Source organism: Callospermophilus lateralis, chromosome 7, assembly GCF_048772815.1.
Source record: "Callospermophilus lateralis isolate mCalLat2 chromosome 7, mCalLat2.hap1, whole genome shotgun sequence".
Classification (NCBI taxonomy): Eukaryota; Metazoa; Chordata; class Mammalia; order Rodentia; family Sciuridae; genus Callospermophilus; species Callospermophilus lateralis.
This window is the reverse complement of record NC_135311.1, coordinates 115614873-115903230: the sequence shown is the minus strand read 5'-3', so window position 1 is coordinate 115903230 and position 288358 is coordinate 115614873. Positions and strand designations below refer to the sequence as shown.

At 42.7% G+C, this 288358-nt stretch overlaps 5 protein-coding genes across 22 annotated transcripts; 1 reads left to right on the top strand and 4 right to left on the bottom strand.

Moving 5' to 3' along the window:
• Window positions 1–55997: 55997 nt before the first annotated feature.
• Window positions 55998–190827, bottom strand: Rragc (Ras related GTP binding C). Of its 5 annotated transcripts, XM_076860699.1 has the most exons (9): window positions 190522–190827; window positions 188606–188809; window positions 187448–187647; window positions 184561–184675; window positions 183035–183177; window positions 179101–179249; window positions 82526–82653; window positions 66009–66036; window positions 55998–56415 (listed from the first exon to the last, which is right to left on the bottom strand). In XM_076860699.1, the coding sequence occupies exons 1-9, from the start codon at window positions 190756–190758 to the stop codon at window positions 56255–56257; spliced, it is 1365 nt and encodes a 454-aa protein (XP_076716814.1). In that variant the 5' UTR covers window positions 190759–190827; the 3' UTR covers window positions 55998–56254. The 5 variants fall into 5 exon arrangements, with proteins under 5 accessions (XP_076716814.1, XP_076716815.1, XP_076716816.1 ...); XM_076860700.1 differs by lacking the exon at window positions 66009–66036 and having other exon boundaries at window positions 55998–56401; XM_076860701.1 differs by lacking the exon at window positions 66009–66036 and having other exon boundaries at window positions 56296–56415.
• A 188-nt stretch (window positions 190828–191015) lies between these two features.
• On the top strand, window positions 191016–257162 carry LOC143403080 (uncharacterized). 13 transcript variants are annotated; one of them, XM_076860696.2, is made up of 6 exons: window positions 201132–201634; window positions 203793–203870; window positions 209361–209422; window positions 234624–234742; window positions 250483–250758; window positions 255714–257162. In XM_076860696.2, exons 3-5 carry the CDS (start codon window positions 209387–209389, stop codon window positions 250646–250648), a joined length of 321 nt encoding a protein of 106 aa, XP_076716811.1. In that variant the 5' UTR covers window positions 201132–201634; window positions 203793–203870; window positions 209361–209386; the 3' UTR covers window positions 250649–250758; window positions 255714–257162. The 13 variants fall into 13 exon arrangements, 2 of the variants coding, with proteins under 2 accessions (XP_076716812.1, XP_076716811.1); XM_076860697.2 differs by lacking the exons at window positions 201132–201634; window positions 203793–203870 and adding an exon at window positions 191016–191347; XR_013091819.2 differs by lacking the exon at window positions 234624–234742.
• Window positions 193733–200966, bottom strand: Mycbp (MYC binding protein). Its single transcript, XM_076860695.2, has 5 exons — window positions 200861–200966; window positions 200595–200667; window positions 196795–196843; window positions 196289–196418; window positions 193733–194907 (listed from the first exon to the last, which is right to left on the bottom strand). The coding sequence occupies exons 1-5, from the start codon at window positions 200942–200944 to the stop codon at window positions 194863–194865; spliced, it is 381 nt and encodes a 126-aa protein (XP_076716810.1). The 5' UTR covers window positions 200945–200966; the 3' UTR covers window positions 193733–194862.
• Window positions 202013–206754, bottom strand: Gja9 (gap junction protein alpha 9). The gene is made up of 2 exons (XM_076860691.1): window positions 206565–206754; window positions 202013–204045 (listed from the first exon to the last, which is right to left on the bottom strand). Exon 2 carries the CDS (start codon window positions 203948–203950, stop codon window positions 202409–202411), a length of 1542 nt encoding a protein of 513 aa, XP_076716806.1. The 5' UTR covers window positions 203951–204045; window positions 206565–206754; the 3' UTR covers window positions 202013–202408.
• On the bottom strand, window positions 208380–258634 carry Rhbdl2 (rhomboid like 2). Of its 2 annotated transcripts, XM_076860692.1 has the most exons (9): window positions 258528–258634; window positions 242203–242279; window positions 240315–240575; window positions 237196–237344; window positions 233464–233576; window positions 216059–216159; window positions 213747–213807; window positions 209579–209640; window positions 208380–208838 (listed from the first exon to the last, which is right to left on the bottom strand). In XM_076860692.1, the coding sequence occupies exons 3-9, from the start codon at window positions 240552–240554 to the stop codon at window positions 208659–208661; spliced, it is 906 nt and encodes a 301-aa protein (XP_076716807.1). In that variant the 5' UTR covers window positions 240555–240575; window positions 242203–242279; window positions 258528–258634; the 3' UTR covers window positions 208380–208658. The 2 variants fall into 2 exon arrangements, with proteins under 2 accessions (XP_076716807.1, XP_076716809.1); XM_076860694.1 differs by lacking the exons at window positions 242203–242279; window positions 258528–258634 and adding an exon at window positions 242112–242140.
• Between the last annotated feature and the right edge of the window lie 29724 nt (window positions 258635–288358).

The following is a 288358-nucleotide window of genomic DNA, read 5'->3' as shown; positions in this document are numbered from 1 at the left end:
CAGATTCTGAAGAAAACTTAAGAAGGCTTCTGTGATGTTCCCATTACCTTCTCCACCCTTCAGAGTCATGGGGTCATGGTCACTGCCATTGCTCAAACCTCCAGTCCCCAGTGTGGTAGCAAAGAAATCCGTTATTGCTCCATAAATGCGGTATTCATGGCAGATGCCATCATCCAGGTCCTGGGATATAGAGAAATAATAAAAGCAGACCTTACTGGTAAGGGGGTTGGGAAGGGTTGAAAGCCTTCCCACTAAGCCTCAGCACCAGTCTGCGAACCCTCAGCAGAGCTTATCCAATGGAGCAATATGCTCCCAAATACCTATTTTTGCCAGGACAGCCCTGGTATTTTCCCACTTGAGAACAAGTTTCAAATTTTGAAGAGGAAAAAAAAAAAAAACTCAGATACTTTCAGTCACTTGTTCTTACCACCCATAATGTGTCACTCCATCTTAAAATCCTGCTCTATATGGCTCTTCTTTAATGGGTTCAGCATTTAGTGAGCTAGGCATGGATTATGTGCGAAATGCATTAACCTCTCACATGATTGTAAAAACTGCCTTAATAAAATAGAGCTAAATCCTACTTAATAGCAATAAAACAGAAGCCACTATGTTCCAGGGATGCTAATGACCTGTGAGTCATTCCTTTTGATTTGAGAAGGTTGTGCATTTGGAATTTGCCCCTTTTTGTGAAACTTTTAAGCTCAGATAACTGCTGGGGGTGGGGGGAAAGCATATAAGTTAAAATAAGTTTCCTGCTCACATGTAACTGGAGAGCCAAGAAACTTCCATCATCTTCTTAAAGGTCCATCAACCTGACACGTGCTTTTGAGGTCACAGATGCAAATGACAAAAAGAAAGGTATTGATTATAATTAATATTGCCTCACACTTTACTATCAGCTCTTTTTTTTTTTAACTTGTCTCAATCGATTTATAACAGACTCACCTAATAGACTCGTGAGGTACCATTACCTCCGTTTTATAGATTAAAAGAAATCGAGACAGAGGAGGTAAAAGAATTTATCCCAATTCTCATAGCTAATGAGATGAAGGATTAGTGCTTGGATCCAGGTTCTCTGAACTGAAGTCCAAGGCTGTCCCTAAATATTGTTCTCGTATCTATCTTAAGCAATAAGCATCTGCTTAGAGTAGTGAGTGCCCATAACTTGAAATGGTTCAGCTTCTTCCTACAGTGGCAGCATGGGCTGTCCCTCGTCAGAACCAGTTGCAATGAGTAGGAGATGGGTTGAATGCATCCCCTCCACACCTTGCTTTTGTGCTAGAAGTTTGGCCCTCAGTGTGGCCAAGGAAGGAGGCGGGGCTTAGCACCAGGGATCCAGTCTCTGGGGGCAATGCCCTGGTAAGGGATTGATACTAGTCTTGCAGAGTAGGGGAGCTGTTCTCAAGAGAGCGAATTGTGATTTTAAAAAAAGCAAACCTGACTCCTGGAGCCTCCTGTCAGCCTTCAGAACTGTGAGCTAAATCTCTTTCTCCCTCTACCACTTTTTTTCCCCAATGTTGGGGATCAAACCCAAGGCCATGTGCCCACTAGGCAAGCATTCTAACCCTGAGCTACATCCCTCTTCCTGAATCTAAATAAATCTTTACTCGGTTTTAAGACTCGGGAATTCTGCCACAGCAATGGAAAACCAACTAATGCAATGGTTTTCTGCCAGCCCTTGTTTATAATAAGCAAGATAACAAAGATTATTATTGCAATAGCAACAACAGTGACTGCTGTCCTCAGTGAGCACCATGACTGCTAGATGTCGAGCACCGCGGCAGGCATTATTAAGTGTTTTGCATGTTTTAACTCATCTAATCCTCACACAACGAGGAGGTGTCATTATTGATCCCCTTCATTTTCCAGATGAAGAAACTGAGGTGTAGAGGAATTCAGAAACCTGACCAGTCACAGGCTGTGGTAGCTTAACTCTAAAGTTGCCCCCAATTTCCACTCTTTCTGTATCTGGACCTTTTGCAGAGTGACTTTATAGACCTTTCTCTAAAGAAGTGGAGATACTTCTCTGCCCTTTAAATCCATTCTCTGAGTTGCTGCGACCAGTGGGTTGTGGCAAAAGTGACTATGTGCTGGTTTTGAGTTTGTGCCCCTCTACTGTCTCCTGGAACATTGCTACTGCCATGAATAAGCCCAAGCTGGGCTGCTGGACAATGGGAGACTGAATCCAGTTCTACCACCAAGTCTGAAAGCCCAGCCAAGAGCAGCCCAGTCTGTCCCAGATCAACAGAACCCTCTAGCCAACTCACAGGCTAATGAAATTAAGAATTGCTCTGCCAATATTTTGATATTAGATAAATATGACCTACTTTGGACTTCTGACCTGCAGAACAGGAAGAGAATAAATATACCATCATATTTGGCTGATTTGTTTTAGCAGCCATAGTATACTAATACACTACACCTGGTTCAGCACTTAAGATGTCCTTCAGTACATAAAAGGTGACACCAAATAATTCCCTCATGATGTTGCTAGTCTCAGGCCCTGAGTTGCTTCTCTAGAAGTTCTCCTGAGTGCTCAGTCTTTAGGTCAATGCTTCTACAGACAGACCTTAAGGAAGAATGAGAAGTGATGTCTGTGGGGGCCACCAATTTCCACCACCTCTTGCCTTCTGCTGCTTCTATCCAGTCACATGGATGTGACTAGAGAATCTGAACAAAATCCATAGCTTCTGACCCTGGGTGGAATGACCTCATCTTCTACATTTTAAGTCAGAGGCTTTCAAACATTTGACCAAGACCCACCCTTCACAGGTATAAAAGACCCTGTGTACCTTCCCTCAGCACACACTTCTGTGTATATGTGCATGTGTGCATAGTTAGACAAAAGTTCCACCCAACAGAACTTAATTCACTTGATACATCTGGTTATCAACTATTCTAATCGGTCCATTAGTTGTAAAACTTCTGGCTCTAACTTGTCCAAGTGACTTCACAACCTGTTGAGGGGTCACAGCCTGCAGTTTAAAATCACTCTTTTAAACGATCCCATTAGCTCCCTCCCTGGGCTCCTGACTCAACAGAGTATCACAGTTGCAGTGGCTCAGGGAACTTTTAACCAGCTCCAGTATTCCACAATTAGACAGTCTGATGTCACTGGACCAGGGAGGGGTCTGGGCATCAGTATTTCTACTGAGCTCCCTAAGGGTTCATTGTGAGTCACATATGTCACCAGGATTGAGAACCACAGCTCTGGAACCACATGAAACAAACTAAAGCAGAACGAGGACCAAGACACCTGCTCAGGATATTGCACTGCAACACACAACCGTGCATACACTACACACATACACACACAGTCACACACAGTCTCTCTTTCTCCCTGTCACTTGCATGTGCATACACACACCCACCCACCCACACACACACACACACGTAAACTTTCCTACAAAATCAATTGCAGATTCCTTGTCAGAACATCCAAGGCTTTTCATCCAACCTCTGCAGACTTGTCCCCAGTGCCTTGCCACGCCCTACCTCTTCCCCCCACCCCCACCCAGCCGACCCTGGTCATACGTGATTATTGTCCATCGAGCCCAATCTGCTCGCAGTTCTGGGCTTTGCATCTGGTGGGAAGCCCTTCCCGGTGTCACCCTTCAGACCCAGCTCAGGTCACGGCCCCTCTCGGGAGCCTTCCCCACATCTCCGTATCTCCGTGTCCACCACTGGAATGAGCCTGTGCCCCGGTGCCCGGGAATCACCCACCCACCTCCCTGCCGTCTCCGTTTGTGTATTGACTGAATCTTTCTGTTTTCTGTTTTCTGTTTTCTGAATGCTCTGGCATCTGAGGCCTCACTGACTGGGGAGGGGCCACACTCCAGGGCTAGCCATTCCTAGGGACAGCGGATGACCAGCCCCCTCTCCTCCCCCCGCCCCCGCAACGAACCTTTCATACAGAACCACCAGCCCAAAGCCCGCGTTCTCTGATCACCTCCTTGATCAGACTCTCAGACTCGAGGCCAATTTCCCTGCCTTAACCACCAAGCCAGGGACTAGATGATTCCAGAGCCCTGAAATGACACCAGTTAGCCTGTCCTGAGACCGCTTCCCTCCCTGCCTGTTCCTTCCCATGAATCTCAGCAAAGCTCTTGCCCCTCCTCCTGCCTTTTACCCCCTGACCCCCACTGAGCTTCCCCAAGTGGCCCTGTGGGTATGGCAGGCACATTCCCTGTCTTCCCCGGGAACTCTAACAAGCTGTCTTTTCAATGTCGCCTCCTGATCTGGTGGCCTCATTGTACCTGAACAGCAACAACATTTTAAAACCACTTGTCTCTGAGCTCCTCCAAGGTGGTGGTGGTGGGGGGACATCCTCCTAACACTACCCCTGCTGACCATCTCCTGGGTGGCAAGCAGTGTCCCAAGCCCCCCTGATTCTCACAGCTACCTGGTGAGGTCAGTACTGACCACTGCCATCTACACATGAGGGAATAAAACCAGCCACAGACAGAGCCAAGACTCAAGTGTGGTCTGTCTGGGTTCCAGGCCACCTCCCAGGTGATCCTCCCAGAGGACCTGAGCTCAGTCATAGGACCCCAGCAAACCAGCTGCTGGGCCCAGATGCGCAGGTTTCACAGAGGCACCTGGAGCAGAGCAGAGGGACAGGAGAAATCAGCCTCCCCCTGCTAGCCCAGCCAGAGAGGTCAGGTGGCTTTCTTCCAGGGGGGCTCCTGTTCCTCAGTCTCACTCAGGTGCCACGTAGACCAGCCCCACATCCGGCGGGCTCAGGCCTCCTGGGAGGCCCGCCAGTCTCATTTCCCTAGTGTGGAGAAGACGCACTCTAAAGTGCATCCCAGCGCAAACACCAGAGGCTGTCAGGGATGTGTCAAGCCAGCTCCGGGGCTCCAGGCGCGAGATCAGTCCTGCCCCGCCTCTTTAATTAATTCTCTCATCCTCTTTGTGTTAACACAGACGGGGTCTGTTCCTCAAATTAGTTCATTTGTCTCTACAAGTGAGGATTTCCAGAGACGCTTATTTTAAACAAGTCTTAACTTCTGTCATTGCAAGTGTGTGATGAGAGCTTTCCATTCGAGCTCTGTCATAATACCAGGTGGCCCTTGTCCCCTGAAACTAGCCTTGGGAACTATACATGGCCTCCTGCTGAGCTCTAGGACACAGCTTGGCCCTGAACACCGAGGCCATTCTATTCCGACTGTCTTCACGAGCAGGTTACTTTTTGTCCTAACTGGAAAGCTGGGTCCCAAAGCCCAGAGCTCTTGCTTCTTCAAAGTAATCCCTGAAAAAGTGAGGCACAGTACGCACACCTCTAGTCCCACTACACGGGAGTCTGAGGCAGGAGGATGGCTTAAGCTCAAAACTTCAAGGCCAGCCTAGGCTGCCTAGCAAGACCCTGTCTCAAAAGATAACCAATAAATAAATAATCTCTTAGCTTTTAGGTAAAATATCATTTTTACAAAACACATGCAGAGTATTACAACCACTGATAACCTTAATGGAACTGAGGACCCTCAGTTATTAGCTAGGGACCCAATGTTGGCCCCAAGATATATGTCTATGTTGCTTCAAATTAATGACACTCTTCAACCTTCAGCTATGGGAATTCATGAAATTAACCAGTGCCCTCTGCACTCCAGGCAGTTGGTGTAATGTACCCCCTCAGAGCCAGAGTGCTCCCCAGCCCGGCCTGGGAGTCCCAAGGCTGGTGGCCCTGTGCAGAAGTTCCACCTACCCCTGCCCCTGGGCCTCTGGCCTTCCTTACCCTCCAGAGTACCTTCCTTACCCTGGCTTCAGAGGGCTGAAGGGAGGGTCAGAATTTGTTGGGCCCAAAAAGAACAATATGTTTTGTTTCAGAAAATGTGTTTTTGTTCCAGAATCAGAAAACACCATGTAAGTAGTCTATGAAAAGACCTTGTAATGATTGTTACCCTTGTCACACAATCCCCACCCCAGCCCAGCCCATATGACTAGTTCTTGCTCTGGGATCATCTATAATTTTAATTCCTCCACTGATTGTGTGGGACCTTAGCTATGCTATCCAATCTCCCCATGCTTTAATTTCCTAATTTGTAAATTTCAGATAAAAATAGTTCCTGCCTTTAAAAATGTTCTATAATTCATAGTTTCCAGTTCAGCTTGGTATTCACCAACCTTATGAGGATCCCAGGGCACAGGTGTTGAGCAGACCAGGGGGATGGGAGATGAGTGGTCCCTACGGTGTGCACAATGGGTGCAGGCCTGGGGAGAGGCAGGCAGGGGCTAATGGAGAGAACTGTCAGTAGGTTATGAACAGTTCCTGAAGGCCAAGCACCCGGTGCCTGACACAGAGTGGTAAGGTCACAGCCCACCTTCACACTTCCAGCCTTTCCCCCTGCTATTCCCTCTGCCTCCACTATCCTTCCTCTTCTCCTGGCCTGGAGACGTCCTCCTTTCCACTTTCTTTAGGAAACATCCCCCATCCTGTCCTTTGAACCCCTCCACAGTCCTTCTGTGCTCCCCCTCTAGGAAAACACTGCACACTCCAGAGGCACCATTAGCTTCAGATGGGTTCTCTTGCCCCAGCTGGGAAGTCTTGGAGAGGAGGAAATATGTCACCCGTCGCTGGACCATCAAATCATGGCTCCATGCTTGGTTTAGACACTCAATAAAATTCTACATGAACTGAAATAATGAATTAACTGCACTCACCAATAAGGAAGAAGCAACAAAACATACAGAAGAGTCCGACAGCCAGATAAAGCAGCGTGGGATTATGGGTCTCTTGGAGCACTGTGAATAATGCTTACAAAACCCTACTGCCAAGGTTCTCTACCCTATTGATTTAATTGGTCTGGGGAGAGAATCAGTCAGGGGTTTTGGTTTATTTGTTTGTTTTATTTTTTTAACCTCCCAGGTGATGCTAATATGCAGCCAGGTTTGAGAGCTACTGCTTTACTGGTCATGCCCCAGCAGCGTGTCCTAAGAATTCAAAGGAAGGACAATTGCTGTCCATCCCATAGCTTCAGGGCCAGCCACAGCACCTGCCTGCCTGCAGGAGTTGACTTTAGGCTCTGGTTTGACAGCTGAGCATCATGTGATAGGCAGGACAGGGTTTTTGTTTTGTTTTGTTTTGTTTTTGTTTTTTTAAAAAAAAGGCTGGGTAGACATGGGGTAGGATAGGAGAGAGGTGTGAGCTAAGGAGCAGGTCCCATATCAAGCAAGTCCATCATCCAAAGGCAACCCTCACTTTCTCCTGAGAAGCCTTACCCCAGGTACTTCCTGGCCCAGAGGCTCCCCATTAGCTCCTGCCTGCCTCTCCTTAGGCCTGCACCCACTGTGCACACCCTAGGGACCACTATCTCCCATCCCCCTGGTCTGCTCAGCACCTGTGCCCAGGATCATCATAGGGTTGGTGAATACCAAGCTGAAATGGAAAGTCTGAATTATAGAACATTTTTAAAGAAAAGCACTCTGCCTTCAAATGTAAAAGTTTCTCCAAATAAAAGCCAACGGACAGGAGCCAGGGAGTCCACTTTGAGGGAGAGAGGAGTATTTTGTGATTGGACACTGTGGACATGTAAACAGCAGCTTCCAAATAGTTGGCAACCATTTGCTGGTGTGAATGAACGTTCCCTTGCAATGTTATGATAACGATGGTCGGCCTTAGTGCTCCTCTGCACTTCTCCACCTAACATTGTTCACACTTACATTGATAGTGAAAAGGAGGCCTGGTTTTACTTACTTCAAATCATGCCAGACTCTAGACCACTGAGGTCTGAACTCATGAGCTTGAACTGGGTACATGCACCTCTGGACGCTAGCCCAGCGCCCCCTACACGCAGTTTCCTTCAAGGACTGTGTCTTTCTCGGAGAACAGCCTCCTTCTTCTTGGCATATTCTATTACTGTCTCCCTTTTTACAGATGGGAAATCAGGGGTTCAGAAAGTGGATGAAAATTGCCCAAGTAGCCTAGGATTCAAGTCCAGGGACTCTGCATTCATAATCATTAATGTCCCATTTCTAGAGAGTAGATTGGTGGTTACCAAGGGCTGGGTAGTGGCAAGTTATTGTTTAATGGGTGCAGTTTCAGAATGGGATGGCATAACAAATTCTGGTGATGTTTGGAAAAAAAAATATGTGAATTTACTTAATGCCACCAAATTCACTAAAAACTAGTTAAAAAGAGCATTTTTAGCTATATATAAAACTAGGGTTTAAAAAAAAGATTCGAATTCTAGCTCTACCATCCACTGTGCTCTGTTCCACTAGTGGGTTCACTTCTTGGAGCCTGTTTCTTCGTCTGTAAAATGAGGACAATAAGGCCCACTTCTCACATTTTCTTGTGGTGATTAAATGAAATAATGCAGATAAAGCAGTCCACCTGTAAGACCTTAGTGAAGGGCAGTGTTACCACCGGCCTTGTTCCTGTTCTTATGTATGTTCTTCAATCCTAACGCCCACAGTTTACAGGTGAAGAAACCAAGACCCAGAGATATGAGAATCAAGGTGACCTGCCCAGTGTCCTATGGGCTGTTGATGAAGGGCAGGCAGGACGCAGCCTCCTGCCTCCACCGCCCCCTCCAGCTGCTACGTTCCCAGCTGGTCCTGCTGTGGCCTCTGCAGACAGTGCGAATTGTCAGGCGCAGTCTTCACACGCACCACTAAGGAGCATGTGCTCTCGGGATCGCGTGCGTGTGACCATGGAGGCTTCCTTTGGTTTTGCTCCCAGTTGACTCAAGAAACCTCTCCACACGTGACACAAGGAACAGGACAGGATGTGGGATCACGAGGCTGCCCCCTTCAAATCTTGTAATCAAAACCATTCAGGGAACAGGAAATGGCTCCAGCGAGGGCTGGCTTTCTTTGTCTAATTCTTTTTAAATTCTTTGGAAGTAGTGAGTAGGAATAAGGGGTGCTTCCCTTTCTCCCACTCCCCCAAAATGTCCACAGCAGCAGCTGCCAGGGAGCCCACTCCAGCACAGAACACAGAGGGAGTGAGGATCCCCATCACTAGGTCCCCAGGCCTCCTCCCAAACCTACTCTCAGTTTCCCAGCCAAGGCTCCCTTCCCCGGGCAGGACCACTGACATCTAAGTGCTTCTGCAATCATAAGCTCTTGCATACAATTTGAACAAAATTAAAATAGTGTTGGATTATAGCCCCATGAGTCCATGCTGAGGTAAATACATGTGCTCCTCCATGTACGATGGGTTATATCCCAGCATACCTATTGTAAATTGAAAATATTATGTCAAAAATGCATTTAATGCACCTGTGTTAGTAAGCTTTCTGTCACTACAACAATACCTAAGATGAATCAACTATTTAGAGAAGAGGTTTATATGGTCTATGATTTGGAGGCTCCAGCCCATGCTCCATGGGCCACAATGCTTTGGGTCTGTGGGGAGGCAGCACACCATGGTGGGAAACACTTGGTGGAGCAAAATCGCCCACTTCAGAGACAGAGAGCTAAAGAGGAGAAGGGGCTGGGGTCTTGTTATCCCCTTTGGGAGACACCCTAAAGATCCAAACTAGAGCAGTGCCTAGCCTACCAAAGGTGCTGGCTTAATCTGGCCTACCTTCAATGCGCCCAGAGTATTTACATTTGCTTACAGTGTGCAAAAATCATCCAGTGCAAAGCCTATTTCTAATAAAGTGCTAAATATCTCACAACTGATTGAATGCCAAATTATTTATGTAGATGCTCAGGCCTCATGGAGGTGGAGAAGAATTCCCCACCCTTAATATTGGCTGTGCATAGTGACTTCCTCCCAAAGAGTACAATGTGGAAAGGGAGGACAGAGACCAACTTCACGGAGAAGAACCTCAACAGACACTCCCTTAGCCAAGGTCAACATCAGCAGTGATGTCATGTTGACAGTACGTACCCTTGATATGATGTGATGAAAGTGGTACTCCCCTTCTGTGGCCTTTTCAGAAGCCCAGAATAATCATGAAAAAAAAAAATTCCAGACAAATCCTAATTGAGGAATGTTCCACAAAATCCCTGACCAGCACCCTTCAAACCCAACCTCACCAGAACAAGCCTAGGAAACCCTGCCAGTCTGAATGTTTATGTCCCTGACCCCTAGATTCATTTATTGAAATCCTACCTTCCAAAGTGGATTGGAGGGGGCCCTTGGGAGGTGATGAGGTCATAAGGGTGGAGCCCTCTTGACTGGGATTAGTGCCCTTAGAAGAACAGACCCAAGAGCTTGTTCTCACCCCCCCCCCCCCCGGCTCTGCACTCCGTGAGGATACAATGAGACAACAGCCATCTGCAAACAAGGAGACCTCTTCAGACATTGGGTCTGTCCACATCCAGACCCTGGACTTCACAGCCTCCAAAACTGTGAGAAATAAATGTCCTTTAACTCACCCAGTCTATTTGTTATATCATCCTGAACTGAGGTAGAAACTGTCATAGACAAGAGGGCCTAAGTTAGAGACATGAGAACTATGTGTCTGATGTGTCCTGGATGGAGTCCTGGAAGAGAAAAAGGACATGAGGGGAAACTATGGGACCCTGAATGCAGTATGGGTTTTAGTTAACAGTGACGTTCCAGCACTGTTTGGTTCATTAACTGTGATAAATGCACAGCATTGATGTTAGATGTTAATAACAGGGATAGGAGGTGGAGTTATAGGAACACTCTGCCCTATATCATACTTTTTCTGTTAAACCAAAAACTACCCTAAAATAAAAGTTTATTTACAAAGCCAGGTGTGGTGGTGCATGTCTGCAATTCCAGCAACTTGGGAGAAGGCAGGAGGATCACAAGTTCAAGGCCAACCTCAGCAACTTAGCAAGGCCCTAAGCAACTTAGCGAGACCCTGTCTCAAAGTAGAAAATAAAAAAGACTGAAGATACAACTGAGCGGTAAAGTGCTCTTGGGTTCAACTTCCAGTACTCAACAACAACAACAACAAAAAAGCTTATTTAAAAAATCATAAAAACTGGGGCTGGGGCTGGGGCTGTAGCTCAGTGGTAGAGAGCCTGCCTTGCACATGTGAGGCACTGGGTTCGATCCTCAGCACCACATAAAAATAAATAAAGATATTTTTAAAAATCACGAAAACTTCCTTGGATGGTCTAAGAACTGCTTATGTCATGGCCTTCGAATCAGGAGTAGTGCTGAAGGGCCCTTGGCTAGCCAGCCCTTGGATTTGGGGGTTCATCAGGGCCCCCCAGGCACAGAACGCACAGGCAGAATCTGCCTCCCCTTCCCCGTGGGCTCCCTTTCCACCTGCTTTATACCCTCAGCTTCCACATGGCATTTTTACTGAAATAAAGGTTTGATAACTGATCAGAAGAGTTTGATAACTACTGATCTGGTCCAAATCTGTCATATAAGGTAGAGAGAGAGTGACATCCCCAGGGGGCTCACCGAGGAAGGGACAGAACTGGAGCTGGGACTACCTGGTAGGTACCCGAGACCCCTTTCCAGGAGTTTCCCAGCTCTCACCTGTGGGTCAGGGTCTCCCTGAAGCAGAGACAGTGCCTGGTTCACCAAAGGACCCAGGAGAGCCCTTGAGTCAGGGAGGAGCCCAATGGGTCTCATGGGGTGAATAAATGACACTGTTCCCATCACATTACGGTTCCAAAATGCCAAGCACTACTTAAACCTAGAAAACTCTTCTGACATTTAGATAAGGCAAAGTACAGGTCTCCTGGTCTATGTCCATATGTTTGGTTTTATTAAAACAGATTTCTGTATATTGAAGCCAAGGTTGGGCTGCAGCCATGTGAAGCCTGCCATGCAGCGTGGGTCTGAGGTGCAGCCAGCCAGAGCTGAGGTGAGCCAGGGTACACAGACCTGTCATGCTGAGGCAGCCCAACCACAGCCTTGAACCACTGAGCATCCATGATCTCCTGACTTCAACCTCCTGAGAAGCTGGGATTGCAGCCAGCTTCAAAAAAATAAAAGTGGGGCAGGCACGAATGAAGTTCAGACTCAAGGGCTAACCAATAGCATTGTACTTTTCCAAACCCTGATTAGCATACATTTGAGCCAATAGTATTGACCCAAGTGCTATATAAACCCCTAGACCAGCACACCCACATGGCAACTCCTCTTGGTTTTCCTCTTGCCCCTGCAAGAGTTCTGTTTCTATTCTTCACACTTGAGTAAACCCTACTCCTTTCCTTCTTGCCTTATGTGGTCCCATGAATTTCATTCTTTGGATTTGCAAGACAAGAATCTGGAAAGAAGTTGGCAGTGAGCTGCTGGGATCTCTTACAACTCTGGAGGGCACAGCCCACCATTTAGGGTTGCAACACGGAGTGCTGCTAACAGGCACTCAATGGCAATAGAGAAGAATCAGGCTTTACTGGCTGGTACCCTTGGAGCTGATGCTGGTAAGCAACCCCCCACTGTGATTAGCTGCTAACATTAAAAGGGGCTTTCTCAGCCGAAAGGGCCTACAGAATCCACTTGCCAACAGAAGTAGAGAATTAGGTTTCATCTCAAACTCCGGTTTGAATATCTTTCAGTACTGCAGCCAAGTTTGGAAGGATGTGCATGCATCCATTTATTTGAAGAGCTTTATTGAGCACTTCCTATATATTATTAATTAATGATGGCAACAATTCTAATTTATACAATAAGCATTCATAAAGCACCTACTGTGTGTCAGGCACAGCTCCTGGGTATGAGAGATGCAACTCAGAATGAGGCAGGCAGCTAGGGGCGGTGGGGCATGCCTGTCATCCTGGCAGCTCAGGAGCCTGAGGATGGAGGATCACAAGTTCAAAGCCAATCGCAGCAACTTAGCGAGGCCCTATCTTAAAATAAAAAATAAAAAGGACTGGAGATGTGGCTCAGTGATTGAGGGCCCCTGTGTTCCATCCCTGGTGCAAACAACAACAACAACCAACAAAAGACAGAAAAAGAAAAAGAACGAGGCAGGCACACTCTTTCCCTCAGAGCCTACATTCCAGTGCCCTCCAGGCCTCTCCCCCTGAGGAGGATGCGTCCTGCCTGCCAGGCATGGTGCCAGGTATGGTGCCTGGGATTTCCCATCAATCCTCACGGAGGCCCTGTGAGGTGGGTACTCTTGATTTCTCCATTTCTTAGTTGAGGAAACGGAGGCCTTGTTACTGCTCAAAGTCTTTCAGTGGACAAGTAATCGAGCCGGGAATTGAACCCAGACACTCAAAATCAGAAACACACATTCTCAGTTGTCACCTTAGAGAGTCAGTGTGGGTCATGGGACCTGCTGGTGAGGCTCACACACCAGGTATACTGTAGTCAGATGGAAAGCGATGCAGCCCTTCATTACTAGCAACTGGCATGCAGCCAACGTCCCTTCCTGTCCTCGCCTGCAGGCTCCGTGGGAAGAGCTGAGATGGAGAGACAAGCTTTGCTGGGGGGGCTAAGCTAGGCTTCCTTGCATGGTGACGGGACCTGAAGAGCAGGCCCCTCGTGGCGCGCCCTCTTGGCTCAGGCACAGAGCTGCAACCCCCAGAGAGGAGATGGCAGGTGGGTGCCTGGCAGGCAGAGGAGGTACGGAGCCTTTGTTCCTGCCTTTAAAACACAGGCATCCCACCCACTGGTGCAACCTGTTCCAGAGAATGTCCCTGCTCTGTCCAGTGGTGCTCTGAATGTCTCCTCCCATGGGAGAGGCACGATCAGAGGGAACTGGAGAGAGGCAGTCCTCAAGTGTTACAGAAGCCAGATGTTCTTTCTCATCTCTAGGCAGAGAGGAAATATGGGGAGAGGAGTGGAAACATTTCCCTGTGGCACCACTGGGCACAGGAAGTACCAGGAGAGTAAGACAGGGTTCCTGTCCCTAAGGGATTCTGAAGGGGGTGAATCAGACCACTGACTTAGATCTGAAAAACACTCCCGGCAGGACCAGGGGAGCTAATGGGTGATGGGAGAGGCTTCCCAGGGGAGGGCAAAGGCCTGGGTTCCTGCATCCAAAAATGGGGCTTTGAAGGGTGTATTGAAGTTCTCCACCAGAGAAAAGGGACAGGAGGATTCAGCAGGAAAGGTCAAAAACCTGAACCCAAAAGTCCCTGGTGGGTGAGGAGGTTGTAAAGGGCAGGGTGTCCCTGGGACACAGAGTCTGGGCAGAAATGAGGAAAGGAAACTGGGAAGACAGGCAGTAAGTCAGACTGCAGCGGCTGATGTATGGTCCTGGAATATTTGGCCTTGTAGTTGATAAGCAATGAGCCAGGGATATGTTTTGGGTTGTTTGATTTTGTCAGAGCAAGGGACAGTGAATTGCAGGTTAGGGCTCATACATTCAGACTTTTTTATTATTATTATTTAGAAATGTATTTTGACAAACAGTCTGAAGAGTTCATTGTCATCTAAATAATTACTGGGTGCTTACCTTGTCCCCAGTGCTGTGTAAGGGACTGGAGATACAATGATGAACTGAATAGACATGATCCTAGCCATCACTGAGCTCGCTGACAGACAGAAAAGATAGACATCAAATAAATATTTAATTCCAACTGTGACACATCTGTATAGGAAAAGCCCAGGGGGTGATGTGTGTTATCTATACAGGGCATATATGATCAACAGGGGAGGTCAGAGAAGGCTATCCTGAACTAATGGCATTTAAGGTGAGATTGAATCTACTAGAAGTATCCACTTGGGGCAGAAGGAAGGGTTCCATGGGGAAGGAACAGCGCATGAGAGACCTGGAGGTGGGAAGGGGTGCGGCACAGTGGGAAAGCACAGAGGTAACCCTTGTGCCTGGAATAGAGCAAGCACAGGAGAAGGGGTCAGGAGATGAGATTGGAAAGGGGGACAGAAATGAGACAAGGCAGGCCCTTGAAAGCCACGGTCAAGATCTCAGACTTTGGGCTGGAGATGCAGCTCCGTGATAGAGCACGAGACTCTGGGTTCTGTCCATAGCGCCACAAGAAAATAAATAATTAAATAAAAAGATTTTAAACTGTATCTTTAATCACCCAAGGATTTTAAGCAAAATGGTGACAAGATCCCCTTAGCATTTTAGGAAGAGTTTTGTTTGTTTGTTTTGTTTTTAAATCCCTGTAACAGGAAAAACGTATTGAAAGAAGTCTCCCCAAATTTGGACAGCTCATTAGGAGGTAGGCTCGGGAGGATTGTCTTTTTTTTTTTTTTTTTTTTGAATGAAGAAGAAAAGGGGGACGTTAGTGGAATGTGATTCTAAGGATTTGAGATGAGGGGAAGAGGCGGGTGGCAACCTCCAGCCAAGAGGAGAATATAGGAGGAGCCTATGCTGGCCGGGAGCAGGAATGTCCACATGGGAGAAACCCACACCCCTCACTGGTAAAGATCAAGGAGCAAAGTGAATTTCCAAAGAAACTGGGGTGGGGCTTGGGCTGGGAAAAGACCAAGCCAGGCAGCAGGTGAAGGTATCTGGCACCTCTAAAGTGCACCACTTATACCTCTGAAAGAGGCTAGCAAAGCCTCAGAGCCCCTGTCCTGACCCCACAGGGGCACAGACTTACTTCCAGCTGGGTACGGGAACCAAAGGCACAAAAGTTCCCCACTGGTGACATTTTGGGGAGCTCACAGAATGGTGAGTTTCTCAATTCCAATCCCAGCACCAATGAGGAGCTGAAACATATTGTACCCATTAGAAAAGAAATGCAAATCGGAAAGTCAGGCATTTGTGTCCATGACAACAGGGGGAAACGTATTTTGGCAAATCTGAGTTCATTTATATTCAAATAAATATTTCAGTCTATGACTCTGGCACTTTTTTGCATGAGATATTTCAGAACCATATTGAATGTTGCTCTCATGCTAAGAACTTGAGAATTAAAATGAAGGCCAATTTCAAAGTCTATCAGACTCCAAGATTTCAGGGTTGGTTTTACCTCCAGGAATGAAAAGGGATGATAAACTAGCAGGTGATTCAGCACATTTGTATAAAGACTTTTTGGACTGAAAAGGCCAGTTCCATACTCTCCCATAGAGCCCCTTCTTTGTACAAATGGGGGAAGAAAGGCCCAAACGTGTCCAAAGATCACATGGAAATCAATCTAGAACTGGAGTCTCCCTGATTCTTAGGCCAATGTAATCTTGAGCACATCAAACCAGATGTTGGAAGAGTAAGTATAGGGGGACTTTGACATACGATCATTGTTTTCCTTTTAAAGGTGGACATTGCCCTCAAGTTATAAAAGCATTATATGCCCCTGTGGGAAACCAGTATGTGATGGTTTGGATATGAGGTGCCCCCCACACACACTCCACCGCCCCAAAGTTCACATCAGGCAATGCAGGAATGTTCAGAGGCGAAATGATTAGATTACAAGAGCTGCAAGTGAATCAGTGAAGTAAATCAATCCATTTGACAGATTAATAATTTGAATGTATTATTGGGTACAACTGCAGGCAGGTGGGGCATGGCTGGAGGAGGTAGGTTACAGGGGGGCATGCCTGTGGGGATTATATTTTGTACCTGGCTCCTCTCTTTCTGTTCCTGGTTGCCATGAGTTGAACAGCTTTCTTCCACCATGGCCCTCTGCCACCATGCTCTGCCTCATGGGGGGGGGGGGGGGCCAGAGCAATGGAGCCCACAGACCATGGACTGAGACCTCGAAACTATGAGCCCAAATAAACTTTCACTCCTCTAAGTTGCTCCTGTCAGGTATTTTGGTCACAATGTCAGAAAGCTGACTAATACGCTGTGTATCATCAAAAACTCCAAAGATATTATCTCTAGTAAACCCTGCAATTACCCTTACAAACACCAGTAACATTTTTGGACATTTTCTTCCAGTTTTTTTTTATGCATCCTTCTTATATACGATTGAACTCTTAATATTTATAGAATTTTGCATCAAACCAATTTTGTCATCATTAAAAATCTCCCCTATGCAGAAATGAAAATAAATGAATAACTAATATTCCTCTCTACAAATATAATATATATTCTCTAAATCATTTATTCTATTTACTTTGGATCCTTAAATAATATCCAACATTTTTATCAGTTAAATAATATTGTATTGGATATCTATGTGTTTAAATCTTTATTTACACATGAGATTCCTCCATCTCATTTCCTTTTTACCATGATATTTAGAACTTGAACTCAATGTAGAGCCAAATCCTAGAACAGCCACTGCATAGCTCACATAACTGGCAAACGTTCCTTGACCTCTCTGTGTGTGTTCATTGCTCATCTATTAAACAAGGACCACAAATTCAGGGTCATAGGGTTCCTGGGTTAAAGGAGATAACACATGAGAATGGCCTTAGGCCCAGGCTCACAGAAGGTGAGCTGGCAGAATCTGGGTCCAAACGTTTACTGAAAAACCGAGTTCTGGCTAGGTTGTTTATAAAAAGCAAAACAAATAACCGTCCTTGAGGATTTTACATCTTAATACAGAGTCCAAGGAAAAATGTATGTGAAAGCCCTGGAGAAAGAATCAAGCCTTCTCTACACACCTACAACCTCAGAGAAGCTGGGCGGTGGCCTCAGTGACCTCTTCGATGTTTGCATTTTAAAATAGGTGGCATGGCGGACCAGGGGAGGGACAGGAGGACCTGGGTGGGGTGGGATGACTGGTGACATTGCTTCTTTTCAAGGGCAGTAATTCTAGACACATTCGTCAACCTCAAACTCTACCACACCTCTTACACAGTACCTTTCAGAAGCTCTTTTCCTAAAGGGCCCACAGCCCTTGCCACAGAACATTTTTAGCACATTTAAACCAGAATATTGAGCATAGATTTAAAGTGGTCCTGTGACATCATGTGTGGAATATATAGAAATCTTCCATGAGCAGAATATTTGATTGAGCCTCATTGTCAACTGCACATCTGTCTGGAGCAGCTGCGAGGCCAGGCCCTATTCTGGGCACTGTGAGCAGAAACAGAGTCAGGGTGTAGTATCTGTCTCCTAAAGGCTCACAACCCAGGTTGGAAGGAGGACGGACCCACGGAATAAGAACACACCTTCGTTAGTCAGAACTCTTTGGGCTGCAAGTGATAGATGTGCTACTCAAACTAACTTAATGAGAATGTCGGGGTATCTCACAAAAACCTAAGGAATATCCAAGGCCAGGGACTTGAATGCTGCCAGACCTCTCTCCATCTCCCATCCTGATCTCTCTTGCGTAACAACCGCATCCCTTCCTCTCCATCGGCGGGGCTGCCTCCTTTCACACAGTGCAAAACATGGCTGCCAGCAGCTTCAGGGCTTGAGATGCCATCACCTTAGCTTTCCCCAAGGAGAAAGAAATCTGATCCTTCCAATTCTTGAGTCCAAAATTCCTAGGCCAACCATCAACGGCTCATTTTCAGATGGGTTTTTCTTCAGAATAAGGAGATAGAAGTACAATGCACCCACGTAAGGACAGAAGATCTATATCCAGGAAACAGAAGGACAGCACACCAACATGGCAGCCCCCATGGGGATCATGGGGACGGTGGGGCCTGTTAGGGTGTTCCTGGAAAAGAGATGCTGCAGACGGCCGCTGAGAACCCTACAGGAACCTGCATAGAGGAACATTTGCAGGAGGTCAGAGGAAAAAGCAAAGAACTCTAACACCATAGGACCTGCGTGAAGCAATGCTACCAGGTGGTGCATCAAGGGCCCAAAGGGACATGACAGTGTGCACTTGTGTTTTCTCCCTTCTTACATGGGGAGAAAGGGGCACTGCTGGTGAGGGAGAGAGGGAATGAAGCCCTTAGCAGCCAGCCCCATCCAGCTCACTGCGTATCAGATACCATGCTAAACCCCTATACACGTTATCCCAATGACTCTCCACCACAAAACAGTGAGGGGAAAATGAGCATCCCATTTTACAGATGAGAAAACTGAAAGTAGCAAAGATTAAGTAACACAGCTTGAACCGGGGGTGTATGTGATGCCACGCCACTGCACCTGCCGTGGCACCCCCTGCTGCTTGCTGCACCCACCTGTACGGCACCTGATGGTTTCTGGATTAAAAAGGCACCTCATGAGACAACTATTTTTTTTTCCTCTGGAACACTCTTTTGAGAAAGCAGATGCCAGACAGGACTAGATGTGCCAAAAACTCATTAGAGGAAGCACCTGTGATTGAAGTGGGCAGGGTGCCGGGAGAGGCTGGAGCAGAAGTGTAACCCCATGCAAAGGAGAGAAGGAAAGAAGGAAGATTTGGTGGAAGAAGCATCCTAGACTGCCCCACAATTGGGGAAGTTTGGCAGGCTGTCAGAGAACTCTCATGCCCAAGTTCCCCATCACAAGAGCCCCGGGGGCTCCTAAGAACAAGTTGGCCTCAGTGTCTCTGCTCCACTCTATCACTGGCTGGGAAAGACCTGTAGCATGCACTCCCTCCAGGCAAGGGCATGAAGGATTGCAGAGCTCAGCAAGAGGGGCAGCTGGCCACTGGAAACCTGAGAGGTGCATTCTGACTGCCTCTACAGAGGCCTGCACCAAACTAACATCCATTTTCAACCATTAGCTGGGAGAAAAGAAATGAATGTTTTATACCCATCATAGGGGATCAATAAATGACTTTAAAAGCAAATGATAATTTTTTGATCCTTTTTTTTTTTCTTCTATGATTGATGAGTCTAATCCTGTTTTGCCCATTTATCCTTGGACGCTGCAACTCCTTTCTTACATTTACCTTCTGAATTACATCCATACTCAATAATGCTATTTCTTTCTCTTGGCATCTGGGGTCCTGATACTTGTTTTCTCTCCAAATCTGTTATGATTCTAGATTTTGTCCCAGAATGCTAGACACCCAAATTGCAAAACATCAGAAAGCTTTAAACATGGCCCCTGCTATGGCACCCAAAGCATTTGGGACTTCCTCTATCACAACGATCATTCTCACACTCTGCTATCCTTTTTTGCTTGCCTCTCACCTAGTTATCTGTAAACTCCATGAGGGCAGATATTGATACTCAGATATTGTATACCAGCTCCATAGCTTGACTTAGCAAGCATTGCTTGAATTAATAAATCACTAAGTCTAGTCTCATATTTTGCATCAAACACATTTTAGGATGGATGGATGAGTTATTCCACTTTTGGAATAAGACCATAGAAATATAGCATATCAGTAAAAAGGTCTATTTTAGTCAACTTTTTTTTTTTTTTTTTTTTTTTTTTTTTGCCACTGTGACCAAGACCTGACAAGAATAATTTTAGAGGAGGAAAAGTTTATTTGGTGCTTATGGTTTCAGAGGTCTCTATCTATAGATGACTGACTCCATTGCTCTGGGCCTGAGATGAGGCAGAACATCATGACAGAAGGGCCTGGAGGAGGAAAGCAGCTCAGGAAATAGCTCAGGAAGAAACCAGGAACAAAATATAAACTCCAGAGGCGCATTCTCAGTGACCTATCTCCTCCAGCCACATCCTACCTCCCTTCAGTTACCACCCGGTTAATTCCTATCAATGGATCGATCCACTGATTGGAGCAGATCATCATTACCTAATCACTTTACCTTTGAACCTTCCTGCATTTTCTCACACATGCGCTTTTGGAGGACAGCTCATATCTAAACCATAACAGGATTTCAGTACTGTATCCAGGAGAGAAGAGAACCAGCGCACGAAGATGGCAGCTCCCAGGGTGATCTTTTCAGGGGCTCTTTCCTAAAAAAGAGGTAGTGAATATTTCAACATTGATATTTCAACATTTCTAGTTGATCCATTTAACTTGGGAATGTATGTGATGTGATTTTGCCTGTTGCAACCAAACTAAACTCTATCTATATGTACTCATTAAAGGCTCCGGCAGCAACCACGACAAGAGTATTTCCTGTTGTTTCCTGTCTCGCCACTGCCACCATCAAACTCCTACTACAACCACCACCGTGACTGAATAGTGGGAGCCTATTCTGTCCCCTGGAGAGCCTTGAGAGGTTTGCATATGATGGGTTTTTGAGAAAAAGAAGATGGCACGATCAGAATTGAGATTCAGGAAGCTATGCCCAAAGTCACGGAGCAAGATGGCGATCAGAACAGCCGAGAAAGTACAGAGGCAGGAGAATGGTTAGGAGACCATGACATTAAGCACATGAGAAGTACAAATAGTTTTACATGCACATTAAAAGAGTTTAAAGTCAGTAATTTAAACATCCTGGCTCATGTAGTAATCAGAACTCTAACGCAGATTTTAAATTGAGGCTTTTCCACTCTGTTCCACTCTCTGCAGGCAGGAATTCTGCAGCCAGAGCAGGGGACATGGCAGATCTCTTCTTCGCCTACACTTCTCCTCCCCATCTCCATTTGCTGGCCACCTTTCTGATCTCCTCTTGGATGGAGCGCAAAGAGGAGGGAGATGTAAGGGAGCCAGAAAGTTCTGTGTAGGATGGTACATGGGGATCTAGCCCATTGTTTTTCTCTAACTTAGCAGGTGTTTAAAGCTGCCTTCTTCCCTTTGCCTTGTGGGTTCTCTGGAGACACCACTCTCTCCCAGCTGTAGGTCTCCTAAGGCAGACATATCTCTGCTTAGGCCAGTCATTTGCCCTTCCCCAGTCTCAAAGCATCAGATGACTGCTCCAACTTCTGTCTGTTGACGTCCTTTTGCCCCCTCCAAGTGGCTGTCACAGACAGGTCATTACACTGATTTACTCTGTCTTGCACATCCTTGGGAAACATTTATTCTGGAGACTCAGGACCTCCAGATGCAGCAAATTCTACTAGGCTGATAGAGGCCACCTCATCAGTCTCTTGAGCTTTAGATCTCTTGATCTTAGGTGTCAATCAGACACCAGTTAACTGTGTCCCTCAAACTAGAGGATGTTTATTAAACTCTTCAAGTGACCCAAAAGGCTGGGATCCCCACCCCTTTCTGGAGCTCCCAGCACAGAACCTCCTTTTATAAATCTTTCCCCAAATTCTCCTTTCCTCCTGGCCCCCTAATGGTTTAAGATAAAGAGGTGGCAGGTCTTACCCCTCCATGGTGAAAGGGATGGAGCCCATAGCCTCGTCTCTGAAGAAATCTTCCCCTCCCCATATTTTTGATTCCTCACCATTTTGAACCTTTAATGTGGGTAAGGGGTTCCAGAGTTGTCACCTTTGAAGACTTTTCATATGATTTAGCTCTGAGCTCTCCAAGACAGTAGCCACAGCCACATGTGGCTATTGAGCAACTGAAATGTGGCCACTCGAAATCAAAATGACTTGTCAGTATAAAATGCACAGTAGATTTTGAAGACTACATACTGAAGAAGAATGTAAATGAAATACCTTCTTAATAATTGTAGCAATGATTAAGTTTAGGTATTTTGTAAATATTATGTTAAATACATTGTTTAACTTTGCATGTTTCTTTTTTTTTTTAAATGGCTATTGGAAAATTTTTAAATACATGAAACTCTTAAAAATAACACCCAAAGCACAACCCACGAAAGAAAACTTGATAAACTGAGTTTAAAAATATATATATTTTTTATAAAAATAAATACTAAGAAGATGACTAAGACAAGCTACCAGCTGGGAAAAAAAATATTTTCAAACTACATGTCTAACATAGGATTTGTATACACAATTCATAAAGAACTCTCAGAAAGCAATAATAAGACATAAGCAAGGGATTTGAACATCTGTTCACAAAAGGAGGTCAAATAAGCACCTAAAAAGACATTCAATATCACTAGTTGTTAGGGAAATACAAATTAAAACTACCATGAGAAGACACTACTTCATACCCACAGAGTGGCTAAAATAAAAAATGTTGACCAAACCAAGTGCTGGTGAGGACCGGGAGAACTGGAACTCCCATGGAGTCCTGCTGGATTTGCAAAGTGACACGGCCATTCTGGGGAAGGTTTGACAGCAACCTACGAAGTTAAACACCCATCTACAGCACCACACACACCAGCAGCCCTGCCCAGGGCTTTTACCCTAGAGAAGTAAGAACACATTTACACAGCAGCCGAAACCTGGAAATGACTCAAACGCCAAGGGATGAACAAACTTGGTCCGTCCGGGCCAGGATGGACCACTCACCAGGACAAAGGATGAGTCCTAAAGATGTTGCTCTGAGTGAAGGAAGCCAGTCATGTACTTTTGGCTTCCATTTATCTGACGTTCTTAAAAAGACCAAACTGTAGCAGTGGAGAATGTTGTCGGAGATTCTGGGTTGGGGAGGGTGTGACAAAGGGAGAGCTGGAGGGGTGGTGGGGCCATGCTACTCTGTGGTCTCAGTCACAGGAATAACAACTTGTGTTAAAATCCATGGAACATAACACAAGAAATAAAAGTCAATATTACTGAATGATTTTTAAATTTTAATTTGCAAGTTGACTCACATTATACTGATGCTCTTCAGTCTTCTATGGGGTTCTGCCCCAATGAAACCATCATACCTTGAAAAGGTCATAAGTCAAAAATGCTTTTACTAGCCAGGTACAGTGGCACATGCCTGTAATCCCAGTGGCTCCAGAGGCTGAGGCAGGAGGATCTCAAGTTCAAAGCCAGCCTCAGCAACTCAGAGAGACCCTGTCTCAAAATAAAATATTAAAAAGGGCTGGAGATGTAGCTCAGGGGTTAAACACCCCTGGGTTCAATCCCCAGTACCAAAAAAAGAATTACAAAATGCTTTCACCACCCCTGTCCTGCCACACACCACAATTCAGCCACACAACACACAGTGAAGTACTGGTTGTTCCCTCTCGGGATCATGTAGCTGGATGGGGACTGTCACTTGTTGTCATTGCTAAGCACCAAAAGAGGGTATTAGAATGGATAGCCTTGGAAAAGATACAATTTTAAACTCAAAGTATGATTTCTACTGAATTTGTAAAGCGTTCCCATCATGGCAACATCAAAAAAGTCTTAAGTCTAAACCATCTGAGTCGGTGATTGCCTCTTCCTATCAGGGAGTGCTGGCCTCTCTCCTCTACTGCACCGTGTCTGTTCAACTTGAACCTGAGCAGAAACCTTCATCCTGCCACCCTGCACCCATCTATTCCACATTTCCCACGTGGTGATGTAATATCTGGTCTACAGCTGTCCACCTCCACCACTGATCTATATGCACTCTGTGGGTAGGAATGTGTTCTCTTGCCTCTCCAGTCCCTAGAACACTATAGATGTGTAATGGTATTTGTTGAATGAGTGCATTATTCAATCAATGGAATACATTCTTCAGCTGTCGGAGGGATTACGATGCAATGTTGAAGGTAGCGATTTCGAAGCCCTCCTGTCCTCTGAAGCTGAGGGTGGGAGTAGACGTGACCCACCTTCAGCAAGGGGAACAGGAAAGGGGAATGGATGTCCAAGTCCTGGCCAGGGTAGCAGGAGTAGGAGGGGGAACAATAATGGGCTCTGGAGCCCCCAGGAGCCACAGAGGGGAAGCAAGACAATCAGCTGGTTCTAGAAGGCAGAGTCTGAGCGCAAAGCCGTCTGGCAGAGAAGAAGTCTTGCCAATCTTGCCAGTACATATCACCAGCTAGCAGAACTAATCCCAAGCTCATTCTTCTTTGGAAGACTGATACACCAAGGCAGATGGAGGAAATAGAATGCACATGGTCATAGATACAAAATGGCCATGTTTTCAGCCTGGCGCATTTTCCAAGGCAAATGAAAATTGTTATGAAAACAATTTATACCCAGCAGACATGGATGATTGCCCATGATGACCTTTTGCCAGAGAAAATGGGCCCGATAAAGAAAAAAATGTGAGCTCATTAGGACAAATTAGAAAAAGCAAATGATTGCTCTTAAATTATGGAAATTCCAAGGCTGGTGAATCTCTCTGTCCTTTTAGGACATAAAAACAATAAAACACACACACACACACTCAAAGAAATTGTTTTTTCAGAAAAAAAGTGTTGCAATTTGAGTGAATAGATATTTTGTTTCTTGGAAGGGTTTAGAATGGAAGGAGTTTTTTTGTAAACTAAATGAAATTTAATTGACTTATTAACTGCTATCAATTCTCCTTCCATAAATCTATCAACAACTAAAGGAAAAAGAAGAAAAGCATTGAGAGTGGGCAAAATAGCTTTCTATAAGTGCTACCCAAGGAAGATTTCCACAAACATGACATATTAGAATTTGGAGTACAACATTGGTGTTTCCACTAAGGGAATGTGGGTACCCAAGATGCAGAGGGAGGACGAGAACAGTAGGAGCAAGGCCTCACTCAGGAAGGTTTTAATATCCACCTGCTTCCCTGATAATCACCCATGGGCACACAGAGCTTACAGTTTACATCATTGCCATCACTGCCTCAATGTTTTAGGGAGTGTACTGGGGATCGAACACAGCAATGGTTTACCACTGATCTACATTCCCAGTCCTTTATTTGTTTTTTTTCTTTTTGAGACAAGGTCTCACTAAGTTGCCGAGGCTGGCCTCAAACTCAGGATCCTCCTGATTCAGGCTCCCCCATCACTGGTACTGCAAGCTCCCAGTTGTGGCTTGATCTTGACAGCAACCACTCTTACACATGTATGATGCTCTGGTTTGGATGTGGTTGAGTGAGTCCCCCAGGGTCTCATGTATTGAAATGCAGTGCCCACAGTGAGGTATTAAGAGGGTGGGAACTTAATCTGGCCATGGTGTTTAGAGGTGAAGCCCTGAAGAGGTGATTAGGGCTAGATAAGTTCATCAGGTTGAAGCCCTTGTGATTTGAATCCTGGTGGCTTTGTAAGGAGAGGGAAAGGGGCCAGAAGACACACACACACACACACACACACACACACACACACACACACACTCCCTCTGTCTCTCCACCTTGGAGCTCCACCAACAAGAAGGCCATCAGCAGATGCAGCCCCCCGCCCCAACTTTGGACCAGAACCATAAGCCAAAATAAACCTCTTTTCTTTATAACTTACCCAGTCTGTGATATTGTGTTATTGGCAATAGAAAATGGACAAATACATATGTCCATCACATAAGTGAAGACAATGGATTGGATATTAGGTGATTTATCAGCTAGTATGATGGAAATCCAAGCCTGTTCATACTCTCTCCTAAGCAATCTATTGCCTTCACTCTATCCTAGGTATGTTTTTTGCATCAAAACCAGAAGTTATTCAATTCAGGTATTTCTCTGTAGGGAGAAGCAGAAGGAAGGAGGGGCTCTTACAATAGTGCTCAGCCAAGAAATATGTATTGGGAAGGATAATCTAACTCCCACATCAGAAAACTCCAAAATCTCAGTGTTTAAATACAAGAAAGGCATTCTTCACCTTCATGGTAGTGTTTAGTACAGGTGCACAGGTGGGTCTCTGCTCCATGGGGTCATTCAAGGACCCAAGCTCCTTTCAACTACTTTCTCTGCTATCTTTTAGAGGCTCAGAGTCCTCCATTGGATCACTGAAAAAGCCAGAGAACATGAAGGAAAGAGAATGTGGGGGATCCCATTGCAGGGGACAAGCATGGAAGGGTGCATGTCAGCTGAAATAAGCCACCTGGCCCCACCGCATTCCAGGAATATGTGGATGCCAGGGAAGAAGGGGAAAACGTGGATACTAATGGAACATTGGCAGTCTCTCCCATGAAATTCTAAGAGTCTTTGAGTATGCAATATTTTTTAGGTGCCCGTTGGAAGCCCATTCCTGTGAGCCCCCAGCCAGACCCTCATAACTCTGGTGATTCTTCAAGTGGGACCACCTGACTACACAGGGCCTGGCACCGGACTTTTATCTTTTCAGTTGGAAGAAAGTGGACCTTTTGGGCTTATGCAGCAGAATCTCTCTCTATATTTTCTTCCAGCGTAGCTGGGTGAAAGGGCAAACAGAAATTTGAAAGAGATGATTGCTTCCTTTGTGGGGGAGAAGGGTACCCACTGAGTTGGGAACATATATGAATTCTGATTTGCAATCATTTCCACTATTTATGAGGTCACTGGACTTACTCCTGCTGAGTCCAATTTACAAAGAGCTTTGGTTGGATCAGGGAAAGGAATATTAGAATCCTGTTGGCTTGGTGATGGCCAGAGAACTGTGGAAGGAATGTATCAATGAACTGCAAGGAAGCAAAATCCTCAACAGCAGCTCTAACATGCTACATCCCGATGGGGAGGAAGATGCATCACTCCCAGGAAGCTACAGGGGTTGGGGGCACGAACATGGTGATTTGACTACACGCCCCGAAAAACAGATGGGTAAATTTTCCAAATAAAAAACTTGTTAGAAAAGATCCAAGATGCCTAAGATAAGCAAAAGAGTCTTTCTTATATTCTCAACATGTCTCACTCCCAAGGCAGTTGTAAGATGCTGTCTGATCATTGGTATCTCTGCTTCTGACCCCTCTTGGGAGTTCTACCCCCAAATAGCCAATATTCTATCTCAGCATATTCAACTCTGAACTCATCCTTTCCATCCTAGCCCCACCCCCAGCCTACTCCACTACCTGCCACCATCTCCATACATGGTGTCACCACCACAAGTCACTTGAGTCCCTGACCTCCTTCTCCTTCAACCCTGCTCCACTCAACCAGCATCAGCCAGTTCTACCTGCCGCGCCTTGTCAATCTGTTCTCTCTTCTCCATCATCACTGCTCTCCACCCAACTGGGTTTTCTATTGGCAAAATTGTCACCCATCCCACCCACTCAACTGCCACCATAAGAAATCAGCCCAGGAGCAGCATTCCCCTGCCTAGTCCCTCCCATGGCTCCCTATTGCTTTTAGGGTAAAATCCAAAATTCCTTCCCTTGCTCTGAATGCCCCCTCTCAGTCTGTCCCCTGAAGCCCTCTCGGGTGTGATCTGCCACTCATTCTACCCATATGGCCATTCACCAAGTGATTTTGTGACATCCGGTGAGTTGAAGTTACTCCTAACTTTCTCCTGACTTTAGTACTTGCTATTGCCTGTTTCAAATGCTTCCTCACCTCCCTGCCCTGCTCTATGTGGCCCATGCCCACCTGTCCAACACTGCAGCCAGCTCCTGCAGAAGCCTTGCTACCATCCCCAAGTGACCTAGAAGCCACTCTTCTGGAGTCTGGCAACCCCTGTGCTTGCCTTTGCAATAGCACTTGGGATGAGGTGCCACCCTCTTCCCCACACCCCACCAGGGAGCTCTGGGGAGACAGGAATACAATCATTTGAGCTCTCTGGGTCATCAGCACAATGTCCAGTAAAGAGGAGGTGCCCTGTGAATGCTAAACAAGCACATGAATTCATAAATGCAGTACCTGGAAGTGTAAAGCCCTGCTCAAATGGATCCATCCATCCAGTGAGGCAGAGAAGGAGTGACGAGAAGTTCCTCTTGGCCGTGGACTTCTCAGAACAATCAAACAAGCCGGGCAATTCAGAGTCACCATGTGCCCAAGAGATGTAGGGAATCAAAAGGAAAACAAATCCACTCAGCCCCAAACCAAATACTCAGTCACACTTCAAGTACAATGCTTTGAAAAAGATTCTGTGAAAATACAAAGCAGATGTTGTCACTGATGTCATTGTCAAATAGGATACACCCAGGGGGGAGACAAAAATCCTTTGCTAAACTTCTGTTCTGGTTGGGATTGCTTAGTGCTAGGGATCTGAGTCTGATCATGCAAGCCAGTGAATACAAAGGTGGCTTGGGGTTTTACTGTTGTTTATTTGTTGTTATTATTACCAATGGCCTCAAAGTATAGTTATAGAGAAAGAAGAAGCACCACTCTGGATGGAGATCACATGGATCCAAATCCATCTGAGCCACTTTCCAGCTGTGAGACGGAGGTGAGCCAGGTCCTCCACTCTAAATGGAGTGAGAATAGAACCCACCATAGAGTTGTCTTAAAGTGACATGGGATCATGTATGTTAAGGCAGAGCATAGTGCCTGGCACATAAATGTTGCTAATTCTATTTGGGAGAATGTTCTAGAACCTCCTGAAGGACGGAGACTAAGGACATCCCAAGAGCTGGTATCTCTTTTCCATTCCTGCTTCTGGGTGACTGTGTCCCATTCACCTCCTCCCCAAGTGGCTTCCTTCCAGACTCAGTGTCTGCTCCCCCATGCTTTAACCTGTCCCAGGCTCTGCCCTGCCATGGCTCTGATCCTTCCTGGTTTCCTAGTTCAGCTTCCCCAGGCAGGTCCAGGCTCCCTGAATACCAATAAGATTATTGCTGGGAGAAAGACAGTGCATATAGCAGCTGGAGATCAAGTGGTGGAGGAGAAAGGTCTGGGCCTCCTCTCATTACTGTGATCTTTAGGATCATCTGCACCTGGGTTTGAATTCCAGTCCCATCATTTACTACATGAGTTTGGGCACACTGCTTAATGTCTTTGAGTCTCAAGCCCTCATTATTAAGTGAAGCGAATCCTGGATCTTTTCACATTTTTGCTAAAATTGGGGTATGTTTTACAATTGATGCATGGATTTAATATGATGGTGTCTCCCATCCCTCAAACCATTAATAAACGGATAGTAACTACATAACGAGGAATTATATAACAAAGACCTGCACATTACTGTATTGCATTCTGCATGAACCAGTGCAGAAAAGTGCTTAGCAGAGTATCTGGCACATAGGGAACCATCAAGAACAGAGCTCCATGTTATTTGACACAGGGTGCTCAGGCCCTCTTCCAGTGAGCAGGGCCTGAGTATGTGTCATGACCAGCATTTCCAACATAGTTTCAAATAGGCAAAAAGCTGGCAGTTGGAAAATTAGCTGAGAAGCAACCATGAATTCACACATATAGTCTTATTTGGAGCAAACTTGCTAAGAACACAGGTGCTAAGCAATGCAGTGCATAAAACCTGATCTACAGAGCAGGCAAGGTGGGTTCCAATCCTGTCTCTACCCTTGCCACATCATGTGACCTTGGGTTAGTGCCTTGGTTGGATTCGCCTGGAAGTGGGTCCAGAGAAAGGGATCTGACTGCAAGTGGTTTGTCTGGGAGGCGAAGGAAACACTGGAGGGGAAATGCAGAAGTACAGCAGAGGAGGCCAATGATACAGGGTTGGTCTTGACTGGCTATTGCAGTGGGCAATGGAGTCACATCACACAGGTAAATTCAGGTGGCAAAAGCCCCAAGGTGCAATGGGACTGGGATAGTAAGTACCACTCCTGTCCGTCATTGGTTGGAGGCTGTTCTGGAACAGCTTTGATTCCCCAGCCCTTCTGCCTGCTACAGAAGCCTCAGCAGCCAGGGCAAGCCCTCGGTCACAGAAATGCAGGTTCTGGCAGATGTAAGTAAACACAAGGCCACTGAAGTATTCGGGGCAAGGGAAAATGGGCAGGGCGCCAGCAGCATCTGCTACAGGAGATAGGCCTATCCCCGTTCGTCTCGACTCCCCAGCTATGAAATGGGAATAATAAAATCTAATTTGAATATTTGTGTTTCCATTCTTTGATGTAATCATGCTTATTCAACCTGAATGTATTAGTCGAGGTACAATCAGGAGAGAGAAAACACACAGTAATTTGAGCAGGGATAGTTTACTGTAAGAATCGGTAACTATAATCAGAGGTTGAACTAGCAAAGGATAAATAAGGAGAACTCTGAAAATCTAGCCCATTTAAGGAACAGCCACTACTACCCCAAGGGCTAAAATACAGCAGCCAAGGAAATTCCACTGGTGTGTTCCAGGCTGGCCCTCTTTCCAACTCTGCTACATTTTGGACCTAGAGCCTTAATATATAATATGTAAAAACAAGGATTTTCTTAAAATTTTCTTAAACATGGTTATCTTTCCTGGGGACATAAAAAGAGAACAGCAAAATACCCAGCCCTCCATATCTGCAAGTTTGGCATCTACAGATTCAACCAACTGGAAGTATTATTTGAACACGTACAGACACTTTTCTTATCATTATTCCCTAAACAATATGGTACAACAACTATTTACATAGCATTGGTGTTGTATTAGCTATCACATAAAATCTAGAGATACTTTAAAATATATGGGAAGATGTGTGTAGGTTACATGCAAATACTATTCCATTTTATTTAAGGAACTTGAGCATCGGAGGATTTCAGTATCCATGGGATACCTGGCCAAATCCCCTGCAGACACAGAGGGCCAATCATGTGAGGTATGTTCAAGTTGTTTAAAGCTGGGATAAGAAAACAAAAGTAGCTTTAACTCCACAGGCAAATAATGCTGATACCAAGATGTATTCATTTCTGACATTACTCTCTCTCTCTCGCTCTCTCTTTCTTTTCTTCTTCTTTTTTTTTTTTTTTTTTTTTTGTACCACGTGTTGAACCCAGTGGGCTATTAACCAGTGAGCCACAACCCCAGCCCCTTTTGTTTAGAGACAGGGTCTTGCTGAGCTGCCTGAGGCCTCGCTAAGCTGCCTGAGGCCTCGCTAAGTGGCTGAGGTTGGCTTTGAACTCTCGATCCTCCTGCCTCAGCCTCCCAAGCCACTGGAATTACAGGCATGCACCACAGTACCCAGCACATGGCATTGCTATATCTTGATGTACCAAGATTATTGCAGTTGGATCAATTAGCAGAAAGCCCTCATTTCTGCTATAGCCACACAGGGGCTGGTGAGTCACTAGGAAATAAGCCTCCCCTTCTAACATAGTCATGTTGGGAGAGATAGACCAATGAGGAAAGTGTCCACGTCTGGCACCAGGAGGAGGGAAATACTCAAAACAAGACCTGGGCTTAGGGTGGGATGCAGGCTACATGAGCATCCAGCATGTGGTCTAAGTGACATCAAGGCCCAACTCAACCAGTCAGCATAAAGTCATCTCTGTCTCACACTTCCAACACAGCTCAGGAGGGAGCTACCTCTAGACACCCTACGCTTACTTTCTTGAAGGCAGAGAGAGCTGACTTCATTGCTCAAGTCTAGACGTTTATTCGGACCATATCTTTTTAGTGGGGGAAGTTTCTGTGGTTAATGGCAGGAGGTAGGACATCCCCTTCCTCTTGCACAGTAGGATTTTTTTCCCTACTTCTGGGCAGGATGAGCTCTTCTCTAACCTCTCTCTAGTCTACCCACGACTACAGGGATGAAGCAGCGCCCCCGTTCTTCCTATCAATGCAGGAATGAAAGAAGGTCCCTCCTCACGCTCCACTTCTCAAATCTGTTTGTTCCTAAGGCCCAGCCACATTTCTCTTTGGAGTTCATGAAACAACCCACAATCCCCATGAAAAAGCCTCTTTTTCTTTTTCTTTCTGCTAACCCTGAGTTCATGACACTTGTCAGCCTTGGTCTTAATTAACATAGAGAAATCTAGAAAAGAGCAACCTTGGGTCAGGAGACCAATGATGAGAAGACTCTGCTGCTAGTGGAAGAAAAGGAGGAAGGACAAAAGTCTCAGTCACAACCAGAGAGCGCTAGGTACACATCTAATTTGCCTGGATAATACTTTGAAACCTGGCTGGATTTCCTGGATTCCTGAATTAATAAACTCCTAAACTCAGGTGCCAAGAGAAATGCAGCCATGGTCCAAATGCAGCACCCTCCACCTCTGGGGAAGAAAGTAGCTCCCAGGAGCTCAGTAAGAGAGATCGAAGAGCAGGACATCAGCCCCGTCTTCTCATCACAACCCCAATAAACAGACCTCTATGTCAGAAAGCTTGTGACCGGGCTTAATCCCTTCTACCCACTTGGGCAGGTTGGGGTGAAACGTCTTTATTTCTCTTGCTAACTCTAGGGACACACGACGTCTCCTAGGACAACATTCCTGTCATCATCTCTCTCTGCCCCTTCCTACCTCTCCTGGTCTCCCTCTGCCCTATACCCACCTTTCTGGGTATGAATTTTAAATCCTCCAAGCAGCTAACGTCCCCTCATCCTTCATCTTGAAAGTCATTTCCCAGCAAAGCTCTCCCTAACTCTGTCAGCTAACACTGGGTCCCAGTGACATGCTCTCAGAGCCCCCTCCCATCACACTGAGTTTATACTTGGGTGGATGATTGACACCTGGATTCCCCACGATTGTGGCTTCTAACAGCAGAGGCCGTGGCTGTTTTGCTCTTTGTTTTCTTCACATTCTGAATGTGGTAGGAACATATCTCAATCTGTTCAGGCGGTTGTAACAAGCTCACTCGGACTAAGTAATTGATAAACAAACTTCCCATGTTCTGGAGGCTGGGAAGTCCAAGATTTAGGCTCCTGCAGAATCCTTGTCTGATGAGGACCTGTCCCTCAAAATTGTTTATGTATCCTCAAACATCAGAAGCGCAGGCACGTTTTAGGAGGGCACTCATCCCGTTCACCTACCCAAGGCCCCACATTCTGATAGTACTGCATTGGAGACTAGGTTTCAACATATGGATTTGGGGGGACATAAACATTCAGACCATCTCAGTCCATAATAAATAATCAAATAGAGTCGTCAAGTCTCTGGAATCACACTGACTGGGTTTGAAGCCAGATTCAGGAGGATAATGTGGATAATAGTCCCCTTAGGGGCTGTCAGAAGGACCAAATGAAACCATTCGCTACAGTGCCCAACACACAGTAGGTGCTCAGTAAAGGTTTGTTAGCACTGTTGCAGTTAGCCCATCTGTGTGCATGGGCACATGTGGATACTAGTCAGGGGTCACTGGTGTTTGTGTGCACACTGGGGTCTTGGGGAAGGACACTGCCCTCCATGAGTGACACTCAGCACAGAAAGGCATGCATTCATGTTTCTGGGAAGGGTCAGTTTAGCAGCTATTTCCTCCTCTAATTATTCTTGTTGAGTCTTTTAATCACAGAAACAAAAAAGCTGAAACAACCTCCAACACAGGGAGTTGCAATTCTCATTTGACTTCCTTTCCACAGGATGAGAGGGTGTCCTGTGGGCAGTGAGTTTGAAAACTATCTGGGGATGGACATAAACTAGTTATTGTGATTGTCCCTCAGTCAACATTCCACACCTCCTACTACATGCCAGACACTGGGCAAGGCTCTGGGGATACAGGGGACAAGACCTGTACCATCACTACCCTCACTGAGTATCCTGTCCCACAGGTGTGATAGTTTTAAAACAAATGGCCACCAATTCTTTGTCTTCTTCCCACAGTGTATATGAGGTGGGGGCTGTGTTCCCTCTCTGGATCTCAGAGGGCTCAGGAGAGCTTTAACCAGTAGGGTGCTGCTGAATAACTTCCAAGACTAGATCATAAAAGGTCAGGCAGCTTCTACCTGGTTCTCTTGACACTTGTCCTGAGTTAGCCACTGTGGCAGAAGTTCAACTATTCAGACACCGCCATGTTGTGGAGGCCATGCGGTATTCCAGTCAACACTCCCGCTGAGGACCAGCACCCACTTCCAGTCACACGAGGGTGTCATCTTGGGTGTCCAGCCCATCTGAGCCTTCAGATAACAGCAGCCCCAGTTGAGAACTGGTTGCAAAGTATAATTCAGGTTTCATCGCACCACTAAAATTCAAGGTACAGACAATTCTCAACTTGGGATAATTTGACTTATGATCTTTTAATTTCACGACAGTAGAAAAGTGATATGATTCAATAGAAATCATACTCTGAATTTTGATATTTTCCTGGGCAGGTAATATGTGTTATAATACTATCTCATAATGTTGGGTGTCAACAACAGCAAGCTACCACTCCCAGTCAGCCACAAGATCACAAGGGCAAACAACTGATGTTCTACAATGTGTTGTGCTGCTAAGTTATGAGGTCCTACAGGTATATTAAATGCATTTTCAATGTGTGATATTTTCAATTTAAAATGGGCACAAGACCTCATCATCAGTTGAGAGCTTCTGTTACTGTTGCTCAGCAACGGCTCATACAGTGTTGTCTAACTTGGTTGAATACAGCCTCACTACTCCAGTGTGGACCCCCAGTATGTACTCAGTGCCTGCCAACTCTGTGCTGATGATCCTTGTATGTAAATGTTATGGTAGAGAAAACCAGAGAGCTATGAAAGGCAAATCTGCAGATTAGAAACAGATATGGATCATTTACAGACATTCTCAGACACCCTCCTTGGAATTAGGCTCAGTTCTTCCAGGAAATATTACTTAGTCAAGAATTTTGATTGCACTAAATTATCACACAGTCCATGTATAGTATTTAAATAATGGCCCCTGTAAGGGTTTGAATGTGGTTTCTCCTTCAAAGGTTCATGGGCCAGAAGCTTGGCACCAATTGTTAGTATAAAGAAGTGGTGGAACCTTCAAGAAGCGGGGCCTAGAGCAAGGTACGTGTGTTCAACAGGACATCACCCTTGGAAGGGATTAATACTGGCCTCACAAAGTAAGTCATTTCGCACAAGAATAGGTTATTATAAAAAGAATGAGCCTGACTCAAGTCCCTCTTACTTCCTGCCTCACTATGTGATCTCTCCCTTGTGCACATACTTCTGCCACTGTGCTGCCATCCTCTACGTTGTGACACAGCCAGTAGAAGCCAAAACTTTGGGGTTGCCTCATCTTGTATTTTCAGTCCCCAAAACTGTGAGTTAAATAAACCTCTTTTCTTGACAAAGTATGTAGCTTCAAGTATTTTATTATAGCAACAAAAAAATGGACTAACACAATTCCCCAAAGATGTCCATGTACTAATTCCAGAATCTCTAAAAGTTTTCTTAAAACAGCAAAGAGGAACTAAAGTAGTAGATAATCAGTAGATTTGCACATAGTCTGGATAGTTCAGGGATCCTTTGCATATTCAGAAGGGTCTGTAAATGGAAGAGGAAGGCAGGAAATTCAGGAGAAGGCCTTGAGTGATTTTCTAGTTCTCAGATAAAATGAATGGCATGGACAGTGTTGTTCCCAAAGTCCTTTTTGATGTCAGCTTTTCTGGCAAGTTCTTTCTGGCACTTGCCAGAAATTTCTGGCATTTTATAAATGCTCAACAAATTGGGCTTGCAAACTGGTCTTTTTGCGTCTGACTGACACATCTGGTATTTGGCTTTCGAGGTTGTCTTCTAACCACGTATTGTAGGAAAATAGACAGTTCTGTTTGAAAATATGGTTTCATCACTTAACTTCTTATCCTTGGGGGAGGCCTTCACACTGGAAAAAAGGAGCCACTCATGGGTGCAATGGGGAGGGGACACCGTGGTCAAGAGAAGGCTGAGGCCATCAGCCAGCCCTTCTTCTTACTCTGGGAAAATCCCTTCCAATCTTCAAGTTTGATTCTCTGATTTCTACTATAAAATACACCCTGGGTTTTAAACACATAGGTACCCTCTGAAGAATAACAATGAAACAAAAATCTGTGTGCAATCCTGGTCAAGAAATCAAACACTGATGGTAACTCAGAAAGCTCTAATAGGTTCCCCCTTTGTTCCCCACCCTACCCTAAAACTGAGGTGGCCACTACCCTCAATTTTGATTTAATTATTCCTTAGACTTTTTCTATAGTTCGATCATCTATGTATAGATCCCTAAACATTATTTTCATTAACTGATAATTAACTTTTTATAAACAGACTCATCCTAAATAAACAGATTCCATGACTGCCTTATTTCCCTCAATATCAATTGGCAAACTCAACCTTGTTATTATTACAAATAGTAATAATAAATCCATTTTACTTCTTTATATTATTACATTATGTCAATTTAACCCAATTTCTTTATCTGTTACACTGTAGACAGGCATATTGGTTGCATCCATTAATTCTGCTATTACAGAAAGTTATTGCCCAGCACGGTGGCACACACCTGTAATCCCAGAAACTTGAGAGCCTGAGGTAAGAGGATCACAAGTTCGAGGCCAGCCTGGACAGCTTAGTGAAACCCTGTCTCAAAATAAAAAGAACAAATGGCTAGGGACATTGCTCCATGGTAGCACACCTGGGTTAAATCCTCAATTCCACACGCACACACGTGATGCCGTGAAGATTCTTGGGTATACCTTCCGGTGTACACAGTTAAAAGTTTCTTTAGGATCTACTCTGGGAATGCAATCACTGGGTCATGGTATTTTTGTGTGTGTTCAACTTCGACAAAACTTCCAAAGTGGCTTTACAAGTTGATTTTCTCAACAACAGTAGATAAGAGTCTCTGTTGCTCCATGTCCACACCAACATTTGACAACACCGTCTTTCATTTTTGATCTTTTTCATTTTGGCAATCTCATAGACATGTCGTGATGGTTTTATAATTGGTAATCCCTTATTATTAGTGAAGTTGAGTTTCTTTTCACTTGTCGATTCCCCATCTGTTTTTCCTTTTCTGGAAGATACCTACGTATCTTTTGCCCACTAACTTATTGAAAATGTATTGTTCTTACACATTTGCAATCCTTTTCATACATTCTGAATGTCAATCCTTTGTTGGTGTCATGTGTTGCAAATATCTTCTCTCAGGATGTGGCTTGTACTTCTGCTCTGTGGGGTCTTGTCAGGAATACATTCTTAATTCCAATATACTCATCTTTATTAACCTTTGTCTTTATAATGTGCATGTGTTGCAACCTCAAAGTTACGAAGTTATTCTCATATATGGTATCCTAAAAGTTTTCTGGGTTTTTTTTTCCCCTTCATTTTAAAATATTTAATTCACATGGAATCTATCTTTGTGTAGATTGTGAGGTAGATTCCTTTTTTTTTTTTTAACCTCAGTAAGGATAATTTTCCCAGCACTATCAATTGATTATTCCATTCTTTCCTCTACTAATCTGCAATGTCCGCTCTGTTAAAAAAAATTTTCCCACGTACACATGATTTGTTTCTGGGCTCCTTCTTCTGTTCCATAGTCCAGTTCATCTGTCACTACCTTAATCACTACAGCTTTAAGATAAATCTTGTTCTCTGTAAAAGAAAATCCCTCCAGCTTCTTCTTCTTCTTTAGGAGTATCTTGACCCTTTGTTATACTATATAAATGTTAGAATTACCTCGTCAATTTCCAACCTTGTTGCAAATCTAATTGGAATTGCATGAATCTAAAGAGCAGTTTGGAGAATTTATATCTTTATAATATAGGGTACTTTGTCCAAGAACATGATATATCTATTTATTTAGGTCTTAATGTATTTCAATAAATTTTTTACAATATTCTCCATTAAAAACTTTCATAGCCTATGTTATATTTACTCTTAGGTACTTTTATATTTTTGTTGCTAATATCAATAGTTTATTTTAAAATAAATTTCCCAACTGATTGCGATTGGTATATAAAAATTGAATTGACTTTTGTATATTGATTTTGTATCTAGCAACCCTGCTAAAGTCTCATTTTTATTCTGATAATTCATCTATAATTTCTTCTGGGTTTTAGCATAGTCAATAATAGATCTGCAAATAATAACCAGTTTGTTTCTTCTCTCTCAATCCTTACACTACATGTTTAATTTTTTAAAATATTTATCTTGGCATGGAGCTGGCAAATGAGGTAAATACAACTATTACTCTCATTTTTATAAATGAGGAAACTGAGCCACAGAGAAGTTAAGTAACTTGCCCCAAAGTCTCACAACTGGAAACAGTCAAAACGGGACTCCAAACACCGTCTAAGCCGTCTATGGCACACACACAAACTCAGGAGCCTGAGGCAGAAGTATCACAAGTTCAAGACCAGACTCAGCAACTTAGCAAGACCCTGTCTCCAAAAAAAAAAAAAAATTAAAAGTGGTGGGGAAAGCATCCCTCTCGGGTTCAATCCCCAGTACAATACAAAAACAAAACAAAACAAAAACAGTTTAACCATTCCGAAACCCATAAATCCATGCTTTTACCCATTATGCTTGGATTTCTTTTCCTTTCCCAACCACATGAACACATTTGAGTTCTGTAATAAAACATTTCTGTAATAAATACATTAATCTGCCACTAAGGGAAAGGATTTTTATTTCTTTGTATCTTAAAAAAAAAAAAAAAAAAAAAAAAAAAAAAAGATGGCTTTGAATTGATCAATATATCAGTACCACCATGAAGTACAGGAGAAAGGAAACAGACAGGTCTTCTATGTGTTAGTACATTCCGTCCTAATGGTTATCAGCAAGTTGGGTATTAGTATTCTAATTTTGCATCTGAGGAAACTGAGGCTCAGAGAGATCAACAATTGGGGGAAGGATTTCAATGACAAGCAGAAGGGCAAAATGTGCATATTGCGTCAAACACAGTATTTGGAACAGCCTCCAAGTATGATTTGCAAATTTGTCTTACAGTCCCAGGTAAATGCTCAAAGATAAGGTCTTGGAAAGGTTCCTGTGTGTTCTCTGCAAGACTCTCCAGGCAAGGAATTCCTCTGGGGACTGAGAAGGAAAAGGACTGGGCAGCTATTTGTTCTTTTGCAGCATTGATGTATTTAATAAGTGTAGTGTTTATTAAGGGCCACCTGTCTGAGTCCTGGTGTTCATGTTGGGAATACAGGTGAGGAAAAGTCAGGCACAGTCCCTGCCCTCATGAAGCTTTTCACCCAATGGGAGTCAGGCACTCAACCAGTTCCTACTGGTCAGCACTTGTGTCCCCAAGCCCAGCCCCACTCGCCCCACCCCCATCGAGCCAACAAATCCTTTGTGAGGCTTAGGCAGACAGTGTTGTGCTCCTGAGTACCCCAGGTGCCAGTCTGGAAGGTGCCCCACCCTACAGCAGGCTGGTGATCCGCCTCCCTCCCCTCCTGAGTTTCCAACAGCCCCAGTGTTGCTGGGAGCCTGTCCATCAGAGCGCCAGTCACGGGGGAAATTGGATCCAGGGGCTCTTTCTGGTCGTGTTTGCTCACTTTTTTTCTTAGCATGATCTTTGGTTTCATTATATTTAGGTATTTCTTTTATTTATCCATGCACCAAGAAGAACGGGAGGAAAAAAAAAAAAAAAAAAAGGAAGGTGTCTCTTTAAACCAAGCATAAAATGTATTAGGAACCTAAAGTTGAGAATAATGGGCTTTTTTTTTTTTTTTTTTTTTTCCCTTTGGCCTCCTGGAAAGCTAGCCTACAGGAGGGGGAGGAAAAAAAATCTATTCAAATAATTTCGTTTAGTCCTAAGTATAAAATAACCGAAGTCAAGGTGTCTCTGCTGTTATTATTTTTTCTGATGTTTTTGACACCCGTGTGTGGAGTTCTCGGGCATTCGCAGCTTCCAGAGCTGTGAGCTCCCACCTGGTATATTCGTAATACTCCTTAATATTTTCATTTTGATGTAATTTGCGGCCCCAGCTTTTTAAATATCCGCTCTGTAATAATGTTTAATTTCAGGGGTCACTCCGCCAAGGAGTATATTAAAGCTTATAAAACTCATTTCCAAAGCTCAAATATCAAGCTGTGATCAGGTTAGGAGGGCAGCATGTGTGAATATTTCATCTTTTATCATGCTGATAATAAGGAGATGACAGAGGCACATTATTACAATGAGAGAATTGCTCATTTCAGGCCTGGTGCTGGAAGCTGGGGTCTGCAGTGTGTATTACTCAATAAGAGCAATTCTGATATGAAAAGCAAGTTTACTGAGGCACCACTGTGTCTTATTTGATTGGAATGAATAATATATGGAGCTGCCATTCGGGCGGCTGCCGGCCGGGGGAGGGGAGGCTTGCATGGAGAGGTGCACTTGGGGATAGATGGCGAAATAATTTATCAAAGGATGTGTTTTATGGCCTGAAAATAAAGTTAAGATAACCACTGTTTATTAGAATCATTATTTCGGAAATCTGTATTCTGGAAATCTTAAACATGCGCCGGCTTACACACGAGAAGAATCTTGATCTGTTGGACGGGTGGAGAGGCCTGGTAATTATCTATTTGCACACAGGGCCTGAGTGAACTTGACACCCAGGCTGATTCCTGCCACATTCTCCATTGGCAACTTTCATTATTGCTTTGCGTCAGGCCAACTTCATCAAGCGGGAACCTTAAAACTCTGGTCTTTCAGCTGGTGAGATGATAAAACGTCATCGAGCATGAAAATCAAGCAAGAACCACCCCTAATTACTGCCCCCACCCTGCAGCCGCCACTGCATCCACTCGTCCCCTCCTCCTCCCCGTCATGGTGGGAAGGGGCAGCTCCTCCATCCAGGACTAACCCTTTCTTGGTGCCATGGATCCCATCCTTTCCCACCTGCCCTGACCCCAGGTGGTGGTATCCATCTCCCCGTCTCCAGGGTCTTCCACAGCCCCCTTTCAGCTGGCTCCTTCCCTTCCACCCATGAATGTCATCCTAGTGAAAGTTATTTTAATTAATCCAGCATCTCCCCCTGTTTACCGCCCCAGTGATTTTCTTGACTTCTCATCCAAGTGTCCCATAAGGATCGGATCCGCTCAGGGCCCCACGGATTCACATTACATCACCTCCGGGATCATCCCACTTGGACCTTCCTATCCACCACTGCGGTGAGCCCAGGCCCACCAAGGCTGTGGATGCCCTGCCAATGACCAAAGGTCCCTGGGGGAACATTTCATGTTGTACCTTGTGGACCTTTTGGCTGCGTTGGCCCCATCGTTCCAGTCCACTGCCCTCTCCTGGTTTTCACCCTTTCTAACTCCCTGTTCCTCCTCTGGTGCCCTCCCTGGGAACTCTTGCTGCCCTCCCTGGGCACGATGGTGTTCAACAGGACGTCACCTTGACCTTCCTCATGCTGCTCTCTCTGCTGGGCAGCAGCGTCACTGCCGTGTTCATAATGACCACACTTGGGCTCACAACTTACTAAAGGTGATGGGTTTGTAATCCAGCCTCTTTCTTAGAGCTCCAGACCCATGTGTCCACCTGAGTACCCCACTGGCACCCCAAATGCAACAGGTGGAAACTTTAACAACCAACACACATTACATATACTCCCTTCCTCCTCCTCCTCCTCAGTTCTCTATCTCCAGTGGAGGCAGAACCCTTCAAGTAGTGATCCAAGCTGAAACACAGGCCAAGCCAGACCCTCACCACTTGGCGTTTCTTCATGTCCACTTACAATTCATTATCAAGTCCGTTGATTCTTTTTATTTTCTTAGAAAATAAATAGATCTATTGCTCTGATTATAAAAATAGCATACACTTACTAAAAAGTTTTTCAAACTATACAGAAATGAAGACAGATTGTAAAAAAATCACCTGAACTCCAGCCGCCATGATTGTTAACATTTTGATACTAGATACATATAAACTTGTTTCTAAAAGTCAAGCAGTCTGTCAATATCTACCCTGTGCCTACTGTGTGCTAATCATTGTCAGGTACATTCCTCTTTTTTTTATACAGCAAGTGGGATCTGGCTGTACATTACATCTTTAATTTAATAAGGGGCATATATTCACTTCAATAAATATGTTTCCATATACTCCACTTAAATAATTACATAGTATCTCATTAAATGAATGTAGCACAATTGAGTTACCTAGTCAGATCCCTACTGATGGATATTTAGGTTGTATCCAAAGCTTGATATTATTAATAATTTGTGATAAACATCATTTTACATAAATCTCTTCTCACTCGTTCAATTATTGTCTTAGAATAAATTCTTGGAAATGGAATTGTGGGATCAAGAATGTACAGATTTTCAAAGCTTTTGATAACTATTTGCAAAACTCCTCCAGGGATGTCATACCAATTGCTCTCCTGCTAATGTGAGAATTTTCTACGCTCTCCTTGATAGTACATATTAGCAATTTTCCTAACTTTGCTTATCTGCCAAATAACATGTATTATTGTTAAATTTATATTTATATTAGAGCATTTTTCATACTTTTGCTGAATACCATATATTATAAATCACTCATTCATAGCCCCTGAACACTTAAATGAGATTGTTCTAATTTTTCCAAGTGATGTATATAAACTCTTTGTCTATTAGAAATAACAGCAATTTATCTATCATTGATGTTGCATACATTTTTAACTGGGTACTAATTAGTTTTCAATATTTGTTCATAACATTTTTCAGAACAGTGATTTCTAATTTTTATATGTTCTTACCTAATAACATTTTTATTTTTTCGTGACTTAGAAAGAACTTCCACACTACTAAATTATAAAAGATATAAAAATATTTATCTGTGTTTTCTTTCAATAACCCTTCAGTTTCAATTTTTATTCCATAAACATTTACCTTCCACAATTTCTCTTGGCATATTGGTTATTAGTTTTAAAATATAGGGAAATAATCTAAATCGATATAAATGTGGTAGCGTAACTCCAAAAATTTGTAACCAAAAAAGAAATTCCTATCAAAGGAAATTCCTCACCCTGATAAAGAGCATCTATGAAAACAAATAAGCAAATAGATAACAACAGCTATTCATGCTAACACTCTCCTCCCAAGGTCAGAAACAAGTCCAGGATGTCTGTTCTCATCATTTCCATACAACCTCACATCAGGATCTGGGCAGCAAAGGGAAAAATTTCTTAAAAGATGACTAGATCAGAAAAGAAGCAGTCAATTGATCTTTTCTGCAAATGACATAATTGCAGAAAATCCCAAGGAATTTCCCCATCCCCAAAATTTTTAAATAGGACTAATTTTACAAATTACCCAATTACAGAATAAAAAATCAATATGCAAAAAATCAGGTGTACTTCTATATTCTAACAAATAGGAAAATGAAAATATTGTAATGACATAATTTGCAATAGTATTGATTTAAAAAACAAAATGCTTAGAATACCTTGGAGAAATTATTTCAAGACCTTGACACCGATACTACCAGGAAAAATTAAATGAAATCTAAATAAATGTAGAGTACACCATTCATAGTTCAGAAGGTTCAGTATCGCTAAGCTGTCCAGTCACCCCAAACTGATCTATAAATTGATACAATTCTATTCAAAATCCTAGATAAATTTTTGTTGTTGCTTAAACTGGCAAATTGACTGTAAAACTAAACGGAAATGCAAAGGATCAAGAATAGCTAAAAGGAAGAAGAATAAAGTTATAGGACTTACATTATTTGATTTTAAGACATAGCATAAAGCTACAGTTACCAAGAAGGAATGATATTGATGTACCAGCAAACATATAGAACATCTGAATAGGCTAGAGAGTTCAGCAATAGTCCAAGGTATACATGGCCATTTGATTGTCAACAAGATAGGTTCCAATATAATTCAATGGGGAAAGGAGAGCATTTTAAGCAGATAAGGCTGGAACTGCCGGATGGTCATATGAAAGATAATGAAACTCAATCCCTACCTCACACTATACACAAAAGTTAATTTAAGATGGATCATAAACATAATACTAAGGAAATTTTGAGAAGAAATAACAGAAGGCAATCTTTGCAATTTTGAGTTAGTCAATGATTTCTTTAACAAAAAAGAAAAAGAATTGATAAATTACACTTCATCCAAATAAAACACTTTTCCCTACAAGACACAAGCAAGAAAGTGAAAAGGCAAACCAAAGATCAGGAAAAAATATTTGCACCACATATGTCTATAAAGGAGCTTGTATCCAGAGTATACAAAGAACTCTTAGGACTCAACCACTCTGTTTTAAGTGGGCAAAATTTGAATAAATACTTCACAAAAGAAGATCTACAGAAGGCCAATAAACACACACACTCACACACACACACACACAAAGACGTTCGACAACAAGTCATCAGAGCCAATTAAAACCGCAATGAGACACACTTCACACCCCGCAGAAAGGCTAACATTTAAAAAGACAATTCTAAGATGAGATGATGCAGGTGTGGGGAGGTAGAACTGTCCAACACTGCGGATGAAAATATGAAATGGCAAAACCACTTGGAACACAATGTAGCAGCTTCTTATACAGTTATACATAAACAACCACAACTCCATTCCTGGATACTTATCCCCCCACAAGTCCTTCAGTGGCTGCTTGCTCTGCTCTCCTTCTGGGTCCAGGCATCATCCTCCCTTGGGTCCAAGAGTGAAATCCTCATTTCCCCTTCACTCTGCTCTGCAGTCTCAGAGTTCACGCTGGTGTCTGACCTTCTTTATCGTACCAGCTTCCACCCATGACAAGAGGAGATTTTTCCTTCCCTTTTCTGGTTCCAGTTACAGGTGATACGTGAGGCTCAGCTTCTTTAAGAATGACTGATTGGTGCCATGTGAATATTTTTTAAGGGCTTCAAGATGGAATAACGTTTTCTCCCTCCATGAAATTCACTGCGGAGGCACCCACACAGACACTTGCATTCATAGTAGCTCCCAACTGGAAACAACCCAAATGTTCATCAACAGGTGAATCTATGAGCAAATTAGGCTGTGTCCAGAAAATGGAATACAGTCACCCTCCACATCAGGTGGATGGGAGGAGGGATTGGGTCCAGAACCCCCATGGATACCAAAATCCATGGATGCTGAAGTCATTAAATAAAATGGCACAGTATTTGCATTTAACCTATACACATCTTCCCTTTAAATCACCTCCAAATTACTCAAATTACCTAATGCAATGTAAATGCAATGTAAATCATTGTTATACTGTATTGTTTAGGGGAAAAATGATAAGAAAAAAAGTCTGTACATGTTCAATTCAGACAGAGTTTTTTCTGAATGCTTTCAATCCACAATCGGACTCAGAAGCAAAACCCACGGATGTGAAACCCATGGCTGTGGAGGGCCACCTGTAACACGCTGCAATAAAAATGAGCTATTGATACACTCAACCACATGAATAAATCTCAAAACAATTATGCTGAATAAAAGAGGCCAGATAAAAGGGGATACAGACTGTATGATTCCATTTGTACGATATTCTAGAACAGGCAGAATAATTTAGTATGATAGAAATCAGAAGAATGGTTGCATAGCACAGTCTGGCATAGGGACACCAGGACACTTTACGCATAGATGGAAATGTTCTATTTCTTGAGGCCGTAGATGCACGGGTATATGCATTTATCAAAAGTCACCAACCTCCAGGCTTCAAACTGGTTTTATTGTATGTTAATCACAACTCATAGAAGTTGATTTTAAAAACATTAGAGCAGGGTTTTGATAGTACTTCAAAGGCAGTATCTTTTCCTTATGTAACTGGTTCTTCTCCTCATATCAGTTAGTAAGAGAAGTATTGGCAATACAGGCCAGGAGCATATTAACCAATTCTTTGGGGAACAGAACGCAAGTTCAAAGTAATTTTTTTTTTTTTAAGTTTGGTTGATGAAACAAGTACCGTGGGTAGAACTTTCAGGACTTTCCAGTAATTCCATTCCAAGAGTACCCAAGTGGTTGGCGCACAGGGGCCCCTGTTCTGGACAGCGGCATGTAAAGGGGAAGCAGGTACAGAGCTGGGAAGGGAAGCTCAGTTGCAAATCTTGCCCCTGGGGCAGCCTGGGGTGTACTATTTAAACCATCAACTTCTTTTTTTCAGAAAATGGTGTACATTAAAAAAATGGGGAGGAGCTTTTGGGTGTCCACCACTGAAATGGCTTCTTCTAAGAGGACTCAAATACCTTCAGTGGGGAGAGGCAGCAAGAGCAAGGAATGCAACGCTTTTGACTACTAGGGTTACTGGAAGAGAGAAAAGATTCTGTTTTGCAACTTCAGTTTAACTAGATGGATGTTGCAATGTGCAAAAAATGATTCCCTTCAGAGCCCACAGGTTGTTGACTCCACCAGGCTTCCGTCCTTCTGAGTTCAGGTGTTCCAGGGGGCAGCATGTCTGACCACGTGAGAAGGGGACCAGGGTCCACCTCTTGGCATTCACAAAGACCCCCAAGTACTAATGAACTATGTGTGCTCAATTCAAGGCCAAGCTCTTGGCAGGGCTGGGAGGAAAGATTAAAGAAGGGGGAGAAGGTGAGAGGGAGGAGGGGAGAAGGCTACACGTGAAACTAGATTCTTCTCCAACCAAACCCAAGAGCTCATTGTTCCTCAATGCTGCTTCCTCTCCACCTGTGAGCCACAGTCCAGACGCCTGCCTTCGAGAGCTGTCTCCCATTGCTGGAACCGCTCCCAGACACCATCACAAGGTGCAGCTGCAGGCTGGCCCCAACTCCCAGATGAGGCCACCCTCCAGCTCTCTACCAGAGCACCCTCCTGTCCACTCAGCCACTCCATTAAAAGACCAGCTCAGCCTTATTAGCAAGTCTATAGCCTCAGAAGCAGAGAAAGTGCTGCTCGTCCCATTTATTGGGCATATTATTCTCGTCAGCGGCTTTTAGAGGATTTTGCTAATGGCTCGGGGACTATATGAACCATCACAATTAAGACATTGCTAATAAATTAAGTTTTATGGACATAAATCAGCAGGTATGCTTATTCAGCTGTTACACCTCACTTAGAAGTAGGCTTCGCACCTCAAGATGAGGTATGTTTCTATTCAGGAGTTGTAATGGCCTTGTTAATGGAATATTAATTACCTTGGTTGTTGGACAGCAAGATGTCTGTACCTGCTCTCTTGCCACTAGTGTTCTTAGAGGAAAACATTTTTCCAACTTTATGTCACTAAGGCTGTTGAATCTGAGCCAAGCCCACTCCATCCTCCCAAGCAGGACAGAATGATGTTCACCCTTCTGTGCCCTGCGCGCCAAAGTACTGGCTAAACAAAGCCTGAAGACATCACAACAATTCCGCCCTCCCTCCTGTGCCCCGTCCTCCACAGGAGTGAGCTAAACAAAACCCGAGGCATCAAGGTGATAGAGCACAGTCCACTGCGAAAGCTCACGGTCACCCTGGTGTTGGAGAAGGAGGGGTGAGTGAGAGACAGGAGGCCTGGTTTCTCACCTCCTGCCTTAGGCTAGGCTTCCATCAACGGGTGGTTTCAACACCAGGTGTTTACTTCCCCCAGTTCTGGGGACTGGGAAATCCAAAGTCAAGGCGCTGGCAGACTTGTTGCCCTGGGATGGTTCATTTCCAGGCTTGTCGGTGGCTACTTTCTCTCTGTGTGTTCAGCTGGCCTTTCCTGCATGTGTGTTTATAGAGAGTAAAAGAGAAAGAACTCGTCTCTTCTTAATAGGGCACTAATCCCATCCTGTGGGCCCCACCCTTGTGACCTCGTCTCACCTAATCTCTTGCCAAAGGCCCCACCTCCTAAGATAAACCCATCGCTGATAATTCATTCACATATGAATTTGGGGTGGGGGATACACACATTCAGCCCATCATAGCACCACTCCAATAAGAGCCAGCAGTGTGACATTAGCCTAGCCACTTATAGTCCCTGGACCTCAGTTTCCCATTTATTCCAGGGATATAATAAAGACTATGGCTAAAACTAACTAGAAAAAAATAAAACTTTTCAGATACATCAGTTATGGACCATTTTGTGTTTATCTTTCCAAGATTATGGAAGAAACTCCACTCCCCAAGGACAGAAATGGATTCTGCAAGGGAGGGGATGAATGTTCTGTCAATCATCCTATAAAGTTGTTACTATAAGAGAAAGAAAGGAGCCAGTCTTGCAGATGTAAGTTGGGCAGCCAGCACTCCTTCCTCTCTGCAGGTGCATGAGGAGCTCTTTGGCTCCAGAATCTGCAGCATGGAAGGGCTGGAGAAGAGTGGGCCAGAGGGCATGGCGCGACATGCCTACACATTTTATCAGCAGGGCCAGGGTCTGTGGCAGCCCAGGCACCAGCAATGCAGAGGGGCATCCATATTCAGGATAGTTACCATCTGGAGCAACAGGCAGCCAAGAGTGACTCTTTAGACACAGGAGAGCAGGGTCACGCCATGAGAAAAGAATTTATACTTGAAGAGAAGTGTATCCCAGCAAGAAGACAGGTGACAACTGCTAATTCCATAGGAAATTGAACCAGAGGGGATGTTAATCCCTGCCCTAATCTTGGACCAGGTTGGTCCTGAAAACCTGCTCAGCAAAGAAAGAGCTCAGCAGGACCTAGTAGACCTGCATCCCAGTCCCTGCTCTGCCCCACGTCACTGTGGCCCACAGCACTCTGGTCCTAGTTGCTTTCTCTCGACCATTGATCTGGAGGTCAAACAGCCTCTGCCTCTGAGAAATACCAGTTAAAACTTTTTGGTATTACAATGTCAGAAGCATCCATTGCTTTATAACATGTATCACCTTTCTTTTCTTCATCTGAGGGAAAAATTCTCAGGACCTGCCGGAAGAATTTCTTTCTTTGCATCCATTTAGCATATCAATTCTCACATTTTCTGCTTGAACTTCAGAGCAAAGGACTGGAGAAACTGAACTTTGCCTGTTTAATGCACTGTTTTGCATATTCTCCTTGACTCTTTCAGGTCCTCTTTGCCCTTGAGGTGCCCACCACACACCTGTCCTGTTCTCTGGGCAGAGGCAAGGCTCATTCTCTCCACAGTCAATTGGGGCAGCTGTACATCTTCCACTCCTCCTATAGAGAGTAAAAGTCCAGGCCAATGTGGAAAATGGGGAATAGACGATGAGGATCCTAGAAACAGGTTGCCGGTATAGGTGGTCGGAGGAAAGCTATGTTTGCAAAGCTGCTATAATGAAATCAAAGTTGCTGATGTTCTGCATTGGGTCTGTGGACTGCCATTGAGTTTTGTCTGCATGAGAGCTTTGTCTCACACAAATTTTTTGGTATTGCAATGTCAGAAGCATCTAGAAGCCCAAGACTTCTTCCAGAGGTGGAAGGTCAATATGTGACACTGTGGCACTCTTGTCTTTTATTCACTCCACAATGAAACTGCAATCCCAGAGAGAGAGGAAAAAAAAATCTTGCTACTTTTTATCAGTGCACTGGGCAGCTTTTCGTTAAAATAATGAAATACCTGGTGCAATTAACTTATAAAGACGAAATGGTCATTTTGACTCACTGTCCTGGAGGTTTCAGTCCCATGGTTTTGGTCCTCTTGCCAGGACAGCACATCATGGCAGGAGTGCATGGCAGAGCAAAATTGCTTATATCACCATCCAGGGAAGTAGACTGGAAGAGGATGATCTGGGGCCCCACAATCAGAGTCAGAGTCCCAGTGACCCACGGACCTCCCATAGACTTTACCTCATAATACCACTACTTCCCAATACAGCCACCCTGAGGACCAAGTCTTTAATACATGAACTTTGAGAATACTTACTCAAACCATAGCAACAAGAAATGGCCTTCAGAGGTACCTGAGTCAACTACAGCTGTGTAACAAACAACCCTAGTCACACACCACAGTAAACATTCATGTAGTTCAGCTGCAGGAAAACTGGGAGTCACTCAGGCTGGGCTCAGCTGGGCAGCTGTAAGCTGCAGGTTTAGTCTGAGTCTGCTCCATGTTTCTCATTGTCCTTGGACAAGTTGACTAGAACACATTCTTATGTCAGTGACAGGCACAAGACAGCAAATGGAAATATGTCATGTCTCTTGAGGCCTGGTTCAAGCCAGTACCCTATGGTTTCTGTCCCCTTCCGTTGGCCAAAGCAAGTCATATGACCAAACATAAAGTTAAAGTCCAGAAAAATACACTTCACCCAGAACGGCAAAGCCATGTGGAAAAGGGGATGGGTACACAGAGAGGGGAAGAATTGGGACTCATGAGGCAATCTTCAAAGGATGAATCCCACAGTGCCTCAGAGTTGATGAGACACTTTTTCCAAGTATTCCTTAACTCACTCTTCATTACAACCCAGAAATATACTGATTCTGTATCCATTTTACAGTGGAAAAAAAATCCAAACTCAGAAAGAAGAGAATATTCAAGAACACACCATCATTAAACATAAAAGGGTGCCCCAATCTTCAAGTACAGAATCTTTGCCAAAACCCCAATGTGGCTTTCCTTCAGTAGAATCTTGGAAACCTCAGACTTTTTTTAATGGCCTTTCACTGTTGATGTCCAGTGATAAATTTTATGGAAGGCCAAAAGGACCTCAGTTTTCTTTTTTTAAATATATTTTTAGTTGTCAATGGACGTTTATTTTATTGATTTATATGTGGTGCTGAGAATGGAACCTGGAACCTCACACATGCTAGGCAAGCACTCTACCACTGAGCCCCAGCCCCAGCCCAGGACCTCAGTTTTCTTAATCATAAAATATTTGGCACGTATGTCGCCACTAGCCATTCCCACATCCACAACAGGCATCACTAATCGATGATGGTACTCTTTCCTCATGAACCTCAGAATCTTTGCACACAGCACTACAGAAAGCCATTGCTATTGAACTGGAAGGGACACAGAAGATGGAGACTATGTGTAAATGATAAACTTTTTCTGAGGCTCACTCAGCTCCAACTCCCTATGATTCTGAAACTAACAACATTGTGGAACAACAACATGGAGAGGACACTTGGCTGAAGTCAGGAAAATGGATTCTAGTCCAAGCTGTGCTGAAGCTGTGACCTAGGAAAGACATTAAACTTCTCTCAGCATCCTTGCATCAGCTTTGTCACCTTCAAAACCAATTGCTCCTATTCCACAAATGCTGAGTGCTCATCGTGTGCCAAACACTGCTGTCAAGAGACCAAGGAAATGAATGGAATGAGACGGCCTACCCTGGAAGGAAGGCAGAGGATTGGGGGGATGCTCTGATTTCTGAGGTTCAGTCCAATGCTAATATTCTACTAATAACATTTAAAAGCACAAGACAGCTGGGCATGGTGGTGCATGCCTGTAATCCCAGCAGCTCGGGAGGGTCAGACAGGGAAGATTGTGAGCCAGCCTCAGTAAAAGCAAGACACTAAGCAACTCAGTGAGACCCTGTCTCTAAATAAAATACAAAATAGGACTGGGGATGTGGCTCAGTGGCTGAGTGCCCCTGAGTTCAATCTCTGGTACCAAAAAAAAAAAAAAAGGACAAGACATTATCACAGGACTCATAAATCCTGCAAGCTCTCCAAGCTTGAAGATCTGGGGTGATTAATGAAAGAATCTGATCTCAGAGTGGGGGTTACCTGTCTCACTGTTATCCAAGGTTCCCAGAGTAAAACACAAACGCAACCTCTGAGCCCAACCTCTCCAGGTTCATCCTCCAGATTTTAAGGTCAGAATCCCAGCTCTGCTGCTTACCAGTGTCAAGACCTTGGGCCATCCACTTACTCCTTACCTGAAAAATGGAAAGAATAATCATCACCAACACATGGGGTTGTCCTGCATACTATTAAATAAGTATAACCCATGCACATGCCTGCCACACAGAGATGCCCTAGTGAATTCATGTCCCTGTCCTTCACATGTCCTGGGCCCCAGCTCAGAGCTTCTCCACCCTAGTTGCACAGTGCCCTAGAGAACTTTTAAGAGAGGTGTCCAGGCCCTACCCCAGAACAAGGGAATCAAGGGATGTTTTAAAACACTCTCCACCCATTTCCGCTGCCAGGTGATGCTAATGCACAGTCATAGTATAGAATCACTGCTCTGGCTACATTAGTCCAAACAAGCAGAATGCAGATATAGATATAGATGCCTTTATTAGTTCTATTTTTATCCCAAGATCTGCCATTGGCAAGTTGGAGACCCATGAGAGCCAATGCTGGTAAGTTCCAGTTCAAATCCATAAGCAAGAGAAGACCCACGTCCCCACTTAAAGAAAGGAAGAGAGAAGGGATCCTTTCTCACTCAATCATTTTATTCCACTCAGCCCCACCTTCAGGGGATTGGCTGATGCCCACCCACTTTGGGAAGGGCCATCAGCCAATCCCCTGAAGGTGGGTAGAAGTAGTGCAAGACTGTTGCTGTGCCTCAACTGCCCACTGCTCACACTGATTCAGAAACACCCTCAGACACACCCAGAATGACATTTGACCAAATGTCAGGGCACCCCTTGGTCTAGTGCAGTTGACCACCATCTTGGCCAACTTTTCCTCACTCTACACATAAGACCAGCACTTGGCAGAGTTCTTGCCTCGCAAGCACAAGGGCCTGGATTCAATTCCCTGTATAAAAAAAAGAAAAAATAAAAGCAAAGACAAAACTTCCCAACCCCACCTTTTGCTAAGCAAATTCTATTCAATTCAACATGAATGTCCAATTCCCCCTCCAGGAAGCCTTGCATGAGCTGTGAGTTCATCGTGGGTTTCTGGAAGCAAAGCTACTCCAGAGTGACCAGGTTGCCACCATCCTCTGCACTCTTGCGCTTACCCCTCCAGGCCCAGAGCCTTTCAGAGCTTTATGCCCCCACCCCTGCAAGGCAGGGTGAAAAATGTCATAATCCCTTGGGAGGTTAAGAGTCCACCCCAAGGAGAGGTGTTGGGTCACCTGTTGCTATTATTGAAAACAGCTTGAATGTCTCTAGGACTGACAGACCTGTGGGCTTGACCGGGGTCACGTATCAGAACAACCCAAATCCCTCTTGCTCACACCCTTACCCCTGACCTGCCTACTGCAAACTCCAGCCCCCTTAAACATGATCCCTGTGCCTTATGGAAATGCCCAGGACCATGCAGACTCACAGTGCTTACAAAGAAAGCTCTCACATTTTCTGATCCCATCACCTTCAGAGATGTACAGGGTGGCCCTCAACACGCCCCAGCCACCAGCGTCCTCAGGAAGAACGTCCTCCACTAAGGGAACACTGTGTTCAGGGAATCCACACCATGTGCCTACTGCTCCCTCCCAACCCAAAGACACACTGTGCTCCAGGTCAGGGTGGGAAGGAGGCTTCTCTCCCGGCTCAGCGTCACCGCCCCTGGGCCTCAAAGCCATGCTACCTATGCCTTTAGCCACAGGGTCACTAAGAAACAGCTCGCCCCTGGGGTTCCAAGGCCAGTTCACAGGGCTGGGTCGGGCCAAATTCCAGCTGCCTTCTCCTCCTTTACCTCTGCCTCCAGAATCCTGAATGCACCCCTGCCCTGGACCAGCCAACTCACACAGATGGACGAATGCCCAGAGACGCGCCTGTCCGGGTTCAGACATGACGAAATTTCCACTTAGCCTTATTGGCAGCATAACAATCATCCTTCAAAATCCAGGCAGGCAAAGAAGCACTTTGGATAGAACTCATCAATAGATGATGTTATGAGTCTGACCCCTCCATCCCTGGCCACACCCCTCCCAACTCTGGGAAATATCTTCTTGGGGAAGGGTCAGGAAGACGCTTGTATTTGGGAATCATTCTTCCTCTTATGGTCCACTTTATTCAAAAATCTAAAATTAGTCTCATTCATATTTTCTTTTTTTTTTTCTTTTTCTATACCAGAAATTGAGCCCAGGGAAGCTTAACCACTGAGCCACATCCCCAGCCTTTTTTATTTTTTATTTGGGGACAGGGTCTCATTGAGTTGCTAAGTGCCTTGCTAAGTTGCTGAGGCTGGCTTTGAAATTGTGATCCTCCTGCCTCAGCCTCCCTAGCTTCTGGGTACAGGCGTGTGCCACCCTGCCTGGCCATATTTTCTCTATTTTGCCTTGATTAGGGTGACTCACGGCTGCATTGCCCAGAGGCCTGGAGGAGCCTCTGCTCAGCGCTTCCCTGCTCCAGGAGCACAGCGCTGGCAGTTGCCACAAGATCAGCACCTCGCTGCCCACAGCTGCTCTTGCACCCGTTTAACTCATCTCCACCTTCTCCCCTTTTTCTCCCGTGCGTATCTGGGAGCTTGCCTCGGCCCTGAAGGTAGTAGAAGTAGTACAAGACTGTTGCTCTGCCTCAACTGCCCATCACATCAAACACCCAACCCTCCAGCCATAGTATGGGGCAGGGCAGAGCCAGATGCGTGGCTCTGCGAGAGAGCGGGAAGGTCAACCAGCGGGCGTGTGTGTGTGTGTGTGTGTGTGCGCGCGCGCGCGTGTGCCGCACGTTGCGCTGTGCCTATTCACATGCGTGGTGTGTTTGCCTGTGTGGATGTGTTTGGGATGCCTGTGTACATGTAGGGTGGTGTTCGCTGCATGTGTGCGGCGTTGTGTGTGCATCTGTGTGGTTGGCTCACGTGTGTGATGCGTGGCTCCCTCCGGTCTATGGCATTTGGGTGCCTGCTCCCAGGTACACAGAATGTCTCCTCCTATATGTGGAAGCCAGTGGCTCTGGCTCACGGTGGCTCTCTGGTGTGCAGTATGCTCCCTCTCTGAGCTTGGGTGCAGCATAGGACATGTCTGTTCCTTGGGGAGATGGTGTGCGAGTGAGCGTTTGAGGGGAGGAAAGATGGGTTCTGTAAGGGACCCCATAGTGACCTGGTAGGAGGTAGTGGGGCCCTTTCTGGGATGAGCCTGCTGGGCCTGCCCATATGCAGAGACGTCGTAAAAGTGTGAGCCACTTGGAAAGGGAGCCCAAGGTACAAACGGAGGAGGTCACAGTGGGGGTGGGGGGTGTTATAGCACCGTTCACACCAAGCCTGCCACCTTAGCCCTAGGAGAAGCCCTTAGGGAGCACCCACAGTGTACCCCACTCCCCTGTTATAGCTGCAGCCTGAGGGGCAGCACTGCAGTTGTTTTGGGGGAAGGTGATACATGTATGGGTGGCAAGTGTGTATATTTGTGTGTGTTCAAGGGTAGTTGACTACTTTGGTGACGGACCAACAGCAAAATCCTGGGGAACCACTGGTTAGTCACCTGTTCATTTATGGAAACTTCCAGGAACCATTCTAGTAGCTGGGACACAGAGGTGTCTGCACTACAAGCTGTAGATGTTCAGGCATTCCCATATCACAGGCCAATTTGAAGCATCAAAATGCTGATGGTTTGTTGGTATAATACCATTATTTCAGTATTTTCTAAAATTTAAAGTCTGAATCATTTATATCTTGAGAAATACCCAGAAAGTTTTCCGCTACATCCAAAATTCTAACTGGCTCAAGCAGCACTCCTTGAGAAGCGCATCTGTCCGCACTCCTCCCCTGCTGCCGTTGAAATCCCAGGACCTGCGTGGCTAATTGGTTGGTGGGTCATTGTTTGCTTTTTCCTCTGGTTGGTTGGTTTGGATGTTCTTAGTAATTCTACTCCCCCCAAAGCTGGTCTAGATTCTGCTGTGCTTCTAAGGACCCTGATGGAGTCTCCTTAGAATGGGGATGGAGGTCACCTGAGGCAAACAAGAGGCAGATTCAGCAGCAGGACTAGAGGAAGAGGAGGAGGGAGACAAGCCAGAGTGGAGGGTTCCAGGTCTTGGCATCCCCCATTTCCCAGCCCCAAAAAAGGTGAGATCCCTGTTAGGCCATCTCCCTTAGGAAGGTTCAGCTTAGTGTTTAGTTTAATCACTCTTCCAGAAAAGCAAAGTTGCCTCAGTCCTTTACCTCAGCCTTCTCTTGGATAGAACGTAGAAGATCTTAGTGGCCATATCTCCCCTTTTTAACAAAATGCCAGGATTTGGGTCTTCACAAAATACCATATTGTCATTTTGGATTTAATGCCTTACACACTAGAGTACAATGCTGAGCAAAACTCCCTACCCTTGAGAAATTTATATTTTAGCAAGGGAGACATGTCATTTTAAATGGTGATATGGGTTGGCATAGTTAGCCTTTGCCACATACCCCACCATGCTAATACTTTGTGGGGTTTTTTTTTGATGTTTTGTAATTATAGATAGACAGAATGCCTTTATTTGATTTGTTTAGTTTTATGTGGTGCGAAGGATCGAAACCAGTGCCTCCCACATGCTGGGCAAGTGCTCTGCCCCTGAGGGACAGCTCCAGCCCAATACTTGATGATTTTTGTGAAGATCCATTCATAATTGCTCATGAGTCCACAAATCAGTTCCACAGTTCTGCTCATCTTGTCTGGACTCCTTCAAGAATCGGATTGGCTCCAGGTCAGCCAGGTGGCTCTGCTTCTGGGGAAAGCGGCCCTTGGCTAGTGACCCAGTTTTCCTCCACGGAGCTAGCTTGGGCTCCTTCACATGGCAGGTGCTGGGGTCCAGGAGTAAGAGTAGAGGGTGGCAAGACTCCAAGCTGGTGCACCTTTTCTCCCCAAATGTCCTGCTGGTCGAAGTGAGTCATAAGTCCAGTTCAGAATCAAGGAATGAGGAAACAGATTCCACCTCTTGATGGAAAGTTCTGCAAAAAGGCATAGATAAAAGGAGGGGTGGAAAATGGTCTATTTTTGCATCAATGACATGAGTTTTAAAATAAATAAATAAATGGGAGTAATAGAACATAAAAGCAACATTGATAAGAAGCTTTTTTATGCTAAGTGGACAGAGAAGACTTCTCTGAAGAGATAATATTTGAGGTGAGATCTGGGTAATAAGCAAGAGCAGCATTACTCTAAAGATAGGTATCTGAGCACAAAAAGCAGAGAGGGCAGCATATGCAAAGGCCCTGCACGGGAAAGAAATCTCAATTGCATTCAGGATTCAGAAAGGAGTTGTGTATGATTTCAGTAAACAGATGGAGGGAGAAATGCTAGATTAAGTTAGAGAGGCAAGGGACCATCTTATTTAGCCTTATAGGTTATGGTAAGATATTGGGGTTTTATTTTCAATGTGATATGAAGTCATTGGAGGGTGTTGAACAGGGAAGTGAAATGGTGTGATTGGAGCTTGAAGAGGTCTCTTTGGCTGCTGTGGGGAGAACAGATTGAAATGGGAACAGGCAAGAACAGACGCAGGAAGATCACGTAGGAGACTATGACAGTAGTCCAGGTGAGAAATGATCACAATGGAGACTAAAGTGGTGGCTGTGAAGGTGTTGAGCCCTGTGCTCTGAAATGTATTTTTGAAGCAGAGTCTGCAGAAGCTTCTAATGGATTCAGTGTTGGAAGCAAAGGGGGGGAAAAGTGAAGATGTGTCCAGAGTTTTTTTTTGCGTGAGCCTCTATAAATGAGTGCTATGGTCTGAGCATTTGTGACCCCCAAACTCCATGTGTTGAAATCTTTCTTGTGTGTGTGTGTGTGTGGTGCTGGGGATTGAACCCATGGTCTTGCGCATGCCAGGCAAGCACTCTACCAACTGAGCTACATCCCCAGCCCCCATGTGTTGAAATCTTAACTCCCAAGGTGACGGCATGAGGAAGTGGGGGTCTGTGGGGAAGTCATTAGGTCATGAGGGCAGAGCCGTCATAAATGGGACTAATACTTCTTTATTATAAGAGACCAAGGAAGCTTGTCTGTCCCTTCTGACATGTGAGAAGACATTCACCCTCACCAGACACCAAATCTGTTGGTACCAATTTGATCTTGGACCAACTTCCAGAACTAGGAGAAATAAACCTCTGTTGTTTATTTCTATGTATTTTGTTATAGCAGCTCAAACAGACTAAGATAATGAGTTACCGATTAAGCCACGTTGCTAAGACAGAAAGACTATGGGAGGAAGCAGTTCGGAAGAAAGAGGAGTAAATCTGGGATGTCTAGGGTAAGTGGCCATGGACATCCCAGAGGAGACGTCATCAGGTAGTCTGTGTGTGAGTCTGAAGTTGTGGGGAAGACTGGGCTGGAGACACACACGGCTAGACCCATGGACCAATGGAGAGACTGGATAGAGAAGAGAAGGGGATCTAGGACGGAGGCACAGGGACAATATTGTGCTGATGTTCACAGGTAGATTAGAGGAGGATAAAGAAGGAAAGGAGACTGAGTGGTCGATAACGTAGAACAACCGAGAAAAAGAAGGCATTTCAGGAAGGAGAGAAGGAGCATTTCTGCTCTCAGCAGAGATGGAGTAATAGAGACCAGACACCCTCACACTTACATAGCTCCACTTCTAAAGCCTTGTTCCTTAACAACAGTTTTTGGTCAGAGTACGATAGCAGCACAGACCTTTAATCCCTGTGAGAGGGAAACCAGTCAAGGAAACCACTCATTGTTCCAGCTCCCGGCCTCCAGTCAGTTTTCAGGTCTAAACAAAGGCAGTGGAGACCCAAACAGAAGCCAGCAGTCTAATCAGGTTGAGAAGTCCGAGATGAGAGTGCAGGGGGCCAAGATGATAACCCAGCCCAATTCCCTCTTAAGATTGGGAGCCATCTCATCACAAAGGCATGAAAAGTTAATTTCTGTTTTACTATAAATTACTACGATTTCTAAACCTGCTTGAAATGCCTGCCCGTGCCTTGAACTCACCCATGCCTGGTTTTCCCTGACCAGATAACAACCCTCTCTGAAACTTCAGTGGTGCCTCATAAATTCTGATGTTGGAATCTAAATTTACTCCCTAAGTGCAGAACCATTTAGACCATTAACCTACTACCTGGCCTTTGTATTATGCTTGTCAAAATCCTGTTATCTGTAAATTCTCAAGACACTCCCCTTTTGCTACTTTTTGTGCCATAAAACTGCGCTCCTAAAGAGCCATGATCTGTCTTTATTCCCAAGGATTTCAGGAGAGGGACAGTCCCAGCCGGTTCCAGCCGGTCCCAGTAGGTTGGAATAACAAGCTTGCTTTAATTTGATTTAAATTCGAGTCTGAGGTCTTTTCTTTGTGTCATGGTTTAACAAAGAGAGCTATAATTTGGAAGGCAGAATTCTAGAAAGAAGGAATCTATACATTGAGGAGTTTCAGAGATATGTAGAGTGGTCCCCACAAGTCTGTGGCTGGGTGCTGATCTGCACACACATAAGAGGAAATTATCCAAAGATGAAGAAAGAACCAAAAAAAAACAGGCAGAACAAATCCCAGAGCTCACAAAGACTGGGAATAGACCTCCTAACATGTGGGGCACTCACTGGGTAGAATCCTCAGAAGGGAAAGTCTTAGTGTTGGTGCTCAGTTATGCCCAGAGTAAAAGTTGCTTTGGACCTGACCTAACAAAGCTGAAAGGGGTTTAAAGGAAATGATTCCAAGTAACTGCACCAGAAAAAAAAAATCCAACACCATTTCAATAAACAGAATAAAACCAGCAACCAATAAACACTGTGCAATTAACATATCTACCATGGAAGCAAAAAATTACCAGGCATGCAAAGAATTAGGAACATTTTTTTCTCCATAACCAGGGGGAAAAAATCAATCAGTACAAAGAGAACTACAGATGGTAGAATTAGCAGGCAAGGATTGTAAAATAGTCATAATAAATATATTCCATTTTTTTGAAGAAGACAAACACATAACCATGATAAGAAAAAGAGAAGAAATAAAAAAGTAGGAAATGGAAATTCTAGAGATTAAAAAGCACAATATATGACAGGAAAAACACACTGGATGGGATTAACAGATTAGACACTGCACAAGGAAAGATCAGTGACCTTGAAAACATAATGATATAAATTATCCAAATGAAGCACTGAGAGAAAAAGAAACAGACAAAAAAATTCTTCAGTGACTCTAAACCAATATCAAGCAGCTTAACCTTTGTGTAACTGGAATCCCAAGAAAAAGAGGGGACTGTAAATGAAATTTGGGGGAAAAAAGGCCAAAACTTTTTCAAAGTTGTTGAAAATTATAACCCCACCAATCTAAGAAGCTCAATGAACTGCAGGCTGAAGAAATCTAAAGCATACCACTCCAAGGTACATCACAATCTAAATGTTGAAAATCACAATAAAAAGAGAATTTTAAAGTCAACCAGACACATTACATACAGAAAAACTAAGATTCAAATGACTGAAAATTTCACACCCAAAACTATGCAAGCCAAAAGAAAACAGACATCAGTAAAGTTCTAGAAAGAAAAGAAAGACATTATCAACATAGAATTCTTTACCCAACTTAGAAATCTGAAGATAAAATAATTTTTAAATGAACAAAAGCTGAAACTGTTTATTCCAGCAAACCTATACTAAAAGAAATGCTAGAAAAATTCTTCAGGCTGGAAGGAATGATACCAGTTGGAAATATAGCTGATCACAAAAGAATGAAGACCAACAGAAATGGTAAATATATGAGTAAACATAAAAATTTTTTTTCTCATTTTGAATCCCTTTAGAAAATAATTGGTGGCTTAAAAAATGTATTTATAATTTATAGCATATATAAATATATCATATATATGACATGATTTATAATATATGATATGGGTAGAATCCTCATATATATTTATTATACATGGTATATGATTTATGATTTATGAAAACAATAGGAAAAAAACAGGAAGATGAAAATGGAAATATACTATCATAAAGTTCTTATACTACAGAAAATTATACAATATTATTGGAAGACAGACCATAATAAATTAAAGATCTATATAAGCCTCTAGATGAACCACTAAAAAAAAAAAATAAAAACATAAAGAGGTGACGAGTCATTATGGTTCAGATCTTAAATGACCCTTAAAGGTCCATATGCTAAAAGTTTGGTCACAAACCTGGGGCACTATTGAGAGATGGAACTTACTTGTCTAAAGCTTTTTATTATAAAAGAAGGCAAGGAAGAGGCTTAAAAGAACATAGATCAAATGAGCAAATAGAAAATAAATAGCAAGAGGGTAGATTTAAACTCAACCATATTGATAATTTTGTTAAATTTAACAAACAGTCCAATTTAAAAAAAAAAAAGACAAAGAGTATTATTAGATTGGACCCATTTGTATGCTATATACAAGAATCCCACTTTAAATATAAAGACATATATAAGTTAAAAGTGAAAGACTATAAAAAGATATGCCATGCTAACACTAACTTAAAAAGAAAACTAAATGGTTAAATTCATAATAAGTAGATTATCACAAAAATCTCACATTTACCGAACTTACAATAAACAAGAGAACACGTATTTTCAAGATCATATTTAGGAATATAACAAGTTGAATAAATCTAAGATGATTAAAATCATGCAAAATATGTTTGCTGGCCACCATGGATTTAAACTAGAAATAAAAACCAGAAACTTTATTTTTTTTAATCTAAAATCCCTCAAATATTTGGAAAATAAATAATGTATTTCTAAATAACCCATGGATCTAAAGAAGTCATAAAATAAATTAAAGATATTTTGAACTATATGAAAACTAAAAACAACATCTCATGTTGTATGGAATGTAGCTAAAGCAATGCTTCAAAAAAAAAAAAAGTTTTTTTAGCATTAAGAGTTTATTTTAGAAAAGCAGAAAATTCTCAAGTCAATGATCTAAATGTCCACATAAGTAATTAGGAAAAAAAATCAAATTAAACACAAACAACCAAATGAATCAATGAGACCAAAAGCTGGCTCTTTTGGGGAAAAAAAAATCAATAAAATTGACAAACCTCTAGCCAAACAGAAAATAACAATAACCAAAAAAAAAAACAGAATTAAAATACTAGTTACCAATGTTAGGAATCAAAATGGATACATCACTACAGAGCCTACAGAACCTAGAAGGATGGAGGGAAGAGGGTAGACAATTTACGTTAATAAGTTGTACAACCTAGATGAAATGGACAAACTCCTTGAAAGATACAAGCTACCAGACTGTATTCAAGAAGACACAGATAACCTGAAATTTGAATTTATAAATAAAAACCTTCCTACAAAGAAAACTTCAGTCTTGGATGGCATCACTGCTGAATTCTAACAAACATTAAAGGAAGAAACAGTCATTGTTCTAGATGAACTCTTCCAGAAGAGAAACAGAAGGGTCCATTTCCCAAATCATCTTATGAGGTGAGTATTACCCTGACACTAGAACCAGATAAAGAAATTGCAGGGGAAAAAAGAAAACTAGGGACCAGTATCTCTTATGAATATAGATTTAAAAACATCTTTAGTGAGCAATGTGGTCAACTATGTATACTTTTGCTGAGAAGGGAAGAAATTGGGATAGAGAAGTCACTCCTGGATTTAGCAACAAGGACCCCCAACGTGCCCACCTTCCAGACTCAGAACCTCTCTCTTACCTGGACACAACCCCTCAGGCCACACACCCTGCTTACCAGTTTCAGACAGTTGGCCACCTCACTAGCTCCCACTCACCACAACTCTTTGTATCATCTCAGGTCCCAAGATTATGTCAGACATTGGTCAGTGCCTTCCTCAAAGTCAGACCTACAGACTTCCCTAAAGGTTTGGGATGGGCGTGAGGGAAGCCGGGTGGCACACTCTCAGACACGAGGACCAATAGGTGCCTCAGGCTACAGGGGCAAGACCTTTCAGAAGCCAGAACTGAGACTGGCAGATTGTGGTTGAAGATCTCTCTTGAGGTCCAGTGGTCCCTAGAGAGTGTGCAGGCAACTACTTTATCAGTGATTGACAGACATAACATGCTGTTGAAGCGAAGCTAAGCAAGTCAGGTCAAAGAAGACCTTCCAGGTTCCAAGTTCTGCCTCCAGACACAACAGGTTTACACTGTGTTCACTCAGGCTGGGAGAGTCCTACTGTCCCTCACTCAATGAGCTGGGCCCAGGCTAGACACCACAAGAGATACCAACGTGCTACCAAGAGCACCATCTCTCATGGAGCCTCTATTATGGGCCCTTTAAGGCACCTTGAATGTATAAATGATGCATGAATATATTTGTGTTTGCTTGTCTCTGAACATGAGTGTCTGTTCATGTCCTCCTGGAAGCTGATGCTAGGACAGAATTAGAGGTGCGAAGTAGCTGTGCTGGGGAAGTGCCCGTGACAGATAAAGGGAGAGGAAGTTGGAACAGGCAGGGAAAACTCCCATCCACAATGCCCATCTGATACCTTGGAAGGAAAGGGGGAAGGAACGAGATTTTAAACAGAAGAGCCTTGGACCACAGTGTGGCTCTAAGAACATCTTGATCAGTTGATAGAGATCCCTGAAGCACAGACTACCCATCAGAGGCATCCCACATCAGGGAGAAAGTGACCCAACCACTACAGGGCTCAGTGGTTGGCCAGGCGCAGTCCTGGGAGAATGGATTTTAGTTAAACATTGCTGAGGTCTCAGGATACGGCACCTGGGTGCCATCGGCCACTCTACTCCTCACAGTCAGTTCTTTTAAAGGGACAGCTGAGTGGCTCACATGGATAGTCACCATCACATGGCTGATCTCATCCTCGAAAAGCTTGTTCTCAGAGGACTGATTAAATGGAGTGGCAAAGGGATTAAAGAATCAAAGTGTTGATGAGTCTGAAATAGTTGATCATGAACTAGGAGAGAGTAAGTCAAAGCAAAGCTATTAGAACTCCAATAAGAACTAGGACGCTTCTCTTTCTTTTCATTGTGTGTGTGGGGGGGGGGGGGGCATTCTTTGATTTTACCAATTTTGGTTGATGAAAGTGAGTTGACTTTTTGAGTTTATTTACAGTGGATTATAAGGAATGCTGTTGAGGTATTTTCCTGATGTTGGTTGTTGAATCTTAAGATGCCAGTCTAAATCAATTCAGCCTCCGTCAATGAATATTCAAGCCCAGGCCCCATCTTGGTCTGAGGACAGAGGCTGGAAGCAGAGGGAGGCAAATCTGACCTAGCGTAACTCATGGCTCTCACACTTTGCTCTAGGCTTCCATGAGCTCATTATGGGTCCTGAGGAGCCAAGTTCAGGGTCAAGAACCAGCCAAGTTAAAAAAAAAAAAAAAAAAAAAAAATTAGTAGAAGCAGTAGATTGTTAAGGAAACACAAGACTATGCAACTGTGAAATTGAAAGATAGGGTTGAGCAAGGAGGGGCAGCCATGACGTATCTGATGTACAAGGACATGGTCTAGGTCCCCTTGGAATTTCCAGCCACAAAATATGCACACAAATGTTTGTTGAGTGAATTGGTGAGTGTGCAAGAGGGCATCCTCCCACCCCCATTTCAGTGGAAACCGGGGGGAACCAAAGAGAAGCCATTCCCAGTCAAGGGGATAAGGAAGGCCTCCAGAGACCCGGCACCAAGAAGCCGGTTGGAGACAGGAGAAGAAATCAGCCCTGAGCTGGGAGCTGCTCCCTGTGTCCAGGAGCCCAAGGGGAGGACATCATGGCAGCGCCCTAGAAGCAACAGAGGGTGACGGCAAGGTGAGTACTCAAGGAACATGACGGGGGGATTGGGGACAAGCTCACGGTGAGGTCTGACTCAGGGACACACAGTTAGCTGGCTTGTTTGTTTTATTATTCCTGTGACCTTCTCCTAAACTAAGCCAAGGGGACCTGAAGCATCTGGATTAATACAGTTTCACACATTCTCTGCACAACAGCTCTGAGAAGTAATGATCATGCCCCTGAGGAGGCCGGGGCCAACGTGCAGAAGGTCTGCTGTGGAAGGCACCGGAGAACCTGCTAAAAGAACAGGCAGTCACACCAACAGCAGCAATAACCATCTCTCCAGGACCCAGAGCACCGGGGACGGATTGAGAGAACAGATGAATAGGCCTCAGGCTTTCCTTCCTAGGAGCTATAACATAAAGGGTTCAGAGTTTATATCAGAAGAACTGATTCAGACGCCAGGATCCCCACTCCTTGTTGCATGAACAAGCCATTTAGCCCCCCTGATTCTCAGTTTTCTTGTCGATATAATGGGGCACATCCTTAACACCCACCCAAAAAGCAGTGGTGGATACTAAATGTGTGCGTACTGGTGCAAGAACTTCACACGCCCATTCCCGTGCTATCTGCAAACCCCACCACTACACCAGCACAGATCTGGGCCCTGCTGATACCCAGAGTGTGTCGCCTGATAAGGCCCTGTGAGGACATGGGTGCACCCTGGGAGCCAGCCTCAGAGGGGAGCCCTCTTGACTTGTGTTCTCACACGCGGGCCACCGCAGAGGCCAAAGCCAGCTTCTCTCCAGAGCAGGCTTCTCAGGGGCATCTTGTTCCCTCTCGGTACAACACAAGCAAACAGAGCATGTGCTCTCCATGCCGAGTGCAGACTGGCAAAGAGGGTGGGAGATTAATGGCTCTCCTGTACAACAAAGGCCTTCCTGCGCAGCGGCAGGATTCAATATGCAAACCCACCACCCTGGCCTCGTACCCACCTCCGAGCCCGGTGGACAGCAGCAGCTCCAACCCGTAATGTATGCACGCTCCGGCTGCTGGGCCCAAGTTATTATTCATTATGGTTTTCTATTACCCAGTGATAAATGACGCCCCCAGGCTGGCGTTGCCCCCAGAATGCTTATTACGGCTCACTTAAGTAGGCGTTGATTTAGCTTAAATCGGTTGTTCTGTTCAGCCCAGACATGGTCCTGCCCCAGCTCTGCCAGGAAGACTCCCTTCACCAGGGCTTAATTGAATTCTAACTACTCGGGGCCTCCTATTAGGGAGAGGTGGGGTAGGAGGCCCCATGTGGGGCCACAGGGTGGCCCACGCCCCAGTAGTCTCTCCAGCCCTGTGCAATCCTAATTTGATAAGGGTCTTGCCTTTGACTCTAGCCAATAAATTCTGACAAGCAACTCCAATTAGACCAGACAGAACTTCCTGGATGGACTTAGCACACAGGGAAATGATTAAATCAGGTAGGGGCCAGCTTCGGAATGCCAATGTAACAGTCTCTAAGTGCTGACTCTAAATTGGGTCACTCAGGACATGGAATCTATGGGCTGTCCAAATCTTTCTATCCAATTACTTGCCAGAGTGAAGGGCCAACCCTGGACCTTTAAGGATCCAACATGGTTGGGTGTCCCTAGAAGGAGACACAATGGCCTCAAACCAGAACCTCCCAGCTTTATCCAGGTGGCACTGACTGAGCACCCATAGTGTGTGCCAGCTGCTAGCCCAGGCACTAGGTGCACAGTGGTGAGCAATGCAGAGAACCCTCTGCTGTCATGGAGTTCACATTCTTGAGTCCTATTTAATTATCGTTGAATATGTGCCAGATATTGTTTTAAGGGCTTTACCCAAAACTTACCGAATTTAGCTGTCCTCACAACCCCATGCTGTTTTCCTGTTTTACAGAAAAAAGAAGAAGAAGAAATCTGAGCCTTGGAAACATTCAATGATTTGCCCAAGGTCCCTTACAGGATTAAAGAGGTGGGCAGGATTTGAACACACACTCATAACCACAAGCTATACTTCTTGTATTATACCTCTTTTTGCGTTCATATGCACCACCACACATTATCTGCTCGCACAGCAGAGGTTCCAACGTGCTTTTCGCATTCACTGAGCGCCCACCACAACCTCCTGGCCAGTAGGGGTTAAGGTCAAGCTCTCCTGGCTGCTGTGGTTAGGAGGGGACTCATGCTCACATGGCTCAGATCTAAGAACCTTTGCTCTGACTCTTACTACAACGTGACCTTGGGCCTCCCTTTTCTTGACTATGAAATGATGAGCAACAGCAATAGTAATAATAAAATAAGGACTGGTATTTATCCAGCTCTAAGAATGTGCCCGGTCCACACAATATGCTTAAAATACCTCAATCCATTTAACTCCACCACCACATTCTGAGGCAGGTACTATCTTTCTCCTCCATTTTACAGATATGGAAACAGGCTCAGAAAGATGAAGGAATTTGCCAACATGATTTAGCCATCTTTCATAGGCAGCTAAAATAGAATTTAAACAAGAGGGGAGCACGAACCTCCACCTCACCCCTGAGGAAAGAGTTTACAACCTCGCCAGATAAGACACTGAGGCAGTTTGCATAAGCCTGTGTCTTTCACTTTGTTTTCAACTGTTTAAAGAGCTCCTGAAGCTGAGGAATAACTGAGAAGGATTCAACACGGGAGACCGCACAGCCCTGGCTGGCCTGGAAGGTGGTGGGTTGCAAGACAGAGTCATTCTCAGCTGGGCAGGTAACAAAAATGTTCCAAACCACCAATCATATCCTTGTGCGGTCTCCAGCTTTTGCTTTTGTTCTGTTTTAATTAAAAATAGTTAGGCCAGCAGTAGAGTTGCTGGCCCAGCATGCATGAGGCGCTGGGATTGATCCCCAGCACCACAAAAGATTAAAATTATAATTAAAATGGGGAGTTTGACTACCAGAAGTTTCTTTGTTTGCTTCTGAACTTGCTGTTTGACCCTTGGGAGACACACCAATGTGCAGAAACAGGATGTTCCAGATGGAAAAGGAGATTGGGGCACTTATGTCACCCAGAAAACTAGATTGCCCTCCTGGTGAGCAGTATCTGCAGGGCCCCTGCTGGCAATTTTCCAGTGCAGCCAGACACAGGTGTCTACCAATTCCGTAACCCCAGGGTGTGTGCCACACATTGCCCCCCTGCCTGCATTGACCCGAGGCATCTTTCTTAAACAAGGTCACCTTTGGCTGCTATAAAATCATTCATATGGGGCTGGGGCTGGGGCTCAGCGGTTGAGTGCTTGCCTAGCACATGAGAGGCTCTGGGTTCGATCCTCAGTACCACATTAAAAAAATAAATTAAATAAAGGTATTGTGTCCAACTGCAACTAAAAAGGTATTTTAAAAAGTCATTCATCAGCTTCAAATATACATACCTATGGATGTATATATATATATATACACACATACATTATTGTCATCATAGAAAACAATATAACTATTTTACAGAAAAATTGAAAAAATAGGGAAAAAAGAAAGCAACAAAAATAAGCCGTAATTCATTATCCTGACACAACCACTGGGCATTCCTAGTCTGTTTCCTCCCCGCTAAGCTCTAGCTTTTACCTCATTGTAACCATGGTGCATTCACAATTGTAAGTCCCATTTTTTGCAGCCTAATACCACAGCCTAAATGTTTTTGGAATCATATACCATCTAAATAGCTGTCATTGGAGCAGCCATCTAATACTTGATGTCAACTAGGCTGTCGATGAGCATTTAACTGCTGTAAATAATGCTGCAGTGAACATCTTTGTACTTCCTGTTTTCCTCCCCAGCATTTGTGATTCTTTCCTTTCAAGACAAATGTGGTATCTGAGTCAAAGGGGGTGACCACCTTTTTGAGTCAGCATTCGTGCCACAGGAGAGAAGAGCATCTGGTTCCTGCAACATTGTGAACACTCATGTTGTCTTTTTTCCTCTTTTAACAGATTAATGAGAGAGAGAGAGAGAGAGAGAGAGAGAGAGAGAGAGAGGTCTCCTTGTTGTTCTAACTTTGTTGTTGTCACTTTTAAGAGTCTTTGAAGAGGTTAATCTGGGAGGGGATAAACAAGAAAAGAATGAAACAACTGCTTAGTGTGACAGTAAGGCTCAGAGTAAGGTCATGCTGCCCAAGGGATACAAACTGAGGGAGGTCGGGGCAGAACCAAACTACACCTGGGATTGGAGGGAGCAAAAAGGGCACTAGGGAAAAGGCACCAGTGGAGATGGGCGTTGAGGGAAAGAGTAACATTCTGACAGGTCGACATGGGGCGCAGGGGGCCAGGCAGGTGCATCTCCATAAGCAAAGACTCAGAAGTGGGAAATTTCACTCAAAATAGACAAGGAGGGCAGCAGCTAGTGCCACCGGATTCATGAGCTGCAGATCTGGCCACCAGGTAGCAGATCTGATTGCAAGGTAAGCTCGCTCTCTGAACTCCACCAGCTCCACAAGCCTCCTCATCCGCACTTCTATTCCACATGGTGGGTGGGGATGGTGTTTAAATGATAAAGCTTCCCTCTTAAAGTTTACTCTTAACATTTTGAGATAAAAGGATGCTAATAAAGCCATCCCCATCCAGAACCACAGAGCGCTCACCAGTGTTTTGTCAGACTGGATGGAGAGCCCTGACACACTGTGGGACAGGGGGTGCCGTGCCTTGCCAGGAAGTCTTACTTTGAGAATCTCTTTCTCGGGATCCAGCTGCTTCCTGTCCATAGCCACGTGTGTCTGGAGGCAGTAGACATGGCTCAGCTCCACAAGGGAAGTTCTGACAAAATCCGTTATCCAAGACCCAATGCCACCTTGTCCTCCTCCATCAAACCCTCCACCCCTTCAGCACCCATCAATGCCACATCCCTTCTTTATCCTCTCTGACAGCCAATTCCCTGCACACAGGTAAGACCTGATCACTGCCAGCAAGACTGGAACTGGAACTCCAAGCACTTAAGCATCCTTAGGGATTCCTCCCTCCCCTCCACTCCATGCACTAGACCAGCAGCTTAGAGGGACTCAGACTCTCCAGTCTTGGTTCCAAATTTCGGAGAGAATATGGCCCAGCCCATGTCAGATGTCCACCTGGGTCCAAGAGTAACCACAAGAGCTGCCATTTGTGAGGTGCTCCCTCAGCACAGGTACTACTCTAGAGGCGATCACTTAACCCTTGCAACCTGCCTTGGAGGCAGTTGCTCTAGCATGAGCCTCGTTTCACAGACGAGGTAAGCACTGTAACAGAAACCTGATTTGTATGACCAGATTCAAGTAGCTGATAAGTGGTGGAGCCAGGACATGAACCCAGGGCGTATGGTTCCAGAGCCCAGGCTTTTAATATATGGTAGATTGATTTAGGACATTCTGGACAGGGCTGTTGTAACCCATCCTTAGAGGTGGGCACCTGTCGAAGAAATGACATCTTTTAAAACCCTCTACTACTACTCAGAGTACTGGAGGGTAGGGGATGGGTGGATGGATGGATGGATGGATGGACGGATGGATGATGGGTGGACAGACAGATCGATGAATGGACAGACGGATGGGTGGAAATTTGACAGTACCGTCTCCTTGTTGCTCTACCCATTTCACGGCAAAGGTATTCTAAGAGTACCCTTGCCATTTAATAAGAAGAAGGGAAGGGACACCAAGGCTTTGTGTTCTCTCATAACATGGGCTTTGGTGAAGGGACAAATGCTGAAATTCCTAGGCAGAAAAAGATAACCCATGGGCTGGGGAGATAGCTCAGTTGGTAGAGTACTTGCCTTGCATGCACAAGGCCCTGGGTTCAATTCCTGGCACCACACACACACACACACACACACACACACACACACACACACACAAAGATAACCCATTCTCACCTTTATTCACGAGGTGATCGCCCATGTGCCCTAAGTTCAAAATCCATCCATTCTTCTTCTTAAAGTCTTCACCAACTCTCCATTGTTCTCAGAGTAACATCTAAACGCTTTAGCCCACCTGCAAGGTCCTTCATGCATGTCCCTCACTGTCCCTCAGCTGCATCAGCCACCACCCCTTCCTCTCAGGTCACATGGTGCTGGGAGCCATCAGCCAAGTAGGTATGACAATTTCCTTGCCAGCGTACCCCCATGTTTCTTTAGTGGAAGGACTCGTGGAAATAGGACATTTTGCAGCTACATTGCATGTAAGGTGACCTTGCTCAAGGACCAGGGCAGATCCGTGATTAGGGTGTTCCCGGTTTAGCATAATAGGAGATTAGGGTGTTCCCCATTTATAATAGGGCGTATCCTGCTGCCTGAGTTCCTTTTGAGTTCTTAGGGTCAGACAATATATTTGGGAGACAGAAGCCCAGGAGTGGTGGATTTGGGCAGAGAACGTGGATTTCCCCAGAACGTGTTTGTAGACAGCCGGTGTGAGTTCGGGAATAAAGAATTGCTGTTTGAATCTACAAGCTGTGTGGAGGCTCGTGATTTGTGCCCAGCCGGAGACTGCGGCAACATGGGTCTTCTCTGAACTCACTGAGCAGTCCCCCTTGTCTCCAGGTCTTAAGGCCTGATCTGCTCTCACCTGAAGACTCTCATCAAGGGACACTTTGTGATCATCCCCTGCCCTTGCAGGACGGGTTCTCATGAAGTCTCTAGCGTGTTTTCTAATCCATGGTGCATGTTAGATTTTTAAAACTACAGTGACTATTGAATGAATGGAGCACAAGCCTTCCATCCCTTCCTCTGCAGCCCAGTCTTCTCTGTTTCTGAGACCAGCCTACCCAGTCTCTTGTTCCTTGAGGCCACCCAGGATGTGCTGGCTTCTGTTGTAGTCATCCCATCCACAGCATACTCGGAAAGCTCTGGACAGGACGGCCTCTTTAGGAAGCAGAGGGGCAGCCTGCCTGCCTGCCATGCCATCTCGGACGGAGTACCTCAGATCTCCCAGGTTCAAAGGTCCCAATGCCCTAACCCAAGTGGGAGTCTCTGATCCTTAACCATCTGAGCAGCTAAGCACAACACGGTGTTTGCTGCAGAAGAACCAAGTTGTTGCTGTTGTGGGTTTTCTTTTCAATGTTCTAGACTGAATTATTATAGCCAGAGGGAGTCATTCATCAGCTGTGACACCATAGGAAGCTTCCTAGGCAAACAGCTTTATTGCTGGGTGAGATTAACCCAGACTGTAGTAATTTGTAACAAAGATAAGAAAATTGCACTGGTCTCTCAGAAATAAATCTGAATTCCAAAGTGGACAAAGGGGACTTCAACTTGAAATCTGCTATTTCAGATATGATCAAATTTATAACAGCCCCTGAAGAGTCTAAAAAAAGCCAAGAGCAGCTTCCGGTTGGAGGCATCACTTCAGGACCCGCCATGATGAAATCAATTTAGCTGGAATTCCTCACCAGCCACACTCCCAGCCCCACCTCACTTTTATGGAAGACTGTGGCCTGTTTGAGAACCATCCCCTCATCCATCTGACTTATGAGCTTGAGACCTTGTGGGGGTAGTGAACGCAAGACTTGATGTGAGGTCAGGCAACCTGCCTCTTACCAGCTATAAGATCTGGTGAAACAGAGAGATGATAATGGGAGCTCCTCCCAGAGCTGTTGTGAGGATTAAATGAGATAAGAATGTGAAAGTGGAATGCAGATGTCAGATATTAATGAGAGCCTGTTAACCTCATAGATTCCTTGGGCTGAACTCTTACAACTGCTACTGAGCGAGGACTTAACTGTACCAGCTTGGCTTCATTCCATCCTCCCAATAATCACACGAACAGGGCTCTCTAATGATCTCCATTTACAAATGAAGAAACTGGAGGCCAGAGAGGTCATGGAACTTACCCAAGGTCACACAGCCAATATGTGGCATGACATGGATTTGGACACCTGCTCTTGGCTAAGATACAGTGTTTTCCAGTACGCAGTGGTAGTCACAGGGATGAAAAGGTGACAAGACCTGGCAGAGCACACAGCCTGGCTGGAACACACAGCCTTGAGTAAGGACCTGTACTACAGTAATAATGGGTAGTGCTTATTAAGCGATTGTATATGCCAGGCGTGGTTCCAGGAGCTTCGTACAAATCTCATTTAGTACTTAGACAACCAGCAGAGAGGTGGGCGCTGACTTACGCCCTCTATGGATAAGAGAACAGAATACAGGATCACACCCAGGTAAGCAGGAAACCCAGGGACTTTACAGGGACTTGCAGTCCATCTTCTCTAGTACAGAAGACCCCGTAGGAGAGAAAGGCCAGAAGAGCCCTGGGCTTGAAAAGGTACCAAGAAGTCTCTTCAGAAGAGTTAACTCTGAGCTGGAGCCGAGACTCAGTTTGCCCTGGGACCTGAATTAACCAGGCCCCACGCTGTGCTAGGTCCAGCCACTGTCACCCAGCTGTATGACACATACAGGAAGATGGTCAGCTGCACCGAGCTGTCTGGGCAGCTGGTCATCTAGAAGGCAAGGACCCATGTCACCTGTCTCTGCACCCAGAGCCCCACATAGGTCTACAGAAACTGGGACCTAGAAGGTACTTGAAGCCTGGGCCATCACAGTTCCATGTTTTATAAGAGGGAAACTGAGATCTGAAGAGGGAAAGAATGGGTGAGACTTCAAACTCCATGTGTGCATGAGCCCACAGGATCCCAAGACCCAGAAGGCAGGACAGATGTGAATGGAGTCAGAGGAGCCTGCCTTGGATGTGAACCAGAACTGGGCAGGGTCTGTGTTAGGTAATAATGGCAGAAACTGGTAGAGGAGGCAATAGAACATGGAGGTTGTTGCCGGGTTCATCCCACTGGCTGCATGAGCTTGAACAAATTAACCTCCGAGAGCCTCAGTTTCCACATTTGTTTATTGTGATTAAGGAAAATTACGCACATAAAGAACTCAGCACAGTGCCTGGCACGTAGTAAATGCTCAACAAACAGAACTGATTACTAGGGCCCCATTTACACCTTCTATGCCAATCCTAATCGATGGTCTATTGAGCACAGTCCCCCCTCTTTCCACCCCATTGTCACTGCTCTTTGGGCATGTCAGAGCCTCTCCAAGAACTCAGGAACTATGGCAAGACTCAGTGACAACTAATAATCCCAAATAAGAGATGAGGGAGATGTGGCTTATCTGCTGATCAAAGTGCTTGCTTTAACCAGCAGGTGAGGGCAGAAAACCTGTTGGAGACTGGCCCCCACCTGCAACCCCTCCTTGAAAATGCAAACCTGCTTAAATGTAGACAGGCTTCCAATTCCCCCTCTTTACCATCCTGAATGCCCCTGAGTGGGGACAGAAGTGAGTGGTGGGAACATGAGATGAAGGGAATAATTCTATAAAATGGGCCCACCGTATGGACCCCCACATGCTTTCCATTCCAAGAAGCAATTTACCTGCAGCCCCGCCTGGCTAAAGTGGACAGGATGTGTTACATTCCTCAGCAAACTACCTGCTCTCTGTAGGAGAAAATGCAGGCCCCAATTAATTCTGGTAAGAGGAACCTAAGTTATCCTGAAGTGGGTCGGGGGTGTGTGTGGGGGGGCTTTTGTGACCTTTTCTCAGACCCGATCCAGGGACTCAGGGAGATAAGGATAATTCCCCACCTAATCATATAAACTGTTAGAACAGTTTCCAGTTAGAATTGGGTCAGCATGGACCAAAGTGACCTAGAGTGGCCATGGGAGCAGGGACTTAAAAGTCTGATGTCATTCTGATGTCACTCAAAGATCAAGAAGGGGACCTAGGCAGGACTCTCTAGAAAATTCCCTGGGACCCTTAATAAAACTTGAGGGCGGGTAAAGCCCACTGTCCCTCTTCTGAGAGGACCCACTCTCTCCCCTGAGCGTGTCCCCTTTTCCATCCCTCCTAAGAAACTCGTGCCTGTTACTTCGAGTGACATGACCAGAAGTCTTTCTGACTCGGTCTCAAGAATCAGGGTTTGAAGAGAAGTCCCTTGCACTGCCTCAGTTTCCCAGAAGGCCCCAGCTCTGTAAGACCGTGGGGTCTCTCTGGAACACTGCAACACAAGTTCCAGAATTTTCCAGCAAACCACCTACGCTTCTTATCGCTGCGGATTATTAAAAGGGTGAGGTTAGTTCATTTTGGAAACTTGTAAGAAAAATTCCCCAAAATGCATCCAGTGCAAGGGTGGGCACAGGGCTGGGTCATTTTGTCAACCATTCCCATGAAGCCTTCACTCCCCTCCAAACCCTTCCTCCACGAGGGTCTGTCAAGACATCTTTTTCATACTTTGCCCGGAAAGAAAGTAAATATTTTTCAATGAAATTCAGCAATCAATTAAACACCGTCTCTCTTTAATATGAACGTTGAACCAACAGCGACTGCACATTCCAACAAGAATATTTAAAGCAATTAAACTTTAGCTACTTTTAAAACAAATTCTTTTAAATGCTAATGACCATTGTTTTCGCACTTCATAAGTAAAATTTTGTGTCGAGCAAGGTTAGATGATTGCAATGATTTAATTGTACTTCTCAAAGAAAGGAAAATGTTAAGAAAAAAAAGCTAAGATGGACCTCTTACCACATCCCTACCACAAAATGTCCTGTAACAATAGAAGCGTGATTTGCTGGAATTAAAATGCTATTATGGTGAAATTAGGGCTTCAATATTTTTAGCAGCTTTAATAGGCCTTGCATTTTAAGGGACATCTGATAATAGATAATTACATTTCATCTTAAAGAAACTGAGTTGTTTTCTTAAGGAAAATACTTTTCTTTCTTCCAGAGAGGTTAAAGCCCAGCCATCATTAGAAGCAGCACCAAGCTGGAGGTTCCTGCTTCAGCTTGGGAAATAGAGATTAGCATATAAATAGCCTTCGGTGCCTGCTTGATTCCAGCTATTTTGCGTTTCAATGTGGCATCAGAATGCACTTAGCAAGAAATGTTCGAGAGGAGAAAGAGGTTTGTAATATGTCGCTTTTATAGAGGGGGGAACTTTAAGTATAAAAGATCATCCACTCCTCTATGGGCTTTTTTTTTTTTTTTTTTTGTATCCTTTCAATGCCCCAATTACAGACTCCAAGGAGCCAACAGGCCCCCTAGAACGGAGCCTTAGTTTACGCCGCAGCTTTCTTTGGACTGGGGAAATAAGTCAAAATGGTGCACAGGAAATAAGATAAATATGCGGGCTTCCTCCCGGATTCGGTGGGGGTCCTCTGGGGCACAGCCATGCCCTTTCTCCTCGCCCCCACGCTACCCATCAGCGGCGGGGACGTGGACGGCTCCTCCAGGATCCATTTGCTAGAGCAATGAGGGAGGCTCCTGGCTTTCTGCCTGGAGGCCAGCTTCTCTCCTGGGAAATCGCAGAGACTGGCATGGAGCCCGAGGTTCTCTCTGCACCCCCTTCCCACCACCTACTCCTCCTGCTACACACACACACACACACACACACACACACACACAGGCGCTGACAGTGGTTCAGACTGAGTCTTGGGCTGCAGCAGGATGATTCACAAACCTCTTACTTGTTCTGTGAGGCGCAGGACACGGGACAGCTCTGAGAAGAGAGGTACTGCACAGCTGTTTGGGGACATGATTTTTTTCCTGGGTACAGCAGTGGTAGGAGAGTGTGGGCCAAGCAGTGGTGCCCTCAGGAATCCTCCCAGGGGGGCTTGGACCAATCCTGGGCTCTGGGCCAATCCAGTCTCCCCGGTGAATTTGCATATGTTGGGACTGGAAAGAGGGGTGATCTCCCGCTGCCCATCACAAATTGCCATGGCTGACACCCCTCTAACAAAAACTGATTAACAAGAGGAAAGCACCCACCACATATTTATTTCACCTCAGTTTTGCTTGGCAGGTGAGGCTTCAGATTGAAGACCCAAAGAGCCAGGGGGCAATATTCATTTTTATGCATAGGTTCCATGAAGCATGGATGGCCATCGAGGACATGACTACACCAAAAGGATCTAACAGTAGCAGACTGAGAGGGGAGACCCAGCAGGTCCTGTCTGTCCGGGTTCTTCCCCGCCGCTTAGTTGTAGCATTTCTTCCTCCTGGGGGTGAGGCAGGACCTCTCTGGGATGAGGGTCTTAATTTCCCTATTGCCAGCTCTTCTACAGAAAGGCCAGGGGAAAGTGAGAGTCATATTTTAAGTTGGAGTAATTTGGGGGCTTTGGGGAAAAGTGGCTCTGGTTCCTATGACTTGCTTTAGGGACCAGGAATTCTCATTTCTGTGACTTGCTTTAGGGGAGAACAGGGGATGGGAGACAGGAGGGCAGAAAGTCAAAGAGAAATTTGGCTTCTGAGGCTTTCGCTTTGGGGTGTCATTTTCTGAGCCCCAACATAGGCCAGTCATGGCCAGCTCTCAGCCTAAGTTTCTGCCCTTCCCTTCCCATGATGGAGCCATGATAAGGAAGAAAGGAGAAACGGAGGTGGAGAACTTTGTGGCACTGTGTGGCCAGGGCCTTCCGTGAGGTTTCCCCTGGACTCTCCTAGAGATGCAGCCCCGGGTTTCTGCCCAACCACCCTAGCAGCTCCCGCCCTGACCAACCTCCCAACCACCACCACCACCATCACCACCCCCATGTTCCCGGGGCTCCCCCTGAAGTGAGGGAGGTAAGGAAAAATGGCTTTCCACGATGTGGGTTAGAAGGTCATAGTCCTCAGGAACCGTGGTTTGGAAACCAGTGGGAGAAGACAAGGCTGGAGTTGGGGTGGAACCCCAGGGATGGGCTCAAGTCCCAGCCCCTGATCCCAACTCCTCACCCAGACAGCACCGTCCAGGCCCACGGGGGCCTCCACTTCCCCTCTAGTAGCAATGCTCATCTTTTGAAGCACTTTGAGGGGATTTTTATGTATTTATTTATTTTAGTTGTAGATGAACACAATACTTTATTTTACTTATTTATTTATTTTTAATGTGGTGTTGAGGATCGAACCCAGGGCCTCACATGTGCTAGGCAAGCACCCTACCACTGAGCTACAGCCCCAGCTCCTGCAGGGATGCTTTGAGGCCAACAAAGAAAGCACCCTGAAAAGCCCTCAGTCACCGTTGGTTTACTTCTTTTCCTTTTAGCTGCATCATGGTGATGCTGGGCTCAGCAAATGATGCCCCAGAATATGCCACTTGGACTTCCAGCTGCGAGCCCCCCCCCCACTCCCCGGGAACAGCACAGGAGGAAAGGGCTCTCCTAGGGCTCCCCTGTCTGCCTTGCAGGCCATGACTTTCAGAAGATGGGGTGTTGCTGCAAGTCTCTCCCCAGGTGTCTCGTCAACTAGGGACTGATGCAGAGTGCAGGAAGGAAAGCTAGAGCTGATGCCACACTAGAGCCAGACGCTTTGTCTCCAGCTACGTATTCTTGAGGTTCATTTGTCCCCTCTAAAAATAATTTACTCTTCCTACCCCTGCTTCCCTCTCCCATGCAAATAGGGTATAGAAGCTTCTAAATCTCACTCGGTGGTCAGGCGCTCACCCTCCCATGACACCAGAGTACATGCAATACAATTTGTACGTGTCCTGTTGGTCTGTCTGCTGCCAGTTAATCTCTTGGACTCCAATACTGAACCTCCAGAGTGGAAAGAGAAGATTCTTGCACTTCTACACAGGGGCACTGGCAGCTGGCCCCTCCCACTCTTCTCTCCCAAGTAGTGTCATGCTCCCAAATCCAGCAGCAGCAGCCTTCAGCATGGGAAAGTGCCCTGGTGGGTGAGGGCCCACCCTGGTTTCTACATTAATTGGCCCAGGCTCTGCAGGATCTTTCTCAGGCTGCACCATGTCCCAGAGCCTCATGGGCACCGTCTCTGTGGAAGGGTCAGCCCCACTCCGACAGGAGCCCTGGGAAACCTGAGGATTCTCATCAGGCTGGTGGGGACGCCTCTCCTGGGCTTGTTTGCTCATGGGAGAGGTGCCAACATGCAAATTCTTCATTCTTTTTCCCTCTCTGTCCTGAAGCTTCAAACCCTTGGTGTTGACAGAATGCTAATTCTGGACTTCACACATGAAGACTGTTTCTATCCAAATCAGCTATGTGTTTGGAAGAAAGGTGGCCCCTTTCAGGAAACCTGAGGGGGTTCCTTGGGTGAGTTGGTGATACACAGGCAAGGTGGCCTGGAAAGCAGTGGGGTCAGCCACAGTTCTGCACCATGGTCTGCTCATCTTGAGTGAGTTCCTCCCACTGGGCAAAGAGCTTCCCCATCTATAAAGTAAGGATTTGGAGACAGTCTCCAGGGACTCTTCTTGCTCAGGCTTTTGCTTTTCATATACAGTAGTCCTTCCTTAGCCATGGTTTCTCTTTCTGCAGCTTCAGTCACCCACAGTCAATAATGGTCCAAAATTATTAAATGAAAAATTCCAGAAATAAACATTTTATAGTTTTAAATTGAGTGCCATTCTGAGTTGCATTATGAAGTCTCATGCTTTCCCATTTCTTTCTACCCAGGATGTGGATCATGCCTTTATCCAGTGTGTCCACACTGTATATGCTACCTGCCCATTTATCACTTAGTAGTCATCTTGGTTATAAAGTCACTGTCACAGTATCTGGGTGCTTGTGTTCAAGTAACCTTTGTTTTACTTAATAATGTGCCCAAAGTATAAGAGTAGTGATGTTTGATTATAATAATTGTCCTAATTTATTATTATTGTTAAACCTTATTGCAAGTATGTGTTCAGGGGAAAAATATAGCGTATCTAGCATTCAGTACTATCTGTAGTTTCAGGCAACCACTAGGGGGCCTTAGAACGTATCCCCCATGGAGAAAAGGGGATACATTACTACATTACTATCCTCTTGGTTTCCTCTGGCTTGAACGTATCTCACTTCAGACAAGATGTTCAATATCATCCATTTTGCTATAATATCAGCTTTTATTTATGGAGTCATTTATTATCCTCACATTATATATTAGGAAATCAAGGATCAGAGAAGTTAACTGACTGACCAAGGGGAGAGCCAAGACTCCACCTTGGGTTCTTATTCAACTTCAGGCCCCAAGCTCCTACTCACCTCTCTGGTCCTGCTCAGCACTCTGGTCCTTTCGTGGGTGTATGGCCTTAGTTGACTAATGCACTATTGACCATCAACAGGATTATAGGACAACCTGTTTCTCCCAGGCCTCAGATTGCTTTTCAAGTTGTGATGCAAAGAACACTAATTCTACTGAATGTTAAAAGATTTTTCTTAGAAAAAATTTTCATGGATCAAATGAGTTTGAGCATGAAGTAAACAGTTTCAACTTCAGGACTTCTCAGGGCCTTTAAGAAATGGATAAGATGCATTTCAAATCTATAAAAAGGGAAGGATACATAATCTTCTCCAAACCTATTTGTCCATAGGCCATTTCCTCCTTGAGCAACTTGTGTTCCGCTAACATTATATTAGAGTTCCACAACTTAGCTACTCAAAGTGTAATCCCCAGACCATCAGAATCAGGTATTCCCTGGCCACTTGTTAGAAATGCAGATTCTCAGGCTCCATCCACACCTGCTGAACCAGAGTTTGCATTTTTAACAAGATGTCCAGGTGATTCACCTGCATATCAAAATTTGAGAAGAATTGGTCTCCGTTATACTTACCAGAAAATGTGGTTATTCATCATGGAATGTGTCCAGGCAATGGCCATCGGCATAAGATCCAGCAGTGAAAAAAGTCAAGCATCATTTGGCATCATGTGGACAAAAGACATAAATTGGAAATTAAGATGAAAGACTGAAACATCACATAGACATAACCCAAGAGAGTTCACACATGGACCAAATGAAAGCATTTTGCAATCCCAACTGAATGCAAAACCGGATGGAGAGGAAGAGGTGATCAATAGCCTTTGTTAAGAGCATTCCTAGGATGTGCACATGACAAGTGTACTTCCGTAAGTGTGCAGATCTCTGAATTCTTAGAAGGAAGGTGCCTTCATTTCCCTGGATCCCCTCTTAACTAGAGAAGTAGTTAAGGTAACTGGGTGTCCCTGATTTATCACCTGGGATGCTCTTGGGAAATGGCACGCTGACCCCTAACCTAGGAACTAAAAAGACAGCCTCGAGGGTATAGAAGCTTGTCTGAAGGTTTTAAAAATCACAGCTGAAATGATCCATTCATGCAAGATAAGACCTAAAGAAAAATGCCTTTGCTCTTGGCTGCAATTATTTCAATTCGTGTGGTCACACTCTCTCAAGTTGGCCTGACATTTCAGGTTGCAGTTTGATATATCTTTGGTCAACAACAAAAAAAGGGGAAATAAATTAGCTTTCACTCCATAAGTTCAGTTATTCACACACACACACACATACACACACACACACACACACACACACACGAAAAAGAAAAGAAAGACATATAAGAAAAGAAAACTTTCAAAGTTTATGTGCAAAGAGGTTTAGTAACCAGCCAGAATCCAGGTCAGGATCTCCCCACTGTGGAAGCAGCTAAGAACACACACACACACCCCTCCACTTTCGGTTCTTAGGGGAATTACTCTCTGTTTATAATGCAAAGTACTCCTGCTAAGCCCTTTGCTCCTCCCTACCTCCCCACCCCTTTCAGTCAGGTGAATTAGAACCTTTTATTCACCTTATTGAATTCCTTCTTCCAGGTGCTGCCCAATGCACCAGCTGGCCAAGATATTTTCCCCATTCTAAATCATCATGCAAATCCTTCTTCTAGTCCTCCTCCTGAATTGGATAACTCTGCCTCCCTTGGTCAAGGACTGAGTTCAACAGCCTCCTCTGAAAATCAGGGAACTAGCAATCAAGTAGGATGCACCTCACCCTCAAAGTATCAGAAAGGACTTCCTGATTCCTCCCCCAGCCTTCCCACCTGCAGTGTGGTACCACCATCAGTTTGGCTGTGAGGGAGGGGGTCTGTTCTTCTCTGTTCTTCATCCCCTACCTGTTATCTATCAGCAAGTCCTTTCATCTCAACTTAAAAAAAAAAAATTAAAATCCATCACTTCTCACATTTAACATGGTCATCAGTGAGTCTAACCTACTGTCATCTGTCACCCAGATCTCTGGTCCTCTAGCTGGCCCTCCTGCTTCTACTCATGCCTCCTCTAGTGTGATTTCCTCCAGGCAGCCAGGACAAACAGCCTCCTGTCACACCGCTCACCTGCTTAAAACCCTTCCCTGCCAGAAAACCAGCTCTATGAGATCTGGGACCCAAATTCCACATCCACCTCTGAATCCTAGTGTTTGTCACAGAGCCTCGGAAAGAATAGGTGCTCAGAAAGTATTGCCTGCAGGCATGAATCAAGCAATAATCTTAACTCCAGACAGTGAAAATCTTTTATTTATATGAAAAAAGTGACCCTATTTTGTTTTTAAATTCTTACATTAAAGGTGGCTCTATTTTGGTTTTAAATTATAACATTGTGGTTGGCCTTCTCGGGTTTCATCTTCTGAGTAGATGTCAACATATCTAGACCCTAAGAATGTATCCTTCCCCTTCCCTCCAGCCCACAGAGGCAGAGTAAAAGCAGCATGTGACACACTCAGATGTATCTAGCTCCAGTTTTGTTGCTTGAGAATAGATGGGAGATTATGCTGATTGAACTGGACATTTTCCATTTTATTATTTTAATTATAAACATAAACTATTGGGGATAAAATCAAATGGAAATCTGCCTATCAATTTCACAATTAACATCTCATTTCAAGAGACCAATCAACTCAAATGAGGGCCAGTGACCTTAATCTTTCCCCAAATATAGTGCCTGATTCCACTTATTAGTAGAAGACTGCCAAAGTATGAAATATGTGAGTTAGCCCTATGTTTGTATCAAGGATGGCACTGACACATCTAAATAAGTCAAAGGGTCTCTGTGACCTTTGTGTAACGGTTGGTATGGGCGAAAGCCAGAAAGCTAGGGCTGTGTGCCAATCAAGCAGGCGAGATCACAAGGCCACTTAAACAGGGCCTCTGTTTTCATTTATTTTTCTAAGACTGTGGAAGGAGTATGATTATTTAGGAGACTTATTTTGCTACCGAGTTGTTAAAATGAACCCAAGAGAGAAGTCCAGAAGTCAAAGGCAGCTAGCTCATTTTAATCATAAAGTTCTGTTATAAATCCAACTGGGGGGAAAAAAAGATTTTCCTTTGTGATAGAATCGGGGGTAAAAACTTTTTAAAAAATAAGATATAGAAAAAGACAAATTTGATCTAGTAAACAACACATCTACTTAACATGAACATCCCTGCAAAGATTAGAACAAGACCACCTATTCTATGGGGTTAACAGACACTCCCAAAAGGCCAAAGGTTCGACCTAGGTAAAGAAGGGAGATCTGTACCCAGGGGCCAACCAGCCATTAGAAGCGGATGGAACAATTACGAAGGGGTTTCTCAACAGCTTTCTGAGATATTTCACTTTGGAGAAGACTCAGATGGACAAAATGCCAAAGCTATGCATAAAACGTTTCAAGGTCACCCAAGAGCTACCAGTCTTACCTACCTGACTCCCAACGGAGGCACCTTGCACAGCTCCAAAAACAGCTTCACTGAGATGACTGGTATTTTTTTTTCCAATTTGCTCACATCGATGATTGGCTGTTTGGGATCCGGATGGCCAGAATCCTTCAGCTGCAAGAAATAGAAACCCACATAAGCTAAGCTGCTGCAGCATGCGGAGATTCATTAAAAGGATATAGGGCTGTTCTTCCAGGAACTCCAGGGCACAAACAGCACCAGACCTCAAAAAAGAACTCACACCATGACTCTTGTCTCTTATTCTCAGCACTTTTCCTTTTCAATTCACAAGGCAGGAAAACAAAAAGGCCACCTCTTGCCCACAAGTTCCCATAGAGTCTGTCCCAGCCAGCGCTAGAATCTTTGGGTCTCAAATTCGGCAGAAAAAGAATCTGAATCATCAAGTTGCACTCGGGTATCCATGTTGACTTACTGAACCATGGCCAAGTTGAGGGTCACATGGTACAGACATGACCATAAGGGTCATGAGGAAGGCAATTCAGGAAGGTGTCCTTGTGCTAGGCACAATTCCCCAGAAGGTATCTAGTAACGGGCTGTAGATCTTTTACAATCCTTTGGTAAAGGTGGCAATTGAACTGGCCTAATGCACAGAGCCAGGGTGAGGTCAAATGATCCCAATCATGCCCCTGGTCAGTCCATGTTCTTAGGCTGAGAGACTGGCACCCAGTAAGGATTACTACTCTGGAGAGGAGCAATGGCCAGACTCTCTGAAAGCACCCTGCATTCTTCTTCATTCCGCTTATTACCATTTATACATCTATTTGAAACTTAGTTTAATGAGTATCCCTCTCTGAAAGGGTGGCGCTGAAGCTCTATGAGACCCGGGACCATACTGATTTTACCTTATTTCATTTACTGGCACCAGACTGGGACATAGTAGATGTCACTTAAGAGCTGTTGGATGAAAGAATGACTGAATGAACGGATGGAGGGAAGGAGGCCAGAGAAGTCGTGCCAGATGATTTGGTACATGAGTTGAGTCTTGAAGGACAAACAAGAGCCTTCTAGGAGAACAAGTAAGGAGAGCGTTCCTGGCAGAGGACGTGACAGAGGGCACAGAGTTACATAACACAGACACCCTGGAGTCTGTGAGGCAGGTTATGTCAAGAGAGCTGGCTTGAAAGCAGCGGTGACGGTCATCTCTTGGGTGACCTTGTGTAGAGACTGGGGTAGAGCAAGGAATTAGGTGTCTGGATTTTAGACAAAGCCATCCATGGGAATTTGGAGGCTGGATTGCAAGCAGGAAGGAAGTTTCTGGGTCATCCCAGAGAAAGGAACAAAGGCCGTGGAGATGGGTCAGAGATTCTGAGTATGTAGGAAGTGAAACCCGAAAAAGTTCCAAGACGCATCTCATCTCCACTGTAAGGCTGTGAGCTTCCCACTCTGTCTTCCTCCTTCCAGGGCCACCAGGGCTGGCACGGTGCCCACCCAACAGCAAATAAACTCACAAGAGATTGATTGATGACAACTAACCAAGCGTGACAGCAGCCTTGGGACAGGGGGCCAGGCAGTGTCCTTTGAGGGTTTTGCAGAACCTTGCTCCTTGTACGTTAATCTTGCCTCCATAAAAAAAGCTTCGAGCTCCTAAACTTCTTTTATATGCACCTCAACCTCCAGCAAGGCCTGGGCTCCTGGTAAAGTGCCAGCCCAATACCCCTGTCAATCATCTGCACTGGGATAGAATAAAATGGAATAAAATAAACCTCCTATTTTTTTTTTTTAATAATTACCTAAAATGCAGACCCAAAGGAGAGGAGAGCCGCTGACAGAGATTCCCCCTGCAAAGATCTAGACAGATGAGTCAGGAGTCTCTGCCCAGGGCTTCTAACAGAACTGCCCTCTCCACTGAGCACCAGGAGTAGAGAGGATAAAACCCCTCAATGGATACAAAAGCACTGGAACCTGTGGGCAAACTCTAGGGTCCACAAAGCTTCAAAGAGCCAGGACTGAACCTCAAGAATTGCCAGAAGCTCCTGACCTTTGGAAATGACGCAGTGAGGGACAGGTGCTCCCGGTTCTCAGGAAAGTGAATGAATGAATGAACGAACGAATACAAATGAAGGAAGGTTTTCTGCCTAACCATGACAATTTCAAAAAAAGAGGTAAGCCTATTAATATAGAATTCTTAGTGTACTGCATTTTACTTAGGAGTCTCTGTTATTATCTTGATCTATATTATTTACAAGCTAAAAAGCACAGTTTTATTCAAACATTTGTTTCATTTCAATAAAAATGCCTACATGGAGACTATAATGTAACTGGAGCGTGACATGTAGGCTGCTGGCCTCTATGAGGGTGACCTGGACATTCAGCCTTCAGAGCAAATGACACTGTCCCTGCACATTCCTGGGTGGCAGCTACTTCAAAGGGAGGTGTGAAGCCTGAGGAATTCATCAGCCCATGACTATTCCAAGCCTTTAAGTGGCCTTGAAATCACCACTGTCCTATCGGTGAGTGTTTCTCCATAATGACTTTGGTGGAAATTTTCTATACACAAAAAATCAGCTTGACTGAATCAAGCATTAGGAAGGATAAAGGAAAGAAAGAGAAAACTGCATTTTTAAAAAATCAAAACAAAACTTATACTGCACTATAAATACTTTGGTAGGTTTTCTTGTATCTTTTCAGTTACACGGATTAAACTCATACATGTTTCTCCAGATTACTTAAAACCTCTGCACAAACAAATTTTTAGCAGTTGCATAATATTCCTTCAAGCAGCTAAGCCGTGGTTATATAACCAACAGCCCCTGCCCCACCTCATTTCAGGCAATCAGACCTGTCTTCACATTGTTAAATGATTCACAATCCCATAATGAATGACCCTGTACCTAAAGCAGTTTCCATATATCAAGTTAACTAGCTTGGAGGAATTCTGGGACAAGCAATTGGTCATGGATACACCTGTGTACATACTCTAAAAGAAGATATCACCTTTGTCCTCTGTACAGATTATGAAGCAGGACTAAGATTGTGACTTCTGAGTCCCTTCCAGCTGGAAGATCCACCTAACCCCAAATCCCCAATGATGACTGCTGCAGAATCTCAGGGGAGGGTCCTGATGACCTGTATCTTCAAACCTTCCAGGGAAGGAATCACTGTGGCTAATCCCACCCATACAAATCCCTTACAGGTGCTCAGCTCACAAAAGATTCTCTATGCATCGGGCGCTTCATCAAAACCATTGAAGGCAATGATAGGTGAGTTCAGCAGCATGTTAAGACCACTCAGCAGCTCACAGCAGCAAGAAGAGAACCCGATCCACAAGCAGATGGCAATCCAGGAAGTCAGGAGGAGTCGGGATAGAGCACCCCCTTCCCCGGCTAGCTCCATGGTCACCAGGATGAATTCTAATCTCTCTCTACTTGGTGTCTCACTCCGGTCAAGAACCACTGCATGGGGAAAGAGCCCGTGCTTGTGGGTACCTGGCCCCATCCATCTCTACCCAGGAGGCAGAGCTTTCCCTCCTACCCACCCCCACAAACAGAAGAGTCTCTGGTCTCCAGACAATCCCTAGAGACAAATATCTGCTTTATTTGACTTTAACCCAAACCAACAGCAGAGCCACCTTACCAACAAGGAAACGGAGGCTCAGACAGAGAAACTTCTCAAACTGATGCCAGAGGTGGAGATGAGCTCCTGCTGTCGCTCCCCACTTTCTATTTGTGGTCTGGTTCTGTGAACTATTGACAACAAATGTCTGTCACTTGAGCAATGAGTTATTGGAAGACGATCGGCCCTCACAATCATCAGACACCACACTTCATAAACATACCGACCTGCATGTCATTTGTCTTATTTTTTATCGTTGTTAATACTTTTTGCCTCTGGAGAAAAGACTCTAAGAGTGAGTTCCTCAGTTCTGCCATTCGATGTATTAAATGAACACCTCAATGGGTGGACTAAGACTTAGAGTTGAAAAATCTGGTCCTTGCAACTCAGACTGAAGATCGTTTATCTTAACCCTGCATAGCAGGAAGACTGTCTAGAGAAAAAAAAAAAAAAAGGGTTTTCATTGCATTGTTTGGAGAACTAGATCTCAAAGAAAAAAAGTTAGGAATTTGTAAAATTTGAGAATTGTGCTAAATAAATCTCAGAGGCACCTTGCCTCTTTCTGCTTTGCATTTTTCTGGGTTTTGGAAGCAGACTAGGACAGGTCCAAGGGTGGGGGCCTTTAGGGGGTCTTTCTGGAAGAGGTAACATTTGAACTTGGTGCCCTGAGATTGGAAGTCACATGAGGCCATTTGGAGAAATAGGCAGATAGTGGGGTTGGTGTCCACAGAAGAGCAAGACAGGGCAAGGCGTTCCTGAGCTGGCTTCAGGAGGAAAGGCCATTTTGACATGGACTGAGGTGCAAACAGTTAATATTTCATCTTTTTTCTTCTCAGTACAGTGGGAGGCAGGCATCCTTCGTCAATTAGCAACCCCATCCCGTGAGGTTGGTGAAATTGAATGGTCAGAGATGGAGCGTGGATCCAGGATGTCTGTGGAATGCCTTTTTTATAACAAAGTAACTGCCTGCAACCATAGATTCTTCCATGTGTTGTGTAATCTAGGATTCAGCCTACAGGACTGTCATCTCTAAGAGTGGTAGGACTACAAGGGACGTTCACTTTCCACATTGTGTGTTTCTATAAGGTTTGAAATTTGTTTTTCCATGGTAAGTACTTCTTTTGTCATCGAGAACTGCAAACAAACCATAAAGATAAATGATGTCTTTAAATGGTGGTTTCCAACCTGTCATACCACAGACACGGCACATTTAATGTGCTATGACCATCTCTTGCCATAGAGTGGCCACGTCACCACGGCAGCATCCCCAAGCCCTGCTCTGAGTCACCACAGGAGCTGGGTAGCCAGCATCCTGCCTCTCCCTGTCTCTCAGCCTGCCCCAAACTCACTGGATCCCCAGGAAGAAGTCCTTTGGCAATAATTTTAGTTGGAAATTTTAAAATCTCAATGCATTAAATGGAACAGTGGATGAAGCGGGGGGAAATGCTTCTTCAGCCCCCGTCCGAGGAGAAACCCATCTTCCACCGCATTTCCCTGTTTTCAAGAGTCTGTGTAGAGACGTGTGTAATATATAAATAATAGAACGCGGAGGTGGGGGAGGAATCTGGGAGTTCCTAATGACCTGACCAGAAGACGAATGGAGGAAGAAATAAGGTGGATGTGAAGAGATCTAATTCTGGGTGGTTATTAGAATTATGAGCAAACCGCCCCGGGCTTTTAAGTCAAGTCATATTGCCACCGAGTCACTGTTTGGAGATGCACAGAGGAGGGGGAAGCCTTTCATGCTCAGGCATTTGGGCTGAAATGTCAAGAATGTTGTCCGGTTTAAAAGCTGACTTAACAACATTAGCATCTCCTGCCTGAGCCCAGCACAGACCTTCACCGTGCAAATGTCAGCACACGATTTCTTGCATCCGGCCAAGGTGTCTTTGGGTCCGAGACCTACAGGGGTGCTTTGCGGATCAGAGAAGAGGGGGCACAGCCTACTATGTGTAAAGTCCCAGGCTGGCCTAGCCTCCAGGACCCTGATGAGGGAGTCCAGGGAACAAGTGCCCCTGGCATATAGGAAGGCCAGGGGTGCAGGGCTGCTGCCTGACACACCTGTCACAGGACACTGTGGGCAAGGAGCTAAGGTCCTAAAGCCAAGAGTCCCAGAATCGGCAAGGACGAAACTGGGCGCCACAGGTGAGAGAGCAAATATCTAGAGTGCTCCCTGTCTGGCCCTGGCCCTGGGAATACAGCTGTGAGTAACCTTCTGTCACTCATGCCACAGAAGAGAAGGGCCTGACACAAATAACTACAGATAAAGATGAGTGGTCACAGCTCCCAGGGAAAGAGGAATGTGCTGAGAAGTCACAGCCAGTGGATCTGGTCCTTCTGGGAAGTGGCACTAGGGTGGAACCTAGAAAATGGGAAAGAATCCAATGTTATAGGCCTCAAGAATGGCATGTGTCAAGGCCCTGGGCTGGGGAAGCCCTGCAGATAATCAGGGAGTAGAAAGAAAAGCAAATGATTAGAGAGCTGTGAGCAAAGGCAAGAGCTGTCCAGAAAGGGCAGGGGAGGCCACAGAGAGAGCAAGAGAGGTTGAGGGCCTGTGTTTTGGAGCCAGCCAGACTTGGGTTCAAATCCCGACTCTACCAGTTACTGACTGTGTGATCTTGGGTAAGAAACTTCACCTCTCTGAGCCCATCTCTTCAAACACAATCATCCCCTTCCTGTCTCACAAAGTTGGTGTCAGGATTAAATGCACACAAAGTATTTTCCTGGTATAAAAATGACTCATAATAAACATTCAATGGATGAAAATTAGTGTTGATGTTGAGGCCTGAGGGAACTGGGAGTGGCCCTGCTGTCTTCCCCTGATGCCATATGCCCTGGTATAACTTTTCATTACTCACTGAGACCTCTGACACGCCCAACACAAGCCTTGTCGTGTCTTTGATGCCTCTTTCAGAGATTCTGCAGCTCTCAGTCTCCCATTGATGCCTCCTCTCTCTGCCTCAAGAAGAGCCCATGGGGGTCGACTCAAGGCTGGGACAAAGCCAGAGTCCCCATCCGTGGTCTCAGTGGCCCCGCCATGACTGCTGGGCTCTGCCACAAATAAGTGTTATAAGAGCAAGTCCCGGGACCCCAGGAGAACAGACCACCTTGCCCCGTCCTGTTGCCCCGTCCTGAATCGTGCCTGACTCAGAATCCAGGTCTCCTACCCTCAGCACTGGGAGTGACCTGGTAGCCTTGGCCTGGCCCCCATCCAGGGGAGGCAGTCCAGCCCATGGGCTTAGCATAGTCACATCCAGACAGAGCTTCCAGGGCCAACAGTCACCCATGGAAGCTCCCAGCATCCCTCCCTGCCTTCCTGCCACTCACCCACTGGCCCTAACAGGACCATAGGACCAGTGCCCTGCTACAGTTGGGACCCATGTCTTTGAGCCTACCCTGGCCATTCAGCCTGGCCCTAGTGGCCTCCTTGTCAGCCATGACTTTGCCACAGTGGGTTTCTACTCTGCCATCCTCCTTTCTCTCTCCCACCTCTCCCTGCACATCCAAATTTCACCCTCCAAAGAGCACAATCTCAAGTCTGTAGAAGAGATCCCTGGGAATACAGGAGTAGATGTGTTGCTGTTGTTGTAGATAAATTTGTTGAGCAAATACTATGCATTAGTTATAGGTTAAATGTTCCACATGCATTATCTTGATCAATCCTTGTTTAAAAAAAAAATAGGTACCACTATTACCCTTGTTTTATAGATGAAAACATTGTAACTCAGATCAAGTAACTTTCCCAAGATCACACAGCTAAGGGGGATAATCAGATTCAATCTCAGGGCTGTCCATCTTCAAAATGGGCACTCTCAACCACTGCACCACACTGCCTTCCCACCATCAGAGACTCCAGGCCCCCGACTGAAGATGATACCACTTGAATCATCTCTGTACAGATGAGAAATCGGTGACTCAGAGGAAGGACTGGGCTTGTTGAAGTCACACAGTGAGCCAGTGGCAATGCCTAGGGGTTTCCAGGCCCAGCAGCTCAGGGGTCTGTCCTGAATCTCGGTCACTGCAGTCTCTGTGGGGTCAGACAGGGACAGGCCCTGGTGTATGCAGGTTATTCTAAGATTTCAGCTTATTCAGCTACTGTCCATCACTATGCTGATTTGAGAAGAGATAAACTGGGCCCGATCAGTTATATCCTGGGAGACTTGATTCCAACAATTCTACTGCATTAGGAACAGAGTGGTGACCCACGAGCAGGTCCCAAAGGTTGCAGTGAACTAGTGACCAGGTCCAGCCATAGCCTCGCCTCTCTCACACTCCAACTATTGGAGCCCAAGCCTTGCCTCTCCCATTCCTTTTTTTTTTTGGACCCCAGAATTTGGAGTCTACTGAAAACCTGTCCCTAGAGCTGAAGCCGTTAGGAATTGATGTTCTTATAAAAGGGCTGGAGGGGACGGACTAGCTCCTTCTGTCCTGTGCCCTTCCACCACATGAGGATGCAGTGTGTCCCCTCAGGAGAACACAGCAACACAGCATTGTCTTAGAAGTGGAGAGCAGCCCTCTCCAGACACTGAATAGGATTGCACCTTGACCTTGGACTTCCTACTCCCTGAACAGTGAGAAATAGATCTCTATTGTTCATAAATTACCCAGACTAAGTGGTATTTAGTTATAGCAGCCCAGAATTACTACAGTCCAGAGACCTACATTTTTTTTCCACACAACCAAAAGCTTGGAGATGCACAGAGAAGAGAAGGGGTCTGTGTCCTACACTGCATCTATCCCAACTGGCCCCGGTGGACACCTGACCCAAGCTGTGCCAAGCAGATCAACTCCTCCTGAGGCTTTGGGATGAGGACTCAGAGCCTGTGTGCTTACCTTTGGGACATGAGGCTAAGAGAGGTCCAGAGACGCCGTGCTGATGCTCCCATCATTTGGAAAGGACCACAGTGGTCTTGATGGAAACACACATGTGAACAGAGTCAGGCTATAGAAGGGGAGAATATGGGAGGCCTGAGGACATGAGAGGCCGTGAGGTCCCTCTCCTGGGTGAAGCTGGAAGGACAATAAACAGCCCCTCATATCCCTCCCTAGTCCCAGCAGCACAACCACTGCAGACTGCCATTTCAGTGTCCCTGCCAAACAGTGCAATCATCAAAGCAAGCAAAACCCCTTCTCGGCCAACCTCTCTTCCACACCTCTAGCCACAGCAGATAGGGCGCGTCCATTAGGTCATGACTGCCCTCCATCCACACACCTGCTTTGTACTCAACCAGATGGCTTTCCCAGGGCCTTGGCAGTAAGGTCTTCTCAAATATCTGAAACCGGCTAGCCTGTCACACTGGTCCAAAGAATAGCATTTGTAGTAGCCCTTTCCAACTGCTTAGGCTCCTCTCTTTTCCAAAATGGTCCCACAGCTACTGGTTGGGACTGTCGATTACATGACCTTTGCCCAGGTTGGCCAATCAAAGCTGCTCCTCCCCACGGGTCTCTGGGATTGGTGGAGGAGTGAGCTCATGACCCTAGCAGATCCACTCTCTGAACCACCCAAGAGGAAAGCATAACTTGAGTACAGACAGACAGACATCTCCAAGGTCCAGGCAAAAGCCTTGGTAACAAGCTGGTGACTTTCACTAGGACCAGTAACAGGCTATAATAAGTTGCAGGAAGAATGAAACTACAAAATCTCAGAGGCTTAACTAATAAAGATTTATTTCTTAGACAAAGTCAGGTGCAGATCAGGTTCCCTCCCTCTGGAATATTCGGCTTGAGGGTCTCTGTGTCAGAAGCAAAAAAGAGATGGAGGAGATACATGGGCTCTAGATGGCTTTAGTCCAGCAGTAACCTATGCCACTCCCACTCAAAGTCTATTGGCCAGAACTGGTCACGTGGCCTGTGCCAGCTGCAAGGGAGGCTGGGAGATGTAAGAGACCATAAAGATGCTCAACGAACACTGATCCGCTGCACTGAATTGTTTGGTTTTAATCACCAAATATTATTTGAGCCACAGTTCTTACTTTCTTTGAATTTTCTCCATGGTCCCAAAGAGTCACGACTTTTGGAGAGGAGGCCAGAGCTCAGAAGGCTGGGACTCATTTTGCTGATCCTTCCCTGAGAAAACAACAGCTCACCTGCCTCTGACAGGGAGCTCCAGGCAACCCAGCCAGCACCAAAGCTGTCCTACCCTGAAGCGCTGGCTCAAGGACAAGACTCAACTGGTACCACCCCTGGATGGTCAACCGAACAGTGGGCTTCCCACAGCTCATCCGGGAACCCTGGGGATTGGGCTGCAGAACTGCACCAAACCCTCCAGGCTGCTGCTTCTGTGAAAAATGCTCTTCCTGCGCAATTAGGCCAACACAAACAAATTGGCCCAGAAAATCAAGTCTCCCACAAGCGCAGGGACTTGATCTTGAAGGAAGACAACATTGCCAGCCTTGTACCTCTTAATCAACACAATTACGCAGAGGCCTTGCCGACAGTCCCCCTGCTAGTCTCTACCCACCCCCAGTTATTGCTCAATTGGTAAGAGCCTAATTAGTGCAGAAAGGAGCGCAGGGAGGGAGGGGGCCATCTCCTTGCTCCTTTTCAGGAGGCTGCTTGCACCTTCAAAGGAGCCATTCTGAGCAAGTGGAGGGCTCTCCTGAGCTGGGAGCTCAAGGTGAGGGGAAAGTGGCCCCTCCACGCTTGTAAATCAGCTCTGCCTAATGCAAACAATGTGCTCTTCCTGCTTCTAATGAGCCCATTTTCCCGCAGCTGGAAGGGGCCGGCCATGGCAGGGAGGCTTTGATGTGATTCATTGGAAGCTTGATGCTGGCGCTGAGGCGTTCTGTAGCAGGCTGAGCCCTTTCATCTCAGCAAAGACAGACACCCCCTGATATCACCAGCTCACCTAGAAGACAGGTCTTTTACAACAGCGATTCTGGAATCAGCTGTCGAAGAAAACCAGATGGTTTTGCTTTTACTCATCCTGATCAAATTAGCTGGGAAGCTGTCTGGCTTCCTGGAGGCGGAGAGGGGTGGGTGCAGGTGGGCCTGTGCGGAGAGGAGAGGCTGGGGATGCCACAATGGAATAGATTATGTAAATGTATTCATTTGTATAAACGCAAATGTTCTTAAGGAAATCTTCCGACTAAATTAGGAAAAATTGTTTATGATCAATGAGCAGAGTTAGACCAAACTCCCCAAATAATCTGGACGGTTTCCCTGAGTCATTCATTACCAAGAATGAAGATCCTTCTACCAAATGGGAGGGCCCAGAGGTGGAGACTGGCGAGGCCCCTCCCCAAGCCGCCTCCGGATGCACTGCCCCCACCAGGATGGAGGTGGAAGTGCTACGGGACATCCCAGGCTTCCTGGCGCTCCTGGAGAAAGTTCATCCTGTGTTTCTGCTTTCTCCACCCTCTGCTTGGGACTCAGGTGCTTGTCTGAGAGCCGCTTCTCTAAGACCCATTCCAAGCTACTCTCCAAATGCTGCTCCCCTTTGGTCTTCTGCCCCAGCATCAGCCTCTCTCTGCCTGGCTCCCCATACCTGGTGCTGTCCCAAAGCCAGGCCTTTCCATGTGAGGCTTGTGTTTCCCTGGGAGACCTCTTCCCCAGGAACCCCCATTTTCTCCCCAAGACAAGCCTATGAAGTGAGCAGATCATCCTAAGCTGTGCGCAGAGACTGAACACATGCTATCCGTTCATTTTGTTTTGTTTTGTTTTACCTAAGAGGAAACTAAGGCTCAGAGAGGTTATATAATTTTCCCAGGTTGACCCAGATAATAACAGACAAACAGAATGTAAACAGAATACCTCAAAGCTGTGCCTTTTTAATGCCTCAAAGGTGCCAATGAAAACCAGTAGCATCTCCTTCACCCCCCCACCCCCACCGGCCCTACTCATACCAGCTGTTTCCCCAGCCTCTTGCAGGAGCTAGGGCAGACACCAGTGACCTTTCACTCAATGGTAATGGGGTTTTCCAGCAGATCCTAGGCGGAGCCTGGGTGTGTGATCCAGTGGTCCTCTGCACCTATACACCCCTTTTTGCATCCACTGATTTACGTGGCAGCTCTGGAAAAAGAATTCAAAGAACTGGGCTGCAGACATATTCAGGCTGTATACAGGTCTAGCAAATCCTGGGCAGGTGTCAAATCCTGCCCCGAGAAAACAAGAGCCCACCTGGCCTCTAACAGAGCATTCCAGGGGGTCCTGGGAGAAAATCAGAAAAGGAAAAACCTGCTCCCTTCCCCCCCCCAGGGGGCCTGAGGACCTTGGAGAAGTGGTGCATGTGGGCCGCTGCCTCTCCAGCCTGCCAGAGCCCAGCCAGCCGGGGAGAGAGAGAAGGACCGGGAAGCCCAACTCCAAAAGAGCTGTCACACGGGTGACCTCACAAGCCCCCCACCACCCTGCAAAAGCAGAAAACAGCCAAGGGGATGAAATGCCCCACTCATGTGCAGCTGAGTGACGGATAGGGTCCCCAGGGAGCAATGGTGACAGGGTCCAAGAGGAGAGTGAGAGCAGAGGCCCTGAGGCAAGGGGTGCATCCAGAGACACACACAGCGACAGGCAGAGCAGCCACAGCAGCACTAGAGCAAGAGGGACCCACGTGACACCCCCCACCACCATGTCAGCTGAAGACCCTGGGAAGGGGAGGGGATCTGAAAAGATAAAAGAGTCCCAGCTCTCGTAGCTCTGCACACAGGGGCCACGGAGCAGGGGACGGCTGGATCTGCCTTGGGAGGGGAACTCCCTTTACACTGGAAAGGCACCCCAACCCCTCAGGGCTGGACCCCAGAGCAGGAGTAATGCCAGGGGCATGGCAGAGGCCACGGGATGACCTGTCGCGAGCCTGCTGAAAAGCTTGGAGGAAGACCAGGAGGGATTTGGTTCTGAGAGCAGGACAGAGCTTCCAGGAGTGCCTCTCTCCTGTCACACCTGCCTGGCGGTGTTGGAGGCACTAGCTCCCCATCTCCATCCTAATGCAATCCAGCGCCCAAAGAAGAGGGAGGGATGAAGACAAATAGACAGTGGACCCAGCAAGGAAGGAGTTATGGGTTCCCTGATTCAGATGAGGGAACTGAATCCAGGTAGGGAAAGGATTTCTAAGTCCCCTACAGGTGTGCTGGCAGCCCTGACCCCAGAACACACAGTTCTAGGCCCTGGTTGATGGTCTTTCTTCTAACCCACTCATCATCCCCGAAATGCCTGGGTTAGATTCTATCCTTTGACCATATGAGCTCCCAGGGTAAAGTTTGTTATATACAGTTACTGAAGGAAGGAGTGTCATTCTCATCCCCCGTGTCCATGATTATAAGAGCAAAAATAATAATGGCCCCTCTGGGTACCAGGCACTGGCCAGGGCTTCCAGGCCCTTCCTTGCATCATCCTCCTAGTAATCCCACACAGTGGGGACTGTTCTGCTCACAATTTTCAGGGAGAGAAATGACACTCCCGGTGCCAAGCTGTCAGCACACCGTGAACATGACACACACAAAGAAACACTCCATGTTTGCCACTTGCCACCAGATCAACCTAGTTCCACTTCACAGGTAAAGATGGCTGCCAGAAAGCCCGTTAACCCTTCCTCTGAGTTCTCCAGGAAGACCTGTGGGACCCCAGCACAGGGGGTGGATCCTGGAGTCCAACAAGCACTTTCAGACCCAAAATTTGGCAGGCCAGAGAGAAGATGCTACAGATGTGGCCTCTTGGTCTCCAACTTCACTTCCCCAATTAGTACTGTTATCACCATCACTGACCTGAATCCAGGTGGCATTTCAGCTGCCACATGCTTCTCATTCCTCATTGGAGCCACTGCAACAGCCACCTAACCTCTTCCTTCATCCTCCCATCTCTCCTCCTCATTTCATCCATTGCCCAAGAGGTAACCATAAATCTGTTGCATGAATGCATGCATGATCACATTCCTGCTAAACCCTTTATTGAACAACTCTTCATTTAAAAAAAAATTAATTGAAGTCATTCATAGGACCCACAAGTTCCCCTGATTGTCTCCTCTCCCATGTAGCCATATTAGATTTATTTTCAGTTGATCGAAGCATGCCCCACTTTTATCTCCAGACCTTTGCACATGCTGTTCCCAGAATTCTTCCCAACTCTACTAACTGATATAATCCTTTAAGCCTCAGTTAAATATCACTGCCCCATCAGAGGTCTTCCCTAACCATCCCCACCTGCCCCAGGCTCCAGATGATCTCCTATTTTATACTGTCACACAACCTTCATTCCTTGTGGAACTCTTCCTGCCCTAGCTCCTGCTGTCTCAACTCCATGTACCAAAAAGGCAGAGACTAAGTCTGTCTTGTTCTTGAATGTATTGTGTTCCTCACTCCTCATTCATAATAGGGATCAATAAATACTTCGAAAGTAAGAAGGAAAAGGAGGGAAGAGGGGAGGTCTTAGAGGTCAAAGAACTGCAACCTCTTTCCTGGATGAGCTGAGGAAACTTGCCTTCTGCATCCTAAGGAGAAGTGGCCTTTATGGGGCATTCCATGTGTCAGTCTTCTCAAAATGCTGTGAGGTAGGGACCATCACTAACACCATTAGAGGAACCCTGAAGGTCAGAGCTGAAGGAAATTCTCAAGTTCACGAAACTAGGAAGTGGCAGTTGGGTTTGAAGTCAGGTCTGAGGCTGGGCTTTTAGGCCATAGCATAGACCACCTCCTGGAAAGATCCAAACTGGTCACACAGTCTGTGAGGATCTCCTGCCTGCAAGACACTAAGATTGTCATGAAAGAAAAGGAGCATGAGGTGCATCTCCAAAGTGAATTATGTAGAGGAGAGAGAGTTTAATCCTGAAACCCTTAAAATATATCCACATAAAGCACCAATAAGTCATTCTTAAAGAAAGCTGAGCCTCACATATCACCTGTTACTAGAGCTAGAGAAGGGAAGGAAATATCTCCTCTTGTCAAGTGTGAAAGCTGGAAGATGAGAAAGGTCAGAGACAGCGTGACCTCTGAGACTGCAGAGCAGAGTGAAGATTCCACTACAATGTTTAGGCCCAAGAGAGAAAAGTGCTGCCTCCCTCCATGTCCAGGAGGCACTCAGAGGGCAGGGTGGCTCAGACCCCTTGGCCAGGCCAAACCAAGCCACCCTGGACACAGAAGGAGAGCAGGACAGAGACGCCACCACAGGGCTCTAACTGTGGAGATGTTTTCTGTTCTTTCTCAAAAATGCAAGTCCTTGCCAGGTGCAGAGCAGTGTGGTTGTGGTGTGGTATTCTCCTTGGGTTAATTACATAATGTCATTTCCCCTTCCCTGATTTACAGAAGCCAAAAAAAATTTTTTTTCCAGTATCAGGAGGTCACGACTCATGCAAGTGTATTTTGATTGGTCTAAGCCAATTCAGGCCATCCAATCCCTCTGGCCAATGGTTATTTAGGAATGGATACAGGATGTGATTCTAGCCGATGATACATCCAGGGGAGTCCTCTGGAAGACTTCTGGCATGGAGCTGCTGCAGCTCTCTTGTGATTGTGAGGGAAACAAGTGACATACCAAATGTCAAAGAGGAAAGAGGGAAGGAACTTGAGGCCTTGATGAAATCATTGGGTGGTGGAGGTCCCGACCCTACAACCATCCTAATTCCAGGCTTCTTACTATGAGAGCATTAAATTATTCATTTTGACCAAATGTTTTTGAGCCTTCTTCTTCTCATAGCTGAAAGCATACAGGTTGATACATGTTGTGAAAAAAAGCGCTGATCTCAAAGTTCAAACAGATTCAAGTTCAAATTCCAATTCATCACCTCTCTCAGGTCCATCTTTGTCCTCTCCTCCTGTGGAAGCAATTAGATTCATTCATGCAATGAAACTTTTTTGATACCTAATAGCATCATCCCTACATCAGAGGGGCTCAATTTGGTCAGAGAATTCTGGTACTTAACAAAGGTAATTACCATATTCCTTTTAGTATATGAGGCATTGATCATTAAAGGCATCACCACGTTTGTATTATTAACAAGAAAAAAAATGCTGCAAATGAAAATAGGATACAATGGTTAATATCACAGAACTTGTATTTTATTCTCGTCAAAAAGAGCTCTATTCAACTTAAACACTTTTTTTCATTCCAGTCACTCTTGAGCAATACACAAATTTAGTTGCCTAAGGTCTCTAAAACTTAATATTCCAAATCCAACTCTTGTGAACCACTTTTCTACTCAGAGGGGCTATGGTATGGCTTTTTCATATCACATCACCCCATCTGACATCAAGAGCCTAATGATGTTTCATTTCTCCAAAGAGGGCTCTGTCCTCCAAACAGTAGACAGCCATCTTGCAAATGTTAATTCTGGACTTTCTTGGTGTTCCTAGATGTCAAGAGAAAACTTGCAGACAAAGGTCCAGGTTCATGGCCTTCCTCAGCTTCAGCTCAGCTGTTACTTGTCCAACAGTGATTGTGACAATGTCATGCCTTGTAAAACTGCATCCCAATTTCGGAGATATGAACACATGGAAAATCCTAGAAGTTATGAAATATGGTGGTTTGGTCATTGCACTTCAGTGGGGTGAAGGAGATTTACACGGTACAAGAAACTGTAGGAAGAATTCATTTGTGCAGTTGTGGTGGAGGTGGGCTTTGAGCAGCATCCTGAATCATAAGGAGGAAAGTCAGGTAGGGCATTCTAGATTGAGGGAGGAGCCTATGCCATTCACAGAAACATGAAGAATGAAGGCACATTTGGCCAATAGTCAAATCTTTAATGTGGCTTAAACAGGAGGACATGCGAGATGCATGTGTTAGGCTGAGGAACTTGTGCTCAACTCTTTGGTGCTAGGAACCACCAAAGGATGTTTAAGGTAGTCACATGGTCAGATGGGTATCCTAAAGTGACCTCTGCAGCTGAACATCAGAATGGAGGAGGAGAGTCAGGAAGCTGCAGCCCTGTTAGGAACCTATGCATAGCAAAGCTGGGCCTGAGGCAGGGGAGGATAAAGTAGATCATCTGTGCAGAAGCTGCTCTGCATATCAAGAGCTGGAGACTACTTTCCCTCCTGCTAAAGCTGGGTGGATCTGTGACTTGCTTTGACTATAGAGTACAAACTGTAAGAGAATTGGCAGTTTCTACTTTCCCCTCTGGAAGCCAGCTACCATGTCAGGATGTTCTGTAGTGGCACCCCCTCTTCTACAAAAAGTCTTCACTGGGCTTCTTCAGAAATCTTCACCATGGCTGACTTTAGGACTTTCAGCAAAAGAGTCTCTACAAAAGAGTTCAATGTAGATAAACATCCTATTTTCATGTTGCCTATCTTACTTGGCCACTGGCCGGGAAGATACCAGCACTCCAGGTGCTGGACACCCCCTTACTAGTTTTTCCACAAACATATCCAGTATAGTAGTTTGTAGAAATGTGCAAAAAAGGCCTCTGGCTTTGAGCTGGGCCTCACAGAGATGTCTACATTTTTAAGAGAAGTTACAATTGGGTTCCATGGTAACAGCTGGCAGGGGGAGGAAGAAAGGGGAGAAGAAGCTCTCCTCTTCTCAGGTGTTGTCCTTGAAGGGTTAACTTGCCCAGAACAGTGAAAGAAAAAGCTGCTTTTATGTGAACTTCTGCAGACTGTGAACTTCTGAGCCCCTCCCCTTACATGCTGAGTTTAAAGTCCTGAAACTACCTGAACTCAGGGTTCCGGGGATTGATTGATTACAGCAAAAACTGTGCCCTCTGAACCTGGCTGCAGACAAATAAAACTGTTTCCTACTATCCTCGGTGCCTTGCCTCGTCAGTCCCTACAACAGTTCAGGCTAAATTACTGACCATCTTGGGCACCAAGATGCAGCCATATAGGTGACCTCAGTTACCAGGAGCAGAAGAACCATTCAGCTAAGCCCAGTCAACCCACAGAATCATGAGAAATGATGAACTATCATTCTAAATCACTGGGTTTGGATGTGCCCTGTTATCCAGCCACAGCTAACTGACAGCTGCATGGGGGGAGAGTAGGGGAAGCACGGGAGAGACATTTGTGAGGATGCAGGAGGGAAAAGCATCCTGAATGTTGTAAATTTGGAGTCTCTTTGTGCGGGGATGGGGTGGGGAGGGAGAGCTCCCAGAAGGGCTGCTGCAAGTCAGAGCAGAAGCTGAGAAGGAACCAGCTCCGTGCTTGGAAGCACAGAGAAATTCAAAAGGCAAAACTCCTTGCTTCTGATGTAATTTGACAAATAGCTGTACCCCCTCTAAAGGTCAGCTACTGCTGAAGCCAAGGACAAAAGCCCCGTGGGATATAAGAAAGCTATAGGAAAGACAGAAAGACAGAGGACAGACAGATGTGAGGAGTGGGAACCCAAGGCTATGGAATAATTCTGTAAGATGGGCCCACTGTGCCGACCCCACATTCTTTCTTTTCCAAGAAGCAATTCACCTGACTTCAGTGGACAGGTTATGCCACGTTCCTCAGCAAACTACCTCCTATCTGCAAGGGAAATGCAGGCCTAAAGAAATGTCGATAAGAGGGACCAGAGTTACCCCAAAGGGAAAGACCTTCGTGACCCTTTTCAAAAACCAGATCCCAGAACTCAGGGAGATAAGGACAATTCCTCCTAACCAGAAAATCTCTAAGAATTTATGGTTAAGAATCCAATTAGAACTGGTGAGCATGAGCTGAAGTAACCTAGAGTTGTCATGGCAGTGAGGACTTAAAAGTCTGACGTCATCCTGCTGTCTGTCAAAAGACAAGAGGTGGGCCTGGCTGGGACTCTCGGGAAACTTCTCTGGGATCACCAATAAAACTGGAGTGCAGGAGAGGCACGCTGTCCCTCTCCTCTCTGAGAAGACCCACTCTCTCCCTTGAGGATACTCCTTTCCCCTTTCCTATTCCTTCAATAAATTCATGCCTGTTACTGAGTGACACATCTGAAATCTTTCTGACTTTGTCACAAGAATCAGAGTTTGAAGAGAGGGGCCTTCACATTGCCTCAGTTTCCTGGAAGGCCCCAGCCCTGTAACATGGGGTCCGGTGGTACATAAAAAAAAAGACTCAGAGGAGGGAGATGGCACACTTGGATGCCGGAGGCAAGCCAGGCTTTGTGAAGGAGGCGAGCACTTCAACTGTTCCTTCAAGGACAGATAATTTCCACAAAGGTCGATAGAGCATCCCAGGAAGAGGGATCAGCATGTGCAAAGGCACAGAGGCGGGCAGAGAGTGAGGGTGTGGGGAGGGCCTGGGAGAGTTCAGACTGCCCTGCAGTGAGTGCAGGGCTCCGGCCAGGTGCTCCATGTTCTGTGACAGGAGCACATTTAAATTCCACATCAACTCCAAGAAGTGTATGATTCACTATGAGGTGAGGGAGCCAGAAAATGGCTCCTTGTTTTTCAGATGAGGAATGAAACACACAGTTAAGTAATTTTTCCAAAGTCACAGAGTGGCCCCGATGGAGTTCAAACCCAGGACCCAACGCTCTTCTCGTGTGGAAGGGCTACCTCTGAGGCTGAATCCATGAACCTAGCCTTGAGAGGGAAAGAAAGGTCAGGCTATAACACAAGGGTGTGAGACAGGCTCAGAGTCAGCCATGAGAGCTTTTCAAACTGCTTGCGATGAGGTCCCACGAAGGGGAAGCTGCTCAGACATCTTGTCCTGGGACATAGCACAACAAAATGGAAAGCAACTGGCCTCAGACTCAGACAGTAGGATTCCACTAAATGGCCCAGAAAAATCCCATCTCCTTTCTGGGCTTCAATTTCTCCATCTGTGAAGTCAGGGGGTGGGTGGGTTGGCCTGGAAGGCCCCTTCCAGCTCTGGTATGCTGAGGTTCTGCGGGGAGCTGAGGCCCCGAGGCCAGGCTGAGTTGTAGTCCTGCAGGGCCCGTGAGGAGAGAAGCAGGGGTCCATTCAGCAGAGCACCCTCTTGACACAAGGCAGTGGGTCTTGGTCAGAAAAGAGGTTCAGGTCTAGAAATAACATCGGGTCAGCTGACAGACAACTCCTGGCCCAGCTCCCAGGTTCAGCTAAGTCCAAGGAAGAGGCAGACGAGGACAAATTAGCACATTATAAACTCTTTCCCTCAAACCTCTGTAAAGCCTGAGAGTAAATCCAGATCCAACCCAGTCTGAGGGCCACATAGGGAGCCCTGGAAAGGACTCTCTTTATTCAAGGGGGTGGGGACAGAGGAACTGCAAGCAGCATAGCTAAAGCAAGAGCAGAAGACCAAACACAGGAGGGATGCCCCAGCAGCCCCCTCTGTCCCTAGGGCTGCAAATCACAAATACCTGTGACGGCTTAACAGCCCTTTCTCCAACCAACAGCAAAAACTTGGTGAAGGAACAATACCCCAGCTTCCTCTGCCCTCAGGGAAGCTAACTCCAAGACTGACAGTCTGACACTAGCTCAGACTGTCCCCAGAGTTCTCCAGGGGATCAAGCTCAAATGACCATAGTGGACACCGGACCTTCCCTGGCTCCTCTTTCTTCTCTGTTCTACTTCCACATTCCCCATCCATCCCCCCCACCACCCTGCAACAAACACACACCAGTGTTGCTTGGGATCAGCTCCCAAATAAACTCATTGGCCAGGTGCGGTGGCACATACCTATAATAATCCCGGTGTCTCAGGAGGCTGAGCCTCAGCAATTTAGCAAGACCCTCAGCAACTTAAAGAGACTCTCTCTCAAAATTTAAAAAAAAAAAAATTAATAAAAATTTTTAAAAAGGACTTGGTGTGTAGTTCATTTTGTAAAGCCCTCCTGGGTTCAACTCCCAGTGTCAAAATTATTAATAAGTAAATAAATAAGAAATAAATAAACTCCTTGGATTCAAATCCTTGTTTGGTTATTTTGCAATGTGTCACCTTGGCTAGGTTAAACCACATTTCCCAGGATCCCATTTCCTGTATGTTTCAGGTTAATGTCAGTCTGACGAACTTCCTGTGGGAGATATAGAGGCAGAGAGAAGCAGGAGCCATTTTCTGGCTCCCACACCTCATGGCCAATTGACAGACTCACCTCCTCAGCAAGACGTCTCATCCACCCCACTTTCCCCTGGACCTTTCTTTTTCTTCCCTCAATTCCAGGTCAAACAAATGTGGCAGCCTTTCACCAAGGGACCTGGCTTCAGCTAGACACCCAATGCCATCAGAGGCAACAGACACCAGTCTTAGAGCGCTCTCACGGGGTTCTCAGGTCTCAGAGCTCCCCCTGGAACCTGTTCTCCATCACTTTCCATCCATCTTCCCAATGGCCTGTCTTCCAGACTTCAAGCTCCAGGATCAGGCCTAATGATCACAGCCTTCCTCCCACAATGGGTGAAGTCAAATGCTTGAATCAGATTCCTTCTAGGTGGATCTATATTCTTCCAGAAGAAACCTCAGAGATCAGGGTTCAGGCAAATCCCCTCGAGGAGACCTAGGTGGTGGCTCTGCCTCTTCCTGGCCGGGCTGCACTTCTCTCATTGAGTTCTCACTGGTGCAGCTTGATTCAGGTTGTGCTTTGGGGAGAACCCATAGCCAGATAGTCAGGAACTCCCAAGATCTGCTGGGATGGCTCCTCTGGGGTTGGAGCTCCTACGGGTAGACAGACCATGGGCATAGCTTGCTTAAGATGGTGGTTGGGGTACAACTTGATCCCCCCACCCCAGTTGGTGAGGTCCATATGCTACACAATCAAGCTTTATATTCACATTCCACACCTCTTCCTGTGCTAAGAAAACAACATTGGCGGACTCTCGTGCACTCAACAAGAAATATTTCTGTTAAAAATGTCAACAACATTAGCACTTTGTTTCTAAGTGGTGGCATATTCCCTGTTGCTCGAAATTAAGAACCCCAGCGTATATTCAGCCTATGTTACTATTCAGTTCCCCAAGGTCGGACCAGAAACCAAATTCCAAGGAGTTACAAAAGAACCCCACAGCCCTTGTCCAGTGAAAGGGGTCAAGGGTCAGCTTCTAGAATTCTCTGGATATCCAAGAATGTTGGAATTAAAGAAGTCTGGGATCCTCCAGCTTTACAAGTGAAGCTGTTTCTTTCCTCCTCTGCTTTCCTGGAGTGCTCTAAACAAACACCCCTTGGCCCATTTACTTCCAGGTCATGACCCCAAGCTCCCCAAGATCAAGAGCCTGATGGGCTCCTTCCTGGTCCATGAGGCAGCGCTTGGGTGGAGTTTAGTGAATGAGAGCAAAGAAAAGGTGCCAGCTATCAAGGTTTTTATGGTTCCAGAACACTAATAGAAGAACCCTCCATGAACTTGAACTCTAACCTCCTTTCCATACAAGTAAGGAAACTGAGGCACAGGAGTGTGAGGAAGGCATAAGGAAGCTCTGAACTTCTTGAAGAAGGAATGATGGCTTACTTACTTTTGTGTTCTCAGCACAGGGCTCAACACAGAGCGGGCACCCATAACTGGTAAAGGAAAGAAGGGAGGGAGAGAGGCAGGACTCCAGCTAGTAGAAACTCACCTAGAACTCAAAGGCAACCCCCTGATCACTAGTCCCCTGGAATCCTTGTTCTTCCTTCACTCCTCCCTGCCCCATCCCCAAGGTTGTATCTGATCTAAAATGCAATCGCCCTTCGTCCTTTACCCCAAATCCTCTTGGAATATTCAACTCAGAATCCCTCTGAGTTGGTCACCCAGAATCCTGGCTCCTCATCTCAGAAACTAGAACTTTTAGAATACCAATCAAAGGCATTTGAGTGGAAAGACATGAAAATCCTGGTTGCTAGGGCAGCTTTTCCAAATCCATCGAATGAGGATCTCCAGCTGTGAAAAGGAGCATAGAATTAGACAGCTTTCAGTCCTCCTCACCACCACCTCCAGCCCTGCATTCCCCGTATGATGGTCACTGGGAGATATTAGCATCTAAATTATCTTAAGGAGATATAATAAGATTCACCCAGCAGGCCATTAATGACGAAAGAGATTATTACTGGAAAAAATCCAAGACTGACTTTGAGGAGAGTTGGTTCATCTAAATGACCCTTTCCCTGCACCCCAGATCATCTGGGTCCCCAGAGATGATACAGATTTGAAAAAGTAACTGCCACGGAACATGCTCACGTTTATGCAAGAGGATCTTACGAGAGGAATCCCTGGAGAATTAGGGTCAGGAGTGCATAGCAGTGAGATAAATGAGATGTTCCCTGAATCGTAAGAATGCTCTGTGGCAGAATTTACAGGAAGCATCTCGAGTCTCCATACTTGGCAGGCATCCAGCCAGAGTTGTCAAGTATTAGATTAATTTTAATTCAATGCAAAAACCCACATTAGTGTAGTGTTGCAATCGAGAGTTGAAACATACAAAAGCCAAGAGTCCTTGAAGTGGATCATTCCAAAGCCTGAGCACCCTTTCAAGTGTCCATCAAAAGAGACACATCTTCAGAGCATTCCCCAGCTATCTGTCGCCTTCAAATCATACTACTTAACCAGGTAAATGAGCCACTTGGTAGTGACCTGAAGGAACGGAGCTGTTGATTAATGTCACTTCACAGATTCTGGTCACAGGAGTTAAAGTTCAAACTCCTTGACATGGCATTTAAGACCCTCTACACTCTAGCTTCAAATGCCCTTCATGACTTCCCCTTTTAGTACAACCCTTCATGTTTTGCAGGATGCAACCACATCAGCCCTGTGATTACCACTGGTACACTTAACTGGCTCTCATAGCTTCATCTGCGCCACTCACAGTCCTGAAAGGGAGCAACCCAACACCCTAAGTATAGGCAGGGTGCCTCCTCCACCAAGCCCCAGCTTATTGATGAGAGGAGAAGCACCTGACCCAGGGAAGGCAGCCCATTGGCTAGCCATCAGCCAATCAGAATTCTCTTGAAAATTTGAACTAGGAGACACAGTGGTAGGAGCAGGTCTTGAGCCCATGAGTAGGGAAGACCTCCTGAGGCACTAATGAGGAGCAAGCAGAGAGCTGCCCTCAGAGAGGACTACCCAAGAAACCCCAGAATGGAATGGCGATGGGCCCAGCTTCCTGCCAGTTCTTTCATTCTCAGTTCTTGCCTCTCTCTCAAGTCTTCTCGCCACACTGGCTGTTCTGGAAGGCTGTGGGACATCTCTATATGCTGATTAAGCTATTTCTCTCACAAACTGTTCTCAGCACATGGGTTTCTTGGGCTCCTTGGAAATGTTCCCACTGGGAACATGCTACGGCAGCCCGTGGATACAGCAATGCCTGCCACCCAGATGGCCCCCATCTATCCATATGGATGGTCCCCATCTCTCCATATGGATGGTCCACATGCCATGCTCTTGTCCCAACAGGAAGTTCCTCTCCAGGTCCTTTCTGCAGAAGTTGTCTCATCCCTGGAAGGAAGTCCTTTGGGTAGTATATTAGGCAGTGTTTTCCAGAGGACAGAACCAAAAGGGGTGTGTGGGTGTGTGGGTGTGTGTGTGTGTGTATAAAGAAATTTCTTTATTTTAAGGAATTGGCTCATAGCTTTATGGAGGTTGGTAAAATCTTCAAAGTGGGCCAATAGGCTGGAGATTCAGGAAGGGTTGATGCTACAGTTCAAGTTGGAGGGCCATCTGATCAATAGAGTTCAGTCTTTTTTTTTTAATATTTACTTTTTAGGTGTAGTTGGACATAATGCCTTTATTTTGCTTATTTATTTTTATGTGATGCCGAGGATCAAACCCAGGGCCTCACATGTGCTAGGCGAGTGATCTACTGCTGAGCCACAACCCCAGCCCTAGAGTTCAGTCTTTTGAAATAATTGATCCTTCAACAGACTGGACAAGGCCCACTGACATTATAGAAGGTAATATGCTTTACTCAAAGCCAACCAACTTGAATGTAATCTTATCAAAAAGAAATCTTCACAAATATCTGGGCACCATAGCCCAGCCAAATTGACATAAATTTAACCATCTTGTCCAGTTTTTTTTTTTTTTTTTTTTTTTTTTTTTTTTAATGTCTGTTCATACCCTCTGGCCTATGGAAGTTCAGTGTAACCACTGCCACTTCCTACACCTTCTATACACTAAACTTGAACCCATGTTATATACAATGGTACCCTGGATCTCAAACTCCAGCAGTAACACAAGGCCCTCTGATTACACTTGGGATGAGCATCCACCCACTCCGTGGATGGAACCCAGGACAGAAATACCACAGTACTCCAACAACTTTTTCAGAAAACAATTTCTCAACTGTCTTAGAACCTGAGCCAACACTGAGGCATGGGGCTCCATCCTCCATATTCTTAGAGCAGCTTATATGGAATTCCACCTGCTGTGGGGTGAGTCCTCAAAGCATTCTGGGTTGAGCTAATCCTCTCTCTTCTATTGCAATAATCTTGATAATGAATGTCAGAATCTCTGGGTGCTATGGCATACACTTGTAATCCCAGAGGCTCAGAAGGTTGAGACAGGAGGATTGCAAGTACAAAGCCAGCCTCAACAACTTAGAGAGGCCCTAAGCAACTTGGTAAGACCCTGTCTCAAAAATAAAAAATTAAAAGGGCTGGGGATGTGACTTGATGGTTAAGCATCCCTGGGTTCAATCCCTGGCACCATGGGAGGGGAGGGGAGGGGAGGGGGGATAGTAGAGGATAGGAAAGGTAGCAGAATACAACAGTTACTAATAGGGCATTATGTAAAAATGTGGATGTGTAACCGATGTGATTCTGCAATCTGTATTTGGGGTAAAAATGGGAGTTCATAATCCACTTGAATCTAATATATGTAATACGAGATGTCAAGAGCTTTGTAATATTCTGAACAACCAATAAAACAAAACAAAACAAACAAACAAACAAAAAAGTGTCAGAATCATTTTTTCTTTAACATCAGCAAAAGATATTAAACCTGCTGTATAGGTTTCCTGTTGCTGCTGTAACAAATCACCACAAACTTTGTAGCTTAAATGACACAAATTTATTATGGCATAGTTCTGAAGTCAGGAGTCTGAAATGAGTTCCTTGCCTCATGGCTGCTTGTAAACCAGCAATGATGCCACTCTGACTGTGATCCTCTTCTCCCTCTTTTCTTTATATGAACCCATAGAGTTTATTGAACCCACACAGGTGATCCAGGATAATCTCACCATCCAGAGATCCTTAATTACATCTTCAAAGTGTCTTTTGCCTTGTTGGGTAATGTATTTGCAGGGCCCTGGGGTTAGAATGGGCACATCTTTGTGGGCTATTAGACTGCCTACCTTGTAGAATTGTGTCTAAGGATTAGGTAAAATAATGCATATAAGCAGCTTATACCCAGTGTCCTGCCCATGGTAAGTACTCAGTAAACATAAACCATTCTCTTCTCACTCCATCCTGTACCTACTGCTAATAAGTGTTTGATAAATGTTAGATACTGTTATTGCTGCTGAGGTTGTCCCTGGACTTCCCCAGTGTTGTGCCTTGTCATCCCCCTGCTATAACATTTTTTATATTACATGCTACTTAATTGTTTGCCTGTCTCTTTCCCCAACTCTGCCTCCTCAGAGCAAGTGACACAGTGAATGCAGCACTGGCCTGGCAGGGGCCTGGTGTAGAGCAAGCACACAGGTAACAATCAGGAAAAGCTGGGTAAGTCAGATCCTGGTGGTCCTTAGGAGAGTGGGTACAGTGGTGGAGGAGGAGAGTGGGTACAGAGGTGGAAGAGGATCTCTGTGTCCCAGGACAGAGGGTGACACTCTACCCCTTCCCGTTCAACCTTCACAATGGCTGGAGATTAGCCACTGTCTGGGCTGGGAAGCTGAACAGTGTGATCCCCCCCCCCATTCTGTCTGCCCCTGTTAAATGCCAAACTCTCAGAGGAGGAAATGTTCAACAGAATTGTTAGCCTGCCCATGAGGAGAGCCACACCCAGAATGGAGCAGGTGCTTGCTCTGTATTTATTTCTTTGCCCAAATGCATGAATGGGTTGTCCAGCCACTGGCCTGGAAATTTTCTGTTTAGCAAATAGCACTCCTAGCCTGGGGCAGAGAAGTGGCACACCTTTGTGCTCTGAGTTCTATCACGACAGTCTTAGTGGAACTGAGGAGCAAGGTAGAAGCTGGGAACTGGGGGCCTTTTTACCCTTTCTTCTTGTATTGATAGGGCTGCTGCAGGGTGAGGTACAGAGTTCTTAATAAACTGTACTTCTCCCTTTGCTACCCACCTCCCATCCATGCTGTTCAGGTGGCCAGGTCTTTAATGTCCCCTTTTCCTTGGGAGGTTTGCTTGAAGACAGTTGATCCAGAGAGGAGGCAGAAATTGCTTTCAAAACACTTCCCCTCCTGGCTTTTGTTTCTTAAACCCTGAGCCCTTTAAGGAGCATGTGTGGTTATCTCCCCTGACCACATTCCCAGCCTCAACTCTGCCTAGCTCCCCAGCCCTCTGCCCAAGCACAAGCACACACCTACATATGCACACACACACCCATGCACATTGGTGTGTGCTCAGAGGCATATACCTATATGTGTGTACACCTGCACACACACATCTGCAAGTTCACACACACACACACACACACACACACACACACACACACAGTGCTTTGGGCATACTGAACTATTTCCTGAAATCATTATATTTCCTCTTCCTACATATCCCTCCAGTACCCACCAGGCCATTGTACCTGCTTCAGCCCTTTTCTGGAACATACTTTGCCCTTTTTTTACCTAGCTATTTATATTGTCTACTTATACTGTGTGCACTCCTGAACTTCCAACACTCCTTATTGTAATTGTCTGTTTACCTGTCTGTCTGTCTGTCTGTCTGAGCAACAAAATACACATCAGTTTTGCTCATATTTATATTTGTGGTAAGTAGCATGAGACTGTTATGACATTTTGTGGGATGGAGGGATGGATGGATGGACACGGAATCAGATCACTAGCTCATAGCTTCATCTACCCCAAGGAAATTGTTTGAGCCTCAGGCCCTGCCTCCTAAGAGGTCCCCACAATGTCTAATCTATGCCCTAAAATGTCCATAGAGCATGGTTTCCTGTGTACTGCCTCTTCCTGGGCTCCTAGGGAATCTTTCAGGTGAAAAATGAGGGTACTCCATGGCTTCACTGTGATCTAGAAGCATCCTCAAGTTCTCCAAATAGTTAACATTTCATCCAGCTGGCCCGCTCCTCTCCTGGGCGTTTAAAAACACGGTGACTCAAAATGAAAGTTGATAGCATATCAGGACATCTCCATGAGATACTGTCCCATGTCCCATTGCAAACTGATGGTCATGCCAAGTTGAGAGATAACAGGTGAGGGCTCCCGGGAGTAGCTGGTGGCCGAGGACAGGGATGAAAAATGGCTGCCTTGTGCTAGGCTTCAATATGGGTTTGTTCTAAGAATAAAAGAGGTTCTTGTACTTGGGGAAGGCATATGCAGCATCCCTCTAGGGAGAGACCATGGGGGTGGAGGAGCGTAACCTGGATGGCTCATAAAATGTACAGCCTGCTGTGGATCTAGCTCAGTTGGTAGAGTACTTGCCTCGCATGCACAAGGCCCTGATTCATTCCCCAGCACCAAAAGAAAAAAAAAAAAAAAAACTCATAGCCCCTCCCTTCCCCAATGCATCTGGCACCCAAGTGCCCCTCAGTCTCAACTTATATGGAACAGCCTCCTTGTAACCTCATCCTCCTCTCCATTCTGCACCCCCAGACCTGCCCTCCTCCTGGAGTCCCCACCTTGGTGAATGATACCACTCTCTACCCTTCATAAGGCATAGACCTCTGTCTCCCAAATTCTCCCTCTCTTATGTTTCCCACCACCACCATCTCACAGAACAAGAATCCCTGTCAATTCACCCTCCTGTGTGACTCCCTAAATGCTCCGCCCCCAGTGTCCACACTAGTCTGTCTCATCATTTCTAATCTGAACTATTAGAAAACTCCCTTGTCAGCCTCTTCCTTGAGAACTTCCTTCTAACGTACACTCAGTCCTCTGTACAAAGCATCTTTTGAGCACCTACTATCTACCATGCACCAACAAGAACATGAAAACAAGTCACCAACCCGATTCTATCACTTGCCTGTTCAAAAGCCTAGGACAGCTAGGGACATCGCTCAGTGGTAGAGCACTCACATAGCACACATGAAACTCTGAGTTCCACCCTCCACGATGGAGCCTCAAGTTTACCCTTTGGCCACAGCTCCCTCCAAATAATCTAAGGGTCAAACTGCAACTAACAATGCCCTGCCCCACTCCAAGCCCTCTCCTGGCTCCACGCCCTTCTTGACCCATTTCTTTTCTTTTCCCTTTATCAAAATCCTCCTTATTCATCAGTGGGAAACAGCTCAAGTGGCATTTCTTCTGTGGAGTTGCCATAATCCTCTAAGGTGAAATTAATCACTCAATTTCATCCAATTCCCTTCGCTTCCAAGACATAGCATCAACACCAGCATTTAGACATTTATTTCTTCCAGGTTCATGGTTTAGGTAATCGAGTGGGGAAATTATTATCTAATGACTGACACCAGAATACCTTGAACTCCAGGCCCCAATTCCCTCCTGATGTGAGGAGGGGGATCTCCTCCCAGGTGGGGTGAGGGTCCTTCATGTGCTGCCTCTCCCAACATCCTCTTCCAGGAGATGGCATTGGCGTAGAGACATGAATGGAAAGAGGGAAGCCAAAGATGAGAATCCTGCATGGCTGGAAGAGCAGGAGGAGGCCGTGCAGGTGTGCGGCTGCAGAGCATGGAATTAGAAGCAGTCATGTTTTTAGGGGCAGAGGAGTCTGTTAAGGGTCACCTGAGGACTCTGTCTCCACTGCACACGAGGGCACACTTATGCACAAATTTTTCCCTGAATTTTGGAGGTTTGTAACCCTATCTCTCAAAATCTGGTGGAAGTTGGCACATGGATCCCAAGTTAAGAAGTGATGTACTTTGGGTCAGGGGCAGAGCTCAGCAGTATAGCAGTACAGTGCTTGCCTAGCATGCATGAGGCCCTGGGTTTGATCCCTAGTGTGCACGCGCATACACACACACACACACACACACACACACATACAAATTGCCATACTAAAGCATAAAGAATGAGGCAGGAAGAAGCAAGAGGTGAATCTGGAACCATAGGCAGGAGTCCAGCCATAGCCAACCTTGAACACCATGTCAGAGGGCTAGGCCTTAGTTCTGGATATGATGGCATCAATATCATCAACAGATTATAAAATCGTATGTAATAAAGAAATATTTGAGAAGATTTCGCAGGCAACAGGTGATGAAGGATAGTGGGTACCAACTGGAGAAACATCTAAAAGGGAGGTTATGTTAGTTTCTCACAGCTGGTGTAACAAATGGCCTGACATGTTGGGTTTTTGTTTGTTTTTTTGTTTGTTTTAGTTTTTTTACTGGAAATTGAACTTAGGAGGGCTTTACTCTGAGCTACATGCCCAGACACTCCCCCCGCCTTTTTTTTTTTTTGAGGATCTCACTAATTTGCTGAGCTTAGCCTTGAACTTTCAATCCTCCTGCTTCAGCCTCCCTAGTTGCTGGGATTACAAGCATGCATCACCTCATCTGGCTTTCAGTGGCCTTTAACAATACAAATTTCTTCTCTTGCTGTTCTGGAGGCCATAGTCTAAAATTGGTTTTCCTGGGCTAAAGTCAAGGTGTCAGTGGGGCCTGTTCCCTCTGGAGGCTCCTGAGGATAATCCATTTCCCAGATTTTTCTAGCATCTGCAGGTTGCCTGCATTCCTCAGCTTTCGATCTCTTCCTCAAGTCACTCCAACCTCTTGTTCTGATGATCACTTCTCCTACTTCCTCTTCCGTCATCTAATCTCCCTTTGCCTCCCTTATGAGAACACTTGGGATTATATGAGAACCCACCCAGACAATCCTGATTAATCTCCTCATCTCAAATCCTTAATCCCAACACACCACGTCCATCACATACAGCAGATTTTCTTTGCTCATTAGCTGTGTGGCTTTGAATAAGTTCCTAAACTTGTCTGTGCCCTAATTTCCTCATCTGTAAATGGGGCCAATGGTAATAACTGTACATCTCTCACAGAGCTATTATGAAGATTATAGGAGGTGGGGTAACTACCTCACTTAGAAGAGTGGCACACAGGAAGCAGGGTGTAAATATTAGTTGTTAGTAAATAAATATTAGCTGTTATTACAAATACACATTGTGTGGTTACTTTTACTTAAATAAGATCTATCAATATTGTTCTGCAACTTCTGTATTTTATTTAACAGTGGGCATTTCTTGTTGTTTATTTATTAATTGGGGTTTGTTTTTTGTGTTTTTGCAGGGCTGGGGATGGAACCCAGGACACAATAGGTTCACTACTGCTGAGCCATATCCGCAGCCCTGGGCCTTGCATTTCTTGGAGATATTTTTACACCAATGCTTGAAGATATTCTTTTTGAACCACTGCATCACAGGCTCACTGCATTAAACCATAATAAGGAAGTTCCCAGCTTATTTAACTATTCCCCTGTTGGTGGACACCTAGGTTGCTTCCAAGTTTTTGCTTTTAGAAAGCATGTTGCAATGATCATCCTCTCTCTGATGGCTCCTGTGGGTATTACTCGGGATAGATAACTGCAAGTTGCACATGTAGGTTTCTGGGTATGTGATTTTTGATTTTTGATAGATGCTGCTAAGTGGCCCTCCAAAGAGGCTCAGCCAGCTCCCCCTACCACCCACAGTGCATGAGAGGACTCATTTCCTCACCCTTTCCCAACACTAGAAAGTTTATCCATATTTATAAGTTTCCATCAGTCTAATGAGGGTAAAAGAAAGCTGGTTTTACTTTGCCTTTCCTTCTTTCTGGGGAGGCTGAGTATCTTTTCATATGCTCGTGTCCATTTGTATTTCTCATTTGTGATCTGCCTGTTGACAGACTTTGTCTCATTTTCAGTTGGGTTGTTTGTCTTCCTATTGATTTTTAGGGGTTGTTGATTGATTGGATGTAAGGAATGTGAAAATGGAGAGAATTAAAAGTCACACCTTTAAAAATCCTCAGGCAAATCTGGAGGCCATGGGGTCATCCCCTAGTACCTGGAGGACCAGAAAGCCAGCCCCCGGGGGGACTGTGGCGTTCATGGTTGGACCGAGGCTGGGCTGCACTCTGGGCTGCTATCATAGCCTCCTCCCCTCATTCATGTGGCCCTAAATAGGATCCTGAACTCAGAGGGTTCCAGATCTGTAGCATTTGTGGTCATCATTCATCCAACAGCTCCTGAGTGTCCACCGTGTGCCAGACACTGTCCTGGGCAATAAGAACACAGAGATGAATACGCGGGCCAGCTTTTTTGTTATTGTTGATACCAGAGGTTGAACCCAGAGGTGCTTAACCACTGAGCCACATCTCCAGCCCTTTTCAGATCTTATCTAGAGACAGGGTCTCACTAAGTTGCTTAGGGCCTCGCTAAGTTGCTGGGCCTAACTTTGAACGTGCGATCTGCCTGCCTCAGCCTCCCGGGTGACTGGGATTACAGATGGGCATCACTGTACCCTGCACATGGGCAACATTTAGTAAAGGGAAGCAGAAAATCAAAGCAAACCTTAAATAAACAAGATAATTTCAGAAAATAATAAATGCCATAAAGGCAATAAAACAGTAGCTGGATAGAGTGCAGATGGCGTTTGGTGTGGTGGCCAGAGAGAGCCTTTGTGAGGAGGCGACACTGAGTCTACACCTACGTGAGGAACAGGAGCCCTACGAGGTCCTGAAAGAAGAGCATCCAACACGGACAACAGCCGGAGCCAAGGCGGGAGGCAGGGAGGGGACGGAGCCTTACAGGGACAGCTGGTGGGGCCACAAAGATAGGCTGGGGGAGGGGAGGGGCAGGATAAGGAGCTAGAGAAAGGGGGAAAGGCCAGTTCAGTTAGGGGCCTTTGGGGATATGGCAAAGGGGCTTGGGGCTTCTTTCCTGTGAAAATGGAAGTTCTTAGAAGCTTCTGAGAGCCCAATGGGGAAGAGCTGTGATGCAGTTCATGCTGCATTTACAGAATGGATTTTAGAGAAGAAAGAAGACCAGTTGGGAGGCCACTGAGGTAGCCCCATGAGCCACCATGCTGGACGTGGGTGGTAACCACAGAGATGGAGATACAGAGAAAATTCAGGGCTAACCGTTAACCCCCTGGGGCAAAGAGCTGAGCTGGGGAAGGAGTGGAGGTCATCAGCGTCCTCTGCATCTTCACCCACCTCCTGAGACCAACATGCCACCTAGCTGGGCCCATCAGACCCCTGTTTCTGATGCTTTGAAACATGAGCAAACACTTCCAGACGGGGGACAGGAAGATGGCGTCCAGGTGGTGAGGGAGTCGGGGCGTGTGGTCCTCCCAAAGGCCTGGCTTCCATGGCAGCTCCTGCTGCTGAGTCTCCCCTTCCTCATGTCTGATCCCCAGCTCGTGTCTGTCCTGAGAGCACCCCAATAGCGTTCTACTCTTTGCCTGTGTTCCCTCCCAATCAGCACCCCTGCCTCATGTATGTAATACGAAGTCCTAGCGACCAGAAGCACCTTGCAGGAATCCAGTCTTCAGGGGAACCATGGAGGAAAGAATGGAGTCTTGTAGAGGAACTCTATTTGGATCAAAGGCTTGAGAGCAAGACCCCTAGAGAACCAGAGCGCCCAGGGGGGAAGGTTTCGCTGCTGTCTTCACCTGGAGGATTTTCTCCCAAGCGCTAGGCTGGGTAAGGAGCCAGACAGGGCCTCCTGGGGTTGGAGACCCTGGGGTGGTAGAAGATGGATGGTTCCTTTAGGAGCAGAGCTGGGGAGGTGATGAGACTGTTGGTAAGGATCCAGTATCACCAGGGTTGCCACTAGTAACTTAGTCCTGGGAAGAGGTGACTATCTCAGCATGGGGACAAAGACACTGCTGCAATTATGAAGAGGCTTAAAAAAAAGGAGGAGGAAAAAGTGGAGGAGGAGGAGGAGGAGGAAAGGGAGATGGGCACAGCCAGGGCAGGGAGGAGCCCCTGAAGTCCCTGCCAGAGCAGGTGCTCCCTATAGCCATAGCGGGGTCAGGTAGCCATAAGGCGGTGCCCACGTCATTAGTCCCCACGTAGGTCCACCACCACCCCCCTCCCACTCCCTCCTGCACCAAGGCCCCGTTCCTCACCACCCTAGCGGCTAGGGCCCTGGCTACAGCAGTGAGCCCAGAGCAAGGAGAAGAGTGAAGATTCAGGTCTGGGGCAAGCCATACATCCAAACCATCCGGGGAGCAGATTCCCTGGAATGTGTATCCTTTATAAACCCCACTCCCATCCCCACTTCCAGGCAACTGAGAAATCCCAGCCTTTGCCAAGAGCCTCCAAAAGGCTATGTTCATCATAGGGAGGCCTTCAGCAGGACTTTCTAAGTTGGAAAGCATTATTGCCACTGGCCCTTCTGAGAGAGAGAGAGAGAGAGGGAGGGAGGGAGGGAGAGATTGAGGGGGCTGAGGGAGGAAGAGAAAAAAAGGAATAAAAGGAAAAGACTTCAAAAACTTTTTCAAGTCAAACTGCAGCTCCAATGACGATCACCTTTAACCCCCCAAAAAGCCCCATCGTAGCTTTCAAGTGTCAATCTGAGTGCTGGGTCTGAATTATCTAACCTTCAGCTTTAAAGAGCCACAGCCAAAGGTCAGAAGCAGGAAGGGGGAACTTTCTCAGCTTTGGATGATTGAAAGGCAGAAGACTTCCAGAGGGGGACCCAGCCAGGAGGAGTCCCCATTTGGAGTTAAACAGCCTCGGCTGTTAAAACAGCCGGCTTGTGATTTAATTAGGTCCCTTATTGTTTAAATAACAAGGAGGAATCTTTGCAAAACACAGACCTGACCCCTCACTCCTGAGCTTCAAGTCTTCTGATGCTGCCCGAAGCCTATAAGTGCATCCTCCAGAGGGGGACCTGCAGCAGCGAATATTAGGGGGATAAAGGGTTCCCTGGGGTGGCGTCAGTTTGTAGAACACGGGGTTAAGCCAAGAGAAGCAGGATTTATTCTTATAGGACTTGTCAGAGCCTTATGCTAATGGGCATGAGCCACTGGCCAGGACCCGAGATTCTAGGCAACATTTCCCTACTGGGTTCCCCGCCGCTGAATCCCAGCATCTCTCAGGACCACGGTCCACAGGACACCTTTGGGACTTTCAGCAAAGCCTTAACCTAGCATGCGGGGCCTTCCACACCCAGCCCCGGGCCCTATTTGCAGCCTCGCACCCCTTGATTGCACACATGCGCACCCATCTCTGAAGTTCTAACTCATCAGCTCTTTGCCCTTCACAAAGCACTGAGACACTTAGCTGGCTGCTTTTGCTGCCAGAAATGCCTTCCCTCCCCTTCTTCACCTCCCACTCCACTCAGGCTTGGAACCCTTGCTCAAAGTTGTCACCTCTGTGGGACCTTTATTTCCATCAGGCTCCACCTGCTGTCTCCTTGCAAAAGTTGCCTGCCCCTTGCTCCAGGCCTGGTCACAGACTGATGGACCAACACTGTGATTAGCCCGAGTCTCTCCGTTACTAATTGAGGGCTGCGGAAGGGCTGGGAGCCCGAGCTGACTGAGGAAATGCACACCGCCAATACTAATAGCATCCATCCGTCAGTCAGCGCTCGCAGGCATTACCGGAAGCTCTCCATGTGCACGAGGACAGGGTGACGTGCATCAGGTACATCCTCACAACTTTACTCACCCTGTTAATAAGCCTCCTATCAATTCTTATTGTCCCGATTTTATAGATGTGGAAGCTGAATCTCAGAAGAGGTTACTTGGCCCACAGTCATAGGACCAACGTGGGGCAGAGGCAGGGTTCGATCCTATGCTCTCCAACACTACGTTGCTTTACATAAGACGGCAGAGGTGAGCTTGACTCTAGAGCCCACTGACTCAGAGGCTGCACAGTGTCATCTCTCCACTCTGCAGCCTCAGTGAATCAGTTCTGCCCTGGGATTAGCTCCCCACATGGTGCCAAAGCAGCTGCAGGAGTTCCAGGATTTGCATCCAGATACAACAATGTCCGGAGGAAGAAAGGGAAGAGAGAGTGGAGGTCAAGAGCATTGTCTATGGAAACAGACAGCCTCACTTCCTAGGTTTCTGACCTTAGATAAGTCAAGTGTGGGAAGACACAGTGAAGAAGAAATGGGCCATCTTGAAAGGAGCTGCCCATCTTTTCTCTTTTGCCTCAGGTTTTACATAGAGCCCTTTTCTACTCCATCTTTGCCCAACAAACATCTTTTTGTGTGTGTATGCTGGGGATCAAGTTACACTCCCGGCCCCACTATTCTATTCCTTGAAAACCCATGTTAACCTCACCTCCTCCAGGAAGCCTTCCCTGATGGCACCCCTAGGCTGGGTTTGATGCCCTGCAGTGCATCCCTGAGTACTCTGCATTGTTGACCCCACTCCCTGGTACTGTAATGACTGGTGTCATTGTGTTCCACTCTAGACCATGAGCTGAGGGAAGGCAGGAACCATAGCACCCCCAGTCAGTGCTGTAGTACCCAACACATGTAAGGGCCTTAAAAATATATATATCTGCTAGATGTTCAGGTAGAAGACTCCCTTCACTGAGATGTGGTAGCATGGGCTAGATGCTTTGCTTAGATCAACTTTGGGCCTTGGTGGCCAGTTCTTGGACACACCTGCTTGTCCTTGTTTGGAGAGCACAGGGGAGCCATGGCCACTAAATCCAAAGAACGAGAAGAGTCAAGTTCAGAGAAAACATTCCTTAGGCTTCCCCCATCACCTGGGATAACCTAAAAGATGTTAGTCACGAGTGACATAAACTCTTAGGCTTACGTTCTTTCTCGGCTGCTTCCTGGGCATGCTCTTGACAGGTCCCATCATCTCTCTGGGCCTCATTTTCTTCATCTATAAAATGAGGTTAAAAGCAGTACTTCCTCCAAAGATTAAGTGACACAAATTAGACAGCAAGCCAGGCACATCGTCAACCCTCCCGCGAATGTCGGCTCCTCTCACCAGCCTATACCGTCAGTGACAAGACCACGCAGAAGGGTGACCTACCTTATAATCCCATCTCTGGGCTTAAGTCTCTGGAGTCCCAGCGGGGCTCCCTACTGAGAACGGCACGATGGACGAGGGTTGGAAGATTCATGGGCTGAGTGGACACACCACTGTCCCTCATCAAAGCCGAACTAATGAAGGCAGAGATGAGGTCATCCACGGCTGAGAAATGCCCGAGGGTGGGCAGGCTGAAGCCAAGCTCCCTGAGTAAGACAGGCTAATTGTGTATTGAGTCGGGAAGTGTTTTAGGAATAAAACTTTCATCATTTTTTTCTTTTAGGACAGTTTTAGAAATCACTGCAGAATACTTTGCTCTATCACTCCAGAGTGTGAGAAAGCAGGCTAGGCCAGGAGCCGGGACACTTGGATTCTTGTCCCAGATCTGCTAGGATGGCTAGCTTGCCTCAGGGGAACTCAAAAGTGCCTCTGAGCCTGGCGTGCCTGTAATCCCAGCGGCTCAGGAGGCTGAGGCAGGAGGATCTCAGTTCAAAGCCACCCTCAGCCCTTTAACAAGGCCCTGCGCAACTCAGTGAGACCCTGTCTCTAAATAAAATACAAAAAGGCCTGGGGATGTGGCTCAGTGGTTAAGTGCCCCTGAGTTCAATCCCTGGCCCCAAAAAATTAAAAAAGAAAAAGGAAAAAAAAATTCCCTCTGAGCTCTGCAGCAGAGGTTATGGCTGCCCCAACCGGTCTGAGTTCAATGCCAGCTCTTCCCTTAGAAACAGTGTTCCTCAGCAAGCCGGCAGCCCCTGTGAGCAGCCCTCGAGCTTATTGCATTGGAACTGGGAATTTTAATTGTTCCCACTTCCCAGGACCTGCCTACCCCTGATCTCTTACCAGCTCTTCTGGGGATTAGAGGAAGTAATTACACAAAGCTCCCAGCCAGTTCTGGCACAAGAGCGTTTAATAAGTAGTAGCTGTTGTGCTGATTCTGATTCAATAAGTCTCTTGGCACTTTTGGTGACAGCATAACCTTGGGAAGGCTCATACAGACAGTGCACTTGACAGAGATGCGAAAATCCCCTCCAAAGAGGCACATCACAGCCCAAAGAGAGGAAGGGCTTCCATCCCAGGGCTGTGTGCTTTCCGCTTCATTCAGCCTTGAAGGCCCTGTGAAACAGTCAGGCTCTTCCAAGGTCCTGGGATGGAAGCCCCCCACTCACATTAGGTGGGCTTTGCTACCTACTGACAGTTGCTATCCCCAGCAGAAACTGATTCAACTCAAAACAGAAAGAAAAAAAGAGAGAGAGAGAGAGAGAGAGAGAGAGAGAGAGAGAGCTCTTAGTGTCGAGAAAGTGGCAAGTTGTACTTTGTATCTGCTCTTAGTTTTTTAAGCTCTCCTCTCTCTCTCTCTCTCTTTTTTTTTTAAAGAAGGCAGTCTTTTTAAAAAATATTTCTTATATGTATGGACCTTTATATTATTCATTTATTTCTATGTGGTGCTGAGGATCTAACCCAGTGCTTCACACATGCTAAACAAGTGCTCTATCACTGAGCCTCAGCCTCAACCCCTTTAAGGGTTTTTTAAAAACCTTGTGCCCTGTCGATGGTTCAAAAGATGGGCTAGAGAATCAAACAGACTTGATCTTCAACCTGGGCTCTCTACCACTCCCCCTTCAAGGGCAAGTTTCCGGCTGCTACCCAAGTCCAAGGGCAAGTTATTTCATCCCGTCGAGGCTGTGTTGTCTCATTAGTAAAACGGGGATTAGAAACAGCACCCATCTCTTGGGGTTACTGATGGGCTTAAATGTGACATCGCAAATAAAGCTCAGCACAGCGTCTAGCACACAGTAGGGACTTGGTAAAATTGCAACATTATTATAACTTTGTTATTCCCAAGAAAAACTGGTAGGAAGTTAAATCAGCAGATGAGAAGGTGTTTAAAATACCATGAATGCTCATCAATAAGGTGGGGCTGTGGCTCAGTGGCAGAGCGCTCGCCTAGCATGTGTGAGGCACTGGGGTCAATCCTTAGCACCATATAAAATAAATAAAGGCATTCTGTCCATCTACAACTACAAAAAAAAAATTTTAATTAAAAAAATAGCTGAGTGTTTAACCAGTTGGAAGACACCAGCCAAGCACAGACCACCTGACTACTGAATGGCTAAGTGACCACTGAATGGCTCAGACACACTGGAGATATGATGCCGTCACTTTCCCTGGTCCAGATTGTCAGAGTCCCAGCCCCACTCCCATCCCTGCCCTTGACACACGTTGCGTGACCATGCAAGTTCCTTCCCTTCTCTGAGGGTCCTTTTCCTTGCTTGTCAGAGGTGAGGATTGAGCTGGAGAGCCTTGACATGTCTAACTCCCCATCGTCTGTGTATTCATCTGGTTGCAGAAGCTAGTCCCTGTTGACTCTTTCAGGGTTATCTAAATTTGCCACCTTTACGCTATAGTGTAGGTTTGGGGAGATGATGTCCTTAAATTTCTCTATGCTCTGCCTTGAGATTTCTTGTGGACACAACGCAAGCTCTAGGGACAGAGAGCATGTGTCCTACTTTGAGGTCTGATACTGTGTCAGTGTGCAACCCCAGGGAAGTCACTGGCCCTTCCTGGCCTGGGTTTTCCTCTACTGTAGTCACGGGAATAAGGGCTGCAGTCCACTGGACCATTGCAAAAGGACAGGGGAGAGGACAGGTTTGGAGAGGGTCTCTCAGGGCTTTTGCCAGCAAGGTGGGCTCAGAACCTCACTCTCTCCTGCTGGGTTGCACGTGGGGGGTTGTCCAGCACCTCTGGCCCCCCATGAGAGGGAGCCACCTGATAACAGAGTTAGCATAAAGGAAGAAGCCAGTTCTGAGGATGACAATAGAACCCAGTGCCCATCCTCATGCCCCCTGTTACGAAAGACAAAACACCTTTTTATCCTTAGCAATGAAAAATTGAGATTTTACTTCTTCTGAAGCAGTTATGACTTTCTAATATGTAATTCACCTATTTGCTTATTATTTATTATCTGTCCTCACTAGAATATAAGCTCTATGGGGTAGGATTTTTGTCCCTCTTGCTTATTGGTTTGACCCTAGCACCCAGCAAAGTGCCCAGCACATAGTGCATGCCCAGTACATACCTGTTGGGTGGATGGTGAAGACTCTGAAATCTAGAGAATGTTGTAAATGTCCATAATCATAATTTACAGATAGTTTTTCATAAGACGTTTCCCTCATCTGCTGATTGGATTTGCCCTTTAGTTAATAGTCTGAGATGAGCCAGACCCTCCTCAGATCTAAGACAGTGCCTACCAACCGTCAGGGCCTCTTCTCAGAAGGTAAATGTGACAACAGAGTCATTGTGTTTGGAGGTCCCATCCTTTTGGAGTCAGCCACTGCGATTCTGGGTGTCTCTGGTCCTATTCTTGATTCTCTTCTTGCTCCCTGTGTCCTCCCTCAGTGAGGCCATCCTCTCCCAACTTTGAAGCACCTCTCCTTAAGCTGCTTCCAACCCCCTACCTCCAGCCCTGACTGGAACCGGAAATCAAGCTGTTGACTGTTTACTTGACTTTTCCACTTGGATGAACTGCATTACAGGCCCTGTACGACATGAAAAATGCAACATTCAACATCAATTAAGATTTCAAGACAGTAACAACAGAACACTCAACCAAGCACAGAGCCTGTCTGAGCACAGGGCAATCGCCCGGGACCCACACCCATGAAGCTGGCCCTGACTGCAGCTGTATCCACCTCCACATGTCCAAAATTTAACCCTAGCATGTTCCCCGCATGAGAGTTTCATCTTAAAAAAAATAGCTCACTATCTGCCCAGTCGCTCTGGTGAGAGAGCAGTCCTCTTCCCTCCCCATCACGGCTGCCCACACCTCCCCTTCCCTCTGTTCCCTTAAGGCCAAGGTCATTCTTGCAGCAGCCTCCTAACCCACCCTGCCTCCTGCCTTACACCCACTCCAAACCATTCCCCACACGGGGGCCACAGTGACTTCTGAAGTGCAAATCCTTAGCTCCAGAGTCCTCAACACGGATCTGAGGCCTGAGTGGTATGACTTCTGCTCTCTCCCCAGCCTTACAGAAAACACCAACCACCCTGGACTTTCTTGCGGTGCCTGCCACCTGCCATGCTCGTAGCTTTTCCTTGCCCCCCCCCCCCCCCCCCGTTCCTCTCATCATCTTCCCTCCGAAAAGCTTCCCTGACCCCCACCCTGAGTGCCACTCCTGTGGACTCCCTCAACTTCCCTTCTTCCCCTGTCACAGCATCATTCACAAAGTGGGACCAATCCCTCAACAGATAAGAAGCTACCCAGGGAGCCCGTCTGCTTCCCACTGCATTCCTGGGACTGGCACTGTGCCCGGCTACGGAGGCCTTTATTGCCTGACTAGGGCAGGTTCTGGGTAGGAAAAGGGAGAATGCTGATCTTCCAACCATCAGTGGACCAAAACCAAACCACAGTGCCAGGCATGGTGACACACACCTGTAATCTCAGCAACTCAGGAGGCTGAGGCAGGAGGATGGCATATTCCAGGCCAGCCTCAGTCACTTAGAGAAGCCTTAAACAACTTAGCAAGACCCTGTTTCAAAATAAAAAATAAAATAAAAAGGGCTGGGGATGTAGTTCAGTAGTAGCACCCCTGGGTTCCATCCCCAGTATCAAAACAATAACAACAAACAAACAAACAAGCTCTATCAACATGCCTTCTTCCAAGTCTTTCTAGAAGAGACATGAGAGACACCTATCAGACAACTTGCACACAAATTTCACGCAAGACACAGAGGTATGCCTTTAACACTAGGCCCCAGACAATGAGGTCATTCTGGAGCAACACTGAGGCTGCCTCACCCCACCAAGGGGTGAGCTAAGGTGCCGCTACCATCTTGTGTCTTCATAAATTTCCTTTTTATAGAATCAAGAAAGAAAGCAGATCCCTGGATGAGAAGCAAACATTTGTGCTCCCTATGACTTCATTTTCTGGTATCCTGATCATTTAAAAACTTGAAAAAGAACAGGATGTCTTTTCTTTACCCGCATACCTAATTATCAAGAATACTGAAACCGTTTATATCATTTTAGGGGAATAAGATAAGAAAACATCTTAAGAGGAAACATGACCCATACTTTAAGAGATGGACATCATATGCGGGAAAACATTCCGAATGAGATCAATATCAACAGGGTTCACTGTATTTTAAATAGCGGGATTTAAGTAGGCTTTTATTCATAACACGATGAACAGTCCCTTACATTATGCTGAGACATCAGGGGGACAAAGGGAGAGAGAGCAGTAAGTGATGGTCCAAAAGCATATCTGTGGGATCCTAAACGATGCAAAATTAAAAATGCATTTTTTCCAGAAAACCAAACAAATTATAAGTAGGAACAATTAGGTGACGACAATTCCTCTAGTAGAAATATTTACATATATTTCTGCTTTCCTATTTATAACAGAGCTAGAAGGTGTCAGAGTCCCCCAGTTCCATGTGAGCTGGTTTGAAGCTAGGCTTCAACTGAAGATGAAAATAACCCAGGAAAAAACAGGGGACAGGGACTTTGATCTAGATGGAAGTGTAACCCACACTGAAGACTATGAAGCTAGTTAGTACTGATTTTGAACATGAAACCACAAGAGAATAAACAGTTCCTCGTGAGCAACCGGCTTCTGATTCATCAAGGAATTCTCATTGTCTGAAAATGCACGTATTGTTTAAGGAGCGATTGTTGCAAGTTACGTCATCTAAAGGCATGCTCAGAGATATGTTTGTTTTTTACAGAAAAGAAAAAAATATATATATAGGGGGGCTTTCATAGTTCAGTTAGGACTTTGGAGCTCAAGCTTGCCGTGTATGCTCAGCACCATTTTGCAGGGCTTCTGGTTAAAGATTCCATTTTGATTTTAATGGAACGATCAGTTACATCTGCAACCCAAGCCAAGTTCCTTCCTGCCTCCTCTCCTGGATCTACCCAGAGAACAAACGAGAGGAAGACTTGAGTCCCAGGAAGTAGTCCCCCACACACGTGGATATTTCTAATTTACGGAGAGAAAACTCTCCAGTTAAAAAACAGGCCAGCTAGTAATCTATTTAAAACCACGACTGACATGATAAATGAAACAGAATAAATGTATACAGCGAGTGAGCCTCCTCGGGAACACGGGGGGACTGGAGCGCTTCTGCTGACAGCGACTTTCCCGTCAGTGGCCTGTCTCTCTTGGAGGCAGCTGTCAATCACGGGCCAGCCCGTGCTCCCGGGGGAGTTCATTGTGCCCGCAGACAGTTGTGGAATAACTGCTCCTAGGCGTCGGAGCAGCAGATGGAGTGTATCTGTCAATCATTGTCACTAATTATTAACTTCTGTCACTCAGAGCAAGGCAACATCTCGGCGCCTGATCCGCTGTGATTTGATCTGCCACGCCACCTCGGAGACAGACGGAGCAACCCTTCATTCCGGTCACACTCGCAGCACTTTGCTGGGTCAGCCGCTGTGACTCAGTGTTCGCGCCCCCCGACCGGGCTGGCACACGTGGGTGTGCACACGCATGCGAGCTTCCGGAGGCGCAGCGCCACGAGGGGCCTCCTCGGGAGCCCAGGCCAGGGGCAACGGTTCCTGCTCATTAATTATTAAAGGAGGACGGTTTTATCTTGGCCGCTGGCAGAACCAGGGCCAAAGTGTAAGAAAAGACCAATTTAGAGGGTTTTCTTCTCCTTGCACCACCCTGGGACCAGCGATTATCAGTCAAGTTCACATTGATTATATTCCTATGATCTTTTCTCAACCTTCTGATTTGGGAGCTGGAGATGTCAGCCTGAATAATTAATTAAGGCATCTGTGTAGCATGCTTTGCAAACAGGAGCTATAACCTAAGGGGATATTTGCTACCATGGGCTCAGAGAGCTTCTTCGTGACAAGACTGGGAAGGGGGCTTAGGGATCTTCAGGTCCAACTTCCCCCAGAGAGGAGGTGACTTGCCTAAGGTCACAGAGCCCACCACGCTGACACCTTAAGGAGACTTCCACAAATACATGGAGCATCTTCAAAGCTGGGCAGCTTAAGAACTCTGGGTTCTTGGCCAGCTGCCCTCCACCAGATGGTTTGGAAAGGTCAGCAAGGCCCCTTTGAGAGGCAGAGTCAGCATGATCACCCACTCCTGTCCAGAGGAAGGTTGCTGGGAGCCCTTGGACAAGTGACTTTCCTGCTCTGACCATGATCTCCTCATCCACAAAACACAGATAATCACAGAACCTCCTTCAGTGGTTAAATGAGAATATTCCAGGTGAAAGCACCCAGCACAGTGCCCACGTAGCACATTCCAAGCTCTCAAAGAAGAGTCCATGCCAGTCCAGCACAAGGTAAAAAATGATGCTGGGTACAATGGCATACCCCTGTAATCCCAGTAACTCTGGAAGCTGAGGCAGGAGGATCACAAGTTTCAGGTCAGCCTCAGCAACTTAGTGAGACCCTGTCTCAAAAAATAAAGAGGACGAGGGGATGTGGCTCAGTGGTGAAGTGCTCCTTTATATGCAGGGGTTCAATCCCCAATACATAAAAAGAAAAAGAAAAAGTTGCATTGTTAAAAACTATTGGGGGGGGGGCTGGGGTTATGGCTCAGTGGTAGAGCTCTCGCCTCGCATGTGCAAGGCCCTGGGTTCGATCCTCAGCACCACATATCAATAAATAAAATAAAGTTACAACTAAAAAAAAAAAAAAAAAAAAAAAAAAGAACTATTGGGAAATGTTCATCAATTATTATTATTTTTTAAATACAAGTGATGAGACCATCGTTAGCCAAGCTCTAAAAGTTTAACAAACCTCGTTGTCATTTTCATAACTAGGTCCTCAGGGGCCTGCTTCGGTGAATCGACCAGGATTTGTGTTAAGCATATCAATTGTCTGTGTGTAAATAGTGATGCACACTCAGTTGGGTCTCCTCAAAATCAGTGGTGTGCTCTTAGGTGACGAAAGCACCCCTCCCTCGTTCCAGTCTCCTTTCCTATTTGCTTTTGCAAACCCTTCTCTTGATGGAAAGTGCTCCAGGGAGTTCTAGCCCAAGCCTGATTAGAAACCAAATTCCAAATCCTGAAATCACAGGGTCTGACTGCACCCTGCTGCGTCCAGCCCAGGAGGCTCTAGGCCACCCAAGATGAAAAGCTTGGCCCATCCAACTCACAGTCCAGTTAGACAGTGAGCAAATAAGTTATCCTAAAACCTACAAGGTGTTAAGTATTTGTTTATTGTGCTCATGGGAATTCCAATAGAATACGGCAGGGGAGGCTTCTCTCTGTTACATGACCACTGTGGGGCCTCCTAAGTTGGACCCAATGAGTATCCTTGGGCATTTCTCTCTATCTACTTAGGCTCTTTTCAGAATCTCTCCAGCATGTCAGTTGAATAGTAGTCAGATTTCCTGGATATATCCAGGGCTCCCGGGGCCCATGGAGAGGAGAGGGAGCAACTACTACCTTTTATACTCTGTTATGGTTTAGATATGCGGTGTTCCCCGAAAGTTCATGTAAGGATCAATGAAAGAAAGTTCAAGGTGGAATGATTGGGTTATGAGAGTTTTAACTTAATCAGAGCTTTAATCTGCTGATAGGGATAACTGGGTGTTCCCTGAGGACTGTAGGATATGGCTAGAGGAAGTTATTGGGGGTATGTGTTTGGGGTATATATTTTGTCCCTAGTAAACAGAGCTGTCTCTCTGTCTGCTTCCTGATTGACATGTCCTGAGCTGCTTTCCTCTGTCACATCCTCTGCCCTGCTGTTCTGCCTCACCTCCTGCACAGAGCAATGGAGTCAGCCATCTGTGGACTGAGACCTATGGAACCATGAGCCCCAAATAAATTTTTCCTCCTCTGAAATTGTTTTCATAAGGTCTTTTGGTCTCCATAACAAAATAAAACTGACAAAAACTTATCTTAATCTCCAAAGTCAAGCAGCCTCACCTCCTCCATTTTCTCTTAGTCAAAGCATTTACAGACATCTGCCCAGTTTGAGGGGTCAACCTCACATTGCAAGAACAGCATGAGTCAGGTATATGTTGGTGCAGCTATCTTTAGAAGATGTGATCCACAAAAAACACCCTCTATGGACACTCTCCTAGAAGTTGGGAGCCGGAGTGACACCATCTTTAGGGAACCTCATGACTCCAGCTCTGGGAAAAGATGGAAAAACCTAGGGTCTCATAGTTGGATGTGAGAAACTGATGTGACTCCATTTTTGAAAATAATAAATAACAGCAGCTTCTATCTCAAGGCCTGTCCTAAGGAAGAGCGAGACCCTTGTCCTTGGAAAAACCTATAGAGCGCTCTTAGGCACATACCCACCCTGCTGAGTTGTTTGTCTGCAATAACAGGAGAGATCTGCAGCAGCGTCAGGTGCCCCTGACTCAGTTAGGCTAGGTGAGGACCCATAGTGAAGTGGCACCCCCTTTCTCCACAGAAAAGCCTGCTTCATCATGGCTGATTTTAGGACTGTCAGCAAAAGAGTTCATGTAGATAAACTTCCTATTTTCATGTTGCCCTGTTTACTTGGCCACTGGCTGAGAAGATACCAGCACTCCAGGTGCTGGGCACCCCCTTACTAGTTTTTCACAAACGTATCCAGTATAGTACTTTGAAGAAATGTGCAAACAAGGCCTCTGGCCTTGAACGGGGCTTCCCAGAGATGTCTACCTTTTTAAGATAAGTTACAAATGGGCCCATGGTAACAGCTGGCAGGGGGAGGAAAGAAAGGGGAGAAGAGGCTCTCCCCTTCTCAGGTGTTGTCCTTGAAGGGTTAACTTGCCCAGAACAGTGAAAGAAAAAGCTGCTTTTATGTGAACTTCTGCAGACTGTGAACTTCTGAGCCCCTCCCCTTACATGCTGGGTATAAAACTCTGAAACTCCCTGAACTCAGGGTTCAGGGGATTGATTGATTACAGCAAAGGCTGTACCCTCTGAACCTGGCTGCAGCCAAATAAAACTGTTTCCTGCTATCTTCGGTGCCTTGCCTCGTTTGTCTCTACAACAATAGCAACCCCCTAGCAACCACCAATCAGCATGAGACAGGGAAAATACCTGGGATGCCAGATGATCTCCCCAGTAGTTTATGGTGGTTGATAACATGTTGGGAAACCATGTAGCTTAGCACGTATACCCCTCGTGGACTAAACCAATCAGTTCAAATGAATCCCCCTCTTGTACTAACCAATCACCCCTACCCAACTTGTTCCCACCAGTGAATGTGCTAATCAATGTTAAGAGTTGTTGTTTGATTTTCCCGCAGTATGGAATGATTTGCTGTGTGATGTTGTGACGCATAGAGTATCCCCCCAAAACCTATAAAATCTCACTGAACAAAGGACCGGGACTCACTCCCTGGGACCGCTGCATCGGAAACGGTTGTGAGTCCAGGCTCGAGCTTGCAATAAAGACTCTTGTGTGACTGCATCGGATTCAGCTCCTGGAGGTTTATTGGGGTCCCATAAATCTGGATTACAGGATGCAGTGGTGCACACCTGTAATCCCAGCTACTGGGAGGCTGAGGCAGGAGGATGGCAATTCTGAGGCCAGACTGGGCAACTTAGCAAGACTCTGTCTCAAAATTAAAAAGCTCTGGGGGTTGGGGTTGTAGCTCAGTGGTAGAGTACTCACCTAGCATGTGTGAGGCATTGTGTTCAATCCTCAGCACCACATAAAAATAAAATAAAGGTATTGTGTCCACCTACAACTAAAAAATATATATATTAAAAAAAATAGGTCTGGGGATGTAGCTCAATGGTAGAGTGTCCCCAGGTTCCAGCACCAGTACCATGAAAGAAAAGAAAAAAAAAAAAAAAAAAACTGAGGCCTCAACTGAAAAACACACATAAGACAGACCCTCCCAAGCCCTGTGTGGGAAGAGGTCTCAAGGTACTACCTTGACATGATGCTTGACCTCTGCACTCAGTGGGTTCAATTTTAGCCAATGAGTTTCTTTGCCCAGCATTAACCCTACCAGTTCCTTTAGATAAGTGATGCCCTTCAATTCCTGCAATATACCATTCTTTTTCCTGCCTTGAAGCCTTAGCATATCTCATTGCCTCTGCAGGGAACTTTCTCTGTCCCCTGCCCCAAACTCGGAAAAACTCCACTCAATCTTTAGTTCTCTTGCCACTTCCTTCTACACTCCCTCCCCAGCTTAGGTCACACCTCCTGGTTTTACACTCTCTGACACCCTGCATCTCTCTCTTATAGCACTTCCATCATTGTAATTAAATAATTGCTTTAAAATGTCCCCCAGATTTTGTTTTAATCAGGTTTATAAGATCACAGACATGGAGACAACCTTGAAAGAAGAGTTTCTTACAGTTCCGAGGGGAAGGGTACAGAACACCATGCAAGGTCACATGGTGAAGCAACAGGTTCCTTCTAGAGGAAGAAGGATAGAGGGAAGAGTGTGGTCCAGAGCTCTTATTGTGGTTTCTCCAGGAAGGAACAGGTGAGGCAGGATAGATATGCTTGGCAAATTCAGGAATGGATAGTATGAATAGTTTCCACAGATTCTGGAATATAGGGGTGGCCCCAGTTCATAGTCCCTGGTCCTGGGGTGATTTAGGGCAAGGGAACTATTGCTTTAGTATTTGAGAGTTGGATAAATAAGGAGGCTGGAGATAGGAGATTTGGATTGGCTGATGTTGGGTTAAACATTGATCAATGCCTAGGAAAACTTGCAGTGAGGTAAGATGGTCTCTAAAGAATGTGATAATGAAGGAAATGAGGAAGGAGAGCTGGCCCCTTTCCTTATCTCCAATCTTTAGGAGAGGATCTAAACACAGTGACCCTGGTTGTAAAGTAAAGGAATGTACTCATAAAACACTTGAGGAAATCCACCTGTGCAACCAGCATGCAGCCTACCCCATATAGTACCCCCGTGTGGCACCCAGCCTGCTGCCAAGGAGGAGTGAGTAATTTAAAAAAAAGTCCAAAACCTCTCCATTGAGTTCTCCAAGTTCTTTCTTAGGGATCCATAAACAATTTGCTTGGGGCATTTGCAGCCCTGGGGTTGAACAGCTGGTTTGCATATAAAACGCATGTTCTCAGGCAAATCGTTTACCATCTCTAGGAATTAATGAGCCCAGGGAGGGGCATTCTCTCCAGGATTAGCAAGGCCCCCAAGACATCAATGCATTATAAACACAGAAAGTAAAAAACATGATTAAGTTAGTAACCAATAATGTAATCATTGCCTTAATGTTGGCCTTCCCTTAGGAGTAGAGACTCCATGAGGACAAGGACAGGGTGTGTCTTACTGCTGAATCTGAGAGTCAGCTGTGATGAACTGAATCACAGCATCATCATGGTCACCAGGCAGAACCACAGGATAGGGCTCCTTGTTACCCCAGCCTGTGGTGGCCAGCAGCTTTGCTCAAGGGGAACCCAGGGTCATTTGTTCTTTCCTCTCCGAGCTACACACAGGCTCCTTCCTGCTCTCTGCCACTGAGTGGCAATGTTATTTGCCACTTTCAGTCTTGCTGTTGAAACCACAGGGATTGTGTAGACTTTCCAGTTTTGTGCCTCAGGTATATTCAAGCCCTCCAGCTTGGATACCCAGCCCCAGGGCCAACAGAATGTTCTGCGATGGCAGAAATATACCATATTTGCACTACTCAGTTCAGTAGCCACTAGCCACATGGGTCATCAAGCTCCTAAAATGAGGCTAAGGCAACTGAGGAGTTAAATTTCAATTTCAATTTTGTTTAATTACCTTAAATTTAAATAGCTGCATGTGGCTGGAGGCTATTGGACTGGACAGGCGCAGATTCCATCCTCAGATCTAAGTGCAATTCTACATCCTGAGGCAGAAAAGTGACTTCGCTCAAGGACAACCCTACAGAAGACAGGCTCACCTCTGTGCCTCCAGGGCCCATGGGTCCTGACCGGCTTTGAGTATCATTTAAAGAAAAGGAAAGAAGAGATTATAAAAGGTGAGTTCTGAGCCCTTCTCTACTGATTGCTCCATTCAATCGAGTCTCTTCTGAAAATTATATTCAGATGGTTCCTCTCACTAAATATTAGAAGGCCAGGGAGCTGGAATTCAGCATCAGAAAACCAACAGGCTTCTGCCCGGAGCACCCTCTCCATCATCCTAGCACCTGCACAGAAAGCAGAAAACATCCCAAGCCAATTTTTTTTCTTCTAATTCTAAAAAACCAGAATGCTGGAGCCACGCTGCAGGTGGTGAAAGCAGATAGAGTGTGCTACCACGGAAGCCGAGAACACCAGGAAGGGCCATAAGCTTAATCTGGGGCTGACAGGGGCTTCAAGCAGAACTAATGGCGCAGTTACATACCTCATTAGCCGAGTGGGATTTTACCCCTTTCCTTATTGTGGTGGTTATTTCCCTCTTCTGCTACTGAGTCGAATAAATTTTGCAACACAAAGTTATTTGCCACTTCCAGGTGGGGCAGGGTAGGGGGCGATCAATTAAAAATGAATCAAAGAGAGGTAAAAATGAATTTCTTTATCACCTGTGATGATCATTTAAGATAAGAAACCCTCCCCCCCCTTTTCCCTCCACCATGCAAGGATCCTGAGAGGAAGAACAATAGTTCTAGGACATTTGATAAAGAAAAAGTCCTCTCTCAGAGGTGATTAACGTTGCCACTCTTTTCCTGCAAAAGGGGCTTGGAATTCAATACAACCTTCAGCTTTGTGTATAGCTTCCCCTACTTCCCCAGAGTGGGGGCATTCAAAATTTGGAGTGCTCCACAAAGGAATTCCTGCATGGAACCCGCCGAGAGGTCCTCTCGGTGGACCATGGCAAACCCTTCACAAAATGAAAATGGATTTTGCCTCTTCTGCAGGTTCCCCTGGCAGAAAAGTCGGTCATGCTTGCTCCTGATGAATCCCTTCTAGGAACTGAGAAACTTCAGGCAGCCCCAGCACCCCACCTCCTTGCCTGCACCCCAGTCTCGGCCAGAAGCTTCCAGCAAGCCTTCATATGAGCTCTCAAACCCCTGACAACTCAAATCGCTAACAATATTTCCACCAGAGAAACTTTTATAAAATATTACAATCAATTCAATTGCATTAACACGTTTGAACCTCTAAGTTCAACACAGAGGAAAACACAATACTTCTCTATTACATCAAGTGTCTGGTCAGATATATATCACATGAAACTGAAACCAGAGGCACTGGGGGGACCCTGTTTATCCCAACTTAGCAAAAGGAATTATCTGACAGTTGGAAATGAAAAACTACTAATAAACATTACGGTTTATTGAAAAGTTTAAACAATAAGATTAAGGAAACTTCTGCAATATTAAGAAATGTATATTATCCGACTTTACCTTGCTTGGGGATTTCCTCCAGGATTTATTATTCTGTTCCACCACCAAAAAGCCTGCGTTATGTTAAGGGATTCTGCCTTCCTGCCTGCATTCCGCATGAATCTAAAATTAAGAGGCAATCTTTCTTCAGCACATTGTACTTCCCTAAATTAGGTTTGGTTTCCAGAGCAGAATTTGGAAGTCAGTGTTTTTTTTTTCCCTGGGTACCACTGGCCCCTAATAATAAGAGCTCTAGAGAAAAGAGCCTCCGCGCCTTTCGCCAGTGCTTTTTTGGTGGTGCTGAAATGCGTGCACTCGAAGCCAGTGAGAATGCCAGGATGCGGAGCTGTCCATCCAGAGCCTGGGACCCAAGGCAGAGCAGAGGAGCCAGACAAAGACCACTGCAGGGAGCCCTCTGGCCCCTGGCCAGTCAGGAACAAAGAGGGCCAGAAAGCAGCCTCCAAAACCCACAGAGATCTTGGATTGAGTGGCCTTGACCAAGCAAAGTACAGCTTCCTGGCTGCCTTGTTCTCTCCTCCACAGCTTCTCTCTCCTCGGGTCACCAGTTGGTCTCAACAGTAGACCATTCTCTCTCCAGGCATAACGGAGTTCAGGAGAAGCAGGCTGGAGTATGGTTGTGGGGATCTAAAGCTCCAGGGGGGAAAGGATTGAACTCAGATTCCCCCACTGCAAATCAGGGATGTTGATGATGTAACTCAGATATAACTGCAGCAGGAAATGGGGCTATCCCCAGGACATCAAGGCCCCAGACTCATACACCTGTGACCTCAGTTCTGCTCCTCTGCTCCCCCGTGATGTCTCTGTCCTGCCTCACATCACCCTAGGTGCAAAACTCAGCCTTTTGACCAGTGTGTCTGCTGGAAATTCATTCCCACTGAGCTTGCGGCAAGTTCCAATAGAACATATGAAGATTTGGGATTGGCATGGGAAGGAAGGAGGGGGCTAGAGAGAGGTCATATCAAACAGTACATAGGGTGCCAACCACCTGTCCCTCTGTCCTAATTTACTGAGAATCCCGCGGCTGATAAGTAGCAATGGGTGTGTCACCACTCTAGGGATGTTTCCTCTACCAGGTGACCTTGTCTTTTTGGATTGTTTCTACCTGGAGGGTGGGAGGGAGGGAAGCTCACTCTGAATCATCCATGCCTTCTGCTTCCTGAGGCATCATGTAGATGACCAGCCCCATCCCCCATGCAATCCATGGGATACAGCCTTTGTCTGGGGGTTGAAGTTTCTCTCCTCCACATTGCTAATTAGCACCCACAGAAGGTGAGTCTGTAATCCTGGTAGTGTGGGTGCCAGGGCAGCCTAACAACAGGTTATGGCTGGTCCCCAAATGGAGAGGACCTGCATGCAAGACTGGGAGGGAGGGAACGAGAATTATTGTCTGAAATATACTCAATTCCGTGGGTAACCTCTAGAGATCTTTGTTTCCAAGCCTTAGTTTACCACCATTGCAGAATGGGTATTTTCCTGTGTCCATATGGTACTGGTTAAATCTTAGCCAGTGCTGGCCTGTTTTATAATCTGAAACTCCAAACCAAAACTACTTTCCTGTTCCAGAACCTCTTTATCTCACTAAGCTCCTGCTGCATCTGTTTAACTCTTACCCTTTCTCCCCGTAATCTAATTATCTAAAAGCCCGAGAGGCAGCCATGGGTCTCTTGAACACTCCTGCAGTTGGAGAGATGAGGGCCGAGCCTGCTTCCCCCAGGTTAGCACGTTTAGGACTTGCTTTCATCCATTATGTTCATGTATGTTGGAAATTTCCCCAAATGCATTTTAATCTCCATCTGCCATTATAGGGAAATTTTCCCAATTTTTTTTTTTTTTTTTTTGTTATTACATCTTGTAGTTCTAGAATATAATGTTTAACCATCAAACCTCAAGACAGGCCTGTACTTCAAACTCCAAATCTTTCCTCTCTTGGAAATTCTGCATCGTAAATTGTTAGCTGAACATCCAAAAATGGTTTGCACTGGCGTTCAACTAGATTCTTTTTATTCCGCCCAGCACAATGGAATTAACACTCCAACCTGACTCTTCTCAGGTCCACAGAAGATCACAAGACAGCCACATTCCTGCCCCAAGGAAGATCATTTTGTCAAAGCGAACATTCCAGTGATGGCAACATTTCTAATTTACCAAATTTGATAAAAGTAGCCAGTGAGGCCAAAAATAACCGAAATCACCCAAGGACACAGCAATTTCTACACATTTCCTGACATCTATCCCTGGTCCTGCAGACACTGTCCCCATTTGAAATAAACTCTCTAACACCAGCAAGGCCTGCACTTTGTGGGAAGATGGGGTGGGCTCTGCAGAAGGGGAGGGGACTCAAAACAGCAAAGCTCATCTTAGTGAACAATGGCAAAACCATCCCCACTTCACAGAAGCTCCCAGGGAAAGAAGTGGCATTTAATCTCTGTATCCCAACTGCTCCACTCAACTTCCTGTGAGGCAGGTCTCTATATGTCATTTCATAGACAGGGAAACTGAGACTCTGAAATGCAGTAATTTGTTGGAGATTACACTGTTAGGGAATTGCTGAAGTGAGTTCATACTCGGTAGGGATGTAGCTCAGTGGTAAGTGCTTAGTTAGCATCTAGCGTGCTTGAGGCTGTGGGCTCAATCCTCAGGACCAAAAAAGATATATATATATATATATATATATATATATATATATATATATATATATATATATATATATATATCTTCCCAATAGTTACTCATAGCCCAAATCCCCCCACCTGACCCCATCATCCAATGCCTGAATCCTTGCTGCAGCCTCCAATTCTAGTGGCCATCCTACCTCTGCTCCAACACCTGCAGGGACAAGGGTCACTCCCTTCTGAAGAAACCTCTGTTTCCCATCAACACCCCTACCCCTTCTTACCTCTCCACTGGAGACAGCCAGGGAGCCTTCTACCCACACTGAGGTAGAATGTTAAAAAGGAAGACTTAGAACCAGGTTGTTAATTTTTTTAAATTAGATTCATTTAATCTCATTTTTTAAAAAGACAGAAACTGTAGCAACAATCAGGAACCTAGCCTGCTCCAAACGTTCAATTTCACTTCTTTTAATAAAAATGGGAGCAGGCAAAGGGAATGGGTGATACAGAAGACATCTCTCCTGGCAACCAATCTGTGTAGGTCCAAGTGGGTCAGGATGGATCCACATGGGATCCTGTGTTCCTATATCCAACCCAGCTGAACTTCCAGGGAGACTTAGGTTGACACTCCTCACCTCCTTACACTGCATCTAGATAAAATGATTACCATCAGGAAAGGACATCGATTTTATGGATTGGCAAAGAGCGACAACAGTTGGACCGATTCTACTCCACTGAGGGGCTGCAGCCTGGTTTGCGGCAGTGCCTCCCATGCTTATTGTCTGCCAGGCTCTGAGCTATGTATCTCTCAGTCCTAACTGCTCCTAAAGGAAGATTCTATTATTGTCCCTTTTTCATAGCAGATTTGAGAGCCTTTGTTATCTCTATGCTCCAAACAACTCATTTGCTTCTCTGATCCTCAGTTGCCTTGGGCTGCTAGCAAGAGGAGGAGCTGGAATTTGACCCTGTGGTTTTCAGGGCCTGTGCCCTTGATCACTAGCTAACTGCTTCAGTAAACTGTGGCCATAGACAGAGTTTACATGGCAGCAGACAGCATGACTGCCATTTAAACAAGGACAAAATCAACCAACCAACAGGCTGAACAAAATCATACAGGCATTGCAAGCTTTCAAAATTCAATTTCGAAGATTCCAATTTTATTTTCTTGAGACATGGTCTTGCTAAGTTGCTTAAGGCCTTGCTAAGTTCCTGAGGCTGGCCTCAAAATTGCAATCCTCCTGCCTTAGCCTCTACCGTATTGCTATCATTACAAGGATATGCCATCATACCTGGCTCCATATTTACTTTCAAAACCAGTATAGCATCTGATACCAAACCTTAAAAAAGTTCAAAATGAAGAGTTTTTGCTTATTTATGAATAGTAATAATCGAAACAGATTATTAGCAGCCAGTTTCTTACTACATGTTAAATGACTAAAATACTTTGATTAAATAGAGTTCTTCATGGAAATGCAAGGATTGTTCAATTTTACATGTGTGGTTACTCTCAATCACTATAATAACAAATAGAGACCATATGATCATTATATAGATATGAAAGAATTTATAAATTTTTACATTCCTTCCAGATGCTGTAGTTTGGGTAAGTTTCTACCAAAGGCCCCTGTATTGAAGGCTTGGTTCCTAACCTATGGTGCTATAGGGAATTGTGGAACCTTTAAGATGTGGGGCCTTGTTAGAAGTCTTCTGGTCATATGTAGCATGCCATTGAAGGGGATATTAGGACCCTGGCCCCTCCTCTTTCTTCTGATTTCTAGTTAACATCAGGTGAGCTGCTTACTCCGCCACATGCTCCCCACTATGATGTGCTGCCCTACTGTGAGTCCAAAAGCAACTAGGCCAACTGACATGGATTGAAACCTCCAAACTGTAAACTAAAATTAATCTTTCCTCTTTTTAAGTTGACTATCTCAATTATTTTGTTATAGTAACAGAAAACTGACACAATAAATTTTAAGTCAGGAAAGAAAAACTCTCAATAAAATAAGGATAGATACTTCCTTAACGTGGCTTATGCACATTTAAACATCAAAACAAAGCCAGACAAACACTGAGTCTTGGTGAGGATGTAGAGTAACTAGAGTTCTTATGAATTGTTAATGGACATATAAAACATTTTAGGAAAAGTTCTGGTACTTTCTTATAAAACCTGATATATACCTACTCTACAACTGAGTAAATGTATTCTTAGGTATTTTCCCAAGAGAAATGAAAAAATGTCCCTAAAGAGACTTGTACATAAGTGTTCATAACAATTCTTATTAGCCAAAATACAGGTACCTATCAACAGCATAATGGCTAAACAAATTGTAGTTTATTCATATGCTGAGTGTTTTGGTCTGCTTAGGTTGCCATAACAAAATACCATAGACTATGTGGCGTAAACAACCGAGATTTATGTTCTCACAATTATGGAGGCTGGGAAGTCCAAGATCAAGGGGCCAGCATGGTCAGGTTCTGGTGAGGGCTCTTTCCTTGGGCTTCTGACAGTTGCCTTCTCACTGTGTCCTCACATGGTAGGGAGATAAAGAATAAGCTCTCTGGTGTCTATTTTTAGCAAGGAAACTAAACCATCAAACCAGGGTTTCATTCCCATGACCTCCTTTGACCTGAGTACCTCCTGAAGGGCCCAGCTTCAAATATCATCACCCTGGGGACTAGGGCTTTAACTATGAATTTGGAGGATACACAAATACATAGTCCATACAAGGATACCTGCATCAATATGGATGAATCTCAAAGACTAAATTCTTCATGAAGGAGGTCACACAGAGAACGATTCCTTTTATATGAAGCTCTAGAATAGGACGAAGTAATCTGTAGTGGAAAAAACACTACTAGTTGGCTTAGCTGAGAGTGGGGGGCAGGGACTAAACTGAGAAGGAATGCAACAGAAGTTTCTGGAATGATAGCACTATTCTGCTTCCTGTATGGGGTTGGGTTATATAAGTGTATTAATTTGCCAAAACTCAAAGAAGGGTATACTTAAGATTTGTACATTGACTTGCATGTCAATTTTACCTTGGAAAAAAAAAAATAACCCTAAGCAAATATTGAACTCTGTTTAACGATAAGTTGCAGGCAATGTACTGTTGTCTTCAATTTACTTTGAAATGCATCAAAAATTAAGATGAATTGAGGGGTGGATGAAGGAACGGCTAGACGACAGACTCGCATAAAAACAAGTATAGTGAGTGAAATGTTAATGGTAGCAGCGAGGTGCTAGGCATGTGGGTGTTCACTGTACAATTCTTTCAGATTTTCTGTATATCTGAAATTTTTCATAATAAAATATTAAAGGGAAGAGCCAGCCTCATACTTAGTAAAATACCAGAAGCATTTCCATTAAAGTCAGAAACAAGGCCAGGCTACCTACAACTGCCAATATTATATAATGTCACCTAGAAAGTACCAGCCAGATCTCAAACTCCAATGCCTTCAGGGACATACGGGAAGGTTAAAAAGTGAAGAGAGTTGGGTTTTTAAAAAATAGGAACTGGTTAAACTTGAGCCCAGAGCTCATGTGCTCTAGGGTATTCTCACCCTCAGGAATGGAGACTCAAAAGAGTTGTCAAATCACCTAAAACTTCAACAGAAGGGGCTGGGGTTGTGGCTCAGTGGTAAGGCGATCGCCTAGCACATGCAAAGGTGCTGGGTTTAATCCTCAGCACCACATAAAGGTAAATGAATAAAATAAAGGTATTGTGTCCAACTACAACTAAGACAATATTTAAAAAGAAAAATTCAACAGAAGCTAAGATTTTGGTTTTGGTATAGGCATGAAAATATACACATACACACTTTTTTTTTAAAGGATGGTTTAATTATTTTGAAAATACAGCTTGTGCCAGAGCAGTTCAATTTCAACCTCCTTAGGAACAAATAGATGAGAAGGAAAAGAAAACAAGTAAAAGACAATCAACTGAAAGTCTATCAGAAAATCTAAGAGTTTCAGTAAGCTAACTGATTACACATTTACAATGCAAAATGGATCATTTTCCTGTATATAAATTATAAGCCATTAGAAGATACATATAAAATTTCAAAATCCCATTCATAATAGCAAAAGAGAGAGAGAGAGAGAGAGAGAGAGAGAGAGAGAGAGAGAGAGAAAAGAAAAGGAAAAAAAAGAAAAAGAAAGAAGAAGAAGCCTAGTAAAAAATGTGCAGGACTATTTGAGTAAAAGTTTAAAATGTGACTGAGTATGTAGCTGGCCATGTAGGCTCAACGGTGCTACAGAAACAATTGACACCAAAATCTTGGAGACTTATTTTATTCATTTTATTTAACTACATGCCTGAAGTCAGCTGTGTAGTGATACAACTGCTCAGTCTTCCACACTCAGCAGTAGACTTGTTTTGACCCTGTGCCTCAGTCCCAAAATGTCACATGTCACTTCTGCTCACATTTCACTGATTAGAACCGGTTCTAGAGCCCTGACTGACTGCAAGAAGCTGCCAAATGTAGGGGTACAAATGAAATGATGAGCATTTACTGCCTCTGCCCAGAGTAATTTAAAGCCATATTGTGATCCTGATTAAGAAGACTCAATGAAGATAGTGATTTTCCCTCAATTACACCATAATGGTGAGGGGGTGGTGGAGCTGGGGACTGAACCCAGGGCCTCATGAATGCCAGGCTAGCACTCCACCACTGAGTTACACCCCCAGTCCTATGTTATAATTCAGTATGATCCCCATTAAAGTACCAGTTAGGTATCTTGGAACAAAACAAGTACTAAATCTACAGTTCGTATGCAAAACTAGTATAGCCAGAAGAATTGGTGGTGTGTCGGGGGGTGCATGGTGTTGAGCATGAGGATTAGCCCTATTACATTTAAAAACACATTACAAATCATAAAGAATTAAAACAATTTGGTAGGGGGCTGGGGATGTGGCTCAAGCGGTAGCGTGCTCGCCTGGCATGCGTGCGGCCCAGGTTCAATCCCCAGCACCACATACAAACAAAGATGTTGTGTCCACCGAAAACTAAAAAATAAATATTAAAAAATTCTCTCTCTCTCTCTCTCTCTCTCTCTCTCTCTCTCTCTCTTAAAAACAAAAAACAAAAAAAGAAAACTATTAAAAAAAATTTTGGTAGGAAAATGAATCGACAGTCCAAGGAATGGAAAGACTAAGCCAGGCACAGTGGCACACCGACTCAGTAGTATATAAAAGCAGATGTCCAAGGGAGGCAGGGATAAGTGTATTCCTGTTTCAACTTTTGATTTTTTTTTTTTAATCTGTTGGGGTAGCAGGGATTGAACTCAGGAGCACTCAGCCACTGAGCCACGACTAAGGAGGCTAAGGCAGGAGGATCCCAAGTTTGAGGCCATTTATGGAGACCCCTGTCTCAAAATAAAAAATCAAAAGGGCTGGAGATGTAGCTCAGAGGTAGAGTGCCCCTGGGTTCCATCCCCAGAACAACAAAGTAAACAAATAAATAAATTATAAAAGTGGAAAGAATAAAGGGTATAGAAAGAGATACAAACCTGTGTACAAATTTTGATATAAAAGTGAGATGGTGGGGCTGAGGTTGTGGCTCAGAGGTACAGCGTTTGCCTAGCACCTGTGGGACATTGGGTTTGATCCTCAGTACCACACAAAAATATACAAATAAAATAAAGGTATCATATTCCATCTGCAATCAGAAATTTTTATAAAGTGAGAGGACATTTTAAAATGAAGAGAAAATTTTTGATCATTTAATAAATATTATTGGGAAAATGAGCTAGTCCTGGTAGTGGGGAGCTGAATTCCTATTCAACTTCTCACACTAAAACATATTCTGGACAGATGAAAGATTTAAACATTAAAAACAAATTTATAACAATACAAAAGAAAACACGAAAAATGTTTTTGAAATTTTGAAAAAATGCTTGAAGTTCTTTCCTTCCTGTTTTCTAATGACTTATAATTAAATGCATATCTCAAGAATTATTTTAAAATTAACTACTCTAAAAAAATTGCCAGACAAAATCAAAAGATGACGGCTGGGGTTGTGGCTCAGTGGTAGAGCACTTGCCTAGCATGTGTGAAACACTGGGTTCAATCCTCAGCGCCTCATAAATAAAAATAAACAAATAAAAGTATCTGTCCATATGCAACAAAAAAATTTTTTTTAAAGATGATGGCAAACTGGAAAGAATGATACCCAGAATATTACAGAAGAACTTTCATAAAACAAGAAGAAAAATTCCAACCCAATAAAAAAAACACAGTGACCAGAAAAATCCAATGACTTCTATACATGTGAAAATCTGCTCATCCTGTGTCAAAACTAAAACAATAAATGATTATTTTCATTCATCTGACTGGCAAAGATTTTTAAATGTATTAATATCTAATACAGGTGAACATAGGGAGATACTGTTAATAGGAGTAAAACTTGATGTGACTTCTTGGAAGGACAAATTGACAATAAGTTTCAGGTTTTCAACTTACATGTCCTTCAACCCAGCAATTTTGCTTCTAAGAATATTTCCTACAGATCCACTCACATCCATCTGCCGAAAGTACAAGAATGCTTGCTGCAGCTGTGTTATGTAATCATCAAAATAAATAAATAAATGGAAAAGAAAAGAAAGAAAACCTGAAACACCAAAACATTCATCAATAGGATAGTTAAATACAGACTGGGTGTAATGAATGGAGTATAAAGAGACCCTGAAAAAATACATAAATAAAAGCAGATGCCCAAGGTGGGGGCCGGAAGGGCACAGGAGAGGCAGGGTTAAGAAAAAGATTTCTCAGTGTATTCCTGTTTCAACTCTTTGATTTTTTTTTTTTTTAAATCTGTTGGGTACCAGAGATTGAACTCAGGAGCTCAGCCACTGAGCCATATCCCCAGTCCTATTTTGTATTTTATTTAGAGACTGGGTCTCACTGAGTTGCTTAGCACCTCAATAAATTACTGAGGCTGACTTTGAACTCATGATCCTCCTGTCTCAGCCTCGAGAGCTGCTGGGATTACAAGCATGTGCCACTGCACCTGGTTCAACTTTTGATTTTTGACTGAGTGCCTTACCTGTTCAAAAAACAAAATTGAATTTAAAAATAACAAGAAGAAAAAGAAAGATCCATCTATCTGTACCAATTGAGGATGACCTCCGGATATACTGTTCATTGGAAAAAGCAGGATACACATGCTACCATTTAATAGGGAAAATATCTGCACTGAAAATGTACTGGAAATCACTAGCGGGAGTTTCCTCTGCTAACCAGAGTAACCAGAAATCTGGAGTGAAAGAATCACTTCAGGGCTGGGGATGTGGCTCAAGTGGTAGCGCACTCGCCTGGCATGCGCGGCCCGGGTTCGATCCTCAGCACCACGTACAAAGATGTTGTGTCCGCCCATAACTAAAAAATAAATATTAAAAAATTCTCTCTCTCTCCCCCTCCTCTCTCACTCACTTCATTTCATACCCTCTAGTATGTCTTGTTTTGCACCACATAAATACAATATAATTTCAGTTCTTCAATCCCTAGATCAAAACCATTGGGCTGGAATCTCCAGGGTGAAATCGGTAGAATCCCACTGAAATACAGATATTGAGCTTGTCTGTGGGATTAGAAGCCTGCTAGGAAGGGAAAAGTACCTGCCTGCTAATAGTCAGTGACCTGAATGACATATTTGGCTGGGCCCTGAGCTTTGGAGAAAGGGAAAGACTTCAAAGTCAAGTCCACCTGGTCTTGAATCCTGCCTTTGCTGCTTATAAACTGTGTGGCCTGAAATAAATTCCTTCCCCTCTCTGTGCCTGTTTCTTCATTCCTTAAAAAGGGAATTATTACTCCTGCCTTATGATGATTAAAATGACACAATACAGGTAAAGTGCTTAACGGTCTGGAGTGCAGCAAGCATTTAATTAGTAGTTGGAGAAAGGTTAAATTAATTATTTTACCCTGGAACTCTGGACTACTGCATGGCTTTTGGAAAGAATGAGATAGGGCTCTGCCTACTAATATGGAAAGATCTCCAGGCACATTCCTACATGAAAAAAAAAAAAGCAAGTGAGAGACCAGAATGCATACCAGGATTGACTGCGTTTGGGGATGGAAAAATAAAACTATTACGTTTCGATTTTGATTTTTTTAAAAAAATCAAATTGCTATGAGTATTAAAATTTCTGGTAGGTTAGACCAATCTGTAAACAGAGGGTACTTCTGGAGAGGGACCCGGGCTTTTCACTGCACTCATCGCGCTATTGTTTGAACTTTTTAGACGAGCCTTGGTCACTCTTTTTTTTCTTTTTAACTCTTAAAAGAAGTAAATACTTTTTAATTCTAAATTTAATGGAAATTAGGAACCGGCGCAGCGGGCCGGCGGGGGCCAGGCGCCCACTCCCCACCCGCGCTCGGGTGGCGGCCGCGGGGCGCGGGCCGGAGCGCGCAGCCCCGCAGCCCGGGCGCCCGCTGAGCCCGCGGGCCGCGCCACCGCGCCATCAGCGCCGCCATCAGCCGCGCCGCGTGCGGCCCCGCGCCCCGCTGCTCGCGGCCGCCGGCCCCCGGCGGTAATAATGAGGCACAGCGCCGTGACCGCGGCCCTCGGCTGCGCCGCGCCAGCCGCATTAGCATTTTCGAGGCCTCCTTGTTTGTTCTTTTGTGCTCATTTTCCAGCCCGAATGCTCGGCACATCCCCGGCCGCGTACTGAGCAGCGGGGCCACCGAGGCAGAACGCAGCTGTCCTGGTTTTAGAAACTGCTGCGGGCCGCGGGCCTGGCTGCCCCCGGAGACCTCTGCCTTGCGCCTTGACAGCAGAGCCTCTGCGGGGTCACCATGCAGGGGAGGAGGGGCTGCCAAGGGAAGGGAAGAGCGCAGGCTTCGCCCCCGAATTCGCCCAGAGCGAGGTCTTCTCCCAGGAAGGCTGGCTTTGTCCCTGCAACTGTGACCCAGACGGCGGCGCGCTTAAGACCTGGCTCTGCGGGGAGGGGGAGGGGACCCTGGTCTAAAACCTCATCCATGGGGCCTCAGTTTCCCAGGCTTTATCAGCGAGGCCAAGACTACACATCTCATGGGATTGGATGCTTGCAAGGCACTTACCTGAGTGCTTGACACATTATCTAATTTATTCTTCAGTAACCCTGAGAGGTAGGTATTAGTACTGTCAAAGGAAATGGTGTAACGGGGGCGAAGTGACTTGGCTGAGGAAGAGACTCCACTCCGGTAGGAAGCAGCCAAGAGCAGCAGCATTTATCTCCAAGGTGGACTGAGGAGAGCCCTTTGCAGGAGGCAAGTTTTCTGACCCAGGAAAGGATATCTCAAGAATTGTGCTTGCGGAGAGACGCGTCGAAGAGGAGATCCAGGAGCCCTGAAGTTCGGGGGGATGAGTGTGAACTTACTGCCCTGGTCAAAGGGAGCGGCTGCCTCTTTCCACCCCTACAAACTCCCCAAATGCAGAAACCTAGACATTCATGCACCTGCAATTGCCTGGAAGGGAGAGGACCAAAACCTAGTAAAAGCTATAGTGCTCAAGACTGTGTGACAATGGCATAGGACAGTCATGTAGATCAGTGGAATATTAATTAAGAGTCCAGAAATAAACCCCTCCTTTTATGGTCAATTGATTTTTGGCAAAGGGCAAGATAACTCAATGGGAAAAGAATAATCTTTTCATCAAACGATGCTGGGATAACAGAATGGCCACATGATTATATACAAAAATTAACTCAAGAGCTGAGGATACAGTTCAGTGGTAGATCACTTAATTAGTATGCAAAAGGCTCTGGGTTTGATCCCCAGCACCATGAGAAAAAAAAATAATTAATTCAAAATGGATCATATACCTAAACATAAGGCTAAAAGTATAGCACTCTTAGAAGAAATACAAGAGTCAATCTTTGTGATCTTCCACTTACTAGTGGTTTTTTTAGATATGCCACCAAAAGCACCAAAAAATTTTTTAAAAGAAATATAAAAAGAAATTAAACTAAGTCAAAATTAAAAACCTTTGGGGCTGGGGTTGTGGCTCAGCAGTAGAATGCTTACCTAGCCCATGTGAGGTGCTGGGTTCAATCCTCAGCATCACACAAAAATAAATAAGTAAAATTAAGGTATTGTGTCTGCCTACAACTAAAAAAAATTAATATTAAGAAAAAACCTTTGTGCTACCAAAAAAAAAAAAAAAGAAAAGAAAAGAAAAGAAAAGACAACCCCAAACATGGTTAAAAAATTATGAATTATATATCTTGTAAGGGACTTATATCCAGAGTATATAAAGAACTTTTAGAACTCAATAGTAAAAAGATAGATTACTGAGTATTTTTGGAGAAGATCCCAAAGCACAGAAAACAAAAGCAAACAGACGAAACTAAAAGTTTCTGCATGGCAAAGGAAAAAAATTACCAAAGTGAAAAGACAACCTAAAAAATGGGACAAAATATTTGCAAAGTACACACATCTGATGACAGGTTAATATCCAGAATATATAAGGAACTCTAAAAACTCAACAGCAAAATAAATTAATAATAATAATAAATGAGCAATAGACCCAAATAATTCAAATAGACAATTTTCAAAAAGATATACAAATGGTCAACAGATACGTGAAAAAATGCTCAACATCAATAATTGTCAGGGAAGCCCTTTTTGTGTGTCTGGCCACTACTAGAAAGATGAAAAATAACAAGTGCTGGTCAGGATGTGGAGAGAAAGGAAGACTTGAATGTGATTGGGGAGGTTTCTCAAAAAATTAAAAATAGAATGACCATATGATCCAGCATTCCCACTCTTGAATATTATATCCAAAAGAAATAAAATCAGCATGTTGAAGACATACCTGCACACCATGCTGATTGCAGCACTATTCACAATAACCAAGAAATGGAAACAACCTATGAGTCCATAGCTGATAAATGAATAGAGAAAATGTGGTTCAACTGAATACTATTCAGTCATAAAAAAGAATAAATCTTGTCATTTGCAACAACATGGTTGGAGGTAAGTGAGATCAATCAGGCACAGAAAGACAAGTGCCACATGATCTTACTTACATATGAGTGATCCAAGCCACTTCATACCCACTAGGATGGCTATAACCAAACAGTCAGGATGTGGAGAAATTGGAGCCCTCAGACACTGCTGATGGAATGCAAAATGGTGGCCATTAGAAAACAGTTTGGTGGTTCCTCAAAAAGTGAAACACTTACTGTATGACCCAGCAATCTACTCTGAGGTATATGCCCAAGAGAACTGAAAACATCCACACAAAAATTTGTACGTGAATCCCATGGCAGCATCATTCACGAGAACCAAAATGTAAGCTCAGTGGTGAATGGATAAGTAAAATAGGAGAGAGCCACACAATAGAATAGTATACACTCATAAAAGGGGATGAAGTACTGGTATACACGCTACCATGAACCAATACATTAAGCTAGCTGGAATTGTAGCTCCATGGTAGAGCACTTGGCCACCATATTCAAGGTCCTAGTTTCCAGGCAGAGGGAAAGCATGGGTGAATGGATGATCTAAAAAGAGAAGAGGACGAGGGGGGGCCTGGAGGAGGTCAGAAGGCCTGGAAATAGAGTGTAAGGGGTGCAGAGGCTGGCGATGGGTCAGAAGGCAGATTGCAGGGATGGAGTCAGGAAAGGTCTTGTGGGCCATGGTAAGGAATTGAGGCTCTCCTCTGAGCTCACTAGGCAGTCACGCTGTCCCGCCCACAGACATGCACCTCCATCCCCACTCATGTCCTCCTGTAGTTTGCCACATCCTGGCTTCCCTCCACCTATGACGCTACCTTTGTCCTGATCTCCTGGGATCTCTCCACACACCACTCTCTCCCACCTCTACTCATGGTTTGTCTTCTGCCTGGAGCCCCCCAAAATCCTTCATCCACTTACCTGTCCTTCAAGCTGTGACCCAGATGTCATAGCCTCTGAAAATAATCCCTCCAAGCCCCCACCTTTACCCCACCCCAGGATAAGCTCAGCTCCTCCCTCCGCTGGGCACTCAGAGCCTGTGGAGTCCCCTCTGTTCTCAAGTTTCTCTTGCTGGGCTGTGAACTCCGAGTCACATAAGGGCAAGGGAGAGTCACTTGCTCAAAGACCCAGTACTGTCCACACGTCTAGTAAGTGGTCTGTACCTGTTGAACACGTGACTACATAGAAAGGTAAGGAATGACTGCAGCTGCCCCGCACAGTATTGGGAAAGTGATCCCCCACAGGGTAGGCTCTGGCCTGTGTCCTGATCCATCAGTCCTTCCTGGCAATGTCATATAGCCACATCAAATTCAATTGTCCAGTAAATACTTTAATTTTCTCTAAGCTTAAGTCCAGCTCTGAGGACCCAGACCTCTAAACCATGGGAAATTTAATCAGCCATGAGGACTCTTCTCTGCCCCAGAGCTGCTGCAGGATGCTAGGATCTTGTGGAGCATCAAGCCTAAGAGAGGGGTCCAGTCACCATCCATCATCTGCCCCCCTGGTTCCTGAGGAGAGAGACACCTACAGGTCCCATCACCACAGCCCCTCCAGTCAGAGAGCTCTGCTCTCTACATGCCACTCAGCCAGCACTCTAAAGTCACCTGATCACCCCTGGATATGGGTCCCTGCAACTCCCTTGGAGGAATCCACCATGCTGTCCCATTCCAGGTTCATGCACTTTCCATCTTCTCTCCCTGGAGAAGGAATTTCCAAGCATCTTTTATTCAAGGAGCTTGACCTTACAGAAGAAGAGACCATCTCTCCAATCAATTCCTGCTTTGCCCCCTGCAAGAACCCCAGAGGCATAGGAATCCAAAGATCAGGCTGTGGGCTTGGAGCACAGGGATTGGGGAATCGAAAAAATAAAAATACATTCATATTGTCAAAAATAGATCCTGCCACAAGCATTCACCAAAAAGCTTTAATAGATTGTGAAAGGTAGTGCCTTGGGTAGAAGTTACACAATACCAGGTCCCTCTCAAGCAGAGCTTCCATTATCTCCACATGCAGACAACATCCTTTCAGAAAAGCCTGGACATAGTAGGCCATTCATAAATAATTACAGAATGGATGAAAGAATGGAAAGATCTGGCTTTCTCAGTTCCAAGTAACAAACTTTTCTGATTGAATCATAACCATAAAAAATCCAAAACTTAAACTGGATTCCACTTAATCCTGTAATCCTAGCTACTCAGAAGGCTGAGAATTGTGCCACCTTGGGCGATGCAGCCAGACCCTGTCTCAAAATAAAACAAGAAGGGTCTGGGATGCAGCTCCGTGGTAGAGTAGTTGCATAGCATGAGGGAGCCCCTGAATTTAATCCTCAATACTGCAGGAAGACAAAATCCCAAAATTAGAGACTCAGTGCTTGACATCAACCTTTGAACCCTCTTTGGGTTCTCTGCTGTTCTAGACTCAGGGCAGAATCTGCAGCCCAAGAACCAGTGCTACGAGACTGTCCTGACTGCTCCTGTCTGGCTTCTACTTAGGACTAAACATCCTCCTCTGCCATCTTGGGAACCACCACAGTTGCTGCGAACACTGGACTAGTGAATGCAAGGCAGCTTCCTCCCTTCCATGCAAAATTTTATTTAATCTGCACAAAAGCCCTATTGCTTTCTTCTTTTTACACACACACAAAAAAAAACTGTGGCATAGTGAGGTGAGTTCCAACCTACATCTGTCTGACTCCAGAGCATGTATTCACAACCACTCTAGTACATACCACTGCCAGTTGTTTAAAAAAAAAAAAAAAAAAAAAAAGAACAAGAAAAAGAGGAGGAGGAGGAGGAAGAAGAAGAAAAAGTGTAGAAATAAACCCCTTATGGAAGAAGCCCAAGCGCTGTCCACTCAGCACAGACTCACAACCAAAATCAATAGGGTCCCCAATTCTTCACATCCCTTGTTTGTAAGTCATGTTGCACCAACACCCCTTCCCTTCTAAACTGGCCTGGGGCTCCAGGCTTTGAGTGCAAGGTCAGAAGCTCAGGCAGTCTCCCCTGCATCTTCTCTCTGTCAGACACCTCAGAGCTTTTCCATCACCAGCACAATCGGGTCCTCTGCCTCTTCTGACCTGCTGAGCAGCAAGGTCTGCACTGGAGTCTGTGCTGGAGACCCAGGTTTTCTTTTTCTCTGACCTTGGTGCATCTCTCATCCCCCTGCTGTGTGGCCTCCTTATCTGTAAAAGCTGTCTGTAGCTCTCATCCAGCTCCTATGACTGACCTCCTGATCTGCCTCTGCAGCCTTATCTCCCACCATGGCCCCAGACTCTACCCAAACTGCTTGCCTGACCCCAGACCCCCCCTCATACTTTTTCTCCCTGGGCCTTCATTCTCGATGCCCCTTCCTGTGAGATCTTCTTCCCTACCATCTCTGCCCACCCAAATCCAACTCGCCCTCCCAGATCCTGCGCAAATATCACTTCTTCCAAAAAACCTGCTCTGATTCCAAGAGCAACTGTCTCATCTTTCTCCTGAACATCCCTGGCACAACACGTGTGGCTCTCCCAAGGAGCCCTGCTCCTTCCTTGTTTTTAGGGGTTTTGTGTCTTTTTTATCAGAGGCATAGGTTTCAAGTCAAACAGACTAGGTATAAATCCCAGTTCCACTGACTGTGATAATCTTGGACAAATGATTATCAGTTCTGAACTTCACCTAACTCTTGCATAAGTCAGAATAACACAACATCTCCCACACAGGGTCTCAGTAAATATTTTAAAAAATGATGCATGAAAGAGCTCAGTAAATAGTGTGGAATTTCTTGTAATTTCTTATGCAAGCTCCCTGAGGGTAGAAAAAATATCTTTCTCATCTCCTTATAGGAGCATAGCACTGGGTCCATCCTGAACATGGCTAGACATTTTTAGAATAAAAAAAAACAATCAAAAGTACTTTCAGGGCTAGGGGTGACAGAGCACTTGCCTAGCATGCATGAGGACCTGGGTTTGATCTACAAGCACTGAAAAAAAAAGTAATTTCAGGCTGTACATCTAAGTTCCAGCAGTATTACTCACAATAGTCAAATGGTAGAAATAATTCAAGTGTCCATCCACAGATGAATGAATAAACAAAATGTGATTCGTGCACAAAAAAATGGAATATCATTAGTCTTTAAAAGGAAGAAAATCCTGTTACATGCTAGAACACAGAGGAAATTATGATAAATGAAATAAGCCAGTCACAAAAAAGACAAGGTGACACATGCATGGTGACATATGCCTGTAGTCTCAGCTATTCAGGAGGCTGAGGCAGGAAGATGGCTTGAGCCCAGAATTTGAAAACCAGACTGGGCAACTTGGAGAGACCCCATCTTTGAAAATAATAATAATCATAATAATAATGGTATGATTCCACTTAGATGAGGTACTTAGAATGGTCAACTTCATAGACAAAACGATGGTCATTTCCTAGGTCTGTGGGGAAAGGCAATTGGTTGTTGTTTAACAGGTACAGAGTTTCAGTTTTATCAGATGAAAAGAATTTTGGAAATGGATGTTGGTGATGGTTACAAACCAATATAAATGTATTTAATGCTACTGGTCAGTACATTTAAAAATGGTTAAAATACTACCCTTTTTGTTATATATTAACATGTTACATACATTATACATTGAAACAATTAAAAATAAAAAGAGTCACTTCAAGTCTCTTAGTTGGAACAGAAGCAGCTGAAAAAAAAGTCTGCTTAAAGTTTAAAATATTTAGATATAAATATTTTTTAATGTCTGTGAGCCTACCCATATATACATGTACTCCAAACGAGCTCATTTTTCTTTTCCTTACTGCTCTGAAGGGTGACATAGAGATCATCTGCACAGGAAGGATCTGAACGACCCACTGATTACAGGATAATATTCATACAATGAGGTTAAAAGCACTGGCTGAAAAGTTCTTTCATAAAACCTGCTACATGAGAAGAGAAAATAATTTATGAGAACATGAACAATTAGCACTTTGTAAAAAAAGAAATAATGCACTTAACTTGATCCCTATATTTAACATCAATTAAAGATTATCCTCATGAATGAAACTCGACCTGGAAATTAACAAGGGATTTAAATTGCATTATGCAAGCAAAAGAGAGAAGCCGGAGCACTGGTTCAGGGCTTCCGATATTCGGCTACGATGGCATCTGTGCAATACAGCTTGGCCATTTCTTCACATTTCTCCGATTTGCAAGAAGTTGCTATAAACATTTAGGAGCATTTGCTTCTGCACAAAAACCCTGTGATAAAGATCCCTATGCAGCCACAAACACAAGGTTGGCACCCTTCTTTTTTTTTTTTTTTTTAATATTGATAGACCTTTATTTATTTATTTATTTATTTATGATGCTGAGAGTTGAACCCAGTGCCTCACACATGCTAAGCAAGTGCTCTATCACTGAGCCACAACCTCAACCCTGCACCCTTCATTTTTAAAAATAACTTCTGGGTCAGTTTTTACCTAAATAAATAAATAACCAAGAGAGTCTCTTTAAAAAGACGTCTGTGCTGCTCCAAGATTTGAATCTGGATCATTTCTATAAGACTATTCAAGTCAATCTAGAGGGCAGGGTTAAATCAGAAATCATATTCAGTATCAATTGGTTTCAAATCACCAAACATTATATTCCCTAAAATGGGTGTAGACTCTAACTCTTTATGTGTGGTTTTTGGAATATTTTATTTACTATGTATTGAGATGGCTTCTGTGCTCAGCAACCCACAACCCACCAGGCCTGAATTATTTTCTCCAGATTTGGGGTCTGGGACCTAGGTTCCTCTGCTTCCATGGTTCACAAACCTTACCAGGGAGGGCACATAGGATAGTGGAAGCACAGAAACTCTCAAAGAGGACAAGCCAAAGACCCTCTGGGTGCTCCAGAGCCTGCATCTAGAACTAGAGGCTGAGCTCTGGTTTGTCTACTGGTACAAAACATCCTTCCACTTCCCAGGGGACATGTCAGGACCAAAGCTCTGATGCTGATTGCTCTGAATTGCCCCACTGGGAAGAAGCAGAGTGCTTCTTGCCATCTTTCAGACCTCCTGGAAGAAAGGGTCTTGTTCACAGCCTGGAAAGTGCCCCCTGAGAAATTGACTTTTTTTTTTTTTTTTCCCTGTTGCTGTCACTCATGCTACATTCAAGTTTTCTGGTTATTGGGCCTAGTGTTGGATCTAGGGACAATTTACCCTTTTGCTGGGTGTGTGTGTGTGTGTGTGTGTGTGTGTGTGTGTGTATAGAGAGAGAGAGAGAGAGAGAGAGAGAGAGAGAAGGAGAGAGAGAGAAAAAAAATGTGTGTGTGTGTGCATGAGTAAGAAACAGAGAGCCAGCTTTTGCAAATCCTGGCTCGGAGTGTGCATGTGCTGAGCACTGGTTTCCCATTGTTATCTTGGGAAAAGAGAAAGCAGATGTTAACCATTACCCCTTGAGAATTCACCTTGCTATGCTGTAAAATTCTGCATTATTAACATTCCAAAATCCTTCCACTCTTGTGTGCATCTTAGATGGGAGTGAATATTTGAGAATTCAAAAATGTGGAAGGATGGAGGTGGCAGAAGTTTATTAAATTGGCCCAGGGCAGTTTTGAAATTTGAAAGTTTCTCATACTCCATGGCTCTGGGCCAACTCTCGGCCGCCTCAGCTGAGCAGCCAGTGCATAGCCTTCTCATCTGGAAGTCTTCTTTCCATCCTCGTGAAAGGTGAAAGAAAGGCAAGTATCTGGGGGTACCAAGGGAGGGCAGATTTGTCCAGCTCCATCTGGACTCTGGGGCACCCCAGGAACAGGGCACAGTAATATGGGGAAAATGCTCAAGGTTGCTTCGTAGTAAGTTGCACCAGATCTTAGCTAAATTAATGGATAATTTTTTGAAGAAAAGCCATTCTAAGACAACTTCTCTTTTATAGAAGTCAGCAATGAAACAGCAGTTGCTTCTTCCTCTGATCTGGCTGACCCATTGGAAAGTGAGAGATTTGGTGGGGGGAGGGCGTGTTTTGTTTTTTTCCTCTGTTTTGGGAAAAATAAAATAAAAGAAGAGAAGCAGCAAGACCAAATATCTACTCACTGCAAAATTATGCCATAGTTGTAAAGGGTGTTTTCCAAACACACAAATGTGCCTTGAAATGAGACAACTGCAATAGAGCAGAGTGCTTAAGTCCAGGGCTTTGAAGACAGAAGTTACTTGAACTGGGTTCTGCTTCCCAGCCATGTCACTTTAAGCAAGTTAATTAACCTGTCTGACCCTCGGTTTCCTCACCTACAAAATGGAAATAACAACAGGACTGCTCTGAAGATTAAGTGAAATAATAGATATCTGGCACATAGTAGGTGCCCAATAAATGCGGTCTGCTATACATTATTATTTTCATCATCATCATTATTCTTAGGTCATTTTAAGTAGGTTGGCCCCAGAATTAGTAGCATCCCCACGTCCTGTCCTAAAAGCACAGCTGGGACTTTGTTTCATCATTAGCTAGATCCAGCTAGACCCATGACAATAGGCTAAGTGCAGAATAGAGCCCCCTTCCAATGAATGGCATTTGTCCCCAGATTCCCTTCTCAGTTCTCATCCTTATCCCTAGATTTTAATTTCAGAATTCCCAGCTACAAAAGACTTACTAAGAACATTCTGGAGTACATAAAAAAAGAAAAAATAGAATCTAATTCCTGTAATTAACCAATTAACTGGAGCCCTCAATTAATGGAATTTTAAACTGTGTTGCCTTTAAAAGAAAGGAGGGCCCACTACTCATCTCTGTCTCTTCCCAGGGGTAAATGGACCCCTAACCTAACTGCCACCCTAAGGAAACTCAGGTGAGCCCTAGTACATCCTGAGCCTCAGGCATCCCAGGAAGGAAGATGAGTAGTGTTTGTTGCAAAAGGGTCCAACCGAGCCCAGAGGAAGTGATACGTTTTTGTGCAAGATTGCCACAGATCAGGGAGAAACCAAAAAGGATGGTCTCAGCCCAAAATAACCGGGCAATTTAGCTGACCCAGAGCCCACGTTCCCAGGCGTGCAATGGGAGTTTGCAGAAGCCGCTGCGCCGCGCCGAGTGTAGGAGGCTGAGCGCCGCTCCCTGCAGAGGGAGCTGTGCAGGCGCTCCCCCGCCTCAGCAGACAGCCATCCATCACTCCGGAGCGGCAGCGGTGGGGACGTGAACTCGGTCACCTCCTCCCCCAGTCCCCTCCCCAGCAGGCTCCGAGGAGCCCAGGCGGTGGCGGCAGCGCGAGGAAGGGAACGCGTTGCACACCGGTTGGCTACCCCTCTGCAGGATGACGCCGCAGACAGAAGTTTTTCCCTTTCTTCCAACAGCCTCTCCCGCTGCCAGTAAGGACCGCTGCTCTAGGCCGTCGCGCACTGTCAAGGGGGGACTTCCCTGAGCCGCGAGGAAAGCTCCTCCGCCCAGAGCCAGCGACCCAGGAGTAACCCACTTACCCCTCTCTTGGCTGGAGGACAACCGACCCGTGCAACGGCCCTGGGGAGTAATTACTAAGTAATTTGATGGCAGACCTGATGGGTGCCCGGTTCGAGTGCCTCTGAAATCGAATTCTGCCACCCTATGCATCCTCTGTGCTCAAGTCCCGGTTAAAGCCTGCGGTCCCACAACCGGGTTTCTTACAGCCTAAGCCAAAGTTGATTGGCTCCATTGAGAGGGTGGCTCTGTCTTGGAAACTGTGATCTTAACAGAGTGGCATTTGGTAAAAAAGCAATTTTGCACACCTCCTTGAGCTGTGTGTCAGGCTACTTCCCCTGGGGGTGACACAGGATCAGGAGACATTCACAACACCTTTCCCTACTGCCCTCATAGGACCTGCCCTATAGGACCCAAAATGGTGTAGGCATGGCCTAGAGAACGCCCCAAGGGAAAATCATGCCCCTTAGATGCCCAACCCCACTCCAAGAGCCTGATAATGGTCCATGGACTCTGAACAAACTTTCAAGTGCTTTTCAAAATTAAAATTAAAGTAGGAATGTCTTTTGAGCAGGTCTTGCAGCAGTAAGATCACTGGAGTAGGAGACCTGGATGCCACTAGTGACCTTGGCAAAGGCCTGCACTACCTAGGGCTGAGCATCCTCACCTTGGAGGGCCAGGACCAAGCCCTTCTGCCACGCTGCCTAGGGTACAGTTAACAAAGGCCAGTAGGCCAGGCCAAATGCAGGGTAAGACCTTTTCCTTGTAGAAAGGAGACCACCACTTCCTGGGGAGGAACTAAACCGAGAACAGAGATGAGAGGGACTTTCCAGACCCCATCTGCCCAGGAGGTAGATCCCAGTACAGGAAGAAAGGCCCTTGAAGCAACAGACTCTAAGACTCTGTGCACAAAAGAAAGAGGCAATAAAGGTGAACGGATGAAGTCACTGACCCCAGCCTCCTGGGTCCCACCTCCTCTCTGTTGTCGGAAAAACAGGTTTCACTCCACCACAGCCTTCTCTACACATTCTGAAGGCTCTTGCACAGTGGCTAGGCCAGGTCCCAAAGCATGGTCGTCTCAGCTACCAGCCAGTAGCTGCACACCCAAAGGTGCTACCATAGAACTAGGCAGGAGTGACTCCACCTGCCATCGTGGGTCCTGGGTGGGAGGAAGTCTTGATCTTGGGTTAGTTCTAAAGAGATTAGGCCAAAATACTGCCAGGAGGCCTCCCGCCTCAGATACCCCATTCGCCGCCTCGTCCACTTGGCGTCCCGCAGTGCCCAGGCAGGACTGAAGGTGCCAGTCACTGAGCAGAGATCTCCAAGGCCAGAACCGCTGCATTTTCCGACCCCATGTGAGAAAACCAGAAAGAGGGCCCCGCTCAATGCCTGCGGGGGACGGGGAGCTGTTTTCCGCGACGCTCTTCTTCCTTTGGTCATTTGAACCCTGCAAGACCGAGCTTGGGTACCAACGGGAGCGCCACCCATTGAGCAGCCCACGGGTCTCCAGTCAGACCCTCCTGAGCGCGGCCACCGCACCCGCAGAGTCCCTGCAGAGCCCCCTCCTGCCCGCGGGCCGCCCTGCGCCGCAGAGACCAAGGCTGCCATCTAGCGGGCACCGCGGGCGGGCGCCGTCGGGGACCAGAGCCCGAGCCCGAGGAGAGGACTCTGGGGTTTTCTGCAGCTCCGCCGCGATTGGAAGCGGGAACTAGGGCTCAAACTTAAGCACTGCTGTGTGACCTTGGCAAGTCCCCCAGCCTTCTTTAAATCAAACGTCTTCTCCCTGTAAAACTGAGAAGCTAACGACTCCTCCACACAGGGTCGTCGGGAAACGCGAGACCCAGGGGATGTCGCACCCTCCTTCTCGAGACCACCTGCTGTATCCGCTCCACACCTTACTCTTGTCCAACGGAGTAATGAGCTGCCCCGGTACCCCAAAGACAGGAGGTGGAAGGAGGCGCTGGGGAAAGCCCGCAAAGCAGGAATCCGCGCTGAACAGCAGGATCCTTTTCTAGGAATTGTAAACCCAGAATTGTAAATAAAATGCTAATGATTTATTCGTGCTCAAACTCCGGGGGCTGCGTCGCAGCTTTTGAAGACAATTCCAAGCATGACTTTCCAGGAAGGCAGGCCTCCCTACAGCGCCTTCCAAGACTCTGCAGGGGTCCTCCCAACTTGCCAGGGATGTGGCGGGACCGAAGTGGCTCCTGGTGGAGGTCAGGGAACCTGCCCTCTGGATGGGGTCAGAGGAGGACCCGTCTTTTTTCACCTATGTGAAACTGCATCAAATCCTTTAGCCTTCACCCCTCCTTCATTCATTCACGAAGCCCTTAGTGGAATACTGGTATTCAAAACAGTCTTAGGGTTCACGTACCTTGGAAAAGGTTGACCTAACAATCCCACAACTAAAGACAGGGAGTGCCTGGAGGAGAAAAGTCTTTAACTTGGACTTTAACTTGGAAGATGAGTTCTATGACAATTCTGAGAATCTCTAGGGGGCCCTTGGAGATGGAGTCCAAATTTCTTCATAAGTCTTGGCCACCTTCCATATGTTAAGGTATTTCTTTAAAGGGTGAGTCTTAAAATAAATTAATTAAACTTAAAACTATTCAAGTCGTGTACATTTGCATCTTCAGCTACCAGGGTAGCCTGATGCCTGAACCTGCTGGGTCAGGTTCACCAAGAAAACAGGGCCCAGCTGACTGCAGTCCAGAGCAACAGAGCCAAGGGGGCTCAAGAGACCCTAGTTCCTGGTTCAGAGCTCCCTGGAAAGGTTTTAGTAGACCCAGTCTTCCTCCTCCAGGCCAGGACACACAGAACTGCTCCACCCAGCTGTCCAGCCAACACCTCCTGGCAGAAGCACATTGCAGTCTTTGTTGGTTTTTATTAAGAGCTTCTCTTGCCCGCTCTTCTTTTATGCAATTTCTTGAGGAATGTTGAGTCTCTGATTAATAATGACTTTTCTAAGTTCCTTTTGAATATAAAATTCAAATATGATCATGATACCTGACTCCACCAACAAGCTGGTTTTTTGCATTTGGTGACCCTCCATCAGACCACTAGGGAAACGTTCCTCAGCCACTGGTAGATCTGTGTCTATATTGTTGAGGAAACTCAGGGTCCTGTAGAAGAAGCCTGTACTAAGTGACCTTTATTCTTTTGTTTCTTGGAAAAACTTATTGATCTTTTCCTATGAACTGACTCATATGGGGGAGCATTAGGGATATCAGGTAGGTAAAACAATCCTGCCCCCAGGGGGCTCATACCCTAGGTCTGGCCTCCTTTGTAAAGCAAGGAATTCTGGGATTCTTCCTCCCTGCCCACCAGAAAGAAGATGCAGACCCCAGGCACAATCCTGTGTCCCAGAATTTTTGAAGGAATTCGTGGGGGTGGGGGGGAGAATCCCTGCAGTTAAAAAAAGAAAAAAATAGCATTTGGTCAGGGCAGCCAGGATCAAAGTTCAAACATTAACCTCTTTGGGACACCCTTATTCCAAATGCCCACCCCTAAACTGAACTATATCAAGTATCACACTTTATTTCACAGGGCAGTCTTCTAGCATAGTTCTTAAAAATACAGTAAATACATTAGCAATGAAAATTAATCAAATTCAACTACCTGCTACAACATGGATGAATTTCACAATGCTGGATCAAACAAACCAGACACAAAAAAGCATAAGCATACAATATGATTCTATTAAGGTAAGTTTAAAAGCTGGCAGGAATAAGCTAATTGGCTGTAAAATTATGAAGACAATCAGAGAAATGGTCATTACCAGAGCTGGGGGTATAGCTCGGTGGTAAAGCACTTGCCTAGCACGTATGAGACCTGAGTTCAATCCTCAACACCATGAGAAAAAAGAAAAGTGGTCATCACTGAGGTCAAGAGAGTGATTTCTTCTAGAAGGGAGAGGGTTGAGATAAGGAAGGCTTATCTCACACAGTGGGTTTTTGTGGGGCCCGCAACAGCTCAATTTTTTTTTTAACCTGGGTGGTAGTTACAAAGATATCTGCTTATAAATTATTTGTCAAATTGTATCTGTGTTTTATGGACTTCTCTATGTATGTTTCAGCTCAGAGTAAAAAAACATGCTAAAGAAAAGGGAAGAAAAATATCCAGCCTATTTTTAAAATGTATTGCAATCTTCTCAAACTGAATTTTTTAGTTTGAGTGTCTACACTCTGCCTGAATTCTCTCTGTGTCAAGCTTTGGGTGATTGCAACAGCTTCTGACATGACTCAGCCTCATAAATACAGAGGAAGCAACAAGGTCTAGCTCTGCAGCCTTACTGATACACTGAATGACCTCTGGCCAGTCCCTTCCCTCTCTGGGCCTCAGTTTCCCCTGCTACACAGTGAGAGGGAGAGGGGAGATGATTTCCCAGACTGCTAGTTATGTGAGAGGTACCTTGTGTGTCAGATGAGGTTTTCCCTAGACCTCAGCAAATCCTGCAGTGATGTTACACTCCCACAGCAAGCGAGCATCCCCAAACACAGGCCATCAAACACCCAAGGTGGCCTCTGAAACTGCCACAAAGACTGCTCCTTGGGGGGTGGGGGGGCACCCTTCCTCTCACCTCCTTTCAGAATCTGCAGACAGAGATTCACTCCATCAGTTCTCAGATTCCTCTCCTCTGCAGAGGCCAGAGCTGTCTTTGGGCCCCATGTCCCTTGGGGCTGTGAACACCGCTAAAATCCCATTGATTAATCGGGTCCCACCCTCGGATCAATGGCTGGCATTAGTCGAGCTTAGCGCAGTTTTATTAGTCTGGCTGCCCTCTTGCAGATGTTATAGATGAAGAAATAAAATGAGGAGGAGAGGGAAAAAGGACAAAATCATTAGTCTGAAAGAGGCAAAAGAGCATCTTCTCTGTTTTGTATTCAGATTCAGAGCTGCGCTGTCCAAGCCAGGAGCACACACAACAATCCATTTGTAAGCTGTTTCCAGAAGTTCGGACCAGCCTCCTGATTTCCCATTTTGCCTGAAATCTAAGATCCCAGGAGCATTTGGTCTGTTGCAACCGCCAGCTCCGTCTCTGAAGCCATTTTACAAAGCTTCGAAAACACCTGAGGTCCCGTTCATTCGTTCGTTCATTTCTCACAAGGGCAGAGGATTTTGCCTGATGTGGGGGAACAGGCCTAACTATCTGCCAGATAATCCATTTTGAAAGTGTCATATTTGCTCAGAAGGGACCAGTCCTTCCAGGACTTGCAGAGAAGCCTGCCACATGGTCCTACCTTGCCAAAGCTCTGCTTCAGCAGAGGAAACCCACAGGCTGTGCTGGCTGAAACTCTCCAGAGAGGCCCTTTGAATTAAGACCAGAAATGCTTTTAAAAAGACTTCAGTGCATGGTCTTCTGATGATGACCTCTTCCTTAATTTTGTGATGGCTTCATCTGCCTTTTTCCATCATCTAGGTAGCTATAAAAAGCTAAACACCTCCCACAACCCCATTAGGATGAAAGCGGAGGATTTTATTATTCGTTTTTAATAGGAAGAAGCTCAAACTCCCCCAGGAAGTGTAAAAGGTAGGATTTTGATGTATCAGGTGATGGAGAAAGGTTTCAACCAAGTAGATCCTCCAAGAGTGAGGATGTCCGGTTGGGGACAAGCAGGAAAGGCTAGGGTAACCAATCTCTGCACAAAAGGAAAGTCAGTAGTCCCAGGCAGTCCCCTCCAAGGTGCCTCAGCCCCATGGGTACAGGCTGGTTTCAGGACCTCCCAGGAAATCCAGGGAGAACCCCAACCTCTAGAACACCATCTCCTGAAGAAACTTGTCTCTTAAACATTTGCAACACACACACACACACACAAAGGTAACTAAATGAAATGGTTCCCTCCAAGACCATGCTATTCATAACAGTAATAAACCCCTGCCACAGACTGTGTCATTATCCAAATGCCATTAACATCAATATTCGTATGAATACCATCTGGCAAAAGAGCCTGCAGACCGAAACCTCGCCTGGGATTTTCCAGCCCGTGGCCACCTCCTCCCTCCTGATGCATAGGGGATAAGGAGGCCCGGCCTGCCTGAGAATCCCCTGCCAAACCAGCAGGTACACCCTGTCAGAACACTAAGGTTTAGAGGGAAAAGAAGGCCGGGGAGGGTGAAAGACATCTAAGTCTAATTTATTCACTGTCATTGACTTCTCTTCAAGTCTTAATTATGAAGATGCAACCAACTGCTTCTTCACATTGTCATAATAGGAAACTGATTGAGTATTTATATAAACCTCAGAGGAATCATTGTTTTGAAGAGAAACGGAACCTACCCTCCTGCCAGTCCCCAGGGTTGTCTTACAGACAGTGTCACATACGAAACCCTATACTTAAGTCGGAAGAGCTTTTTGTGGAGAGTAATTATGTGACCCCAGAACACGAGTTCTTCCTGGAGGGAGAGGCTGGGTGCTTAGGGCACAGCTCAGCTCCTCCTCTGGACTGGATCCTGCTTCCCTAGCCACTGCATCGGTGTCATGCCTTTGGTCCCCTGAGAACCAGAGGTCTCCAGCACAGCCCTGAGGCCAGGCATCCCTGAGCCTCTGCAGGAAGAACACAGGAAACTTGTGGGTCTGGAGCTTGACTTGACAGTGCCGCTGGGCAGGCAGGAAGCAGTACAGCAGTAAGCCTCAGGGAGATCCTCCCAAACCATGCTGAGCCCCATTTCTCCTTGCGTCGATTTTACTTATTAGGGTGATAAATATCTATAAATGAATAAGTGCATACCTGCCACGTGGGGTTATGGTGAGATCTGAATGAATGAGTACTAATGATAATGATAATAATAAAAAATAATAATAGCTACTTCATTCCAGGCATGAGGCTGAGTGATTCACATTTTCTCATTCAGTCTTCATCATAACCACATGAGGTTAAAAAAAAAGCATTAATCCTCATTTTAGACAGGATGAAGCAGAGGTTCAGAAAAATTAGGTAATTGACTCAAGATAAGGACACCAGTAAGTGAGAGAGCCGGAATTTGAGTCCAAATCTACCTAATTCTAGTGCCTGAGCTCTTCACCCTAGTTCTGTCCCACCACCAATTGCATTTTGTAAGCTCTGATGTCCTGAGCACAGGATCTTGAGTCCTGGCTCTACCACTTCCTTTGGTGTGATGGTGTGATGCCTCTCTGGGTCATCTGCGTGCCTAACAGTGGTGGTGCTCTTATGAGATGAAAGTTGAGGCTGACAGCTCTTCCTAATGGATAAAGAATGTACAAATGAAACTAGCAATCACAAGTTTCACTCCTTTCACTCCTAGGAACATGGCACATCTGTGAACAGCTGGGAAGCAGCAGTAGCAATGCAAAGACAAGTGACTTTGGGGAAATGCCAGGAAAGAAGACTCTGTGAGCCAAAGTTCTGGGGCAGCCATAAAGCAGAGGGTCCATTTCCAGCCTTATGGGCTCCTCAGGGAGCAACCAAGGACCAGAGAGATGCTGCTTGGACTATGGGCTCAGGACAGGACTTTAATCCCCCCACAAGCCTGTTTGGGAACAACCACATCCCCAGACCCGAGGACCTGGACAAGGTCATGGGATCACAATTACTCATAGCCACAGCTGCAGCAACCTTTCTCACTGAGAACTGCTCCGACTTGCACAGTCCAGTGGCCGTGAAGATATTATATGGCAAAAAAGCAGTTTTCTCCTGCTTTAAATGTTCTCTGGAAAGACAGGACTCAATGAATTTAAAAAAATCAAAAGTGCATTTCCCAATGCTGAAATCACCATGCTTAACCTGCCAGGGATGTCTCAGGGAGGAATTTCTACAATGAGAAGGAGGTCTCCATACTGGAGGACTTCAGTTCTGTAGTGGCCCTCTGTAATCACCTAGCACACCTTCTCACAGGAGACAGGAACAGACCTGGAGAGAGGACACAGTATCTCCTGGGGAAAGCTAAGTGCTTGACTCCAATGCAGAACTGTTCCCACTCTGTGTCACCTGTGATAAAGTCAAACCATCCAACCCCCTCTAGCAACCCGCTAGCCCTTGGGGTTGGCATGGTGGATACAGGCTAAAGGGCTACAACAGGTAGGTTTGGAGGCCAGGGCAGAACTGGGGCTCCCTTGTCTGAGAAAGCAAAAGACATCCCTGCCAGAAGGGAGCAAAATCCAAGCACAGCTTACAGTCCTGAGCAAGGGAAAGGGTCCAGCAAGGTGAGGTTCAGCCAAGGAGGTCTAAGTGCACCAAATGCCAGTAGCTTTCAGAGCTCACTTTTCCGGCCAGTGAGAATGTGACTCATAGCTGGGGGTGGGGGGGCTGGGGGGTGTACCTGGAGTGAGGGCAGCAGCTCCTGCCACCGAGCGCACAGATGCCAGCAGCCTGCCCTTCACCACCTGCAGTGCCCTCTGAAAACCCTGAGCACCGTCTGCTCTGACTCCAGCCTGCTAACAGGCAGAGGGAATTTTTTCCTTTTCTACTTTTCCCTAACACATTCAAGCAGAAGTGTCATTAATACTTCACAAGAAATGGAAAATCAAAAGGGAAGACTTTTTTCTAAAGCTGTATTTTTTAAACATTTGGGTAGGAAAAGTCAGATGTCAAAAAAAAATCTCCATTTACATCTTTTAAAATATGAGCAATTAATATTTTCCACAGAGGTTCAAGCTCCCTCTCTTCACTGTTTGCAGGGTATTGTTAAGCCTCGCTTTGTAATTTGTTGCATGCTTAAATATTCAGTCTGTATTTCATTTGGGCTACACATTTAATTCAGCCAACATGTTCATTTTAAGATCAATACTGTCATAACTATGTTGAAAAATTAAATTATTGTAACTTTATTTACATTTCTTAAAAGTACTGTGAAAATTATTCTTAACCAGGACCTAATCAATGTTAGAGTCTAAAAATATGCCACTCTGCATGAAGCTATAAAAAGATTAATGTACATTTTTTTACAAGAAATTAGTAGCTTAATGAAGTGGATAAAAACGCTGTCACAATTTTTATTGGATCTAAATTGCATAGTAGTGGAGGTACAGTAAGTGCCTTCTACATAATGACATAATGAGTCATGACTAGTGCTGGAAGGCTAATTTGCCCTTAACTGACACAAAACCAGGGAATTAACATCCCAGTCGCTCTACGCCAATAGCAGATGCATTATTTCATTGCACAGCAGGGTTTTTAACTAAACTCTTAACTGTAGAAATATTGATCTATTCTTCTGTGAAATGATGAAATTGGAATTTTTTAAAAGGACGTCTTAAATTACGGCTGCTGCAGTGTCATTTGCTTTCACGCTGCCACGCCTGCCTACAGAGCAGATGGAACCAGAGACATTTTGGGAGGTCCCTACCTGGTTTTAGGATCTTCAGTCCGAGGGGTAAAGAAGGAGGAGTTTCACAGGAGAGCGAATGCTGGCGTGAAACCAATGGGAGAAAATGACAACCCATCTACCTGGGCCCAAGTTCTGGAATGGTTACTCTAGAACATTGTCCCAGTCCATGAAATGGTTGACTCTGAAGGTGATGTATTGCTCACAAGCTGTTTTGAATGCAGCATCACCAAAAACAGTGATATTCAACTTAAGTCCCAAATAAGAATTGAGTGTCACGATAGGTAGAACAGGAGGTACTGAAAGGCCTAGTGTTTCCTGCCTTATACTACCTTTACAAGATACTATTATAAGAAACAAATGTAAAGTGAAAGATGTTGTACTGCCCTGGTTCAATGTTATCGTTCATTCAGCCTTTATTTATTGGGTACCTATGGAGTGCCGGGGATGGATAAATGCACTACTCTTTGGTGGCTAATTATTACTCTGTCAAATAGTGCAATGCAACATATTTCTTTGTTTAACCAAGTGAATCAAAATTTATCTTGCTTTGAAATTCTCACAATAAACCATGTACTAACTGCAGATACACTGAGCTGTCACAACCCAGGAATTTAGAAGAAAACAACAATGCACTAACAGATACACATCTGACACCTCGTGTGTGTCTCTGTTTGACATTTTGGGTTAGCACACACACAAAAAGCAACAGCAAAGTCAAAAACCTTTATATTTGAGGAGCTGGGAAACCAAACCCATTTAGTTCATCAGATCTGCACTCTGTCACACAACTGAGGCCTAGGCACAGAAAATAACTAGATACAGTTTGATTGGGCCCAGAGACCAGTAAGTCACAGTGGGGCAGCCAAACTGAACTGGTTTGGGATGTCCATTATCATTATTTCCTAAGCTCACCCCCAAGAGAGTGTAGAGTGCAACTAGGGCTGAGGACGGCTGATACAAACATGAAATAAAACAGAAACTGTACAGCCTGTGCTCAAAGTACTGGAGACCCTGATGATCTAACAGGAGCTGAAAGGAATCAGCCATAGACAGGACAGAGGTACGTACAAAGGGCGGGCAATTTGACACCATGAAAACTGCAGACAATAACTCCATCTCCTGTTCTGAGTCTAGGATCGTGTTCTTCTACGTGTTTAAAAACCAGTAAACATCCCCTCATTAGTTTCTTTTCAACTTTTATGGGATTTTTAAAAATGCAGATATGGATATTGTTAATTATAAAAAAGAATACATATTCATTTACTCTAGAAAAATTGGAAGACACTGTTAATATGGTAAAAAAAAAAAAGTAATGAGACTTTTCAAATCTATGTTATTTTAAAGAAGTACAAGAATCGATCTATTTAAGAACATCCTAAAATTGGTCGCTGAAGCATGTAAAAGATCCTGTTCTTGTACTCTCATCAACATGGAGTCTCATCCTTTGAAAAGATGCCCGTTTGATAAAGAGAAAAGGAAGCTCATTATTTTAATTTGCGTTTCTCTTATTATTAGTGAGGTGTTAGGATTTTTTATGTTTTTGGCCTCTTCTACTTTGTGCTTATATGCATAACTAATGTCTTTTCCTCGTTTTATTTTTGGAATGCATTTCTTACTGATTTGTAAAATCGTATTTAAAAATATTAACTTTGTCTATTACATGTTTTTCCTATTTCTTGTTTTATTTATAGTAAATTTTGGCCTCAAACTTTTTTCTTTTGTTTTTGTTTTATTGGTACCAGGGATTAAACCCAGGGGTGCTTAATCACTGAGCCACTTCCCCAGCCCTTTTTAATTTTTTTGTTGTGAGACAGGATCTCCCCAAGTTGCTTAGGGCCTAAGTTTCTGAGGCTGGCTTTGAACTTGTGATTCATCTGCCTGGGAATCAAGCCGCTGGGATTACAAGAATGTAGCACCACGCCTGGCAAGCTTTCCATTCTTATGTAAACACACACACTAAACAGAATCCTTAAATTGCCTCTCATGTCTCCTCTCACCCTCTTGGTTCGACCTGGAGTCAGATGATCAACACTCACTCACCATCTGGGAATCTTCAGGGGAAACACTTCACTTCTACAGAGCTCATTTTTCCCTATCTGCATCCTAACTTTTGTCAAGATGAAATTCAGTCAATACTATGATGGCAAGAATTCTGCTGTCTTGTTCACTGATAGAACCTAAAACCTAAAATAGAGCTTTGCACCCAGTAAGCATTTAATAAATCTGTGACTGAGTGAATAAGCCACTGGCTTGAACCCCAGCCAAGAGCAGACAATCAGCACATCATGTGCTGTTCACAGCAAGCCCCCCCGCCAAAAAAAAAAATCACTGCTCCTAACAGCCTCCAGTGGGTCAGCATTTACATCTCCCTATCCTGTTGTTACCTCATTCCCATTGTTCCCCAGCTCAGCCAAGTCCATACTGAGTGTGCAGTGAAAGCCCAGCTGGATACAGAAGGGATCCAATGCCCTGGCCCTGGCCTTTGGCCTAGTGATGGCCCTGACAGGACTTTATTAAACATACAGCAAAAGCAAAGGAGGCAATGAGATGGACTAAAATGAGGGCCAGGAGACCTACGGAGAAGTGAGATCAAGAAGAAGAGAGCAAGGAAAGGAAGGCTTGCTAGAGGAGGAGCAAACCACCACCCCTGAGCCAAGCAATGGAGATACCTGGACACAGAAAAAGAGGCCAGTAGGCCAGATGGGTAAACCAATGATCCAGGCTTACTTTTATTCCTAAATAAAAAATTCTACTTGACCACAAGACAGGTACACTTTAAATTCATGATTCTGTTGCCCAGACTGTTTCACTTGCTCGTTGACACTTGTGCCACATGCTAATGCATCAGCTTCAAGAAAAGAGCTCCTTTTATAGTTTTTACATGTATAAGGGGCAGAACTGGAAACCCCAGGGGAAAAAATGTGAAATCCAGAACATGCAGCCAAGTTCCATTTTGCATTTTTGTTCCAAATAAACCTTATAAGTGGTTTGTGCTCAGTTTCACAACCAGTTCTTCACTTTCTCGAATGCAGTGAAAGGTCCAGTTCCCTACATCCATTCTGCACACAAGCTCAGTAGCTCTTGGAATACCTCTAGTTCATTCAGTGAACTCCCTGCATTAGAATTTTGCTCTGAAGAGCAGCCAACAAACCCCAGACTTCAAATTCTGTAATCATTATAATCATCTTCTCCTGAGAAATACTTGTTGTTGTTGTCATCGTTGCTATTCATTAGCAACTGGTCACAAAAACTGGATCTCTTTAGTTCATTTTTTACAAAGATATTTCCTTCTTCACTCACTGTCTGAGTTCTTAACCAAAAATAATGACCCAAATGTTGTTTAGGTGTATACGTTAGGATAAGATCAGCTGCTATAACAAATAAAGCCCATAATCTCAAAGGCTTAAACAGAGCCATCTCTAGGCTGCTTATGTATCAGTTCAATGCAAGTGTTTCTGGTCAGCAGATGAGGCTTCCACAATGTGTCCCAGGAATCCAGGTTCTTTCTAAGTCAACACCCAATGTTAATGAACTCATCTGAAGTGATCTATCATGAAGAGAAAGAGCATGGAGCACTAAATGCAGGAGAGGATGTATGGGCTGGACCTTAAAGCAGTGTACATCACTTCTATTAACATTCTATTGCTAGAACTGACACCACCATCCCTAACTTCAAGGGAGGATAGAAATATCATCCCTGTGCCTAAGAAGAGGAAGAGTGTTTGGTGAACAGGTACCATGCCTCTGCCACAATGAGTGATGCAGTTCCTCTCAAAGAGCTCCAGGTAGAATTGTTTGGGGTCCTCCTGTAGCTATTTACCTTTCTTCTTTTTGTAGATTTGATCTATAAGGAATTTTATCACCAAGAAGGCTGAACTTTGTTTTAACCTCAGCTAGACGGGACTTCAAGTCCAAGCACTACTAACAAAACTAGTAAATATGTTCTTGGGAATTCCTTCCTCTCGATGCCTCAGTTTTCTCATCTGTAAAATGGGCCACAACCACCTCATGACATTGGGTGGATCAGGTGAAAAGGTACAAGTACAGCTCTCAGAATAAGGGCTGACAAGTTATAAACATTTGAATCATTAAGATACTAATGCTGGGCTGGGGATGTGGCTCAAGCAGTAGCACGCTCGCCTGGCATGCGTGCGGCCCAGGTTCGATCCTCAGCACCACATACAAACAAAGATGTTGTGTCTGCCGAAAACTAAAAAATAAATATTAAAAAATTTTTTAAAAAAATAAGATACTAATGCTACTGCTAATAATGATGATGATAAATAATATTATTATCATTATAGGCTAGTCCAGATTTTTTTAAAGAATCTAAAAGACAAATCATTTAGTTAAAAATAATTACGGTAATATTTACATATGTACATCGTTGTAGGATTTTCATTTGGGACCTTGTATTATATAATAAAGTATTAATATCCCAATTATGAATCTTGACTTCTTAGAAACAATGCTTTCCTTGTAGAGAGTTCATTTCTTGAAGTCTAATGGAACTCTAATGTAAAGGAAAATTTAGTTGAGGACTAGATGGGACTAATACAAAAATCTTCGAAGGTGGTGGGAAACTAGGATTAATGGAAAGGCATGATTCTTTATTTTCTTAATATAAACCTTGTAACTAGAAGAAAAACAAAAAAGACAATCATTGAAACTTCCATTAAAATTGACACAAAATGTGGGAAAGGCCTACACTGGGGTAAAATGAAAACTAATACCAGTTAAACAAGCTCTTTTCCAACCATTATCTTAGATCTGAAAGAAATCAAGAATAAATAATTTGGGCTGGGGATATAGCTCAGTTGGTAGAGTGCTTGCCTTGCATGCATAAGACCCTGGGTTCAATCCCCAGCACCACAAAAAAAAAAATAATAATAATAATAATTTAAGGATTTAATGCTACCTTGGACAAGGTGAGTCAACTACTTACAGAGGTATAGTAGCCCAGATTTCTAGTTTGAAGGTCTTTCAAGGAAAAAAAAAAAAAAGGTCTTTCAAGGAAAAAAAAAAAAAGAAGGGCTTTCAAGGACACCAATATTCATAGGAAAAAGTCCTCCCATTTGTTCTCATCTTCAGGTCTCTGTGCTCCATTTTGGTGGTAAGCATTCTTTCCTTTCTGATTTCCTTCTTCTTCTTTTTTTTTTTTTTTTTTTTAGAATATAGACCTTTTTTAACTTTATTTATTTTTGTGTGGTGTTGAGGATCAAACCTAGTGCCTCACACATGCTAGGCAAGTGCTCTACCAATGAGCCACAATCCCAGCCCTCTTATTTCCTTCTTGATATAAGGACCATTCCAAATTCTGTCTCATCATCCCCCTTCCACAGATTCACCATGACCCTCCCTAGAGTTCTGGCCCCTTCTGCAGCTCAGCTCCTTCCCCTCCATCCAGCTCTATAACCAAACTGTCAGGGGACATTCTACTGAGGTCCTGCCACACCTGACTCATAATTATGAGAGTTCCTTTTTGCCAAATGGTCTATCTCAACCATCCTGTTTCCACCAACAGACTGCCATAGGAACCATGTGGTAAAGGAAGAGCCCAAGAGCCTCAGTCTTAAACATCTAACCAGCGAGGACTACACTGCAACACAAAAACAATCTCCACACATGGAAATGATCAACAGCTCCATTTCCAATGTCAAGACAAGTATCATAAAAATGGTTTGTAGGGCTATAGGATACCTCTAAGTCCATCTTCCAAAGCCGTAAAGCCAGTGCCTTTGCTGGAACAAAGAGAATTCCAGTACTGCTTTTTTGAAATAATATAGGCCTGGTCTGCTCAAATAAACAACATTCCCAGGCACAGATGGAGAAAGGTTGACCAATGGGTGCTTAGGAGCAAGAAGCTCTGGTGTGCCACTGCATAACATAGGGACTACAGATAACAATTATGCATTGTACATTCCAAAAAGCTAGGAGAATTTGAAAGTTTCACCACCAAGAAATAGTAAATGTTTGAGGAGAAAAACATGTTTAATCTGATTTAAACATTATGTGGTGTATACATGTGTCAAACATTACATGGTACCCCTGTAATATATACACTTATGTTTTTGTGTACAAATACAAAAAAATAATTTAAAAAAATTAACATTCCCTTCCTAGCTGACTCATTAACTGCAACACAAAAAAAGCAGCACTGGAATTCTCGGTATACTCTGCTAATCTGAATAAAGACAGGAGAGGACATCAAAAGAAACGAGATATGCACAATTTACTAAAACTGTGTAACAGCACCTCCTTTTAAAAGAAAAACAAAAAGAACACTGCATAAGATTAATATTCCATTTGTATAATCCAAGCTCTGCAGGTTATGATGTAATGAACCAAACTAATCACTTCCCACATTCCTTCTGATATTTGATCACTCAGTTTAGAAGGTGCATTTTAAAATCTAAGAATCTTCAGGTGGAAATTGCAACACCTTGAGGGTAGCACATTTGGTAAAAATGGCTCACTGAAGTTGGGGAGGGGCTGATTTCCTGCCATTCAGTTCCTCATTGTAACTATTCTTTGCAATATTTCAAACAGATATGAACATGCATCCATGAATCCAGTTACTTTTACATTAAAATTTGTCTCTGCAGAACAAAGTCATAGCTGGGGGTTACAGAGATGAGGTTCTAAAAGAAAAACAAGTGCCCATGGAAAGGTAATGTGATGCAGCCTTTTTTTTTTTTTTTTTTGGTAATACCCTCTCTCAAATCCACATGTGAAATAATTTCAACAAACCTCATTTAAAGCAAAGGAAAATGTTGAAAGATGTATTTTAATTCAGATATGTTGCATTTCCTTCCATGGAAGTCTTTAAGGACACACATATCTACAACAGATGGCTGAAAAAGCAAGAAGTTCTGCCTGCTATAGGAATGTGTATAGAGCTATCTTCCTAAAGCCTCTAACTCATAATTCATAAAGCAAATGATGTTATGATCTTCGTCCCTATCCAGTCTTTTCTTTAAAAATGTTACAAGTTGCTCCACTTCCAATACAATGACTCATATCAGTCCTGAATATTATCTTAGGGGAAATAAATTCAGAAATTCTTTGAATCTCTACTTGGGTTGGTCAAAAATCAACTTTCAGAAGTCAGAAAGCTAACCATGTGTTTATGTAATACAACACCGCCACCTAGAGGCCAAATGCTAAGTAAATGGACACAGCCAAACTGAAAAGCTGGAGGAGCTACTCACTCACTGCCTTTCCTGTGAAATAACAATGTCCACCAGGATGCAAAACATTTCACCTAAACCCCCTTAACATTTTTATATTATTCTGCATTTCACATTCAATTAAATTCTATTTCACTATTCTCTTTAATTGCTCCCTGAATTTAAATTTTTCAGTAGTCATAGCTAAAAGCAATATTTAAGGGGCATCTATGCAATACAATTTTTTTTACAGAGAGGGTCTGTATAGCCCAGGCTGGCCCCAAGCCTCCTGAGTAGCTGGAACTACCAGCATACACCACAACACACAGCTGTACCATATACATCTTGAAGTAGTATCTCTATTTAATCAACAAGGGTCTGAGGAAGGAGGTAAAGATAGGCAGTGTGGGGCTGCCAATTCTGGAATACAAGCCCTGCTTTGCCACTAACTACATCTGTGACTAGTTTGGCCACCCTTGGTTTACCTGGGAAAGAGCCAGTTTACACCCATTGCTCAGACATAATTATGAACAGTCTCTCTTCCTCTTTCATCAGTGTCTTGGTTTGGGGTTTAAATTATATAATCATTTATTTATAACCCTCAACAAGGCTCTTTACCCACTCTGGGCCTCAGTTTCTATCACCTAAAAAAATGACACAGGATTAGACAGTATTGTAGGAGGTTTTTTGCAAACTGTTTTGATTTCCATTTTAGTTTTAAAACTAACTTCTTAAGTATTCCAAATACAAGAGTAAAGATCTTTCAACCTCTATCTCCATCCTGTTGATAAACTAACATATACTTTTCTCTCATCAGCTTAACCCGTGTTAGGCTCTGCGTGTATGCAGATAAATGGCTTAAAAGACACTTAAGAGTCAATAATGAGTATCTCGAGAACTTGTGGGAAAAAAAAGAAAGAAAGGAAGATGGTACCAATTCCAGCTAACAGTATTCTATGTCACTCATCTCTGATTCCTTAGCTTGGATACAATGCATCAGTCATGCCAGACCTTGTACATTCCCCACTAGTAACGTTTACTGATGTCCAACTCCCAACCAAAACACATTTCATCTGAGTCTATACCTCCTATCCCACAGGAGAAATGGGCCAGGGAAGATGTCTGCACATAATTCCCATATCAAGATAGAACTCTTAAGTCCTGAAACATTAACCAAATAAGGCAGACAAGAAAAGAAAATGGATGATGGATGGGAAGAGGACAGAGTGGGACAACCCAAGGTTCCATCACCCCACCCTCTCATACCTTAGGCAAGTAGGAAAACTGATTTTGGAGTAAATACATTTATTGATACCCATTTTATATATAGTTCAATGAAATAATCTATAAATATAAAAGCATTTTCTTTTGGATATCACCATGGTCCATGTAAATACTCAACAGTCAAAATCACCTGAAGGAAGCACTCCAAGTCACACTGTTAGGTTTACAGACCTGAATATATATATTCCATTAAACAGTGGCACTTAAGTACTCAAGTGGTCCAGTGGCTTTGGGACATATGACTACCAGGCATGTGGAGTAAAAATAATGTGTAGATTTAAATCAACAGAAAGGTTATCAACCACTGACAAAAAGAAACAACTACAAATTAATATCCCAGGTGAAGTAAGTACCACAGTTGACACTTGGTGTCAGAATACTGGAGACAAGGCATGTTAAACAACACATGTGGCACGGCATGCTCTCTCCAACATCCAGTGGAGTTCACCAGTGCCTTAGAGTCATTCGTGGTCAACAAACATCAATTCTTAAAGAATCTAGATAGCTTAGAATAAAACGTATGGGGAGGCTGATATCAAGATTAAAGAAAAGTGGACTAAATATTTCAGTGACATAATGAGTTTCTCCCCTAGAAGGGGATTGTGGGGGAAAAATTAAACTCCTCTGTTACATTTAGCATGATCATTTATCAAACGCAGGAGGAAAAAACTCATACATCTGGTATTCAAAACACAGGTGTAAAAATTTTCTTCCGCTTCAAAGTTTTTTCCTCAATACTTCCAAGGGAATGGGTGCAGCCACTGTTGAGCCTTGCTCTCCACCTGATGCAGCACAAAATTTTCTCTCATTTCTTCAATAACAATCACAGGAATGTCTTTTGCTGCAATCAGACGATGCGTCCTCTGAGTTAGCAAGCGAGTGCATTTCAAAGGTCTTAGAGGTGCAATGTCCAAAACTGAGATCGGAGAGGCAGTGTTAGAACTTAAGCAAAGCAGAGTTTTAGAGACTACTCAAACAAAAGCCTAAAGGAAGCATATAAAAATTCAGTTTTTTCTATTATTTTCAGCTGGAATTGATGGCAACATTCCCTGGTATGATGAATAAATGGTGTGATCTCCAGGTCCAAAATATCCCAACTATTTAAAGTAGGACCCAAAAGAGGAGAAAGACACACTTGAGTTCTGTGGTGTCTAGAATTCCTTTTTTTGCCATTTTTAAAAAATGAAATAGTAGCTTCAGTTGTATACCGCTGGTTGAAGGGGTTTTCATCCAAATGAGAAACTCTACCCCTCGTCTCTAGTGGAACAGGCACCAGATTCCCACAAGCAGCAGCTCCCATGTCCTGCAGCACGTGGCATCTGACCCTCGAGTGAAGAGTAAGCTGGCATCGAGCCCTGATGCTGTAATTCAGACTAGATGGCATTTCGTGGCGTGCCATTGTGTGCCAATGCTTTCAGGCTAGGGGCACTGGTCTGGTGACTACAGCTCCTATGAGAAGTCACACCCACCTCAAAAACCTCATGAATAGCTTTTCGGAAACAGTGGAAGTTGTAGTCTATTAAACCTGCAAGAGAAAAAAAGATCACGCTTCCTGAATGTCAAGTGTGAAATTATCCACTACAAAACATTTGTGACAGGAAAAATTGATGTGTAAGGAAAAAAAAAAACACTGACTGAGGAAACACAATAAAGCATAGACTCAAAATGTTAACAATAATTACTTCTAGGGCCTGATAGTAAACATGAGAGCAATTAATCTAGCAACTAGGGAGGTAAATTTGCTTAAAAAAATTTACAATGAAATATAAAGGTAAATACTTTTTGAATTACCAAGCTTCTCCTTTTACAAGTCTTTGGGGCAGCCAAAGAAGGCCTTAAGGAAATGGGTATGCAAGCAAACTGCTCAATGGATTTCTGGAGTCTGGGAAGGGTCCAGGGCACATCAGGCGGAGCTCCAGGCAGCTGAACCCCCTCTTCAAGCAGGCAGCTTCCTCTCTAACCTGTTTCGGGAACTGGGCTTTCATACAAGATTTTAGTTGAACAAAGGATACTATTTTGTGACAGAAATGGCTAGCTGCCTATCAACTAACCATTTTTCCCTTTCTTCTCTTAAAAGCACTAAGAGAAGTGCTCATACAACAGTGTATGAGCACTCTGTTGTTGAGCTAAAACATCACATTTCCCAGTTTTCTTTGTAATCAGATATAGCTATATGACCAATTCTGGTCACTGAGATAAATAAAATGTGTGGGAGTTTTATGAACTCCCCTTAAAAGGAAAACAATGTATTTTTCCCCTGACCCAGCTTTTCTTTATTAATGTCTGGAATATGGATAAGATGGCTGGATTATAACGCAACCATGAGAAGAAAAGCAAGAACTAAGAAAAGACAGAGCAGGAAAAGAAGCACTTAGGAGGTTACCAGGAACTTTCCTACCTCCAAACTTCTTTAAATTTGAGAGGGACCTTGGTTCATCTGTTATATGGATTTGCAGCCAAGCCTAACCCTGACCCATAAACACTACTTGAAGTTCTTAAACCTCCAAGCCAGAGAGCAACCTCTCAATCTGAAATTCACTGTCATAAAATTCTCTTGTGAATACAACAAACATGCAATTTGACCATCACCATGGCCAAATTAATATCTTCAACATCAAAGTTTCAACTCACATTGATGAGCAGTAAAATATTAAAATACACTGTGTGGCCTGCCTGAATATAGTATATATATATAACCTTTCAGTAATTTATATTTGATTTGTTGAAAATTATTAAACACTCACTGAACAGATCTTACAGGGTATCAATGTGTCAAAAGCAGCAGCAGATATGGCCCATGTCTTCAAGGAATGCTAGCTGAGGCATAAAGCCAACACACAAAAAACAAATCAAATCAACGTGATGTCAACTGACTACAAATGCGAAAGAACCCAAGGAAGGCAGAGTCAAGTGCAGGGCAATGTAATCAACAGCCCTGGAAGCTTTAGGGCTGAGGCAGATCTTTGGGCAAATGGGTGAGATTTAATTACACAGGAAAGGGGAGAAAAATTAAAGAAAATTGCAGGGAGTTGGCAATGAGAACACAATACAACTGGAAGACAGGAAAGAAACCGGGCGACTAGAGAGAGGAGCGTCAGAGAACTCTTGGCATAAAGTGCTGAGAATTAGGTCTAAATGAGTAGATTAAAATCAAATTGAGGCGGTCCTTCCTACTCAATGGGGAAAAACATATAATAAATCACTTTAATTTTTTATGCTTATTAATACTAATATCATTGTTTTTAAAAGCGTACTACCTTCTGAAACCTATATAGACAAAATGATTTAATATAGGAGATTTGCTTCAAAATAATCAAGAGTCAAAAAAGAAACCAGAACAAGCTATGATTTTTATAATTGATGAATGTTGGCGACAGTTTTTTTTAAAAGAGGTTTATTATTACTTTATATATATACGTGACTGCATGACCAATATGATTCTACAACACGTACACGCAATATCCCATCTATGTATGATATATCAGAGTGCATAAATGCATTCTACTGTCATGTATAATTAAAACAAACTAAAAAATTAAAATGGAAAAAAATTATGCAGAATTTAAAAAATAAAAATAAAAAAATGTATCAAACCCATTTTCAGAAAAAAAAAGAGGCTTATTTTACTATTTTTCTTTAATTCTGTATCTGTTTAACAGTTTTCACAAAAAAAAAAGAGTGAAAAAAACAATAATAATCAAATGGGGGAGGGGAACATACAGAGAAAACTGGATTGAATATATCTGAATGAATGCTGAAGCAGGCAGCCAAGAGAAGATTTGTTGGCTAGTGTACTTTTGCACACACCTAAAATTTTCCACAAGTTAAAAAAAATTTTTTTAAGACTAGAATGGGAAAAAATAAAGACTAAGTATCAGTATTAAAAATAATAAAGAAGGGGCAGGGAATATAGTTAGTAGTGGAGTGCTTGCCAAGCTACCATATACAAGGCCCTGGGTTCAATCCTCAGCACAACAAAAAATAATAAAAATTTAAAAATTAAAGTATATGAACTAGAAAATTACCAAAGAAACTTGAACAGCCATGAGAAGACACCTGCCCTATCAGTAATAAGGTGAGAACTAAATGAGATACCATTTCATATCTATCAGAGTGAAAATAATTATAACAGTCTGACAATATCAAATATTATCAAGGATAAGAAGTGATGAGAACTCCCAAATGGTACTGTCAGTAGTAAAAATGTCAAAGTCACATGGAGAGCAATTTGGTAATGTCTAGAATGTTAAAAATGGATTTTTTCCCAAATACCATTCCTTAAATACATACTCTAGAGAAATTCTCCACATGTATAAAAAGACAAACCTGTTCATGAGCATTTGTCACAAAACTATTCATCATTTTTTAAATAATCTAAATGTCCAACAAGAAAATGTGAAGTCTATTTAACCCGTAGAATGCTACACGGCAATGAAAATGAACTACAGCTGTGTGTTATCAATATCTGGATAAATGTCAAAAAACAATACTGAATGTGAAGAAACAGATAAGTTTCAGAAAACAACTTATATCTAGGAAGAAGTCATTCACACAACACACACAATATATTGTTTTGGGATCAGTATTGCATAAAAGACTAAATCACGTATAGGAAAAATAAAATACACATAGCACAAAGAGACCTCAACTGAAAGAAATACAAAAGACTTCAACTGTGTGTCACGTTTCTGTTCTTAAGCTCAAAAGTGAATATTATACTCATTTTGGCTTTATCAAAAAATTAATGTATATCTGAAATATTTCTTTTAAGAGGTCAGGCAAAAGATTTGGGATCTTGTTGCAGAAAATGATACAGTGCTATCATAGATCCTTGAGTAGTGAACATGACAAAACATTTTCTGGCTGGGGGTACAGCTCAGTGATAGGACACCTGCTTAGCAGCTTAGTGCATGAGGTCCTGGGTTTGATTCCCAGCATTAAAAAAAAAAAAAAAAAAAATTCTGAAAACTAGTCTACCTTTGGATAAAATGTGATATACATGAGATCTTCACAATATATGTCAAATATATATTATCCAGTAGAAGGTCACTGTAGCACTACAGGTCTGGAGGGATAAGGACCTGAACTGGAGTCAATGACAGTAGAAATGGAAAGGAGTTCCAAGGAACAAGTGATAAGATCTGGTGAAAAGTCAGTGCAAACAACATAGAAAAATGGAAAAAGGAGAACATGAAATTCCCTCTTTGAACCAAACTGCAAGGGCCTCTTCAGCAAAACAACACATGCTCTGACTATAATATATCTAAGGCTGGCTTAAGAAAAATGGCTTAACTAGTGACAGAAAGAGGGCAGCCAAAAAAATCATGAAACACAGGGAAAAATAATCATCAGCCATGATTAACTCAATGGCCAAGAAACCAGTCAAATGTTCAACTGGAGATATCTTACTAATAATTCCAAACACAGGACTGGAACATGAGCTCAAGGAAGAGCTGGAAATGTAAAACTGAATCAGTCACATACAGAAGATCAACCAAAGCCATAAACTGGATGAGTTCACCTGGAGAATGAGTGAAAAAGCAAGTAGAAAATTTTGAAACACAGGATTGCAAAAAGTAGGCAGAGGAAACAGGAAAGGCAGTCAGAGAATACACATACATATACATACACACACACACACACACACACACACACACACGCACACACAATATGACTTGAAACATTAGACTTATTAGGGAGAAGAAAGTTCCAAAAGAGGGACTGACAGGATCACATCTTCAGAAGGCTGAAGAGACTGTAGAATGAGAAAAATGCCACTGAATGCAGCAAGAAGGTAACCTGTTTAACTTATAAGAAATAGTTTTAGTAGACTGTTCTGTTGGAAGCAAACTGTGGGCAGTTAATGAAGTACCGTAGTAATAGAGGCTGGATAAAAAAACCTGACTTGTGGGCTGGGGTTGTGGCTCAGTGGTAGAGCGCCCGCCTCTCACACCAGGACCCTGGGTTCGATCCTTAGCACCATATAAAAATAAATAAGTGAAATAAAGGTATTGTGTCCAACTATTTAAAAATAAAAACTGACTTGTAAGATCAAAAGAAGGAAGATGAGTATGGGTAATGTATAGAAGGGAAGCAATAAAAATAGTTTGAGCTGATTTTATGTATACACACACACATATACATACATATATATGTATAGACACACACATATTTTTAAGATAACCATTTTTCTAACAATCAATATATTTTCAAAAACCTGAGAAATTATGACAACGTAACATAAAAACAGTTTTTTAAAATGTCATTACCTTTTCGTTCAAAGCTCTCTTCCCTAAGAATGCAGACCAGTGCCAAAAATTTAGTCACCTCCTTTAAATAAAGGACAGTTGTATTATTCAGCTTGATAATTGCCATAGATTCTTTGTCATAAGCACTTCCACTTCCATCTTCCTTTAACCTGTTTTAAAAGAAAGTACTACTCATTACAGGTTTTCCAGCTTATTTTATCACAATTGATTTGTACAATGACAAGTCAATCCATCTGGGTTCCTAAACGTTTTGATAAGGAATAACTGGCTTAACTATATTGAAACAGAGCTCACATTTAGGTATAGAGCTCCCAAACACAGAGCCTCAGGGATTCTCAGCAGCAATAAAAAGCTCCATACCTAGCCATACTATTACAAATAATCAGGCATTTGGATGAAAAAGTGAAGATACAGGTAGATGTTAACCAGGGAAATTACAACATTCCACCTCTGTGCTCCAGGAACTAACTACTTACTTGCTCAGGTTGTATGTTGTGGGCACAGCTAAGAGGTCTCCTCCCTTACTTCCCTCAAGCCACAGGGCTCCTCTGGGACCTACCACCACCTCAGCAAGTTTCCTCAAGGCACCTTTGCGTGCCAGGCCAATCACACCTTTTCTCAGTAAGCCTTCCACCACCACCCCCACACCCCCACACCCCCACCCGCTTCTGACAAAAGCAAGAAAATAAGAACAGCCCCAGCTAACGTCCAGGAGGAATTATGTTGAAATCAACAATTTTTAGAGATGGGCTCTGACATATTCTCTGATGTACTTGTTTAGCAAAAATCTAGCAATTGCTAGGAATTAATTTCTAGAAATTGCTAGGAATTAAAGAGTTTTCAAAATTGCCTTTTTAAAACAAGTACTTTTCCTCAAAAAAAAAAAAAAAATAAGAAACTGAAGGAAATATATTTAAAAGAAAAGGTTAATAGTTGTCATTGATAGAACACTGATTTTTCTCTTTCACCTGTTTTGGAGATGAGGGTCTCATTATGTTACCCATACTCATTTCAAACTTGTGGTTCTTAGTGATCCTCCTGCCTCAGCCTTCCAAGAACTGGGGCTACATGTATTTTCTATGTATGTTTTTCGTGAGTGAGGGCTTCTTTTTTTAAACTCTTCTGAACCTTACAACTTACCTTCTTATATGTTAATTTGATTCTCATAACACCCAGAGAACAAGAATTAATATATCTATATCTAACCACTTCTAGTTCTTTCTGAAACAAGTCAAAATAAGCTCAATAAGTAAGAAAACTATACCCGTTTTAAAGATGTAAAAACTCAAGTTCATTAAAAGTAAAGTGAACTCTTGGCAATGTCAGGATTCAAACTTAAAAGTATTTAACTCAATTCCATGCCATTTCCAGTATCTTTCCTAGCTAGTATAAATAAAGTTGATTTGGGAAGGTAGACCAATGAGGAAGTTAAGTGTCATTTGTTGCAAGAACATAAAAGAAATCTACTTCCTTCTGATGGAAAAGAGGAAGTCATAAAAGCTATGTGTTCTCAGCTTGCAGTTAGACCTGAGTAGATCCTTCTCTGTGCTACATGGAAAATGAGAGCAGGAGCTAACTCTGACAACAGGCTCTGACACAGACAACCCTGACAATGACTCCTTAAACCCTATGTACCCACAGCCAGCAGCTGAAAGAAGCTGCAAAGTTTCTCATGTCAGGCGAGTACATAATCTTGAATTTCATACTACAATGAAAGAAGAAAGGCACATTCTGGACTTGGGATGTAGCTCAGTAATAGAGCACTTGCCTAGCACATGGAGGCCCCAAGTTCAATCCCCAGCACTTAAAAAAAAAAAAAAGAGGCATATTCTACTCAAAGTCCAGGAATTAGTCAGATTTTATTTCGGTAATTAATAAAATTAAGAAAAATATGCTAATGGCCTTAGACAAAGCTTGCTCAAACAGTGTGTTTAAAGCACAATATTTAGTTTCTATGTTTTCCTATTTTGATAGTTTTTATGACCTTTAGGCAATTATCTGAAGCTTAAGTCAGAAATTACCAAAGCAGAAGCTGAAAGGTCATAGCCATGAGGAACAAGACTTAGAAGCAGCACACCCTAAGGGCTGCAAACAAGAGGGGAGGGAAAAGGAACCTGGTTAGTACTCAAACATGAAGTGAAAAGCTTGTAGAAGATATCTTGCAATAAAATGCACACCAAGTGTCCACAAAACACTCTTTCCCCTTCTGTGACCAGCAGTATTCCATGCATTCAGACACCTTCCCCTTGTCACACAGGATGCATGGAATACGGCAGGCTTTAAATCTTCCCTCATATAAATATGCACTGACATAGTCTATAAAAAAAAAAGGATCTAAGATATGAAAACTGGTATTAGTAGAAAGTGATTACATATAAAAACTAAAAGAAATATAGTCTACTAAATATACTGTGGCATGCTGATACTTGCAAAGTGAGACTTATAGGGGCTAAAAGCTACTTCATTTATTAAACCAGCATTGCCAGAATTATATGTAGTCCCCTTTCAAAAAATGTAAATCAAGAGTCAAGTAAGAAACAAATTAACTATAATTAAGCACATCAAATTGCATGCACAGATTATGTTGCGAATAGTGAGATAATGAACTTATTTTCTTCGTTTTTACAGGCACATTATAATGTCTGTACTTCATTATGTACTTTATAAAATAAATTTTAAATCTAAATGTCACTTTTAAATTGCAAAATGATTAGTTTATGAAATTCTGATTTGTCTTAAAGAAAAAGCAAACATTCTACTCATCCATTTTTAAAATTAGGAGTGGGGGTGCTAGGGATATAGCTCAGTTGCTAGAGTGCTTGCCTTGATGCATAAGGCCCTGGGTTCAATCCCCAGCACCACATACTCACACAAAAAATGAGAAGTGAGGAACATAAAACTTTATTGAGAAATACAAAAGATAACGAGTCTCTTTTTCACTACAGAAATAAAACAAGGGAGAACATGTAATCAAAAAAAGTGAAAAAGGAATAAGAAATGGAAATAGGTCATGAATGGATAAGACAGGGTTGGAGGTATTATGTAGTTTACACAAGGAATTGAGTTCTAATCCCAACACTTGGGGGGGGGGGGGGGGGAGACAAATGCACTCTCCTGTCCAGAGGCAGCTGGAGAAAAACACTGACAAATCAGACAGACCAAGATGAAGGATGTGGTCAGAGGTGAAGCAGAGAAGAGAAACAGAGGATACAGGTATTAGAAGGTAAAGAGCAGATGAAAGCTTCATGGGAATCAAGATGTTAATAAAAAGGAATCAGGACTATCAGAGGACACACAGAATGTTACTGGCTTTTGAAACACCAATAATTCCCCCAAATTTTCATTCTTCTTGGTACCTATTCTACAAAATCACTATTTGCTATCTTTCATAAATTTCTACATAGTTTTGTGAATTTACATATGGGAAAAGCTCACATTTTAGAGATTTGTTTTGGAAACTCAGATGTATAGGTTAAATTTTTATATGCATAAGTCCTTCTACATCTAAAATTCTGACTACTTTACTTCTTTGCTCTCTGAAAGATTTAGAATCCATCATTTCATAAAGCCTGAGGTTAAATTAGGACCAGCACTTTATCATTCAGAAATTTAAATAAATTAACAGTTTTTTGATCTAGCTAAGTCCAAGTAGTGAAAAGACACAGTGCAAATTCCTCAAGTAATGGCCGAAGAAACTTTCAGAGATAAATAAATCAGCACTCATCACATTTTCCAACTGCTCTTTTCCATGCCCTCTGAAGGAGTAAGAGCCAGCAGCCCTCTTTAAGAGAAGTCTTGCTCCAAGTTGAAGCACTACCATCAAAACAATCCCATTTCATATAGTACTTGCCAGAGGCCTCAGAAATTCCCTCAACAAGTAGAGCTGTTAGTTTCCCACCTTCTGAAGTCTTGCAGAATTATGTATAAAACTTACCCATATATACAAGACACATCAATTACAACATCAATCATGTCACAGCAAAGTTCATAAGACTGCATATCCACGGGGGAACTGTCTGTTGCAATGTAGATTTTGCTGACAACATCAAAGAGAAAAGCTTTTTCAATACCTGAATTCTTGAAAAAACAAAATTGGGGAAGTGTTCAGTTTCTTTTAAGAATCATATTTTGCAACTGATCAAAGACTTTAAATTATTAAATAACATACAAGGTCGTTTCTAAATGTACAATTCAATGCCAAAACACAAATAGTACTTGTTTGAGAAACACTTCTATTATCAAGGAATAAAAGTTGAATTATATCTCTACTTTGATTTACTGATATGATTGTCAATTTTTTTATTCCTCTTTATTTAAATGAATTATTTTCTTTCTAAGAGATCACTAAAAAATTTAACAAAAAATTCCTCTAAAAATCAAGCTATGCTACATTGTCTATAAACCTTTCTAGTAATTATAATCCATCTCCAATTTGACTGATCTTGCTACCAGAAAGTCCTTATGTGGGCAAACAGTAAAACACAAAATAATTACAGTTTGATGTCAACATCTGGCATAACCCAAAAGCCTAAGAGGCCACCACACACTGAATCCTTTCAAAGTAATGTTTGGAAAATATAACAGCTATATGTTAAATCTATTGGGGTGAGGGAGCAATCCTTTTTTTCTTAAGATGACACCTCAGAATAAGAATACAAAATATAAAGCTAAGATTACAGTTGGTGGCTGGGCACATGGCGCATGCCTGTAATCCTAGCTGAGGCAGGAAGATCAAGAGTTCAAAATCAGCCTCAGCAAAAAGGGAGATGCTAAGCAACTCAGCAAGACCCTGTCTCTAAATAAAATATGAAAAAGAACTGAGGATGTATGTGGCTCAGTGGTTAAGTTCCCCTGGGTTCAATTCTGGGTAACCCTCCCTACAAAAAAAATAGACTACCGTGGGTGAGGAAATGATCAATTTCTTTATGTGACTTCTAATGAGGCAGAGAATAAAATGATATTGAGTCACAGTCCCAACACCCAGTCTTTTCTAGTTACTACTCTTTCTTTAGGAAACAAGCATCACAAAGATTATTTTTAAAGGAAGTATAAAAAGCCAGGCACAGTGTGCTTGCCTATAATCCCAGCAACTTGGCAGTCGAGTCAGGAAGATTGCAAGTTCAAGGCCAACCTCAGCAACTTAGTGAGGTCTTGTCTCAAAAAATAAAAAGGGGTGGGGAGATGGCTCAGGGGTAGAGTAACCCTAAGTTCAGTCCCGAGTACCACCAAAAAAAAAGCATATAGAAGTTTTTTAGTAGGTCACCTTAAAGACAAAAATGGGGAGGAAACTAAGAATTCAGAAAATAACACCTCAATCCATATTTACTGCTCTTATTTTATATGTTAAGTGTGTCAGTAGTCTTTTAGCTAATTCTAGTTCCAATTTTTACAGAATGTGAAAACAAATATATTTAACAAAAATGGAATCAGAAACTATGGAGAATTAAAGAGCTCACTTACTGATATAAAGATATTTAATAGGTTTTCCAAGGTTGGCAGTTGTGGAATGAGTTTCTGCACCACCTTACTAAAGGCTTCAAATATTGAGTGGTCATAGATACTAGTCAAATAAAAGCTGAAAAACATAATATGGTTATGATTAACGTAGAAAATACCTAAAAATTTAGTGGCAACTATCACAGTTATAAAATTTTAAGTTTCTAAGCATTTGATTTCAATAAGTTCAAATAAACTTGTCTACCACCCCCATCATTTCATATGACAAACACAGTCTCCCACCTGGTCTGTGGCTATCACTCCCTTCACACCATTTATAGAGAGCAACTGCGGGAGCAACCAGGAAAGAGTGTTCAGATGGAGAAACTTGAATGTTTCCCTAAGTCTTTGCAACCTGATCCATAAATCTTGGTCTCCTAAGCACATAACTATAACAAAATCCAAGACTAAACCCCAAGAAAAAACTAGAAGCGATGTGTCTCATTTATTAAATAATAATCAAGTTTCTAACAACAAATAAAAGTTCTGTCTTAACCAGCCTACCTAAAACAATAATCCTATACCTGATGCTTTCTATCCCTTTGCCATAATTTTTCCTCATAGCATTGGTAAGTACTTAAAATTATACCACATTACTTATTTATAGGTGTTTTTGAGCTGTGTCATTTGTCAGAACATAAGCTCCATGAGAAAAGAGATAATCTTACTCATAGCTACAAGCTCATTGCCTCAACAAATACAATTGGTGCTTAGAATTTAGGTAAACAGCATAGTAAGGAGGATGGAAGCTGGGGCCATGTAGAGAACAGAACAGGGGTCCAGAGGTCTAAAAGGGTATAAAGAAGTAACATACACAGATTTAGCAAAACATGTAACTGAAAGGCCTTTAACAATTTAAACACTGGGTGATTCCACCTGCTTTTTCACACAGAAGTATACCCTTCATTATATAATTGTATCCACAATATATTTATATGTACATAGTACAGAGTCATTTTAGACAAAAAGGGTAAGAAGAATTCAGAAAATAACACCTCAAGCCATATTTTATGCTCTTATACTTTACTTTGACCCATGTTAAGTGTGTCAGTAGTCTTTAGGCTAATTCAAACCTCTTTTTGAGACTCTGAAAACACAAATATATTTAACAAAAATGGAATATGAAATATGGAGATTATATAGCTTTAATAATAGTTCACCACTTTATAAATAATTTAAAAACTTTCAAGAAGCTGATGTAAGAACCTAATCCTATGTAAGGGACTAGACTCTAGATATGAGAGCACTGGAGCACCAGAGCACTCAAAGTCAAATGACCTCAGAGACATTAGGGAGAAAGAAATATTTCAGTGATTCCTCTCAGTAAAAAAGGTTAGCAAATAAGAGGGTCCTCTTTAAGGTGGATGGGGACAGAAGAATCTGCAAAATACACAGCATTTTAGTTAAGCTGAGCATCTAGAAACTGGAAATCAAATAGAGCTTCATCCATAGATCTGCTAGTACTAAATAATAGCCTGATGGGGCCGGAGGATATAGCTCAGTAGTAGAATGTTTGCCTATCATGCAAGAGATCCTGTTCCAATTCCAAGTACCACAAAAATAAACAGATAAATAATAAAAATCTGCTGCAAAATTCTACTTAGGTTAACAAGGCCTAGGGCCCTCCTAGGCCTAGGGTAAGGGGTAGTGTTACCATGTGGTGAGATGCCATTAAAAGGGACAGGCACATGGAGTAAAGGCAATCAGAAAGATCCCCATGAATACCTGAGAAGACGGGATAAGCATGGCTTAAAATTCATATAAAAAAAATTAATAGTGGATTCTTAAAATATAAGGTTGAGGGATTTTTACATGAAGACAGTTTTAGTTTCTCTTACAAACACCGCTGAATTTAATTTTTTTAAGTATGAATTGCCTATAAAATATTTTAAAATTTTAATCCAGGCAAAACAGAAGTCAGTGAGACTTTTCTACGTGGTTTCCTAGGGGTAACTGAAACATTTTGGACCCTGGGGCCCAGAAAATATTACGAGTAATAGGAGGGATGGCTTGAGCCTATAGGGAAGTCATCATAACAGATCTGGGATAAGGAAATTACTACACTTGTGTCTCTCCTCTGCTCTCCCTTTAAGCTGTTTCTATCATTAAAAGAACATTTTCTTGGTATTTTTAAATGCTCATTTCTACCTATGTCACAAAAAAATAAGATGTACAAAAATATTCTTATATACTTCTAGAAAGCAAACACAAAGTCATCAGTCCTAAATAGTTGGTGTTCTCTAACAGTAGTTTAATTATAAATCAGCAGTCCTTTAAACTATTTAATAGCAATAGTATGCAAACTTATAGAATAAATCTACTTAACCCAAACTTTAGAGTTTCATAAGTATAAAGTGTTCTAAAATCTAAGATACATTAGAATCAGTCCAGACTTTAAAGCATACCCCATTTATAAAAGACACTTCCTACTAAGAAAGATACTATGGAAACTCAAGCTAGACTTCCACAACAAATGTGACAAGAGATTCCCTGCCTGGGGCAACTGGAGGGGGGCTGGGGGTGGCCAGAGTTTGAGAAAACCAAGAGTGGGGAAATCCCTAAACAGAGCCTCTTGAGATGAATCTGCAAAAGCACCAATGGAAACATTTCACATGGATTCAATTACCAGGAAAATGTAAAAAGTAACTTCTTAATAACACCAGGCTCCCAGGATAGCTTGGAATTCAACAAAGAGAAGACCAAAAACATTTCAGAACTGGGAATGGGCATATCAGTAACAGAAAACTATGGTGCCTATAATGACAGAGATGGGAATACATCTACAGGGCTCTCATATCAAACACACATGTTGTTTTTTCAGGGCTCTCATATCAAACACACATATTGTTACCTAAGATGAAGTTTTTCTAGCCCAGCATCTGCAAGGTCATCATTGGCCCTCTGATGAATGTCCCTCTGTGTTTCTATTTTGTGATCATCAGACAGACCATCAACTTTGTGAATAAAAACCTCAAAATTCATGTCTGGGTTAACTTTGTAGGCTTTAGAAACAGTAATGTGAAGTCTTGTTAAAGCCTCCATGTAGTCATCCTGTAAGTCAGAACAAAATATTTTTTAAAAAGAATCTTACAAAAGGCAAGTAATGAGTTAAGAAAGACTCAAACCACCTCTTTCCCCAACCACAGAAAATATATTATCCTAAATTATTCATAAATATTCAAGCACTCAAACATACTAATAAGTAGTTCTTCAACTTAAGATAAAAAATTCAATTCCCAAATTAATGCCTGTAATTTTTAATACTGATTGTATAAAGGAAAAGGGACATGGACAATTCTTCCCAACATTTTTTAAAGTAATCCCAGCTCTGCCATTTATTAGGTGTGTGACTTAAGGCAAGTTGCTTCAACTCTGTGATCTCAGTTTATTCATCTGTAACACTGGAATTACAATACCAGCCTCACAATGTTGTGATGATTAAATAAGATCAAGCATGTGAAAGCATCCATTATAGGGTCATCACTCAGAACCCATTCCTAACTAATATTTAAGCTTATAGAAAGCTAGCTTCCTAAGAATAGGGACATGTACCTTTCATCTGACTGCCTGCCACAGGTTAGGTCTTCAATAAATGCTTGTTGGACTAAATTCAATTTGGACAATTAAGGAAATAATCACTCTAATATATACTGACTCAGTTCTCACAGTCCATCTTATACTATGGGCACTGACAGGATATTTTTGATGAGTTATAGCACTATTATAGTAGCTAATAATAATGTGTAACAAAATTTACCAGAAAGCCAATGTTAACTGCTCATTAACTAGGACTCACAATGTAAACTACATCTCCTAACCAACTGATTCTTTCAAACTGCAATGACATGCCTGTTCCCAAAGCACCTCTGCAATTGCATATCACAGTATTATGGAATCCACTGGCAAAGAAGAGTTGTAAACAAATGACAAAGAAGATAAACAACTTTCTGTTGTTTCTACATCTTTTTGCCACCAGGGAAGAGAAGTAAACATCATTATTTCTAACTACCTGTGCATCAATAACATATATCAATGCTCCTGTTCCCCTGAAGATCATCTCGTAGTCAAAGGTTGGGTCAAAAAAGTCCATCTGCCCAGGAAAATCCCAAATCTGGAAATTCACAAAGGAGCTATTGGAAATGTCGTCTTTATAAATCTTGTTGGTACTTTCCAAAAAGAGGGTCTCATTGGGTGACATCTTATGGAACACCACCTGTTAGGAAAAACAAGACAATTTTATGGCTGTTCAACTTCAGAATTTAAATTTAAAACTCCATCCTGGATTAATATTAAAAAATTTGATCTTGTAGCAAAAAAAACCACTTAAGGTAAAAACTAAATGTTAATAAATGCATTGGTGCTCATTACCTTTTTAATTATGACTAAAGAAAACACCAAACCAATTTCCATTCAATCTTTTTTGAAGCTGAAACTTTTTTTTTTTTCTGTTTCCTCTGCACCATACTCAGCACTAGCAGTAGCACTCTGTGGCGCCTACATTGTTGTTGTTTTGTTTTTTTATTTTTTGGGGGGGACTGTCTTTTGGTTTTGTTTGTTTGCTTTTGTAGGGATCTATACTCACCACAATCTCCTTTAAAATTACAAAAGTTTTGTAGCTAAAATTTAAGAAGTTTCATTCATTAAAAAATTACTCCAATGCCTACCCCAGACTCTGAGGAATAAAAAACATGAAACATACCAGATCCTGCCCTCACTGAGTTTGCAGTCTTGTGGATGAAATACAACAAAGGGAGTAATTACACCCAAAAAGGGGGGGGGGGGCTGCCAGAGCTGACAGGTGATAGGTAGCTCCCTCGAGAAATGAAATGGTAAATGCAATTGTCAAGAATCACAGTATTCACAATCCATACAATCCTAATATAAAACTAATTTGCCTCGCTGTTACAGCCTAGAAGAGAAAAAACAGTTTACTTCCAAGGTTTTGTAACAAATGAGAAGAACTAAAATCAGTTTGCTAAAAACCTACAGTAAGTACACTCAAGTCGCTGTAGAGGTAAGCAGCAAAGTAAATAAAACACAGTAATGAAGTTAATTCAGAAGACTACATTTTAAAAACACCACATCTACGAAATACCACAAAGACTTTTTTTTGGACAGACCTCTGCAACAAGCAGAAAGAGGGAAAGACTAGGTGTGTGCGACATTCGTTTAGAAGTTCGTTTTGTGTATAATGAGGATGGAAAATGTCAACTCTGCCTCTATTTTCCCCTTTACCAAACAGTATCCAGTCCTCCATTCGTTCTCGACAAATCTAAAGTGAAAACAAATGGACTGATATCTGCAAAACATTTTCAAAGTTTCCAAAGATTTTTCTAAGTACACACCTACAGGGAGAATACCACGAGTAACTACACTCACCAGGTCACAAGTACTAAAGTAGGTACAGTGGTAGTACCCAATTCCCAAAACTGTTACAGCCAAGACTCCTGCAGGCTAGTAACAAAGTATTTAAAGGCCCAGTGCCTTAGTCACAACTCTTTTTGACGCTGCTCCTTAGGGCTCCGCTGGGAATCCTTGCAAACTCGGATCACCTAAAGTGAGATGAGGCAGGCGAGGAAATCAAACAAGTTCTCCAAGTGAGATCTGGAGAATACGTCTCGCCCCGTCAATGCCACAGGGGCTGTGTCCCAGTGGCGGAGGTCTAGGGCGTGCCACCGCGCACCTGCCTCTCTCCAGTCAGTTTCGCCTTCGGCGACCCACTCGGCCTCAGCTGACTTGGGTGTGGACGCAGAGGTGGGGGTCCCGCTCCGCGCTCGCTCGCAGAAGTGCAAGAGAAAGTGCGCTGGGACCCAGCGCTAGGCCAGCGCAGCCGCCGCCCTCCTCCGGGCCTCCACGCCTGCGGCCACCTGAGCCCCTGGAGGGGAGCGGAGGGAGGGCGGGAGGACCCGGCACGGTTCCACTCACCTTCTGGATGGAGGACTTGCCGCTGCGCCGCAGCCCCATGAGCAGAATCCTCGGCTTGGAGCTGTCAGCGCCCCCCGGGCCACAGCCGCCGCCGGCCCCCGCCCCAACCCCGCCGCCCGCCGCCGCCGCCTCCTCTTCTTCCTCCTCCACGCCGTAGCCGAAGTCCTTTGGGAACGAATCCGCCGCGCCGTAACTACCGGCGAGGGGCGTCTCCTCCGCCCCGTACTGCAGGGACATGGTGCTGGACCGCCGCCGCCCGCGCCCTGACAGGCCAGGCCAGGCCAGGCCGCCGCCGCCGCCGCCGCTGCCGCCGCCCCCGCCCCCGGCAGCCGCCGCCGTCCGGCCCGCCCCCCCGCACAGCCCGACTCTCATAGGCCCGGAGCTGGGGTCCAACCCTTCATTGGCTGCCCGAGCCGCCACTCGGAAGCAGCAGGGTAGGTGGTGCCCATCACGTGCCCGGAATCACCTGACTCCCAGCAGCAGAGGGGGGAGGAGGAGTCACGAGGAGGGCGGCTCGGCCGCGCCTCTCGCCGGGCTCTCTGTCTCTCTGCCCCGGGCGCAGCCTGCACGCACCTTGGTCCTGCCCTGCACTCACAGTGCTCCTCAGTTTCTCTACCTTCTTCCGAGCTCTCGAGAGCACCACAAGGGGAGATGCTGTGCTTTGGGGGAAGAACCGATTGTCCTCCTCCTCCAATTGTACTCGCCGAACCGATACTTATTGATGCCTGTGACGTCCTGAGTATCTAACAAGGGGCTTGAAACTGGAACCGACTTCGACCTGCCTGCCCTCACAACTGCTTGAAGATTTAAGAGATCGGACCTCTGCGTAAGTAGCCTTAGCACGAGATATTGTGTGGCAATGACTTAGGCACAGATGAAATGCGGGAGAATTGGCGTCTGAGTAGGTCTAGACGGATGGATGCAGTTGGGGTGAGCAGAAGTATGAAGGATGAGCCAGCTGGAAGGCAAAGCCTCAACCAAGGCAGTCATGGGTGTGTGTGATAGCTTCATTTAGCAAGTAGTAGGACCGTGATAGGAAAGCAAATGCAACCAAGGTAGACTTTCTTTCTTCAGCAAATAGCTGGTAGTGAAAGCTGCTACCACTTCAAACTCAGCAGGACTCAATTTCCTGTCCTTCCCACATAGCCAAAACTTTACTTCTCCAGTAATTCCACCACCCCACCCCACCGCCACCGTAGAACGCTGCTTCTCTGATCTTTTCTGATTAGAGACCCAAGGAAAGAATAACGGAAGCACACTAAAGCAAATGTTGGTTACCAAGAATGTTTGAGAAAAAATACAAGAATTGTTGCTTTTCAGTCTCTAGAAGGAAATTTGACAACAAAGTACAGCATACACGTTTTTAAAAGGTTGGGGTGGTTTTCCAAGGAGACTTGATTATGAAGGCAGAGTACACTTCATGCACATCTAGGACTATATTCCAAAGGAGGAGAGCTCACTTTCTCAAAAGGCAGCCATTCCATTGTGGTAGAGTTTTGCTTAAAACTTTCTTATGCAAGTCAACAATCATATTCTGAAGCCTAAAATGGAGCACAATATAATGTTTTCATAACAGCCCTTCAAATATTAAACTGCAGTCTTCATTAACCCATCAAGACAGTCTTCTCTATTCCACACTAAACATCCATAGAACTTTCTGTAATGATAGAAATGTTCTGAATTTCTGCTGTTCAATATGGTAGCCACTGGCCACATGTGGATTGAGCACTAGACCCATTGCCAGTGTGACTAAGGAACTGAATTATTTTTATTTAATGTTAATTGCCACATGCAGCTAAGAGCAACCATATTGAACAGCACAGCCTTATATTTTCAAATTCCCTTTCCCTATTGGCTGTTCTTCCTTTATATGCATTCAAGCTTCCAATGTCTGGCACTTAGAGAGCAGTACTGCCCCACACAGTATTCTTTCCCCTAATCCTTTCCAGAATGGATTTTTTTTTTTTTTTTAAAGTATCTATAGAATATAAGTAGCTCACACTGGCCATCACTGGAACTATTTTGTTGGCAATCTTATTTCTTAAACTAGTATAACTACATTTCTAAGATTTGATCTTCAACTTGTGGTTTGGGCCCAGCATTTGGGTACTCTAGATAGATAACCATTTCAAAATTTGTTCCAATATTGTCTACCAACCAGCCCTTCCAATTTTGTGGCACTCACACTTTTGTCATTATTACCTCCTGATCTGTATGTAATTCTTTTGCAGTTTTGAAGGCACTTGTTACATTCATATTTATCCTTACAATAACCTTGTGAGGTAGGTAAGATGTGAAATCTATATTTTATAGATAAGTCGGCTGAAGTATAGCAGGACTGAAGAGATCCATTTTCTAATCCATTGAGTATATACACAGTCTTCATCCAAATCCTTGATAGAAATGTTGAAGAGGCTCTCCAGAAGCCAGGCTGACCCCAAATTCTGAAACATCACTGGATGGTACAGCAGTTAAAAGCAGGTCATTTCCACTTAAGGTGTGATTATCCAACCCATTTGTTGCCATTCTGTCCAAAGGGATGGTACAAGAGAGTGTCACTAATTTGTTGACATAAATAGTAATACTAAAAAAACAAGAGGGTTTGCTGACAGGGAAAAAAAAAAAAAAGTGCTTGTCCGTATCCACAAAGGGACTGCTGCCACATCAACTGCTTCAAGAAGCCAAGTCTTCCCTCTCTTCTAGAACCCCCATGGGGTCATGTTTTATTATTCTTACATTTTTTAGCACATCCTAACTTTGTAATTGTTTATGTGCCTGTTTTATAAACTACTTCAAGTCATTCATTTTTATTACACCCAGCCCTTAGCTACTGCTGTCCACATAGAAGGCACTCCAAAAAGAAGAAGAGAAATCTATCCAAGTAAATATTCTTCCAGTAGTATCTGGCATTCTCCAAAAACAAACTTGTGACTAGAAGAGACAAATCAGCCACATTGCTGTCAACACAACTGATTTAAATGCCCATATAATTGGCCTGGTCAGTTTTCAGCAGGTGTGTCTTTGCTAGTTAAACCAGCTTGCTTTGAATGTGTTTTGAATAAAGATAGGTTCTCTAACAATAGGGATGGAATACATGAAATAGGAACATTTCTTCAAAATGCCACTCTATCAGTGAGGAAAATAAGTGATTAATACAACAAAACAAAAAGACTGTAAGTCTTCCAAAAGAAAAGGAAAAAGACTAACAAACAAGAATATAGTGGTTTACCATTTACAAATCTTTCACATACATTCTCATTTGACCCTCACAACAACCCTGTGAGGTAGGCAGCACATTCTTCTCAATTAACAGATGAGGAAAGTGAATCTAAGAGCAGTTAACTGATGTGCCCAAGGTTCTGTAGTTAGCAAATAGTTTGTAATATCAGTCTTTGGCCTAAAAATTCAGTGCCCAACCTCCCCTCTTACTTGCCCTACCTACTTCACAGGGATAATGAAGATAAAATGAATTGAAAATTAGAAAAATACTTTGAGGGGAAAAACCACTATATAATTATACCCAACATTGCCCATGATATATGGCTCATTCCTCTTCTCATTCCAGTTTGTGCATGAACCAGAATTTTATATTACTTCTGTGCTCAACTAAGCAACTAAGTAAGGCAGGGTAATAGTGTGATCCTGTTTAAAATTACATAAATTACAATCAGGGTAACTGCATTATTAATCAAATTGAAAAACAGACAGGCTAATGTGCAACTAGGACCCAATAAAGCACACAGCAAAACAAGGCAACATTATCAGATAGGGCATGATTGCATAGAAGGAAAACGTGGTGTCAGAGTTAAACTGGCACACACACAGTTATCTAAGGCAAAGTGGTGGCAAAGAAGAGTTATTTGTTCTGCATTATATAAATAAGAGAAGATGATTCGTGGGAACCCATGCAAAAGCATCTTGTCACACAGATCTCTCCAGCTGCCTAAAGAGAATATAAACACTGTCATCTTCATTGTCGAGAATGATTCTATCTATTCTTATATCCTGAACTAAACCAAGGAATACCTCCATGCTAATCTTCCTTGGCTAAAATACAACTAGTACCATTATTCCTAATCAGACTAATAAATAGATATCTTTTAATGAATTAGATTAATTTTTTTTCAGGATTCACTTTGGATTCTTCTGCTTTAAGACCCAAAGCAAGTTATATTGAGTTTTTATTGGTGATTCTAAGTATGTGTGTTTATAACAGTTGAAGTGTGAATTTAACATATTAAAAGAGTTTTATAGCATCTGTTCAGAAAAGATTATATACTATACAAACTATTCAAGTCATACAAAACCATTTTTTCAGTGTCTTTTCAACTGAGAAGAATCCTATTCAGCACGCTTCTCCTCCTGAGGTGGTTCATACTGAGCAAGCTATGGGGTAAAGACAGAGGAGTTTAGGTGAATTTTATTCTAAATTGGGTAAAAAGTTAATAAAACAAAATGAGTTTATTATATTCAATTTAGCTTCTGAATCAGTAATAAGTTTATAGAAACTATGCTTTCTAAAACAATAATTTAAGATTTAATATAATCAAACCTAATGAAAGCCCTTTTCATTTAAACATTAATGTTACTGAGAAACTACAATTTCAGTTCATGACTGAACTGTTCAAATCTTACAATAATCTAAGTCTTCATAAAGATACTATGCTTTATAATAAGGAACTTTCTTCCACTCCACCAAAAGTTTACTGAAATTTCCCCTAAAAAGTAGAGGAAGCCAGTGTGGTCATGTATGCCTGTAATCCCAGTGAGCCGGGAGGCTAAGACAGGAGGATCTCTATTTCAAGACCAGTCTCAGCTACTAAGCCAGTCCCTGTCCAAAAACAAAAAAAGGCTAGGGATGTGGCTCAATGGTAAAGCACCTCTGGGTTCAAAACAAAACAAAACAAAAAGTAGAGGGGAAAGAGTTAGGTAATGAGTATTAATATGGCTAGTCTATGTCTTTGACTTACAAAAAAAAAAAAAAAAGTAATGTCTTTGACTTAAAAGGTGCCAGAGTTTACTAGCACTTGGGAATCTTAGATAATTTAAGATACTGCATTTTCTTTAATATATTAAGTTGTGCTTCCTTAACCTGGATAAGTTTTGTACTCTTCCAATTAGGTGTCATACTTGAAATGTTTGTTAACTTCACTGTGCTTTAAATTCTCTCACCTATAAAATGGCCTGAGTATCTGTTTTACTTATCTCAGAGTTATTGAGATCATAAAACACATTATGAGAAATACCTAGAGTAACATAAAATGTACTATGTGATTCAGAATGCAGTAAAATCTCAAAGGCTTAGTTGATGATTTGAAGTTTTTGCAAGTTCTTGTGGGAGTTGAAACAAAGAAAAAAATATAAGCCTAGATAAAATTAAGTGCAATTTACTTCTGTAAATTTGTTAACACAGGGGCTACCAAATGACAGTGCAGATTATGCACTGCACAACTCTAGGAAGTACCATTTACAAGCAGTGCCCCTAAACTAAGAATTTTAGAATTATCCATTTGCTTAAAAGCAGCCATAACCAATGTTTCTATCTTTCTGTTGATGCAGGTTCCCAAGAACCTCTTCTTGACCACACTTTGCTTATTCTATGTACAGTCTGTCTTGTGATTTTTTTAGATGGGCATAAATTTGCCTTGCATTTGATTCACATTGATATTCACCCTCCTCCTTCCCCAGTTGTGCATTTTAGTGAGGTTATGATCATATAATCACTAGAGGAAAATGTATTTTTAACATGAATTCCTTAAAAATTTACCTTTGCTTTCAGTTTTTTATTTTCTTCTACAGTAGCTTCATATTTTTCTTTCATTTCTGCCAGTTCTAAGCGGAGCAACTCTATTTCTGGATTTTCTGGGGTAGCAGCTCCTAAGTGATGCTTTAAAAAACTAATATCAATGTTAAGAACTTTACTTCTTAAAGCTGAATGGAATTAATGAACTAGCCCAGAATAGAATCAATATCCAAGACCATAATCACCCACCCACCAACATTTACCCAGATATCATTGTCAAAAAACAGAATGGAGGGCTGGGATTGTGGCTCAGCAGTAGAGCGCTCCCTAGCCTTGGGTTCAACCCTCAGCACCACATAAAAACAAGTAAATAAAGATATTGTGTCCAACTATAACTAAAAAAATAAATATTAAAAAAAGGAAAATAACCTTTTCAATAAGCAAAAGTATTTTAAAGGTTATTATGTATGTGAAAAAATAAGAATTTCAATAATAAGGCCTTTTTCTGACTTCAAAGATGAAAAGGATACTCCAAAGCACTATTAGGTTTCTCTGGTTCTTCATATAAGGCTACCAACACTGCAAATCAAAAAGCAGAAAGAGCAACAATTAAAGTCTTAAATTTGAATGGCAGAAATTATATTCCATATCTCAGTAAATACTAAGTGCCAAGCACACTGCTAAGACTGTCCATATAGTGGTGAACAAAGTCCCTGCTCCCAACTAATTTACAGTTCAATTCTAAAGTAAGGAATTATATAAGAAAGAGTATCAAGCAGCAATGCTAAATAGTACATTTGGGAGCACACTGAAAGAATTGGGCATCAAACAAAGGCGGCATCCTAAGGGAAGGATAGACCTAAAACTGACATATCAAGTACAGCTGGATGGAGTTATGGGTAATGTGGCTGGAAAGGTGGTCAGAGGCCATAGTACAGAGGGTCATGTAAGTTTTGTTGGCCTTTAGTTACAGGATCCACTTTAGTGGAAGACCGACTGAAGTGGGTCAAGGATAATGGCAGGAAGAACAACAGTTAAGAGGTAGATGTAGTAATCCAATTAAACGCAGTGACCTGCACTAGATAGAATTATGGGGAAAAAATAAATTTAAGAAAACTTTAGGAAAGAGTAAGGCTGTGGTAATTACTTGAAGAAGCTTTCATTTCAAAATGTTCAAGAATGAAGTATCATACACAATATGCTAAAAAACACCAACCAAAAACGTTGCCAGTAACCACATGCTCAAATCAGCATTAAAATATATACTACAGTAGTTTCATATCTAATAACTCATGTGAGGACTATGTTGATCATCTTGTATTGAATGAGTACCTCCTGGAATTTTGTATTCAGATAAAAAAAAATATCTCTAAACCAGTGGTTAACTGTTTTGTGCATGGAACCCTTTGAAAAATTTGTTGAAAGCAAAAAACATAACTCCATACAAAAAGAAAAATATACATATATAAACTCTAATAAGTCCTGTTCTAAACTAATTTGTATGTGTTCCTTTTAATTTTTACAGCTTTATTAATTTAAAATAACAGTATGAAAAATTCAAACGTGCAACTACTTTTAACAACGCTGAAATACACTGTATTTTTTGGGAAGTTGGTATATTTACAGTACTGTCCTCTCAGCTTGTCCTCTCTCCTTTCATTGTCTTTTACAGTACTCTAATTCCTGTTTATTACCTTCTTCTTTAAATTAAATGCTCAAACCTAATTCTTCTTCCATTCATTTCTACTGATTTCTATTGAATTCCTAACTTTACAAGACATGAATATCAGTGCTTCCCCATTTCTTCTCCCACTCCATTTCTTTCAGTTTCTAAATTTCCGTCAGTGATATTTACAAGGTTGATAAATGCAAAACATAATGTAAATGCTAAGTTTCCTGAGTTTTTCTATGAATTAATACACATCCTTCTATTCGGACAAGTCTATATCAAACCATGTTCCCCTTTTGCCTTAACCAGGATTTTTTTAAAAATATATATTTTTTAGATGTTGATGGACCTTTATTTTACTCATTTATTTTTATGTGGTGCTGAGAATCAAACCCAGCGCCTCACACATGCTAGGCAAGTGCTCTACCACTGAGCCACAACCCCAGCCCCTTAACCAGGATTTTTTAGAGGTTAATATAGTGCTCAAAACATCTAAAATGCCACCTCTTCTAAATGATTTTCTTATAGTGTTTTATTGTCATAAGCAATTTCAAATCCTCTTGGAAATAGTGGGATAAAAAATATAAATTTGAGGGGCTGGGTATATAGCCCAGTCAGTAAAATGCTTGCCTCACATGCACAAGGCACTGGGTTCAATCCCCAGTATTACCTCAAAAATAAATAGATAAATGTTTGTGTGTGAAATATCTGTTTAAAGATGAAAATAAATTTTTACATAAATCTTGTCAATAGATACTATGTTTTCTGATGTTTATTTAAAAGATTGGCTATCTAAGGAGATTGAAGGGTTACATTTTTGTGGGTGTGAACAGGTATAAGAAGCCTCCAGGGATCTCTCTCATGAAGGAAAATCCTTGTATAGTCACAAGGCTGTGCATCTTCTCTCTGGTCATCTTCTACAACTGTCACTTTTCTGCCTTTTACCATCTTTCACTCACTTTAGCCACCATGTACATTTTCAGTATTCTTTATCCAAAATGCTTGGCACCAAATACCTGATATTTTCAGATTTTGGAATATTTTCATATACATAATAAGATATTTGGGGAGTAGGACCCAAGAGTAAACACAAAATTCATTTATACTTCATGCACACCTCATATACATAGCCTGAAGGTATGTATATACATGTCACATGCAGTCAGGAGTGGAATTTTTCCACTTGCAGCATCAAGTCAGTGCTCAAAATTTTTCAAATCTTGTAGCATTTTGAATTTTAGATATCCTGATTAGAGATGCTCAACCTGTATTTCCTGGAACTCTTGACAACATACTTAGCTCATTCAGATCTCTGCTCAAAAGTTACTTCATAAGAAAGGCCTTTCCCCCATTACCTTGTGTAAAATGGCACACAAATCCTACCCATCATCATTTTATCTTCTAACATTGGTATTAGTTTTAAATTATAACACTACCACTAGCTGACACTCTGTATTTCTTGATTATCTGTCTCCCCAACCAGGATGCAAGCTCATGAGGGCAAGAACTCTTTCTTTTTCATTGCTAGCCCCACTGTCTAGAATAGACACCTATTAATTGCTTAAATGAAAAAAGGGACTGTATGGGGTTTCCTAAGGAATGAAATTCCAAGCATCTATGATACTTGGGGAGACAACAAACACAGCATTTTCAGAGTGTCTCCTTATTATTTGCAAAGATGGAGGGAAACTACTAACTGAACCTAGACAAGAAGCAATTCAAAATTGCCAACATATCCATGCATGGGAATGAAAAGGCCTGCTTTCTGCTAGACCCAGGAGTTCTCCCAGAATTTTCCCCTAACCTTTATTTCTGCACAAAATGCAGATATTATTATCCAGTCATTTCTCATTCTCTTATGGTTCCATGTCTGCACCCCTGCCAGGATTCCATCATCTTTGAAAATCCCAGTCAATGCATAGAGCAGTATATAACAGGCATTCAAATTACAGCTGAGCTAATTAAGTAAGCAGTACTTCACTATCTCTTGGAATCCTCCTGTTTCAAGCACCTTCCTTGTCTACTTAGATCTTGAATCCAGGAAGAAAGAGATGTAACAGTGTAACAGTAAACTTCCATTTTTAAAAGCGTAAACAATATAACTATTTATGAAGCGTCCTCAAGTTCTTTAAACTGCAATTCTACTTTATACACAAAATAGGAATTGCTATAGACTAAGAAATAGGGAATTGAAAAGCCACAGCCAAATTGTCTGTGATTCACTTACTTCGGGATAAGCCTCACTCAACTACTTTACAGCCCACTTTCAAATCTACTAATTTCTCAAGTTGCTCTTTGTTTGAGGGAAAATATTTCTTAAGATTCTGAGGACTCTGCAAACTCGGTAAAGCGGAAGGAATTGGGACCTCAAGGTCTTCAATAAACATATTCACTGCGGCTGCTCCAGGCAAAGCAACGGAAGTTGGAGAGACTTTGCAACAGCTGCAAGTGTTTCACTCCCCGCGCTGAGAGCAATAGCGTGAACTAGGCTACCCCACCAGGCAGCGTCTGGCAGCCAGAGCGAGCCGGTCCCCGCTCATTCCCAAGCACTCTTCTCTGGACCCTAGACGGGCCCCACCTGTTCCCCTCCTTTCCCCACGCCGTGGCCCGTCAGGGGCACCGCGCCGAGGGCACGTGAAACCCTCTCCTAGCCATGCTTACCTTTGGTCAGCGTGTCCAGCACCCCCGACTTCTCCAAGTACCTCCGGAACTGCTCGCGCTTCGAGTCGGCGGCCTGAGGAGACACCGCGGGTCAGTGACCGAGCCCGGGGGCCAGAGCAGGAAGAAGGCGCTTAGAGTCTGGCAACCCCACCTCCGCCTCGCTGCCTCAGGCCCCCGAAACCTGCACGCGCCCCCATCTCCCACCCGGAGCCGACCAGCGGCTGGCTACCGCCCGCACTCCCCCAGCCACGCCGCGCCCCCCTCACTTTGTAATGGGCCATAGTGACAGCGGCCGCGGCGTAGCTGGCGCCGGAGACCGTGGCTGGCGGGCTTGGAGGAGCACTGCTCATGCGCGGAGGGGCGCGCGCGCTTGCGCACTTGCGAACCAAGGGCCGGCATCGCCGGGGTGTGGCCTGTTTTCATGGCGACCAGGACGCTCAGCATCCCCAGGCGCCTGCAGAACTGAGGGAGACTGCGTACGCCCGCCCCTCTAGCTGTCGGAGTAGCGCCTTCCCTTCCTCTTCCGGTCCCCAGGGCGGTTCGGTTGCTTAGCGAAGAGGCGAGGGTTTGGCAACTCGCTGTAAGCGTCCAGGTGGAGCCGGGAGTGGGCGTGGTGCCCGAGGGCGGGGCCTTGGGGTCCTGGAGCTTAACACCCTCGTAGGAGGATAGATCGTCCTACTTGTAGAGGGCGCGCCCTTCGAACCCAGGTCTTCGAAGCTGTGGTGACCTGTGTGTGTTGGACTTTTTGGCTCTCATCTGGAAAAAGTACGCACGACCAAAGCAGGACGCCTCTTGGATTTCCAATGGCTTGAGAATAATATTTTAAATTATATGTTTTGGCTCCAGTTTTACATTTGGAGTCTCCTTGTTTTGTGGCTGACTTGAAGTAGCCCTCTGGAGGATCAGCACTGATGTGCTAATAAAACCTTTTGAGCGCTTACTGTGCACAAGGTACAGTGCGTTTAAAACATAGTTCTTTTTTCTTTCTTTCGTTCTTTTTTTTTTTTTTTTTCATTTTAATTCTCACAACATCTTTGTAGGTAAGTATGGTAGTAAAATGACATGACTAGAGAATATATTTTGGGAGACAGAAGCCCAGTGGTGGTGGATTTGGGCAGAGAATGTGGATTTCCCCAGAACGTGTTTATAGAAGGCCGGTGTGAGGAATAAAGAATTGCTGTTTGAATCTTAAAAAAAAAAAAAAAAAAAAAAAAAAAATGACATGACTAGGTTACGTGACCAGTGAATAGGAGAGCCAGGAAAGACTCCAATCCAGAATGTGAATCACGATGCTATGAACTGGTGAGAGAAAGTCTTGCATCTTTTTCAATATTTTATTTACTAGATAGCAATATTATGGTTATATTCAACACACATCAGTTTGCAGTTTATAAAGAAACTAAGTTATTAAGTCCCAGGGCAAACAACATTAACCTAGTTTCCAAAATAAAGGATTAGTAACTAAAAGGAGTAATTACATAGATCAAGAACAATTTTCTAAGGCTGTAAGAAAAATCTGATCCCAAACCATTTAGGATCGAATCAGAGCATGTGATTTTCCCCAAGTCAGTTTCGCATATTTTTAAGGGAGGTTAAAAAATACATCCTAATTTGGCTACCCTACCTCTTTGAATTTAGAACTTCCCCCTTCACAGTTCAGAATTAGAGCTGTTTTCCATTTCTGGAATGAGTTTGCAGTTGTCTATCACAACAGCTGGTCTTTAGAAATATCCTTATCTATTTTCTCCATGTTCCACCACCACTGTTACTACTCTGATGACATAATATGCAGAATATCTAAAAGCAACAACTGTTCAGATCTGAAGGTCTGTTGGAACCCTCCTACCAATGAAGTTGTTCGTCAAGGACATTAAATGATTTGGAGGACAATCCGTAGAATTGTTGCAGGTTCTAATAAACTTTGACTCAAAGGACCACTCTCCCAAAGAATCAGAAGTGTTTGGAATGTCGAGTGGTTGGAAGTCTCTCTGTGAATGAGGAAGGTTTCTGATAGTGCCCTCTCTGAACTGGCCCTGGAGGTTACCTATAGGAGATGACCCTTGGTTTGCATCTTCTGTAGAGGGACCCCAGGTAGTATTGAGCCACCGAGGTTTCCAGGTGCAGGAGTCTGCTGCCAGGGAGAAAGTTGTGTGGGGTGACTGCCCCATGTGGTTGTCTGTATCTATAGCAATACCTGGAACAGAACAGTGATCTCTAGAATAATGGTTCTTTTTGCTTTCTTTGCCATCAACTTCTCTTTTTTCCCGCAAGTGGTTACCATTAACTTCTTTTTTAAATATTTTATGAGTGTCTTTGTTATTTTTTGAGCTGATGGGTTGAGGGTGACTGCAAGTAGTACTAAGTGTGTACATCTCATTAGTTTCCTGTTCATCCAAAATGCTTTTCTCATCATTTAAGTCATGATTCTCAGGATCTGCCTGAAATACAGAAGATGAATTTAAACTTGGATATGCTACTCTGTGTGTTTGTTTTTCCACTATCAGATTATAATCAGGTGCTGAAGGGAGTCGTTTCAGTGAATTTGCAGATGTGCTCTGATATTTGGCTAGACTTTGTTTTGACTTTGCACAGAATTCATTGTGTTCATTCCTCGATTTATATTGTCCCAAGAGCCCTCTTTTAATTTTTTTAAAACCTAGGTGGAAAATTTCTAAAATGTTTAAGAAAAGTGAAACAGTGGCTATGGATTGCATAAAAAGTAGAAATATTGTCTTTTCTGTTGGTCTTGAAACAAAACAATCGATTATATTTGGACATGGGTGACCATGGCATTTAAATAGAGGCTCTAAGTGAAATCCATATAAAAGGTACTGTCCAATCATGAACCCAACTTCAACTACAGAACGAGTGAAAATATGTATCACGTAAGTGCAAAGCAAGGTTCCTCTGAGCGGAGCTTTATTTAGTTTCCTTTGTTCCAGCTGACAGAGCTCTTGCTCTAATCTCCTCTGATTCGCAGGCATTTCAAACTCTATCCCATCCAGTTCTCTCCTTAATTGAGCTTTCATCCTCTCCCTCTCTTTCTCTAGAACTCTCAGTCGGTATAAAGCATGGCCCATGTAGACCAGAGATGGTGAAGACACAAATATCACCTGCAGAACCCAGTATCTAATGAGGGAAATAGGAAAGGCCTGGTCATAGCATACATTTCTGCAACCTGGTTGTTGTGTATTGCAGATGAAGCCAGACTGCTCATCATTCCAGACATCTTCAGCTGCTACTCCCAGAACAAGCATTCGAAATATGAATAATATGGTGAGCCAGATCTTTCCAATCATGGTGGAGTGAATATGAACTTCCTCCAGAATGCCTCCAAGGAGATTCCAGTCCCCCATGCTTATTTATTCAGCCATCTTAGCTCTGAACCCCATCAAACAGGAGGCAGATAAATTCTTCCATTCTGAAGGGAGCACTGTTTCTTAAAGCAAACCTATGGCCAAAATAGGAACAAATCATCACTCTTTCCATGTGCTGATTTTTTACTTTTTTTCCCTAGAGAGCAGTAACAATCTGCACAAAGAATGTATTTTAGATTTGAGGAATTTAAAAGAATTTTGTTTAGATATTACAGTGCAAAAAAAAAAAAAAGGTGATACCTAGAGGAAGCATGTATATATTATAAACATGTTTATAATATAAATGTGTTTATAATATAAACATATATATTATGAACAGAATTGTTGGGCTAGTGATGTAGCTTAGTGGTAGAATGTGTGCCTAACATGCATGAGGCCCTGGGTTCAATCCCAAGCCCCACCAAAAAATAAATAAAAAATAAAAATAGAATTCTGAGATTCCCATCATAAGTCATCTTATTTAGCTTAAGTATCTTGTTTAATTTTCTTTAACTGGGAACTCTTAGAGACAGTCCTAAAAATACTGACTTGATCTTACAAACAAACCTATTAAGATTATTTTATGTAAGAGTTTATAACCAAAGTAAGTGATTGTAAATTTTCATTTATACTCGGGAAAAATGAATGTGCTTCATCTGATAATTCAATAAAATACAGCATTTAATGAAACCAGAGGAAATAATCTGGCTCTTGCTATAGGAATTTAGATTAATGTTTTTTTGTTTTGGTTTGGTTTGGTTTGGTTTTGTGTGTGTGTGTTGTCTTGTTTTATTTAGTTTGTGGTGCTGGGGATTGAACACAGGTCCTCACACGTGTTAGGCAGACACTGTACCACTGAGTCACATCCCTAACCTGAATTTAGTTTTTTAATACACATTTGAATATCTAAATTCTGGTTTCTTTCTGGCAGTTGTTGAGCATTTTTAGAAATCAATTCCAGTAATATTTATGAATATTTATAAAATTCTTACACTTTGCTATAAAAAATTTATAAATTTTTATCATATTAAAATACACTCTAAAATTTCTCAGCTGTTGTATGGTACTAAAATATTATTAGGAATGGGTGAAATAAATTCATCACTGGTGTGGTGATGGTATTATAGAAAATATTGTAACAATGTCTTATCTCTTTAAGATGTAGTTTCTTTCTTGGAGAGAACAGTGGGACAAATTAGAATTTAGCTACTTGGATTATTGGCCAATAAATTCCATATAATATTTATGAAGGCTATCTTAGGCTTTCCACAAAGGAAAGATAGAAATAATTAATGTTTTCATTCCCTTTCATTTAAAACATATAAATGTATGTCCTGTGTCCTTTATATAAAGGGAAATAATACACAATCAAAGAAAATACTAGGATACTATAGTTACAAGATACATTCATCACAAAAATCCTGATAGATTCATCACAAAGATCTTATGAAGTGGCTATTTCACTCATTTGTTATTTATCCCATTTTATCTATATGATACAGAAACTGAGGCATGTCTTAATTTGCCAAGGTCACACAGCTGAAACTGGCATTCAAACCCATCAGTGTGGCTCTAGAGTCAGTTCTTAACTATCTTTCCTAACTACTATTTTTCCTCTTAAACAAACTTGAAATTTGCATGAAAGAAACATCAAGAGATCGTGTTTTCTCTTAAAAGTTCATTTAAGGGGCTGGAGTTGTGGCTCACTGGTAGAGCCCATGCCTTGCACGTGTGAGGCACTGGGTTCGATCCTCAGCACCACATAAAAATAAATAAAGGTATTGTGTCCATCTACAACTAAAAAAAATTTGAAAAAAAGGTAATTCAACCTCATTTTTTAAAAAAGGTCATTTAAGTTTAGGAATGTTGAATAGTGATAGTTTTAGCTTTTTGGTTCTAGAATCTCTAGTTTTTTAAAGATTGTACAGTTAATAAAACTTACAAAAGCAGCAGTTGTCTAAAATTTAGCCATATTCCTTTTAGAAAATTTTTATATTGACTATATTATATTAATAATAGTATACTCTGACTTTTAAAATGTAAATTGGGATGTTATTGTTATTTATAATAGAATGAATTTAAAACATCCAAAATAATTATCCATCCAAGAAAGATTGGTTAAATAAATAATGATACATCCACAGTGTGATACCAGGCAGCCAGTAGAAATGATAAATGTATACTAATATAAAAAGACATTTAACGTTTTGTTTCAGTGCAATTCAAAATAGTATAGTCCACTATTATAAATTTATTTATATGTAGAGTAATGCATATAAAAATTCTAGAAGGATATCTGTCAAAATATTAACAGATTATCTCTGGATAATGGAATTAAAATTGACTTAATTTTTTAATATTTTTGGTTTTTAATGTTTTACCATGAGCCTTTACTATTAAAATCATAAAAGGAAGTATTTTTTCCCCTTAAAGTATAAAACGTAGTATTTCCTAAAAGAAGGAATGGTATAATTTAATTATAAATTAAAACTTTCATGACAAATGACATGAAAACTAGTACACATACATACAGTTCCACAGAATTCAAAAGCAAAAGTTAAAAACAGTTCAAACAATTATTTCTTAATTAGCTAAGACAGAGATTAACACAAACCTTTTTAAGCTTTGATAAATCTGAGAAGCAAATCATGCTTAGAAGTTATACCATGGCTGTCTTCAGCTTCTCTGAAAGCATCCCTTTGAGGTATACAGCAGATTCTGGTCAGTTCAGCGCCATAGATGAGTCAGCTAGCAACTAAAATCCATTTCCCTTTCTGCTCATTCTACAATAGCACTAGCCAATAGAACTAACTTCTGCAACATTGGAAATATTCTCTTTCTGCTTTGTCCAATAAGCCACCAGCTACATGCAGCAATTAAACACTTGCAATCTAGTTTGTGTATGACAGCAACTGAATTTTTAATTTTGTTTAATAGAAACTTAAAGAGCTACATATACATAGTGGCTACTTTGTTGGACATCAGAGATAAAGAATGCTTCCAGGGAATGAAACTGACCACATTATGTTATATACATATGTGAACATGTAACAACAAATCCCACTAATATGTCTAATTATCATGCACTGATAAAAAATTTTTAAAGAATTCCTAATAGTAAAATACAATCTAGAAGAGCATTATGAGCTCCAAATTAAACTGAATAAATGGTTCCTCTGTAATTCAGAGATGTCAAATTTAAGACATCAGGAAATGTTTGTACATGTTTTTACTGTAATTTTTGCCAATAAAACATCACTGTTTTTGGTTATGTAACCCATATTTCTAGTACCAAAAAAATCTTTCTTTCGTAGTAGATAATAACTTCATCATCAGCCCATAATCAATGGGTTATGTTCGATTTTATAGTTAGATAAATTCTGTTCCTCTCTCTAGTTTTCTACTAACAATTACATTGTACTTCAGGTCATTAAACAGGTCTCTTCAGAGCTAGTGACCTGGTGCATTGGCCATGGCAGATAAATATTCCTCCCCTGAAAAGCTACTTTTTAGATTAAATAGAAACATTTCATCAAGGGAACAATTATATACATATATTCTTGTTTACATTATGTGTATATTAATGTTTATATATTATATATTATAAACCATATATGCTGTAATATATAAATTATTGGTAAAATTAAAAAATACTCATCCTCAGTAGTCAGAGATAAATTCAAATAAAGCATTATATTCTAACTATCAAAATGCAAAAATTTCAAGATTTCAAATATCATCTTTTTTCAAAGTAGAGGAAAACTTGTATATGGTAGGTAAGAATATAATTGGATACAAATACTCAAAGAGCAATTTAAATCTATCATAATTAACATTTCTACTGGATACTTGAAATATTCATTCAGCAAACACTTAAAAATATACTGCATATACTAGGACATTTACTCTTGGTAACCATACAAAACTAGCACAATTTAAAAGTCCAATAAAGAAATGGTTTAACTATGGACTATCTGTATCATTCAACTCAGAGAACAAAGGTCTCTATGAACTGATACAGAAAGATCGCTGTCATATTGTAAAGCAAGTTACAGAGCAATACATGTATCTTAATCTTGTTAAAACCTGTAGTTTATCTGGGCACAATGGTACATGCTTGTAATGCCAGCTTCTCAGGAGGCTGAGGCAGGAGGATCACAAGTTCAAGGCCACCCTGGGCAACTTAGTGAGACTCTGTCTCAAAATTAAAAGTGCTGGGGATGTAACTCAATGGTAGAGCATTTGCCTAGTATGCCCAAGGTCTGGGTAATCCCAGGGTTCAGTTCCTAGTACAAAAAAAAAAAAAAAAAAAAGTATATCAAGAGTATAACACAGATATGAAAAGTTTTTATTCTTCACATAGTACAGTATCCATGGATTCTATGAAACAGTCTCCAAAATGTCCTCCAAGTAAAGCCAGTTCTCTTTTATAGAATATATCCATGCATACCATGTGCCTGGAAGACCCAATCTCTGGTTTTTACTACTAGTGTTTTTTCTTTCTCTTCCTGCACTTGGCATTCAGAAGGTTCTTCCTCTAATCAGAAGGCCCTTTTGTAAGTAGTCCTTGCTTGCAACTGATGAGTTAGGTGTTGTTTTATCCTCTTTATAAAACTGTTAGCATTTGCTGGAACTCTGTTTCTTCATAGATTTTTCCATTTCTCCCTCATATGGCTCTTTTTATTATTGGGTTTAAATTAGGGGCAGGTCAGTTTGCTGGGGACAGGAAAATATTGAAAAATACAGCAAATAAGACACAAGCTAAATAAGCAGCAATTGCTATCCAAAACCTTGGATCTTTCAGCAGTGCTTTATCAAAGCAGCTAAACACAGTATAACCTATGGACATTCCAGCAAATCCACCTGCGATGTGAGCTGCAAAGGACACCTTTGGAGAAAAGAAAAGTGGAAATAAGTGAAGAAAATGCTAATTGCATGTTTTGGCTGTATCTCTCTTAGTGAAACAAATACAATCATAAACAAACAAGAGTCCAAGTCTGGAGAACTACGGGTAAAACAGAAGAGACACAAAACCCCATGTACACAGAGAAAAGATGTTCTAAAACATGCAAAGCTAAAAAATATCATTTTTAACCATTCTGAGTACATAAAACAGAGGCCATTGTTTCTCATTCTTCTTGATTATCATTACATTTAGGATGGTTCTATATAATGCCAACCAAGAGACTAGGAACTGAGTGGCCATGAGGGATCTCTATGAGAACATCCTATTGAAATGGGATGCAGAGTTGAAAAAATAATAGTATATACACAAATACTCCAATAGAAACTCCAGACTTAAAGATTAATCCAAGCAAAACTGAAATTCAGTTCTCTTTGTGTTATAAATTCATATGCAGCCAAATTTTCATTACTGTATTTCAATCTGCTTTTTATTCTCTGTGGACAGGGAAATCCTTTCTCTCCTGTTTTGGAATGGCTATCAACATGGCAAGTGCAGTGATCAGTGAGGTAAGTGAGGACAATCCAAAAGTCTGATTTCCTTACGAGTTTTCTAAAACTTCCAAATGGATATTTGACTGCCCTAAATCATAGAGTTGTATCCCTTATTCAATGACCCTTTTGATAAAGAAATTTTAATTAAAAAAAAAAAAAGAAGCAACTCACCGGAGACCCATTTTCAGGGACAAAGAACCTTCTGTAGAGAGCAAATCCCATGTCTGACACAACTAGAAGGAAAAACACCCTGATGAAGGCCCAGGATCTCCACAATATTGTACCAACTGTTTTTGGTTCCCCTCTAATAATGATATATAACAATTCCTGAGCTTTATTCTGTTCCAGGTTCCATTCTAAACAGTCTACATGCATTAATTCAGTAATCCTCTCAACAACCCTAAAAAGTAGGTACTATCATTATTCTATTTTATATTTATTCATCCAACAAGGATTTATTGATTATTCTCTATGTAGCAGGCACAATTCTAGTTGGTATACATGCAGCAGTGAATAGTTCAGACACCAGCCCCATACAGCTGATGATCTAGGGGAGCAAACAAGCAAAACATACAGTATATCAAACAGTGCTAAGTATTGTGAAGGAAATAACAGAGGAAAGTCAAGAATGCCAAGGGTAGGATGTGACTTTTAATAGGAGGGAAGATCTCCTGAGAATATGACATGAGGGAGCAGGCCATGCTGATATGTGAAGTAACAATCTGTTCCAAGCAGGAAAAAGAGCAAGCACAAAGTCCCTTTGACAAGAATGTGCCTGGTGTGTTTGGGGAGTACCAGTGCAGTTGATATGGCTGGATCAGTGGTTTTCAAAATGTGTTTTCCCAAGACCAGCAACACCAGCATCACCTGGGAAGTTCTTAAAAATAAAAATTCTTAGGCTGCACCTAGACCTATGAACAAGAAACCGAGGATGAAGTTCACATTCTGTTTTAACAAGACTTCCTTCCAGGTGATTCTGGACTAGAGTTAAGGACAAAGTGGTAGGTGATGAGATCACACAGCAGAAGATACATTTCATAAGAGCCTTGTGAAGCACTATAAAGACTTTGATTTTTGTAATTGGAAGCCTGTGAAAGCTTCTGATCATAGGAGTGACATGATCTGACTTGTTTTTACAAAGATCATTCTGGCTACTATATAGGAAAAAGATAATAAGACAGCAAGAATAGGAGCAGGGAAACCAACTAGAGGATTACTTGTGGCAATCCAAGTGAAGAACAATGGTGGTATTTTATACATAAAGAAACCAAGACTCCACTCTTATGCACCATACTAATTGCCTTTATTTACCATCAAGAGTACTGAAAATGGACCACGAAAGGAAAGGAGTCCACATTCCTCTACAGAACATGAGAGCCAGAACTTAGACTTTCTTCCTAAGTCAGGTCTGTGCTGACAGAGGAGTTTCTGGGTTGCTTTGCCTTGAAGAACTCTGCCCTACATGGGAGCTTGGAAACATCTCTTATAGCTATCACATTCCACACCCATCCCCCAGTTCCCTGCGCTCTATTTAGTGAGCCACCGTGTCCTAGGAGATGGAAAGGCCTAGTCCTTGCCTTTGGGAAAACAGCATTAGGACCATGTGTTCTGGCTGGTTTCCCATTCAATATCATATTGATGTTGAAGTCAAGGGACAGAGATTGAGGGCGAAATTAACATTAACTCAATGTTAATTTTTCCCCCCACTACTAGGGATTGAATCCAGGGCACTTTATTACTGAGCTACATTCCCAGCCCTTTTTTCCCCCCAGCCCTTTTTTATTTTTTATTGTGTGACAGGGTCTAGCTAAATTGCCTATGCTGGCCTTGAATTTATGATCTTCCTGCCTCAGTCTCCCTAATTACTGGGATTACAGATGCATGCCACTATGCCCAACTTTGATTGTGATTTAATTGTAAATGGCTGTTACACAAAGTGCTGGGTAAATGGGGCTGCATCTTTTTTTTTTTTTCCTGCATCATATTTTCATTCATCATTTGCATTTCCTGATCCAACATAAATAACATGCAGGGAGGACTATGAAAGAACTCTGCCAAAGATCAGGGCAGCCAACAGGAAACCTTCACTTTAGTCTTCCACAGCAGGGGACAGCCTCAAAAAAAAAAAAAAAGTCTCTGTGACCATCTCAATTTCTCCATTCCATTTCTCTCTTGTTTATCTTCCCCTTCTTATATCACTGCCTAGTTCTTTCTGCCTCCTAGAGGAGTCTGCTCCTGGGTTGCTGCAGCCTTTAAACTGAAACATGTCTTCCCACCTGAAAAGGGCCCTTATTCCAATAAACCTAATTGCTGCCTCATTAAAAAGTTGGCACTTTTTTATAATTTTTTTGCGGGGGTGGGGGGGTCCTGGGGGTTGAACCCAGGGGTATTTATCACTGAGCTACATCTGTAGCCCTTTATTTTTTATTTTGACACAGGCTCTTGCACAGTTGCTAAGGTTGGACTCAAACTTTGTGATCCTTCTGCCTCAGCCTCCCAAGTCACAGGGATTGCAGGAATGTATTCCTACACCCAGTTATTGACATTCATTTTAAAGGAGTTGGCTTTATGTGGATTTTTTTTTTTTTTAAGGATGAAAATGTAAGATTTTCTTAACTTTTACCCAAGATAAGCTCAGTTTCTTAGTTAAATAACATATCCCATGAATGTGGTCCTTAATCTAATTATCCTTCACAATTAAGGGTAATGTTTACCAATTAAAAGAAAACCAAACAATGTACATGTTTTCAAGAAATGTGTTTCAAATTAAAATATATTTATATTCCTTAATTTGTAATCTTACGAATCTGGTATGTGTTTTAATTCTCATTTTCAAGCCAAAAAACTTTTAGAAATGATATGTCAGGACCAGGGAAGGTTGACAATAGCAGATCCTACAAAGCGACGCAGGTCATGTGGTGATTTTAGTATGCACCTCGAGAATGACAGAACATCACAGAAACCACCTTTGGAGATACACTGCACATGAAGCAAGGGTTTTCACTTCAACTTTGAAAAGCATGAAAATCATTTCCCCACTAAGGATGTGAGCCTTATTCTACAAAGACTTCATGCAGATTGACTAAATACCCAGGTCACTTGTATGACAACATTTGTTTGCCCAAATGACTGGTTCATGGGTTCTGATGATGACTCTTAATAACTGAGGAGCTCCCATAGGGGCCAGATATTTGCTTTTCCCTTCTCTTCCAACAATTTTTCCTTAACTTTTTTATTTCTTATGAAAAGAAATTATCTACAGTATGGTATAAGCAATAAACAAGTTAACTCTTATCTCAGAATGAAATATTGATATTTTTATAGTTAAGTGGTTCATAAACTAAATTTAGGATCTTTCCACAGAGGCAGTTGCCCCTGTTCCTGTATGTGGAATATGGAAACCTTGATACCAAAAACCTGAGATTTTACCAAGTGTGACCTCTGCCTTGGCTTTCAAGTCTGACCCCAGGGTCTGTCCTCCTCCCCCAATTCCCCCAATGGGTATAGCTCCACCAGAAGCAGGTCCCTGAAAACTTACCACCCATACCTCTGCCCTTGTTTTCTTCTACCTTGTATGTCCTGCTAGTACCCAAATCTATCCTTACTTTCAGACTCAGTGAAAATCCCAGCCCCTCAGGACAGGGGATGTGGCTCAGAGGTGAAGCACTTCCCTGTCAAACACCAGGTCCTGGGTTCCATCCCCAACACCAAAAAGAAAAGAAAAAAAAAAAAAAAAAAAATCCAGCCCCCCCCCCCCCAAGATGGTGTGTTCTTCCAAACCAAAACTCCTCTAGCATGTAATTCTAGAGAATTTCTATAGAGATTTCAAAAGCCACCTTAGTCACTCTCCTAGCTCTTGAGCTTCTTGGTTCCTTGATCTCCACTCTCTTGTCCTCAGTCCTCAGCTGCCACCCAGAGTTTATATCCTAGACCAGTTTTTTTTTTTTTTTTTAATCTGAAAATGTAAAACTTGAGAAGGCAGCAGATTATCTCAGTGGTTTCCAGGCTTTTCCTTTGCAGACAAAAGGCACATACAGTCTCCAACATTTGAAAGAGAAAGTCCAGTTTATAAAACATTATGGTTGAAGTAGGGGGGGCACCTAGAGCTCTGCTTTGTTGGCTTTCCCCACTCTAGAAAGAAACAATAAGCCCAAACACTTCACCAGGCCCCTCTAAGAACCACCCTGAGGTGGTTCCTGTGAAATTCCTCCCTTCACGCCTAATCCTATGAAGCCAACAATTCTTTCTGACCTAGTCAGTGTTTGGGAAATGTGAAAAGGCCTTTTGAAGGTGGATCCAATTAAACCAAAGGTGTAAAATATTCCCCAAACTCACTTACCTATAAGGATGATGATCAGTAGTCTGAAAATTCCTAAAACAGGAATCATTTCTCGAAAATTCTTGGAAAGAGATAAGTCACAATAATGTAAGCAATCTGTTGGCAAAGAAAACTTCAGCTCTACCCCCTCTTCACCAGCTCTGTGATTTAAACCTATGTTTGAGCATCAGATATTTGCCAAACAAAGCATTGTTGTAACAGCCAAGTTTTCAAAAAGTTTTTAAGAAATACAATGCTAGTGCACTTTGGACAACAAAATGAAGCATGGCATTTAATTCTATGATTTATGACTCAATTTAGCGGGCTGCGGATACAGCTAAGTGGTACAGCATTTGCCTAGCATAGTTCAATCCCCAGAACTGAGGGGGGAGGGGGAAATTTTATTAGCTGGAAATTATCTAAATATAGGTAATAAAAAGTCTACACTGAATATGTCAATAAATGAATATATGGGTGGATAGTTAGATAAATAAATGCCATTAAACTAAGACTGATGCAATAGTTCCAAGCTTTTTTTGGAAATACTTATTCATGACCTCTTCACTCTCATTTCCCAAGTAACTAGCAAAGACTTAACTAAAATTTGAGTATCACTTCAATTTTTTTTAAAAGTAATTTCAAAAGAAAGGAAAATGTTGATCGAAATACATTGCTCTATTTTAACTTTGAAAAAATGTGCCTGCCTATGATAGTCCTGGTGTCACTTAGAGAACTGCTGAGTCACATACTCCACTTTAATTTACCAAGTTGCTTCTCCCTCCCCTTTAAGTTATTAACTCCCTTCCTATGAAGTGAAGATGCTGCACCAGGGGTGTTAATTCTATTTTCAAGCTTCTGTGAACATGACCTACAGTAAGAAATAATGTAACAACCCACTGCACACATAACTCAAAGAGTGCCTTCTCCTAGTCCATGTGACCCATGCTGAAATTTTTGTTTGTTTGATTTTGGAGACCAGGACCTTCAACTGAGCTCACAACCACTAATGGGTTGTAATCCAAAGTTTGAAAAATATTTTTCTAAGAAGTAACTTCTACCTCTGGAACAGTTTTAGAATTGCTTGGTATTTGTCCTACTAGAGTGATTTTATAATATACCTAAATGGGTAAAAGGTTGACGCCAAGTCAGGATTTTTTTCCTGTGTTAAGAAATGGTTGGCACTCACATACTATCATGGGAATGTAAAATTATATGCCAGTTTTAGAAGGCAATTTGGAATTTGCATATTGAAATGTTAAAATTTCACCTAGTAAGTTCACTTCTAGGATTTTATCCTCTCAAAAAGAAAAAAATCACAAATGCAAAACATAAATGTAAAGGAACATTCACTACAGCATTATTTATAATGTGAAAAGTAAAATGGCCCCACATTTTTTTAATATTTATTTTTTTTAATTGTAGTTGGACACAATACCTTGTTTCATTTATTTATTTTTATGTGGTGCTGAGGTTTGAACCCAGGGCCTCGCACGTGCTAGATGAGAGCTCTACCGCTGAGCCACAACCCCAGCCCCAACCCCACTTTTTTTCAATGAGAGTCTGTTAAAAAAAAAAAAAATCATGATACAAATATACAAAGGATGCTCTAAAGCCCTGCAAAGGCAGAGGGAGCTCTCTGTGTACTGACATGTGTGGATGGCCAGGATGCCCCATGAAGATGCAGAATAGTACAAGGGGAGGCCATTTCTGTATAATATTGGTGGAGTTTAAATACATATAGAAAAATGTTTATACATGCATTTCAAACTGTTAAAAAGACACTATACTGGGAACCTTGACTTTCTTTTTTTAAACTTAAAATTTTATTTATTCACATTACTTTGCCCTTCTCCCTCCCCTTGCTACTAAGGACAGAACCCAGAGGTGTTCTTCCACTGAACTACATCCCAACTCTTTTTATTTTATATTTTGAGATAGGGCCTCAACTAAATTGCTTAAACTGGCCTCAAATTTGCAATCCTCCTGCCTCAGCCTCTTGAATCACTGGAATTACAGGTATGTGCCACCTTGCCTGGCTAATCCACATTACTTTTGAGATAACAAGAAAATATAAAATATGAAGGATAAACTCTGAGGGCCATATGATTCTCAGAAAGATGAGTATTCCCTAAATATTGTTAAATGAAGATTCTCTGAACCAAGTAACAGTTATTGTTTTGGAAAAAAGCGGAAGCAAGGGATATAGCTCAATGGTAGACTACCTGCCTAGCATGCCCAAGGCCCTGGGATCAATTCACAGCACTGCAAAAATCATCATCATCATCAACATCATCATCCTCCTCCTCCATAGATTATGTTTCCAAAGTTCTTACCACTAGAACATTCATAAAATAACCTCCCATCAGGGCATAGACTCCTCCTGAAGCACCCACAAGAGACCTGAGTGGATCAAAAATGGAACTGGCAAGGGAACCTAAAGAAATAAAACGCAAAGGATCAGACATGATGAGAAACATGAGATACAAATCTTTCCAATCTAAGGTAAAAGTTCGGTAAGTTTGGGCCATTTTCACATTAACAAGCAACAAATTCATTTTATCACTTGCATACTATATAAGTAGAGATACATAGTTTATCCTTAATTTTTCTGAAACATTAAGTGTTTATTAGAAAAGTAGTATTACAGAAACAAGAGCATAAACTCTGGAGCTAAATTTACCAAATGTGTGATAAGAAGAAGTTATTTAACCCCTCTATGCTGTTTTTCTACCTATGGAATAAGGATATTAATAGATTCAATGAGTTATTGGAGATGTAAATGAGTTGGATATACATATATAGTACTTATAACACTACCTGAAATGTATTATAAACTTGTGAACTATTATTTCAAAATACTCCATATATTTAATCAAACTGTCAAAATACCTAACATTCCAGTATTATCTGAAGGCTGTGTTTCTTTTTTTTTTAATATTTATTTTTTAGTTGGACACAATATCTTTATTTAATTTATTCATTTTTATTTGGTGCTGAGGATCAAACCCAGGGCCCCGAACATGCTAGGCGGGCACTCTGCAGCTGAACCACAATCCCAGCCCTGAAGGCTATGTTTCTTATGGAATCAAGATGTAGCCTCAGAATCCTTATTAACATACCATTTAATCAGATTCCCCTAAGCAAGATGAATTTATTTCCTAACCCAATTCCTTGATCCCTGGACCAAACAATGCTTTACAAACCAACTCATGCAAACTCTAATACAATGTTTTGAGCCAGACAAAGTGGTGCACACCTATGATCCCAGCAACTCAGGAGGCTGAGATAGGAGGATCACAAGTTCAAGGCCAGCTTGGGCAATTTAGCAAGATCCTGTCTCAAAATAAAAAAAAATAAAAAGTACTGGAGATGAAACTCAATAGTAGAGCATCCCTGGATCCAACCCCAGTACCAAAAACAAACAAGTTGGGTCTCAGACAACAAAGACCAGTGAACCCTCAGAGAAGGAAATAATTTAGGTGAGGTATTTGATTGCTGAGGTACTTATTACCTTAAGCAAGATTACAGCAGTTCATGAAGAGAGAACCCAGGCTGATCCCACCAAGCCAGAAGTTGTTAAGATGGAATTTAGGGTACAGATAGATCAAGGCAACTTGAGTTCATAAGACAGGGTACTAGAGAAAAGAGAGCTGCACACAAAGAAAAGCATGTGAGGAAATTACCAAAGCCAAGGAAAGAACCACCAAAAAGCATGTGGGAACACTACCTGTTGCTCACACAGCAAGCACCAAACAGGCTAGATAACTTTCTAAACAAAAACTTCATAATTCATGGAACATTGGTTAGAGTACACAAAAGGAGCCTGACCAGTAGTGAGAATAATTAGCACTCAACCCTGACTTGAAACATAATTTCACATAACAAACCCTACCAGAAAAGATCAAACTACCTTCAAGTATCATCTAACAAGATAAAATGTATGGCCTCCAGTCAAAAATGATCAGACATGTGAAGAGGCAGAAATGATGAGACACAAGAGAAAAGTCAACCAAATAAAACTTACCCAGAAATAACTCGTGTTAAATTTAGGCTATAAAAGCAGTAAACAATTATTCAACTGTATCCTTTGTGTTCAAAAGTTAAAGACATGTAAGATATAAAACAGATTCAAATCAACTCTCTAAGGATGAAAACTGTAATGTCAAAAATTATAAAAAGTAAACTAAGTAGGGCTGGGGATGTGGCTCAAGCGGTAGCGCGCTCGCCTGGCATGCGTGCGGCCCGGGTTCGATCCTCAGCACCACATACAAACAAAGATGTTGTGTTTGCCGATAACTAAAAAAAATAAATAAATATTGAAATTCTCTCTCTCTCTACCTCTCTCTCTTTAAAAAAAAAAGTAAACTAAGTAGGTTTGATGGCAAATTAGACATTGCAGAAGAAATATTTCATGAACAGACACAGAAATGGAAACTATCCCAAACAAAACACACAGAATATTTTTAAATATTTTTAAATATAGGATTAGTAAGCTATAGGAAAATTTCAAGCAATCTAACAAATATATAATTGAAGTCCCCAATAAAGAAGAGAGAAGTCAAATCAGAAAAACTATTTGAAAAAATTAAGGTTTTTTTTCCAAAGTCTGATGAAAACTATAAACCCACAGATTCAAGAAGCTCAACAAATCCTGAGTACAAGAAACATGAAGACAATTATACTAAAAAACAAAATCAAGTTGCTCAAAACCAGTGAAAATTTTCAAATCCAAAGTAAAAACACATCTTTTATATTAGGGAACAAAGATAAGAATCATAATGGATTCCTCATTGGAAAACACACATCGAGAAGACAGTAAAGCAATATATTTAAACTACTGAAAGAAAAGTAGTATCAAGTTTGGATTCTATACCTCTTAAAAATATCTTGCAAAAATGAAGGTGGGGCCAGACGTGGTGGTGCACACCTGTAATCCTAGTGGCTCCGGAGGCTGAGGCAGGAGGATCTCAAAGCCAGCCTCAGCAACAGTGAAGTGCTAAGCAACTGAGACCCTGTCTTTAAATAAAATACAAAACAGGGATGGGGATGGGGCTCAGTGATTGAGTATCCCTTAGTTCAATCCCCAGTACCCCACAAAAAATAGTGAAGAGCAGGGCTGGTGGAGTAGTTTAGTAGTTTTGGAAGAGCATTTGCCTAGGTTTTATCTCCAGCACCAGATTTAGAGGTAGAGCACATACTTAGCATTCCTGAGACCCTGAATTCAGTCTCTAGCCCTCCCATCCTCCAAAAGAAGAGATAAGGCTCTCGATATTTTTTCCAGATATAGAAAACCTGAGAGAATTGACCTACAGACCATACCATTAGAAATGTCAAGGGAAATCTCAGGCACATGGAAAAAGATCTGTGGGAAGCTGTTCTCACACGTGATTGGGTACCTCCCTGACTGGGTGTGAGGCACTCAGACCAGCTGAGTCAGAGCTTTCCCCACCCTTTCCAGGTGCGAGGGCCTGTCCCTGTGGGGGTGTGACTGACCATTGACCTGGAAACCAATCACTGACTCTGACCTTGGAATGCTGTCCCCATTGACCTTCATTGGATGGAATTTTCCCCTGAATTTTTTGTTCCTCAATAAAAGCTCACTCTCTGGCGTGCCTCTCTCTCTCCTGCTGGTCTCTTGTGTAAACCTTGCTACCACCAGGTGGCTCGAGGCAGGAGCCCAGAGAAGCTGTCTCTTAGCTGGGCAAGAAAAAGGTAAAATGTGTCTTTATTTTGATCTCACTAGTTAACGTCTATGTTTGGAACCTCTAGTATGAAGCTAGCGTGCTGGTCGTGCGGCAGAAAGATCTCCAAAGGAAATATCAAGCTGCACAAAAGAATGATGAGCACTGCAAATGATAAGAACATGAGCAAACACTACAATTTTTGTTCTTATCATTTAAATCTCAAAGATAATTATGGGGGCTGGGGTCATAGCTCAGTGGTAGACCACTTACCTACCACATATGACTACTGGGTTCAATCCTCAGCACCACATAAAAATGAATAAATAAAATAAAGGTATTGTGTCCATATACAAATACAAAAAAAATTTAAAAGAGATAATTATGTAAGTAAAAATAATAATGTGGCCAGACATGGTGATGCACACCTGTAATCCCAACTACTTGGGAGGCTGTGACAGAAGGATCACAAGTTTGAGGCCAGCCTCAGCAACTTAGCAAGACTCTGTCTCAAAAATTAAAATCAAAAATAACAGTAATAATGTAATGTGAGATTTATAACATGTAAAAATTAAATGTATGATAACACCAGGCTAAAGAGGATAAATGGAAGTATATAGTTTATAAAGTTATCATTATATGCAAAGTGATATAATATCACCTGAAAGTGGGCTGTGTGATAAACTAAAGACAAGATACCATAAACCCTAAAGCAAACACTGAACTAGCAAATCAGAAAATTATAGTTCATAAGCCAACAAAGAAGATAAAATAAGATCATAAAAAATACACAACCCAAAAAAGGCAAAAAGAGAAAAGAAAAAAGAAAAACAGGAAAAAAGGAACACAGAACGAATAGCAACATATTGAGCTCAAACCTAGTAATATCATTAATCACATTAAATGCAAATGGTTTAAACACCCAAATTAAATTAAGGGTTTATGAAATTGGATTAAAAAAATAGGATCCAACTATATGCTGCCTACAAGAAATGTTTAAAGATAAAGACACAAATTAGGTTAAAAATAAAATGATACAGGAGATATACTCACACTAATTTAAAAGAAGATGTTCGGTTTTAAAGTAAATTTTAGAACATACAGTGTTATCACAAATAATTTAATTTCATACTGACAAATGGATCAATTCATCAGGAAAACATAACAATCCTAAATGTTTACATACCTAACAATAGAACTTCAAAATAAATAAAGCAAAAAATGAAAGAACCACATGATAAACAGACAAATCTATCATTTATAATCAAAGATTCAACATCCCCTTCTTAAACTATAGAAAAAGTAGACAGAAAACCAGTAAATCTATAGAATAAACATAATAAAACTGACATAAATTACATTTACACAATATTCCATCCAAGAACAGTAGAACACACATTCTTTTCAGATACACAGAATACTTAACCAACAGGCCATATTCTGGACCATAGGACAAGCCTTAATACACTTGAAAGGATTCAAGTTATACAAAGTTTGTTCTTTGACCATAATTAAACTAGAAGTCAATAGCAGAACATCTCTAGAAAATCTGCAAATATTTGGAAACTGAATGGCACACTGTAAATAACCCATGTGGAAAGAAGAAACCAAAAGGAAAACTCGCAAGTATTTTAAGCTAAATAAAAATAAATCAAACAACATATCAAAGTTTGAGGCTTATTGCCGTGGTGCAATACTTTGGGGAAAATGTATAGCATTAAACACCGGCATTCTAAAAGAAGCAAGTTCCAGTTGGTAGCCTTACATTCCATCTTAAGCAAACTAGAAATAGCAAGTGAAACACCAAGTAAATAGAGGAAAGGAAACAATAAAGACCAGAATAGAAATCAGTGAAATGAAAAACAAAAGGGATCAGTAGAGAAAAAAAAATAATGAAACCAAAAGCTGGTATTTCTTTTTTTGGGGGGTGGGATGGGTACTGGGGATGGAACTTGGGGGCACTCAACCACTGAGCCATATCCCCAACCCTATTTTGTGTTTCATTTAGAAACAGAATCTCACTAAGTTGCTCATTTCCTCGCTTTTGCTGAGTCTGGCTTTGAACTAGCAATCCTCCTGCCTCAGCCTCTTGAGCCACTGGAATTATAGGTGTGTGCCACCATGCCCAGCAAAAGCTGTTCTTTCATTAAGAAGATCAATAAATATGACAACCTCTAATCAAACTAATCAAAGAATAAGGGAAAAAATACAAATATTTTATTCTAATATCTGGAATGAAAAATATTATACCATTACAAATTCATTAGCTATTAAAAGATGGCATATACCTGTAATCCCAGCAGCAAAGGGGGCTAAGGCAAGAGGATACAAGTTCAAAGCCAGCCTCAGCAAATTAGTGAGGTCCTACACAACTTAGTGAGACCCTAACTCAGAAATAAGAAGGCCTGGGATATAGCTCAGTGGATAAGCAAACCTGGGTTCAATTCCTAGTACCAAATATATATATGTAATAGGGGGGCCACATGTGGTGGTGCACACCTATAATTTCAGCAACTCAGGGGGCTGAGGCAGTAGGATTCCAAGTTTGAGACCAGCCTGGGCAATTTAGCAAAACCATCTATGAAAATAAAAAATAAAAAAGGCTGGGGATGGGCTGGAGTTGTGGCTCAGTGGTAGAGCACTTACCCTGCAACTGTGAGGCACTGGGTTCGATCCTAGCACCACATAAAAACAAATAAAGGCATTGAATCCATACACAACTAAAAAAAGATATTAAAATGTTGGGGGCAGGGCGCTGGGGATATAGCTCAGTAATAAAGTATGCCTGGATTTAGTCCCCAATGCCACAAAAATAGGAGTAATAATAATAATAGAATACTATAAGCAATTTTATGCCAATAAAGATGACATCTTAGATGAAAAGAACAAATCTCTTGAAAAACAAACTACCAAAGCTCACTCAGAAGAAATAGCCCAAATAGCCTTGTGTCTACTAAAGGAATCAAGTTGTAGTTTAAAATCTCCCAACAATGAAAAGAACTCCAGGCCCAGATGGCTTCACTGCTGAATTATAACAAACATTTAAGGAAGGACTAATAGTTGTATACAAACTGTTCCATAAAATTGAGGAGCATGGAATACTTCCTATTTTATTCTGTGAAGCAAAGCATTAGCCTGTTACCAAAATCAGTCAAAGACTTTACAAGAAAACTATAGTCCAGTATTTCTCATGAATAAATAAATGCAAAATTTCTAAGCAAAATTGTAGTAGGTAAAATCCAACAATATTAAGAAAGGATAATACATCATGACCAAGTGGTATTTATCCCAAAAAAAAGCAAGACTGATTTAACATTTCAAAATTAGTCAATGTAATTCAGACAAAAAAGAAATGATCATCATAATAGACACAGAAAAGGCATTCAACAAAATCCAATACCCTTCTGTGATTAAAAACACTAAACAAACTAGGAATGTAAGGGAATTTCCTCAGCCTAATAAAGAGCAAGAATGAAAAATCCACAGCCAACATCACTCTTAACAACAAAAAACTGGATCATGGGCTGGGGTTGTGGATCAGCAGTAGAGCACTTACCTAGTATGTGTGAGGCACTGGGTTCAATTCACAGCACCACATACAAATAAATGAATAAAATAAAGGTTCATCAACATCTAAGAAAAATGGATCCTTTCCCTTTACGATCAAGATATTCAGTCTCCTATTTTAGCATTATGCTGGAGATTCTAGGCAATCAATCAACCTATCAATCAATCAAAGGCATCCAGATTAAAAAGGAAGGAGTAAAACTGACTCTGTTCACAAACATAGCAATTTGTGTTGGAAATCTAATGGAATTAACACCACCAAAAAAAAAAAAAAAAAAAAAAAAAATCAACTATATTCCTGGGCAATAGCAAGGAAAAATCAGAAATAGAAATTTTAAAAATAGATATGTATGGTGTACATGCCTATAATTCCAGCTACTCAGAAAGATGAGGCAGGAGGATTGTAAGTTCAAAAGTCTGAGGTCACCTTGAACAATTTAGCAAGACCCTACCCCCAAATTAAAAAAAAAAAAATTGTAAAGGTCTGGGGATGTAGCTCAGTAGTAGAGCACTCCTGGATTCAATCCCTAGGGAAGAAAGGAAGGAAGGAAATGTTTTAAATAAAACCATTTACAATACATGAAAAATACAAGCTTCCCTAGCATGTGCAGGGTCCTAGGTTCAATCCCTAGCACTACAAAAAAAGAGAGAGAGAGATACACAGATATAAATCTGACCAGAAATGTACAAGATCTAAACACTGAAAATTTTAAAACATGATCAGAGGAATCTGAAAGACCCAAAAAACAGAAGGATATATTGTGTTCATTGAAAGTCTTAAAATTGTTAAACTTTCAATTCTAGCCAGGTATAGTGTGCAGGCCCATAATCTCAGCTACTTCAGGGGCTGAGGCAAGAGGTTCACAAGTTCTAGGCCAGCCTGGGCCACTTATCAAAACCCTGTCTCAAAATTTTAAAAAGGGTTGTGGATATACCTCAGTGGTAGAATGATCATCTAGCATGCATGAAGCCCCAAGTTCAATCCCCATTACTGAAAAACAAAATGTCAGTTCTCTCCAAATAGATCTATAGATTCAATACAATTGAAATCCAAATCCCAGCAGATTCTTTTTGTAGAAATTAACAAGATGATTAATATAGAAATGCAAAGTACCTATAATAGCCAAAATATAAAAACTTTGAAATAGAACAGTATTGGAGTGCTAGCCCTTCTGATTTCAAGACTTACTAGAAATGTACAGTAATCAAAGCAGTGTGATGTGAAGATATATTGACATATAAGAGAAACAGAATAATAAGTCCACACATAAACACAAATATACATATGGACAACTGATTTCAACAAAGATACAAAAGCAATTCAGTGGAAAAAAGATTCTTTTCAACAAATGGTATGGACCAGGCATCTATGTGCAAAAAATACTTCAGTTCATACTTTGCAGCATACTTATATAAAAACATCAAAGACATAATGTAAAGCTAAAATTATAAAACTTCTAGAAGAAGTATAGTGACCTTATATTAAACAAAATTTCTTTGATATGACGATAAAAAGCACAATCCCTAAATTTAGGAAACTGATAAATCAGACAATAAAAATTTAAAACTTCTACTCTACAAAAGATGCCATTAAGAGAGAAAGCAAAACAAGACATGGCTCAGGAGAAAATATTTGCATACCATATGTCTAATGAAGGACTTGTTATTACATACACACACGTATTATGTGTGTACACACATATGTGTGTGTGTATATATGTATGTGTGTGTGTATATATATATATATATATATATATATATATATATATGTATATATAACCATTCTTTTTAAGAAATAAACAAATGAATACACACATGTACACACACACATAAAACCATTCCTAACTAACCCAGTTTTTTAAATAGGCAGATAGTTTAAACAGACCTTTAACTATGCATGGCAAATAAGCACATGAAAAGATGCTCATAATCATTAGTCATTAGTAAATGCAAATTAGGGCTGGGGCTACAGCTCAGCAGTAGAGCGCTTGCCTAGCATGCACAAGAGAAGCTCAGAAGAAATGCACATTAAAATTAAAACCCACTGAGATATTACACACTTAATAGATTGGCTAAATTAAGAGTGACCAAACCAAATGGTGAGGACATAGAGGAATAGGAACTTTGCTACAATATGGCCTGATTGAATACCCAAGAGAAATGAAATCATATATCCACACCAAAGTTTGTATACAAATGTTCACCCGCAGTATTATTCATTAAGAGCCAAAAAGTGGAAATAAGCCAAATGTACATGAACTGACAAATGGATAAAGAAAATATCCATATAGTAGTATGTTGTCCTGAAATAAAAAAGAATAAAATGTGATGTGTGGTACATGAATGAATATTGAAAATGTTCTGCTGAGTGAAAAAAATCCAGTCACAAAAGATCACATATTGTATAATTCTATTTACATGAAATGTCTAGAATGAACCAACAGTAGCTTGCTTGTACCTGGGGCAGGTGGATGGGGTAAAGTGGGGTAGAGTGGGGGATGACTACTGATGGGTACAGAATTTCTTTGGAGGATAAAAATGTCCTAAAATTAGATCATGATAATGAGTAAATAACCTGTGAATTTAACTAAGAAACATTGAATTATACACTTTAAATGGGTGAACTGTACACTATGTGAGTTATATCTCAGTGATGCTGTTAAAAAGTTTGTTCCTTAAAAAGACAAAAGATGGGCTGGTGTTGGGCTCAGTGGTAGAGTGCTTGCCTGGCATGTGTGAGGCACCAGGTTCGATCCTCAGCACCACATATAAAAAAATAAAATAAAGGAGACTGAGGTTGTGGCTCAGCGGTAGAGCGCTTGCCTCGCACATGCAAGACCCTGGGTTCGATCCTCAGCACCACATAAAAATAAATAAGTGAAATAAAGGTATTGCGTCCAATTACAACTAAAAAATAAATATAAATTTTTTTCAAAAAAATAAAGGTACTGTGTCCAACTACAACTAACATGTGTGTGTATTTTCTTTTAATTAAAAGATACCCTACCATAGAATCAAGTCATTCCAATCCTAGATATTTACCTAAGAGAAATGAAAACACTTGTCCATACAAACATTTGAACACAATATTCATAGCAGCTTCATTTGTAATAGCCTCAAACTGAGAACAACCCAAATGTCCATCAACAAGACAGGAATGAATAAACACACTATAGTATATTCCTACAATGAAATGTTATCCAGCCATAAAATGGAATTAAGTATTGACACACACAACATGAAAAAATCTCAAAAATATTTACACTGAGTGAAAGAAGCCAGACAATACAGAGTATATACTCTAGGATCCCACTTAAATAAAATTCTAGAAAACACAACTATAATTCCAGAAAATATATGCTGGGGAGGGGAGGTCACAAGATAATGTTCTGGGAGGTGACTAGATTATGATGATGGTTATATACACATATCAAAACTTACCAAATTACACAATTTAAAGGTATACAGTTTGTAGTTATCAGTTTGCATTCACTACACAAACAAAAAAAAGCTATAGATCCCAGGGCCACATCACCAGAGATTCAGATTCAGTAGATCTGTTGGGATCTGGATGGCTTTGGTTGCGACAAGCTCCCCAGATGATTCTGACCATCTGTAAGCCTGAGGGACACTGTGCTGGAGAACATACCAGCAATTCTCAATCTTTAATGTATGTCTGAGTCTCCTGTGAACTTGTTAAAAGGAGGAGTCTGATTAGCAGGTCTGATCTGGGGCCCAACATGCTTCATTTTAACAAGCTCCCAGGTGAAGCTGATGCTTCTGATCCACAGACCTGGACACATTTTGTCAGGAGTCAAGGTTAAGGAAACTAGAATTATATTACATGTGAAGGAATCTAAAAAACAAAGCAATTGGGCTGGGGATGTGGCTCAAGCGGTAGCACGCTCGCCTGGCATGTGTGCGGCCCGGGTTCGATCCTCAACACCACATACAAACAAAGATGTTGTGTCCGCCGAAAACTAAAAAATAAATATTAAAAATTCTCTCTCTCTCTCTCTCTCTCTCTCTCTCTCTCTCTCTTTAAAAATAAATAAATAAATAAATAAAAAATTAAAAAAATAAAAGACAAAGCAAGAAAGGCAATGAAGCCAAGCAGCAGAGGGGAATGAAGAGCATTCTTGGATGTTTTGGCTTTCTTTTGGCTACTATAAATTTCTTAGGAAGGGTATACAATATGATCTAATCATTGTTGGAGGAAGATGATCCAAACAGCAGTATGTGAAGGATAGACCGGACTGGCAAAGAGACACCTGCCAAGAAGCTGTTGCAAAATTAGGCAGAGGATATGAACAGGTTATTCATGTTCTCCTCTGGCTCTCTGTGACTGGGGCAGGGCTGAAATCAAGCCGTGGGGGAAACAGGGATGTAGAAGCTGGAATCAGGCAAGGTTTGACCATCCCAAAGGACATTCAAAGGCAGGACAAAAGAGGTGTGTGCAGGAACAGAAGGAGGAGGTGGAAAAACAGGATCCAAAAAAAGTAGGGGGGAGGCAGGATGGGGAGCTATGTCACTAAGCCTTGTCAATTCTCTCTCTCTTTTTTTTTTTTTTTTTTCTTTTCACATTCAATTTTATCTGTCACTGCACCCTGCCCTTTTTGGTCATCACAGTCCTTACTGGAACCCTTAGCTATAAGAGGCTGGCAAACTTTTGATCAGTTAAAAAAAAAATGGTAAGAACTAATAATAGGTTGAATTATGTACCTCCCCAAACAAAAAAGATTTGTTAAAGTCCTAGCCCCCAGTACCTTATTTGGACATAAGTGACCATATTTGGAAATAAGGTTGTTGCTGATGTGACTACTTAAGGTGAGGTCATTCTAAAGCAAGGTGGGTCCCCAAATCACAATGCCTGGTGTCCTAGGAAAGAAAACATGGGCTGGGGATGTGGCTGGGTGTGTGTGGGGGGGGGGACGAGTATAGCACTTGCCTAGCATGTGCAAGACCCCAGATTCAATCCCCAGTACCTTAAAAGAAAAGGACACCAAGACTCATAGCTACCACCAGAAACTAGGACAAGGCAAGGATGGATTCACCTACAGGTTTCAGAGGGAGCAGAGTGTGATTGATGGCTAATTTCAGACTTCTAGCCTCCAGAGCTGTGAAACAACACATTCCTGGGTTTTTTTTGTTTTGTTTTTTTTCTCTCTCTCTCTTTAATCTATTTGTTTTCATTTATTTATTTATTGCCTTATTTATTTACTTATTTTGTGGTACCAGGGATTGAACTCAGGGGCATTCTACCACTACATCCCCTTTTCATTTTTTGTTTTGAGACAAGGTCTTGCTAAATTGCTGAGGCCAGCCTTGAACTTGTGATCCTCCTTTCTCAGCCTCCCAAGTCAATGGAATTACGGGGTGTGCCACTGTGCCTGGCTCAATCCTGTTGTTTTTAGCCACCCAATTTATGGTACTTTGTTATAGCAGCTAGGAAACTAACACAATTACCTTTTGAAATACAGGTGTATTTACATATTTATAAGTTACATATATATGTACTACTATACTAATATGTTTTTAAAATAAAAATAGAATTTAAAAACAGTATTTTAAAATTATTTTTACTTCATTAATGGTATAAAAAAATCTTTCAATGAGTAGTGTTTCTTAAGTAGGCTTCATATTATAGTTTGAAATTCTTGGTTAAATATCATGACACAGAAATACAAAGATGTAATTCTAAATTCAATTATTTTCTATAGAAATGACTATCATGGCCAAATTTAAAATTAAAAAAAAAAAGATATGTAGTTTCAAATAGAATTGTATCACTGACTGTGCTTAACTCCAATTATGCAAAAATTTTGTTGCAATTTGGCTAATTCCCACTTTCCCCAATGTCAGTCATTTGTTATTGCAAAATAATCAAAATGCTACATTAAAATTTAAAGCTCACCAAAACTCTTCACTGAGAAATTTTAAAACCAATTAAAGAATTGTTTCCCTGCCTTCTAAATGTGAATTTATGAGATGTTGCATCATTTTCAGCAGCAAAATCACATAATAATGAAACAATTTCCAATTTTCAAAATGCCTTTTGCATAGCATGAATATTTTTAGAAAAGTAGTTATTTTCTCACTCCTTTGAGGGAAAAATGTAATCATGTCCTCAAAGGGACATATTATATATTTGTTTTCCTAACATCTGTTAAGTAGCATGCTACTAAAAAATAAAAATTAAAAAAGAAAACCTTTTATTATCAGAGAAAAAGTCAGCAAATTGGACACCCATTTTTTTGGTAAAAGAAAACATATAAATTAATCTAAGTAATTTACCATTAAATAATCAATGAATCTCTGGGAAATAATGAAAGATTTTTACCACAACTCCTTACACAGGATGTTCTTTACTCCTTAGGAAGATTACCCTACTTATTTAACCAGGCCCACACAGACTGCAATAAATCCTGCAACATTAAGGACAGCAAGTCAGGTATAGCTTTCTGTCCCTGTGTGCTGTGGAACTCCCACCCTACGCCCAGGAAACTGTATATCCTCTTACAACACATAAAGACAGTGGGGCCCATCTCAACCTGTGCAGTACATACTAGCTATACTCGATTTCTTTTTTTTTTTTTTTTTTCTTCTTAAAGACAGAGAGAGAGTGAGTGAAAGAGAGAGAGAATTTTTAATATTTATTTTTTAGTTCTTGGCGGACACAACATCTTTGTTTGTATGTGGTGCTGAGGATTGAACCCGGCCGCACGCATGCCAGGCGAGCGCGCTACCGCTTGAGCCACATCCCCAGCCCCTATACTCGATTTCTTGCTCATTTTTTAAAAATAAATGTATTGGTAACCCAGATGCCTGCACATGCCTGTGATCCCAGTACTCAAGAGGCTGGGATGGAGTCCAGGAGTTTGAGGCCAGCCTGGGCAACCAAAGAAGACACTTGTAAGAAAAAGAAAGAAAGAAATGAATTGGTAAAGGGCATCTACAGAAAGCCTACAGCTAACAGCTAACATTCTACTTAGTAGTAAAAGACTCATTGCTTTCTGTAGATGAGCAAGAACAAGGCAAGGATATCTGTTCTTCCCACTCTTACTGAACATAGTGGTGGAGGTGCTGGCCACCATGACAAAGCATAAAAAGACAAGCCATGCTCGGGCTGGGGCTGGAGCTCAGTGATAGAGCACTTGTCTACCACATGTGAGGCCCTGGGTTCGATCCTCAGCACCACATAAAAATAAATAAATAAAATAAAGGTACTGTTTCCATCTACAACTAAAACTATATATTTTTTAAAAAGCCATGCAGAGGGACTGGGATTATGGCTCAGCAGTAGAGCGCTCACCTAGCATGGCCGGGACCCGGGTTCCATCCTCAGCACCACATAAAAATGAAAGCATTGTGTTGTGTCTATCTACACCTAAAAAATAAATATTTTTTTAAAAAAGCCATGCAGATTGAAAAGCAAAGAATAAAACTGTCTCTATTCATGATGAGTCACAGATTACATGGAAAATCCCAAAGAATCTAAAAAAAAAAAAACTAAATGTATTGGTAACCCAGATGCCTACACAAGCCTGTGAACTAATAAGCAAGTCACAGATATAAGATAAGCATATAAAAAATAGTTGTATTCCTCTATACCAGCAATGAACATACAGACACTGATCAAAAATATAGTAACATCTAGAAGATCTAAATAAGAGACATGCTGTGCTCATGGATTGAAAGACAACACAGTAAAAATTTTGGTTCTCCCTCAAATTAATGTACAGGTTTAATGAGCTCCTATTAAAATCCCAGAAAGAATTTTCAAAGTTATACACAGGATTGTTGTAAAAATGTATATGGAAAGACAAAGGAACTATAACAGCAAAAATATTTTTTAAATGAAAACTAAAATAGGAATCATTCTTATTGAATTCAAGAGTTATTATATAGCTACAGTAACCAATGCTATATAGTATCAGTTGAGAGACACACAGATCAATGGAATAAAAAGAAGCTAGAGTTGTCCCTATACAACTACAGGCAAATGATTTTTTTTTAATATTTATTTTTTAGTTTTTCGGCGGACACAACATCTTTATTTGTATGTGGTGCTGAGGATCGAACCCGGACCGCACGCAGACCAGGCGAGCGCACTACCACTTGAGCCACATCCCCAGTCCTGGCAAATGATTTTTGACAAAGGTGCAGAAGCAGATCAGTAAAGGAAGAACAGTTCTTTTAACAAATTGTTCTGGCATAATTGGATATTCATAGGTCAAAGAAACAAACACAACCTCAATCTGAACCTTATACATCATAGAAAAATTAACCAAATCAAAACTGATCACATATTTAAATGTAAAGAAAAAAAAACTATAACTTTTAAGAAGATAATGTAGGAAAAAAATCTTCAAAACTAGGACTCAGTAAAGAGTGTTTAAGGTGAATCCCAAGAACATAATTCATAAAAAGAAAACTGGAAAAAACTTGATTGGGGGCCAGGGATGTAGCTCAGTAGTAGAGTGTTTACCCGGCAAGTGTGAGGCCCTGCAATCAATCCCTAGTACTGGCAGAGGGAGGGAGGACAACCTTGACTGGCTTCATCAAAAATTAAAAATTCATGCTGTGTGAGAGACCATGTTCAGATAATGGAAGGACAAGCTATAGATTGGGAGAAAATACTTATAAACTATATTTTTAAAGAAAAACTAGTATCCAGAATATATAAATTCAATAGTTAAAAAAATTCAATTAGAAAATGGGCAAAAAACATTAACAGACATGGCACTGAAGGTGATGGACAGATGGCAAATAAACACATAAGAAGATGTTCAGCATCATTAGCCCATTAGGTAAATTAGGACCACGATAAAATATCAGTGCCCTCTTCTCAGAAAAAGTAAAAAAAAAAAATAATAATAACAACAACAACAACAAATCTTAATGCTATTGAGAATATGGAGAAATGGAATCACTTGTTCTTTACTAGGAGGAATATAAAAGGATAGATATTCTGGAAAAACTTCTGGAATTTTTGTTTAAAAAATAAAACATGCTACCATCATATGTATGATCCAGCAGGTGTGCTCTTTGACATTTATTGTAGTCTAATGAAATCTTATGTTCACAAAACCCTGAATTTAAGATTCATAAGAATATGTACATAAATATTTGTAGCAGCATTATTCACAAATAGCCCAAAACTCTAAACAACCCAGATGCCCTTCAGTGAGCGAATCATTCAACAAATAGTTGTACAACCATACTATGGAGTCCTATTCAGCAATATAAAGGAATGAATTATTGATACATGAAACAACCTAGAAGAATACAATCCTAGAGGAAAGCCAATCCCAAACACGATAAACTAGATTATTTCATTTAATAGTGACAAAATTATGAAAATGGAGAACAGATTAGTGACTGCCCATGATATAGGAGTGTGGTAGGCTGACAGGGATGAACCCAGAGCTATAAAAGACATGATGATGAATCATTGGGGTGCTGGGAATGTTTTGGAACTTGACTAAACCCATGTGAGTGTCCTGGTAATGATACTGTGCTAAGGTTTTGCAAGATGTTACCATTAAATTTCGACAGGTTTTTAAACAGTCTGTCTTGCAACCTTGGTTAAAGGGTACATGGAATCATTAGGTAATATTTCTTAACCTCTGCTGGTATGTCTACAATTATCTAAAATTAAATTTTTAATATTTTAAAATGTTTATATAAATGAACTGACAGGAGTTCTAATATATTCTTCTCACACCATAATTAATCAACTTAGGCACAATTTTAGAAATTACTGCCATATTCTACTAGTTCCTCCTCGGTCTTTGTGTCCCTTTGTGTGTGTGATGGTGTGTGGGGATCAAATCCATGATCTTGCACATGCTAGGCACACACTGTACCACTGAGCTACATCCCTAGCCCAACATTGTCTTTCTAAAATGCAAACCTAATCATATTACTTCTAAAAATCACTAGCCTGACAATTAAGAGTCTTCATGACCTGGCTTTAGGCCTTTACCCAATATAAGCATCCTATACACCAAAATGCTTGCAGTTTCCAATTATGTGAGATTCCTGAATAAAGGCACCAGGACTTCTTTTTCATGTGCTCATATTATCTCTAATATCTCATTTCCAATTAAATTATCTCTAATGCTTAGTGTGTCCCCAACATATATTAGGAGCACAATAAACTTTGACTTAAATAAGAAACTATAGCCATGCGTGGTGGTACACATCTATGCTCCCAGCCTCTCAGGAGGTTAAGGCAGGAGGATCACAAGTTTAAGTCTAGCCGGGCAACTTCCAGACCCTTTCTCAAAATGAAATTTATAAAAAGGCTGGGAATGTAGCTCAGTGGTAAAACTACATGAGCAAGGCCCTGGGTTCAATCCCTAGTACTATAAAATAAGAAAAGTAAGGCATAAAAGAAAAAGGAAATCCACTATAAATATCTATTATTTTCGCTTTTAATCCTAAGAGCCCACAATTGTTGATTCTGCTACTTTCAGAACACTGACCTGCAATCACTCCTGCCAGGTATACCAGCCCCACTCGGAGGCCTTTGTGGACCATTTCCAAGGGAATTCCCAAAACCAGCTGCATAAGAAGATTCCCCACAATGTGCTGAACTCTGCAAAGACAAACACAGTTGTCAAATATTAAAGCAGTTATTTCTTTAGTAGGCTCTGAGATGTTGTTTCTAGTTAAGGACTTGAACTTGCTAGAATTCCGTTTTCTAATTTTTTTAGCAGGCAAGTCTTTCTTTTTTTTTAAATAAAATCTTGCAAGGCACTTCAATATGTAAAACAGATACAACAACATTTTAAAAGTATAAATGTATTCTAAAAGTCCATTTTATAACAGGAAACACCAGAGAGGCAGGCTTAAGGAACATAAACTTGAAATTAGGGGTTTGGATGACAACTTTACAATCATGGCAGTCTCAGCATCTGATTTTGTTTCCATTGTAGTTTAAAAAAAAATCCTGACTCACTCACACTGAGTTTAAATTTCAACAGATTTTTAAACAGTCTATCTTGCAACCTCGGGATATTTAATAAAACAGAGAAGGCAAGAGAAATTTCACTGCTGTTTCTACATTTAAAAAGTACCTTTAAGACTTGCTAAAGTAATTCCCACATACTACAACTTGGCATATAACACATTTGAATGTGTTTTTTACTATAGTCTTTAAATATGTTAATATATATGTGTGTGTGTGTGTGTGTGTGTGTGTATACACATATGTATACACACACATATGGGAATATATTTATACACACATACACACACACACACACACACACACACACAGAGGTTTTTTTCAATGCTGGGAATTGAACCCAGGCCTTACACATGGTAGGCAAGTGCTCTATCACTGAGCTACATCTTCAGCCCAGTAAAAATATTTTTAAACAAAGTTTTTATTATCTTGCTTATTGAACCCACAAAGCATCTCTGGAGAATCTGAACATAATTTGAAAAATTCCCACATTAAAGTAACTCTTAATTAAGTTGCTATGCAGCACAGTGTTTTTGTTTGTTCGTTTGTTTTTTAAGGAGATTTCAGATTGTACCAAAAGTTCTAAAACAAAACAGATGTATCAATCTTCCACAGTGCAGCAGTTCTCATGTTAGTTTTAGAGACTGTGTTTTTGCATCATCATGTACTTTACAGATATCCAACAGGTCAATGAAGAGGTTCTCTGGATACATCCTGCGGAATGGATTACTTACTTTTATGGTGCCTGTGCTTCCAGCTATAATTATGAGTGCCCAAGACATCTTCAAAGACAGGTATGGTGGCTCACACCTGTAATCCCAGAAGCTCAGGAGGCTGAGACAGGATGATCACAAGTTCAAAGCCAGCCTCAGCAACGGCAAGGTGCTAAGCAACTCAGTGACACCCTGTCTCTAAATAAAATGCAAAATAGGGCTGGGGATGTGGCTCAGTGGTTGAGTGCACCTGAGTTAAATTGCAGTGTACACACACACACACACACACACACAAAAGACATACAAGAGGTATGTGTCATTCAGCACAGAATAGTCTAGCAAGGACAGTTATACTATTGTTCTGGATATCTCAAGCATAAAGGAAATTAGAAATATCTGCTCCTGAATTTAAATGAGAAGTTCAAAGAAAGCCATCCTGTCCTCTGAGAACCCTCTGAGGACAAGGTGTATCATTAAAAACTCCAAACCCCATACAAACTTTCTGCTGCTCAACACTAAGACTAAAAGTGGTGTTAAAATTACAAAGTGTCATCTACTTTAAATGGAATTACTAATTTTTTTCACCCTAATTTTTCCTACTTTCAAGATCCAACTTCAATCTGTCATCCCAGAAGCCATCCCCACCCTGGTCTTTCCCTCTCTCTGTTTATCTTACACTATAACAATTCCAACATCCATTTCTCTTCTCCCTACCCAGCCTCCTCCAGTCAGGCTAGAAGATCTAATGCTGACTTTCCCAACCTCTCTTAGCTAGGAGTTGCCAGGTCCAGTCACATAGTTCTGACCAGTGAGCAAGTAAGAGCACTGTTAAGAGAGCTCCGTCTTGACTAAAGGGCTGGATGCGCCCATACCTGGTGCCCCCTTCCCCTTCTTTTGGCTTTGAATACAGAGTTGTAGCAGCCAACCTGAAAGCAAAAAAGGCCAAAAGAATAGCAGAGACACCAGCACAGAACCTAGAGCCTTGGTTTCAATAAGCTGATGAACCAATCACCTACCTTGTACTTTTCATATTAGAAAAAAAATAGCCTCTTGACCTGAGCTGTAGGTCAGTGGTAGAGCACTTTCTTAGTATGCTTGAGGCCCTGGGTTTAATCCCCAGCACCATATACCCCCACACACACAACCCAAAAAAAGGTCTCTATTTGTTAATTCACATCCCAAAGCATCTCTTAAGCAACCCCATATGTGACATGTCCTACACAGACATGCAAATTCTTGTGTCTTACTATACATATCAAATTCAAAGTGTCTTACTATATATATCAGACACTGTGAAAATTGTAGCAGTGTCTCATTTAATCACAATCACCTTAAGAGGTGGTACTAAAACCCCATTTTAAAGAAGTAGCTACTGTATATTCTAATACTATATTGCCAACATTACTATTGGTTTATTCTTCTTATAATTTTAATGTCCTTGAGAGCAGAAGCCACATTTGCTTAGAAAAGATTTGTAAAATGGAAAATGAAAGTATGGAAGTATGGACAGAAACTCAGCAATTGGGGATTTTATACCTGACTCATCAAACCTCTGCATCCTGTAATAGTTGTTTTTTTAGCCACTGACCAAAAGAGTCATCTTTTACACCTGAACTGGGTAGGCCACAAAGACAGGATTGGCCTTACTGGACACCATAGGAGTCTACCAAAGAGGTGGATCTGGCAGCAGGCTGCTGACGGACTGCAGCGCATATGGGAGATGGTGGATGCTGAGGGACATGAAAGACTATCTGCTTTTAGGAAATGATACAACTAAAATGCAGCACCGCACCTCCTATTGCCTGTAACATATCAGATGCAAAACAGTATTTCACACTGATGAAAATGAATTAATTTTTTTAAAGAGTGTGGTGTAGGATTATTGGGTGGGGGGTGCTGATGGTCCTTTGGTTCTACCATTTCATAACCTAAATTAGAAAACATTTAACAACATCCATCAACTAGGGAGACCTATGGCTGACTTGCTAATTATTTGGCATCTGTTCATTAAAATTCCTATATCAAAACAAACATTGGATAGTTATAATGCAATGTAAAGTAGTTTATATTGTCAGCACTTGTGGGGTAAGGTCTCTTTCTGAATCAGCTATGGGATGTGCAGCAAGTGATTACATCCTCAGACATAAGAATGGGAGAAACACTCACCTCCTAGGCTGCTGTGAGACTCAAACAAGAAAATGGACATCAAAGTACCTTATTTATGATAATAAAGCTCTAAACACAAGTTAGGGGTGACAGCGGGCAGGGTGACAGACACCTGTAATTCCAACTACACAGAAGGCTAAAGCAGGAGGATCACAGGTTCAAGGCCAACCCAACCTGAGCAACTTAATGAGTCCCTGTCCCAAAATCTAAAAAGGGCTGGGGGTATAGCTCAGGGCTAAAGTGCTAGCCTAGCAGATGTGGGGCCCTGGGCTCAGTTCCCAGTAACACACACACACAGTGAGAAGTGACAATTTCTTACATTACTTATAATCACCTCTGACACCAATGACTTAACTGTCACTCCTTACCCCGCATGGACCAGCATGTAGGAGATAAACCTCCAGGCTTCCTCTCTCTTCTCAGGACTGTAGATTAAGGGACTCTCTAGGATGCCTGTGTCCAAGGTGATCCACTGTTTTTGAGGCTTCCACACAGCATAGTAAATAAACACTGCCAGCTGACAGGGAGGGGCAGATATGAATGTTAATCACACCATTGCCAGAGAGTGCCCCATTAAGCCCACAGGCAGTAACCATGTTTAAATCATCAGCTCTGAGTGGGCTCAGAAGATGACAGCAATTACGTTTGCCAACCATCCCCCACTGTGGTCAACTCCTTCCTCCCATGGTCAGGGACTGCACTAGACCAACTGTTATCAAGAATCCCCTTTCCCCTGCTATCTAGAACTAGGTTCTCTTCCATCCCCTTAAGTACCCGCTGCCCTCACATTCCCACCCCCACTATTTGACCCTTACAATTAATATAAAAATAAGTCAGTGCTGGCTTCCAGGAATGCAGTAAGGAAAGGGAAAAGTAGTTACCTCCACAGTGGCAAAATCTGGAAAACACTGCCTCCACCAAATGGTGAAAAGTAATGTCCCTGTAACATTATGTGATATCCCCTACTCCCCGATGTGATGGGAAGAGAAGGGCACAAGGGCACTTCACCTTTGTGGTATTCTCCCCGCAAACCCATAACTCTAGTCTAATTATGAGAAAAACATCAAACAAACCCAGGGTGGGGGACATTGTACCCCAGTACACCCCAAGACTGCCAAGCTCATGGAAAAATAATAGAAACCATCAGGGATCAAAGGAGGCTGGGGAGATGTGACTACTAAATGCAATTTGATTCCCTGGTTTGGAAAGTACTAGGAACACAAAAATAAGACATTAATGGGAGAAGTGGTAAAATCCAAATAAAGTCGGGAGTTTTATTAATAGTATGGATTAGACATCTCTACACCTTTTTTCTTTGCGTTACTGGAGATAGAACCCAGGGTCCTGTGCATACTAAGAAACTGCTCTATCACTGAGCTGCATCCCCAGCCTAGGTTAAGCATCTCTGATCTGAGAATCTGATGGTTCCAGAATCTGAAACTTTTTGACACTTGTAAAGTTTTGGATCAGCCAGGCATGATAGTACACGCCTATGATCCCAGCAACTCAGGAGACTGAGGCAGGAGGATTGCAAATTCAAAGCCAACCTCAGCAAATTAGAGGTCCTAAGCAAGTTAGCAGGATCTGTCTCAAAATAAAAAAAGATGGGGATGTGGCTCATGGTTAAGCACTGCTAGGTTCAGGGTTCAGTCCCCAGTACCAAAAAATAAAATAAAATAGGACCTTAGCATTTTGTATTTTAGATTTTCATATTAGATCTACTCATCCTGGAAAGTCTATGCAAATATTCCAAAATCAGAAAAACTAAAATCTAGAATATTTCTGATTCCCAGCATTTTAGAAAGGGGATACTCAATCTGTACTACACCAAACATCAGCTTCTTAGTTTCCATAAATGTACTATGTAACATTCTATGGAATGTTAGTACATTTAACAATGGGAGAAATTCGGTGAGTATAGGGGAACTAACTCACTGTTCTACCTTTGCACCTTTTCTATAAAGCTAAAATTATTCCAAAATAAAAAGTTTACTTAAGGCCTGGGGGTATAGCTCAGCGGTAGAACACTTGCCTAGCATGTACAAGGCCATGGGTTCCATCACCAGCACCACCAAACAACAACAAAAAAATTCACTTAAAGTAATTTTAAAAGCAGATCTTTCTGTAAGTGTGAGAAATCCTAGCACCTGCCCTCTGACTTATTGCAGGAAGCTGCATACTCTAGGTAGCACTCACAGTCCAGCAGTCATATTTGTACCATGCATCCTTACCCCATTATTCTCCAACCCTCCTCCCACCCACGCACACAGCTGATGGGAACATGATCACACCAGAAAACCTGTAAGATGAAAGAATAACATGAAGGGAGAAGCAGATGGAATCCACATACACAGCCCAATAACTTCCCAGTCATAGGTTAAGTCTCACAATAAAACCCCATGAGAAAACAGAGAGCTACCTGCCTTCAACCAAAACCTTGACAAAGGGTCTCCTGGGAATTCTTACACATTCGTTTTTATCATTATAAGCCATAAGAAACTTGGCTCCCACGATAGCTAAATTTATGTGTCACCTTCCAAGGTGAATACAGTACCCAGCTAGTTTTTCTAAAGCTGAGATGAACATTTAAATCAGTAGAGTAAAGCAGATTTTCCTCCATAATGTGGGTGAGCCTCACCCAATCAGTTATTTGAAGGCCTAAATAGAAAAGAAGACTGCCCTCCATTAGGAAAAGGGAATCCATGGGCTGGTGATATAGCTCAGTGGGTAGAGTGTTTGCCTCACATGCACAAGGCCCTGAGTTCAATCCCCAGCACCAAAAACAAAAACAAAAACAAAACGGAATTCACTCAGCAGACAGCCTTGGACTCAAACTGCAGCTATTCCCTGGGTCTCCAGCCTGCCAGCAGCTAGACTTCAAGATTTTAAACTTCCCAAGTCTTCATAATCATTTGAGCTGATTTCTTAAAATAAATCTGTGTGTGTGTGTGTGTGTGTGTACATTCACTCATGCCCCATGCTCCATTGAGTCTGTTTTTCTGATTAATGGGAATTAAGAGGATTATGTCCCTGAAGTCACACCCCACATGCAGCTATGCTCTGCCAATTTCTTTGAGACAGCAAAGAAGAGAGGAGTTCTCAGGAAGAGCCTAGTTCTGCCCCAGTCACTAAGAGGTGCCCTTAGGTGAGTTGTCCCACCCTTCTCTGAGCCCTGCACTCTCACAGAACCCAAAAGGACTGACCAGATCAGAAACTGAGCACACACCCCACGCTGCCAGAGGAGACATCTTTAGAGCATCCCGATGTTTTCCTCTGAAACTCAAGAAAATTGTCTAACCAACTAAACTGCACCCTTGGTTGGGAGGATGAAGAGCACAGGAAGCCAGGAAAGGCAGCTCTAGGGAGGGGCCTGGTGTGGGGAGCATGCTGCGCCAGCCCTGGCCTCCACTCCAGGGCCAGGTCTTACTCTGCTGTGTTCCCATCTCCCACTGTGAGTGCCCGGGCGCCCACCACCCACCGCGCTTACCTCGGCCAGGCTGATGGAGATGATGAACACTGGGGGCGGGAGGCAGTTAGCTCTCTCCAGGTAAGTTTTTCGGACTGGTTCTGGAAGCATCCACTTTGAGACGATCCTGTGGACCTTTCTACCCTTGGGGGGGTCTTTTCCTCCCCCATCCACCCAAGTTTTCTCTTCTTCCAGCTCTTTGTTCTCTCTCTCCATATTCAAATTCACACTCTCCATCTCCAAGTCATGAGCAGCAGCCATTGTCTGGAGACCTCCCTCCACCTGAAAGGGATAAGAACGTCAGGTCACTAAAAGGGGACCTTTGGTCCTCAGGCTGAGGCTCTTTTCCTTGGTCTGGTACAAGCATTGGTGTCCCTCCTCTTTCTTGTGTGTTGATAGGAGGCAGCTAAAGATGATCAAAATGGTTTAAACCTCCCGAATTAAGTTTTCACTGTACTCTCTTGTACTTGTTTTGAAAAGCATGGAATCTAATCTCCCATGTCTTAGGCATGTAATAAATCTTGTGTGTTATTTTCCCAATAAGTAAATAAATAAATAAAGATTTTAAAATAAAAAGATGAGCCATGGAGCCTGACAACTGGGTTTAAATCACAGATCTACCCATGTCACTATAAGGTTCCCTTAGGTAAGTCACTTAAATTTTCCTAACCTCAAGTTAAATTTTTCTTAATCATGGTACAATACACACACATAAATTATGCCATTTTAACTGTTTAAACCATACTAAGTAGCATTAGGTACGTTTACAATGTTGTATAACTACACCACTATCTAATTCTAAAGCTTTTTTATCTCCCCACACAAAAACCCCATACCCTCCTCACCCAGCCCCTGGCAGCCACTAATCTGCTTCCTGTCTATGAATTTACCTATTCTGGATATTTTACATAAATGGAGTCATAAAATATGTGGTCCTTTGTGTCTGACTTCTTTCACCTAGCATATTTTCAAGGTTTATCTATGTTGTCAGAATTTCCTTTCTCTTTGTGGATAATATTGCATTACATAGATTTGTATGCCACATTTTGTTTATCCATGCATCTGTTGATGAAAATTGAATTGTTTCCACCTTTTGCCCATTATGAATGAACTGCTGTGAGCATCCTTGTGCACGTTTTTATTTGAATACCTGTCTTCAATTCTTTGGGACAGTTACCTACAAGTGGAATTATTGGCACATATGGTAATTCTCTACCTAACTTACTGGGAAATCTCAGATTCCATTTTAACGTGGAGATGATAATAGTCACCCCCGTAGCATTGTTGGAAGACTATTTGAGATAATGCATGTAAAGCACTTGGAACAGTATCTGGCATATAGTAAACACTGCATAATTATTAGTTATTGGCAATGGAAGGGTGGGTGGATGGAATGGACAGAACTAAGCCTGGGGCCTGTTTTCAAAAGCAAGTTATTGGAAATCAGATCAAATTCAATTTATTTCCAAATGAATCTCATTAGGCAAGTGTCCAATTTACAGTAGGTTATATTCAACGACTCTAGGGAGGAAGTGAATTCTTTTAATTTTCTTTTCTGCAGCAGTTTTTCTAAATAAAGAATTCGTCCCTCCCTGGCATCTTCAACCCTCCCATGGGGTCAGACATTAAATCTGTAGACCTATAGCCACTTCATTGATTTTTCTTGAACACTGATAATTATTTCTAGTTTTTAACTCCTTTCTTATAGTTGAGAATACTAGAGTGTGCATTTAAGATCAGCAGCCTTTAACTGTAAATATTAAACATTTAAGAAATAAATGTGAATGTGGGAATGTGGCTTATTGATAGAGTACTTACCTAGAATTTGGTGAGTCCCTGGATTTGATTCCCAGTATTGCGAAAAATAAAATAAAATAAAATACCCAGCAAGGTACATTGGCACACACACCTGTATTCCCAGCAACTCCAGAGGCCGAGGCAGGAGGATGGCAAGTTCAAGGCCAGTCTTGGCAACTTAGTGAGACCCTGTATCAAAATTTTAAAAAAATAATAATCAATGACTGGGGATGTGGGTCAGTGGTAGAGAGCCTCAGGAGTCAGTCTCAGTACCACCACCACCACCCTCCCCTCAAAAAATAACAAAATAATAAGCTTAATTGGGAAGTATTAACATTGTGTGAATAAGCCATGTTATAAATTTAAATACTGTACATGATCACTTTATTAGGAAATAAAATTCCACATTGTTAACAATATAACTTTAAACTCATAAAAGGAGCTAGAAAAATAAAGATTACATTTTTCTCTAGATTTTTCTTTTACTTTAGATTTCAAGATTTCCAGAAATATTACGACTTCAGCTTAGCTTTTTACACATATAAATACCTAAACATATTTCCTGTGTTGAAAAGGTATCTGACCCACTGGAACCAGACAGAAGTTGTTGTGTGTCTGCTTTGTCCCTGGCATGAGCAGTAAAGAGATCTAATATAAAGCCAGCTACTTGGAGCTACAGTGTCAGGCAAGCTCGTGGGGAGTGATTTTGCAGCTTTGGTTTTTACTTTTCTTCAGTCAAGATCACACTCCAACTTCCCTACCTGGCTGTCCCTTTGTTCCTTGGACAAAGGGGCCTCTCCCTGATTCATCTTCTCCCTAACACCTGGGCCTTCGATGTTGCCAGGTGCTCCTCCTGACATTCCCCATCCCTCCCACTCCTGTTTCTCTCCTGTCCCACGCCTGAATTTCCCAGTATAGTTAACTATATTACCGATCAGATTGGCAACAGTGCAAAAAGACTGATACTATCCCATACTTACGAGGCTGTTGGAAATGAGCGCAGGGTGTGAGGGACAAATTGACACAGCCTTTTGGAAGACAATTAGGCAGCCTGTGTAATACATAAAAAGCATATACCTTTCAACTGAACAGCCAACTTCTAGAATACTATCCAGCAATGTGTCTGAGCAACACACAAAACTATATTCCAAGGATGTTCAGTGAAGAACTGCTTATAGTAATGAAAATTCGTAAATGAGGGGAGGGGAGGGGGGATAGTAGAGGATAGGAAGGGCAGCAGAATACAACAGATACTAGTATGGCAATATGTAAAAACGTGGATGTGTAACCGATGTGATTCTGCAATCTGTATATGGGGGAAAAATGGGAGTTCATAACTCACTTGAATCAAATGTATGAAATATGATATGTCAAGAGCTATGTAATGTTTTGAACAACTAATAAAAAAAATCCATATTCTAAAAAAAAAAAGAAAAAGAAAAAGAAAATTCGTAAATGACATAAATGTACTTCAGTGAGGCTGTTGCATTTTCTCATGTTGCATTTTCTAATTTTTAGGTAGCACCTCCTTACCCTGCACTGAAACCTGCTCACTAGGATATCTGTTTCCTGGGTCCAAAGTTTCCCTCCCTAGGATCTCACAAAGCCAACTCTAATCTAAGGTCATTAATTTTGTTCTTGTTTGGGTGTGGCCTGCAGATGAACTCCATGAGCTCTCTAGGTCAAAGTGGGATATAATGCTGGTACAGTGAAAGCACACTATACCAGCATTATAGGAGGCCCAAGAGAATAGAGCATGACTCTTAAAACAAGTGGCAATGATCACACACAGTATTGACTTACCAGGATATAAAAGCATCCACAGCTATCCAATTATTTAATTGGTGACTCTTGGTCACGATGTCACTCATTAAATGGATATTTACTAACTGTACTTTCTTACTAAGACTCTTTACCGTGGGCGTGATGTTAGGCGGCCCCTCCCACCTCTTATCTAAGCAAGTTGCTCTGCCTGCTCTTTGTTGCAGGGCCACACACATGCAAATCAAAACTGGTTGGCACTGCTGTGAAATCTTCTCACCCTGCCAGTAGGAAAACTAGACTAGATTGTTAGAATGCCTCTAGTCTTCTGGCTTTAAAAAGGCCATATCCCTCCTGCACACGAGAACCAAAACCCTTCCCTTCATGGTTGACAAGTTCTCTTAAGAAGAGACAAGGTGGAAAGAACTCCCCTGCTTCCTGACCTTGCCTGGTATAAGCACTGCATGTGTAAAGAACCACAGAGCCAGGGGTCTGGGGTGGGGGCTCAGTGGTAGAGTGCTTGCCTAGCATGCAGGAGGCACTGGATTCCATCCTCAGCACCACATAAATGTAAAATAAAGATATTAGATATTGTGTAAACCTAAACCTAAAAATAAAAAATAAATATTTTTTTTAAAAAAAGGGCTGGAGTTGTAGCTCGGCAGTAGAGTGCTTGCCTCATATGTGTGAGGCTCTGAGTTTGATTCCTAGCACCACATATAAATAAGTAAATAAAATAAAGGTCCATCAACAACTAAAAATAAATAAATAAATAAATAAAAATATTTAAAAAAAAAAAAAAAGGAATCACAGAGCCAGTATGTTGGCCAAAGACTGGGAAGGGCAGGCCTGTGCTTGTTTACTCAAAATGGTTGTCTATCTCTAAAAAACAAACAAAACAGTAGAAAGAGATTTCCATGAAGAGATTTCCATAGGAGACCCTTGACATTAGCAAGGGATTTTTTTTTCAAAGACCTTTGGCCTGATTCACTATATATTACATAGTATCTCCCAAAATTACATTGTAAATTATAGTCAGAAAAATTTTGGTTCCATTTCAGTCTCTAAATGCTCTGTAAGTATAGAAGTAAAGTTAAGTTACTTATAAAAATTTATTGTTTGAGGAGCATTAGTCATATTTAATAGCTGGCACCTAAATTCCCAAAGAAGAAAAAAGAAACTCAGTCAGTGTGTCTCTCTTCATCTTGTAATAAGGCTTCAGCTTTTTCTTGAAGAGCAGTTTCCACACTGGCTGACGCCCACTAGAGCAACTCCCCAAAGCACTTCTGTCTGTGACACACACACACAGTGGCTGTATTGATATCGAAACTCTAGATATCACTGAACTTGATATCCCACTCCACTTTACTCAAAACTTCTATTGGTGGCAAAAATGATGATGATGATGATGATGATGATGATGATGTCACTTTCCCAGGTCTCTTCACTTTCTCTTCATTTCTCCCACTGTCACTATCAAGTGACTTATTTTATGAGTCTTTTCTACTCCCCAGACGAGAAAAAAGATTTCAATCTCTGCAGTTACATAAAATGCATAACACACACACAGGCTATAACCAGTAGAGAACAATGAAGTTGCGTGAGCTGTCCAGGCACAGTAAATGGCTGGCTTGGGCAAAGCCGATCATTCAGCTCAGTCATTCACAGTGGGCCTCCGAGGGCAACTAATAAAACGCCCAGACTGTATGTGTTCAATCTGCAAATGTCAAGGACTTTCAGTCTTTATTTACTTATTTATTTCTTACTTGTTTTGGGGGTACTGGGATTGAACTCAGGGCCTCACACATAGTAGACAAACCCTGTACCACTGAGCTACATTCCCAGCCCTTTTAGGGGTGGTGGTGGGGAGATAGGGTCTCGCTAAGTTACTGAGGCTGGCCTCAAACTTGCCATCATTCTGCCTCAGTCTCCCAAGTAGCTGGGATTACAGGCGTGTTCCCACCTGCCCAGCTCAGTCTATTCTTTTGATAACATTTAGATTGTAGTCATGTGGTCAGTTTTCTTGGGAAATTCCTCATCTCATCTTGGTGGGCAGCAAGGACCACATCCCACTACAGAAGCTAAAATGCCTAAAACGCACATTTCCAGGTCCCTAAGCAGCAAGGGCTCTGGTTGGTGACCTCAACTTAACCAGTCAGTCACATTTGCATAGGAGGGTCGAGGATGGAGCTGGGAATGGGGATAATCTTTTCGGTGGTTACAACAATGGCCACAGCATCTGGTGTCCAAACACCTTGCCATTGGGATCGGTGTGGCATCTAGCGTCCAGCAGCACTGAGCATGCAGAGGCTCTGCGCTGTCTCTAAGGGGACTGGGGTGGAGTGCTCGCTGCCTTGTCACCCTTTCTTTCTGCTCATGTCCCAAGCCATCTTCCATCTCCAGGAGGCTCTAACCCACCCAAATGTGCTTTCAATTAAATTCATTTTCTGATTTTATCAGTCAGGATCAGTATCAGTCCCTTGTGACCAGGAACCTAATGGATTTAGCTGAATGGTCAGAACATTCTTCTAAACTCCATCTGGAGTTTTTTGTTGTTGTTGTTGTTGTTTTTAATTTTTTATTTGTTTTAATTAGTTTTACCTGACAGTAGAATGCATTTATGCACTTTGATATATCATAAATAGATGGGATATAATTTCTTATTTTTCTGAGTGTACATGTTGTAGAATCATATTGGTCATGCAGTCACACATGTGCATAAAGTAATAATGTCTGTTTCATTCTACTATCTTTCCTATCCCCACATCCCCTCCCCTCCCCTCACTTCACTTCCCTTTACTAATCTCAGATAACACTATTCTTCTCTTGTGCCCCTCCCCCTTATCATGAATTAGCATCTGCATATTAGAGAAAACATTCGCCCTTTAGTTTTTGGGGATTGGCTTATTTCACTTAGTATGATATTCTCCAACTCAATCCATCTACTGGCAAATGTCGTAATTTCTTTCTTCTTTATGCTGAGTAATATTCCATTGAATATATATGTACCACAGTTTCTTTATCCATTCATCTATTGAAGGACACCTAGTTTGGTTCCATAGTTTAGATATTGTAAATTGAGCTGCTATAAACATTGACGTGGCTGCATTACTGTAGTATGCTGATCCTTTGGGTAGAAACAGAGCTGGGTCAAATGGTGGTTCCATTTCAAGTTTTCTAAGGAATCTCCATACTGCTTTCCATAGTGGTTGTACCAATTTGCAGGCCCACCAGCAATGTATGAGTGTGCCTTTTCCCTGATATCCCCACCAACATTTACTGTTGCCTGTATTCTTGATGATTGACATTTGCTTCATCTTGTAATAAGGTTTCAGGCATGAGATGAAATCTTAGAGTAGTTTTGATTTGCATTTCTCTAATTGCTAGAGATGTTGAACACTTTTTCATATATTTATTGATGAATTTTATTTCTTCTTCTGTGAGGAGTCTGTTCAGTTCCTTAGCCCATTTATTGATTGGGTTATTTGGGGTTTTTTGGTGTTAAGTTTTTTCAGTTCTTTATATATCCTAGAGATGTTTCATCAGAGGTGCATGTGGTAAAGATTTTCTCCCAATTTGTAGGCTCTCTCCTCACATTATTGATTGTTTCCTTTGCTGAAAAGCAGCTTTTCTATTGGAATCCATCCCATTTATTGATTCTTGATTTTACTTCTTGCACTTTAGAAGTCTTGTTAAGGAAGTCAGATCCTAGGCTGACGTGATGAAGATTTGTCCTACTTTTTCTTCTATTAGGTGCAGGGTCTCTGTTCTAGTGCCTGAATCTTTGATCTACTTTGAGTTGATTTTTGAGCAGGGTGAAAGATAGAGGTTTAATTTCATTTTGCTACATATGGATTTCCAGTTTTGCCAGCACCATTTGTTGAATAGGCTATCTTTTCTCCAGGGAATGTTTTTGGCACCTTTGTCTAGTATATCATAACCATATTTATGTGGGTTTGTCTCTGTGTCCTCTATTCGGTACCATTGGTCTACAAGAATATTTTGGAGCCAATCCCATGCCATTTTTGTTACTATGACTGTAGTGTAGTTTAAGGTCTGGTATTGCGATGCCTCCTGCTTCACTTTTCTTGCTGAGGATTGCTTTAGCTATTCTGGGTCTCTTATTTTTTCAAATGAATTTCATGATTGCCTTTTTATTTCTATTAAGAATGTCATTAGTATTTTAATAGGAATTACATTAAATCTGTATAACACTTTTGGCAGTGTGGCCATTTTGACAATATTAATTCTGCCTATCCAGGAGCATGGGAGATCTTTCCATTTTCTGGGGTTTTCTTCAATTTCTTCCTTTGGTTTTCTGTAGTTTTTTATTGTAGAAGTCTTTCACTTCTTTTGTTAGATTGATTCCCAGGTATTTTATTTATTTTTATTTTTTTTTAATATTTTTTTTTTAGTTATTGGTGGACACAACATCTTTGTTTGCATGTGGTGCTGAGGATCGAACCCGGGCCACACACATGCCAGGCGAGCGCGCTACCGCTTGAGCCACATCCCCAGCCCAATTTTTTTAAGGCTATTGTGAATGGGGTAGTTTTCCTAATTTCTCTTTCAGTGGATTCATTGCTGATGTATAGGAATGCATTTGATTTTGGGGTGTTGATTTTATATCCTGCTACTTTGCTGAATTCATTTATTAGTTTTAGAAGTTTTCTGGTGGAATTTTTCAGATCTTCTCCATATAAAATCATGTCATCAGCAAATAGTGATAGTTTGAGTTCTTCTTTACCTATTTGTATCCCTTTAATTTCTTTCTTCTATCTAATTGCTCTGGCTAGAGTCTCAAGGATGGTGTTGAATAGAAGTGGTGAAAGAGGGCATCATTGTCTTGTTCCAGTTTTCAGAGGGAATGCTTTCAATTGTTCTCCATTTAGAATGATACTGGCCTTGGATTAAGCATATTTAGCTTGGAGTCTTTTCTTACAAGTGAAATTCATTTCTCTGTGTTTAGGAGACATAGTATAAGTTGCACAGATTCAGGAAAGTTGAGATCTGATCTAGATTCTGCCACTTCCTGTGACCAGGGACAAGTTCCTTCTGTCTCTGAGTCACAGCTCTCTTATCTGCACAGTGAATAGTCTTCACTAGACTAGAAGTTCCTCAAGATACTGACTAGGCTTTACAATCCCCTGTAGCACTTGTTTTCATGCAGATTCCCAGGACCCACTGCCAAAGAGTTATTGAATAGATTTAGTAGATCTCTGACAAGTATACCAGATGAAGTGGAGGCAGCAGCCCCTTTAAAACCAGACTGAGCTGGTCATGATGGTACATGCCTGTAATCCCAGTGGCTCAGGAGACTGAGGCAGGAAGATCTCAAGTTGGAGACCAGACTCAGCAACTTAGCAAGGTCTGAAGCAACTTAGCGAGTCTGTCTCAAAATAAAAAATAAAAAGGGTCTGAGGTGTGGTTCAGTGAGTTCAATCCTTGGTACCAAAAAAATAATAATAAAGAACCAGAATAAGGGTCTCCAAGTCTACTCCAGCTCACATACTATACTCATGCTGTCATGGAGGACAGAGACCTGTTCCCTGCTATATTCTTTGTGCCCAGCACCATTTCTGGCACATAGTAGGTGTTCAAAAAAATATTTGTGGGGGGCTGGGGATGTGGCTCAAGCGGTAGTGCGCTTGCCTGGCGTGCGTGCGACCCGGGTTCGATCCTCAGCACCACATACAAACAAGGATGTTGTGTCCGCTGATAATTAAAAAATAAATATTAATAAAAAATTCTTTCTCTCTCTCTCTCCCTCTCTCTTTAAAAAAAAAAAATATATATTTGTGGGCCAGGATGTAGCTCAATGGTAGAGCCCTTGCTTAGCATTTATGAGGCCCTGGGTTTACTCCCTAGCACCAAAAAAATTAAAAACTAAAAATAACTTCATATATAAATAAAGGGTATATGGAAACTCGGCACTACCTTTGCAAATTTTCTATAAATCTAAAATTACCCTTCTCCCAAAAAAAAAAAAAAAAAAAGTTTATTTAAAAGAATGCTAGTGGAAAGGAGGAGAGAAAGAGGTACGGAGAGAAAAAGGAAAGGAAGAAGGAACTACATCTACACCACATGGACTAGATCTTGTGTCACTTTCTGTTGCAAAGCGCCTTTTCCTCTGGATTCGCATGGCCCACTGCCATCCTGCCCTCTCTGAGTCCTCAGAGGAGACCAGTAGAGCCACTGTGTTGTGATGACTGCCCCTGAGGAACAGTACGGCTTATGTGGCACCGTGAACGCCTACCGTCTACTCCCGGTGTCTGCATGTCACTGGGCCTCAGTTTCCCCGGCTGTAACAGAGCTCACCTCTACCCTGAGTGTCTCACGGAATTGTAAAAATCAAGTTGTCTGGTGGCCACGGTAGTGAGCACTGTGTGCCAGCTTCCACACTGCCCACCCTGTGAACTTCCTTTTCATCATAGTTCACAGCCACCTTGGGAGGCAGGGTAGTAACATCCCCATCTTATAAGGAAACTCAGGCTCCAGAGGCCCTAAAGCAAGCAAGGAGGGGGTGCGAGGAGAGCCTGTGCTTCTAACTCCACAGCCCTGAGTGTTGTGCTGCGCATTTTGATTATTTCCATCCCATCCCTCTCCCTTCACCCTCATATTCTCTTCATAGGCTGGCTGTACAGACAGACCCAGACCAAACCCTGGGAATTCCCAAAGGAAAACTGTTGAAGAACTGGCAGGTCACCTGGGGCTGGGAATCCCCCAACCCCTACTGCTACCACAGGGATCTGGATGGAGTCAAGTACCCAGGACAGGAAAAGGATCTGCCTCTCTGAGAACCAGAAAGACTAAGTCAGGCTCACCTTACCTCCTTCACCTGGCCCAGGAGGGCACTGGCAAGGCCAATACCCTTAGGACAACTCCTCTTTGGTGGAAGACACTCATGGTCAGTAGTTTGTGCTGTTTCCTAGCTGCATTGAAACGAGTAGGTTTAAAATATCTGGATTGTTGTTCTAAACAGCTGGCTCCACCCATTCATTGGTACCAGGCGGGCCCCTTCCGGAGCTGAGTCCAGCCTTGATGTGGCCCAGGAGCCCAGAAGGCAAGCAGCTGGCTGGCTGGGAGTGCCCAGTTGCTGCCTGGTGGGGAGGCTTTTGGTGGTGTTGCTAGGCAACCTGGGTAACTGGAGAGGCCACAGATTGGGCTTTGGGGCCACAGAGATTAACAGCCTCCCTCATCATACAGCAAACCATCATTATGCCCAGTTCCAGGAGTCCAGCAATCTCTCTGTGGTCACAGCCTGAAACGATGCTTTTTTAGCTACATAAATTCAGAAACTGGCTTTTCAATATTTTGGGCTTGTGGTTGTGGTTGTTTGCCTTTTGCTCCATCTCTGAAGGCACATTTTAAAACAAAAAAAAATGCTTCACAAACCCAGGCTTTCAACAGTTTTTCTGAGGCAAAGCACACATACCCTCCCCAGTGAGGGCAACTAAGGTAGGGCCACTCTGCTTCCTGAGGTCTCACCAGAGCTCATCATGGTTTAAAGGCTTCTTCCTTGGACCCCCACAGCTCTGACTGCAGTTCAGGGCGGAGGGACCAAAGCCTTGATCACACACAGAATAGCTTCTTCGTGTCCTTCCCATAAGACCATCATGACACTTCACCCTTTCCAGTCTAGGGACCATTTTCCCCTAGTTTATTTTGGTGGCTCCTCCCATCTGCCTTATCTATGAAGGCGAAATCATTGTTACTTCCACTTTACAGATGAACAACTAAGGCAAAAACAGGCACCCAGGATTACTTATCTCGTGACAGCGCAGCAGGAGAACAAATCCACTCATCCAGGAGAGGCCAGATCCTAGGCCTCTCCACTATATGGTCTGCCTCCTCACAGAACTGTTTCATATGTTACAGAGATTTATGTACCCCATTATAATGTTAATAATAGTAATAATAACACACATTGCTGTAGGAGACATAGGGAAATCCCTCCTGCATCTTATACTAACCTCAACCCATCATCATCCTTATTGATTGAGCTTTAGAAGCTTCCTCATGTACACTAAGAAATACAGTCTGGAAGAATCCCCCCAAATGGACACACTAAGTGAGCCAAAGACCTAGCACACCAGCACACAGGGCTGATGGGATCCTGACCCTGAGACATTTCCTCCCTAATTCAAGCAATTGACTGTTTGAGAGCATCATGATACTACCTCAATCTCTCAAGTAACGAGATAAAAATCATTGCTTTTATTAGAAATTTGTAGGTGTTTTCTCCCAAAAAGACTTTTGCTACCTCAATGAAATGTTTCTTAAACATTTCAGTGATCCATTGATAGTGACCAATCATCCCAGTTTGCACAGGACTGTGAGTTTCTTGGGATGCTAAAATCAGGTCAGACCTAGGCAAACCAAGGGTGTTTGATCACCCTGTCCCAGATCAACCACCTCAGAATCATCCAAGGAGGTTAGGCAAAGATACTTGGTTTTATACCTCAGGCTACTGTTCTTAACCCTGGCCTCATATCAGAATCCTCCAATGAGCCTATTTATCTGGACTCACTCCAGATCAATGGAATCAGAGTCTTTTTGGCTGGGACCTGTGCATTGGGATTTTTTTCTTTTTCTTTTTTTTTTTTGGCACTGGGGGTTGATCCCAGGGGCTCTCTACCACTGAGCTACATCCCCAGATTTTTTTATTATTTTGAGATAGGATCTTGCTAAGTAGCTGACCTCGAACTTGTGATCCTCTTGCCTCAGCTTCTGGATTTACTGGGATTATAAGGGTGTACCACTAAACCTGGTTCTGGGAATTTTTTTTTAATGAGCATCAAAGAATAAAATCCTGCCCTTGGGATTAAGATTCAGAGATTCTGGGCTTGGGTCATACTGGGAATCTGTAGGCATTTTTAACAGGTTTCCCCGGGAGTCTTTTGCACACCATGTTTTGATAACCACTGAACGCTTATGTGGACATTTATTGGACACACTTTCTCTGAATGCCTTATATGTGATGGGCTCTGGAAACACATAGGGAAAAAACAAAACAGAACAACAACAAAAAAAAAATTTTTTCATTTCTCCAGGCTCCCAAATTCAGTAGGGAATAAAGACCTATAAATTGTTCCAACACAATGTGTTATGATTTAGACTAAAAAACGGGTCAGCCCCATCTGAGTGGTTACAGTACTCAATTTCCATAAGCCTAGCATGGCAGACTAAAAATGGAGCCTATTATTTGCCATTCCTCCCTCTGAAAGATCAGGTTTGTTTCCACTTTCCTTCAATCTAGGCCAACCCTGTGACTGGTTTGGCCAATACTACATGGCAGAAAGAGTGTGTCCAAGGTCACGCCTTAAGAGATGTGGCTCCTCTTGGAAAGCTCCCTCCTTGAAGCCTGACACCATGTAAGAAGGTTGGCTAACCTGAAGCCACCGTGCTATGAGGAAGCCCAAGCTACCCATGCGGAAAACAGCAAAAGACAAAATAACATGGTAACTGTTTTAAACCACTAAATCTTGGAGTGGTTTATTATGCAGCAACAGCTACCAATGTCCCTCATCTGAGCCAGAAGACAGAATGACATTTCATACCATCCTGCCTTTCATTCACCTTGACCATCTTTGGATCCCTCCAGGGATCAGACTGCAGATATCTTACCTGAAATAGCCTCCCAAATCAGTCTCCACCTCCATTTCCACTCCTACTTACCCTCCTCCCCCCCAAAAAAAACCCCATAAATCAGAGTATATTAATTCTCCTTTAAAATCTTCAATAAGGGCTGTGCCCCCATGGTGTTCACCAATAATCCCATCTGCTTGGAAGACTGAGAGAGGAGAGTTGCAAGTTCAAGGCCAGCTGGTCTTCAAATAAAATAAAAAGGGCTGGAGGTGTAGCTCAGTGGTAGACCACTTGCCTAGCACATACAAGACCCTGGGTTCTATTCCTAGAACTGCCAAAAATTAAAAATTTTTAAAAAAAAAAAGCCTTCCATGGTTACCCATTGTCTTCAGGATAAATACTGGTAAGGTCCCAGTTTGACCTCAGCTCCTGCCTTCTTTATGGAGTTCAGCTTTTACCGCTCTCTCCCAACAACTCTGAGTTGCAGCCACAGGGATTCTTTCTGTTCCTAGAACACATCAAACTCTTGCCTCAGGGTCTTTGCACTTGCCATTCATTTGGAGTAGCTTTTTCTGCTCCCTCCTCCTCACTCTAACACACACACACACACACACACACCCTTCTTCATAACAAGTAGTGCCTCCCTAGGAAGTCTCCCCCAGCCATGCCTTCCCCCACGCCCACATCCTCCAGCACATTCTCCTGCTTATTTGTACCCAGCATTTATCATATCTAAAAATATCTGGTATATTTATTGTCTGACTCTTTACTGGCTCCAGAAAAGACAGAAATGTTTGTTTTCCTATTCCATCTGTACCCCAGCCTAGCACAGAATGGGGCTAAGAGTTTGCTGAATTATCCATCAAATGAAAAAGAAGGAAGAAAAGAGGCAATATGGAATATGGGGGGTTGGGGCTGTGGCTCAGTAGTAGAGCGCTTGCCTAGCATGTGTGAGGCACTGGGTTTGAACCTCAGCACCACATAAATAAATTAAAAAAAGGTATTGTGTACATCTACAGCTAAAAAATGTATTTAAAATTAAAAGAAAAAAGAAAAGAAAGATGGAGTATGGAAAGAACACTGACATTGTAGGAGCCAGAAAAACCTGGTTCCTGCTGTAACTCTGCCCCTGCCTTCCTGTGAGCAAGCCACTTGACCTCACCTCAGCAGCAACCTTATCCCCACTAAGTTACATGGCCAGTGCTGTCTACATGTGCTGCACCTTGGAAGTTTTTTTACATATTTTTGTTTATGAGTCCCCATAAGTATTTTGAAAATGTTATGTCCTTTCTTTAAACTGGGTAGCTAACCCAGGGCCTCATGCATGGTAAACAAGAGCTCTACCTCTGAGCAACACCACCAGCCCCTGTCACACATTTTTTAAGTTAATAACTAAAATTATTTTTCGCAAGCTAAAATCGGTTCCAAGACCAAGTTCTCTGGCATAGTCTTTGTTAGAGACATGCTTTAAATATATCTTCACCCAAACCTTGGAGCTACAGATTTAGCTTGTTCAGTTTACAGGAAATGTCTACCATATAATCCCGTTGGCAAAGCCACTCCTCACTGTCAAACCAACCAGCCAAATTAGATGGATTTTTTTCTATCTGTAAGAAAATACACTGCATTTTTTAAAAAGTTTTATAAATGTGTTCATTTGCATTCCCATGACAACAGGCTTATCGCAACCCTAATTGTACAATACATAAAGAGCTAAATAACTTAAGGTTAATAGAAAGACATCATGGTTAAGAGCCCCAATTCTAGAGGAGTTCAAAGTGCCTGAGTTCAAATCCTGATTTTATCACTTAATAGCTCTATGACCTCAAGCAACTCACCAAACCTCTCCATGCCTCAGGAAATTCATCTGTTTAAAAAAAAAAAAAAAAAAAAAAGATCAAAGTATCTATAGACTTGGTTCCTTTTCTGTAAAATTTTTCAAACAGTGTCTAGCACATAAATAGCATCAAACAAGTATTTTAAAATAAAATAAATACTATGAGCTGGGCCTGGTGGCACAGCATGTAATCCCAATGACTCAGGAGGCTGGGGCAGGAGGATCACAATTCCAAGGGCAGTTTTGGCAACTTAGTAAAACCCTATCTCCAAATAAAATAACAAGGGCTGGGAATGTAGCTCAATGATAGAGCACCCCTGGGTTCAATCACCAGTACTGCAAAATGAATTAAACTAAACTGAATAAATAACTACTATGAGTCTGTAGTGAGGTACCCCTTACTATTTTATTTTATTCTTTTGCTTGCTCTCTCTCAGGAACAGAGTTTCTCCAGTTGTCCTTTTGAACAATATGTCACAGAAAGACTGACGATGGATAGAGGTGTACCTTTTTTTGAAAAGCCAAAGAAGAGAAACAATGAGAACAAAATTGAAAGGAGAACTTAAATGAATCCAGAGAAGAAGAAAGCATTTAAGAAGCAGTACCTGTGGAGGTTGAGGATCTGGAAACTGGCTCCTTCAAAGCCATCAGTTGCAGGATGACTGGCATATTCCCCACACCCTCTCCAGGCACATGCAGAGCTAGGTGGAATTCCTGGCCACCCATCTACAACTCTATCTCTTACATAAGAAAGCACACGGGACTGCAAGTTAGCAAGAAGAACGTCTTTGAATCTGCTCCAAGTTATACAAATGTAAATTATTCATAAATTTCAGCGCTTTTATTAGAAGGAACAGTTAGCAGTGATCCAGTGTACAACTAAGGACAAAATGTTAATTGACCAGGACATGGGACAACTCAAGAGGCTGTTCAAGAGCAAACCATCACAAGGTCCTAAAAAGAAAATCTTATTTCCTCACTAAGGAAAGGACCCCACTAGCCTGAAAACCTCTATCATCACCTAGACCCTGTGCATTGGTCACACTTTTGAAATGCAAATCAGGGCCTTTGGTATAAAGTCCAAGTTCATTAACAAGGTTCACAAAGGCTTCCTGACCTGAGACCTACATTTCTACTTTCATTTCTTGCCATTCCCTGCAATACACCCTATATTCCAGCCTACTGAGCCCTGAGCAGTTCCAGCTCCCACTTTCCACTAAGCCTCTTCATAAGCTTCTCCCTCTGTTAGAACATCTTCCCTTCCCAGTCTGTTCTCCTGGGGAAGTCTGAGTACCCCTCTGACCTTTACACCTCCTCTGCAAAGCCTTAGTGGGCATCTATCTCATACCTGGTGCTGTGCTAGGCCCGGCAGAAACTATGTGAAAGAAAGCAGGCATGGTAGAATTAAATGCCCCTCTTAGGCCCCTCAGCAGCCTCTGCTCATGTCTAAAGTATATTCTTTGTATTATAACTGTCACGAGATGTGAACATCCCCAAATAGGACTTTTGTCTTACTTATCTTTGAATCTCTATTATCCCAATCAATGGAATCCATCAATAAATAGCTATCAGCTTCATTTATTCACAAAAGATTCGCCCAACAGTTTTACCCTAGAGACATACAAGGTGCTGGTAACATAACTGTGAATTAACAGACATGAACTCACCTTCTTGAACCTTGCAGTCTTGTGGGATGAACAGGGCACTTGATTGAATGAATGAGTGGATGAATTAATGAGTCAGGGAGTGTGCTCCTCCCCACCTGGCTGAGGCTGCCCAAAGCTGAAGATGCACAGGAAGTGAAAAGACTAGTGTCTTAAGTAGTTGAGGGATCATGATGGCCTCACTTTCAGCCTTTCTAGTACCAAGAAACTTAAGACAGAAAAGAGTCAGGCAAAGAGCATGGAATTTAGAGTCTGATCTACAAGACTGAATTCTAGATCCATTACTTACTAGCCATGTGACTTTAGGTAAATAAATTCCTTAACCAGTGTTACTCCATTTCTTCATCTGAAAAATGGGGATAACATCATAACAGGTTTATGATTTTGTGAGATAATGTATTTCAAAGCCTTTGCCCTGCAGCCAGGCAGAGTTGGTTTTAAAGATTTAATGTGCAAGTTCAGACACACAGGAAGGTCTGGACCCAGCCCTGGTTCAGCGTTTTTACCTCCAACCAGCTGCCAGTGCTTTCCCTCTTCGGTCCCATTTCCATACCTTCTGGCCTCCCTCTTCCTCCACCAGCTCCCTGCACTGCCCAGTTCTGTGTTTACAAGTCCACCTCGGTGCTTTCAAGGCCAGGGGTTGTCCAGGTATCTTTACAAGCCTAAGGCAAGGGAGGTGCCAGTGAGGGGTGTGGCAGGAAGGGGTTCAAAGAAGAAGGAAAGAGCAGATGTTTATCCAGGCTCCATGATGTGCCCAGCCTTAGTACTTGGCATGTTTTGTTTCTTGTCATCTTTGTAAAAATACCATTTTACAGACAAGGAAACTGAGGTCCAGGAAGTAAGTGGGAGTTATGGGATATGGTAAGTCTCCCCGTGACTCCAAAATAATTTTCTACCCTGCCACGCTGCCTGCCAGCTTGTAGATGATCTTTAAATGTTTATGGATAAATTTCAGTTTTCTTAATCCCAGGAGAAGCAGAAATAGTGTTTCGAAACAAATGAATAATAATAAATGGAAGAGGTAGTGAAATCCCTCAGATGCTCAGACCAGGAAGGAGGAAACAAATAAGCCCTGGAGCTGCCTTGCTGGAAGCAGCACAGCAGACCCTGTGGTCGCCAGTGCCCAGGCGGGAGCAAAGGCTGGGAATCTGCTCAGTAGAAGGTAGAAAAAAATGGAGTTATAACTGGGAGTAGTGCTCAGCAGTAGACGCTTTACCTAGCATGCTTGAGGCCCTAGGTTGGATCCCCAACACTCCTCCCCAAAATTGGGGGTTCAGGGATGCTGGGAAGAACTGATGGAAGGAGAGAAAGCCAGCGATTGAATAGGACAAGGAAGGGGCATTACATTACCTGGACATCTCCCCCATCCTCATGTCCCTGGAGGAAACAGTCCCCTGACTCCCGGCCCAACTGCTGCCAACTTTTAAAACGAAAGTTGCAGGACCCCAAGCGGCCACTCCAGGCTGCTCCGGAAGGGTAGTTAGGAGGGAGCACCCACGCCAGACTTGGACTCTAGAGCCCAGGGTCTTCCTGCGCCGCCTCCAGTGGACACCCGGACTCCCTCACCGCCCCCAGCCGGGACCTTACCTCGGGTGGCCGAGGTAGGGGAGTCTCAGGCAGCACAGTCCGGTCACCGAGTTTGAGACGACCCGGGCCACCGGGCTGCCAGCAGCCCCAAGTTCCCGCCCTGCCAGGCGCTCCCAGTTCCCTCCCCTCTACCTTCCAGACCGGTTCCCAGGACCCAGCCCAGGGGGAGGGAGTCTGAGGAAATCCCCTCCCGGGCCTGGGCCGGGCCAGCCTGTCGGGCAGTCCCGCTCTCAGGCTGGCTTTGGATGAATGAGTCCTCCCCCTCCGTCTGTTTAGATCTGTGCCAGGGAACCTGTGACGCCTCCCTGTGCCTTCTCCTGGGCGCTGCACCCTCTCCACGCCTCCTCCAAGTCCCACAGTCCTGCTGGATGTCTTGGCCCCTTGCCTTGCACTCTCAACCCTTGGGAGAGGGCCTCATGGGTGGTCTCTGTCACTCTGCACTGGGTTGTTCTCTGGTGTGAAGCCTGGCCTGGTACTGGGCACTGGACTGGGGTGACTTGATCACACACACACACACACACACACACACACACACACACAAACAAAGCTTAGTCACAAACCCCCTGAGCTCTGTCCACCAAAGGTTGTGCCTTGGTCCCTGGCACACCGACCCAATTTCTGGTTATTCATTCAATGCATTTTGAGACTGGTTTGCCTTGTGCCAGGCCCTGAGAATGAAGAGGTGGATTAATGTGTTTGCTGCCCTCCTGCTCTACTGGGAAGACAAAGAATGAGGCACAGCAGGGACCAAGGAGGACTCCCCTGTGGAGGAGGGTTCTGGAAAAGTTCTTAGAGTGGATAACATACAAAATAGACTATTAAAAGTTCAGAGTGTGAGTGAGGAGTGTCAGATCCAGAAGGACCTGGTATTCCTTGCTGAAGAGCTCAGACTTTATCATCTAGGTATTAGAGAATCATAGAGAGGTTTTAAACACAGGAAACAAATTCTCAGGTTGTGGTGATGGCTTTGTGGATGCCAAGCAAGTGCTCTACCACTGAGCTATACCCCCTCCTTGGATTGCATTTTAAATGCCACATAGAGAAGGGTTTGAGGGACACAAGACTGAAGCAAGAATACCAATCGGATTGCTACAAAAGTTAAAGCAATGGTAATGGATGATGTGGGCCTAACCCAGGGCACTGGGTGGGAGTGAAAAGAAGGGATGGATGCAGAGGATGCTTAGGGAGTAGCACTGATGGATTTGAAGAATAAGGAATCCAGCATCATGTGATGATGCACACCTGTAATCAAAGCGACTCTGGAGGCTGAAGCAGGAGGATTCCAACCAGACTAAGCAACTTGAGACCCTGTCTCAAAATTAAAAAAAAGAAAAAAAAATTAAAGGGCTGCGGATGTAGCTCTGTGGTAGAATACTCCTGTCTTAAATCCCTAGTATACCCTCCCCCACACAAAAAAAAAATAATAAAATAAAATAAATAAAAAGTCTGGGATGAATACCAGGTTTTCAACTTAAATAATTGACTAGGTTATAGTTAACCAAAGTGGGAATGTCAAGAGGAAAAGCAGTTTGGGAATTTTAGAAAAAATAAATTGTGTTCTGAACTTGTTGAGTCAGGGACACCTATGGGGATGTTCAGGAAGCAGTTGCTCCAGGGAGAGATATGAATTATGTATCACTCAGGGACCCAACAAGAAGGAGAAGGTCTATTCCAATAAATGGAAAAAAAGTTAATGAAGTAACTATTTACAGAGATCTGGGAAGAATAAAGGAGGCCATGAAGAGATGTTGAATATCCAGAAACTAGCAACAGTGGAAAGCCCTTATCACCTCTGGGTCTAAAGGGACAAGAAGAAGAAACAGTGTAGATAGAGCCCATTGGGAGCTGGAGTTGTGGACAAGGGTCCTGACATGGCTTCCACTGAAGAGGGAAGTGACCACTGGTGGATCAGAGGGGATCAAGAAGAAATACTCAGCCACTCTCTCCTACAACTTTCCTATTCCCAGACTCAGATGGCACAAAAGTAGATGAGAACTGTGGGGACAGTAGTGGGCTGCAGGGGGAGCCCAGGATATGACCTGGGGCACTAGAGATGGACAGCTGAGGCTTTTTGCAGGGAGCTTATTTCTACATATGAGAAAGTTGCACTCTACTTCCATTTCTAGCTAAAGTAGGCAGCAAGAAACCAGGCACAGTGGCACATGCCTACTATCTCAGCTACTCAGGAGGCTAAGACAGGAGGATGGAAAGTTTGAGGCCAGCCTTAGCAATTTAGCAAAACCTTGTCTCAAAATAAAAAGGGCTGTAGGGAGGGGATGGGGGGGATAGTAGAGGATAGGAAAGGTAGCAGAATACAACAGTTACTAATATGGCATTATGTAAAAATGTGGATGTGTAACCGATGTGATTCTGCAATCTGTATTTGGGGTAAAAATGGGAGTTCATAACCCACTTGAATCTAATGTATGAAATATGATATGTCAAGAGCTTTGTAATGTTTTGAACAACCAATAAATAAATAAATAAATAAATAAATAAATAAATAAATAAAGGGCTGTAAATGTAGCTCAGAGGTTCAGCACCCCTAGCTTCAATCCCCAGTACTACAAAAATAAAATAAAATAAAATTTTAAGTAAGCGACAAAATTACCTGCTAGGGATCAGAGGAAGAGAGGCTGGGTGGAAGCTTGAAGGCATTTGCCAACTTTGAAAAAACAGCTGAGAGGGCAAAGAAAAGGGACCTGTGCAAGATACCAGACCACAAAGAGATGCTGAGAACCTAATTGGAGTGGCACAATTAAGGATGAAAGACTCAGGGACTCTCAAGGAGTGAGAATATCCTGTCCTGAGTAATATGTTAGTAAGATCAGTGCAATGTGGGTAAGACCCAAAGTGAAAATCACCAACTCATTCCACATCCAGACTACAGGCTGTGCTGTTATGTAAGATGAAAAATGTCTATGGAAAGAAGGTATACAGAAAAAAAGAGAGAGAAAGGGACTGTTCAAAAAGGCTATCAGCAACCATCCATGTGCAAAGAGCATCAGGAGGCAAACACTGGCAGGGCCTCCTTATAGAACTGTGCTGGGGAAGGTGGTTATGCCAACACCTACTCTCCTATCCAGATATCTCTGGCTCATAGACATACCACTCACTGCTATTCCAACTCTCCACCAAACCTTCTTGTTAGGATCATGCTCAACAAGCAACTTCCTAATTGTGATTTGGCTTCCTAAGTTGTATGATTTCAGACAGAAAATATGTCTTCCCACACCCAATGCACACACAATTTAGGGAGCTCTTTGACAGCAAAGTCCACATCTTATTTATTTCTCTATACCCAGCAGTCAGAACAGGACTTGGCTTATTATTATTATTATTATTATTATTATTATTCAAAAAAGTATTTGCAAAAGAGATCTGGGAAAAGTTAAAAATTTGTAAACTAATACATTTTCATTTAAAGTTTGTACAGCATTTTTCTTTCCTTCCTTCCTTCCTTCCTTCCTTCCTTCCTTCCTTCCTTCCTTCCTTTCTAGTGCTTTTCTTGGTGTTACCTTGCTCTGTGAGAGGCAGGCCATAGGAAAGTGATGTGCCAAGGTTACACAACAGATAAACTGTACAAATTCAACAATGTAACTTATTTGGAGAGGAAGAACAAGAAATTGACCTAATTGATATGTGGTCTTCAATTTTATGAAGGTGCCCATGAGAAGAAGCAGCTCCCTTCTGCTTTACATCAGAGATCTGGCCCTGATTTGTGTCCCTGATGGACCCCTGAAAGCTTTGAGTTGAAAAGGCAAAATAGAACTACAAACCAATAGTTATTTAAACTATGTGCCAGGCTATTACTTTCATTTTACAAGAGATGAAGTAAAATGATGACTATCACCCAGCCCCTAAGTATCTGAACCCAGAGAACCTGGTTCTGAATATGAACTGTTAACTGATACTGTATACAGCCTCTGATGTCCTCTACAGTTCCAGAAGTGGGAAGAGACTTGCATGAAATTCCAGTAGGAATTTACCAACAACTGGATCACTGCCCTGCAGATAGAAGATAAAATAGAGAACTGTGAGGACTGGGCTCAGAGACACTCCTGGTGCCCTTCTGCAATGCTACTGATAGCCTACCTAGCCACCTCAGAAGAATCTAGAAATTAAAACCATTTTATAGGGGGAGAAAACACCAGAAGGCTATCTTCTGGAGGCTCTTGGGCCTTGAAAACTGGGAAATGGGACCCTTAAGCCCTGATTTGTTAAGAAAGGACTATAATAAGTTCTGTAGCTAGGCCACCCTCTGCTTCTCAGATGCCATGCTGAGTTGCAGGTTCTGATCCCATGTTTCTATGTTGAGGTCTGGCTTGAGGACTCATGGGCAAGGTCTGCAGGACCCATAGTCTGGTCTTCAGAGATGTCCCCATGGGACAAGTCTGTATACTTGCGGGCTGAGCCACGTGACAGATGAACGGGGTAACATGGCGGTTGGTATCCATTTTGGAGAGCACTGCTTGGGGCAGATCCACATGGCAACGGGCTGCTAAAGCCACCAGATAGATGAGGACATCACTAAGCTCTTCTTGATGGGCTGCCTGATCCCTCAGTGACCAGGCTTTGGGACCAGGCTCTGCATTAGACTTCCACTGAAAGAGTTCTGCCAGCTCTCCCACTTCCCCGACCAAGGCCAGTAGGAGGTTCCCAGGCTGGTGGAACTGGTCCCAGTCCCGCTCTGCCGCAAACTCTGCATGGGGACACCCGATGTCCTCCAGCGTGGGCTGTTGTACGGGGCTGAAGTTGAATGAGCCGGCAACAGCAGCAATGCCCCTTCTCTCAGCATCCCTCTGCGGATCACCTCCAGCACTAGACTTGCTGCGCAACCCGCTACAGACGCCACTGCACAGAACTCCCCGCCACACTTCTGTACAGCGTTTTCTTATAAATCTCAGTCATGTGAATCAGGACCTACAAATCAGATTAGTTCTGAGACATTGACAAAGTTGTGTTACTAGTCTTGCAGAATTCAGAGGTTGACCTTGGACTTGTGATTTCAAGGAGATCAGCAAACCAGTCTTCTTCCACAGCATCTCTGTCCATCCAGCCCACTGAATAATGCCCAGAGAGCCTTTAAATTTCCTCTGAAATTTCTGTGGGATTCAGGGCAAAACATGAGCAACTAAGAGAAGGGAGGTGGTAGGATTGGTTAAGTTTGGGTGCTAGAAAGGCCAAGGCCAGGGATCCTTAGCTCACCACAAGCCCCTTTCTCTGAGAGCTGCCCCTATCCACACCACCCTTCAGGACTGAATACTGCCAGTGTATTGTGTGGTTAGCAATAGTCACAGTAATTAGAGGAGGGGAAAATATTTGACCCAGGATGGACCAATTCGTTTCTTACTAAAATCCTACAACTGGAACAGAAAAACTCTACTTTATCAATTCTTGTAAACAAAACTAAAAACACTAATTCAGGGAGCTGCCCAGTAAGGTCACCCTTCTGGGACTCTGAGTTTGTCACTGTCTTAACAGCTGTCACAACGTATCTCTTTCTTTTCTAAAAGACTTGCCCTGGGATTATGAGTTCCTCAAGAAAGTAGCCTTCTGTTACATCTTCATATGCATAAAACTGTGCCTAGAATTTGACACAAAGTATGAAACAACTGTTGAACTCAAACTGGAGAGCATAGAATGGTTGCAATACCAAAGTTCTTTGTCTACTGGAGTTAAGGAGAACACTACAGCAGATCTTTTGAAGAACATACTAATATTTACAAAAATTGACTGGCTAAGGTTGTTGCTCAGTGGTAGAGAGCTTGGCGGGTAGGCACACAACCCTGGATTTGATCCCCAATACAAAAAATAAAAAAGAAGGAGAAGGAGAGAAAAGGAAGACGAGGAAAAAGACAAGGAAGAAAGAAGAAAAAAATAAATGGACTTCAATTGGGTCATATAAATCCAGACATTTCAAAGACATAGTATAACAGAGATCACATTTTCTGACCACAACATAATTAAGCTAAAGACTGATAATGAGGGCTGGGGTTGTGGCTCAGAGCGCTTGCCTCTGCCACTTGTGTGAAGTCCTGGGTTCAATCCTCAGCACCACATAAAAATAAATTAAATAAAGGTATCATGTCCATCTACAACTAAAAAAAATATTTAAAAAAAGACTAAAAATGAATAGACATACACCCAGGAGCAGTGGTACACACCTGTAAGCCTGGTCACTCGGGAGACTGCGGTAGGAGAATCAAAAGTTCAAGGCCAACTGCAGCAATTTAGTGAGACTCTGTCTCAAAATAAAAAAATGAAAGGCACTGCAGATATAGCACTGTGGTAAAGCACCCTCTGGGTTCAATCCCTGGTACAAAAAAAAAAAAAAAAATACACTTATATGAAATAGCTAAAAGAAGTGTCTAAAATAGGATAGAGACAGAATGTAGATTAAAGGTTACCAAGGTTAAAGGCAAGGGTGTGGAGGGTTATTGATTAATGGATACAGAGTTTTCATTTAGGGTGATGAAAAAATCTGAAAATATGTAGTGGTGATGGCTGCACAATATTGTGAGTGGAATTAAAGCCATTGAATTATACACTTAAAAATAATTCTAATGGCAAATTTTATGCGTATATGTTTTATCAGAATAACAAAATTAAGAAAAACACCAAAAAGATAAACTAAAACAAAAAGTGATTTGGAAACTAAATAGCACACTTTTAAATGACCCATGTTTAAGGAACAAACCATAATGGAAATTAGGGTTTTTTTGTTTTGTTTTGTTTTGTTTAGATAAGGTCTCATAAGTTGCTCAGACTGGACATGAACTCATAATCCTCCTGCCTGTCTTCTGAGTAGCCGGGATTACAGGCATATACCACCACACCTGTTTTGCGGTTTTGGGAATCAAACACAAGGCCTTGCACATACTAGGCAAGTATTCTACCACTGAACTACCACAACCCATAATTAGAAAATACTTAAAACTCACAATGCCATATTTAAATAATTTGTTATCTCTTGTTATATAAATAATTATGCCCAAACTTGGTGACTTAACAAATATTCATCATCGTTTATGGCTCCCATGGGACAGAAATTTAGAAGCAGCTTGGTGGGATGGTTCTGCCTCAGGATCTCTAATAAGGTTGCAGTCACCTGGAGGCTTGCCTGGGGCTGAAGGATGTGCCTCTGGGGTACTTATGTTAATGGCAAAACAGTACTGTCGCTGGCAGAGGCCACCCCTCTGTTCACTGGCTTCTACTCAGGACTGCCTGAGCCCAAGAACATGCTGGGTGGTTTGCCCCAGAGTGAGTAATCAGTGAGTAATCGATAGTAATGTGGAAGCCACAGTGTCCTTTATAATCTATCCCTGAAGACTCATTCATCACTTCTGCCATCACTGGGACCAACCTCTATTCACTGTGGGAGGAAACCATATAATGGAGTGAATAGCAAATGGTAAGGATTATTAAGGGTCATCTTGGGGGCTTGTTGATACAAGTAGTAAAATATTAAAAGTGTTTTTTTCTTTAGAATTAGAAACAAGAGAGAAATGGCTGTCATTACTATTTCCATTCAGTATTACACTGTAAATCCTATACTGTGCACTAAAAGAAAAAGCATCGGAAGAGTGGGAAGTATAGCTCAGTGGTAGAGTGCTTGCCTAGCATGGGCAAGGCACTGGGTTCAATTTAAAAAGTTTCCTTTCTAAAGTATTGGAAAGGAAAAAAAAAAACTGTTTGCATGTATTATGCTTGCCTATGTAAACCATCCCCCCACAAAACTATGAACAATGTTTTTGAATTGAGAAATAATAATTTAGCAAGTTTGTTAGACTTAGGATCAATACTTAAAAGCCTATTGAATATCTATACACCAGCAACTAGCATAATATAAAGATCTTTTAAATAAAAAGCTTTGTAACATTTTTAAAAGATACTGTAGACAATATTTTCAAAAATTATAAAGTGCCTAGGATTAATTCTAATAATATTTTACAAAAGCTTTCTGAAGAAAATTAGTTAACTTTATTGAAAGACATAAAAGAAGACTTAAGTAGATGGAGAAAAATACTTGCTCTGGTTTGAATTTCTTTCCCAAAGTCATGTGTTGGAAAGTATATCCTCATTGCAACCGTGTTGAGAGGTGAGTCCTTTGAGAAGTAAGTTATGGGGGTATCTACCTCATGAGTGGGTTAATGCTATCTCACAGGAGTATGTCAGTTATCCTGGGAGTAGCTTCTTGCTTAATGTTGCTCTTGCTCCTCTTCTGTCTTATGATCCTTGCCCTTCTGCCATATGCCATGGGATGATGCAACATGAAGACCCTCACCAGAACCTACCACTTGATTTTGGAACTACTGGCTTCCAGCACTATGAGAAATATATTTCTTTTCTTTAGTCCTACCCTTATGTACAATTCTAATGCATCAATAAAAAAAATATGGGAAATATATTTTCTTTATAAATTTCTCAGTCTATAGTATTCTGTTATAGCAATACAAAACAGCCTAAGACAATACTACATACAGGGGGGGCTGGGATGTGGCTCAAGTGGTAGCGCAATCGCCTGGCATGCGTGCGGCCCGGGTTCGATCCTCAGCACCACATACAGACAAAGATGTTCTGTCTGCCGAAAACTGAAAAATAAGTATTAAAATTCTCTCTCTCTCTCTTAAAAAAAATCCAATCATTTAAAAAAATACTACATACAGGGATGAAAAACTCAGTATCTAAAGATGTCAACTATTAACATATTTAAAAGGGATTTTTGTGCAATTTGACAAACTTATTCTAAAAATCATGGAAGAGAAAAGGACCAAGAATTATTAAGATACTGTTAAGGAAACAGAACCAGTCACAGAGATGTGCCCTACTAAATTGTGCCTTAATAGAAAACCATAATAATCATATCAAACACCTATATAATGCTGACCATACAATATTTTTCTAAGTTATAGTAATTAAACTACATGATTTTGGTGAAATGATAAATACACTAACAGAACACAACAGAATGTAGAAGCACACCCATACATACATAGAAACTTGATATATGGCAGAGATAGCTTTTCAGATTAGATTGGGGGAAAGGTGTCTTATAAACATCACAAATTTGGGGGCTGGGGTTGTAGCTCAGTGGTAGAGCACTTGCCTAGCACGTGTGAGGCACTGGGTTTGATCCTCAGCACCACATAAAAAATTAAAAAATAAAATAAAAGTACTGTGTCCATCTACAACTAAAAAAAATTAAAACAAAAAGAATCACAAATTTATTTCTCAAAGTTCTGGACTATAGGAAGCAAAAGGCTCCAGCAGATTTAGAATCTGGCAAGAGACCACTTCCTAGCTCATGGACAGCTGTCTTCTCACTGTGTCCTCAAGTGGGGCAGAAGGGACAAGAGAGCTTTCTAGGATCTCTTCTAAGGGCACTAATCCCACTTATGACCTAATCACCTACCAAACACTCCACTTCCTAATACCATCACATTAGGAGTTAAGGTTTACTAATAAATGAATTTTGGGGGCACAAGAACATCTAGTCAATAGCACACATCTCTCTCTCTCTCTCTCTCTCTCTCATACACACACACAAAAAAAAAAAAAAAAAAAAAAAAAACTTAAACCTTTTGAGGAAAATGTCTTTAAGAACTTTGGGTAAAAGCTGGGGATATAGCTCAGTTGGTAGAGTGCTTGCTTTGCATGCACAAGGCCCTAGGTTTAATCCCCAACACCACCAAAAAAAAAAAATTTTAATTAAAAATTAAAAAAAAAAAACTTTGGGTAAGAAGAATTTCTTAAAGATATTAATAAATTGTATACTGTGATATTGTGAACTATATACTTGAGTTGGTCTCTTTGCTGGCACAAAGTCCCTAAATCTCTTAAGTGATAAGTGCCTTTTTGTCTAATAATGAGATAGCTGGGGGTTTGGGGATCCTAGATTGGCTGAGGATAGGGGCTGGTTGTCAGAGGAACCAACCATATAATTAGAGGTTGAAACTTCAGTCCCGTACCCCTTTCCCCAACCTCTTAGCAGGAGAGAGGGACTGAAGTTTGAGTCAGCCACCAGCGATTTAATCCATCATGCCTATGCAATGAAGCTGCCACAAAACCCCAAAAGGCCTGGGTTAGGAAAGCCTGCAGGATGGCTCACCCAGAGAGGGTTTAGAAACTTTGCTTCCTTTTTCCCATACCTAACCCTATGCATTCCTCTCATCTAGAGGCTCATCAGCATTCTTTGCAATACCCTTTATAAGAAATAGGTAAATGCAACTAAAGTGTTTTCTTGAGTTCTATGAGCTGCTCTAGCAAATTAACCAAACCTAAAGAGGAGGTCATAGGAACCCTGATTTAGTCAATCACTCAGAAATATGGGTTACGGCCTGAGTTTGGGGATTGACATGTAATCTAGAGGGCAGTTTTATGGGACAGAGCTCCTAATCTGTGGAATCTGTACCCTGCTATATCCAGATAACATCAAAATTGAACTGAATTATAGGACACCCAGCTAGTGTCTGCTACAGAATTGATTGTTGATGGGGAGAAATCCTCATGTTTTTGGTGACTCTAGAGATGACCTAGCCTGAGCTGCGTTGACCATGTGGGAATAGGAAAAACATTTAATTTCCCCCCCTATATCTTAAACATATGTCGACATAAAATAACCACGCTGCTTCAAGGAAATAAGAAAATCATTCAGGGGCTAGAGATGTAGTCCAGTGATAGAACATCTGCCTAGCACATGTGAAGCCCTGAGTTCAATCCCCAGCACCTCAAAGAAAAAAAAAAAAAAGAAACTATTTTATTCTGAGCCACGTAACTGATAAAGCATGACAGTGATTGGGAGACCCATGTCTGAGATTGGGGTCCCTGATAACTTCATGGCTGTGGCATGCTTGGTGACTAGGAAAGTTTCTATGCAAAGGTGTAAGATGCCCAGTTTCTATGGCAATGCTTTCCATGGGGAGACTCTGTTGTGAGAGTCTTACCAGCTTTGACCTTATTCTTAGGCACACAGCTTCTGGGAATAAAGGAACTTCCTTGCTAAGGTAACCACAATGTTTTACCAATTCCACTGCTCCTGAATCTGCCCGCAAATTTATAACTTTAAACAATGGACTTTCTTGAGAGCTGCACAATGCTCCTAACATTGCAACTGTAGAATATAACTGAGGAAATAGCTGCATACTGTTGCTAACTCTGTAACTTTCATGAATACAAAAAATAATGCTTGAATAATCTTTAATCTGATTAATGATACATATATAACAAAGATTGTTGGTATGATTCTTTAGACCTGCTTCTCCATCAGAGAGCAGCGCTCCACCCGATCCCAGTTTTATCTTCAAGATCTCTGTGTGTGACTCTTTATTTTTTTTAATCTCCCATCACCCCTCACCTGAACCTGCTATTTTGGCTGCGATGGTTGCAACAATTAACCACAGCCCAGGAACACGATTCAAATTGCCTGGAATGACATGTTCTGCTGTGGAAGGTCACCTGAATTTTATTTTATTTTAGTTTATTATTTATCTGTTTGTTTGTTTTTTCCCTTCTGGGAATCAAACTCAGAGCCTTGCAAATAAATATTAGGCAAGTTTTCTACCACTGAGTTATACCCCAGCCCTGAACTTTCATAGTCATGGAACAAAGAAGGTCATAAATCAACATATTCAGTACATTTCCCTACCATGCACAAGGCCCTGGGTTCAATGTAACTATATTGGTGGGGACATCAAGTATGCAAGAAGTCTCTTCCTGAAGTTTAAGATGTTCTGGTATTTCTAGCTTTAGGGTTGTGAAGCCTGGAGATCTGTTAAGCTTAAGCTTAATGGTACATTCCAAGAGTTTTACCTAATAGTCATGAGTATGTTAGGTCAAATATAGAAGTTGAAAGTAAATGGTTGTTAAAGGGACTAAAACAGCTCCAGATAATATTGGTTCTCAACATTCCATTCATCCACAATCACGACATTCTAGAGAGCCAAGGTCAGTTTGTCAGATCTTTAATACAGATGAAGCTTCTTCAGAGAACTTCAGTTCACACATGCTATTAAGGAAAAGAGTGACAAATTCAACTGCATTAAAAATAACATCTTTGGGCTGGGGCTGTGGCCTAGTGGTAGAGCACTTGCCTAGCATGTGAGAGGCACTTTTGATTCTCAGCATCACATATGAATAAATGAATAAAAAATAAAGGTCCATCAACAATTAAAAAAAAATTTTTAAATAACATCTTTGGGAAGCTGGTGCAATGTTGCACACCTGTAATCCCAATAGCTCAGGAGGCTGAGGCAAGATGATAGCATGTTCAAAACCAGCCTCAGCAACTGTGAGGTGCTAAGCAACTCAGTGGAAACCTGTCTCTAAACAAAATATAAAGGAGGGCTGAGAATATGGCTCAGTGGTTGAGTGCTTCTGAGTTCAATCCCCAGTACCCCTACCCCACCAAAAATTAATATCTTTGGGTAGGGGATGTATTTTGGTACACTTCCCTACCATGTACAAGGCCCTAGGTTCAATTCCCAGCAAAGGAAAAAAAATTCTAAGTAAAAAAATAACATATTTTCATCAAAACACATCAAAGAAAATATAGTCGACTAGAAAAATGAGCAAAAGACATTTTATAGCAAAGAAAATAATAATGGCCAATAAATATCCATAAAGATGCCCAACCAAATCATTCCTCAGAAAGATACTAAATGTCGAATGAGATACTATGTTTTGTTTTCTCTTTCTTTCTTTCTTTCTTTTTTTTTTTTTTAATTTTTGAGACAGGGTCTCACCATGTTGTCCAAGCTGCTCCCAACTTCAAGGGTTCAAGTGATTCTCCTGCCTCAGCCTCCCATGTGCTGAGACCATAGGCACACACCAATGCACCTGGATAATTTTTATTTATGCATGTATTTTTGCAGTGCTGAGGATTGAACTCAGGGCCTCATGTAAACTAGGCAAGGACTCTTTTTTTTTTTTTTTTTTTTTTTAAAGAAAGAGTGAGAGAGGGGGAGAGAGAGAGAATTTTAATATTTATTTTTTAGTTATCGGCGGACACAACATCTTTGTTTGTATGTGGTGCTGAGGATCAAACCCGGGCCGCACGCATGACAGGCGAGCGCGCTACTGCTTGAGCCACATCCCCAGCCCTAGGCAAGGACTCTTATTGAGCTACATTCCCAGCCTTAAGTTTTGTTTTTAAATTGACATATTTTACATATCTATTAAGTACCACATATTTTACACATATATTAAGTACCACATTTCAATATGTGTATATGTATACACTGTATATTGTTCAGATATTCTGTGCATATCATATTCACTGTACTGAAAACAATTTAAAAGTCTGACCATACTAAGGTTAGGGATGATGCAAAGCAATAACAATTCTTATCTACCACTTTGAAAAACAGTTGGACATGGATCTCAGCAATTAAACTCTAGGCATAGACCTAGAAAAAAAAATTCATGTACCCATATACATGGAGATATGTTCAAGAATTTATATGGCGACATTGTTCAAATAGAAAAAACTGGAAACAACCAAAATAAATAAATTATTATATATTTATACAATAGAATGCTAAACAACAGTGAATTGACTGAATTTCAAATATACAACACAAATTGTCTCAAAAATATACTGTTGAGCAGGGCATGGTGGTGCAGCCTATAATCCCAGCAGCTCCGGAGGCTGAGGCAGGAGGATCACAAGTTCAAAGCCAGCCTAAGCAACTCAGCAAGCCCCCAGCAACTTAGTGAGACCCTGTCTTAATATAAAACATAAAGGGCTGGGGTTGTGGCTCAGTGGTAGAGTACTTGCCTCTCATGCATGAGACACTGGGTTCAATCCTCAGTATCACATAAAAATAAACAAATAAAAATAAGGATTGGGCTAGGGTTGTGGCTCAGTGGTAGAGCACTCACCTACCATGCGTGAGGCACTGGGTTCGATCCTCAGCATCACATAAAAATAAAATAAAGATCTTGTGTCCACCTATAATTAAAAACTAAATATTAAAAAAATAATAAAGATGAATATATATATATATATATATATATATATATATATATATATATATATTTAACTAAGGTTTTAAATTAATATATATAGTGTAATTCCATTTATAGAAAATTCAAAATCATGTAAAACTATATAATATTCTCTTTAGGGATATATACACACACACACACACACACACACACACACATATGTGTCACATTGTGTATCTATTACATCGTATATTTCACATTTTATATACCTATATTATATTTGTATAATTATAAAAAAAGTAAGGGAATGATTACACAAAAAATAAGAATGGAGGCCATTGTCTGGGAAAGGGAGAAGGGATGGCAAAAGACACAATAGCAGCTGCAAAGAGACTGTTCATGTTAATGCTATTTCTTTTGTTTGATGAACATCATTTCACTTCTAATATTTTATCATTATGAACTATTTTATGGTAAGTACCCTGTTCGGACTGATTAAATTTTCCCCAAAATTCATACATTGAAACTTTACCCCCCAATATGACTATATTTAAAGACTGAGCCTGTAAAGAGGTGATTAAGGTTAAAGGAAGTTGCAAGGGTGGGGCCCTAGGACTCATGTCCTCAGAAGAAGAGGAAGAGACCCCAGGTATTCCAGGAACAGAGGAAAGGCCACAGGAGGACACAGCAAGAAGGTGCCAAATGCAAGCCAAAGCCTGCATCTGGATCTTGGACTTCTAGCCTCCAGAGTCCTGAGAAAATAGACTTAAGTCATCCAGACTGGAATTTTGGCAGCCCTAGAAAACAGACATACACACTTACATGTTTGTACACCCTTATAGATGAATGATTTTTTTTCTCTTTTTGTACTGAAGATTGAACCTAGAGGCATTTTACCACTGAGCTACAACTTCAGCTCTTTGTTAAATTTTATTTTGAAACAGGTTTTGTTAAGTTGCTGAGACTAGCTTCCAACTTGGGATCCTCCTGCCTCAGCTTCCCTTTGTTGGAATTATAGAAGTGAGCCACCACACCCAACTAATGATTTTTTTATTATATATATATATATATGACAGATTTCACAGGAGTTGGATCACTGGCTGCATATATTTAAGATGCTACCAAATGCCAAATTGCATTCCAAAATGAGCTGGAATGATTCACATTTACATCAGCAACATACAGAGTTCCTCTCCCCAACCCCCCACATTTTCAGTAACAGGAGCTATTGACCCTTTTATTATCTGCAGATCTGCTGGGGATAAAGTAGTATCTCATTGCACTTTACATTTCTCTGACTAACATTTGAGTTTGAACTTCTCTTCAAATGGGTGCAGGCCAGTAGGATATACACCTCTATGACTTGTTTTTTTTTTTGTGTGTGTGTGTGTGTCTTCTTGTCTTTTTTTTTTTTTTAATTAGGTTATTTTCTTTCTTTTCATCAATTTCAAAGAGGTCATTACATGATAAATATTGTCTATCCATAATCTCAAAATTGAAAATATATACTTTTTCCTAATATAGTTCTCATCTATTAAACCACTCACACTGTTTTTAAATTAATTTTTTGACACACAATAATTGTATATATTTGTAAGGTACAATGTGATAATTTGATGTATGATACCATTTGCAATATTTTTTAACCATACAGAAATGTTTCATTATTAGTCATATATGTCTATAAGTTTGTATATTTCCTGTTTTGACTAGAAATGTCTCCCTTAATCTTAGAATATTCATAATAGCTATTTTTGCAAGATTTTTATGATTTTAATTTTGTTTTTGCCTTTGACTTACAAAAATTTGATAACATTTTAACTTCTACTTGTTCTAAGTAATGAGTAGAGATTATTATCTCTGATAGGACAGACTATGGGGTGCTGGGGAATTGTTTTGCATTGGAAAGATTATATGCCATGGGTCATTTGTCTTGTTGAGTGTCCCAACTATATTCCACAAATGCTAGTTTCATGAGATAATTTTTGAAAGTAGGGTTTCTTCAATGAATATGTTTTTAAAAGGCTGCATATCATAATCCTCTGTTTTTTGTCTTTTGTTTTTCTGATACTGAAGATTGAACCCAGGAATGCTTTACCACTGAGCCACATCCCCAGCCTTTTTTATTTTTTACTTTGAGACAGGGTCTTGCTAAATTGCTGAGGCTTGTCTTGAACTTATGATCCTCCTGCCTCAGACTGCCACGTCACTGGGATTATAGGAGTCTGAACTTAACCCTCTTTTGAAGACTCAGCACTGTTGGTGTCACAAGGGCTCTAAGAATTCTGCAACAAGCAAGTCTGTTCAGCTTCACTTCACCTGGTACTTCCCAAACTTGTCTGACTCCTGTAACAGGTTGGTCAATCTGCTCACCTGGCACTAGCAATACCTCTAGCAATAGCTTTGTAGATGTAAAAAAGATATTTCTTGCCAAATTTTCTTACAAAATAAATTTAATAAAATCTTACCAGATAAATTTGAAGAAGGCAATTTTGTTATATTAATATAGGGCATATTATACTTAGCTTTTCCTTGTTTGCCATTATTCTTTAGAGTTCAGATTATATTCATAATCTATTTGCTGTTTAACAAATTACCCCCAAAATTTTAGTGCCTCAAAAAATAACAAACTGGGGCTGGGGATGTGGCTCAAGTGGTAGCGCGCTGGCCTGGCATGCGTGCGGCCCGGGTTCCATCCTCAGCACCACATACAAACAAAGATGTTGTGTCTGCCGATAACTAATAAATAAATAAATAAATATTGTAAAAAAAAATTGAAAAAAAAATAATAACAAACTATTGCGTCCTAAAGTTTCTGTGGGTCAGGAATTCACAAGCTCTGGCTGGCAGTCTCTCATGAGGTTGCAGGTGTCAGTCAGGGCTGCAGTCATCTGGAGGCTTGATCTGGGCTAGAGGATTTGATCCCGGGTGGATATACACAGTGGCAGGCTCATGCTCACTGGTGGCAGGAGGCCTCAGTTCATCTCCAAGTACATCTCTCATAGGCAACTTTGTACCTTCAAAAGTGATAACTCAAGAGACTAAGGCAGAAGAGGCAAAGTCTTTTGTGGCTTGGTCTTAAGAGTCACATACTATCACTTCTGGAGAATTCTATTGTTCTCACAAGTCAACCTTTACTGCGAATGAAAGAGGAGCACACAGGGGCATGGATATCACAGGGTGAGGACCCTTGGGAACTGGCTGCTGCAGAGATCTAGAACTGAAGACAAATAATATTTGCCTCTTACTTCAGTCTCTCACATAGTGACCTGAAAACGAAGGTGTATCTACAACTAAATAAGAGAGACTAAAGAATTAAGAAGATTGAAATTTAATGACAGCTTTTAATTTTTCTTGGCAATTTACTATTGTGCAATAATTTATTTCCTTTTTCTTGTTTTCTTTTTGCACAGGAGACTGAACTCTGGGACATTCTACCACTGACCTACATCCTCAGCTCTTTTGTCTTATTTTGGGACAGCGTCTAAATTGCCCAGTTTTCCCTCAAACTTGCAATCCTCCTGCTTCAGCTTCCAGAGTAGCTGTAATTATAGGCATGCACCAGCTGAAGCTCTGTTTTTTTTTTTCAAGAGAGAGAGAGAGGGAGAGAGAGAGAGAATTTTAATATTTATTTTTTAGTTATCGGCGGACACAACATCTTTGTTTGTATGTGGTGCTGAGGATCGAACCCGGGCCGCACACATGCCAGGCAAGCGCGCTACCGCTTGAGCCACATTCCCAGCCCCAGAAGCTCTGTTTTTATTATACCTTTGATTATATCTCTGTCCTCTGCCTCATCTTCTATCAATAGATTATTTATAACTAAAGTTATTGCATACAAGTTACATGCAAAAGAGAACATAGAAGCTACCCAAGAACTTAAAACTTATCAGTACCTTAATGTTCTCAAGTAAGTCATGCCTAATAATCCTTCCTTGCAAGAGACTCTGGACTGTGTTAAAATAATAATAAAAAGAAGAAAGAGACAAAGAAGTAGTAATGATAGTAGTGTAGGTCAACTTCAATACCAATTTTTGTTAGCTTCATTTCTATAGCTATAAGAAAATACCTGGCACTGAGTAATATATAAAGAAAAGAGGTCTGTTTATCATACAGTTTTAAAGGTTGAAGAACTTGGTTCCAGTATCTTGGTGAGGGTTCCTTGACTGCATCACAGCAAGATGGGTGGCATCATGCGGGGACCATTAGTAAGAAGGAGAGATCACATGACGAGACAAGAAATTAGGGAGATTTGGGGGACAGGTGTGCTCTTTTTATAATTTACTCTCACATGAACTAACCAGGATCCTTAAAACTCTATTAATACTTTCCAAGCGTGGCACCCCCCATGCTGACTTCCATTACAGCCCACTCTTAAAGGTTTCACTATCTCAACACCACCACCACCACCAAGCATTCAGTGTATAGCCTATCTGAATGAGAGAGGTCTGAGGGGAGGCATTTTCTGGACTAGGATTGCTGCCTGCACATGGCCAGTGCTAATGTCCCTTCCAAGGGTGGAAAAGTGGACTATAAATGAAGAACAGGAGAAATCTTAGCTGAGGATAAAGGAATGAATGAAGGGTACATCTACACCTCCAAAGAGGCTTAAAGCAAGACATGATAATTATGCTAGAGACCTGAAGGGCAGGGTTATGCATTCACTGAGACCACTTCTACTTGTAGAACTTGATAGAATGGAAGGAAGCCTACCACATATTAGTGACCTGAAAGACACATTCATATGTGTTTTTGTTATTTTCTTCCCTGCTATGACTAAATTACACAGCCAGTACAGCTGTAGAGGAGGAAGAGTTTATTTCAGGGCTCACAGTTTCAAAGGTCTCAATCCATAGACAGCCAGCTCCATTCCTTGGGGCTTCCGGTGAGACAGGAAATACGTGGCAGAAGAGTGTGGCAGAGGGAAGCAACTTAAGTGGTGATCTGGAAACAGTGAGACTCTACTTGCCAGGAACAAATATATACCCCAAAGCCAAGCCCCAAATCTCACCTCCTCCAGCCACACCCTACCACTTCAGTTACCAGTTAATTAATGCCAATCCAGGGATTAATTCACTGACTGGGTTAAGACTCTCACAGCCCAATCATCTGTCCTCTGAACTTCTTGCATTTTCTCACACATGAGCTTTTGGGTGACACCTCACATCTAAACCATAATAATATGACAATGAACTGGCCTAATTATGAGTGAATAAATGGGATTCTGGTATGTTTTGATTTTTTTCTTTTTCTTTTTCTTTTCTTTCTTTTCTTTTTTTTTTTTTTTTTTTTTTTTTTTTTTTATGGTCTCACTGTATTGCAAGTCCAGAAGGGTCTCAAGTGATCCTTCTGCCTTGGCCTCCTAAGTATTGAAACCACATGCATATGCCCCCAGCCCAGCTTGAGTTGCATATTTTTTTGATGTAAGGCATCCATGTTCAAAGATGCGGCAGGGAGAGGGGGTAGACTTTAATATTGGTAAATAGATATTTGATCTTCCTCCTAACTTCCTAACATGCAACTCCTAAAACCACTAGAATCTCCAGAGTTACAGGTGTCTTTCTGAATGCATATGAGGTGACTGATGGTTGGCAGCCTCTAGGCAGCTCCAGAACAGGAGCTAGTCACAAGAAAGACCAGGGCATGATTAGAGGATTGGGACTTTTCAGCTCCTCCACCCCAACTTCTAAGGAAGAGAGAGAGAAAATTAAATTGATCACCAATAGCTAATGCCTTCATAATGAAGCCTCCATAAAAATCCAAAAGGACAGGGTTCAAAGAGCTTTCAGACAGCAGAACACAAAGATGTTCCTGGAGAGTGGCTTACTCAGTGACAGAACAAAAGTTCTGTCCTCTCCTCCCCCCAACCCCCACCTTGCCCTATCCATCTCTTCACCTGGTGTACCTTAATATCCTTTGTGATATCCTTTAGGATAAACTAGTACACCTAAGTGTTTCCCTGAGTTCCATAAACTGCTCTAGCAAATTAATTAACCCATAGAGGGGACTGTGGGAACCCTGATACACAGCTTGTTTGTCAAAAGCACAAGTTAAACAACCGGTGATTTTGGTTGGCATCTGATATAGGGAGAAGGTAGTGTTGGGGACTAAACACTTAACCTGTGGGAAAAGACACTATCTCTAGGTAGAGAACTGAATTAGAGAACTCTCAGCTAGTGTCTGCTGCAGAACTGATTGCTTACTTGGGTGTGCGGGAAATTGCCCCCACATATTTGGTCTTCTATGTTGATTCGTTGAAAGAAAGTACAGGAGAAACTGGGTTTGTATATCCTCAGAGTGCATCAGTTAAAAAGTCTGAATTTTTTGCACCAAAATGGTCCTTAGTTTATTTATTTTTTTCTTTTTATAGTATTGGATTGAACCCAGGGGTTTACCACTGAGCTTCATCCCTAGTCCTTTTTATTTTTATATTTATATATATTGGGGGGAGGTCTTTTTTTTTTTTTTTTAAGGGTTTTTTGAACAGGATCTTACTAATTGCCCAGGTTGGTCTTGAACTTTCAGCCTCTGAAGTCGCCAGGATTACAGGCATGCACTACCACAATCCACTCCCATTCAGACAGGGTATGTGGACAGGGTATGTGCAGAACTAGTGGGCCATCTTTACCACCAGGTAATATAGCTGCATTCACTGTTAACCTCAATGGAAGTATATTTGTATTTATTTTCTCTTTCTTTCTTTTTGAGATGAGGTCTTACTATGTTGCCCTGGCTGTCCCCAAGCTCCTGGGCTCCAGTGATTCTCCTGCCTCAGCTTCCAAGTAGCTGGGACTACATGCACACACCACCTTCCCCAGTTTTTAACTCCAAATTTTGCCAGGTGATGTGCCACAATTTACACTATCAGGGCCTTAGGAATTGTGACATGGTTTAAAAACAGTTAAAGGGCTGTCTGTCCCTTTGGAGATAGCCCACATTCTCCCTTACTTGAATATTCCTAACTTCACCCCATGGGCATCTCTCTTGAGATTGCCCCTATTCTCCCTTGATTTGCACCTGATTATGCATCTGCTATCCTAAATAAACTTCCATTTATGCCTTTGACTGGTGTGTGCTGGAATTTTTTTCTGCCACATATGCCAAGAATCCCACTGATCCTGACTCAAGATTCCCTTTTTCTCTAGAAATTCCTCAGAACCTCTTGGGAGACTTGTCTTCTCCTGTGACATCTCTTAGTGGCCCATAAGGGGAACTTCGGAGGCACCAAATTTGAGTTCTCAACAGAGTCTATGACAACAAAAAGTCATGTGGAGACCAACAAGTAATTTTCAAAATACACATATTTGGCCATAATGAGCACCAGCCCTTATGGTACAAAATGAAGAGTCAGAGCCTGGTACTGCTATAGGGGACAATTTCCAACACCCTATCTATAAATTGAGAACCTGATTTTGGACCCTCCCTGCAGCTTGCAATTCAATGTTGCTCATATGAACCACTTTAAACTTCACATATTTGCCCCTAATGAGCAGCAAACCTAATAAACGGGAATGAAGAATGTGAACTTGGTGCTAGGACGGAGGACAAATCCCAAAGACTTGTCTGTGAATTTAGTGAGAATCTGCCTTTGGATTCTCCCAGCCAATGTCCTTTTGCTACAGCTTTAAGAAGGACTTTTTGAACTGCATGTTAGATCACATAAACATTGAAATCTAAGGACAGGGCTGGGGTTGTGGCTCAGTGGTAGAGGGCTCATTTAGCATGTGCAAGGCCCTGGGTTCGATCCTCACCACCACTTGAAAAAAAAAAGAAAGAAAGAAAGAAGTAAAATAAAGATATTTTTAAAAAAAAGAAAGAAAAAGAAAAGAAATTTAAGGACCCCGCTGAAGAATGTAAACCAACTGTAGCAATGGAAAAAATCTCAAACTCCCTCTCCATGAAATTAAGTGAGGACATTCTTTTGGAACCTCTCTGCAACTTGTGTTTGCTGCTTCAAAACACCATTTTCAAACTGCAAAATCTGGAGAACAGGATTTTGTTCTCTGTATACATGTATATATACAGAGGAAAATCTAATGGGGACTGTTAAATAAATAGGAGGCCTTTGTTTTGCTCCTGTACTGGGCCCTAAGGCTAAAAGTCAAAATGGAATCATTCATGCTAAAGTTCCACCTCACTAAGCTGGAACCAAGTCAGTTCTGACTTGCTGAAAAAAATCAGGATTAGAGAGTCAAAAAGGAAATTTCCCAACTGGGCCAGCTTTGACTTGTTAATGTAGTTTTGATTGACATGTTAATGAGGTTAATTCATAAAAGAAGTAACCCAAAATAATCTAATTTTTTATTTTCCTATTTTCCTGTCTCCCAGACCTGCAACACGGAAAGCAATTTTGAAGTGACCAATCTGCTTTTTGTTCCTGCCTTTTTTTTTTTTTTTTTTTTTAAGTAGCAGGGATTCAAGCCAGGGACATGGAACCTCTGATCAACATCCCCATCCCTTTTTTATATTCTATTTAGAGAAAGGGTCTTGCTACGTTACATAGGGCTTTACTAAATTGCTGAGGCTGGCTTTGAAGTTGTGATCCTCCTGCCTCAGCCTCCTGAGCTGCTGGGTTTACAAGGCATGAGCCACCACACCAGGCCTAGTTTCTGCTTTCTTCTGAGAAACCAGCCTCTACCTTAGAGCAAAGTCTGTCCAAAGAAGGGGGCGTGACCCTTGTCCTTGGAAAGACCCACAGTGCACTCCTAGGCACATACCCACCCTGCGGAGTTTTTATCTACAAATAACTGGAGAGATCTGCCATGCCAAGTGTCCCTGACTCAGTCAGGCTAGGTGGGGACCCTTAGCTACCCCCTAGCAGCCACCAATTAGCATAAGACAGGGAAAATACCAAGGATGCCAGATGACCCTTCCAGTAGTTTATGGTGGTTGATAACATGTTGGGAAACCAGGTAGTTCAGCACATACTCCCCTCATGGTTTAAACCAATCAGTTCAAATGAATCCCCCTCTTGTACTAGCCAATCACCCCTACCCAATTTCTTCCCGCCAGTGAATGTGCAAATCATGTTTTAGAGTTGTTGTTTGATTTTCCCGCGGTGAGTGATGATTTGCTAAGAGATGCTATGATGTATGTGGAGGTCCCTGCTGTTGGTAAAGATGGCTTCCAGACTGCTTCTCTTCCAGGAGCTCAGGTCTATGAAGCACTGAATGGCGCGTGAACCCTCACCTCCAATCCCTATGAACAGCACGAACTTTGAATGGCACATCTCCAATCCCTGAAGTGGCGAAGTGAATTTCAGACAGGTAAATGGTTGTTTTGGCTTGTTGAGTTTATGGGGCTTTTCCCACCGTTCTTTACACCTGCCTTCTCCAAAGGATGTATAAAGCTGCTGCAAACCCTGAGCTCAGGGCCTTTCAGCGTCACCAGTTGCTGTGTGCGTGGAGGACCAAGCTAGCTCGCAATAAACACCTCTTTGCTGCTTACATCGATCTTGGTCTCTGGTGGTCTTCTTGGGGTCCCAAATTCGAGCATAACAAAGCCAGATTTACAGATAGGTAGTTAGTGTAGTTAGGTAAATCAAGTCTAATATCGAATAAAACCAAGAATGGAGGCCATTGTAGAAAATGGAGTCCAGGAAACCAGAGCAGCACTTGGGGTAATTGAAAATGTCCCCAAGGCCTGGAGCCCATCCCAAGGAAATGTTAATGAAGCAGCTTCCAGGAAACAAGGAGATGCTAATCCAAAAGCCCTCCCTGCCCACCTGTCCCCCACCCTTTGGGCCTTCCCACCTACATTACATCACTGCAAGATAACAGAACAAAGGACAGGAATGCAGGAAGGCTGAAAGTAGACCTTAGCTATAAAAGAGGAAAGGCCTCGCCCTTCCACAGATTCCATTCTTCAGTCCTCTTCTTCTGGGGAGAAGTCTTTTCTACTGTCCTTTAATAAAGCTTCTACTTTCCACTCTAAACTTGCCTCGGGTTCTTCTCTGGTGATATACATTGGGGAAGCAAGGACTCATCACCGGTAAACAGAGGTAACACAACCATAGCCATTTTGAAATTCCCAGCCTGTATTCAATTTTAGCCATTTTGACTATAGCCCTTCCTTTTGCCCGCCCAAATTTTAAAATTAGCCAATCATGTAGATTACAACCCCAAGTTCCTCCTATCAGAGCAAGGAGCAGTGCTCTGGTTAGGGGTAAAATCAGGAGGACTGCTGCCCCCACTCTCCTCGGCCCCAAGTGTATTTAGCCTGCCAGACTTAGTTCCTTATGCAAAAGTAAAATTTGAAGGCTGGGGTTGTAGATCCGTGATAGATCTCTTGCCTATCACATGTGAGGACCTGGGTTCAATCCTCATAAAATAATGAATAGCTGGGCACGGTGGTGAAGCTAGATTTAAAGTTAGGTAGTCAGTATAGTTAGGTAAATCGGGTCTAATATCGAGTGAAATCTAAAATGGAGGCCATGCTGGCAATGATTCTGGGAACGCAGGACAACTCATGGAATGTTAATGAAGTCCCGGGAAGGCCCTAGGCCAAAGTCCACCCCAAAGAAATGTTAATGGAACCCAGGAAACAGCCCTCAACAGATTTGGAGATAGCCCATCCCAGAGAAGTGATAAGCCTATCCCAAAGTGATAATTAAGTCCTTCCTGCCCGTTTGGCCCACCAGTGTCCTAACCCTTCCCCCTTGCATTCCATCACCAAACCTATAAAAAGGGGAGACAGCCGCACTTCCACGGATTCCACCTCTTGGGTCCCCTTCTGCCTCCGGGAGAAGTCTTTTCTGCTTTAATAAACTAATTTCTACTCTGACCTTGCCTCAGCATGCTTCTATCAGTGGCACACGCCTGTAATCCCAGCGGCTCAGGAGGCTGAGGCAGGAGAATCGGGAGTTCAAAGCCAGCCTCAGCAATTGCAAGGCGCTAAGCAACTCAACTAAATAAAATACCAAACAGGGTTGGGGATGTGGCTCAGTGGTCAAGTGCCCCTGAGTTCAATCCCTGGTACTGTTACCTACCGCTGTTGGCTGGTGACGAGTCCTTGCTTCCCCAATGTTGAAGAATAACACCAGAGAGCACGCGGGGGCAAGGTCAGAGTAGAAGTTAGAAGTTTATTAAAGGACAGCAGAAAAGACTTCTCCCGGAGGAAGAAGGGGACCCAAGAGGTGGAATCCGTGGAAGTTCGGTTATCTCCCCTTTTTATAGTTTTGGTGATGGAATGTAAGGGAGAAGGGTTGGGACACAGGTGGGCCAAACAAGTAATCTGGGCAAGAAGGACTTCATTAACACTTCTTTGGGATGGGCTATCTCCAAATCTGTTGAGGGCTGTTTCCTGGGTTCCATTAACATTTCTTTGGGGTGGACTTTGGTCTAGGACCTTTCCGGACTTCATGAGTTGTCCTGCCTTTCCCAGAATCATTATCAGCATGGCCTCCATTTTAGATCTTACTGGATATTAGACCCGATTTACCTAACTACACTGACTACCTAACTTTAAATCTGGCTTCAGTACCAAATAAATAAATAAATAAAGTATTGTGTCCATCTAAAATGAAAAAAAAAGTAAAATATTTGGGCTAGGGTTGTAGCTCAGTGGTGGAGTTCTTGCCTAGCATGTGTGAGGCACTGGGTTCGATCCTCAGCACTACCTGAAAATAAATAAAGGTATTGTGTCCATCGACAACTAAAATAAATTTTATTTTTATTTTTTTTTAAAGAGAGAGTGAGAGAGAGAGAGAGAGAGAGAGAGAATTTTTTTTTTTTTAATGTTTATTTTTTTTTTTAGTATTTGGCGGACACAACATCTTTGTATGTGGTGCTGAGGATCGAACCCGGGCTGCACACATGCCAGGTGAGCGCGCTACCGCTTGAGCCACATCCCCAGCCCAAAAAATAAATTTTAAAAATAAGTAAAGTTTGCCTTGTGGAGCTACTTCCAAGCACAAGTTTGATTCCTTGCAGCACCCCAGGAAAAAAGTATCCTTTGACCTCATGAAATGTAAATCAGAAGCCCCAATTGGTACAGTATCTTCTGTTCTGATCCTTTAATAGTATTTTGGGTGTTTGTGTCTACCTTCAAATATGCAAAACAGTCTGGAGTATCTGTTCCTGCCTAGACCCATTTATAGCCCCGCTTCTCCTGCTAGCTGCCCCCCACCCCCATTTTGTGAGCATTGGTCCAGTGGAATCCATTTGCAGAATGGTCCCTGCTGGGGATATTCCCTATAGCCATCTGTTCTGTTGACAGAACAGTTCTTGTTGGCATTTTGTACCTCTGAAGGTGTAAGGTGAATATATCTATTCTCAGCCCATCTCTACATTGCTGCAGCTCCCCAACTTCTCATTTTGTGGACCCTTGTGGTTTCAATAAACTTCTGAATCTGGAAGGGTTTTTTTCTGATATGTCCGACTTTAATGTGCCCTTAAATTACCAGTGATTTCCATAGGGTTGTGCCCCACACACGCATTTATTTAATAGTTGAACTTTCTATTATCCATTTACCTGACTATAGCTACTGCCCACGAGTCAGTAAAAACTCAAGCACAGGAGCTTTTACCATTACTCAGTTATTCTACCATCACAAGGAAAACAGCATGCAATTCAGCCTGCTGATCTGATTTATTCTTATACTGTCTTCAATCAAGTTCCTTCCATCTGCTGGTCTTAACTGCAGCATCTTTCCAAACAAAACATTGTCTCTTCATCTTGGAACTGCTGTCAATCAAGAGCTGTTCTTAGCCAGGTGCAGTGGCATACACCTGTAATCTCAGGGGTTCCAGAGATTGAGGCAGGAAAATCTTGAGTTCAAAGCCAGCCTCAGCAACTTGGTGAGGCACAAAGTAACTCAGTGAGACCCTGTCTCTAAATAAAATTCAAAATAGGGCTGGGGATGTGGCTCAGTGGTTGAGTGCCCTTGAGTTCAATTCCCAGTACAAAAAAAAAGCCCTTCTTAGGACATTGTCCACATGACCATAGGTTCTAGCAGTTCCTTAGAAGCTTCCATAGTTAGTTCTAGAGTGTTAGAGTCTGTAAACAAGTCAGGATGGCGCCTGGCATTTTGCCAGAGAAATGTTAGAGTCTGTAAACAAGTCTGGATGGCGCCTGGCAAAATGCCAGAAGGAGTGGTTTGTGAAGTAACAAAAGCAAGCCATTAAGTGTGGAGATTCCTTATTGGTTGACTGATGTATCTATTTTATGTTAATTAAGATAAGCTGTGTGGAATGTACAAATATCGCACCTGTCCTACAATAAATGGCTTCCATTCCTGCTGTATCAATCTACACAAGTTGTTTGTCACCCCCCGGTTATTTTGCCCAGCCAGCCAGGCTGTGGCACTAGAGGAAAAGAGGCTCCCTACTTGTGGATACAGTAGGTGCCTCTTTGCATCCCTTGGCTGCATGTTCCTGTACAAACAATTTCCATTTTATTATGGAACATTTTGGAGGGCTGCCTTTCTTCTTAGAGTGTTTTTCTGACATCACTCAAGACATTATTTTATGTCCTTCAGTCTTTGAGGTAAATAGCAAGCTAGTAGTTGTCTCCCAAATGGTGTGCTTTGGGCAGCAGCATCTGGAAATGTTCTGATCCTAAATCCCAATGGCCAACCCTGGGAGCTGTTGCTGAGCTCTTGCCTTAAGCTTCAGTCAGCCACAATGCCATTGGCAGACACTTCCAAAATCACAACTAACTGGGAATCATAGGCCCAAGGCCATGAGAAGGTTACTATTTCCTGTAAATCCAATATGATCTGGTTTTGTTCAGGTCTTCATTCAATATGACTTTTTTTCAGATATATAGCCAGGATCTAGCAACATTGCCAGATGTGTAACGTGAGTTCTGCAAAGTCCAAATAAACCAACCAATACTAGGATTCTTGTTTGGTCTTAGAGGCGGGTAGTGACAGCACTTTGTTTTTAGTTGCTTGTAGAATATACCACATGGCTCCTGCCCAGGTTATTCCTAAGAATGTTGCCATTTGTGCAGGTCCTTGGATCTTTGCTGGATTTATTAACCAGGCTTTGTTGTCATTTGAGTCACCATTGATTCAAATCAGTCCTCTCTGGCTCTTCAGTTTTAGATACTATCATAATGTCATCAGTATAGTGTAATATTACACTTGAGACCTGCGTCAACACCAAAGCCCTCTTGAACAAATTATGACAGTAAGATAATGAATTCAGATAACCTTGCAGCATTAATTATCAATTGGGATCCTTTCCACATGAAAGGGAACATCAGTTTGCTCTTTTCTGAATTTGAGATAGAGAAGAAAGCATTTGTAAGATCAATAATGAGTTCCAGTCTCCTTTGACCTTGACTGTGTTTTCTGGTTGAAACAACCAAAAACACCTGCTGAGGCAGGTGGTACAACTATTTAATCCTCACTTGTCTACTGTTAGCCTCTGTGAGCCATCTGCCTTGTTTACAGCCCATGCAGGGTTATACAGACTCTGTGGAACCAGCTCTCCAGCTTTTAGCCTGTCATTGATTATAGTGATAATCTCTTTATGGCCACCAGGTATTATGTATTGGTTTTTTGCTTGTGTGTGTTTGTGGAAGTGGGTGCTGGTGATTGAACCCAAAGGTACTCTACCACTCACTGAGCCACATCTCCAACCCTTTTTATTTTTTTATTTTGGGCAAGGTCTTGCTAAGTTGCTGAGGCTAGCCTCAAAGTTGTGATCCTCCTGCCTCAGGCTCCCCCGTAGCTGGGATTACAGATTACAGATTACACCACCATGCCTGTCTTCCATATTGCCTCAACTTAACCACCTTATGGGTTTGGCTTCCCATTTAGCATGTCCAGTTACAATGGACCTGAAAATAGACGGCCATGCTTTCCATTTTACAGTATGGGATTGCGAAAACAATCGCCAGTCAGGTGCAAATGTCCATCTCAGCAATATGCAGAGGTAAAGGAGATGGGACCACTTCACATAAAATTTGTCCAAAAATCCCCATTTTCACATTTTACCAGTCTTAACAGTAAATGGTTAATATAACAGCTAACCCCGGGCGGCTGGGGATGTGGCTCAAGCGGTAGCGCGCTCGCCTGGCATGCTTGCGGCCCGGGTTTGATCCTCAGCACCACATACAAACAAAGATGTTGTGTCTGCCGAAAACCAAAAAAATATATATATATATATATATTAAAAAAAAAAAAAAAAAAAAAAAAAACAGCTAACCCAATAACAGGTTTAAAAAGTGTGGGTCGTTTTTAAAATTCTGATTGTTAATGCTTTCTTTTACTTTGTCAATTCTTTTGATGTTTATAAGCGGAACAAAAAAATTATATTTCTCCAAATAAATTCAGGTGAAATAATGTCACCAAAATCATTGGGAATATATTCAGTGGTAAAGTACATTCATGAAACCCTGGGATCTATCACTAGCACTGAAAAAATGTGTGTGTGTGTGTGTGTGTGTGTGTGAAATCCGAGTCAGATACTAAGTGTCCTAAAAACAAGTTTATATAGCACTTAATGTACATGATATGAATTGAATCCCCAGGTTATTTTACCTGTGCTTCTGACTGACCAGCTTGAAAAATTGGGGTTTCCATAATCCCCTCCTCATGTTTGATTAAGAAACTGAGGAAAATACATACTTATATTTTCCACTTTATTACAAACAATATTTTAACGAATACAAATAAACAGCCAGATGAAGAGATACATAGGGTGAAATCTAGAAGGGTCCTTAGCTCAGGAGCTTCTATTCCCATGACTCGGGACTTGTTCACCTTCCTAGAAGCCTCCCTCTGTTCAGCTACCCAGAATCTCTCCCAGTTCTTTTTTGGATTTAATAGAGACTTTTTTTTTTTTTTACATAAGCATGATTGATTCAATCATTAGCCATTGGTAATTAGCATCACCTTCAGACTCTCTCCCCTCCTGAGAGATTGGGAGGGGCTG

Excerpts from the sequence above, each read along its gene's own strand:
- Rragc (XM_076860699.1), bottom strand. The coding sequence starts at position 190,758 with ATGTCCCTGCAGTACGGGGCGGAGGAGACGCCCCTCGCCGGTAGTTAC. Across the intron at positions 188,810-190,521 it reads GCAAGTCCTCCATCCAGAAG|GTGGTGTTCCATAAGATGTC; the intron begins GTGAGTGGAACC and ends TTTTCCTAACAG. Across the intron at positions 56,416-66,008 it reads TGTGAGGACAGCTAAATTCG|AACTTTCCATCAAGAGGTGG; the intron begins GTAAGTTTTGGG and ends GCCTTTTTGCAG.
- Mycbp (XM_076860695.2), bottom strand. The coding sequence starts at position 200,944 with ATGAGCAGTGCTCCTCCAAGCCCGCCAGCCACGGTCTCCGGCGCCAGC. Across the intron at positions 196,844-200,594 it reads GCTGGACACGCTGACCAAAG|TGTTGGTAGCCTTATATGAA; the intron begins GTAAGCATGGCT and ends TTTGATTTGCAG. Across the intron at positions 194,908-196,288 it reads ATAAAAAACTGAAAGCAAAG|CTTGCTCAGTATGAACCACC; the intron begins GTAAATTTTTAA and ends TTTACCCCATAG.
- Gja9 (XM_076860691.1), bottom strand. The coding sequence starts at position 203,950 with ATGGGGGACTGGAATCTCCTTGGAGGCATTCTGGAGGAAGTTCATATT.
- LOC143403080 (XM_076860697.2), top strand. The coding sequence starts at position 209,387 with ATGGCTATCAACATGGCAAGTGCAGTGATCAGTGAG. Across the intron at positions 209,423-234,623 it reads CAAGTGCAGTGATCAGTGAG|ATATCCAACAGGTCAATGAA; the intron begins GTAAGTGAGGAC and ends TGTACTTTACAG. Across the intron at positions 234,743-250,482 it reads CAAGACATCTTCAAAGACAG|GCTGGCTGTACAGACAGACC; the intron begins GTATGGTGGCTC and ends TTCTCTTCATAG.
- Rhbdl2 (XM_076860692.1), bottom strand. The coding sequence starts at position 240,554 with ATGGCTGCTGCTCATGACTTGGAGATGGAGAGTGTGAATTTGAATATG. Across the intron at positions 213,808-216,058 it reads ATTTTATGAATGTTCTAGTG|AATTTTCGAGAAATGATTCC; the intron begins GTAAGAACTTTG and ends TCTCTTTCCAAG. Across the intron at positions 208,839-209,578 it reads TCCCTGAAAATGGGTCTCCG|GTGTCCTTTGCAGCTCACAT; the intron begins GTGAGTTGCTTC and ends TTTTCTCCAAAG.